The sequence below is a fragment of the Ricinus communis genome, chromosome 5 (genome assembly GCF_019578655.1).
Source record: "Ricinus communis isolate WT05 ecotype wild-type chromosome 5, ASM1957865v1, whole genome shotgun sequence".
Taxonomy (NCBI): Eukaryota; Viridiplantae; Streptophyta; class Magnoliopsida; order Malpighiales; family Euphorbiaceae; genus Ricinus; species Ricinus communis.
The window spans coordinates 30,009,380-30,254,403 of record NC_063260.1 but is presented as its reverse complement, the minus strand read 5'-3'; the positions used below and the strand labels follow the sequence as shown (position 1 = coordinate 30,254,403).

General features: G+C 34.9%; 36 protein-coding genes, 2 long non-coding RNA genes, 2 other non-coding genes and 1 pseudogene across 76 annotated transcripts; 25 read left to right on the top strand and 16 right to left on the bottom strand.

Moving 5' to 3' along the window:
• The first annotated feature begins 7,237 nt into the window (after positions 1–7,237).
• Positions 7,238–11,640, top strand: LOC8269315 (serine/threonine-protein kinase STY13). Its single transcript, XM_015718165.3, has 6 exons — positions 7,238–7,961; positions 9,170–9,291; positions 9,800–9,996; positions 10,145–10,319; positions 10,785–10,919; positions 11,066–11,640. The coding sequence occupies exons 1-6, from the start codon at positions 7,640–7,642 to the stop codon at positions 11,270–11,272; spliced, it is 1,158 nt and encodes a 385-aa protein (XP_015573651.1). The 5' UTR covers positions 7,238–7,639; the 3' UTR covers positions 11,273–11,640.
• Positions 11,641–12,029: 389 nt separating this feature from the next.
• On the bottom strand, positions 12,030–16,349 carry LOC8269316 (peptidyl-prolyl cis-trans isomerase CYP38, chloroplastic). Of its 2 annotated transcripts, none has more exons than XM_025157020.2 (7): positions 16,049–16,349; positions 15,173–15,490; positions 14,839–15,038; positions 13,605–13,840; positions 13,174–13,316; positions 12,604–12,675; positions 12,030–12,465 (listed from the first exon to the last, which is right to left on the bottom strand). In XM_025157020.2, exons 1-7 carry the CDS (start codon positions 16,223–16,225, stop codon positions 12,238–12,240), a joined length of 1,374 nt encoding a protein of 457 aa, XP_025012788.1. In that variant the 5' UTR covers positions 16,226–16,349; the 3' UTR covers positions 12,030–12,237. The 2 variants fall into 2 exon arrangements, with proteins under 2 accessions (XP_025012788.1, XP_015573650.1); XM_015718164.3 differs by having other exon boundaries at positions 15,173–15,466; positions 16,049–16,343.
• An 887-nt stretch (positions 16,350–17,236) lies between these two features.
• On the bottom strand, positions 17,237–19,261 carry LOC8269317 (bidirectional sugar transporter SWEET4). Its single transcript, XM_002517300.4, has 6 exons — positions 19,120–19,261; positions 18,526–18,562; positions 18,212–18,431; positions 17,938–18,099; positions 17,728–17,847; positions 17,237–17,615 (listed from the first exon to the last, which is right to left on the bottom strand). Exons 1-6 carry the CDS (start codon positions 19,151–19,153, stop codon positions 17,460–17,462), a joined length of 729 nt encoding a protein of 242 aa, XP_002517346.1. The 5' UTR covers positions 19,154–19,261; the 3' UTR covers positions 17,237–17,459.
• A 4,086-nt stretch (positions 19,262–23,347) lies between these two features.
• LOC8269318 (bidirectional sugar transporter SWEET5) lies at positions 23,348–25,637 on the bottom strand. Of its 2 annotated transcripts, XM_002517301.3 has the most exons (6): positions 25,405–25,635; positions 24,730–24,766; positions 24,319–24,535; positions 24,050–24,211; positions 23,840–23,962; positions 23,348–23,721 (listed from the first exon to the last, which is right to left on the bottom strand). In XM_002517301.3, exons 1-6 carry the CDS (start codon positions 25,448–25,450, stop codon positions 23,566–23,568), a joined length of 741 nt encoding a protein of 246 aa, XP_002517347.3. In that variant the 5' UTR covers positions 25,451–25,635; the 3' UTR covers positions 23,348–23,565. The 2 variants fall into 2 exon arrangements, with proteins under 2 accessions (XP_002517347.3, XP_015573634.2); XM_015718148.2 differs by lacking the exon at positions 23,840–23,962 and having other exon boundaries at positions 25,405–25,637.
• An 8,276-nt stretch (positions 25,638–33,913) lies between these two features.
• LOC8269319 (homeobox-leucine zipper protein HAT5) lies at positions 33,914–36,988 on the top strand. The gene is made up of 5 exons (XM_048374133.1): positions 33,914–34,061; positions 34,176–34,570; positions 34,754–34,887; positions 35,434–35,673; positions 36,407–36,988. The coding sequence occupies exons 2-5, from the start codon at positions 34,474–34,476 to the stop codon at positions 36,785–36,787; spliced, it is 852 nt and encodes a 283-aa protein (XP_048230090.1). The 5' UTR covers positions 33,914–34,061; positions 34,176–34,473; the 3' UTR covers positions 36,788–36,988.
• Positions 36,989–38,553: 1,565 nt separating this feature from the next.
• LOC8269320 (methyl-CpG-binding domain-containing protein 9) lies at positions 38,554–50,940 on the bottom strand. The gene is made up of 10 exons (XM_048374132.1): positions 50,271–50,940; positions 48,890–49,589; positions 47,634–48,737; positions 46,852–47,544; positions 46,241–46,546; positions 45,050–45,385; positions 44,082–44,180; positions 43,153–43,584; positions 40,282–42,570; positions 38,554–39,424 (listed from the first exon to the last, which is right to left on the bottom strand). Exons 1-10 carry the CDS (start codon positions 50,792–50,794, stop codon positions 39,125–39,127), a joined length of 6,783 nt encoding a protein of 2,260 aa, XP_048230089.1. The 5' UTR covers positions 50,795–50,940; the 3' UTR covers positions 38,554–39,124.
• Positions 50,941–53,027: 2,087 nt separating this feature from the next.
• On the top strand, positions 53,028–56,364 carry LOC8269321. 2 transcript variants are annotated; one of them, XM_002517304.3, is made up of 6 exons: positions 53,028–53,328; positions 54,000–54,290; positions 54,411–54,517; positions 54,596–54,728; positions 54,853–55,047; positions 55,811–56,364. In XM_002517304.3, exons 2-6 carry the CDS (start codon positions 54,018–54,020, stop codon positions 56,090–56,092), a joined length of 990 nt encoding a protein of 329 aa, XP_002517350.2. In that variant the 5' UTR covers positions 53,028–53,328; positions 54,000–54,017; the 3' UTR covers positions 56,093–56,364. The 2 variants fall into 2 exon arrangements, with proteins under 2 accessions (XP_002517350.2, XP_048230673.1); XM_048374716.1 differs by lacking the exon at positions 53,028–53,328 and adding an exon at positions 53,482–53,504.
• Positions 56,365–57,561: 1,197 nt separating this feature from the next.
• On the top strand, positions 57,562–58,936 carry LOC8269323 (RING-H2 finger protein ATL39). Its single transcript, XM_002517306.4, has one exon. It carries the CDS (start codon positions 57,998–58,000, stop codon positions 58,640–58,642), a length of 645 nt encoding a protein of 214 aa, XP_002517352.3. The 5' UTR covers positions 57,562–57,997; the 3' UTR covers positions 58,643–58,936.
• Positions 58,937–59,940: 1,004 nt separating this feature from the next.
• LOC8269324 (UDP-glycosyltransferase 90A1) lies at positions 59,941–62,680 on the top strand. Its single transcript, XM_002517307.2, has one exon. It carries the CDS (start codon positions 60,942–60,944, stop codon positions 62,346–62,348), a length of 1,407 nt encoding a protein of 468 aa, XP_002517353.1. The 5' UTR covers positions 59,941–60,941; the 3' UTR covers positions 62,349–62,680.
• A 650-nt stretch (positions 62,681–63,330) lies between these two features.
• Positions 63,331–65,138, top strand: LOC8269325 (UDP-glycosyltransferase 90A1). The gene has a single exon (XM_015718146.3). The coding sequence runs from the start codon at positions 63,428–63,430 to the stop codon at positions 64,844–64,846; it is 1,419 nt and encodes a 472-aa protein (XP_015573632.1). The 5' UTR covers positions 63,331–63,427; the 3' UTR covers positions 64,847–65,138.
• Positions 65,115–66,381, top strand: LOC125370044 (annotated as a pseudogene).
• A 668-nt stretch (positions 66,382–67,049) lies between these two features.
• Positions 67,050–69,407, bottom strand: LOC8280538 (protein DSS1 HOMOLOG ON CHROMOSOME V). Its single transcript, XM_002517310.4, has 3 exons — positions 69,251–69,407; positions 69,020–69,131; positions 67,050–67,373 (listed from the first exon to the last, which is right to left on the bottom strand). The coding sequence occupies exons 2-3, from the start codon at positions 69,108–69,110 to the stop codon at positions 67,243–67,245; spliced, it is 222 nt and encodes a 73-aa protein (XP_002517356.1). The 5' UTR covers positions 69,111–69,131; positions 69,251–69,407; the 3' UTR covers positions 67,050–67,242.
• A 62-nt stretch (positions 69,408–69,469) lies between these two features.
• Positions 69,470–73,169, top strand: LOC8280539 (probable receptor-like protein kinase At3g17420). Of its 2 annotated transcripts, XM_048374326.1 has the most exons (9): positions 69,470–70,199; positions 70,403–70,885; positions 70,981–71,025; positions 71,102–71,215; positions 71,309–71,422; positions 71,566–71,784; positions 71,867–71,982; positions 72,418–72,678; positions 72,768–73,169. In XM_048374326.1, the coding sequence occupies exons 1-9, from the start codon at positions 70,187–70,189 to the stop codon at positions 73,008–73,010; spliced, it is 1,608 nt and encodes a 535-aa protein (XP_048230283.1). In that variant the 5' UTR covers positions 69,470–70,186; the 3' UTR covers positions 73,011–73,169. The 2 variants fall into 2 exon arrangements, with proteins under 2 accessions (XP_048230283.1, XP_015573616.3); XM_015718130.3 differs by having other exon boundaries at positions 69,470–70,885.
• A 279-nt stretch (positions 73,170–73,448) lies between these two features.
• On the bottom strand, positions 73,449–78,004 carry LOC8280540 (cyclic nucleotide-gated ion channel 18). Of its 2 annotated transcripts, XM_048373720.1 has the most exons (6): positions 77,185–78,004; positions 76,880–77,092; positions 76,467–76,777; positions 76,044–76,155; positions 74,727–74,963; positions 73,449–74,377 (listed from the first exon to the last, which is right to left on the bottom strand). In XM_048373720.1, the coding sequence occupies exons 1-6, from the start codon at positions 77,674–77,676 to the stop codon at positions 73,610–73,612; spliced, it is 2,133 nt and encodes a 710-aa protein (XP_048229677.1). In that variant the 5' UTR covers positions 77,677–78,004; the 3' UTR covers positions 73,449–73,609. The 2 variants fall into 2 exon arrangements, with proteins under 2 accessions (XP_048229677.1, XP_048229676.1); XM_048373719.1 differs by having other exon boundaries at positions 76,467–77,092.
• Positions 78,005–78,863: 859 nt separating this feature from the next.
• TRNAG-UCC lies at positions 78,864–78,935 on the top strand. Its single transcript has one exon. It is a non-coding gene; the product is annotated as a tRNA-Gly (tRNA).
• Positions 78,936–79,835: 900 nt separating this feature from the next.
• LOC8280542 lies at positions 79,836–80,933 on the bottom strand. Of its 3 annotated transcripts, XM_048374932.1 has the most exons (3): positions 80,426–80,933; positions 80,171–80,287; positions 79,836–80,089 (listed from the first exon to the last, which is right to left on the bottom strand). In XM_048374932.1, the coding sequence occupies exons 1-3, from the start codon at positions 80,907–80,909 to the stop codon at positions 79,908–79,910; spliced, it is 783 nt and encodes a 260-aa protein (XP_048230889.1). In that variant the 5' UTR covers positions 80,910–80,933; the 3' UTR covers positions 79,836–79,907. The 3 variants fall into 3 exon arrangements, with proteins under 3 accessions (XP_048230889.1, XP_015573653.1, XP_002517360.2); XM_015718167.2 differs by having other exon boundaries at positions 80,171–80,930; XM_002517314.3 differs by having other exon boundaries at positions 79,836–80,287; positions 80,426–80,929.
• A 1,007-nt stretch (positions 80,934–81,940) lies between these two features.
• On the bottom strand, positions 81,941–83,352 carry LOC8280543. The gene has a single exon (XM_002517315.4). It carries the CDS (start codon positions 83,080–83,082, stop codon positions 82,105–82,107), a length of 978 nt encoding a protein of 325 aa, XP_002517361.1. The 5' UTR covers positions 83,083–83,352; the 3' UTR covers positions 81,941–82,104.
• Positions 83,353–89,491: 6,139 nt separating this feature from the next.
• Positions 89,492–95,080, top strand: LOC8280544 (potassium transporter 8). Its single transcript, XM_048373873.1, has 8 exons — positions 89,492–90,159; positions 90,248–90,737; positions 90,840–90,893; positions 92,494–92,754; positions 92,834–92,886; positions 93,286–93,409; positions 93,500–93,754; positions 93,905–95,080. Exons 1-8 carry the CDS (start codon positions 90,121–90,123, stop codon positions 94,954–94,956), a joined length of 2,328 nt encoding a protein of 775 aa, XP_048229830.1. The 5' UTR covers positions 89,492–90,120; the 3' UTR covers positions 94,957–95,080.
• A 1,712-nt stretch (positions 95,081–96,792) lies between these two features.
• Positions 96,793–100,740, top strand: LOC8280545. Its single transcript, XM_002517317.4, has 7 exons — positions 96,793–97,285; positions 97,445–97,525; positions 97,614–97,790; positions 98,642–98,812; positions 98,965–99,177; positions 99,268–99,356; positions 99,918–100,740. Exons 1-7 carry the CDS (start codon positions 97,201–97,203, stop codon positions 100,584–100,586), a joined length of 1,485 nt encoding a protein of 494 aa, XP_002517363.1. The 5' UTR covers positions 96,793–97,200; the 3' UTR covers positions 100,587–100,740.
• A 462-nt stretch (positions 100,741–101,202) lies between these two features.
• TRNAN-GUU lies at positions 101,203–101,276 on the top strand. Its single transcript has one exon. It is a non-coding gene; the product is annotated as a tRNA-Asn (tRNA).
• Positions 101,277–104,499: 3,223 nt separating this feature from the next.
• On the top strand, positions 104,500–105,576 carry LOC8280547. Its single transcript, XM_002517319.3, has one exon. It carries the CDS (start codon positions 104,684–104,686, stop codon positions 105,188–105,190), a length of 507 nt encoding a protein of 168 aa, XP_002517365.1. The 5' UTR covers positions 104,500–104,683; the 3' UTR covers positions 105,191–105,576.
• A 3,376-nt stretch (positions 105,577–108,952) lies between these two features.
• LOC8280548 (RING-H2 finger protein ATL46-like) lies at positions 108,953–111,721 on the bottom strand. Its single transcript, XM_002517320.4, is given in 2 exon segments — positions 108,953–109,275; positions 109,277–111,721. Coding segments are annotated over 2 exon segments (1,239 nt in total). The 5' UTR covers positions 110,411–111,721; the 3' UTR covers positions 108,953–109,170.
• A 2,024-nt stretch (positions 111,722–113,745) lies between these two features.
• Positions 113,746–116,648, bottom strand: LOC8280549 (probable inactive receptor kinase At2g26730). The gene is made up of 2 exons (XM_015718132.3): positions 114,754–116,648; positions 113,746–114,467 (listed from the first exon to the last, which is right to left on the bottom strand). The coding sequence occupies exons 1-2, from the start codon at positions 116,054–116,056 to the stop codon at positions 113,917–113,919; spliced, it is 1,854 nt and encodes a 617-aa protein (XP_015573618.2). The 5' UTR covers positions 116,057–116,648; the 3' UTR covers positions 113,746–113,916.
• Positions 116,649–116,841: 193 nt separating this feature from the next.
• On the bottom strand, positions 116,842–119,592 carry LOC8280550 (ubiquitin-conjugating enzyme E2-23 kDa). 3 transcript variants are annotated; one of them, XM_015718139.3, is made up of 7 exons: positions 119,452–119,592; positions 119,268–119,355; positions 119,002–119,081; positions 118,703–118,817; positions 118,387–118,439; positions 117,516–117,644; positions 116,842–117,239 (listed from the first exon to the last, which is right to left on the bottom strand). In XM_015718139.3, exons 2-7 carry the CDS (start codon positions 119,309–119,311, stop codon positions 117,100–117,102), a joined length of 561 nt encoding a protein of 186 aa, XP_015573625.1. In that variant the 5' UTR covers positions 119,312–119,355; positions 119,452–119,592; the 3' UTR covers positions 116,842–117,099. The 3 variants fall into 3 exon arrangements, with proteins under 3 accessions (XP_015573625.1, XP_002517368.1, XP_015573626.1); XM_002517322.4 differs by having other exon boundaries at positions 119,268–119,349; positions 119,452–119,586; XM_015718140.3 differs by lacking the exon at positions 119,452–119,592 and having other exon boundaries at positions 119,002–119,127; positions 119,268–119,349.
• Positions 119,593–120,085: 493 nt separating this feature from the next.
• LOC8280551 (NF-kappa-B-activating protein) lies at positions 120,086–123,521 on the bottom strand. Its single transcript, XM_002517323.4, has 2 exons — positions 121,605–123,521; positions 120,086–120,547 (listed from the first exon to the last, which is right to left on the bottom strand). Exon 1 carries the CDS (start codon positions 123,180–123,182, stop codon positions 121,608–121,610), a length of 1,575 nt encoding a protein of 524 aa, XP_002517369.2. The 5' UTR covers positions 123,183–123,521; the 3' UTR covers positions 120,086–120,547; positions 121,605–121,607.
• A 761-nt stretch (positions 123,522–124,282) lies between these two features.
• LOC8280552 (DNA repair protein UVH3) lies at positions 124,283–135,707 on the top strand. 10 transcript variants are annotated; one of them, XM_015718186.3, is made up of 19 exons: positions 124,283–124,785; positions 124,869–125,119; positions 125,612–125,775; positions 125,865–125,943; positions 126,355–126,423; positions 126,546–126,599; positions 127,368–127,510; positions 127,592–127,709; positions 128,247–128,324; positions 128,429–128,482; positions 128,729–128,913; positions 129,132–130,899; positions 131,522–131,716; positions 132,012–132,097; positions 132,348–132,621; positions 132,730–132,866; positions 133,145–133,229; positions 133,487–134,029; positions 134,901–135,707. In XM_015718186.3, the coding sequence occupies exons 1-19, from the start codon at positions 124,698–124,700 to the stop codon at positions 135,573–135,575; spliced, it is 5,046 nt and encodes a 1,681-aa protein (XP_015573672.2). In that variant the 5' UTR covers positions 124,283–124,697; the 3' UTR covers positions 135,576–135,707. The 10 variants fall into 10 exon arrangements, with proteins under 10 accessions (XP_015573672.2, XP_015573671.2, XP_048229682.1 ...); XM_015718185.3 differs by having other exon boundaries at positions 124,284–124,785; positions 125,865–125,976; XM_048373725.1 differs by lacking the exon at positions 126,355–126,423 and having other exon boundaries at positions 124,284–124,785.
• A 125-nt stretch (positions 135,708–135,832) lies between these two features.
• Positions 135,833–139,000, top strand: LOC8280553 (WAT1-related protein At5g40240). 2 transcript variants are annotated; one of them, XM_002517325.4, is made up of 7 exons: positions 135,833–136,878; positions 136,968–137,030; positions 137,106–137,219; positions 137,397–137,637; positions 137,767–137,925; positions 138,171–138,322; positions 138,626–139,000. In XM_002517325.4, exons 1-7 carry the CDS (start codon positions 136,691–136,693, stop codon positions 138,783–138,785), a joined length of 1,077 nt encoding a protein of 358 aa, XP_002517371.1. In that variant the 5' UTR covers positions 135,833–136,690; the 3' UTR covers positions 138,786–139,000. The 2 variants fall into 2 exon arrangements, with proteins under 2 accessions (XP_002517371.1, XP_015573631.1); XM_015718145.3 differs by lacking the exon at positions 136,968–137,030.
• A 159-nt stretch (positions 139,001–139,159) lies between these two features.
• LOC8280554 (WAT1-related protein At5g40240) lies at positions 139,160–142,445 on the top strand. The gene is made up of 7 exons (XM_002517326.4): positions 139,160–140,734; positions 140,842–140,907; positions 141,013–141,126; positions 141,261–141,495; positions 141,605–141,763; positions 141,830–141,981; positions 142,073–142,445. The coding sequence occupies exons 1-7, from the start codon at positions 140,544–140,546 to the stop codon at positions 142,248–142,250; spliced, it is 1,095 nt and encodes a 364-aa protein (XP_002517372.1). The 5' UTR covers positions 139,160–140,543; the 3' UTR covers positions 142,251–142,445.
• A 5,707-nt stretch (positions 142,446–148,152) lies between these two features.
• LOC8280555 (WAT1-related protein At5g40240) lies at positions 148,153–150,354 on the top strand. 2 transcript variants are annotated; one of them, XM_015718144.3, is made up of 7 exons: positions 148,153–148,537; positions 148,641–148,715; positions 148,814–148,927; positions 149,108–149,318; positions 149,421–149,579; positions 149,663–149,814; positions 149,904–150,354. In XM_015718144.3, exons 1-7 carry the CDS (start codon positions 148,347–148,349, stop codon positions 150,058–150,060), a joined length of 1,059 nt encoding a protein of 352 aa, XP_015573630.1. In that variant the 5' UTR covers positions 148,153–148,346; the 3' UTR covers positions 150,061–150,354. The 2 variants fall into 2 exon arrangements, with proteins under 2 accessions (XP_015573630.1, XP_002517373.1); XM_002517327.4 differs by having other exon boundaries at positions 148,157–148,537; positions 148,638–148,715.
• Positions 150,355–150,704: 350 nt separating this feature from the next.
• LOC8280556 (WAT1-related protein At5g40230-like) lies at positions 150,705–157,974 on the top strand. The gene is given in 6 exon segments (XM_048373885.1): positions 150,705–151,263; positions 151,392–151,457; positions 151,564–151,677; positions 151,771–152,005; positions 157,240–157,407; positions 157,529–157,974. Coding segments are annotated over 6 exon segments (942 nt in total). The 5' UTR covers positions 150,705–151,069; the 3' UTR covers positions 157,694–157,974.
• Positions 157,975–160,168: 2,194 nt separating this feature from the next.
• On the top strand, positions 160,169–163,135 carry LOC8280557 (WAT1-related protein At3g28050). The gene is made up of 7 exons (XM_002517329.4): positions 160,169–160,624; positions 160,728–160,793; positions 160,902–161,015; positions 161,479–161,713; positions 161,822–161,980; positions 162,088–162,239; positions 162,623–163,135. The coding sequence occupies exons 1-7, from the start codon at positions 160,248–160,250 to the stop codon at positions 162,777–162,779; spliced, it is 1,260 nt and encodes a 419-aa protein (XP_002517375.1). The 5' UTR covers positions 160,169–160,247; the 3' UTR covers positions 162,780–163,135.
• Positions 163,136–163,698: 563 nt separating this feature from the next.
• Positions 163,699–168,994, bottom strand: LOC8280558 (protease Do-like 9). Of its 2 annotated transcripts, XM_002517330.4 has the most exons (9): positions 168,173–168,993; positions 167,500–167,699; positions 167,218–167,398; positions 166,771–166,962; positions 165,686–165,918; positions 164,688–164,789; positions 164,476–164,526; positions 164,292–164,396; positions 163,699–164,214 (listed from the first exon to the last, which is right to left on the bottom strand). In XM_002517330.4, the coding sequence occupies exons 1-9, from the start codon at positions 168,756–168,758 to the stop codon at positions 164,116–164,118; spliced, it is 1,749 nt and encodes a 582-aa protein (XP_002517376.1). In that variant the 5' UTR covers positions 168,759–168,993; the 3' UTR covers positions 163,699–164,115. The 2 variants fall into 2 exon arrangements, 1 of the variants encoding a protein (XP_002517376.1); XR_007215793.1 differs by lacking the exons at positions 163,699–164,214; positions 164,292–164,396; positions 164,476–164,526 and adding an exon at positions 164,898–165,039 and having other exon boundaries at positions 168,173–168,994.
• A 1,288-nt stretch (positions 168,995–170,282) lies between these two features.
• On the top strand, positions 170,283–173,781 carry LOC8280559 (alpha-dioxygenase 1). The gene is made up of 10 exons (XM_015718152.3): positions 170,283–170,470; positions 170,583–170,846; positions 170,918–171,067; positions 171,429–171,562; positions 171,773–171,986; positions 172,107–172,252; positions 172,453–172,680; positions 172,775–172,977; positions 173,077–173,320; positions 173,403–173,781. The coding sequence occupies exons 1-10, from the start codon at positions 170,348–170,350 to the stop codon at positions 173,626–173,628; spliced, it is 1,932 nt and encodes a 643-aa protein (XP_015573638.1). The 5' UTR covers positions 170,283–170,347; the 3' UTR covers positions 173,629–173,781.
• Positions 173,782–174,740: 959 nt separating this feature from the next.
• On the top strand, positions 174,741–175,991 carry LOC8280560. Its single transcript, XM_015718141.3, has one exon. It carries the CDS (start codon positions 175,195–175,197, stop codon positions 175,744–175,746), a length of 552 nt encoding a protein of 183 aa, XP_015573627.1. The 5' UTR covers positions 174,741–175,194; the 3' UTR covers positions 175,747–175,991.
• Positions 175,992–184,395: 8,404 nt separating this feature from the next.
• LOC8280561 (xyloglucan O-acetyltransferase 4) lies at positions 184,396–188,152 on the bottom strand. Its single transcript, XM_002517333.4, has 3 exons — positions 187,240–188,152; positions 186,818–187,101; positions 184,396–185,328 (listed from the first exon to the last, which is right to left on the bottom strand). Exons 1-3 carry the CDS (start codon positions 187,451–187,453, stop codon positions 184,570–184,572), a joined length of 1,257 nt encoding a protein of 418 aa, XP_002517379.1. The 5' UTR covers positions 187,454–188,152; the 3' UTR covers positions 184,396–184,569.
• Positions 188,153–189,831: 1,679 nt separating this feature from the next.
• Positions 189,832–193,635, bottom strand: LOC8280562 (subtilisin-like protease SBT5.4). The gene is made up of 11 exons (XM_015718119.3): positions 193,483–193,635; positions 193,212–193,321; positions 193,044–193,141; positions 192,774–192,938; positions 192,576–192,678; positions 191,899–192,421; positions 191,715–191,812; positions 191,328–191,570; positions 191,108–191,219; positions 190,598–190,811; positions 189,832–190,482 (listed from the first exon to the last, which is right to left on the bottom strand). Exons 1-11 carry the CDS (start codon positions 193,561–193,563, stop codon positions 189,929–189,931), a joined length of 2,301 nt encoding a protein of 766 aa, XP_015573605.2. The 5' UTR covers positions 193,564–193,635; the 3' UTR covers positions 189,832–189,928.
• Positions 193,636–197,781: 4,146 nt separating this feature from the next.
• Positions 197,782–202,895, bottom strand: LOC8280564 (probable small nuclear ribonucleoprotein F). 4 transcript variants are annotated; one of them, XR_007216111.1, is made up of 10 exons: positions 202,743–202,890; positions 202,126–202,185; positions 201,474–201,497; positions 201,308–201,395; positions 201,163–201,200; positions 200,915–200,979; positions 199,559–199,765; positions 198,682–199,110; positions 198,454–198,582; positions 197,782–198,096 (listed from the first exon to the last, which is right to left on the bottom strand). XR_007216111.1 is itself a non-coding variant. In XM_048374928.1 (7 exons), the coding sequence occupies exons 2-7, from the start codon at positions 202,129–202,131 to the stop codon at positions 199,696–199,698; spliced, it is 291 nt and encodes a 96-aa protein (XP_048230885.1). In that variant the 5' UTR covers positions 202,132–202,185; positions 202,743–202,890; the 3' UTR covers positions 199,454–199,695. The 4 variants fall into 4 exon arrangements, 3 of the variants coding, with proteins under 3 accessions (XP_048230885.1, XP_015573609.1, XP_048230886.1); XM_048374928.1 differs by lacking the exons at positions 197,782–198,096; positions 198,454–198,582; positions 198,682–199,110 and having other exon boundaries at positions 199,454–199,765; XM_048374929.1 differs by lacking the exons at positions 197,782–198,096; positions 198,454–198,582; positions 198,682–199,110; positions 199,559–199,765 and adding an exon at positions 199,772–200,105 and having other exon boundaries at positions 202,743–202,895.
• A 6,206-nt stretch (positions 202,896–209,101) lies between these two features.
• Positions 209,102–212,636, top strand: LOC8280565 (xyloglucan glycosyltransferase 4). The gene is made up of 4 exons (XM_002517337.4): positions 209,102–210,694; positions 210,803–211,111; positions 211,212–211,616; positions 211,718–212,636. The coding sequence occupies exons 1-4, from the start codon at positions 210,056–210,058 to the stop codon at positions 212,351–212,353; spliced, it is 1,989 nt and encodes a 662-aa protein (XP_002517383.2). The 5' UTR covers positions 209,102–210,055; the 3' UTR covers positions 212,354–212,636.
• Positions 212,637–215,282: 2,646 nt separating this feature from the next.
• Positions 215,283–221,848, top strand: LOC8280567. 7 transcript variants are annotated; one of them, XR_007216119.1, is made up of 6 exons: positions 215,285–217,774; positions 217,959–219,511; positions 220,199–220,271; positions 220,633–220,863; positions 220,954–221,048; positions 221,232–221,848. It is a non-coding gene; the product is annotated as an uncharacterized LOC8280567 (long non-coding RNA). The 7 variants fall into 7 exon arrangements; XR_007216117.1 differs by having other exon boundaries at positions 217,959–220,100; XR_007216116.1 differs by having other exon boundaries at positions 215,284–217,774; positions 217,959–220,271.
• Positions 221,849–231,444: 9,596 nt separating this feature from the next.
• LOC8280568 (ankyrin repeat domain-containing protein EMB506, chloroplastic-like) lies at positions 231,445–236,331 on the top strand. 6 transcript variants are annotated; one of them, XR_007215940.1, is made up of 6 exons: positions 231,445–231,613; positions 232,539–234,481; positions 234,696–234,827; positions 234,913–235,011; positions 235,115–235,203; positions 235,460–236,331. XR_007215940.1 is itself a non-coding variant. In XM_048374313.1 (6 exons), exons 2-6 carry the CDS (start codon positions 234,598–234,600, stop codon positions 235,472–235,474), a joined length of 342 nt encoding a protein of 113 aa, XP_048230270.1. In that variant the 5' UTR covers positions 231,445–234,481; positions 234,561–234,597; the 3' UTR covers positions 235,475–236,326. The 6 variants fall into 6 exon arrangements, 3 of the variants coding, with proteins under 3 accessions (XP_048230270.1, XP_048230269.1, XP_048230268.1); XM_048374313.1 differs by adding an exon at positions 234,561–234,609 and having other exon boundaries at positions 231,445–234,481; positions 234,913–235,006; positions 235,460–236,326; XR_007215941.1 differs by having other exon boundaries at positions 231,445–234,481; positions 235,466–236,324.
• A 612-nt stretch (positions 236,332–236,943) lies between these two features.
• LOC125368594 lies at positions 236,944–243,080 on the top strand. 2 transcript variants are annotated; one of them, XR_007215943.1, is made up of 3 exons: positions 236,944–242,084; positions 242,196–242,288; positions 242,362–243,080. It is a non-coding gene; the product is annotated as an uncharacterized LOC125368594 (long non-coding RNA). The 2 variants fall into 2 exon arrangements; XR_007215942.1 differs by having other exon boundaries at positions 236,944–242,119.
• The last annotated feature ends 1,944 nt before the right edge of the window (positions 243,081–245,024 follow it).

The following is a 245,024-nucleotide window of genomic DNA, read 5'->3' as shown; positions in this document are numbered from 1 at the left end:
TTTAGTATTCCCAAGATCAGGATCAACTTCAAGTCTTCGCTTGGTAGGGATTGTTATCGATATGGCAGGTTGCCTCTTTTGAATGCTAGCTCCACCACGACGAGCTCAATGCTTCCATTTCCTAGACTGATCTAACCCATCCATATATTGCAATGAATTTCCATAGAAAATATCCTCAAAAGGTAGAATTTAGTTATGTTCACCTCATATTCAACCCTTAGATTTGAAAGACCATTGTTAGAAGTTTGGTATCCATCAGTGCATGACATAGACTCCATCAAATTAGTAACTTCAATTATGAGAATAGTGGTCGATTTGTTGTCAGATGCTGAGCCTTTAGAAGTATTGTAGGAGTTAAGAAGATCTATTGCTATTTCAACTTTCTGCTCAATGGACAATCCCTCCTCTCTCCCAATGGACGCAAATTTAGCCCGCACAGATGGACTTAAAACATTAAGGAGCAGAAGGGGAACTGTGAGAGGTAATAATTTATTTTTGAACTCTTTCCTGGTATTTTGCTCCGTATCAGTGGTCTATGTTGAAAGAACTTCAGCTGTGGTTAATGTACTTGAAAGAAATAACCTAAGAATTAGGTTTTCATTATTGTATTCTGATATCAAAAAGAGATACATCAGCGTTATATTTATACTTATATGTAAGACTTTGATAGAAACTAAATAACAAACTCTTAATAGCTAGACTCTAAATTTAAAAGATAAATACTTATCATATCCTAAATTTAAAAGATAAATACTTATCATATCCTAACAACCCTAACAACTCAAAATCTCAACACTCCTCCTCAAGTTGGTGCATAAATATCATACATGCTCAACTTGCCTAGACACTTAAAGAACATGTGACTCGAGACTGCTTTGGTAAGGATATCAGCCAACTGATCTTCAGAACATACTTTAGGCAATTCTATGATATTCTTATCCAACTTCTCTTTGATAAAAAATTTGTCAACCTCTACATGCTTTGTCCGATCATGCTGTACTAGATTATAAGCTATATCACGTGCTGCTTTATTGTCACAATACAATCTAACTGGCTGCCTCAGTGCGTAACCTAAATCTTCCAAAATTTGTTTTAACCATAAGGCTTCATACACACCAACAGCCATTCCTCGGAACTCAGCCTCTGCACTAGACCGGGCAACAACATTTTACTTCTTGCTTCTCCATGTCACAAGATTTCCACCCACAAACGAAAAATATCCTGCAGTTGATCGTCATCGATTGATCCAAATCTGTAAACCTCTATGTTTTGCCAATCCATATGTTGAGTGAACAAAATTCCTTTTCCAGTGCGGACTTCAAATACTGTAAGATTCTTATGACAAAGATTCATATGTCTTTCTCCAGGATTATGCATGAATTGGCTAACAATACTCAAAGCATACGCAAGATCAGGTCTTGTGTGAGCTAAATACATTAATCTTCCTACAAGTCTCTGATATTTTCCTTTATCAATGGGTACTTGGTCTACCTCAATGCACAACTTCAGGCCTTCCTCAATCGGTGTGTCAATGGTTGACATGTCGACATTCCGATTTCATGCAATAAATCCAATGCATACTTCCTTTGGGACAGAAAAATTCCTTTCTTTGATCTTGAAACTTCAATCCCAAGAAAATATTTCAAGCAACCCAGGTCTTTCATTTCAAACTCTTTGGATAAGTATTCTTGTAATGCCTTCCTCTCTTCTGGATCATTTCCTGTAACTACCATGTCATCCACATAGATAATGAGAGCTGTGATCTTCCCATTTGCCTTCTTTATGAATAAGGTATGGTCTCCATTACTCTGATGATATCCAAAAGCTTTCATAGACTTTGAAAATCTCCCAAACCATGCCCGTGGAGATTGTTTCAGTCCATACAATGATTTCTTCAACTTGCAAACTTTCCTATTCTGCATTGTTGACATACATCCAGGTGGAAGCTCCATATAGATTTCTTCGGATAATTCACCATGTAAAAAGCATTCTTAACATCAAACTGTAATGACCAACCCAAATTTGCGTACCAAGGATAATAACACTCTCATGATCGATTTTAGCTACAGGAGAGAAGGTTTCCGTGTAATCAATCCAATAGATTTGAGTGTATCCTTTTGCTACCAATCTTGCTTTGAATCGCTCGATTGTGCCATCTGCTTTATACTTTATGGTGTAGACCCAACGACACCCTACTGGTTTCTTTCCTGCTGGACAATCAACAAGCTCCCATGTTTCATTCTTTTGCAAGGCTTTCATTTCATCATTCATTGCAGCTTTTCCATTTTGGATCAGATAAAGCTTCCTGCTAGGAATAGATCGATAGATAATTGATTTGTGTTGACTTATTTGATTCTGACAGGTTATGATTCGACACATAATGACTCATTGGGTATTTAACTTTACTAGAAATTTCAGGCTCATAACTAAGTTTAGGAATACCTTTGGTGGATCGTTCTGGTAATCGTTTTCTCGGTGGATCGGGTTCAAGAATAGGAATATCTTCAGCAGGTGATTGGCGTGGTATTTCAGCTTGGGATTCAGGGTCTTCTTCACTTAAGGACTCTTCTTCAATCGATGGAGTTAGATCTTCTTGCTCAATACGTATCCCATGATTTTCTGAGTGATCACCAACACCATTATCAACCACTCCATACTCCTCCTAAAATTGATAATCTAATGTCTGAATTTCTTCATGTCTCTCCTCCGGAAATTCAGACTCAAAATACATCACATCTTTATGAAAGACTACATCTATGGATATGAACATACATCGAGTTGGAGGATGATAACACCTATACCCCTTTTTATTTGTTGCATATCCAAGAAACACACATCTTATTGCTCGAGGAGCAAGCTTATGGCGGTGATGTTTATGAATATGTACAAATACTACACAGCCGAAGACACGAGGAGGTAAGTTTGATGTTGATGGAGCAGTTGTAGTATCATTAAGAACCTGAAAAGGTGTCTGAAAATCAAGAGTCCGTGAAGGACTTCGGTTAATTAAATATGCAGCAGAAGTAAGAGCTTCTCCCCAATATGATAATGGCATTTTTGCATGAAGCAATGAGGCACGAACAACTTCTAGTAAATGCCTATTCTTCCTTTCAGCTACCCCATTTTGTTGGGGTGTATAAACACATGTACTTTGATTGACAATTCTATTTTTTTCCAAATAATGCTTCAATTCAGAGTTATGGTATTCACCACCATTATCGCTGCGAAGCACTTGAATATGTGCATTATATTGAGTCTTAACATGTGTATGAAATTTCTGAAATAATGCACTCACATCACTCTTAGATTTCATTAAGCACACCCAAGTCATGCTTGTGCAATCATCGATAAAAGTAACAAACCAACGAGATCCCCCCAAAGTTGAAATTTTAGATGGACCCCAAACATCAGATTGAACAATCATAAAAGGTAAATGACCTCTATTAAAACTTGATGAAAAAGAGCTTCGATGACTCTTGGCAAGTTCACAAACATCACAACGAAAAATAGAAATATCAATGTTGTTAAACAAACCAGGAAATAACTTTTTTAGGTAACTAAAAGAAGCATGCCCTAGTCGTCTATGTTGTAACCGGATTTCTGCTTCATTTTTTTCCTTCTTTGGACCATCCATTGCAAACGCATGATGCAACTTGGAAGAAGTATTCGATTGCATGTCCAAGTAGTACAAATTCCCTCGCCTAATACCACAGTCAATCGTCTGCTTCGTTTGGATATCCTTAAAACAACAGAAATTGGGCCAAAAAATAACAATACAAGACAAAGCTGATGTTATTTGGAAAACAGATAAAAGGTTGTAATTTAATGATGGAACAATTAAAACTGAGTCTAAATTTAAAGAATTGGTGGCAGTAATAGATCCCTCTCCAATAATTGGAACCTTATTACCATTTGCTATCAAAACAGATTTTTGTAAGGATGGTCTAAGTTTCTTAACCTGTCCAGAATCAAAAGTCATATGATTTGAAGCACCAGAATCAATTATCCATGTATTATCACAAACAGATGTAGAAATATTAAACACCTTACCTTCCTTGCTTGTGGTTGCTACTAATGTTGAAGTTGATTCAACATTGTCCTCACTTGTTTTGGTTTCAGGGGAATTCTTAGCTTTCCTTCTTTGTGATCCTCGATTCTGATCCCACCAATCTGGATAGCCTACAAGCTCAAAGCAATAATCTTTGATGTGGCCTGACTTATTACAATGAGTACATTTTTGTGTGGACTTTCTAATACCAATAGATGTCTTTAACTTGTTGCGAATCACCATAGCAGTCTCCATAGTCTCCTTTTAATGTTACAGGGATTCTCCTCTCGTCGAATCAGGCATAGATTTCTTCTAGGCCTCAAGTAGACTCGACGTGGATTTCTCCGCGAACTGCCTCAAAGTGATCATCCAAAAATATATGCACCCGTAGTCGTTCAATAGATTTTTTGTACGCAACCACATCATCAAGATCCTTCATGACCACTTTGTCTCTGTGATCCAATTCCTGAAAAATTGTAGTTAGTTCTCCATAATATTCAGAGAGAGATCTTCTATTCTGTTTGGTTGCAAATGCTTTCTGGTTTAAGGCGAAGAGCTGCAACTCATCACTGCCATCATAGAAAGCTTTTGATAAAGCAGTCCAGATTTCATGGGCAGTGGATAAGCGTAAATATCGTTTCATAATCTCTGGACTCATAGACATTAGCAGCCATCTTTTCACCTTTTGATTTTCAGCATACCACTTTTCATACCCATCCTCTGATTCAGCAGGTGGTTTTGTTTTTCTCCGAATATAGGAAAGCTTTTCTCTTTCAGCAATATGCATTTCCATTAGTTGAGACTATACATCATAATTTGATTCTGTAAGCGTAATTCCTGCATTGAATGCTCCTTCAGATTGAATGATAATAGGTTTCGATCCAGATGGTTCACCATCTCTACCACTCATGTTGTTTTAAGTGTTTCAAAGCCTTTTTTTTTTTGGTAGGCTCTGATACCAACTTGAAAGAAATAACCTAAGAATTAGGTTTTCATTATTGTATTCTGATATCAAAAAGAGATACATCAGCCTTATATTTATACTTATATGTAAGACTTTGATAGAAACTAAATAACAAACTCTTAATAGCTAGACTCTAAATTTAAAAGATAAATACTTATCATATCCTAAATTTAAAAAATAAATACTTATCATATCCTAACAACCCTAACAACTCAAAATCTCAACAAATGTTAACTCCTGCCCCACTTTTTCAAAATCACTATTTTAGGATTTTTGTTTGGACTCCTCAAACTCCATGTTGAACCCAATCTTAGATATTTTGAGCTTAGCATGGCCTTTTCCCATAATACATGGCCCACCCAAATTAGATTGATTGATAAATAGGGAAAGGATTACTTGTAGTGTAACCTGGCTTGCTTTCTCAGCTGAAAGTAGAGTGAAAAGGTGACATGATTGTTGCCTCAGTCATGATCACCATCTGTCCACTGTATGCACCACCTATCATCCATAAATCAGGTTGTGAATGGTACAGGTTTGGTATTGGGAATTCAGCTCCTTTAGCATGCAAACTGTTATTTTGAACCCCCATGAATTGCCATGCAAAGAAGCAGGTTGTTTACCTTTGTCTATACTCTGGACCTGCCCTACATGGATGGATGTAGACTGTTTGATGGTGGCTCAGTTACTTTCATAGCCTCATGTACAGTCGAAAAGGCAGCTTTCGAAGCCTTAAAACGTAGCTTTGCAATATGTCCCATTGTACCGCACGGATAGCAAATGTCTGGTAGCCTTTCGAATAAAAAAGGGCACCATCATTTAGTTCCATTTGCTCCTTTTAGTCTGAATCCTTTTGGAAGAGGGTGGTGAATACATACATTTACCCTTAGCCTCATATATTTTGTTGCTGATCCCCCATGCAGACCCCTAGTATCAACTTCCAGTAAACTTTCAAAAAGTCCCCCAATCTTCACTATATTTGTTTGAGTAATCTTATTAGGGGGTAGACTTTTAGCTTGGACCTAGAAAGGCGAGAAGTCAAAATCTACTTCTGATAACACTTTATCCTCTAGCCAAAGCTGTATGTTGATAAGTTGATGCTGAACCAACCATGGTCAACCCGCCATAATCCTGATATAGTCCTTAGTATCCTTAAGATGAAACATAAAAAGATCTCTACTCAACTTGGTAATTGAAGGAGGTTGTGTCAATCGCCATGCAAAAGCCATAGCTTCTCTGATCACATGGCTATTGAACTTTTTAGTGGAATAAACTTTACCCACAAGTTTAGCTGAAGCATCTTCTCCTGCAGAACCATCTGGAGCTAACTCTAAAACTGAATCTTCACAATGTAGTTGATGAGTTTTGTGAACAAGCTCTTGCATGATGATATCAGCAGCATTCATGGTAAGGGGTAGGATATTACTTAACTAACAAAGTTGAAGCAAATAACAACAGAATATGTACGAAGAAAGGAACTACAGATAAATGGTAAGACACTAAAAAAAATCTATCTTTATCCAAGTGTATGTTGGGGAAAATGGAAAGTCTTAGAATACAAAAATTCGAAAAATCACTTCACTACCAAAGGACTTAACTCCCAATAACTGTCAGAGTTTTTCTCACTCATCACTTCTGTCAAAGCCTCTCGCTCTATCTATCCACATCTAAGTTAATTATACCAATATTTATATTTCTTAGATCAGTTAAATATATTAATTTTGTAATACTATATAAATGCAGACTTTGTGATGATAAAAATTGTAATATTTTAATGATTTTGATTCTTTTAAGATATTTTTATTGGAATATATTTTGATATTGTTATTTCATAATTCGAAATTTTGATAAGTCAAAAATATAGATTTAAATAGGTTTTATTCTTTTATAAATAATAAAGCAGTTATATTTTTTGGAATAGTGTTAATCAACTTAAACATTAGGGGTCAAATTGTAAAAACAATAAATAACTGAACCAAATACTAAAATGAGATACCAATCTATTTCAAGAATATTTCATATTTAAATGTCAAATAAATAAATTAGTCGAAATGCTCATAAAGTTTTTTTTTGCCATTAAAGCCTTTATTTTTAAATAATAAAAAAAGATAAAATAAAAAGTAAAGTAGTTATGGTGTTGTTTTGGCAGATAGAATGAAGGTGTGAGTAAAAACTTCTGGCTGGTCTGGTTTAAAATAGGGGGTACCTCCTACAGTATACCATACACTTGTATTGTAGCTACATAGAAACCAAACCACCTCTCCTCTCCTCTATATGATTACACAATAAGCCTGTCAGTATATATAAGATGGTGATCATCATCATCATCACCATCATCATCATCACTATCACAAGTATAGTGTAGTATAGATACAGATAGACCCCAAGAAGAACAGCAGCAGCTACCATACCAAAGTCTTGAAATTAAAAACAATACAACCGCAACAGGTCCACACTTCACATGCAGTTACTCTTTTGTCTTTGTCCCTTTGCACTTCAACAACAAACCAACTTCAGCTCAAGTTAACCTCTGCTTGCTAGCTATCCACAGTTTACTTTTACACTTGTAACCAGAAACAGAGACTCTGTTCGTTTATCCACAGCAAAGGGAAAGAAAGAATAGCAAAAAAATGAAGGAGAAGAGTGAAAGTGGAGGTGGGTATGTGAGAGCAGATCAGATAGATCTGAAAAGATTAGATGAACAGCTTCAACGGCATCTAAGTCGAGCATGGACTATGGAAAAGAACAAGAACAAGAAAGATACTGGTGAAGAAGGAGAAGCAGCAACAGCAGCAGCAGCAGCAGCTGCTGCTCAAAGACCTTTAAAGAACAATACTATTACTAGGCAAGAATGGGAGATTGATCCTTCTAAACTCATTATCAAAGGCGTTATAGCTCGTGGAACCTTTGGCACTGTTCATCGTGGTATTTATGATGGCCAAGATGTTGCTGGTTAGTACAATACTCCCACCCATTTTCCTGATTCTCTTTTTTTTTTCTTTTGGTTTTGTAAGCAAACCCATTTCTCCAAATTTGTTGTTTTGAATAATTCTTATTCATTCTTGGCCCATTTATATGAATCACGTATCATCTTACTTATTTCAATTTTCTTTCATGATCTTTAAAACCCATTTGGGAGTCGTATGTTGAGTGAGAAATGTCGCTCAGTTAGCTTGCATTTCGGTAATAGAGCTTGGCCATTTTAGGATTTACTATGACCAATTTCACCTCTAATTGTGTAAAACACAGTCTGTCCTGTGTTTTCTGAGATCAACATCTGCATTTCCTTTGCTGTTCTTTAAGAGCAATAATGTTCTTGCAGTTATTCAAATGCTAACTAAGGAGGAATAGAAGTACAGATCATTTTAACTTTTCTTTTCTATGATGGTTAGCACTTCTTCATTCAGTTATAACATTGCTGTTTTCAAAATCTCTATATGCTTGCTGAGTGGTAAAGAAATGAAATTTTCAGTTAATTATCTTAGTGATCAATTTTCTCTTAAACAATTCCTAAAACATTTACTTTTTTCTTAGCTGAAAATTAAGTCTTTCATGCATATTAATTTCTCTGGGACTGAACAGAGGAAACTTTTAATCTTTTCAACTTTCCCTTTGACAAATGAATCCTGTTGTGTGTTTAATATTGATGAAGTAGTTACCCATTGACACTTGTTGATCTAGCCTTGCAAAATCTTGTGATTTCACGAGACTGAATGAGTTGGCAGGTCGCTGCAGCAACTGCAGAGATGCTTTTCCTTTTACCTCAACTTTCATGTGTCCAGACTTATCACTAGTTTCCACTCATCTTTGCATGTCACTTTTTGGTAATTAAAAAGTTTGAGAAGTAAAAGGCACCTCAGCTGATTTTGACTCATCCTCTTTACCTATCTATAAAGGTGCCAAGTGGATTCTCATCTCATTGTCTAACTAAAGCCTTCTCCAGTTATTTTGGAAATTTAGACCTTATTGCCACACTAATTTTTAATTGCTTATTTTTGGATATGATGTGTAACTTTTATCTATAAACAGCATGGATCTAATGCATACAATTTCCTTTTACAAATTGTAGTTGCCTTAGCTGTATGATGATTAGTATTTATTCTTATACATTCCCCTTGTTCGAATTTGGCATATACTGATTTCTTTTCCCTTAATCTCAGTTAAACTTCTTGATTGGGGGGAGGAGGGTCACAGGTCAGATGCAGAAATAGCTTCACTTAGAGCAGCTTTTACTCAAGAAGTTGCTGTGTGGCACAAGCTTGATCATCCAAACGTAACTAAGGTAAAATTTGATGTTGTGACTCTTTTTCTTGACCTGTACGAGATGGATATGAGCAGTCACCTTTAAGCTGCCGTACTGTTCAATAATTAAAGTGCAACTTCTCTATCATTTATGGTGTCTTGTAAGTAAAAATTTGTATATTTAGTCTTTTTAAGGGGAAATGAACGTCTAACTTTAAAATGAAACAAGTACCATGCTTCTAACTTTTCTCCGAAAAAGGTACTTATAGGATGACAAAGGTGTTTAGTTCAGCAGTTTATACAAAAACTTTTACTGTTTGACAAGCTCTGTACATGTCTTTATTTTTTAGGAATGAAGCATCACTGAAGTTCTAAAGTATTAGAGGACCAAATATAGAAAAGTGTCATTTAGTATTTCCTGCAAAAAGATGGCATCCTTTTGCTCTTTTCTATGTGTTTCCTAGAACTGCATGTTTCACCTTTTGTTTCGTTTCACTGTTTAACTGTCTATGTTCTAGGATGGTAATCATGCCATATTCTTCTGACAGTTTATTGGGGCGACAATGGGCTCATCGGACTTGCACATACAAACAGAGAATGGTCACATTGGCATGCCAAGTAACATTTGCTGTGTTGTTGTTGAATATTGTCCTGGGGGTGCTTTGAAATCATACCTCATAAAGAACAGGAGAAGGAAGCTGGCATTTAAAGTGGTTATTCAGTTAGCGCTAGATCTTGCTCGAGGGTCAAACTCTCTTGCCCCTTCTGTACTTTATGTGATCTTCAATTCTGTTAAAATTTAAAACTTATTCTTATGAATATTTCCTGTTTTATCAATTGATATAAACAAGGTAATATGAGAGTATTGAAGCTGCTGTTTGGGTTTCTAACAGGTTGAGCTATCTTCATTCTCAGAAGATTGTCCATAGAGATGTCAAAACAGAAAATATGCTATTGGACAAGACTCGTACAGTGAAAATAGCCGACTTTGGTGTTGCTCGCATGGAAGCATCGAATCCTAATGACATGACTGGAGAAACTGGAACACTTGGATACATGGCACCTGAGGTATGAAGCTTATGCAGCATAGGAGCCTCATTTGATACTTTATCAGTAGTACACTGAAAGAGTACATCACTTTCTGACTAGTTAGTAAAAGATGATAGGTGGATCATAAGTTCATAACTGCATTTACAAAAGCTTTTGAGTTTTGATTGAAGCTCCCTTTCCTAGGCGTGCATCTTAATTTTACTTAAATTCGCTTAATCTTGTTATGGAGTTTTCCTGAGGGAAAAAAAATACGCTGTCTTTCAGAATGCTACATAGAAAAATAAGCAGAGTCAAAGTCTACTCCTCGGCCATTGATTGTTCAATTGCTTATATAAAAAATTTTAAATACAGGTTTAATATCAGATCTCAGCTTTAAAGTGGATACACGGTTCAAGAGTCTTTTCTTTTTTTATTTTCTTATTGTCATACTGCTTCCTTTCAGCTTTCAACAGATCTTTAGCCAATAACTTTTAATTGGGACAGGTTCTCAATGGAAACCCATATAATAGAAAGTGCGATGTCTACAGTTTTGGTATCTGCTTGTGGGAGATATACTGCTGCGATATGCCATATCCAGACCTCAGCTTCTCAGAAGTCACATCTGCTGTTGTCCGACAGGTAGGTGAAGTATTTCAACTCCTTTTCCTTTGCTGCAGATTGAAATACAGCTAGTAACATCCATACGCAGCATTTATAATCATCATTACATCCATTTCTGAGATAATAAACTGAAAGAGAAAACATTCTTGTTTGTAAAACAACAGAATCTTAGGCCAGATATACCCCGTTGTTGCCCGAGCTCTCTAGCAAATGTAATGAAAAGATGCTGGGATGCCAATCCTGACAAGCGGCCAGAGATGGATGAGGTTGTGTCAATGTTAGAGGCAATTGACACCTCCAAGGGTGGAGGTATGATACCTGGCGATCAACCTCAAGGTTGCCTTTGTTTCCGCAGGTACCGAGGCCCATAAATGTTGTATGGATGATCAGAAACTGAGTTCTAAGATTCCAATTGATATCTTTTTTTCAATTGAAGATGCTGGGTTTAAAGAGCTGAGATTATAGTAAACTGCGGAGGCTATATGCTAAGAGGAGCCCTGCGGCGACTGTTTCTTAATCGGATCATGCATTATGTAAAGCTCTTTTTCTTTTTTCTTTTTTCTTTTTTCTTTTTTCTTTTTTTCATTTTACTTTGTTCTTGTTGAGAACTCTTCATCCAATTTGAGTGGCCAGTCATAGCATCGATGGGATGGATGCCCATTCTGTATAATGAGCCTTGATATCAAATTTGATGTGATCATCATGAGTTACATTCCATGGCATGAAACTGTTACTGTCATATCTGTTGAATGCTAACATCTTTTGTAGCTTTCAGAGCTGCCTGCAAACTTGACATATGACATTTTTAGGAGTCCAAGGAAATGGGAAGAAAGAGAGTTGAGGAAAGACAGAGGCCATACAAAAAATCTGTCATCATTAGCTTGATGTTTCATCAGGGGCTAAACAAATTGAATTGGGTTCAAGTATTGAGGTGTTCGGATTTGGTATATTATAATTATAAGTGAGCTCTAAGATCAATCGAGTTCAAATTTAATTGCCCTAAAATATTAAAGCTCGAAACCCTAGTTGAGTCTAAATTAAAATATGAGATTAAAGTTTGATTGTTGGTCTTCAATCAACATAAAATACAATGCTAACAACAGGAATTCATGAACAAAATGATGAAAATATGAGAATGTTTTTAACATGAATGAATTAATGTTGGGAGTAATGAATTACACTCTCAACTCACGTTTTGATTCATCCGAATCGAAAATCTCAGACTGACTGAGCAAATGACAAAGAAGAATTCTACTCAATATAAAGCAGTTCATCACCTAATTTGCTGAAAGAGATTGACAAACTCGCATTCATATCACTGAAAATGCATCAAGCCCTAGCCAGCAATCTTGTAACTTGGATTAACTAAATTATCCAGACCAGAGACCACTTGCATTGATTCTATGACATCACCAACCTTCAAATCAGCCAAAAAATCCTCATTTTCTGTAACATAGCCGAACACAGCGTACCGACCATCCAATATATTTGCATTGCTGGGAGTCAGTTCACTTTCTTTCAGCAGCCAAAATATCTGACTTGAAGCAGAGTTATTCTCAAACTCCTGTAGAAAACAAAACAAACGATGAATCTAACAAACTTAACTTCAAAGTGAAATGAACTTTTCACACGAACACTTAAAAACACAGAAGCATCAAGAGAGATGAGAGAGAGAGATGCAGCAAATATCAAATGCACTCACATCCCTGGCCATGGCCATTGTTCCAAATGCATTGAATGGAAGCCTTGTCTGAGCCTTATACAAACCAAGCTCCTGTCAAGTCACATGACATGTAAAATCAGCATAGCAGAAATTTTAGCAGCAAAATAGAAAGATATGAGAAGAGTTTGGAAAAGATTAGCCTCTAGAAGGGAAATAGTGAAATCTGCAAAACATATTTTGCATTTCTCAATGCTATATTAACCCTTTCTTTCGGAATGAAGATAATAAGATATACTATTTCCTATCTACTTTCTTGCCTTGTCCTCCCACTTCAAATTACCAAACAGGGTGTGAATCTTCCAAGAAAACAATAATCGGCACTTTAACAATACCATATCACAACAGAAGCTAAAACTAGAGCCGAAAACACATTACATTTCATCCAGTGCAATGAGTATCATAAATTTTCAGATCAGCAGCCGGGAGCTTTTATACCAATGCAACAGTCTTGTTTGGCCATTTACTTTCTGATTGTTTAATTCATTAGCTCTATCTATATAGAATGATAGACAGATAGATAGATAGATAGAGAGAGAGAGAGCAGCTTACTTCTAATGTTTCCCCATAGAAAGGTGCCTTCTCCCCATTCACCATAATTTCTAATGGTATTGTCCGAGTTTTCTCTGTACTAGGATCAATAAAGCCTTCTGCAGGGCCTTCAGGATCTCCAGTTTGGACAACAAAGCCATCCGCTGCAATACATCAAAGGAAGTCTATATGTTACATCTGCAGAACATGATTTTAACTAAAGGCAGCTTATCCGCAGTATGGATGGAGGTGATATTGGAAAGAGGCGTAAGAGAAAAAACAGAAATGACACAAGTTTGGGTGCTTTCTATGCACATATATCCAATTACCTGCAGCCTAAAGGTAGAAGAGGTGCACTAATTGCCAACAAACCTGGTTATGTGGTCTCAAATATTGCACAACTGCTTTAAGGGGAAACAAGAATGACATGAATTTGTTTCTAGTATATTTACCTCTCTGGATTTCCATGCCATCATAGAAGTGCCTTTCCACCAAGTCAACAAAATTCCCAGCAGTTACCGGAGCATTATATCCATCTAGAACAATGTGGAATACACACTCTTCCATGTTAGGATTGTCTTTAACCTTGACCTTCATATCCACAGCTGCTCTCCCCTTCAAGAGAGGCATATTTTGATATTCTTCAGGTACTTCGTAAGGGAAGCCATCCACCATATCCTCTTCAACACTGCAGAAACCCAATGCCCCAGGAACATCTCAGCTGCAGTCAATGACAAGGGTATAAATGAGAATAGTTTATCTTACAGGATTAATTTTTCTAAGTCCTGAATTTTTATGTGACAACCAGGAGACAGTTATAGAAGTATGACATCAACACATTGTCATTGCTGATCCATATCCCCATGGAAATAGGAAGAACCAAAATTTTCAAGAATATTGCAATCTTATCATTTTGAGCCACAGTGGGATATCAAAATTGCCAAGGTAAAGAACTTATTAGAATGGAAACTAAACAGATGATCATTCTCTATATATAAAAGGAAGAATCGCTAAGAGATTAATGTTCATTTATACATCACTCAGCAGGTGAGCAATTGAATTAGTGTGTGACTAGCTGGATTTAACTTGATCACTTTGGAGAAAAATAGAGGTTTTTAAAAAAGAAGCACAACAAAAGATGAAAATAAGAACAAATTAAGAGATGTTGTTTTCATAAATTTAGAGTCTGGAATCTCTCAGCATTACATGAAATGGAGGTAAATCATACCTACTAAGGCATATGGCTCAGCAGCATAATCTACTTGCAATGCAGTGGTAGAAATCTTTTCACGATTGAGAGCATCTATTAAGCATTTACTTATATTACCAGGTTAAAGAAACTTTTGCTCGTCAACTTGCAAACTACCATAACTTTGTTAGAACTGTTAATTGAGATCAGAATAAGCAGAAGAACATGATGACCTGAAACTGCTTCCTTTGTCATTCAGAAGAAGTACTGAAATGTATGTCACATACTATAACCATTTTGTTACTTTTACTTATTTCATCATCTCAAAAGACTTTTTGATAGCTATAAGGCTATCACACTTAAACAAGTACGTTAATTGCTCTTTCGAGATTTTAAATCAATACCTAATATTCCTCATTTCTTCTCCTTCTCTTTTTAACGTAATCATGAACTTCAATCTTCACCGTGCCATTAATATAAATGCTTATAAAACTTACCCCCCAACATAATTAAGCAGCTCCTTCTGTTTGGATGCCACAGCATCTCTATTCCTATCTTCAACAATCTGTTGAAGTTCATCCATTCCAGCTTCTAGCTTGTCAAGCAGTTCCACTCCATGGTCCTTCTTTGATTCAGCCAATCCTGAAATAATTAAGGTTTTCCCCTGCTTAAGGGACCGAGATGCCTGCCTCACATTCTACATTGCATCGAGAGATAATTATCATGATACTATTAATCACACATCTCCAAAATAAGTAACGAATAGATATCTATTTAGAGTACATTATCAATACCAAGTTACACAAATGATAAAAGGTTTAAGGGTCTTACTCTCTCGACTGAATCAAGTGCCTTTACTCCAGCAACCTTGAGACTTTCTGTGATATCTTCAAGTGGTTTCTGTACTTCCCTTATAGCTTTATTATCAATTGGAAGTGCATATCTTAACAATGCTCCAGGGTCCTTAATTGGCGGTCCAGATATTAGCACTGAAAGATTAGGCAATGCAGGACTAACAGCGTATGCAATATTACTGGACAGATACAATGAAGGTACTCCAGTAATCAACCCAACTGCCAATGCAAGAGAAATCGCACATTCCTTTATCGAAAATGACTTCCCTTTCTGCTCAACGATAGCCAAAAGAAACTGTTCACAATTAATTCTCGACAACTGAAACAAAACTACTATAACCAAAAAACTACACACATTCAACTCATTCTTGTTGCATGCAGCCGTGAATCTATAGCTACTATTTTAGTACACTAATTAACCGATCAAAAGAACCGTAAAAAGATCCCAGTTTCACAGCAAGTTTGAAATGTAAACCAATTTTGCAATAAATTCTCATACACAAAATCAAGTATCTCACAGGCCTTTTTTGGAATAAATCGCGTGCAATAATTCAATTCAATATATTCTTGAAAAATCAGTTATGGTTTGATTTCATTTATTTCAAAAGGCTATGAGCTTCCCAAACATGAATTGACCAAATAGAATCTAATTGAGACTTGCCAATCACATCCAGAGCGTCCTGCTGAACTAGAAATGACAAATATTATGAAATAAAGCTAATTACAAGCCATCCACATGAACAAAATGAGACCCATTAACGTTTTACTCCCAAATTAAGTGGTAAATTCAATTTCAGGTATAAGTTCATCATCAAAAGTAAAACGCAATTCCATAATTCAACTTTATTATTACCTGTTGAAATTGATGTGAATTTTTAATAGAGCACCTGGGTATCATCCGCCTACCCAACAAAGCAGCATTGTTATGGAAAGTGTTTGCAAAGCCAAATTCGTTTCTGGGTTTGATTAAGAATTTGGAATTACTAGCAACACAAGAACAATTTTGGCATTGGATAATTGCTGCTGCCATAACTGAAGCTTAAAGCTTTTTCTTTTTCTTTTTCTTTTTTTAGGTAGATAACAAAGATATAAATATATATAACATTACTAAGTTGCAACAAAAAATTGAAATATACACTTTGAGAAAGAGAGAGGGAGAGAGACGGATAAGGTTTTGTTTGGTTGAATCAGAAATATAATGCGAGATAAAAGGTCATCCTCACACTTTGGATAAGATTGGTTTTATTTTGGATTTTGGATTTTATTTTATTTATTTATTTGTTTTCTTTTTGAATTACTTTTATCAGTCTTGTAAATGGGCAGGCAATGGGGTGGGGCTTAAAATAACTTTCTGGGCTAAACCCAGTTTAATAATATTAGCTGATCTCTGACACTTACATTTTGGAATTAAGATAATTCATTGCAAAAGCTTAGTAAATATTCCAAACAAAATACATGACCGAACTGTTAATTCTTCAGTCACAAATTCTTGGCATAAGTGTTGGAAATTTTGCGAGCTATTTTTATTATTTTAATGCTATATTTAAGTAAAATTTATAAAAAAAATATTTTATTTAAAAAAAAAGATGCGAAAGAGAAAATAAAATAGAAATTATAAAATTGAAAGAGATATTTTTAAGTTATGGGAATGTATTAACTTACTAATGTAGAATCCTATTTGGAAATTTTATCCATTTTTGTTAGAATTTAGTTTAGTTAAAATCAACTTCACATAAATTTAATTATATACAATACTAAATTAACTTTCTATTAGGTAAATTATTGCTTTTGACGAAAAAAGAGTGTAAATAATATTACAGATAAGTTTTATAGTTTACTATGAACATAAAAAATAAATAAAGTTTATGATTATATCGTGATTATAATAAATCATACAATAATTTAAAAAAAAAAAGCATAGGGAAGTCTGGAAATATGTGGCTGTGTTTTATTTTAGGAAGGATATATATGGCTGTGTTGACAGATAATATTAAGATATATTTGAAAAAAATATTACTGGCAAGTGTCAAAGGAATAAGGCTCAGAGAAAAGACATCCAATCTACAATACTCTCAAAACTTATCCGGACATTGGAAATTGGAAACCCTAAACATAAAAATAAAGACTAAAATCCCAATAAGCACACCACCAAAATTGGTAAATATTCCTACTCGCTCAAAAACTAAAAGATAAGAAAAGGCAACAAATGATAAAAATAGAAATAAAAATCTAGAACAGGGTCACGGAAAAGATAAAGACTGTTTTCAGACTCTAGATGCTGCATTTGCACCAGAAAGCTGGATCTCAGAAGGCTTCACTATATCGTCATCATCTGTTTGCTTAGGAGCGCACCACCGGTAGTATCTGAAAAAGATTATGAGTTGAAAGGCACCGGCTAATGTTCCAAGACCATTGCTAATCTGCGCAATCCAATTATAGCGTAGTCAGAAAATATTTTATTATTATTATTATTATTATTATCATCAATATCAATAACCAAATTAAGAAAGAACAATTGAAGATGAAACTTACCAGAATAAAAAGATCCAATTTGATGATGGCAAAAGCTGTCCAGCAGGCGCCATTTAAGAACCCAGCTAAAGAGAGAGGAAATGGCATATATTCCACACTCTTTGTCATAATAACCTTTTTCTGTTTAAATTCAATAAAACAAATGAGTGGAAGCTGAAGTAGAAAATCATTAACAATAACCGAATGATCGGAATTTGAATGATATCTTACCATGATCAGAAGTGGTGAACTGTACATCATAACATTTAAGATATCACAGAACACTCCCACAAAAAGAGATCTGTATTTAAGCTTGTGGAAAGCCAGCATGGCGATGGCAATGATGACGGCCATGAAACCTACTTCGCCCAAAAGACACAGCCCGACTTTTTTCTGCAAAAAAAGAGTTAATTTCATCATCATGACACATTAAATAAATTAACAAATATGCTTGAAGAGACTTATTCTTTTGGTTGGTTTGTTATTGTGATGCTATCAGACGTACCCTTCCCTTGTTCTGATTATCATAGAAGCAGTAAATGCCTAAATAGACCAACTCAATAACAAGGCCAATGCTATTAATGGTGACAACAAGGAGACTGTCTTCCTTAACAATTGGGAGACCGTAGAACATCCACAACATGCAATTCAGCACTGTTGCTACATAAGGGTAAAACTGGAATTCCTCCACATCCTTCTTCTTTATTATGCGATAGAACGTCGGACTGCACCATACACATTATTGCATAAATAAGGGTTTCAAAGACAAATTGGAAAAACGAAGGGATTTATATGCTTGTAAGATAGAGAATTGCTTACAGCGGCGAGAGAAAAAGACAAAAGGAGATGATATTGCCTGCATAAGCATATATATGATTAGTAAATAATTGTAAATCTCTCTTCTATCAATAGTAATAATAATAATCTAGGAAACATCACTTTCTGATAAATATTCAGTTTTTATTCCACAAAAGATAAATCAAAAACAAAAACAAGTGAACTCGTATAGAAAGCTTATTATAAAAATAAAATAAAATTAATCGCTAATTTTTAAATATATTTTCTGAGTTTTGATATATACATATAATGAAAAAGTAAATCAAAATACACCAGAAATCACACTGGTCTTTCATTGTTTTTTTTTTTTCTTCAAAAAAAAATATTAAGAAAAATATTAACTCAAGTTCAGTCTCCCCGTCAAATTGAAGTCATAAGAAAACAATAATAATACATGCATGCATGATAATGATACTAATATTTAATCTCTTTTAAAAAAAAAACAAAAAAATAAAAAAAGAAAAGAGAGGTAATGGAATAGATTGATTCGTAATTTTCTTTAACAACATCAAAAACAGCAGAGAGTTTATTTATAAACAAAATCTAAAAACAACGGTGACGATGACGAGGACGTACCGACAATGCCGACGATAGTACGAGCATTAACCATCTTCTTCGTTTCGTATAAGAGAGAGAGAGAGAGAGAGAGAGAGAGAGAGAGGTGTGTGTTCTGTTGATGTTTTTTGCTTTTTGGGAGATTGAGGTAACAAGAGAAAACCCTACAATGATGAAGAGGGTAAGGATGGAGGGTTTATATAGAGGTTTTTCAAACTGCCTAAAAGATCCAATCTGATTTTATATAAAATTATAAACTAAATTGGATTAGGAGTGAGAATAATTATTAGCTGTTTCGCATTTTATCCCTATTTATTTGCTTCTATTCTATTTTCAAAAACCAAAATATAAAAAAAAAAAAAAAATCTTTTTTTACTTTTCTAATCCAATTCTGATTACAAATTTATCCTGCTTTCTATTCCTACTTGACCACTCAGATTCTCTCTCTCTCTCTCTCTCTCTCTCTCTCTCTCTGACGCCGTCGTGTCAGCCAAAAGCGCAGTGCGCGTGTTTTTGTGCGAGTTGTGTACTGGAGGCGGCGATCGAAACGTTCAGGTTGTTATTGTTTGTTACGTGTTCCGTAAATTGCACTCTTTTTTTTGTTGTTATTTACGACGGGTGCCACTGATGTTCTGTGTCATGCGATTGGTGTGTTTTGGTTGGTGCGTAATAGAATTACGTTGCGTTTAAGGCTATTTATTTTGTGGATTGAATCATTTGGGAGTTAGTTATGTCCATCACTAAAACATTTCCCATTTTGTCTGGATTATGATATGATTTTGATATCTATTATACGCAAATAATAAAACTCTCTCTCCCTCCTTTTCTTATTTAGTGTGCCTAATTTTTAAGTGACTGCTGAATCATATTTCTAATTTTAATTCTTTAATTAAGAGACTACTACAATTTATTTATTTATTTCTTATTATGTATAATAAAAGCAGCTATTAAACAAGAAAATGAATTGCTTGAGGAACATCCTCCACCCAAACTAACACTATGCCACTCTCATTAAACTATGGTTTCCTATTTTAAAAGTATTTTGTTGTCATTATTTTTTAATTTCTTTAATTTATTCTATGATTTTTTTTGTGCAAAGTTTTAAACAAAATAATGTTCATGGATGTAAGTTTTTCAAAAATATTCTTAAAAATATGAAAATACTTTTTTTAACCATTCATATTAATTCATTTTTATATATTTTCTCTTTTTTGACAAAGGTGTTTACTTTTTAGGTAGGAAGGTATATAGAGAATTTCATCTCTATGAATAAAAGAAGAAATCTAGTATATATTATGATATGAAATAGAGAATCTAATAATAAGAGAATTGGTCTCTTATGTAGATGATTAAAAAATGGATATAAATTTGATATTTAATTGTCTAAATTTTTAAAAATTATAATTTAATGTGTGAAATTGTGAATTATAAATTATTAATATCTGAATAAATTTGAGTGCATAAAATATATAGATGTAAAAGAGATCGATAATTATAAAAATGACATATAATTTTACTAAAGTTTGATAATTAAATACTAAAAATTATAAGAAATACAGTTTGGCTTATGGACTTAATTAATAAGTAGTTAGGATGGAGTATATATAGAAAATCATATAACGTAAAAATAAACGTTAATTTGAGACATTAGATAGAAAATCATATAATGTATAACTAAATGTTAATGTAAAATATTAGAATTTATTTATGAATAGAAACACTTAATCCTTGTATATATGTATTATTTATAAAATGGTTTTTTTATTCATTGAATGAGCTAACTAGCTACGGATTACATAATAAGAGGACAGTCATTCTTTAACACCCACCATAAAAAGCAGAAAAAACGACTCAGAACTCGAGACATCTCACTTCAAAAAATAAATATTTTTACCATTTGAACTAAATTTCAAATGTATAAAATGATTTATTTTAAACCAATAATTAAGTGGTGTTTAATTAATTTTAGGTGAACCCTGATAAATTCGTGCATTTGAATTACCTTCTTAGCCAGAATTTTCCTTATAAATAAAATGGAGGGGAAGCACACTTAATTACAATTGATTTCAAGGGGATTATAAGATAATTGTTTACTAGTTTATCTTGTTAATTCTAATCTTTATTCGATATGGAAACAACAAAAACTCTTACTTTAACTCTGGCATTAAGATCTTACTGCCACCTCATATCCTATGAAAATTCGATTAGAATAAAGATAACTAGCTAAGAATAGTCATCTAAATGCGTTAAATCATATTATTATTATTATTATTATTATTTCATTTTATCCAATATATATATATATATATCATTTCTTTGTGGGTATCTAATATCTTCCGCAACCATAAGAATTTATTGAGATTGCATGATGCTTTTTAAAGCAAATTTCAGCATTTGATGATTTGTGAGTTTCCCACCAATTGATTTACAACACTTGTTATTCTCTTTCTTGATTGTTAATAGAATCATAATATTTGTCATCTAGAATTTTATATATTTATTAATACCAATTCAATTCGGCCACTATTCATATTGCTAACTTTACTTTGATAACTAACAATGAAAATATAAAATTCGACTGATTATCATAAAAATATTTAATAACTATTAAAGAAAGAATATTTCAGCTTCCTAAGAAAATTACTCCTCTTGAGATCCGAGAAGGATCAGAATAATGATAAAAATCTTCTTTTACTGTATGATTTAGATGCTCTATATTGCGGATTGCTTGAATTGGGACACCTATGATATAAGACTGATGAGATTGATACTTTCTAATTTCAACTTTACTGTATGATTTTGATGTTTAACTCAAACCCATTATTCCTAGATTGCATTTGTTATCTTTTAGTGTTTAATTCTTTTTTTTTAAATATATTATATATCCTGCACTAGTAATTACATTATTTACTAAAAAATTAGAAAGACTGATTAGAATAGTTTAAAAGAAATTTACCAACACGGACTAGCTTTGTTAAAAAGGCCCAAAGGCAGGCCAAGCCCTTTCCCCTATTACTACTACTATTGATTTTTATTTTTATTATTTCTTTGTGGTTTGACCATTTCGTACAAAGTGGCACGTACGGAGTGTGCATCAGTGCAAAGGGATGTACACTGAGCGAGACGCGGCGCTCCTAACAGTCATGCCATGCTCATGCGACTTGTGCTTTTGCTATTACGTTTATTATTAAATTAGTTATAAACACACACGTGCAGGACTTGTAAGATTTGTTTTTCCTAGTAATAATAATAATAATAATAATAATAATAATAATAATAATGTGATTTTTGCTTTCCAACAACGGCCAAGCAGCGGAGAATACTATAAATTAGGGATATTTTTTATTAATATATTTTATTATTTAAAATTAATAAATATAATCGATTTAGTGTATAAAGAATGATTTTCACTAAAATTAAATTAAGTGATATTTTTTTATATTACTTATAAGAGTTACAGTAAAGTTTGGTGGAGGAAGGACTATTTTTTTTTATGAAAATACACTTTAAAGTCAAAAAATATAAATTATAGGACGTGACCAGATTCATAAATTATAGGGGCAGAATTGTCATGTGTTTCGGAAAGTGAATGACGTGGCTGATGGGTTGGCAAACTTGGCTATGAGCGAGCAAAGAGGACTGACGGTCCTGTCCTCTAGTCCAAGAAAGATTATTCAGTTGTTGTACCATGATTCTGCTGGAATGGCTTGACCTAGGCTGGTCATGAGTTATTTTTTATTTTTTTATTTTTGCTTCCCTTTTGTTTTATTTTGGATCTAAAGCCCTTCTGATGTATCCAAATAAATAAATAAATTATAGGGGCAAATTAATAACAGTGAAGCATGTTAATGCTTAAATTTATCCACTTTAAAGGGCAATTATCATTTTATAAAGAGATAATTTTACTATTTTACAAGACATTAATACTAAAATGGATTTAAAAACAAAGGAAGAATTGCTTCATTCTCCATAATGTGACTTCCCTACTTTTTTGGATCTCAATAAATAGTATAAAATTATAAAAATAATACATAGATTACTACAAATCAACTAGAGCGTTCTAAGATTTATGCCAGTTGTTGAGGTTACTAAGGAAAAGTCAAGTTAAAAGAATGGACTATGAAGTGAAATTAGGATAAAACTGTAATAAATGAAAGTGGGAGTGGCAAAAATGTAATTGCAATTCAAAAAAAACTGTTCATCCTTCTCGGTTGAGCTTTCATGTATTAGTATCTATCTATCCAAGCCATCACAAAATGATTATGTAAAATTATCAAACCAAATCAACTCTATAAGATTATTGTTACATTGACTGTGTAGCGATGGCATGTTTGCATCAGAGAACTAGAAACGGCGTCGTTTATCTACCTACCAGCGAATGGTGTCTTGAATTGACGACACTAATTAATTTACATCAATATGATCTAATTACGATTTTGGCAGTAATTAAACTACGATTAAAAATTTCTAAGCCTTTTCTTCGTCAACAACAGCAACGGAGATTTGCAGGTCAGCTGGCTTTTCATGATGGTCATCAACTTGAAGGGTGGGGACGGCCTTATAGTAACATGCATAAAGAATCAATTGCAGTACTCCGGATAACACCCCAACACTACTTGCAATCTACAACACACAGAAACCAATAACAACCTGTTATCTTTTATTTTATAATTTTCATGTTAACTAAATGAAAATCTTCTTTCCCATTAATTAAAATAATAATGAAAAATCTTATACATACCAAAACAAAAAGATCAAATATGTCAACAGTGGCATAAAGGACCCAAATTGCTCCATTAAGAAATGTAGCTAAAGAGAGACAAAATGGCATATACTTGACGCTCTTTGTGATAATTACCTTTTTCTGCGATTTAAAAAAAAGAAAATTTAAAATTGTTCATCCGACAAATAAATAAAGGAATACAAGTGATAAAATGAAAAAATGGCATACCATGATAGTAAGAGGTGAAGCATACATTAGAATGTTAATTACGACACAGAAGATGCCGACAAGTGTTGATCTTTGTTCATGATTATCATAAAATTTCAGTGTGAAAGACACTAAAGCGGTCATCACCACAAACTCCATGAATAAGAATCCAGTCACCTTCAACTGAAATTAATTACAAGAATTTATCAGCATACATAATCATTATTAATTTGTTTTAACTTCTGTTTAATATAGTTTAGTTTCTTCTTCTGTTAACAGAGTAGACTTACTCGGCCATTCCTTTGTGCATAAATGAAGAAGATGGTGATATAAATAAGCTCCAAGGCAAGTCCAACGCTGTTGATGGTAACGAGGAGAGTGCTGCCTGGATGAACCATTGGCAAGCCATAGAAATTCCATAGCATGCAGTTCATTATGCTTGCTAGATACGGATCCGACTTGAATTCCCCAACTGAGTTACTTTTCCAAATTCTTATAAATGTCGGTCTGCAAATTGCAATCTACAATTAATCTTCAAGTTTCCAAATTTCTACACTTCCATGCACATTTCTATCTAAAATCAAATTATTTTTAAACTTGAAAATTAAGAAAAAAGAAAAACACATTCTAATTTTGTTGGACTGGGACAATATATTGTAAATATGAAAAAAGAAAGGAGGAGGAAGGCATATATAAATTACATTGGTGAAGCAAATAGGCCGAAAGAGATCAAGTTTCCTGGAAGAGAGCACCAGAAGAAAGAAATGTTAGTTACACATTCAAAGTGGCGCATCAAATGGCAAGAGCTACTGAAAGAGGTTATTAAAATGGCAGGTGAATTCCTAAAATAATGAACCAATTAATTAAGTCATATAAACAGCCAATCTCTTAAAGGCTAAATTCACAAATTTCTTATTATAACTTCTATGATTAAATCGGACGGAAAGAAAAAAAAAAATTGTAAATATTATGATGTATCGAATTTTATGATGTTATTAAAGGACAGCCAACATATTACGTCTGCTCAAATTAGCATCATGATGGTGATTTAATATCCCCAAAGGGTGATGAACCCACAACTAAAACTTCCTATAAAGCAGCACAAACTTGGCAAGTGCTTGGTTTTGGTATGATTATTAATATTTTTCTTTTGGGTTCTTTAATTAACAAGGCAAAGGAATTGTATGAATTCACACTTCCAAGCATTCTTGAAAAGTTACCAAAAGGCTTATTACATCACACCTGTTTAGTACTCAACAGAGAAAAGAAAAATTAAAGAACTTAGTTCATAATATACCGGATCTCAATTCTCCAGTGACTGGTTAAATAAGAAGAAGCAGAAATTAATGACGTTTGAGATTAAATCAAAAGCATACCAACGACGCCTATAATATTCCGAGCTGCATGTTTGGTGAAAACCATTTCTGAGGCTTCTAAGAAGTGGGGGGTGGGGGAAATATGCAGAAGGGAAAGCTATACTATGTGTATGTATATTCAAATTGCGAAGAAGAAGAAGAAGAAGAGAAAGAATTTGATGAAGAGATTCAAATTTCTAAGGAAAAGAAAAGGCAGTGGGAAAGGAAATGAAGAGGAGGTAGTGGAAGAGAGCAGTATTTATAAATATTGCACCCGTATATTATTATGAATAGTTAATCACCTGCGCAATACGAGTTGAATAAAAATAAGGACTGCGTAGAGAACAAATGAACCAGTTACCAAATGAAGTCTTATCGTTTTTGTCATTTAATGACTGTGGTAACACGTAACCAACTCCTACTCCTAGCTCCATGTAAACCCTAAGTATTCAGATTTAAAATTGTTGTAAATTTAAAAGAAAAATTCATTCAAATAAATATACCACAAATATTTATTTAATAATAAAAGAAGTAAAAATATGGATATTTATGATATTCTTTCTAAATATAATGGGTTTAAATATTGAAGGACATTGAATTTGGGTTTTATATGTTGTACTTGTAGTAAAAATAAAAATTGCAAACCTATTTCCACATAAAGCCAAGGAGAAGAAAATGGCAAACTTTGACTAGTGCAAGTGTATGCAACTCTGTTTTTTTCTTCACACAACATCATCGCCACGTCAGATAACTTTTAATTAAATGGGTAAAATTACAATAATTACCTAACATTATCTCTTTATTTTTCTCCACAAAATTAGTACACTTATACTACTTGATTTGGATTTTAATCCCTCAGTTTTGAAGTCAAAACGTGTGTTTTTTCCCCGTACCTTTTATGTACAACAACTCTAAGAAAGTATTTAGAGTGATAAATTAATTAAATACTAATTATATTTGTACTTGTGTTCTCTAAAAAAATATTATATTTACACTATCTGTTAAGAGAGAAAGATATATGTGAAACTAAAAACTATGCACATTTTTTTAATAAAACATTATTATTATTATTATTATTATAGGATAGCTGAGTTGTGTATATTCATCGTCAGATTGAAGTAGGAAGTTCCTTTACAGTGGCGGAGGAAGGGGCCAACGGCCACCCCTAAGTTTGGACTTTATTAGAGTGGCCCTTCTTTTCTTGACTTTTGTTGGATTTTACTATAGTTGGACTTGTTTTTTTTAGAGTTTGATTATTTTAATTTGGTTAAAAGGGCTCTGTTTCAAACTTGCTTTATTCATTAAAAAGAGACAACTTTAAAGGAAATTTACTTCTTTTAATTTCTTTATTTTCTTTCTCTCCATTCTTCTATTTTTCCTTTTTTTTTTTTTTTTGTGTTTATTTTTATTTTGTTAATACTATCAATTTTAATTGAGAAAAATAGATTAGATTTTTAGTTTATGTAAAGCAACTAATTTTTTTTGGGTATTTTAATTCTTTCTTGAAACACTTTTAAACCATTTAAATTATATTTATGCACGTATTAAACATGACTTATAAATTATTTATTAAATATTTTAGCATAATAAAAATGCAAATAAACCGGGTTTGTCAATTCATAAGATATATGAAAATAAAATAAAGTAATTGTTTTTACGTTTGTGAGAATTTCAGCTGGATTCTAGAATTTGTTAAAAACATAAAATAAATACTTTTTTCTTTTCAAGAAATATACTAAGTAGATGTTTGTTAGCAGGGAAGGAACCACTCTGAATTCTACACCAACGTAACGGTTAACATTTCATTTAAAGACCTTTTATATTATGAACCAATAGGCCAAATGCCAAAATGATATATAATTAATTAGTAGTTGTATTGATGTACAGTTAGAAACTCGTTAACATATATATATATATATATATATATATATATATATATATATATATATGCAAATCTCATTCATATCTGCTCCGGTGCTTGCTTCCCTAACTCGCAAACAGTAATGCATCACACTTAATGATCATTATTATCTCCTTCTCTTTTATAATTTACTTATATATTTCAATTATGTATATATAATTAAGATATTTTAGTAATTTATTGATATGTTTTATATACATAATATATATATATATAAATATGTATTTTTTTTTATATCAATCTAGCATTCTTATCTAATTTCAAATGATAATAGCCAAAAACGGAAAATATGAATAGAAAAATGCATGAATGGGCTTTAATTGGACTGTGGCAATAAAAAACTTAAAATAAAGACTCTTGGATTACCACAATTACAGGCCTGACTGAATTTATCAAGACTCACGAATGAGAAGTTATAATGTAATTAAGAACAATTATCTCTTGAGTTGTTTATTTTATTTAGGACAGTTAAAAAGATAACCATAATAGTGTTATGGTGAGAGAAAGATCCTAAAAAAGGAATTTCTACAAGAAATAAAGGTCAATTAAACAAGATGAGGATCTAATTATTATTTTTCTCTGTAAATTCCCTTACAGTTCATCTTCTATAAAATTTAGTCAGTCTTTGTATTATTTTTTTAAGAATCAGAGAAGCTTAGGATTAATCTTTTTTATTCCTTGAAAAACTTTTAGATTTTGAGCGAGTTTTAATTTTTTGTTTTATATCTCATATGTCTTTCTATTTAATTACAATGACCATTGGATTAATTATGTCATGCTAAGTTCCATAAGTGTTTAGTTTCGTTTTTTACTTATATATGAACTTTATATATTATGAGTTTAATGAATGATTTCTTTACCTTTATACATGTATTAGTTTCATTTATTATTATTGGTTGACCATCATATTAATTTAATAGTAATATTTGTTATGAAATTTTTTAGATTAAAAGTATTAGAAACATCATCTTTACTTTAATCTATATTGGTAAAAGAAACCTAGATTGCATCATTAGCTTGAGCTATTTAGGAAAAAGGCACATCACCATTTCATTCATTAGATTTGGACTTAAGGAAAATAATGAGATTACTAAGTGTAAGCTAGATTAAATGCTATTTTATTATACAGTTTACATTAATCATTCTAGTTGCATATTTATTTTCTAGTTTATTTAATCTTTTTTATAAACTTTAAAACTATTTTTAAACATTGACTTATAGTGTTTAGATTTATTTTTAGTATTTTATGTAATAGTTGGTCTTTATAATATATGCTCTATAATTTATTGTTAGCTCTAAGGAATAATTAAATAAAACGATAAGGAATAGTTAGCAAGTGAATTTGTACTAAAATAAGTAATTTTTATATATAGATTCTAGTTCTTAATCGATCCTGATAAAAAGATAACTTTAACATTATGTGCACATCCATAAATTGTATGTTTGCTAAATTAAAAATGAAGAAATCAATTCTTTTAAACATTTTATTGTTAAAATTTGCTTAAACAAACTAACCTATAAAAGAAAATGTACATGTTTGATTAAAACGACACTCATGCAAGAGTAATCCTTCCACTTGCACCCAAAATTTGTTCTGAGTCAGCTCAAAATTTGGGTTTAAGAATTTTGATAAGTCCAGCCCATAATTCCTTGATATGCAGTTGAAGTATAGGTCTGAAGGCAGGAGTGAAGTATGAGTTCAAAACTGAGAATGGTTTTACAATAAATAAAACTAAGATAGAAGAAAGCCCAACCCACAACTTCAACCAAAACAAAGAAAAAAACATACCAGATTATAATTTAATTTTCAGTTCAATCACATTCCTCCAGCTTTCAAGTCCTTTTTTAAGTTCATTTTATCTGCAATTTAAATTATGTGCATCTTTTAGAATTTAATTTCATTTTGCATGATTTAATAATTTCTAGCACACCCACAATCAAATTCATAACATCAATTTCAATGAACCAACAACAGAATTTGGCAATGGATACATCTTTCTGAACCTCTAATAACCATTATCAAGCCACCGAGTTTTAATTATTTTTACCAAAGGTTAATCCATTATCTTCTTAATCTTTTAAAGTTCATTTACATTTTAGTTTTTTAAGTAATTATATTATAAATTAGTGGTTTTATCTTTAAAGGAATTGCTTGATTTTGAAATCGCAGGAATATGAAGGAGATTTTATGTGTACTCCAAGGTAGCTTTGTGCCTAAGCCGACTTGTTTATATACACACATCTTCAGATAAGAACATATCAACAAGGCATTGCTGTGCTTGACTGTGTATTCAAAATTACCTAGCTAGGACCAATCTATAAATTAAGAGCAAACCCATTAATTATTATGACTATATAATATGGTAACCCTCCATGCACTAATCATAAAAATGATAAACACTTCTAAATATTGGTGATGGTGATGAAAGAAAAACCGAATTTGAAATATTCTCAAATCTCACGAATAAGAAAACTAATTAAATTATTTTGATCCGCAAAAGCGATATATTCATGCACATGAACAAGTTTTAATTTCCATTTCCTACCCAATTAGTTTCCAAGTTTATCATTCCTTCTGATATCCCATCTTTTCCTAAAGTTAGACAGACTGCGACAAATTAAGAGGGAAAGAAAAAAGATAAGAAAAAAGCAGATCTCCAATCAGTTTATAGTCAAAAGAGATACATACCATGATAGCTACTTAGTCTCTTGTACCTTAGCACTGAAGGAAATAAATATAACAAAAGCACCCTATTCCTTACAAAATACTTTTTTTTTTTAATTAGCACAAAGTATTTATTCCTAGTCACTAGAAATTCTGATTAATGTGGTCTTAGTGAACTTGTCTAAACATTTTGCTTGGAAACCCTTTCCTTTCCTTGCATTGAATCATGGTCGTGTAGCAGCAGAGAGCATATATATATATATATATATATAGGTAGAGGATCTGCATAAATATTATTTAAATAATAATAAAAAGGACCCTTTTGAAATTTTTTATTGTCTGACTAGGTTTACACTAAAAGAGTAAAGATTATTCTATAACACAACATGCCCTATTCTCATTGAAGGAAGGTTATAAAATGGAGGGAAGAGAGAAAGAAAAGTAAAGATGGGTTTTGTTTCCTTGATTCCATTATTTGAATGGGAAATGATGCTTAGCAAAAAAGAATAATTAAAAGATTGACAAAAACTTGTAGATTTGCTCTCATCTTTGCCTTAGCAAAAAGATATTCTAGCTAGAAGCTTGTTATCTTTTGGGGAGAAGTGAAAACCCATTCCCTTGAATTCTTAGGATGGGAACCCTTTATTTATTTCTTAATTATTATTATTATTAGCAATTTGCTTTCTTTTTGAGTTTATTTTATTTATATATTTTTAAAAAATCTATTGTAGTATATAATGGATGCTGATAGATATTCCCACATTGCGATCGATTCCATTGGCAGCCAACTGGCCAACACATGGAAAGTGGATAATATTTAAATTTAATTTACTTATAAGACAAATTACAAGTGTTATCTAAGGAGACTTAGATCTATATTTGCCAACTTCCAACACTCCATATGCTAGTCTCTTACAGGCCAGAAACTATACCCTTTTTTAATTCATTTAGTTGGCAAAGCTTTTCATGACATAAACCATTTCTCCACAAATATGATTGTGGGAAAAATACTCTTCATTTTCAGTGCTCAAGAACAATAGAATTAAATGTTTCTGCTAAGAAATCAAGATGAAGAGTATAATGATTTCATGCAGCTTCAAACATTCCCTTTTCTTCTTTGCAATTATTCATGGTTCTACAATATATATACATTAGGGGAATCCATCTTGTTCATGTTTTTCTCTTAGTTGTTTGTTTTAGTGGAACTATAAATAATTACTTTTTCTCATAATTAAGCAGTTTATAGTAGAAAAATATAAAATCCAATGAGTAACATTTGAGAGTTTATTACTTTATAGTGATAGAAATATAAAGGAAATAGCTATTTTGCAAATTCTTTAATCATTATTTTTTAAAATTAATTAAATTATTTTGTAAATATTTTTCTCATCTCTTAAAAATATATATGTTCTTTTTCTTTGCCACTACAAAAAAAGAAAAGGCTTTGATTCTCTGGGTCCCAACTCTGCGTGGTTCTCCTCTAAGTGCCATAATCCTAAAGTAAGTGACAACGAGATATAATAATATCTTAATTCTGGATTAGTGTGATTAAACCAAATTTTAACTTAATGTTAAATTAGTGGTTATATTATTGTATATTATGAGTGCTTGAACATTTACCTAATTTCTATTTGGGTGCTCTAATTATGGCCTACGGAATTAATACAAGTTCTTATTGATTTGTGTTGCTCTATGAACTTTATCCAATTAAAAAAGAATTTGGATAAATTGCAGTATGTATAATCATATTTGTCAGTTTACTTCCTTAAAAGTAAATTTTCTTTTTTTAGCTTTGACTTTTGATGGTGAATTTCTTTTATATATATGTATATACTAAAAAAAAGGAAAAAAAAAATAGGAATAGCAATATCTGTCAACTCTTCCATCCACCATCACCCTACAAATTATTATATATTTAATAGATATTGATGACTTAAGACTTCCCATTTTCCTTTATTTTTCTACTAATTGATATCTCTACTGATAATGACTCATTAATAAAGTTTATACGATCACCAACAAAATAAAATAAACAATAACTGACCCATCAAGTGCAAAGGCACAGGCAATCAAGAGCAGATGCGGCCTCATTTATATTCAACCTTGTTTCAGGGTAGACTTTTTTCTAAATAAATTTATTAAGAAAAAAGAAAACTCAAATTAAGTTTACGTGCATCCACCATCAACCCATCAATTATAATTATAAAAAGAATGCTTTCAATTTAATAACTCAGTTGCACTATTAAGGATTTAAAAAAAATGCAGTACCTTGTAGTGTCAGCAAGAGATGATCTAGTTAAGGAACACAAAATAGGTACGAAAACGAAAACGAAAATGAACTGCTGCATTTTAAATTCATTAGGAGTAATATAAGTTTGTGGGTATAATATAGTTATTAAATAGCAAAATATAATATCCAAAGTTTTGATAGGATAATATATAGATGAATTGTGGGTTGCATCATATTAACAAAAGAACAGTAGCCTCACTCTTACCTAAAAACCATAATAATAATTTGGGCATGGAAACTCCTGAAAGAAAATCAAACCCCACCATGTGAATGTAATCCAAAGCCACTCGTTTCTGAAGATGCCATTTTTCTGTTACGTTATTTTCAGTGTTTTTATTCTTCTTCCTAAATATCAACTGTTGCCCAAAAGGCCATTTCCCCACTGTAATAAATCCATAGGGTATTCTTGACATATCAAAACTCGGTTGGCTTCTTTCTCTTCTTCATCAAAATCCATCCGCTTGTTGGAATATAAAGATGCATGTGATATGATATCTACGAATAATTTTAATGACATACTGAAGAACTTCCGAATACTCAAAACTTGACTCCCAAAAGAAAGAAACGTATAGAAGCCTAGAATACGATGCATATGCAATTTTTGAGTCGTTCAGTTTGATGCCTACAGTTACATTTCCTTTTCTAGGGTTACAATGCACCCATGATTTGTTTCATCTCAACTCATTATTATTCTAACCAAATTCACATCTAAACCATTTCTATTATATCAATATGCTTGGTTTCAAATTTGGGCGATAGCTCATCCAAGAAGATGAATTCAGTTGGCAAAAGCCATGTTTTTCTTTTCTTGTTAATTTGGTTTTGATTTTTGTCAGTAACATTCTGAAAATCTATTTTTGAAAGCACAACTTGTTATCTTAAGATCACTCAAAAAATAAAATAATTATTACTAAATTTTATATTATTTTTGCCAAATAGTTAAGAAAATTGAAAAAAATTTAATAAACTATAACGTGATTTAATATATTTTTACTTTACAATCTGTGATTTACTTTTTATCATTATGGTATTTTTAGAATATAAGCGTTAACATATAACGGTTTACATAACTCGTTAGAAAGTAATGACGTGACAGTTGACAGTTAGAATAACAGTGATTATTGTATACCATGTCAGAATCTTTTAACGGTATTATATAATTTGACTGCTATTAATTAATGATCGTATTTACAAGCTACTGAAGTGAAAAAAAAAAAAAAAACTCTAATAACAATATATTAATCTTTTCAAAAAATCTGGACAATAAATTAGAAAGCAAACACGTTAATCTTTGCAATGTGTAGTAATAGTATATTTCACATGCAATCCATTGGATCCGGCAATCAATAGTGGCACGATAATTAAAATTGGAGTAACAGTAATGAAAGGAAAGAAAAGGGAAATGAGAAAGAAAGCAATTGGACCCAAGTAGGATCCGACAATGCTCCGACCACAAAGCATGTAAACTATTTAACACTCTGTCATTTTGAATCCACCTCCCAAGTCACCAACAGATCCCTCTACACCCACACCCTCCCTGGCCGCACATTAGTCAACTCTACACTAATCTCCGCCAAGTTAACAAGATCACCAAATTGTCCATATCTCTTAATAAGAAATTCCACTCTCCAAGGACATTTATGTCATTTAATGATTACCGCCACCATTATAAAAGGCAGTCTGATCGACTCTCACACTTTTAGCTGCAAAAAACACCTACAAGCGGCACCTTAACAATCTCTTGCTCTAATACTCTCGCTCTCTCTCTCTCTCTCTCTCTCGCCGGAATACAAAACTTTCCGGTGATTACTTTCTTGGGTTTTTTTTAGTTTTCCTTTTCCTAGTCATATCACCATCTCTATGGAGACTCGGTGATCTTTCTTGGCTAGGTTTAAATTCTTGATTTTCTTGGTTAGGCACTAACAAGAAAAACGCAAAGGTGTCTACCCGGCTGGTCGCGGCGTGATGGGATCTTGTATCTGTCCACTTGAGACTCCGGCGAGGTTACTCTGGACTACCAGTTTTTTTCGCCACAAGCTCATGCTTTTCTAATTTATATGATAACCCTATATATATATTTTCATACACATATAAGTTCAACGATAAGACAAACATCTTGACCTTTCTGTTAGTTTTTGTGTCTCTGTGTTTGGAGATCTGACACAAAGATATACAGATTAAGCACACGTACTTGTAAGATAAAAGTGAAAAGACATGGATCAGTCTGGACGCCTTCTCTTCAATCCCTCGGCCTCTTCTTGCCACGGCGGGAACATGTTGTTCCTCGGGAACTGTGATTCCGTTTTTCGAGGTAATAATAATTATATTTTTACGTACACCATATGCCGACTTTTTTATTGAAAGAAAAATTTCTATGTTCTTTTTGGTGGAGCATGATTGAAAGCTGTAAACTGATCAATCTTTTACCCGCAAATACACAAGATATACACAATATTAAAGTGCTAATGGATAATTATTCGGTACGATGTTGAAGGTCCAAGATCAATGTTCAAAATGGAGGACACTTCCAAGAAGAGACCATTTTTCAGCTCACCGGAAGACTTTTTTGACGATGAATATTATGATGAGCAGTTGCCGGAGAAGAAGCGCCGTCTCACTTCGGAGCAGGTATCTATGCTAAAGGCTTATTATATTCAATTTACACCACTTGTCATGAGTTAAGTTATTTTATATGACACATCAAAAAAAATTTAAAGAAGAAAGAGAGTGTCAGGATAAGTATCTGACTATGGAACTACAGAGACTAAATGGCTATAGTAACATCTAATTTTTTGAAGAACAATATATTCCTATGAAGATTTGGCATATGGACTATTCATTTCCTAGCCCCATCAGTATCCGATTCTCTTTAATTTCTCTCTCTCTTTTTTTTCTTCCCTTTTTATTAATTACTGGAGACCTCACGGCGTGAACAGTAATAATTGAGAGAATTAGAATGAAATATACTATATGAACAAGATGCATGTCTTGAATAAAAGTAAAGAGAAAAAATAACAGTTATTCAACTTTGCCTTGATGAATGTAGAAAACACATGCAGGATTCGAAATATAAGAATTTGCCTATGAAATCTTTTATTTGCTTGTAGATATAAGGATTGTGGTAAAGATGTTTTAAACTCAGCGTGTATAATTTATGACTGTCTTGTGAATTAGGTGAATCTGTTGGAGAAGAGTTTTGAGGAAGAGAACAAGCTGGAGCCAGAGCGAAAGACCCAGTTGGCCAAGAAGCTGGGGATGCAGCCCAGACAGGTGGCTGTGTGGTTCCAAAACCGCCGCGCCCGTTGGAAGACTAAGCAGCTTGAGAGGGACTATGACGTTCTCAAAGCTTCTTATGATTCCCTTCTCTCTGATTTTGACAATACTGTCAAGGAAAATCAGAAGCTTAAATCTGAGGTAACTATAGGAACTTCAGTTTCTCTTCAAGATTATTATCTGTCTAAATAGTTACATTATTTTCTATTAAATCCTATTACACTACTTCTGTAAAGATATCAATTCACTATACGCATGAGCTTAGACAGACTTTTCAGTTGATGGATGTTTCACTAAAATTGGCAGTTTATTGAGAATCCTAAGAAAATATTCTTGGGTTATATGCGCAACTCTATTAAATTAGGCACCAAACCATTAGAACATCATCGACATGTATGTATTTATTTCACGGGCAAAGCACTCATCATGAATTGTTAGAAGAAGGTTAAAAAAAAAGAAGAAAAAGAAAAGTATTATTGCACAAGACAAATTAAAGAAGTTGATGTTGATCACTATCTTCCACTAATGAAAGAAAAATAAAAAAAGAATCAAAGGTGACAAAGGCAGATTCAGACTTATTTGTGATTGATAAACGTGGGATGTTTGTGTCTTTTAGTTCTCATAAGAAAGAACTCCCAGTTCTTTCTGGACACCTATTGTCATAGATGATTAAGACCTATTGCTGTAGTACGTAGTGGGTCCTTTCCACTAGATTCTACCTCAAAAAACAAACATGTCTTTTGTAATATGTGTATGTAGCATCTGTTCTTAACCCACCTTGTTTTATAAAGATAGAGAAGAAAGAAAGAATATATGCAAGACTTGTTCTTTTCAGAAAGGGAAAGGTAGCTAACTTTAATATTATAAATTGTAGGTTGTTTCTTTGACTGAAAAGCTGCAAACCAAAGAATTGACCGGAGCAACAATTCCAGGACAAGAACCGGAGTCTCTTCCGGCGGTTACAGCGAATGCATCTGCTTTTGAGCTCAATGTGAAGGTTGAGGACCGGCTCAGCTCTGGAAGCACTGGAAGTGCAGTGGTAGATGATCAGGACAGTCCACAGCTTTTGGACAGCGGGGATTCATTCTTTCAGAATGATAACTACGCTGGATGTGTAATCCCAGCAGATGGCATTCAGTCAGAGGAGGATGACGGAAGTGATGATGGCCGGAGCTACTTCTCCGATGTATTTGTTACGGCTGGGCAGCAGCAGCATGAGGTGGAAGAGCCTTTGGGATGGTGGATGTGGTCTTAAGGAGCTTTTCTTTAACTTGTTACAATAGTGTTCAGTTGTGAACCTCCTACTTGCAAATGGAAATTCAAAAGAATGAAAATAAAAGAAACAAAGAAAAGAAAAGAAATTCAAGATGGTAAATGGCCAGTTGGGTGGCTGGGATCCTTGAAAGGGATTTAAGGGCCAAGTTCATGAATAAAAATTTGAAGTATTGAGGTCAAATGTATGTTACCCTTTTATCTTTTTTGTTTTATTTTTTATATTTATATGCATAGAATTGTTAACCACAACCATCAGAATAAAGATTAAATCTCGAATCTGCCTATTAAAAAAACAAAAAAGATGTGAAGATGACATTTTTTTTTTTTATAGAGATACTCTTTTCTTTTTCAAAAAGGAATTATAGAAATAAATACAATTATTTTTCTCTAGTTTTATTTTATAAAATATCCAATAAATCATTATAAAATTGTCAATGCGATGAGTTATTATACAATCAATCTTTTTGTTAATTCTCAAATATTAAAAAGAAACATACATATCCTTGTGTCAATGTGGACAACCACACATGTAACTAAAACAATCATCATTATATAGATAAGAAGAAACAAAACAGTTTGAGCATATTAAGAAACATTCACAGAAGAAAATGTATTGAGAAAAAAGAGAAAGTCAACCGTCCGGAATAGTTCTCCTGAAGGGTCCAAAATATTCATCAGTGGTCCGCAAGAAAACAAACAGGAAGTGTATGGGATATTAAATAAGAGAAAAGAGTTCTGTTGCAATGGCCACAGACATTCAAAACCATACTGCAAGGAGGAACGGCTTCTTCGGCTTTCTGATATAGCATACAAATGTGGTTGATGCAAACTGATATCAGAGTTTCCACCACAAAAAAGTAAAAGCCTGCTAAAACTTGCATATAGTTGAAATTCAGGGCACAATTTGGAGACTTTCTATAAGATATTCATTTGGGAGGGAGGAACTAAAAGGTGGGGTCTGAATTGTCCACTCAACAACAATACTTCCATGTGAAGGGCTTCAACAAACCTCTACGTCACCAACCACTTCCAACTTGCTGTTAACTTTATCAGAATCTGTTCTTCCCACTCTCCCTTACTTTTTTTTTTTTTTCTTTAAATTTCTTGTCCTGTTTCTGGTCTCTCTGTCATAGTTTATGCTCCCGCTTTGACAATATTCTTGATTTTGTGAAGCTATTAATTCTTCAAATGATAATTATGTCCATAGATCAAATCTCAACGGCACTGAGACCTGTCAAAGCATCAAGTTTACAAGATCATTAAGTAAAGTATGATTAAGATGAATGACTGTGACTCACTAACTCCTACTTGAATTCTTTCCGGTGATGGTCAAATAATATATCAGAACCAATTGAGAGTAGTTCAATAGATTCTGGAGTCATCTATAAGATCATAATACTGCTTGCTTGAAATTGCAAAACTTGAATGAGATAGGATTATTTCAAAGTCGCCAAAGCGGAATTGACTGGTGGTCCTTCTCAAGGTAGGGTGTGGCGTGCAGAAGATAGGAAATGGGAACGATAACCTTTTTCAATCCCTTGGTACGGCAACGATCCGAAATGAACTTTACCATATTCTCACTGGACGGCAAAAGCTCCTAAGCCTCTCTATTCTTGCCCCCAAAAGACATCACGGAAAAGACAGCAGATGCCATTAGTATTAGGGACAGAACCACACTTTTCCATATCAAGGTAAGTACCTTGAATCACATGGGTCAAAGAAAGCATTTAAACAAAAAAACAAAAAGAAGAGAAACCACCGCAAGGTGCTTGAATTTTATTCCTCCCTGATATGTAACATATAAGAGAGACAAATTGAAATCTATAAAGAATGAATTATTGCCTAAATCTACTTTGTTATAAATCTTTTCCATTTCTTTCCTATTTAATTTACTCCCTTTTTACATCATGTTTGTCCATGTATGAATATGGAACTTCCTCTGACAAGAAAACATCTTTCCATTTCATTTTCCAAGCCGTAAAATGAAAATCGCAGCCCAAATCAGTTCAAAATTGGGAAATTGTTTGTTAATCTACTGATCCCCTCTGTGCTTTCGATTTTGAAGCAGATAATTCTACAAGCTCAGCTTCACAACCCACCATCTGTTAGCACGTCAGCCTTGTGTATATATACATGCACAAGAATCAGCAGTGGCAAAATTGGCAGCAGAGGTCCATCTGAGCAAATTCAATCAACATTGTCATTTTGATACCATGACTCCAACAACGCTATCCTGCTGCCCTCATCCATATTTCTGGATTCAATTACAAAGCCAATCAAAATTTCCCCATTAATTCCAATACTGCATATCCCAAGGTCAGCCTTCGGGTTCTTTCCTCTTCTTGTTAGATTTCCTGGTTACCCTGCATTTTTCTACCAAATCCATGTCATTGACAGGCTTCTGGTTGACTAAGCTGCTAAGCTTCAAATTCACGCTTGGATCTGAATTGGAGTTCTTCTCATACACAATGCAAGCATCAAGGGAATATATACGTAGAGCTAGGGATGCAACTGTAGAAGTTTTGGCAGCAGCAGAAAGTGACGACCAATACCACCACTCATTCCGCAAATACTCTGTCTTAATCATCTCCTCCAACATAATTGTTGCTCGGACCATCTGAGAAAAAGAAAGCAAGGAAATTTTATTTGCAATCTTACTAAATTGAGAAAGGAAAAATAGCGATTTTAATCCTTGAGCAAGATAGCGTCCACCTCACTGTTTATAAATAGAAAACAGAATCAATTAAATAAAAGTTCAGTGGAAGTGTTTTAAGATGGTTAGGCATGTCCAACATAGACATATAGACATGCCAAAAAAACCGTATACATTTAAGTACATCACAGAAAGAGATCAGACATAAATTAAAAATGAAATGATTTGAAATCACAAAAAATGTTGATCTCTTATTTTATCAGCAAGATTTCAGCACTAAATAGTCCCAAATGAGGAAAAGCAAAAATACAAAAATCGGTGGAAAAAGATAAAAAAGACAACTATTACCAACCAACAATTCCTAGTAATGATGATGTTTGAAAAGCCCATTCTAAGTTATAACTATCAAAACATCAATATCAATAGGAAAAATCTTATCTGTTTCTGACCACGATTACTATATAGTACTGTCACAATAACCATTTTCTGCACAGCCACCCACTCATGTCAAAACATTCCCGGTACCAACATAAAATTTATAGCCATGTGTAACTGCACACACAAAAGCATGTGCACACAAACCCATACTCGTTTAATTTTCCTTTTGTTTCAAATTTTTTACTTTTAGAACTAGTGAGATTATAGTGAAACATTATTTAAATAAACTGCCTCCACGTTACATTTTTTTTTAAAAAAGATACAACATGATTCCAAATGGTTGTAAAACATTCTTAAGTGTACCACTGGTCAGACATAATATGCATTCCAAACAGTTGAATTAGACAGATGTAGGCAATTAAAAAAGATGCAATAAGACCAACCTGATATATTGACTCTGCAGATTTAACATACGCACGCCAGGCCCACCTCCTTCCCAACTGTCCCTTTGCTGGTCTCAAGGCTTCTTCAGGAAGTGCAGCTTCCATGTCAAGCAAATTGATCTTTAGTTGCCTTAAGATACTTGAAACTTTACCAACTAATGGCATTAATGAAGACTCTGGAACTACACAGCAGCAACCAGGTCCCATCTCAGGGAAACATTTACCTAAAGAGGACTTTTTCCCCCTTCGTTGCAAGCATCCCAAAGGAGGCTTATTGGTTTTTAATACTTCGCCAATTTCATTTATAGAAGTTTTCCTGGTAGAATTGTCAGATGAGCTCTGAAGAACTGCACGGTTTTCATTCCAGTTGCCTTGTGGAAATACCTGCCTCTCATCAACATTACACTCATCACCTGGAATTCTAGTATTATTCTCAGGTGATATCAACACAGAGATGGAATCACTGAGGTATGGAGAAATGGATGTGACGAATGGGGGAATCCCATTTGACCCAATAAGACCAATATCCTGCACCAATTCTTTGTTGGAATCTTCAGTAACAAACTTGGAACATATGTCTAAAAGGTCATAGGGACAATTTATCCCTTCATTTTGAAACTTAATCAACCTTGCACGAAGCTCAGACAGACCACCCATGGAAGAATGAAGCTTGTCTATTTCACTTTTTTTCTCTTTCCAAGTGACCTCAGCTTTCACATTCCCCCTTCCTTTTAAAGAGTCATTAGTTTCTTCACTTTTCTCACGGGATTGTGGAACTGAACTGCACCTACCATCACTATGCCCCTCAAATTCCACATCATTGGAGGATGTTCTATGGCAAGAGTAACAATGGTTTCTGGAGGGCCAAATCAGCTCTAAACAATCACAGCGGTATGTCTTCTCTTCATTGGTACCTCTGGTCTTCTTTCCTCGTTTCTTCAACATGTCACTGGTGTCTAATTCAACAAAGGCACCATAATTCTTCTCCAGAAGCAAGGTAGCCTTGGTAAGACAATTAGAAAATGCAGTTTGATCATTGTTCCTGATTGTTGACAAACCAGCTCGGCATTCTTCCTGAACTGGGTCTCTAATCCTTTGACTCTCTTGGAATCTTAGCTTTAGCCATTGCATAATTGACTCTTTCAGCTCAATTTCCTTCTGGTTATTGTTCCCCAACCAGCCAATAAGCTCCTCAATCTCTGCATCAGTTTCATATGAAACCCATGCTGAACTCATAGACAAAGTACCATTTGGGTTAAACAGGAACGGAAAACAAGCTCTTGAACCCTCCAAATTCAAACAAGCGTCTATGCCAGATGAAGAAGAATGCTGCAGCACTGAACTATTGCCCAGCCTGTGATGTGATATTTTCCTGTGCTGAAATGTCAAACTCCTGTCCACCACAATTTGAGGATGCCCATTAGGTGTTGCTGAAGCCCAGTATAAATGACCTCTGGAATCACTACCCAGAAACTCCCTCCGCAAAGACTGTTTCGAAAGTTGCGACTCCATGCTGCTAATCAAATTCTGCAGACGAAGAATGTCATCCTTTATGGCGCTCACATCAGTATGGTAGGCTTGTGACTCATTCATAGTAACAGACGGCAAATTCAAAACAACAAGAGCGTTCATGTCTGATGAGAGAGAAAATCCTGGATGATCTGAAGGTGGCTGAAGAGTTGAAGAGTCCCTCTCCATATATGTTTGCAGACTACCCTCGCAGGGAGCTTCATCCATCTGATCTATTTCTGTTGAATGATTTGATAAAGGCAACTGACTTGGTCCCAAGGGTTTACTGTTTTCTTTAGAAGGGTCATTGCTGCCCTCCATGGCATCATGCATATCTTTCACTGGGCCATGGTTATTGGTAGAATCAATGTTCTGGCTGTCGTGACTAGGCTTCTTCTCATAATTTATTTCAGAAGGGTGTTTATCAAAGCCATTAATTCCATTTCCCTCTGGACTTCCATCTACTGCAGATACATCATCAGAGGGGGCACAACAGTCGCTAGGCTTATCACCCAAAACAGGTGGCTGTCCAACAGATTTCCCCTGATCTTTTAATGCAGAAACAAGCCCTTCCTTTACTTCACCAGATGCACCAGTACCCATCTTTGCAGATTTCAGAGCCATAAATTCTTCCTTGGACTTGAGGTTTTTCCATTCAGCATATAATGTACGCAATTTCTGCTGCACTTCAGCTGTACTTTCCATACACTGCTCAAGGTGCTGACGAACAAGAGCTGAGTTGAGCAATTCATCACAAAGAAACTTAAGAAGGAAGGTGCGCTGCATTCACAGTAGAAATGAAATTTGCTAAATTAAGATGACCAAGAGAGAGGAAACAGAGAACAAATCAGACAAAATCATACTCGGTGAATAACAGACGTTAGTGCCTACATAAGTCACATTCATTAATGCAAAATCTGGATGATAACCCTATTATCTACCTTGAGTGCTCCAACTTTCACCCTCCAATCAACAAACCATCAAATATTTATTTACTGGATGCATAGTTGTACCTCCACAAATTGTATGTTTCCTTCCAGTTAAAAAGCCACTTTAGAAACAATACAATATGAAGCTCCATGAAAGTTGTGAGAAAATTGAGGAAATTGTGCTCAGACTAGGATTTATAATTTAACCAGTGTGCCTCAAGGACATGTCTACAAAACAACTTTGATTTAAGACAAACTGCAACCCACATTTGAGTTTCACGTTTGGGTTACAGTATGGATAGTGAGTGCAGCTTGTTGCCATTGGTATTGGGTGGGTTAAAAACATAGCAAGTGAATTGGGACCAGAAAAAATTGCATACTAATTAAAACCTCAGAACATATAGCAAAAGTATGTGATCATAGATCCACAAACCTCATCTACGCCAAAATCCCAATAATCTTTTTCTTCCATTGCAGATGCTAAATGAACAAGAGTCTCCAAGTAAATACGGGTCATTTCCCCCTGATACTTTTTACAGCTAGTTTGGCCAATGACCTGAGTACTAACTGATGCCTCTTGAACCATACGTACAGAAACACAAGACGGACAATACCAGTTTCCTTCAGGAATCCTTGCAAGTGGAGGATTTAAGCAATAAGTATGATACTCAGCATCACATGTATCACATAATAGAACGCTGTCGTCATCCTTATCAAAACCGCATACTTTGCAGACACCTTCATCCCAAGGAGCTTTCGGGATCTCATTTGTTGATGCCAAAACTATATCTAAATCTTTTTTAGTTTCTGCACTCAGACGATCCAATTTCGCAAATTCTTCAAATTTCTGAACGAGAGTGACCACCTACATCGCAGAAGAGTGACACTTTCAGAGAGATGCAAGCAGAAGAGATAACAAGCAACAAATAAGGTAACTAACATCAATATGCACACAAAGAGAGAGCTGGATTAGAGGTCAAACAGCAAATATGCATGTAACAACCAACTGAAAGTTATCTTCCCTATCTCCTAGACTTATGCGTCCTTTTCCAATCCTTGTCGGCTTCATAAATGGATTCTCTTATCACTCTGAAATAATTATGTAAACAAGTGGCTGCAACTTTCATGATTATCAACCACAGTCTACAAAGGTGGCATGAACGCATAAGTTTGAATCCAGAGGTGACAGGGCTTTAAGCACATATGTATGTCTATTGATCTTATGCAGTAGTAACATTATAAATTACATGAGCATTTAGATGATAATTAATTGCAAAACGACTTTAGTAAGCAGTGGCAAATGAAGATGGGGCGAGGAACCAGGAAACGACTTTTAACTATGAGTTGAGTAGAAGTCAATACCTCCTTTTCATACAGTGATTCAAAATTTTGTGACAGTGTCTCAACCAATTCAATCACGTCAGGCTGATCCCTAAATGCAGTTCGTACATTGTTCCATAACTGTAAGATAAAAGAAAAACTCAGTAGTACATTTTACAGATCTTAAGAATTCAACAAATAGTACTAAAATATGAAACCATTAATTCCGGTTGACAAAGAATGAATAATATCCAAAAGCAAAACTTAGCATTGTAGATGATCAATTCAGAAAATGATCAGGAAAAAAAGAATATAAAACCTCAAAAGTGTTTCAGAATTTCATGGAGCGAGCAAACCTCTATAGGTATCTTTACACAGATAAGAAACATCCATACAAACTTAAGTAATTCTGATAGATGTAAAATAATTATAAAAGTCAATCATACGGAAAGCTTTGCCAAAATATAGCTTTAAGTCAGTTAGAATTTTAAAGCCCTACCACTTTTAACAAACAAGGAAACAAACTATTCGCATTAACCACCGACTTACTAACAGAACCTCAGAATCTACTAAATTTCTGCAATCAGATAAATTCCTTGACTAATAAGCCTATTTATACCTTGGTCAGATTCAAAGGAAATGCATGAGAGCAGATACCAAAATCTATAGCACAGAATCCATGCGCACACAAAAATTATTTAAAAAATAAGAATCTCTCAACTAGACATCACATATATTCCCCAGTTTATGGGAATTCAAGTCCAGAGAAACAGTACCAGAAGATAACCCAGCATTTTACTGTAACATGATCGACAATACAGACAACTAAGTTCACTCAGCAATTCATACATTAACGCATTCAGATAGCTGCTTGAATTAAACATCCTTATGAAAGAAATATAGTTAACATATCAATTTCAAGTGTCTCTATAGTATGCAACAAAGCAATTTTCCATGGTTATAACAAGCAAAAGATAACAAAACAATCCAACTTGTGATCAGTAACAAACCTCTCGAACATCCTCAAGAAAAGATTCATGTGATCCGCCATATGCTCCAACTGCCAATCTCAAATCAATGGTCCTAAAATCTAGAGGTCGGGAAACCATGGCTGGATATCCAAGAAGCCCCTCATCATCATGGTCGCAAGAATTTATTAGATTTCTTCCCAGTAAAGTGCAGAAAACTTTTGCATCATCCGCAGCAGCAGCATGACGCAGTATAATGCGACATTGTTTCATAATGATGTCAGATACAGGGACAGTAATCTTTCTTTTATTTCTATTATTGGATTTCTGAGACAATCCTTCACCCAATACATCTGCTAGCACTGAAAGAACAGCTTTCTGCATTCAACCAACAATCAGCACTTAATTTAGGATCATGCCTATCAATGACTGGAGCTAAAAAGTAACATTAACTAAGCCCCACAATTGATAATGAAAGAACAGCTATTTTTGTTTAAAGAAAAAGCCAAGGTAAAAGGGACAGCAACCAAAAATCAGGATTATTAAAAGTCAAAATCAGAAGTTCAAATCCTTAGCAATACCATAATCACAATCTATTATATGGATTACTTAAGGTACAAAGTTTGCTAAAATAATGACTAATGGCACACCTCTAGTTAGATATTCATTAAATTAGAGAAAACTAATGAATTAAATGGAAAATGACAATGTGGATGCACCAATTGAAACACTCCTGGGTCTGCGAATTTAACGCCGGCTGTAGAGTCTACATGAAAACTTTCATTATTTGTAAAAACCATTAAAAATTTGTAGGACTTGTTTTCGTAAAAGCAAGCTTCCACTGCCCAATCTTGGTTTTAAAAAGTAATCAGATTCTCATACAATATAAAGTACAATGTGCTCAGGGGAAGACACTCTTCCCTAGGTTATGAATATTATTTAGCTAGCAAACCTTTTCACCATGTGAGAGCTTCAACTCCATCATTAAGTTTTCAACACTTATTAAGCATATATTGCTGCATTTTATATCAATGCTTTTAGAATTGTTAGCATGGAGTGCTCCAGCAGGCTGCTGCTCAAATATGAACAGAGTCTTATCTTCCAGTACTTTTCATGTTACAACTTCTATTTTTCTAGCATGCATCTTAGTAGAAATAAATTCTATAGTAGAAGTAAAATATGAGATCCAAAATATAGAATATTAACAAGAAAATAAGTTTCGGTCAGGAGCACCTTAGTAGGACCTGATGCATTGCCCTTGTAGACTTCCTTACTAATTGAATTCTCTAATCTCTTTTTTGCCCATTCTGGAGGACATTTCTCCAATGCTAAATAAACACACTTTCTGATTCTAGTCCCAACATTGGTGGGTAGCTTTCTAACAGGTTCTAGCATCTGTGCCCACTCTGGAATATTACCATCCTTCACACTGTTCTTCTCACAAGAATCACTTGCATCAGTCACTTCGTCCTCTATGATAAGAACATCATTTTCCCTCATCAATGAACCATAAATTTGCCTTGTAGCCTCTGCAAGCAGCTAAACACCAAGATAAAACATCAATAAGAGCTTCCATAGTTCCTTGTATCTCACTAACTTTCCACTAGAATAAGAAGCCAAGGAAAATTAAACCCACATGTAAAGGCACACACGTGTACAAACACACAATGACGCAAGGCACGACATATGCATATACATCTATATATTCAGAAACCATAGGCCTATAGCCAAATGAATAACATTGCTGAATAATTATACATGACCAGAAAATGCAGTTGATAATTTTAAAGAAAGCGAATGTTTGAAGTAATTAAGCATAACAAAGGAATGGAATTCAATCTTACAAGTGCATCTGCCTCCATCCCTGCAACTCCCGAAAGTGAGCCACAAAGCACGCCACCATCACCTTGCAAGCAGCGAAACACTTTACCACTTTCACGAGCAGTAATCTCAGTAGAGTCAAGATTACCCTCCATGGACAAGACGGCCAAAATATATCTCCGAGCTAATTCTGGCCAAGTCAAAGCATTAATAGGAAGAGTATTACACTTACTTCTTCTAATCAGAGTTGAGCTGTCAACATCTTTCTTCCTTCCACGCTTTGATTTTAATTCTCCAGAGTCAAAATTCGGATCAACAAGAACAGCAACTTTGGCCTGCAGTTCTCTAATTAGCACAGACAGCAGTGAACCGTGAACCTCTGTTAATGTTACATCACAGCATTTGCTCTGAGTGCCAGATGCAAATCCATATTGTACTGATTCGTTGGTCCCTCCTTTTTCCACTTGTATGAACACATGTGTAGTATCCTCACTAACAGCCTTCAACGGTTCTTGGCAGGGAGAAGAGATCGGTCCACTCGTTCCATCAGCTTTATCTATATGTATTACTTGACTTCCACTGACCTTCCTTTGAAGATTCTTTGAAAGACTTGCACAATCAAACCAAGGATTGACAAGCTCTTCTTCAAGTTCCCTTAATGACCAAGGCTCTTCCAAACCCAATATTTCATGGAATCGCCATAATAACTCCCATACCTGCATAGGCAAACTCAAAAACCATGAGGCCTCTATACATAATGGATTCTCTCAATCTAATACAGCATCAGAAACTAGCATAGAAGTACCTGATATAAGTCACCAACAAGGATAGGTGGAATCTTAGAGCATAATAGCCTCCCTGGAGGTAGATAACGATCATCTGTCTCATGGTCTTTTCCTAGTCTGGGTTTTTTGCATCTTTGAAATGACTCATCTAACTCTGCTGCATCTTTCCTTTTAGCTGATAAGAGTCCATTTCCGACTGTCAAGGAGACAGAATAATTACTTCTATTAGCTAGAAATTCATACTTTGAACATGCATCAACACCAGGGAGCTGTTCTATAACTTCTTGCACAAAATCTGTGTCAAGCCCAAATCTGTCCTGATCCAACCATTTTGACAGGGCAGTAGCCAAATTATCAACCTCAACCTGGTATTCGAATGGGATGCCTACCAAGCTGGGGGAACTGCAAAATTTGGCCAATGAAGCAAAACTTATTATACTCCTCTTATCCTCAATATCCCAAGTCGATGACCCCATTTTATTATCAACATGCTTGCAGTATAACTTAAGAATACCTTTCTGCTTACATATTTCAGAGTAAACATCAATTAATTTCTGAGACGCCAATCTCCAAGCAGAAGATGATGAACGTTCTTCCACTGAGAAATCACCAATCTCATCTTCTGAACCTAAATTATAGGATGAAAGGTCTCCACACCTGTTATGAAGGGAACTACGCTGCAAGCAGTCTGACGTCCGAACATCGCAAACTTTTTTTGAAGTATAGCTAAGGCAAGTCATAATATCATCTTCTGTTGGTGGGGAACTATCTGCAAGAATCATCTCAATACTGCCATCATTGTCGCGGTCCATATCATAATTAATTACATCATTATACTCTTTGCTGTTTTGACCAGCAAACTGGTAAGGATTTCTTCTATATAAGATTGTTGAACCAACAGGAATAGGTATGGATGAGCAAGAAAACCTCCTGACCTTAAAGATAGGTCCAGAATCACCACCATCCAACACTTCACATATGAAAAGAGAACCAGTAACTCTGTCATGCCAACAGGATCTATAACCTACAGGCCAAATCAGCTGAGGACCATGATATGAAGGTCTCCCATCAATTTTTCCCAAAGATATAACAAAGAAATCTTCAAACTGGAGAGGAAGTCCTTCCTGAAATATAAATCATGGTGGTACGCACACAAATCAGGTAATCAAGGAACATGTAACACTATGAAACAAACAATCTAAATTTTCTGATTATAACAGCAAAATGAAAATGCAACTAAATCAACTCAGGAGCTTTTAACAGAAAGAATGCTTACATCTGATGGCAGAGACTTGGCAATATCCTCTTCTTCCATATTAGCTTCCGTAACTTTACCAAACTTAGAATCACCAATTTCTATGCTTTGACCATTGGACAACAGCCCCTTGTGATAGCCATTTATCAAAGCTTGTTTAGTTTCAGCATAACCATTGGCAAGTGAAAATCTCTTTGTCTTTCTCTTTTTGGGTAAATGCAACCTTTCTTGCAAAGAAGGAGACCCATCACTTCTAGTACTAGGTGTCAGCCCAAGATAACAAGCAACCTCAGCCATTGAACCAAATGTCTTCCCATCTGGAGAACAATAGGCTACAAATACTTCACAACCACTCACGGAATTTTTTAATTCTACATGCCAACCTTCGTCCAATATGCCATGCCTTTCAGAAATGAATTCTCTAAGACCCTGCAGAAGAATCTCATTTGGACTTCGTGATGGTAATTTATTGGCTGTACTGTTACTACTCCTAAACCTTCCTAGAGGGAAACCTAAATCTATCTCCTCTAAACTTCTATCCACAGTCTGTGCATGATGCAATATATCTTCAACACCCACCTTGAAAGCCTTCATCATAAGCCCAGAAGCTTTTCTAAAGTCAAAAGGACCAAATCCATTCCCCACATACAAACGGTTAGAGTATGCCACTGGGGCACCAAATGTATTTCCACTGAAAGAATTATCACCCAGAGCGTGCTTCCTAAAAGTTTATGCAACCAATATATATTTATTGCATGTCAGAGAAAGAAATAATCACTTACATTTTCATTTTAGTTAGTGAGCATCTAAATGTTCCCCAAGTTGCTTGCAACAATTTTTCTTTTAAAAAAAGGTCTGCTTGAAACAAATCATGAAACCCAATTGCAACTTCTTTTTTGTGCTGGTGCAGCATGCTTGTTAACAATCACAGCAATAAAGATATTCGGCAATCAAGTGGTGATAGACTGGGATTGCAAAGGAACAAATGGTGTCACAGGAACAACAAGACATTCTAAGAAGCAATTCAAAAAAAAAACTATTGATTTCTTCCACCTGATAATGTAACTTAGATAGTATGATTATAATAGAATTTCATCACAAATAATTGAATTAAGAATTATTTTAACAAAATTTATAAAAAAATTCAAAGAAGTTGGTTTCTTGATTCTTCCAAGAGCTCATGTAGTTCAGTTATTACAACATTTAGAGCTTGCAGTTTAATCTTTATCCCATTATTGGTATTTCAACTAGATTTTAATCCTATTTTACAATCATTAAGTCTACATAACATTTTTATATGGTTCGTTAGTACCAAAACATTCTTAAATGGTTCGGTAGTATCATTCTAAGGACCTTATTAGAAAACTGAAAAAGATAGCATTTTTTAAATAAGAACAAATACCTCAAATAAGCACGCTCCTCGTCACCATCACCATCACCGTCACAATCGCTGGGAGGAGAAGCGTTAATATCCAAAATCATTTTCTTACTCTTATTAACACCTAATGGCCATCGTTTACTCTTAATACCGTTATTAACACAGTCTCCACATATCCAATCCAAAAACTTCATCACTTCTTCTTTACCATGCATTCCTGCACATAGTAAATGAAACCCTCGCTCACAACCATCGCAAACCACCACCTCATCTTTTTCACGCGCCTCCGGCTTCCCACACGCGCCGCATACTAGTAGCTTCTCCTCCTCCGGCAATCCAGCGGCGATCCCTGTCGCCGGGTCCTGATTCTCGTGGAAGGAGCGGACTATGTCGAGAGAATCAAACTCGTCCGGTTTCGGTCTTTTGTTGGATTCGGGGTCGGGTCGGGCAATGGAAGGTGGAGATGAAGTAGAAGAGGAAGGAATTTCATTGAGATCAATGAATAGAGGTGAGCGAGTTGTAATATCGCTTGAATCGGTGAGTTCCATTATCCGAGTTGCAATAACATAAACATTGTTTGGCTTTCGGCTTTCGATCGATTTTTAGATCCTAAGGGTTTTTGGTGTTTGGTTTCTAGTTTTTATTTTACGTTACGGTTTTTCTTTTCTGGCTTTATGGAGTAGACACGTGAGCAATGTGAGGCAGCGGTAACTGAATTTATTACTGGGACTGGTTATTCTGGATTTGCTTTTCAGGTTGGTTGGATTGGATTTCATTTTTTATTTTATTTTATTCCCACGGAAAGGTCAAATTGATGGTTGGATCATCGATTTTGGAATATAGATTAATTTAGCCCTTAAATGTTTTTCAAGAGCTCAATTCAACCCTTCTTTTATCTTTGTAGCCAAATAACTGAGCACATTACTTTTCAATTTAAACCAATTTGTTCTATTGCCCTTTCTACTTAGAGTAAAAGTCAATTTTGCTCTTGAACTTTCACTGAGGGCCAATTTACTCCATTTTATTAAAAAAAATTCCTAAAGTATAATTTAAAATTTACTTTAAATTTTGTTAAAGAAAACTATACTTATGATTTAAGAAAAAATAAAACTAATATCTAAAATTTAAATTATCATCATTTTCATTCTTTAATATCATTCAAAATCAATACTGAATTTTTTTAACTTTGTTAATGGCTAAAATGATAGTCGAAATGTTTATAAATTTTATTATATGTATAGTTAAGTTTTTTCAATTTTTATTACGATTGCAAAATAAATTTTTCTTATTTTATTCTATAAATAAATAATTCAAAAATAAAATATTAAAAATTTCAAAGCTCAAATTAACTTTTAATTTAAGAAAGTAAAATACTTCGCATATATTTGACCACAAAAATTAAAATGGGATGAATTGACTCTTAATCAAATGAATTTTCCAGCTTCTTTTCCTTTTCAAGAGGAACATAGAACTGAAAAGAGAAATCTTCGTTTATTTGTTTCCGAAATGGAATATTTTGAGAAATAACACTTATATATCTACTCATATGATCTGTATACATATAAAAAAATTTTAATTCTTGTACTATTTTTAATATATAACTATTTATTTAATGTGTATATTCATCTTTAATGCATATATTATATTGATATGTAATTTTTATATTTATTAAGTAATAAATTCTTAATTGAATAATTACTCTAATTTTAGAATACAAGAGAATGAACACATTCTAAATAATTAATTAAAAATTATTGAATCAAATACTTAGTTAAATAAAAAAAGATAATCTACATTAAAATGGAAATTTAAGGAGAGAAAAGGAATTAATATGTTCACATGCTATTATTAATACAATAGGTAATACATATAATATTGACTATAGAACTTATAAATAAATTTTATTTTATGAAATCTAAATTTTTAATAAAATTAAAATCAGTTAATTCTAAATAGAAATTGAAAATTTTATTTTGAAGATTAAAAATATGATAAATGATATTTAAATTAAACAGAAAAGAATTTTCTATAGAAAAAAAATATAATCATTATTATTAGGTCTAATTATTATTAAGATATGAATTTTATATTTTTAATAATCTATAATATTGTCTGAAATTTTAAAATAAATACTAGTATTTTTATTTTATTTTTAAAGATATTTTTTGATGATAAATTTAAAAATTTATAATAAAAAAATAATGTTGCAAGTGAATTATGCATATTAGAATAAAAATTAACGAGTGAATCAACTATTTATTGTGTTTAAATGTGAGGCATGTGAAATGATTCCATATATAAAATTCTTAAATATTATATTACTAAATTTAGATTAAACTATATTTAGTGATTTATAATTATTTTAGTAAGTATAATTAATTTTTAATATCTATATAATCAATTTTTAATATCTTTTTTTATTTAAAAGATTTTCAAAAATTATTATCAGAAGTATTTTTAAAAATAGAATAAAATATAGAACAATTGGATAAAATTATTGGAAAGTATAATATTTAAAATTTAATTAGGGGTAAAATCTTATCAATATGATTAACTGTCTTAATTGCTTAAAATAATCAAATAATTAAGGCTCGTCTTTCAAACGACAAAGCATCAATTCAAAACCGCTCTCATTTTCGACGCGTTACGTTGGAGCGTCATTTCAAAAGAAGAAAACTGTGGCAATTTTGGATATTAACAACAAATCCAAGGGCAATTAAAAACCCAAAGAAAAAGGAAAATAAATACAAAGGAGAGACGGTCAAACAAATCACGTGTGTGGTAAGTATCCCGTGCTTGCCGGCCTAGGTCGGGCAATCATCCCCTTCTCTCTCTCGCGCCAGAAAACACGACGTCGTCTCATTTGACTGTGAAAGTCTTGTTCTCGTCACTCCCTACAGTTATTATTATACTTACTGGTCGTCGTCTACTACTACTACTACATCTGTCTCTCTCTACTTTCTCTCTATAAATATTATTAGGCCTCTGTTTTTCTCACTCTCACACAGAGAAGACTAGAAAGTACGAAGACCGATCGCTTGTTTTCTTCTGGTTTGCTTTTGCTGTGTCCATTCCTACTTTGGTACTTTCTCTCTCCGTTTTGTACAGATGTCAAAAATGTATTATGATTTCTTCACTGATGAAATGTGATCCATTAATACGTGTACGGCGAGATCTTGCTCTTTTATGGGATTTTGCTTTCTACCATTTTCTTGTTTTGGAATTTATTTTAGGAGATGCTTATAGATCCTTTGTTTGGTTAGTTCTTTTGGCTGATTCTGTATTCTTCGTTTTTTTTTTTTTTAGTGATTTGCTTTTGTTGTTTCAGCTAATTTTAGCAAAGCATTTGATTAGTACTTCACTTTTTATTGGTTAATATCAGCGTGTTATTATTTGAAAACAAATTTTACACCTAGTCATGGTTAGGGTTTGGAACTGTAACTTCTGATTTTTCTTAGGTTACTTCATGCTTTTGCAAGTTTTGATCTGAATCTATAATGGGCTTATTATAGTTTATTAGTTTAATCCTCAGGTGATTGATGTAAAGAGTGTCATCTGTAGATTAAAATAGGTGAAAGGAAGATTGGTACTTCCATTGTTAGTGGTTGTCATTGTTGTATCGAAGTGCAAGATTTGGCCAAATAGCTGTTGAATTAGGGAAATGATGATTTTATTATGTATAATAAGTGGGGTCAGAGTGATATAACTATGCATGATAAGACTTTTGTTGAAAAGATTTATTCTTTGTATCAGGATTTTCTCTCAACAGTGATGTCGGAGAATGCTCTTAGAGACCTAAACATGCTGCCCGGATCTGAGAGGAAGAGTGAAAGCTCTGGTAAAGCGAATTTTACCAAACCTTATAGTGGGAACATTGATGAAAATGCTGAAAAGTGCCAGAGAAATAACTCTGCCTCCTTGGTTTCATCTACTGCTAATGGGGTTGAAGCTGTGAATTCTGGAGTAGAGATAGGTAATGCAGAGGTAGAATATATTGAGTCTGAGGATTTAAGTGATGTAGAAGATGTTGATATCTGCGTAAAGGTTAATATTCTGGACCCGTTGTTTAAATGTTAAACTGCTAATGTCTTAGCTATCGAAATACCTGCAAGCCTGGTTCTTATGTAATATGCCTTTATCTGTTGTTTCATTTCCATGTTTCAGACATTCCTGGCGGGGCTGGACTCTAAAGATTGGGTTATGGTTTGTGAATCGCTGAACAATGTACGTCGATTGTCTATATTTCACAAGGAAGCATTGCAGGATATGCTGTGAGTGTCAATATTTAACCAATGATATGACAGTACAGAATAGCGAATCCATTTCTTATGATCATTTTCTTTAAACAGGGCTGATGTGCTACCACTCATAGTGAAGTCACTGAAGAATCCAAGAAGCGCTGTCATTAAAACTGCTATTATGACTTCTGCTGATATATTCAATGCATATAATGATCAGATAATTGAAACATTGGATCCTCTGGTACCTTATCTGCATTATTTTTTCTTTTGCCCTTCATTTTCTTATTTTAACTCTTTTGTTATTGTAATTAATCACATGTGAATTGATATCTAAATTCTCTAATGTGGTTGAATTTTGGATGCAGCTTGTACAGCTTCTTCTCAAGTCCTCACAAGACAAACGATTTGTATGTGAGGCAGCAGAGAGAGCTCTGATTGCAATGACCAATTGGGTTTCTCCTTCGCTGTTGTTACCAAAATTACAGCCGTACTTTAAGAACAGGAATCCACGAATTCGAGCCAAGGCATCCATGTGCTTCGCTCGAAGTGTACCAAGACTGGTAGGAAACTTTTACTCACAGAATTATCTGCTTTAATTTGATTATATGGTTTAATGATACACTCTCTTCCCAAAATAGTTCGAGTTATTTCATCATTTTTTCTCATACCTTCCATTATTCACTATCGGTTTTTATTTTGATAAAAATGATGAAACCCGTTGAATTCTTTAATAAACTGCTTTAATTGTTGCATTTTTTTTTATTTTAATATTTCTTTTCCTCTGATTTAGCCAGTAGAGACAGTAACCTTGTTTGTTGTAAATTTATAAATATCAAAGGACGTAAAGGTTTATTTGTTGCTAAGCAAAATTTTATCAAAAAACTGAAATGACATGGGGCTATTACTATCTCACTATTGTTTTTGTAGTGGCTGCCAGATGTGTTCTATCTCTGCCCCTGATGATTAATAGGATTAATAACTTTGGTACCTTACTGCATACACCTGGTCTGGTACTCTGTAAGCTTCTTAATCTTGTCTAGGCCTTTAGAGAAGAGGTCCCGCATAGGATTTGTTTTGGTCTTCTATGTCTGATACTTTGATTAACTCTATTTCTCATCTTTTCCCTGGCCAGTTGGGATAAATGCACGTGTATGTGAGAGCATAATGTTTCGATTTGTTATTATATATAACTTTTTCGTGATTGCACTGGACTGAAGAGATGAGATAAACCTATGCTGCGCTTCTTTTTTCTTCACCCCTTTATGTGCATTTGGTTTTGATTTCCCCACACAGTTGGTCAGTAATCATTGCTTGTATGAGCAGGGTGTTGAGGGTATTAAATCATACGGGATTGACAAATTGATCCAAGTGGCTGCATCTCAGCTCAGTGACCAACTTCCTGAATCCAGAGAGGCTGCTAGAAACCTCCTTTTGGAGCTGCAAATTGTCTATGAAAAGTCGCATGATCTCACACCAACAATATCTGAACATTCAGAACTGAGTTCTTGGGAGCACTTCTGTCAATCAAAACTCTCTCCCTTAAGTGCACAAGCCGTGCTTCGTGTGACCAATGTTGCTCGGGAGGGTCTTGTTTTGGGTTCCTGACAGGAGGTTATACCGAGCATGTGTGAGTATTACTTAGTGAGTACGCCTTTATTTTTCTCAGCATATACTATAATTTCTTTTTCTTGATTCTGTTTTGGCTTCAATGTCTTTTTCTTGTAAATACCGAGAAACATTGAGATGTCTGAGATGCGGTTAAACACGTAGTTGAGTGGAATATTCTTTGCAGATGGGCTACCGTTGGCCTTAAATTCATTAATGCAATTATGATTTTGTGCAGTTAAAGATATTAAAACTGCAACATGCTTGTTCTACTTTGCTGTGCATAATGCCTTGTAGCTTAGGAAAAATATATCTTTTTATTGTTGATATGCTGCTGCTGCTGCAATGTGGAGATAAGATGCTTATTAGGATAGGACAGTTAGGTGTATATATGAATCTAGCTTCTCGGACTCTCGATTCACAAAGTTTAATTGAGTTGAGCTTGAGACATCCGAGTTTTAATCATTGTTTTCCAACATTTGGACTAACAGCACGCATATGTGGATTAATGCCTAATTTTTTAAATTTTTTATTTGAAACGCATTATATATTTGCCAAAGGTAATAATGTGAAACGCTCACATTCCTCGTAAGCACATCATAGTTTCTATCATTTTTTTTCTCCTGATCTTTCTGAGTAGCAACTACCCTCATTATGATAAAATTAAAAAAAAAAAAAAAAAAAACTCCAAATAAAAGATATTCATCTATTAAATTACCCAATGAATAAATAAGAAAAATTCCATATCATCAATTTGTAATGATTTAAACAAAAAAAAAAATCATTAGATACTCAATAATCAAATAGAATGTTATCAATGCCCAATCAAACATAACCTCCAAAAGGACAAATATACAGAAATAAAATATGCCGCCGACCACGGTTGACGTTTTTGCTTCCGGCGCCGCTTGCTGCCGCCCCGTGTAACTGTTTGATTGGTGGATTATTCAATTCTGAGAAAGAAATAGGAAAAGAGGCCTCGATGACCGTTTCATCGCGATCAGCATGACGGCTGTTGTTTGTTTGATTTAAATTTTAGTACTGGTTGTTTGATCGTAATCAGTATCCTAGATTGTTTGTTATTTATTTATATATTTTGCTGCAAAGGAAATTTGGATTCTACAAAATTCAGATTTTGATTTCTTTTTGTGCGTTTGTGTTGGTGATGCTAAGTAGGATTTTCTTTTATTGTGTTTGTTTAGAAGGAAAGTGCGCGAAAATATGAAACAAAAATTATAACAAAGATTAAGAAAAAGAAAAGTAGAATGAATAGAAAATATAAGAAAAAAATAAGTATCGGTGAATAATTTAAAACGGAATGGCATTTCTTAAATTTAAATATATTCACGTTTGTATTTTTCTGTCGTTGTAAGAAAAGTATATAAGCATGCAATAGTAACTATTCACTTCAGTTTTTCTTATAAAAAAAAGACACCTATTCACTTCTATTTACTTTTTCTTTTCTGCCAAATAAAGGGCAGAAATAAAGAGCCGAGCTCTTGCAAATTGCAATGATATATCATTATCCCTGTTAGAGAATTTCTGTCTATTATTACCCACTCCATCATAATAAAGATTAATTTTCTATTTATTTTTTTTATTTTTATCACTTAAAAAGATTAATCAAACCACTCCATTAATCATTAAGAATCTCTCTGAACCAATCGCTTTCTTTCATCAAACAGAAGCATCTCACCTGCTCTCTATCACTTACTATCTCCAACTCGTTCTCCTTAAGCCCCACCTCATTCACAAACAAGGAAGAATATTTCTTCTTTTTTTTTTCCAACTTCAGTTTCTTGTGAGATAAAGGTTTCTTGGAAATTTTGGAGAGAGATGTATGTTCTTCGCTTCAGGGGAGGTTCGGGATGAGAATTAAAAGAAGTAGACAAGAAAAAGATTGTAATGAGCAATAACAATCTTGGGCTTGCAGCAGAAATAATAATCATGGCCATTGTCGTATCAGTGATATTATTGTTTGTAGGCATTGGGTTATTAGTCTTTATCCATGCTTGTATTATTGGAAGAAGTTTTAGAAACAATGACCCTGCAAATGATCCGACAGGCAGCACCGACAGTCCTGGAAGAACAACAAGCATATCTGCAGATGATTTGGAGAAGCTTCCTAGCTTTGATTTCATAGCAAAAAGCAAAGGAAGTAGTCCAGTTGATTGTGCTGTTTGCTTAGACAATTTCAGGGCTGGTGATAAATGTAGATTGTTGCCTATATGCAAGCATAGTTTTCATGCTCAATGCGTTGATGAGTGGCTTCTGAAGACGCCTATTTGTCCAATTTGTAGAGCAAGTGCTGGTTCAAGAAGGGGAGGCGTAGCCATAGGTGAAGAAAGTAGCCATTTAAGTGATACTAGTATTGATATGAGAGGGAATTTGACAACAGATTCCAGTAGGCATTTCAGCGATGATGCTGGTGTTGAATTGAGAGGGAGCAATACAACAGGAAGTGCCCAAGCAACAATTAATGCTGGAAATGAATTAACCCAGAACCAAACAGATGTTATTGAAACAACCCAGTTAAGCTCCAATCCTTGATCTTCTCTTTTTCCTTCTGGTATTAGTTTACAGAAAATGGCAAATTGAAATATGCAGCTATCGTTAAGCCAAGACTATTAAGTAATGGAGTGCGATTTTCTTTTTCCTAAATGTTTGTGTGATCATTTATAGCAGCTTTCTTTGTCTCTGGTAAGATGGGATAAACCACAAATGTGAAGTTGCTGCTTTGATGCATCTTTGTTTTTGATACTCATGTTGCAGCTAATGATTTTGTTTGAAAATAAATAGTTAACTTAGAAAGATTAAATTATAACTACAGAAATGCACTTTCAATCTCCATATGCACATATAGGCTTCTGTTTTTCTATAAAAGAGAATAGTATATTGCAAGAAATGAGAAAATATTTCTTCTTCAACTACTTGGTCACTATTAGTTAGAAATTATTGTTTTACTCATTCATAGTATTATAATTTCTTGATCACCATTTGCATTGAAACTTGTTTAATTTCTCTGTTTCAGTGAAATATTTCATACTGATATTTAGGAAAATTAAAGGAAAATTTTGGTGGAACGAAGAATAATCATTGCTACAGTCCATAGTCTAATACCCAGTAAAGTAGTGATTTTAAAACACATAAAAATTATAAAACTAAAGTAATTGTATTTTAAATTTTAGAAATTTTAATCTTAAAATAAAATTATAATATATTATTAATTTATAGTTCTAATGCAATACTTGAATTGAAATCACCCTTTTATAATATAATTTAGCAATCTTCAAAATGCACCTAGTGCTAATAGTAGTGTTCTTTCTGGTATTCATGGGCTGCACCCTGCATTGCTGAATTCCCATTGGTTCAATATATTAGGGTTTACCAATAATAGACTAAGAGGCCCATTTTCAATTAAAAACTGAACTCATAAGGTCAACCTTGTATCAAATTTTTATTAAATCCCTCGCATTTGACTTAATTCACTTTCATTTCTATTTTCTCCAAAAATAAACTAAACGGTCCTTGAATTTCTATTTTCATTGCACGTTACTCTTTTTATCAAATAATGTATGCTTTAATCACCGACTTTATAATTAAAACGGCACTTCTTTTTGATAGAAAACTAAAATGGCACTTTAATATCTTACATCTAAATCAAATAACTTTCAACTTCCAAAAAAAGGTTAACTAATGCGAAGGACTTAAAGGATAACACTTTTAAAATTAGTTATAATTTAAAGACAATTAAAAGACCAAGAAATATTAAGTTTACTTTGGAAAATATAATTAATATGATTTTTTTTTTGCCACATCAGAAATTTTTTAGTAATTTAATTAAAAATATTCATTGTAGATGCAGAATTTCAATAAAAGCTCAAAAGAGCTAAAGTAGGGTTAATAATGGGTATATTGTATGTCTAGAGATTAGACAACAGCTCATCCACCAAATTATGGGGTAAAAAAGAAAACATATAATTTTGAGGGATCAAGGGGAAGAGACATAAAACTTTTATCTTCATGTAGAGGAAGACAAACAAAAAAAAAAAAAAAAAAAACCTGAAAGGAGTTGGTGAAATTATATACGTTAAAGAGAAATTTCAAATATTATTTAATTCAGGTGTTAAAAGAAAAGGCTAATTATACTTCTGTTACATAAAACAAGTAAGTTGAAAATAAATCCTCAATAAATGTAAAAAAAATAAAAATAAACTTGCAATAAAATATAGTGAATAAATGTTATTTTACATAAAGATTACAGCACTCCTTTTGTATACTATAACGCTATGATCATTAAAGGCCCTTTATTTCCAAATTCAAAGAGATTAGTTTAAGTTTTAAAACTTATATTATTAGATAGGAAAATTACAATAACGATAGTTAATTGAAGTGAAAATAATTAAATTTTTGTTAAATAATATTTTATATAATTTTTTTATTATTTTTAATTACATACATCTTTTTATCTAAAAAGATTACATACAGAAAATCGTTATTACTTTTTTTTCTTATTTCTATGAAATTCCTTTTTTCTTTTTTTTTAAATGTAATACTCTAGTCACTAATAGGCACTCTAATTATAAATTATAGCTTTGCCCTTATACAAATCAGGGTTCCTCATAATAGATACAAAATGATTTTTGTTTTAAGAAACGCTAAAAATATTCTTTGTTAGGTAAGTAGCATTAAATATCAATAAATGTTTATATACAATACTTCTTAAGAACAGGAAATTTTTTGCTTTAAAATAGTTTATAAATAGATTTTATCTTTGTCTTTATAGTAATACAATAATTTCCATAGATTCTATCATTTGATAAAAATTGGGTCTGCAAAGAAAACCAAGATGGAATCTTTATGCAGTGAACAGACGTATCATGTAGTTTTGTTTCCTTTCATGGCGAAAGGCCATACAATCCCTATTTTAGACCTAGCACGCCTCTTTCTCCATCGCCAGATAGCTGTTACAATCTTCACTACTCCAGCCAACCTGCCCTTCATTGCTGAATCTTTGGCTGATACCAACGTCTCCATTGTCGAACTGTCTTTCCCAAGTAACGTCCCTGAAATACCTACAGGCATTGAAAGTACCGATATGCTCCCTTCCATGTTACTGTGGCCTTCGTTCGTGTTTTCAACCAAGCTCATGCAGCCCAACTTTGAACGTGCCCTCGAGAATCTTCCACCTGTAAATTTCATGGTATCTGATGGGTTCTTGTGGTGGACTCTTGAGTCTGCAAACAAATTTGGTTTTCCGAGATTTGTGTTTTTTGGGATGTCCAATTACGCCATGTGTGTGGAAAAAGCTGTGTATGAGAACAAGCTTTTGTTTGGGCCTGAATCAGAAGAAGAATTGATAACAGTTACTCCGTTTCCATGGATAAAGATTACTAGATCTGACTTTGATCCATCCTTCTCTAATCCTGAATCAAAGGGTTTGTTCTTTGAGCTTGCAAAGTTAGTGTTTACAGCTGCATCAAGTAGTTTTGGTTATATAATGAATAGTTTCTATGAGCTTGAACAAGTTTTTGTTGACTATTGGAATAATCACAGTGAACGACAACTGACATGGTGCATTGGACCTCTATGCCTAGCCGAGCGACCAAGGCTTCAACGTGTAGATAACAATAAACCCACTTGGATTCAGTGGCTAGATCAAAAGTTGGAGCAGGGACAGCCAGTACTGTATGTAGCATTTGGGACTCAAACAGAGATTTCACTGGAACAATTACAGGAAATATCAATTGGGTTAGAAGTGTCCAAGGTAAACTTTTTGTGGGTTACGAGAGACAAGGGAATCAACTTAGAAGGTTTCGAAGAGAGGGTTAAAGGAAGAGGGATGATAGTTCGAGAATGGGTTGAACAAAGGGAGATCCTGATGCACAAAAGTGTGCAAGGGTTTTTGAGTCATTGCGGGTGGAACTCAGTATTGGAGAGTATGTGTGAAGGAGTACCAATTCTTGCATGGCCAATGATTGCTGAGCAACCTCTGAATGCAAGAATGGTGGTGGAGGAGATACAAATTGGGCTGAGAGTAGAGACATGTGATGGATCAGTTAGAGGGTTTGTGAAATCGGAAGGTTTAAGAAAGACGGTGAAAGAGTTGATGGAAGGAGATGTAGGGAAGAAAACAAGGAAGAAGGTGAAAGAGGTGGCAAAGATGGCAAAAGAAGCTATGAAGGATAATACTGGATCCTCTTGGCGCTCGCGAGATTTGCTCATTCAAAACTGCAACTGCAAGGTATCCTTGTAATTAGTGCCAACAACACTTGCATTGTCTTGTCTGGTTCAAATCTAGATTTAAAAGGTGTCACTCTGTCAGTAGAGTAAATTACCTCTAACTTTAACCTAGTTTGAAATTGAGTCTAAATATTTTCTGAAACTTGATTTACTATATATTGGATAATTTCGAGTGCGTTAGTTATGTGCTTAGTGTGTTAATAAAAGTTTAACATTTTAACGATATTATAAATATTTCTTAAATAAATCAATTAACTCCATATATATATAATTATAATTATAATTATAAGCATATAGATCAAGTAATTCATCAAAATGAAAAATTTATAAAAAAATTCATATTTTCTATGAATTTTCAGAATTTCTCATTTTGAAAATTTTGGACAAGTAAGAAATTTAATGAAATCCACAAATTTTATCTCATTTATTTTAAACCAAACAAATAAATTCTGAGAAAATTCATAAATCTTGGGAAATATCTCCTAGAAAAATCGCTCTTCTTATTATTGTATCTATAATGTCGTACCAGGTGTTAAAAACCCTAAAAACAAACCGGATTAAAAAACCAAGAATCAGTACCAAAAAAAAAAAAAAATCTCATCATTGCTGACAATAATGAAATTCAGCCACTTGATAATCTATGCTCGGACAAAGATCGTAAGTCCCAATTTGCACCCTTAGCCGAAAGCTATCTAAATGCTTGACCCGCAATAATTTTTGGATTTGAGCGCACACTCCTGATAAAATGGCAGGATGATCGATGTATGAAAAGGCTATGGACTTTTATTCTGAAAGGATCCGAAATTATAAATGTAGGGAAATTTCATGTCCTGCCAAAAAAAGAGAGGGGAGCTCATGACCGAAAACATCACTGTCCTTAGCCAGTGAATAAATTTGTTCAGATACTCACAATTGCATCCACACAAAGGATCCAAAGAGAGAAGAAGCTAAAATGAACTCTCCAACCTTTTATTGGCATGTGACCAGCAATTGACTTTATATAAGGGGTGCCCACTCTATACATAAGGTATTTACCATTTCCAGGGATATAGAAACCAAACAGCAGACACCACACACATTGAGGCCGCGACTATGAGCTCCCAAAGACAAAATCTAGACTCTAAATCTTGCGAGTCGTCCCAATATCATATAGCTTTGTTTCCTTTCATGTCAAAAGGACACACTATCCCTCTCCTCCACCTAGCCCACCTCCTCTTCCGCCGTGGCATCGCCGTCACTGTCTTCACCACTCATGCAAATCACCCCTTCATCGCTGACTTTCTTTCCAATACTGCTGCCTCTATAATTGACCTTGCATTCCCCGATAACATACCCGAAATTCCCTCAGGAGTTGAGAGCACAGACAAACTTCCTTCCATGTCACTGTTTCCTCCTTTTGCACTTGCCACCAAACTCATGCAACCTGACTTTGATGAGGCGCTTAAATCTCTTCCACTTGTTAACTTCATGGTGTCAGATGGATTTCTGTGGTGGACTGCTGATTCTGCTATGAAGTTTGGCATTCCAAGATTGATTTTTTATGGTATGTCTAACTACTCTTCATGTGTGGCAAAATCTGCAGCAGAGTGCAACCATTTATTTGGGCCTGAGTCAGCTGATGATTTAATTACTCTGACTGAGTTTCCATGGATTAAGGTCACTAAAAATGATTTTGAACCAGTATTTTTAAACCCTGAACCAAAAGGTCCTCACTTTGAATTCATACTAAAAACAGTGATAGCGTCATCAATAAGTTATGGATACTTATCAAACAGTTTCTATGAGCTCGAGTCTGTTTTTGTTGATCACTGGAACAAACATAATAAACAAAAGACCTGGTGTGTTGGACCCTTGTGTTTAGCCGGCACATTAGCTGTTGAAAATGAACGGCAGAAGAAGCCAACTTGGATTCTTTGGCTAGATGAGAAGCTGAAGCAAGGAAGCGCAGTCCTATACGTGGCGTTTGGCTCTCAAGCAGAGATATCAACAGAACAACTCAAAGACATAGCTATAGGGTTAGAAGAATCCAAGGTAAACTTCTTGTGGGTGATAAGGAAAGAAGAATCAGAATTAGGAGATGGGTTTGAAGATAGAGTAAAAGAAAGAGGGATTATAATAAGGGAGTGGGTGGATCAAATGGAGATACTAATGCATCCAAGTGTTGAAGGGTATTTAAGCCATTGTGGGTGGAACTCAGTTTTGGAAAGCATATGTGCAGGAGTGCCAATTCTTGCATGGCCAATGATGGCTGAGCAACCACTGAATGCAAGAATGGTAGTGGAGGAGATCAAAGTAGGGTTGAGAGTAGAGACATGTAATGGATCGGTCAGAGGCTTTGTGAAGTGGGAAGCGTTAAGAAAGATGGTGAATGAGCTGATGAATGGAGAGATGGGGAAGGAAGTAAGAAACAATGTAAAGAAATATGCAGAAGTGGCCATGAAAGCTATGGAGGTGGGAGCTGGTTCATCTTGGGGAACGTTAGACATGCTGATTGAGGAGATTTGCAATTAATGGAAAAGAGGGTATTGATGTCTAGAGAGCTGTTGACATGCTCGTTCATCACACGCAAAGTTCCCGGCAAAATGGAGCTACTGAAATTGCCAGAGAGGATGAGAATTTGGTGCTGAATTTGCTACTTAATTTCTAATTTCCTGAGACACAGTTTGGCATAATTAATTGTGGCAAGTACCAAGATTACTAGCATTAGTAGCTTTCATATCAATTATAAGTTTATAACAACTTAAAAATACTTTGCATTTGGAAAATTCTCTTTTTATGATATATAACATTTTGCAAATTATTATGTGATTGTCTCTATTATGAGAGCACCGATAAACTCCCTTCCATGTCACCTTTTCCTATTTATACTTTTGCCACCATGCAACCAGAATTGGATCATGCCCTTAAAAGTTTTCAACAACTGAATTCCATTGTTTCAGATGGTTTCTTGTGGTAGACTTTAGAGTCCCCCATTGAAGATTGGGTTTCCAAGATTGGTGTCCTGTGATAGGTCTAATTACTCCATGAGCTTGTCAAGAGCTGTCGGCGAGGAAGTACCTCTTTTAAGAGTAGGGTCAGATGATGAACTGATCAGTCAGCTCGGTTTCCATGTACTGAGATCAATAGAAATGACTTTGGGCCACTTTTTAGGAAAGCTGGAAAAAAGACTTCCCTGATTGAGCTCATGATGCATGCAGTAGCTGCTCCAAAGAGTAGTTATGGTTATGTAGTCAACAGCTTCCATGAGCTTGAACCCGTTTCTGTAGATTATTATAATCGTCAGGGTAGGGCAGTGGCTTGGTGTGCACCCCTTTGTTTATATGAGACACCAAGGAAGGAATAAACCTTCACCTCAGGACAAACATACTTGGTTGAGGTGGTCAGATGACAAACTGGAGCAGGAGATCTGAGTTCTATATGTAGCATTTGGGTCTCGCACGGAGATTTCAGTAAACCAACTCAAGGAGAACGCAATAGGGTTGGAGAAGTCGAAGGTGAGCTTCTGGTGGGTAATGAGAAAAAGGAATCAGAATTAGGAGCAGAGAGGGTTAAAGATAAGAGGATTCTAGTAAGAGATTGGCTAGATCAAATTGGAGATGCTGGAATACCAGAGCGTGCAGGGGTTCTTGAGCCATTGTAGATAGAACTCAGTCTTGGAGAGCATATCCACAACTTTTGAACGCAAAGACATGGTGGTGGAAGAGATAAAAGTGAGGTTGAGAGCAAAGACATGTGAAAGGGGAGGTGTTGGGGAAGGAGCTGATGGAGGGGCAAATGGAAAAAGAGGTAAAAAATTGAGTTAAGGAATGTGTAGAGCTTGGCCAGGAAAGCAATGGAGGGAGGGACGGGATCATCCTGGGGGACGTTAGAGAGCTCATAAATTAGACATGCAAAAAAATAGCAAGTCCGGTAGTGAAATGCCCAAAAAAAAACGAAAGAAGTCTACTATGCCGTTATGAAAATAACGTAGTGGTGTTTATTAATAATGTAAAATCATCATCACTTTAGCTTATAGTTGCACATAAATGGAGAAAACGAATGCAATATTTTTAATGTGCACCAGATGATTATCCTCTTAATCAAGTAATTGAGCTACTAGTGCTAGAAGCAATGGAGGGTGACAGGAACAGTGCCTGTAAGTGCCGTCCACTTGATTCATTAATCATCATACATCATATGCTGCACGAAGATTATTCACAGAAAATAATTCCATAAAAAGCATACTTTGTCATACTCGCGTATAATGGGTGGGTGTTTGTCGGTTTAAAGGCAATGCTTTTAAAATTCCGAGAGCAACCGTGGGATTGCATCATCTGTAGCATGGCTCATTCAAAATCAAAATGATTCAAAAATAATAAGAATCATGAAAATTTCTGTACATAATCTATTTCAGTCACTAAAATAAGAGTTGACATCTCAAAGCAATGATGATGGAGGTGCTAAACTAATCATCATAACAGATGAACCTTGAAGAATCTAATGGGTCTATGCTATATCACACTTCACAAGTGAATGAATTATGAAATGTATACTTCTAAACTTCCATTGATCATGCGACGGGCCTGGTCAGAATTTCTAGACAGCTACAATTTTCTGTCCACTGTTTAACTTTTTATAATTCTTTCAAGGGAATTTAAAATTGGAACTAATATGATGGCTTAATAGAGTGCCAATCCACTCAATGCAACACATGCACACAACAATCGAACTCTAGTGATTGGAAGATTAACAAATTACTAAGACTTAAAAGGTGCATACATTCATATTAGAATACCTTTCAGTAACTTAACCAACAAGCAGAGGAAACATGATTAGGGTACTACTTTACTGTTATCAACCTGGGGTTCATCCACTGACCTAGTAAGATGACAGCTTGACGAGCAAACAAAATGCAGGACATTTTAAATTCAGCTCTTCTCTGAGTTGTTTTCAAGTTCTTTCCTAAGTTGCAGAGAGAAGTCATCATTCACATCATCGTCGTCCCAATCATCTTCCCATTGTTGAGCTATTTCTTTTCCTTCTTCCTTGTCATCCCACTCTGTCAATGGAAAGGGACCATCCAATCATCATCAAGTCAATACTAATAAAATAAAACCAAAATGAAAAATATAAAGTCAAAAGAATTAGAAACAGTACTACGCCTATTTTTGAACCAGTACCATGCTGACTGGTAATTTTGAATTTATAAAATAGCAAATTAATATGACTGCTGAGAGAGAAATTCAATTGATGATATGAGAAGCATATAATCTAAACGTGTCTTCTATATATTCCAGTTCATATCTAATGTACACTACGTCTCTATCAATATAGTCCCATAAAGGAGGTTGTAAGGCATGTAATGATAGCAGCATATTAAGGCACAAGATCAAGAAATGGCTTATCTGAACTCCTGTCAACTCCTCAGATATTTGATCTCCAAATCCTCCCCCACTTCATACTTAGAAATGCCCAAATTGGCACTTCCAACCAACCATATAAATTCCCTACTACATTCTAACAAAATAGCACACTCATAAGGCAAAAATATTTTCAAAAGCAGCCAAGATCAAGAAGAATGCTTCACAAAAGAATGGACCGTGGTTGGATAACATCCCCAGTTCGCACCTGCTCAGCAAGTACCCTATCTACATGCTAACAATGTGGCACAATGATAAGGAAACATATACTAAGCATCACGTAAGAAGCACTTGGTCCTCCAATTTCTATCAATATTTAGACTTTGCTCTACCAAATCTTAAACCAGAATAACAGTTAAAAAATAAACCAAACAAGATTTTTTTTTTCTTATTCAGGGAACCAAGCTGCTGCTTTGTTGTGATGACATATGTTCTTGTCTATAGTGACCATCTTCAAACAGCGCTGCATATTACTCTCGCATTTTTCTTTCTAGACCTCTATACAAAGCAGATACACCAACAAATAAATCTCATGCAATCCAGGCAAGGGAACCATGAAACCCTAAATTATTCTTGAATTGAGAGTAAGATTCACTAATCCTCCCATCACAAACGCACCTCTCATACGATCAGTTCATTTCAACTGCCAAAGGAATTAAATAGCAAATGACGTTTCTAGATTGCATATTCAATTTAACAAGATAAAAAATAATTGAAGCAATACTTTCTATCATAGCTGTCACCAATTATTAGACAACGACTGCAGATACTTAAAAGTCGCAGCCCCAAACAGATTGAAGACAATTACACTGATAATCTCCTTTTATTGGTCCACTTACAAGAAACTAAGCCATCTTTCTCATTTCATATTATTCTGTGTGTTTGCATTCTCATCTCAGCTATGCACATTTGACATTCAACCCAAAAGTAACAACTATTGCTTGACAATTGGCTTATCGAAAATAAAACATAATTCATTAGAGATCACAAATCCTCCACAAACAAGTAACAACCGATACTATGTTAATTATAGTAAACTGAGATCAAACTGTACTTCAACAACACAAATAGTTTGTTTCATAAAAGGTAAAAGAAAACAAAGAAAATCTAACAATAAAATTTTGCTTCTTAGAAAAAACAAGACTACTCCATCATTGACAATTTATCATGAAAGAAACAATCAGGGCTTAATAAACTTGTTTAAGAAATCAGTGGATAGCAAGCCAAAAAGCAATTACACAAATAGAGAGAATAATAATAAGTATAGAGGAATGACAATATTAACCTTGATCGATATCAAATTCTTCAAACTCATCGTCGTCTTCAAACAAGTCAACTTTCGGATCCTCAGTAGCTGCTTTAGGTTCCTTATCCATTTCTCAAGCTCTTCTCAAATCCTTTTGAAAAAAATAATTAACTAAATTAGCCAACTAACTGAAGCTATTTAATAGCTTGAGAAAGCGAAATAAAACAAGAACAACTGAAAATTAAATAATAAATCGCCAAATTGAAATACCTGCAAATGTAAAGAGAGTAAAGGCGTGCTCGCTCAAGGGGTTTTTCTTGTCCTCCAGGAAAGCGGCTCGATGGATGAATTGATTTATAGGATGTGCGCTTAGCCCAGGCGGCTTGAAGCTACTAGGCCCAATCTGCTATATTTATGTTTTGAGTTTGGGTTTCCATTATAGCCCAGCTCGGCCTAAAATAGTATTTCTTTTTTCCTTTTTTTTTTGAGAAAAATAGGCTGTGACTTAATGGCATTATTTTTTCCTTCACTTATTGATGCTATTTTTCCCTGAAAGGAATTATGCTATTTTATTTAGAAAAATAGAAAGGGCTTTCTTCTTTAATCTATATTAGTTTTCTATTTTAATTTATTACTGAATTGTTTTTATTCGTTTAGCAATGACTTTGATTACTGTTAAATAAATATAAAACTAGTTAAGCCATTTTTATAAATTCTTGTTACTCTGTGTTATAATGATTTTTCTTATTGGCATTTGACAAAAGATAAAAAAAAGAGATTCAGATTCAATCATCCATTAATGTCCATTCAAGCCAAGAGATGCACCTACACTAAGTGAGAATGAATTCAGTTTTTATATCGCACGCTTAACTTTCAATCGAAGTGAAAATATAATATTTGACCTTTAAAAAGAAAATTGGTCGTTGGACTGTAGATTCAATATCGCTGTGCCTCTAAAATTTGCAACCCGTATGCCTAGTAATGGAAATGGCAGGCGCCATCGTTTGTCATCTTGTTATTAGCATAAAACAAGTGAATATCAGAAGAGAGAAAAAAATGCTCGAGTGCAAAAGAAGACTAACCATTTGATATATTCCTCTTGCTCACTGGCCGGCAACAGCTAGAAAGACTACATTGGATGACGAATATGATATGCGTCTTATTTTCGCATATTCTTGTTCAGAGTGCAATCTTGATTAACCTCATATGAGTTTTCTTGGTATGATCTTTCCTTCTTTCCTATGCAAGAACTGATTTCAATGGTTAAACATATCAGGTGTCTTCTCAGTTGGTACACTACTAATATATGCATATTCATTCTCATGATCACACTCAGAGTTCCAGTTTCTCAGCCTCTTGAGGTTACTTGCACCCTTGATTTGTCATTTTCATTACCTGATTATTACGTCTCCAATTGTATAGAAGGAGGTTGGGGTGGGTTCCTATCAAAAAATTGCTGCGGATCAACATTTCATGCCTACCTCCATTCGCTGGGCCGGAGAGCGAATCGTACAGGTTTTATATACCTAGATTCTGATGAGCAAAGGAGTTGTTTAGATGAGATGGGGAAATATGAAGCTGAAGATTTCAGTTGTGGGATTGACAAGCTGACGAGTGGAGGTGGAGGCTGTTCTGACTTTTCTGTTGCCAACGTTACTCGTAGATTGGGAGGGAAACTGAAAAGATTGACAGAAAACTGTAAGTTCGAGGATTCTGATAAAGAATCTGATCAATCATGCCGTTCCTGTGTGAGCAGTTGGCAGGACATAAAAGGACACCATTCCAGCAGCAATGCTAATATTTGTAGGTTTGCTGTGCTGGTTGCACTAACAAGTACTAGGATTGACGACAACTCTTACATCAATAGAGTTTACAGATGCCTTGCGAATCAAAATAATGACACTGGTAAGTAGCTTGATGAAGCTCAATTATCCTACCTACGGGATCCTAATTTTCACATTTACCTAACCAGAACATATCTACACTGCATTCTTTTTCAGAATCAGCAGAAACAGCAGTCAAAAGCAAGCCCAAAATTAGCACAGGTGATTCTCTTCAGCCTTTAATGATATCGATAAGGCTACAAGGTATACTGACCATGAAAACTTTAATTGGAAACAGGTATCTGGATTTTAATTGGGTGCCTTTTCGCGGCTACAGCGATGATAATAACTATTGCCGCAAACATTGTGTCCAGAAGACGTCTTAAATCAAAAGTTCCATTGGAAAAGAATGGTATTTCCAGCAATACTTCATGTCCACATGAAAAATTTTGATTTTGCTCATTTGTCATGAATAATATGCTAATTCTGAAAATCCAATCTGCAGCATTTAAGAACCTGCAACTAGAGAATTCTCGCTGCCCGAAGTTTCCACTGAGAGAAGTTTATTTAGCTACCAATAATCTAAGTGACGAGAATCTCATTGGTGAAGGAACTGCAGGTGAGTTTCTAAGTATAGCATATAGAAAATGGGATGTTTGCCACCTTACTCAAATAAAACATATGCAGAAATGTGCACAAAATATTGTAAGAAACTAATTCCAAGAGAAGGCATCACCTAAATAAGCCTTGTTGATGTATCAGGAAAGGTATATAAAGGTGTGCTATCAAATAGTCAGCATGTTGCAATCAAGCACATCATCAATGATGGAAATAGAGAAACTGTCGTCAGGGAAGTTACAAGCTTATCACATGTGAGACACCCAAACCTTGTCGCTTTACTGGGATGCTGTATAAGAGAAGATGAGTGCTTTATTCTCTATGAGCTGTGCCCCAATGGCAATCTGTCTCAGTGGATTTTTGGTACTCCCTGCTGCATATTAATTTTACTTTTCTGGTTTTTATGTCTCCTGTGGTGATGAATAAGAAAATTTATTCACAATAGGGAAGGATAAGATTTTATCTTGGATCCAACGGCTTCAGATTGCGATTGATAGTGCTCGAGCTCTTTGCTTTCTGCATACATACTCAGAAGGCTGCATTGTTCACCGTGATATCAAGGTCTGCTCCAGATTCCATTCTCTTCCCTCTAAATCTTTTTCACTTCAGTGTCTACAGATTTTAACAACTTATGCCATTACCCCTAAATAAGCATTCGATAATAGCTTTCTAATATTGATCCAAAACTTTACGATTCCTTTCAAACTTGTGTGGAGCGCTAGAACTGCTTAATTGACAATAACTTCAGAAAATTTGATAGAAACTATGTCAATGATCCTCTACAGGGTAACCTATAGACTGCACCTCAAGCGGACTCACTCAAGTTTGAGGAAAGTATTTGCTTTCCTATAATGTTCTGCACTTTGATTATGGCACACTTCAATCATGTATTATAAGGCTCAATCAGTATTTAGCTAGGTTAGAATGGCAGAGAGTTCTACCAGGAGTTCATGAGCAGGATCAGCTATGACATTCTTTTTCTTGTTCCTTTCACAGCCAACAAACATTCTCCTAGGACAAAATTTTGAAGCAAAGCTCTCAGACTTTGGGTTGTCCAAGGTTATCAGCCAGGGAGAGACCTATGCAAGCTCAGAAGTAAGAGGAACATTTGGATATGTTGATCCTGAGTACCAAAGTAACCGCCAAGTCAATTCATCAGGGGATGTCTACAGCTTTGGAATAGTACTTCTACAGATCCTCTCAGGAAAAAAGGTTATCAATATGAATCTGAAGAAACCAATGCCAATAGATAAAATGGTCAGAACCATCATTCATTGTATCCTTTTCCAACATGGATTAATTGTTGATCGATGGTTAATTGTATCCTTTCATGTATCTGTTTCCAGGCAAAAGCCCTGACGAGAGGTGGCAGCATAATAGAATTTGCTGATCCTAAGCTGGATGGTGAGTACTCAGCAGAAGCTTTTGTTCTCATATTTAAGCTCGCATTGTCATGCACGGCACTCAAGCAGCTAAGGCCATCCATGGAGCAAGTTGTTATAAAATTAGAGGAAGCCCTCGTGGTATCAACGAGGGCAAGAGCCTCTACTCCTGAAACTACACCAAACCGATTTTCAATCCCACAATAAAAAAAATGCTTTTACACAAACATGTAATGAGTTGATCCATTGTAATAAACTCCAATTTTTCTTTTTGTGGTTAGTTTCATATCTTTAGTTTAATCAGATATGAAACTTTGAACTGGGAAGCTTGCATAATCAATCAAAACCCATATATATATATATATATACATGTATTGAAGTCTACTTGATGCTTGATGAGAACAAAGGAATGTCCATAACATTTCAACACTACGTAAGAGAACAGTTGAAGTTTTGCTTTCAGCTTTGCATCAAGGGCCAGGTTTCGTGTATCACATTGTCATTTTAACAATCAATGCCACACTGAAGTTTCAGGTGGAGCACAGAAAAGCAGAATAAGCATACAAAAGAAAAAACAATGAAGGAGGGTTAAGGTAGAGGTATTAGGGAAGAAGAATTCTAACTAATTTATATCTATCAGAAAACTTCTCTATAACATGTACTAATAATCTTATAATGTCAAAAAATTTAAGATATATCATATGCTAGTCTAGGGATACAAATTAACATACAAATTATACAAGTTCCTAATTAATTTCTCATTACCTCATACTTTCAGCTTCTGATTAGCGTTTAATTTGTATTAACTAAACATGGTCTGCGAAGAAATCAGGCTCAACAGGTTTAAACAACTTGGGCACCTTTACGCTGGATGAAGCAGAATCAACAAGTCTCTGATTAATCCCTCTTCTAGTATTTGCAGCAAATTTTGAAGCCAAGATTGTTGCTCCAAGATGCTGTGCATTGTTTGCGTTTTCCATTGATAAACTCTCACCATGTTCATCCTCGTAATCTCCTTCTGCTAGCTCATTGCTAGAATAATATCCATCCTCAGGTATTTGAATGTAAGAAAGTCTCTCTCTTGAAGCCAGCTCCCTTGCCATCTTTCTTTTCTGATATCTTCTCCAAACTGATTGTATCAAAATAGCACCCCATGTTCTCCATTGGTGAGAATAGTACCTAAAGGCATGTTGCAGCTTCTTGCTTTGAAGTCTCTTAAATTGCTGTGCGACAAATATGAGGTCTTCAGCTTGAAGGGCGAAAGCCTCAACTTCAGAGAGAGCTTTGACAGTTCTAGTTGAAGCAGGCAGGTGCGCACTAGAATTGGGCATTAATGCCCACGTCAGTAATTCCTCACCGCAGAAGTCACCAGGTCTAAGGGTGATGGAGTTGAAGAATCCAGACCTTCCTCCGTTAGTCGTTGAGCTCTCTAATGTTCCTCTAATTATAAACAACATCTCATTTACAGGATCACCCTCTGAAAATATATAGGTGCCCTCAGTGCTCAAAGAGGAAACGAGGCGCTCGCATATAGCATCCAGTAGCTGGTCATCCATTTGTGAGAAGAATGGGACCTGTTAAATAGAACAATGAAAATTTAGACTGAAATGATTTTAAAAGGGCTACAGATAAACAGACACTAGATATGTTCTTGATATACTTGCAACAATAATGGGGTATCACAAGCCATAGAAACCTATATGAATGAACAACATACATGTCTACACTTATAAACATACTACAGTTAAACAAACGAAAAAAAAAATTCATTATTTTTGCAGTGCATGTGACAGATCTCCTTCCTTGAGATGGAAACAGATAAGCTGAGAACGTATAGTTCCTGATGGTTCAGATAGCTACATCATGTCATCTGAAACTATAGCATAACAATTGAAATGCTAAATGACATGATAAGCAACCTACACGGCGAACAAGGGCCAGACATAAATGTCGCTGGATTTCTCGTCTAAGGTCCAATGGCAGTGAGCGCAATATAGATTCTTCGTGAACTCCTCTTGTAGCAAGCCACTTGTACTGAACAAATCGGCGAACGCGCTCCTGCAAGTCAGGAGGTAATTGGCGATGCCTCATCCACTCCTCTGTATCTCTTCGCTTGATCCTCCACTCTTCAACTCTTACCGTCATAGATTGCAAATTAGTCTTCAACAAAGAGGACAAGAAAAATGATTATCACTCTGCAACCATTTCAAACATGCCAAATAGTATATCGGTGGGAATAAGATTACACGCTCAAGAAAAGGTAGATATAAACAAGACATTATGATTGCTGTTCTTGTATTTAAGATTTATTAATAAAGACAAGCAAACTTAGAATCTAGATACCGAAGTTCCATTAAAATGGAATGAATGTAGGTAGAGGGTATCCGAAGCTCTGAATAGACACACGAAGGCATTTAAGGTTTCTCCTTGAAGAATTTCACAGTAAATCGCATAGCATAAGATTGAACTGAGAATAAAGCTGGAATTTTAGATCAACTGGTATCACTATAAAAGAACTCTAATATTGTGATTGTTTTTCCTCTTCTTTCTTCTTTCCTTTTTAGCTGTAACTATGAAGAAGTCTTTAATAAGAGAACTATCACCTGCTTTTGTAAGAGCCATTCTGCACCTGCTGCCTATATTGCAGAGCCATCTAGACATAAACATCCTGATGACTGGATACCTTAAAATCAAATTCTTCGTAATCTACCAGCTACAAAGTCATTGGGCCAGAGATTCAGTAATTAATTGGTAGGATCCATGTTCAACGCTTTTAGTCCCCAATATAGTATGACAGCAACTCTTTTATTGATCAGTTTTCCTTATTAAGAATTTTTAACCATGGAATAGACAATATGAGAGCAAGTACAAAATTAATCATTTAGGGTCATATCACGTTACTCCATAACTAAGAGCCTATGCAAATGTTTTCTGTTAGCTGGTAACTGGGAGCTACATTCTCATATTGCAAAGTCGTTTTAGCAAACTTCAGTATTGCATTCACATTTTACTCAAAAAAAATTTAAAGAAGACATTACATGTGAAACCACTGATTACAAAAGTGAATCAATGACAGCTTAAACCATCAATTAATAGGTATATTCAGAAACTCATTGGAGGGAGAGAAATAAGTGAAGAAGCTAAAAGTTTCAAAATAAGATGCTAATTGACTTTTCACTTTTACAGATTAATGTGTCAAACAAGTAAAGGCATATATCCAACATTCTAAAGCAAGAATACCTGCATGTTACCAATCAGCTGTGCGGAAAGAACCAAACCAATAATGCAAGTGACGATGCAGAAGATATTCTCACCCAGAAATGTGCTTGTCTCCAGAGTCTGTGCGTATGAGCTGTCATTATAGTAAACAAGAATATGTCAGCCTGAAAATCAACAACATAAGACCAAGTACTAATTCATCATATACAGAAATATTACATATTGTCTAGATCCATCCAGAATTATGCTAAATTAGTCCCATTCAAATGACTAAGTTAGCATCCTATATGGAACTTGCATGGAAAATCAATCTCATATAAATTCCGAACCCCGCAGAGGGAATAAGTATCAAGGCAGCATTGGCACATATGGCGCCACTGCATATAGTAAAACGTGCAGGTTCTTGTTACTTGAGTTGTTTATAAATCTCAATTAAAATCATACCTTAAATTTCTTAATCCCCACCAGAGACAATACAAGTACTTCTGTACAAAAGGTGCTGTAGCAACATCATTTGTAAAAGCACCAGCAAATATTCCAAACTCAAATGTGATATTGTTGTTATATGGATCACAATTAGTACGAACATGAGTAACATTCCGCCAATACTGACGTTCAAACTGTCCCAAACTGTTACAATCTAAAAAACTTTCAATGCAACCTATAACTCCAGCCTTGTTCTCCTTTAAACACTCGGATTTCCAGCAGTAAAATTGTCGCCCCAATGACAATAGGTACCATGAAGACCCTAATGTCTGTAACAAAAGTTTACATGTGTAACCATGTATTCCCCAATAGAAAAAAGAGAGTAAGCTTGAAGAAGAAAAAGGAAAGAAAAGGGGTGACCTGATTCTTACATGACTAGCAAGCATGTATAGAAGGAGATTATATGCAGCTCCTGCCCAAGCAGTTTTGGCAATAAAACCTGTACTTTTTACAATTCGTTGGTGCAATGGAAAGATAACAAAGAGTCTAGGAATATATTGAATAAGTACTATAAGAGAAAGTGTATTGTTTGCATGATCAGCTCTTCCATTTCTTGCCGCTGGAATTACCACCCAAATCACAACCTGTAACAAAGAAATATCACACAATCACTTTTAAATAATTAAAATGTCAAAAACTATAGGCCCAGATGCCATGTTAACATCAATATATATACCTGAGGAAGAGGAAGTGCAGCGGCAAGATCAATAACAAAATCAGACCTAAGATAACGTCTAGCGATTTCTTTAGCATCCATGACAAGTTCACCACGACCGAACACTCTAGAATTTGGAGCAACAAAAGCTGTACGGAACTTCATGATGATATGCAGCAAAAAGAACAAGTCAGCGAAGGACCTAAAATAAGTAATTAGAACAGCAAGGCTTGCATCATTTGTCAAGCAGACGCCGTCGGCATCTGCATAAGGGAGAAAGAAAAAGAGCGGGTCGACGAAAAGAGCGACGATAGATGTGATAAGGAAAACGTAGTTCCAGTAAGTGACAATATCGCTGTCCGGGTCGAGGATTTGGTAATGCCATAGAATATGGAGAGGGTTAGCGTCTGATAAGGAAGTGGCTGAAGACGCGAGAGAGGGAGACGTCAGGTGGTGGTGGAGACGCCTAAAATGGCGGAGCTTGGAGTTTGGATTAGGAATGAATCTATTCATCTTCCATGGCGGAGTCCGGTGGTGGAATTCGGATTCCGCGGGAGGAAAGAAGGAAACGTTTTCTCTTCTTTTCTTTTCTTTTAGGAAAGGAGTTGTTGCAGAGAGAGAGGTTGTGGTGGTGGTGATGGTGATGGTGATGGTGGTTATAATTGAGAAGAGATATCTGCGGGAAATGGGAGACAGGACGGGGAATTCGGATTGAAATAGAGAAACGCGGGAAAGGTCATTAATTTGTCATTTGGAGACTCCGAAAATGTTTTTTTCTTTTTTCTTTTTTCTTCTCTCTCTCGCTTTGGTGTTCTAAATTCTAATAGGATCAAATGTGAGGACTTTTTATTTTTTATTTTTCTTGGTACAACAAATGTGAGGACTCTTATTGTAATATGCTTTATTAACAAAAATAAATAAATAAAATTTAAAAATTTAAAAAATATTAATAAATAAGCAATTGCTTAATTATTTATCGAGACCCACATTTTTCTCTAAAAAAATATAAATATAATAATTATCTAATATCTAATTTTGTTGAAAATATGAAAAGAATGGATTATAAAAATTTGACCAGAATTATCAGAAGAAACCAAGCATCACCATATATACACCAATATTTTCTAATAATGTTAGTAATTAATATTATAGATGATAACCCTTAAAAGAAAAATGATGGATGATAACCATATAAGAATATCAAATAAAACAGTCCAGAATAGTATAGCAAGTTGAGACTTATTAAATTTATTTTGTGGTAAAAGTAATTAAATTTGTCAATAACTAAATTTTAAAATTTGATATTCAAATTGTGTTTTCTCAAAATAAGAGAAAATCTAAAATATAACTAAAAACATATATTTTCATTTTTATTTTTATTTTTTATTAGATATGATTCTCCATATTATATTACTTTTAGTTTAGCTTATTTACTTTATAAAATTATAAAATAATAAAATCATGTAAGAGTGAGTGTTATGATTCAAACTCACAAAGCTTAAATAAATGATGCCTAATAAAAATACCTTGGTAAATCTAATTATTATAGAATTTAGTGGATGTAAGATATTTTTCTTATATAATTTATTGTCTCTTATCTAAGAATGGAAAGAAATAAAAGTATAAGAGCTTGATAAAATAAAATAAATGATGCCATTCAGTATGCGGTTTATTCTGTTGGTTGAAGGAATTAACATCAAGCGTTTGTAGTCCAACGGTTAGGATAATTGCCTTCCAAGCAATAGACCCGGGTTCGACTCCCGGCAAACGCATTTAACTTTTCTTTTTCAAAAGTCATCCTTAGGAACTTTATTTTATTGATTAATGGTAATTTTAATTTCTAGGAGTTATAATATCAATGGTCATTAAGCTCTGTACTTGGCTTTAAATATAAATATTAATTTTTAATTTCTAGCACTAAATTATTTAACTTCAAATTTTATTAATAAAAGTGATTGAATTATTGATGAAATTAAAATAGAATAAATAGTCGTTACTATAATTATTCTCTAATCTTAATTGATTTGTTGATTTTAATTGGACCAAAAAATCTTAAATGGTAAATATACTCTTTTCTATTTAAAAATATATATCTCTTTCAACTAAGCAATTTTTATCTTATATATTATTTATACATTATAAAAATAAAATAAAAATATACTTGAGCTTTTTATATTTTAAAATTAATATATATATATATATATATATATATATATATATATTTAATTATTTAAAATTAATAAATATATAGTAATTAATTTTTTATTTGGAGCAAGGATTTTCCTTTTCAAAAACTATTTTAGTTGAAAAGCTAAGTCTCTGTTGAGAAGTTTGTGTGCCATGGGGGCCGTAGAATGTGGAGCAGCTTGACTGAGCTGCAGGACAGGAGACGGTGTTCTTGAAAAGTAGTTGTTTGTTTGTACAGCTGTGGCGAGAGTTTTGTATTCATTGCTTTCTTCCATCATCTGATATTACTTTAGTATCCAAATTTTTTCTTGGAAAATAGTTTTTCTAAACCAACTTTTCTGGGAAAATATGGTGTTGCTTATTTTGAATTTCTGAATTCAGAATCCTTTTCTCTTCTCAAGCTTTAGACAGCTGTAGCAGCTCAGAAATCTACTTTGCTGAAAAGGAAGGTCTACACTGGATGTACATAAAGAAGCAAAGCAAAATTGATAGGAAAGCATTTTATACTGGATATTGATTTGAAGCTGTTTCTTTGCATACACAATTACATCTATTTTCTAACATATGTTCTCCTCTGTAGCAATCTGTTTCTGTGAACTCTGTTTCTGTGAACTCTGTTTCTTACAATCATAAAAGTAGACAACAAAGATCACCCATTTTAGAACGTTTAGCAAGCAAACTAAGCCAATATGCACTGTTGTGCCCATAGCGTTAGTTCCTTCCCCTTTCCTCTCCCATCCTGCATAGAGGCATGATAATCTTAGGGCAAGCCTCATGCCAAAGAACATCAGCATTAGAAAAAATCCACATCGCCTGCTACCTCTGCTTAGATATGATGAGACAATGATTGCCACATCACCTTGTTTCTCTTCTAAAATCGAAATCACAACACCCATGTCCCAGATAGCGCTCCACTCTATATACTTTGTTAATAAAGCTAAAAAAATCACCAAAAATAGCACCATGAAGAAAACGGATGATTCCATGTATATATATATATAAGAAGCCAAAGAAAACAATCCAAATGAAATAAGACAAGAAAATAGAAGAACATAGATAGATGTGATTAGAGGACCCTTTAGCCTTGTATCATTGAAGAATCTGCTAAACATGCACCTAAGACTCATAGCCTTCTCTTCTTTGTAGATCACTGATGTCATGTCCACTATAGCAATTGTGTTGAGGAGGTCCACCAAATGTAGGATCCCTATATATATGAGACCCAGTAGGAGCAATTTCTGAGAAATCTTTCCGATCCATCTTTCCAAAGTAATTAGTTCTTCATAATCATTATTGAAGATGTCGTAAGCATTTAGTGAAGGACTCATGGTTTTTTGTACTGCTCTTCCTATTTCAATTAAGGTTTGCTGAAAGATAGTTTCATATATACTGAGAGAGCAGAACAAAGGGACAGAGGCGAGGCAGGTGAAGATGATGAAATTGGGATTCTTGAAAGGGATGCTTAGAGACTCTTTGAGTAAGCCAAAGAACCCTAGTTTCCCCTGCAACATAATGTGTGAGTTCCCCTCCATCTTCTCTTGTTGAATCTCAGAACTCATGGTTAATTTAAGAGTACTGAAGTCTTCTCTGTAGTCTAGAAGAAAGTTGACTTTGTAGTCTTGTTGATTCCAGGATGGTCCCCATAAGATGATAACGGTCCATGACGTGTCTTTGGCTGATAGGTCAGTCCTCGCTCTTGGCACGACCTTCACTTATAATTAACTGTTATATAACATTTAACTACTTTTTATTTCTGTTTATAATTTTTTTATTATTAATAATATATTGAATTTAAAATTTGATTATTTATGTTGAAATTAGATTTAAATTTTAAATATTTGTATTGAATTGTCGGTTTGGTCAAGCCAAGCCCGCGAGCCCGCCCAGATCCGACCTCTGTTTAATGCCTAGTCGGGCTGACCGGGCCGGGCCGGGCTTTCATAAAATTTCAGGCTCGGACTCGGGCTCTAAGATATTAAAAATTTCTCGGGCCTGGACGGGCTCGGGCTTCTCCAAAATTAAATCAGGTCCGGTCAAACCCGGCCCGAGCCCGCCCAGGCCCGACCCATGAACAGGTCTAAAAGGAACTAATTTTTTTCTCTCTTTTCTCAAGAAAACTTTATAGTGGAAATAAAACTAAGATAATGAATCTCAGCTATTTATAGATTTATGGCGCGTCACAAGGATTGAAGACAAAATCTTCATTGGCTGTTAAATTCTAATTTTGACTTTTCCCTTTGTTATCTGTATTTTCTGCTTGTATCTGGAGAAGCAGGCTATCCCCATATTGTAGGTTCTCAAAACAATGCATTCAATATTCAGTGAAAACAAACCAGGGTCTGCAAGTGTATCGTTAGAGTCCTGATTGCTAGATGCAAGATTGCTGAGAAAAATGTTTCTCAATGGAAGCCTTTGGGCGAACTTACATCTCTTTCCAATCAGTGCCATTGACGTTGTATTATGACAACATTAATGCACTGATAATAAAGAATGAATTTGGGACATCAGCAATGAGCTTGAATTAGTGGTACTAGAATTGTACTTTGGAAGTTGGATTCCAATTAACACAATATGAAAAAAATGTCCGATATTAGCAGATTAATTGAACTATTATTTATCATTATCGTTCAGAACAAGCATAAACATCCATGTGCTTGCTGTACTAATTAGCCAAAGATAAACCTTGCGAACTCTTAATATCTTGCTGCTGCACTAGCAAACAGCGATTTCAAAGCAAAATTGCGCAATTTACAGTTAAACTCTTTCAGCTGATCTTCCTTGCTCCACATCAACTTTCTTCTCAAGAAATCTCTTTTTACAGTCGTAGAAGTAGACTGTGAAAACAACCCACTTCATCACATTCCCCACACAAACCGAGAAAACTTCCCCAACTGAAACCATAACCAAACTTATACTCTCAGTCCACACTCCATATACACATATTAATCTAAAAGAAACCCACCAAACAAAGAACACAAGCATTGATAAAAATCCACGCTTCCTGCAGCCTCTGCTGATATAAGCTGAGACCCCAAGTGCCACATCTCCATGTTTCTCGTCCAAGATTGAAATCACCATACCCATGTTCCATATGGCACTCCACTCTATATACTTTGTTAATAAAGCTATAATGGCCAGCCCAAAAGCTGTCTTGAATATACTGGCTGCATGGATACTACTTGTCACAAAAAAGTGTGTTGATAATGATAGAATTCCAATTAAAGTAAGAGTACTCAATATAAGAGCATAGGTTGATGTAATCAAAGGTCCTTTAAGACCAACCGTTCTAAAGGGTCTGCATAACATTTCCTTAAGATTAGCTGTGCCTTCTCCTGCATAAACCATTGATGCCGAATAAACTGTAGTAATGGTGTTGAGAAGGTGCAGTAGATGGGCCATTCCCAAGTAAAGCAAACCTGGTAAGAGAGATGGTAGGAAGACATCTAGAATCAATTCCCTGATAACATCTATTGGTCGTGGTTGCCAGGAGAGATCAATTATTTTCCCAAAAGGATCATCATAAGTCGGAGTTGTGAGTTTGGATTTAATTGCATCAATTAAAGGCTGCTGGAAGTTGATTTCAAGAAAGAGCAAGAAGCAGAAGTAAGGGAAGGAAGTGAGGAAGGTGAGGATGATGAAGCTGGTGTTTCTTGGAATGAGTTTCAACGATTCTTTGATTATGCCAAAGAATTCTAGCTTATCTTTCATCATCAGAACTGGGTTGTTCTCCATTTTTTCAAGGTTTCTTGCTTTTACTTGGTCATTCGAAGCAAATATGAAATGGAGGTTGCTGTTCGCCAAGTCAATCCTCTTGGGTACTGAAATTTAAAATTCAAGGCAAAATTACTCTGAAGTTTCAGAGGAAACATCCCAGTCCGCAACAGGCGGTGTGGATAAGAGGAGACTTCAAGAAATAGAAGAAAGAACAAATTACATGTGAACTGAAGCTTCCATGAAATGATGTGTCAGTGAATCTTGGAATTGACTTTGACTTTCAATTATAGGATTCAGGTACCCGCAAAAACATAGTTAAGTGTGTATAAGAATTGCAAATCATACTTTTAATATTGCAATTCTAAACTTGTTAAGATTTATATTTCACATAAATTGTTTGTTATTGTTATATGATATGAGCCTGTATTTTGATTTATTTTTTTTCGCTATTATAAGATAAAATATTTAATAGAAAATCAAGAAGGTTAATTACAAACCTAGCCAGCCCCTATGTATTTTAATTTTTTGATTTGATAATTAATTGGAAATAAAATATTAATCATCATATTTTCTTGTTTCATGGGTTCCTTTAGTAAATCAAGATTTGGTCATTAATGATCAAAACAAGTAAAGAGGCCAGTTCTGGTGATTCTTAAAGGGAAGTCCACTCTTCCTGGCTGATGTTATGGGCCAAGACATCTCCATGCTTCTCTTTTATTAGTAACACTAAACCCATGTCACTGTATTACATTGCATTTGAAACTTTCTCAATTCTGTTCTGTGACAGTACCAACCAGTTCATTTCCTTATCATCTTTGGATGTATATATTATATTAATATTTTCTTATTTTTTAACTTGAAATTTTTGAACTAGTCTGAATTTGGATGGTCATATGAATTAATTGATGTGTGCAATTAAATGGTCCAGTTACTAGAATTATTAGATATTTTATTTTGAAAAGAAAAGTTATTTAAATAGTTAATCCCTCATTTGAAATAGATAATCAGATCGGTGATAAACACAAAACAAATAATTTAAAATCTAATTCAAATATAGCAACAATATTTAATTATAAGACGATTATCTGTTGTTATATAATTCACAATTCAGTGGGTCTCTTGTGAATAAAAAATAAAATAATTTTTAAATTTTTACCAAACGTTTTCTAATACCATATTAATTTTTCTTAAAAGATAAAAAAGCTTACAAAATAAATAGATAGTGTCCAATAATAACATTTAAGATTTTGACTGATTTATACTTGAATTCAACTACAATTAAAATAATCAGAACTGAGATATAAACACTATATCATATTAAATCTATTTTTAAAAAAAATTAATTGAAGTCCATAAATAAAATTATAAAGTTATTGAGAGAGAAGGAATTGCCTGGAAGTTAAGGCACTTAGGAAATGTGGAGATGATAAGTGATAACTGGGTGGGTAAGTCATCTCATTTTCATAGTCAAATAATTTTTGAGTGTTTGACTGAACTTTTATGGATTAATTGTTTGCACTCATACTGGATTAATATATTCTCATTTTAATTTTAGCCTTTTGATGTGTATGTAAAATAAATCAAAGAGTTATTCAGTTTGATTTACTTTCTGCTTCAAAAGAAATAGAAAAAGAAACACATATTGTGCATAATATAAATTAATATTATAGTCCACTCGAAATAAATTTTTTATAATTTTTATCTGTATATTATAAAGTTTTGTGTTTAGTTGAAGTGTAAAATTCTCTATCCTTTGACTAAAATAAATTTTAATAATATAAATAAAATTGCTAAATATATTATTTTATTAGCAAGTCAAAATATATTGCATAAAATGTAAATATTTTTTTAAATTTTATTTTTTATTTCATATATTATCTTGTTTAAATTTTTATTATTATAATTTATTTTTAATATAATATTTATATTACTTGAAATGAACACATATATAGTATATACAGAAATTTTTTTATAAACCAAATAAATTGTTTGATAAATTTTTTTAAAAATAAAAGTATAAAGGAAAATAAAAATTAAAGAGACTCAATCAATCCATTATTATATATAAAATTAATTCAACTAATTTATCTGTAAATAACATATTATAAAAAATAATTGTATTTAGTTTTTATTTTATTTTAATAGCATTTAAAATTATTATTTTACTTATATGATATAACTTTATAAAATGTTGTTGGTGGAAACTTCGGCTTTGTTTATAAATATTTAAAACCATTGACTTAGTTTTATTTACATGTTAATTATAAATTGAATCTAAATAAAATCCTGTCAACTGCAATTGAGATTATTATTTATTTATAAAATTGTTAATAATAACACAAATGAGCAGAATATAAATTGATTTACAAAATCCAGAATTGAAGAGATATGTAAAATGATGCCATCTGCTCTAAAGCATTAGATCTGATCCCATCTTCTCTCCCATTTATTAAGACTCTAAAAATACACACAAATAATTATTATATGAATTATCTAAAAAGTTCCTTCTTTTTTTTATTATTTTACTTTTAATGTAGAAACTGAAACAGAATAAAACCCGAATTCGATGGATTCGCTGCTTTTTATAATATCCATATTACTAATACCACTCACTTAATTAATTGCAATCAAAATTGATAATTCTATCAAAAAAGATCCCTTTTCTTTTTTTTTGCTGTCTCTCTTTTGTCCATATCGATTTAGTGACGACTGCGCACATTAGAGATTTGCCTAATTATATGCACTCACTGCTTATAAATTATTATCTAATCATAAGAAAATGTGTCCATTTTTCTTTGCCATTGCCATAGTTTTTGCATTAATAATTCATTTTAATTTCTTTTTTTTTGGTATGGTAGCTAATAAATTTGTTTTTCTTCATCTTAGTAGGTAATTACTCTAATCAATTAATTAGTTAAACGTACCATATTCCAAATTAAACTACCAAACCTTACTCTTCTCCAATTTTCTTTACCTACTTTTTCAGAAATCTAATTTATTTTTGAAAAAAATATTTCTTATAAAATATGATATCGCCATATTTACTGATTGTCGAAATTTTTTATTTTTAGTAATAAATTTGTATAAAACGCGAAAACTACTTGTCATTTTTATGTTAAAATAAGAGACCCAATAAGTTATTGTAGCGGAAATTTGTCTAATTGATGGTGGAGTTCTATCCGAGAAGGATAGTCATACTCCACAAAGTAGGTTTCTCTATCAAAAGCAGTCCAAGTTTTGGTGTTAGGATTTGCTTGAGAAGAAAATTTTCAATAGTTACAGGATATTCCTTTTCTCTAAACATGGATGATATGCGCCTTCGGTAGGATCTGCTGAAGATGAATCATTTGTAATAATCAGAAAAAAAAGATAATTAAAATTCTAATTAAGTGAGAGGCACATTTTGTTTGTGACCCAATAAGAAGAGAACAAATAGTTTTGCATTCTGTATATTGCCTGATGATTTATATTAATATTATCCACTAACCTCATATGACACATTTGTGCTATTTAATTACCAAAAGTGCATTCGTCACTTATCACCAACAACACCTTCAAAAGATTTTCTGTGCTGCAATTAGATGAAAAAGAAGCAATCTCTTTAATTATGTTATATATTTTTTTTTTGGGTACTATTTTATGATGGTGATGATAATTAAGAAGCTTATTAGTAGAGGATTAATGGTGGATCCAAATTGAACATTTAAAAAAAGAAAAAAGAAAAAACAAAAGAAAAATCTCCCACTTCAGATTCCAAAAACTGAACAAGAACAAAAGAGAAAAGAGAAAAAGAAGAAAAAAGGTAGGCCACAAAACTATCAAAAATGAACTAGTAATGGAAAAGTGGTCACCCACTACAAAAGCAACTCGACACTGTCTTCTCTATAAATCTCTTTACTGCCACCTTCTTTGCTTCATACCCACTTGTTCTTTTTTACTCCTCTCCCCCTTCCTCTTTCAATCATATTCATTGCTCTCTCTCTCCCTCTCTTATCTCTTCATTCTTATTCTTTCTCTTAAGAAAATTATTATTATTTTTGTTATCAATACTCATGTAAGCACATTTTCTTATCTCATCTTTGCTTCCACTTATATACTCTAGTTTTCTGTGAAACTGTTCTGATTAATTAAACATCAAGGCCAAATTGCTTAAATCTTTTCTTTTCCAACTTACCTTTTCACCTTTTTCCTTCGTGTCAAACAGTTATTCATTTTTAGATTTTCTTTTTTTAACTGTATAAATACACTTGACCAAAGAAGCATGCTCAAATTTCCGGCCGGCTTCATCCTCCTTGTAAAATAGGAGATTCCAATCCAGCATGGAATTTAATCAGGCCGGCTTATAAAATATTAAGCGATCAATATATCAAAATTGCCGTCGTTATGTTAATTCAAAATGTTTCATCCTTCGTTCGCCTACTAATGTAGTTACTAAAAGTTGAATCCGGGTTCATTTGTTACAATAATTTCGAGAAGCTAAGGGTCAAATGGGTTTGAATATTAGTAGTAATTCCACAGTTAATTAAGTATTAGATTTGCTGGAAACAATTTGGAATTGTAATCTAATCCAAATGTAATTAGCATTATACAGTTAATTAAGACTCTGTAGATAAGAGCTGAAATTGGATTCCAGGGGCCACAGATGCATTGATGAAGGAACTGAGCGAGAAATAACAGATATTTAGAAGAAGGGGGTTCGTGGGGTCCATCTAACATGCACTATTTCAGAAAATGTTTCCCCAATTTTAAAATATCACAGAACTTTTCATCTTCCTAATTCACCCATGATTTATTATTATTATTAGTCTTTATTTTTTTATTTTTTCTTAGAATAAGAAATATTCGTCAAAGAAAAAAAAAAACAAGAAGAATTTAGTATTCGCTGGTTAATTGCATATTAATTATGGCAGATTAAATAAAACGTGTGACTTGGGAATTAAATTGGTCATGTAAATCTAAGATCCTGCACTGGTTAATGTAGGCATCGGATGCTAATGGGATTTTAGTCTAGAAATCAAAAGGTGAGATTGCTTAAGAAATTAAAAAGGCAAAAAATTTGATTCTGATGCAAAATCTTTTTAATTGCTGTTTCAACTACCCAAGATTGATAGGCTAAAAGTGACTTTGCTTTTTTTTTCCTATTCTTTTATTCATTCTAATTACATTTTATATAAGAAATACATATATATACATGACAACCCTAATTTCGTCTACTAAAGACACTGAATATTAGGTGAATTTTAGAATGCCCTATATTTTTTAATATTTTTATATATTTATTTAAAAAAATTTTGTAAAATTTGATTGAAGTTAAAATATTTTAATATATAATACTAAGATATTTTCATAATTTTTATTTAGAGAATATATCAAAATTAAAATATTGAAAAGACAATGTAAGTAAAACAATCTAAAATTCACCTAAATATTAACAAACTTGATATGCATGCATGGAGATGGAACACACAAAAATGAATGATAGCCTAGAAAATATTAATTATTTTTTTAAATGATATTTTCGTTTTTATATTTAATTACAAATTAAAAAAATATAAAATTTTGATGGATTTTTCAAGTAATTTTCTAGTGATATATCTCAGAAACTAAACATTTTTTTTTCTTTTAAAAAGCTATGTGGTCGGAATTTGACATAAACAAACGGTACCCAAAAATAAGGTTACAGATTGAGTGTGTTCCAAAATTGAATTTCCTTCTGCTGTATGCAGTAAGTTATTGTCTGCACTCAGTAGAGCCAAGAATTAATTTCCTACCAAAGTCCATAGGCACGTGTCTGAACGTGCTTGCAAATTCATTTCTAAATCGTCAATGATTCAGTTTTAATAAAAGTAAGAAAATCTCTAATCATTTGAACTAGGCCATTAATTGGGTATGTTTAGATTAGGGATTTATAATTAGAAAATAAATTATTTTAAAAATAAAATTTAAGATTAAATGTTGTTCGAGCCACACATATTGATTCATCTTTTCAATTGTTCTTTTTTTTTTTTTGAGAAAAAAAAAGAAAAACTTGAAAAGAAATTATTTTTGCATTCATATTATTATTATTTTCTTAACTAATTGCTCAGAAGATTGATATTTTATTCAAGAAAACGTCACTTTTATCAATCAGAATACTTCTCTGTCTATATATATATTATCACTTGGGTTGATCTTATAGAAAAAGATGACATTTTTGAACTAGGACTATCATTTTCTCTCATCTTTGTTCTTTAGTTACCCACTTTGTGCAGTTTAATTAATTAAGTTAAAAGAAAGCCAAAGGTAAAAAAAGAACTTTAATAAATATAATATTCAATTGGCACTAGCTATATAGTACAGTTCTACAAATGTAAAAGGGTTTCGTTGTTATCAGCTGATGTGCCAGCCATTGTTTTATAGTGAAGTAGATATATGTTAGGTTTGCTATTATAAAGAGGAAGAAGAAGGAGGAGAAGTTAGAGTTAGTGCATTCCCAGTTAACACACCACTTCTTCTATCTCTCTCTCTCTCTCTCTCTCTCTCTCAGTATCTTTCTCTATCAAAGCAGGCTAGAAAATATTCCAGCATCAAGAACCTGATAACTAAATAAATAAATTAAACGATATTATAGTGTTATAAAGTTTTTATAGAAAACCCAAAAACCAAAACAACTTTCTCTCTATCATATCCTGAGTTTCTCTCTCTATAACATAGCCATAATATTATTATATAGGTTCTAATATATCTGCAATTTCAAGAACTATTCTCTATATTTATTCGTTTGTTGTGCTTTGTGTTTGTTCTTCGTTTGTCTACATTCATGAGTCTTGATCGAACTATTCTCTCTCTCTCTCTCTATACATAAATAAAATAATCTATGTATATAAGAACAAAAACTTTTAAGACTTCCAATGGACCCTTGATTACTTTTTCTGTTAAATCTTTTCTTTTGTATTTTGTGTAAACTGGGGTGGTTGGTAGTTATTCTTATTGTTAATTTATCCATCTGGGTCCTCTTTAATTTTGCTTCAAAAAATGGAACTTTGAGTAAGTTTCATTGAGCATACCTGGCTTGTAATGGATCTTGAAGGTGTGATTCATGACAATCCAATCAAGGTATGACATGTGGCTACTATCATTGATTGGTATAGTAATTTGCCTCAGCTTTTTGTTCAGTATTGAGTTTCTCTTGTTTCTATTGCAGAGAGATTCGTGGAAGACAGTGTTAACTTTGGCATATCAGAGTTTAGGTGTTGTTTATGGAGATTTAAGTACTTCTCCATTATATGTGTATAAAAGCGCTTTTGCAGAGGATATACAGCATTCGGAGACCAATGAGGAGATTTATGGAGTTTTATCCTTCGTATTTTGGACATTGACACTAATCCCATTAGTTAAATATGTTTTTATTGTGCTCAGAGCTGATGATAATGGTGAAGGTGGTACTTTTGCTTTGTATTCGTTACTTTGCCGCCATGCCCGGGTTAGTTCCATACCCAATTGCCAGCTTGCTGACGAGGAGCTATCAGAGTACAAAAAAGATGGGTCTGTTTTCAATGATAAAAGTGGTATTGGGTCTAGTTTGAAATCAACTTTGGAGAAGTGTAGAATATTGCAAAGGCTGTTGCTTGTTTTGGCTTTGATTGGGACCTGTATGGTCATTGGGGATGGAGTGCTTACACCGGCAATTTCTGGTATTTAGCTTTATCGTTTATATCTGGGCTTTTTAATTATACATAGTTTCAAATTTGGAAGTTCATGGCTGAGATTGTTTTGGGCTTTGGTTATTTCTGCAGTATTTTCTGCTGTGTCAGGGCTGGAACTATCCATGTCGAAAGAGCAGCATCAGTGTAAGTTTTTTTTCTTCTTCTTTTTTCTTTTCCTTGTACGTCTGAAGCCAATGGGTTACTTACAAAAATTTCAATTACATATCAACAACAGTTCTTAAGTAATTGGAGATGATGATTGATTCTTTAGGAAACGCTTAACTTTCTACTGCAGAACTAGATTTTGCAATTGTGAATTTTAGAGATTTATGTGTGCTACAATGAGATCAAAACGTCAGATATTTAGGATTGTGATTTATGAAGTGAATAAAAAGTATAGAACAGAAACATATTGGAGAGATAGAGAGAATCCTGATAACTGTAAGCATGAAGCTAAACCAGTTTTAGATGGCTGGTTTTCTCAGTTGCCTGAAGAATTTAAAACAAGTTTATACTTTGGCTCATTTCCTCATATGACGTGAAGACAAGCGAGCGGAGCAGATCATTGTTAGGTATGGTCTTTGGGTTTTAATGAAACATGCTTAAAGCATGAAAGTTAGGAAAATTCAAAGTATGATGTTGTTTGCCTCCGTTTGCTGCATAGAGACGTGAAATTAAAGAAAAAAAGAATATCAAATTTTAACAGCCACATGCATTATTGGGATGTCCCTACAAATATAAATCAAGACAAACCCTCTTGTTTTAATCAAAGTCAAATCACTATCAAGCTAATAATAAATACAATTAGTATATAACAGTGTGGAAGGTCAAGTTGATAACATCATCTTTTACAAAAATAAAGTGAATGTGCAACGTATAGCCAAGGGGAGAAGAAGTCCACAAATTAGAAGATTAAGGATATAAAGTTGTGCCTTTCCTAAAGTTAATCTGTCATTATAAGGTGGCGAAAAAAAGTGGTTAGTTTGGATAAGAGAAAGAATAGTGGGAACCATTTTGGAATAATCTAGTGCAGATAATCTAACAACAAAATTCATCTCATCAGATTGCCAAATAGCCACAGTCAGACTGGTCAAATTAAGTTGGTAACTGTTACTGCAAGTCACCCATGACACATACATCATCATACAAATAGTCTCATCAAGTCTTCACCCTCTTCTTGGTGTCTAAAATACTGGGGTGCATAGGCTACTGGAATGAGGTCATCATCAGTTTTAGTTGACTGCTGTCACTATTTTGGTCAAATCATCTTTTTTAGCAATATGGGTTTCTGAATATATATCTCACAATTCCATTTTCTGAAATTTAAACTAGTGCACATTGCATTTTGTTGGTCCTACTCCTACTACAACCTTTAGTTGTTTGCAGCTTGCGGGAAACAAAATTTCCACTATGGTTTTTGTTGCCTACTCAATTGGACTTTAAATGTCAATGGGTGATGTTGTACACTTTCTCTATGGATATGCTGTTCACTGATCTTCTTTACAGTAATATTCCTTTCCTCCTAAATTGGAAATATTTGCATTTATGCTCCATTTTGCTAGGTACATGCCACTGACAGAGAAATGCAATCTGCTAATTTGATCATTACCTTAAAGAACATTATTTAATCTTTCTTGATGAAACATCCACCAAATTTAGTTCATTAATTCTTACATTTTTTTTAAGAATAATTTGTTACTGAAACAATTTATTACATTTTCTCATAGTTCAATACATTTTCCAGATGTTGAGCTGCCAGTTGCTTGTGCAATACTTGTATTCTTATTTTCCCTCCAACATTATGGGACCCACCGGGTAGGATTCCTCTTTGCGCCGGTCGTGATTACATGGCTGTTATGCATAAGTGCTATTGGTGTGTACAATATTTTGCACTGGAATCCCCATGTTTACCAAGCACTCTCCCCATACTACATGTACAAATTTTTGAAGAAGACCCAGAGGGGAGGTTGGATGTCATTAGGTGGAATCCTGTTGTGTATAACAGGTACAAGAGTGTGTGATTTGTCCTCATTCTACCTGTTGCTATATTTGTGATTCTAATACAGAGCTTTTATATGATATAGGCTCAGAAGCTATGTTTGCAGATCTTGGTCACTTTTCACAGTTGTCAATTAAGGTAACTTAATTAGTTCACTTTCACATCTAAATTTCAAGCAATTACATAAGGAAACATCAAAATTCCTTTCTTCTTAGAACCAGCTGCATAAGCATAACATCGCTGGTATTGTTTAATCTGTGACAGATTAACATTCGTATTCATGACATAATTCTCTTCAGGATGGAAATTTAGTCCAGTTCCTAGAGCTGGCTAGTTTATTCATGGGCTATCCCCCTCATTGTAGTGATAGAGAGGATCCATTTAGCTTGTTCTAAATCCTCTTACAGGCATCCGAGTGTTTCACTCAACTGATTACCTAAATTGATGATAAACTTGCTGCTCTAAATAGTTTCTCTTGCAGACCTGATGACTGTTTTAAGCAACTCCTCTTAATTGCGGTTCACTTTAATTCTGTAGATTGCTTTCACCTTTGTGGTTTACCCCTCATTGATACTGGCATATATGGGGCAAGCTGCTTATCTTTCTAAGCATCATATTATTGAAAGCGACTACCGGATCGGTTTCTATGTATCTGTACCTGGTAGGTTACTGGCATCTTCGTTTCTGACTAGCCATTCCACTTGATCTTCCTTAGAGTATAATGTAGCCAATGCTATTCTTGTTGTTTCAGAGAAAATAAGATGGCCTGTTCTGGCAATAGCTATTCTTGCTGCAGTGGTAGGAAGTCAAGCCATCATTACTGGAACATTTTCAATTATCAAACAGTGCTCGTCACTTGGTTGCTTTCCAAAGGTCAAAATTGTGCACACCTCATCAAAAATGCATGGCCAGATTTACATTCCAGAGATCAACTGGACATTAATGCTGCTATGTCTGGCTGTCACTGTTGGTTTTAGAAACACAAAACACATGGGAAATGCATCAGGTATTGCTCACATATTCATGACTCGTTCCTTCTGTTCCCTTGTTTTCTTGGAGAAAATGACCGCATGCATTGTCGAGGTGGTCTTTTGTTTGCTGATATGAAAAGCTTCCATAATTCACATTGACAGTATCATTTTTTAATATCTGACAGGTTTGGCAGTTATAACTGTAATGCTGGTAACAACCTGCCTAATGTCTCTGGTCATGGTCTTATGCTGGCACAAAAATGTCCTTCTAGCAATTTGTTTTATATTCTTCTTTGGTTCCATTGAGGCTCTCTACTTCTCAGCATCTCTTATTAAATTCCTGGAGGGGGCCTGGGTACCTATTGCCCTCTCATTTATCTTCCTCGTTGTTATGTATGTTTGGCACTATGGAACACTCAAGAAATATGAAGCGGATGTTCAAAATAAGGTCTCTATCAACTGGCTTCTCAGTCTAGGTCCCAGTCTTGGAATAGTCCGGGTCCGAGGGATTGGTCTCATACATACTGAGCTTGTCTCTGGAATCCCAGCTATATTTTCCCACTTTGTCACAAACCTTCCTGCTTTCCACCAGGTCGTAGTCTTCCTCTGCATCAAATCTGTGCCAGTGCCGCACGTTAGACCTGAGGAAAGGTTCTTGGTGGGAAGAGTTGGTCCTAAGGAGTACCGTCTCTACAGATGCATAGCACGATATGGTTATCGTGATGTTCATAAGGATGATATGGAGTTCGAGAAAGATCTTGTTTGTAGCATTGCAGAATTTATCAGGTCAGAAAAACCTGAAAGTGATATAGGAATAGAAGACGTAGGGGAGTATGAGAAAATGACAGTTATTGGGACACTATCATCCTCTTTTGAAGGCGTAAAAATGCGCGAAGACGATACAGATTCCTCTGATATGGTAGGAACTTCAGAGGTGAAAGAGATACAGGCTCCTCAGAGGTCAAAAAAGAGGGTGAGGTTTGTTGTTCCTGAGAGCCCGCAGATGGATAGGGATGTCCGAGATGAGTTGCAGGAGCTAATGGAAGCAAGAGAAGCCGGAATGGCATTCATACTTGGACATTCATACGTGAGGGCTAAGAGAGGATCAAGCTGGATGAAGAAAGTGGTGATTAATTATGGGTATGATTTCTTAAGAAAAAACTCCAGAGGACCGCGTTATGCTTTGAGTATACCTCATGCATCAACCCTAGAAGTAGGGATGGTGTACTATGTTTAAAGTTTCAGATATGAAGAAGTATAGCTATAAAAAGAAAAACAGAAATTATTCTGCAATTTTTGGAGTGTTGCTGTATATGATAATGCAAAGTTAGTATCTAAATACTATCTGATGTATTGTTGTATTTTCTGCACTTGCAACCCTGCTCCCTATCCATTTCTTTTCTTTTCCCTTCTGTTCTGATACATTTAACAGTTTTACAGGACAGAGCTGACGAGATCTGAACTCTGAACTCTTAACTTTTGCAAATTTATTTTAGAACTAGACAAGATCAAGTCCAGGTAAGATTCCTGGGATTTGGGACACTTTTTGTCCAGGTAAGATTCCTAGGACACGAGTAAGAGCAACTGGAATTCCTGATTATGCGATTGAGTTAATGAGCTGGGCTTTATCACTTGCAATGCTTTTGGACCTCTCAAGTCCTCAACTCTCCAAGCTGGCCCCAAAAGGGTTTTTTTGTATAAATTTTTTGTAAATGCAGTACAAAACTAACCAGTTAGGCATATGCTCACAAGCTTGCCATGGCAGCATGAATGAGGAATTTATATCACTTAAAAAGCATGTCATGAGAAGGGCAATGTGAAATAATTCCCAAAGGCACATCTCCCAACAAAAGGAGTGAAATCAAGAAAAAGAAAAAGGACAGTGTTATTTTCTCATCGCCCACCAACAAAGTACAAACCCTTCTTTTTGTCATTTGCGTTTTGGCAAATAATGTGGGATGGCACAACCCTCAATGGCTTTTGTACATTTAGTTTGTTCACCAATGATTATACTAAAGCTTATTTTTATATATAATATTTTTTAAAAATTCTATTAATCAAAAATTTGTTTTACTATCCATGGAAAAAGATATATGACAATGTAGGGAAAAACAAAATTTGACCTTTTTGATGAAGGGAATATTTGGACATATGGTGGCAAGCGCTAAAGTGAATTCTAGAAGCTGAGTCTGATAATAATAATAAAAAGGGCAATTTCTAATTCTTATTAGTCATGATTGTCACTAGGCAGCGTAACCAACACATTTGGTGAATAAAACCATAGATGAAATAAATAGCAAAAAGAGTTAAATTCTTCTTTTAAGAGAAAAAGAAAATCCAAAGAATACTAGAAACATTCCCAAATGGCATATGATATATCAGAAACTAGTCAAAGAGCACATGACTAAGTAGAGGGAAAGGAAGAAGAACATCCCAAATAAAAGCACAAATGCTTCAGAATTGAGCTTGGAATAAATAAAGTTTGATGGCTCATCAAAGGGTGTTTAATGGCCTTGAAGTGTGTAAATATGTTGGAAGATTAGACTTCTTTTATTTTCTTTTGCCCTTAGGACCACTTTGTTATTTGGTATATATTCTTAAATGGACTTTAGATTGGATAATGGTTTGGTGTTGCATGTGATTAAACTATATTTTTCTGTTTTATTTAATACTTGAGCATGACTTCATACATTAATCATCCTTTTGTTTCAAGTTTTGGTTTGTGGCCAATATTTGGTATTCAGCAATTATTTGTAGCATTAGAACAAAATTATTAATTTTAACACCCAATTTTCAAAACATAAAAATTACTTGTCTTTTTTTAGCAATTAAGCATAGTTGATTTTTTTTTTTTTAACTAAAAATATGATCGGTATACGTTAATTGTTAATGTTAGAGAAAATAAACTTTTTTTTAAATGAGTCACTATAAATTTTATACTTTTTTTAACCTTTTTCACTCTACGGGAAATGAACTCTACGACAGGATGGAGACTTCTACTTATAAGGCAAGAGCCCTTACCAGTCCATATTCTGACTTGTACGAATTTTTAGATTGAAATAAGAATTCTAAGAAAAGCCTATAAAAATATGATATAATGACAACTTTGATTAAGAGACAGATCTTATGATGAAGACTGTAGGATATGACTTTCCTCATGCTACCTCTACTTTCTTTTCCTCTAACTGACCTCATCTCTTCACTATTAATCCTTGCATGTCCGCAATCACCATTTCACCATCCTCTCCGTGCTTGTGTGTGTGTGTGTGTCTCTCTCTCTCTCTCTCTAACACAAACACACAAGATTCAAAAAGTTCTTTACTAATTATCATGTAAAAGAAAGAAAAGTTTCATAACTATATGATTTGTGGGGTCTCCTTCTCAAGTTGGTGTATATAATAATGCAAAGCTTAAATCTTTACATTTGAGCATTTCTTGTTCTTGTTCTTTCTTTCAACTTGTAGCTTGACAAAAACTAACAATGTGTAAGAATTGGGTTGTTTTTGCCTTCACCTTTCTAGTTCTCCTCAGTGGGTTATCCTCAGTTTCAGCTACACCTCCTGTTAGTAAGTGTTTAAGCTCTCACTTAGCTCAATTAGCACTCTTTTTTTTTTTTTTCTCTTTTTCTTTTTTCCCTTTTTCTTTCTTCCTTATTCTTGATCACTTCCTTGTTTCGTTTATACCCATTTCTCGACTCAATTATGATTTTTATTTTAAAACTGCAGAAATTGTAAGTGGGGTTGTCTCCAATGTTGTTTCTGCACTTGTCAAGTGGCTCTGGTCACTCAAATCTAATACTAAAACAGGTAAAGTTCATTCTTTAAACTTCCATATTATGTTATACTCTTACTGTTTATATATTGAAATTTAAGTTAATGGGTATCAATATTTCAGCTGCCTCTAGCCGTTCAATGATGAAATTTGAAGGTGGGTATACAGTTGAGACAGTGTTCGATGGAAGTAAGCTTGGGATTGAACCACATACTGTTGATGTCTCTCCAAGTGGAGAGCTTTTGGTTTTGGATTCAGAGAATAGTAACATTTACAAGATCTCAACACCGTTGTCTAGATGTAAGTTGAATTTGATATTTCCATTCTTGGTGTTTGAACATTTTCCTTGATTGTGCTTTAGTGACAATGTCTACAGTTAAATCTCAAGTACTTAGCTTCATGTTTGGGTCATCTATCTTTCATTCCTTTGCTTTCTTTCTTTTTGTTTTTTTTTTTTTTTTCCGTTTCATCAGTTGGCAGATTCCATATTTATGATCTGAAGGAGACGCGATTAAAGAAAATTAGGAACGTGTTTGATATGCTTTCCTTAATGACAAGACTTCACTTTTTAAAATACTGAAAGCCTTTTAGTTTTGCTTCTGCTTAAGCAATTCCCTCTTTTTGAAGATTTGCACTCTTTTACTTTTTCACAAGCCAACTTCACTCTTGAGCATGTAGTCTTGCTAATATTTTTTCCAAAAAAGGAAAAGTAGTCTTGCTAATAGCTCATCTAATGTCTTTTCTATTCACAATCCTTAATCTTTGCTTTTGTGTACTTCAAGATTAGTAATTCAAGTTTCTTTAAGAAGCTTAAGCCTTAATTACCTTGAATAATGAGAACCCACTTTCACTTTTTGCTTTTCAAGATTATAGCTTCTTTTATTAAATTCCAAAAGACTAGGCAGGTAAAGAACAAACAGAATCCCATGTTTCATTGTTGTTTTGATATGTAACCAAGACAATTCAGCATGTATCGGTCAAAGTCTTGTATTATCTTCAGAGACAAATATAACTATTCAATGTCTCCATTTCTCACTTAGTTATTCTTTTTGGGTTATTATTGACTTTTCTGGGAGAAGCGCAATCACATTATATGATTTTTTATAGAGCCAATCATTCTTTGGTCTACTGATATAGATGAGGATATGCAGATAGCAGGCCCAAGCTAATAGCTGGATCACCTGAAGGGTACTCTGGACATGTAGATGGGAGACTAAGAGAAGCAAGAATGAACCACCCCAAAGGCCTTACAGTGGACAACAGAGGAAATATATACATTGCAGACACGATGAACATGGCTATCAGAAAGATCAGTGATGGAGGTAAGTACATGGAATGGAGTCCATATGCAACAGATATGTACTCCTCTAATACATCCTTTCTAGTCATTAAAGGAGCTTTCTGGTGACTTTGGTTTTGAAAATTTTATTGGCTATTCTAACACTGTCTTTCATTGAAATCTATCTTTGTGCAGGGGTGACAACTATAGCAGGAGGAAAGTGGACTCGTGCGGGTGGCCATGTTGATGGTCCAAGTGAAGATGCAAAGTTTTCAAATGATTTTGACATAGCTTATATTGGAAGCAGTTGCTCTCTTCTGGTTATAGATAGAGGGAACCAGGCAATTCGAGAGATTCAACTCAATGATGATGACTGTAACAATCAATATGATGGCACTTTCCATTTAGGTATCCCTAAAAGTTGTCAGACTTGCATCCTAATTTATGTGTTTCTCCTATGATCATTGTCATTTATATAATGTGTTTTGTCATTTAAAGGAATAGCAGTTCTTGTTGCTGCTGCATTTTTTGGCTACATGTTAGCATTGCTGCAGTGGAGGGTTCAAACATTGTTTTCTCCCCGCAATGTAAGTAATCCCAGGTTTTACATTTTCCTTCTTGTCCTTTGACTGGTACCCATTGTAGTGGCACCTCAACCAGATACCATGCTGACAGAAGTTCAGCGATTTTGAAATTAGTTTCAACTTATTTCTTCTTTGTCAGAAGGCAGGGCTCTTGTTTTCTTGTGGATGTGCTGTACATCAGGTTATATTGAACTATTGCTGCTATTCAGCTTAAAACAATGTTAATAACTTTTGGCATCTTTAGGATATTTTCCCCCATGTTTACTGATAAAATCGAGATCCTGCTCATTACCTATTCTTTCTGAGAAAATGTTCATGATGTCTTGGTTAATACTCCAACTTGTTTAGAAGTTTTGAAAATGTGACATTTACCTGTTTTCTTAACGTTGATTGCTTCACCTAAATGAATATACTTTGAATCTTGAAATTAAAATGCAGCAATAGGAAACCAACATTTGAATTATACTAGAGCGCAAAATATATAACTTTATATTCTATCCTCCACTGATTTTCTTTTCCACAATGTGACTTAAGAGAGTTTCAAGCACTAGCTTTCTTCTACAGGATCCAAGAACTTATATGAAGAACGGCACACCAATGGCACCATACCAGAGGCCTCCTAAACCTGTCAGGCCTCCTTTGGTTCCTAGTGATGATGAACCTGATAAACCAGATGAGGGCTTTTTTGGTTCACTAGGGAAGCTTGTTCTCGGGGGATTATTTTCAGGGTTTAGAAGGAAGCCTCTCCACTACCAGTTCCAGCAGCAGTATCAGCAACAACTCAAACATTCAAATCCATGGCCAATGCAAGAGAGTTTTGTGATTCCAGATGAAGATGAGCCCCCATCACTAGAAACCAGAACTCCTACATCAAAGAAAGCCTACCCATCTATGACCAATGGCGTAGAAAAGCACTACCAATTTAAGCAAAGCAGTGGTTACTATAATGGCTGGGATGGTGATTATCACCAACAGCAACAAATGCAGATGCAAGTGCAAATGCAGCAGCACCAGAAACAGCAGCAGCATCATCATAGGCATTATACATCCAACCCAAAAACATACTACGAAAAGAGCTGTGAGACAAATGAAATTGTGTTTGGGGCAGTTCAAGAACAGGATGGCCGGCGTGAAGCTGTAGTGATAAAGGCTGTTGACTATGCGGATCCTAGGTATAATCACCACAACATTCGACCTCGATTCAACTACGTCGGTTACTCTCACGGATATTAGTCATCTTTTAGTTATATTGCTGGTGATGGAGCAAAAGAATTTGTTGAGCTTTACATGTCATATGAGTATGGAAAATAGATGTAGGAAGAAACCCTGTAATGTTTCTCTGTATTCCATTTGTTTATTATTTGTTTATTTTTCTTTCTTGCCCTTATCTTGTATCAACCCATAGTAGGAATGTTAGTCAAAGAAAAAGTCTTAATGTTTTCTACTAAATGAAGAGAATTAAATGGTTGCTGATATATAACATCCTATAGCTCCTCAGGATGCTCTTTGTTAAATTGAAAACTAAAGCTGAGCCGTTGAAAAATGACTTAGAATAAAGAAAATCAAAGTATTTAAGGAAAAAAAAAACTGTAAATTTAAAGTTCTTGGCTAGTAAAGTCTGTAATTTTTCATTATATACTTATATGGACAAAGTAGAGCCAAAAGTTAATGTCAAGTTCAGTAATATATGCAATGGGGACTAGAATGGCAGCTTTCAAAACATTATGCAGATTCCAACTCTCTCTCCTGTGTAGATCATGAAGAGGCTGTCAAATTATATGGCTGCAATGTTAATATCACGGAGTAAACATCTTGTATCTATGGATTACCGTTTAAAAAAGATATAAGAGCTGGAATAGCTCAGTTGGTTAGAGCGTGTGGCTGTTAACCACAAGGTCGGAGGTTCAAGCCCTCCTTCTAGCGATTTGAGTTTTTTTTTTCTGTTTTATTTTTTTAAAATTTAAATTAAAGTATTTATAGAGCATTCAATACGCATTAAAGTATTAGATCATTGGCATTATTACTTTCAGAATAAAAACATGATATTATGAATAGAATGTAGTAAATTTATGATGATTTAGCCACTAACCTTGTAGCTAAAACAAAACAATTATTTTGTAAACCTGCCTAAGCAAATCCATGCATTATTTGTAAGAGCAAAGCTCGACAATTATTAATTAGCATATAAACCACAATTATAAGTGGCAAAACAGTACTCAATGCCCTGATCCACTTCCACTGGGCCCTTCTTTACTGATCCCCAAAAGTTGTAGATTTAGATGTTTTAGTGTTGCTTCGGCAAGTTGGGTCCCCGTTTCCTCTAGGCCAGGACTAGACCTGATCACTGTGCCATGGCGGGGATAATCTGGAGCCAAGGGCCGTGCCCTTACGGGGCACAACACCACGACGAGGCTCAGCAAGAAAACTAAGAGAAGGCGACGGTATTGCTTCAGTAGAACAGCCATTGGCAAAAAAAGAATAGGGCAAAACGAGGTGAAGTAGTGAAGGGCAAAAGCAAGGTTTCTCTTGAGCTTATGTAGTTTGTTTGTGGAGATGTTTAGTTGCATGGTTTGACATTTATAGTGAAGTACATGGTAACTTAGTTTCATCAGAAAAGAAAAAGAATAATTGTCAAGGTCCACACATGTATAGTAATTGCGACTCTTACGAAATAGGGAGGAAATTTATATAGAGAAAGTGGTTAGAAAAATTTGTGGAAGTTTTGGAAAATAGAATTATTATTTTTATTTTATCGAATTCAAGTTTTTATGGACTCCGTTTTATAATAATTAATTGTTTATCAGGTGTTGCATGGATTATTGCTCTCACAAATTAAAATGATAATTTCTCAAATATCTAATGATTTCTTATAAATTTGTATTTATTAATTGGTAAATTAAATTGCTATTGTTTATGCTGATTAACATGATAATATATGGGAATTGGTTATGGGACTATTTTTATCATTAAGCGACTAAAAATATGGACCCTTTTGAATCTCTTCAAAAAAAAAAAAAAATTAGATTTTGAATATAAAATTAAATTTCTTTTGTTACTACTGAGATTTTAAAAATTTGCATTGATATGTCGACCTGATTGAATTGTCGATCCTATCAATTTTTAATTATAATTATAAAAGAACATTAATTTACTTAACACTCTTTTGTTAAATTTTTAATTTTAAACATCAAATTTAATATAGAATCTCAATTAAACTAGCGGGTCTAATTCATTTTTGATCCCTGAAAGTACTGGTAACAATGAGAACTGAATCTAACATTTGGAGATTACAAGTCCTGAATTCAAACAATTGGATCATCTTCTCGGAAAATATACAGAAGTTGAATATAATTCCTTTCTTCTGTAACAGTAAAACTTCATTTGACTTCAAGCGAAGGTAAGGAAAATATGAGAATGCCTACAGAGGCACATTCATGGTGAGGAAATTGATGCATGCTTAGTCAGTTTGGAATTTCTTTGACCTGAGAATAAACCACATAATTACCTTTTCAGATTCTTGAAGCTACTAGTTTCCAAGTTGTGATGCTGAGCTTGCCAAAACCATTCGCAATAAAATATTTGAATTTGGACCAACACTATTTACTTTTATGTTAGTTATTAGAGAATATTTTATTACTATATCATATATTTATTTTACAATTTACAGTTTATTTTTTGTTGATTTCAGTATTTATAAATATAACCATTAACAAATAATAGCTAAATAGCAATACATCATAAATAAATTTTGACGTGGCATGCAATAATAATTATTTTTTAATTATTATATTAGTATTTATTAACTGTATTATGTAATTTAATCATTATTAGCTAATAATTATATTCATAATATATTAAAGTGATAAAAATAAATCATACATCTTAAAAATAAAATATGTTAAACTACACAGAAGCAGTTTAGTGAAATTATTTCTAGTTATTATTAAAGGGTTGAGAGATTAGTTTAAATTTTGCACGAGTGAATCATAAATAAGCGCAGGCCTCACTCGAATTGGACCGACCCCTTACCCAAGTTTTAATTAGTGTTTTTTAACGGGACTCCGGTTTTAAGTGTAAGCCCATACTTTAATCAAATACTCAAACTTGTCACGATAAAAAAGGTCAAACCCATGGAACCAACACAAAGATAACTGTATTTAGGGATGGCAGTTGGCGGGTGTTTTTAGATATCTAATTTGACAGAATTTAATATAATAAATTTAGATAATAATAAATAGGTTTATAATAAATTTAAAATTTAATTTTATTATTTATATCGAAATTAGGGTGGATTCGGATTTGAATCTATTGGTATCCGTTGCTCGAATTTAATTATATTATATTATATTTTTATTATTTAAAATATTAATTTAAATTTTATTATATTTATGTTAGAATTGTATTAATATAATGAATATTTAAATTTAATTAGTTTATATGTTATATTTATTATTTATATATTTTTTGTTAATATATTTTAAAATTTATTTATTATAAACGAATTTGGTAAATAAATAATTATTAATTATATAAATATTTATATAAAAAATGGATAGAGTACTCTTGACTCATTTAAATATTTATTAATATATTTACTAATTATTTATTTTTTAATCGGATTCGTGTTTTGATTTGGATTTGGGACGGATTCAGATAAAAAAAATAATTTTTTTAAATTAATTTAGAACGGATTTGAATATTCTTAAATGGACGAATACCATACGAATGGTCATTTCTAACTATATTTTTTTATTTCGAATTGTGTTTTTTTATTTATATGACAGTTTTAGTAGTTGAATAATTATAATAATAATAATAATAATATCATTATTATTATTATTAACGAGGTAGAGCCATTACAAATATTTAGTAGGTGATAATAGATGTGACAAGATTATAGAGGGAAGAATGATTTATTTCACATATTCTAACATGTGATTTTATTATTTTTAATCTCAAATATACAATTTAGTAATTTTCTTATTTTTTTATAGTAATGATGATTTTGTTAATAATAATAATATCCAAACATGATGAGCTGTTCCCATAAGACAACAAATGGGCTTTCTACGTTTCATGCAAAAATCCACCTGGCATCCCTCATTTTTTCCATTAGTAACTAACTGTTACAATAAATTCCAGCGATGTTTACGTTATAAACGCCTTTTCTCTTCCTCTCATTTCCTCTCCTCCTCCACCCACCACCACCAGCCCCCCAAACCCCAGCACGGAACCATCAAAGCCAACGCCCTCTTTCCACGATCACATTCCAAGGCCTACACAGGCCTTGGGACTACTGAGAGAGAAACACGCATTTCTCTCTCCGTATTATGTCTACTGCTCAGGCATCCGATGCCAATATAAACGATGATATTCATGAAACAGCTTTCGCGAAAAGGCGTTGCTGTTTCTGTATTCCTTTCTTAAACTCCCAGCCTTCTTCCTTTTCGGGGTCTGTTTTCTGGCAGCGTATTAACCCTCTCGAAACCAGCAATCCCGCTACCCCAAATGCCACCGCCACCACCTCTGCCCCCGCCGATGCGTGGTGGGTACGTGGGTGGAAGAGAATGAGAGAGTGGTCGGAGATTGTTGCCGGGCCTAAATGGAAAACTCTTATAAGGAAGATTAGTAAAAGGCGAAAGCAAAATGGGTATGGGAATGCGAAATTCCGTTACGACCCTTTGAGTTACGCGCTTAATTTCGATGAGGGTCCGGGGCAGAATGGTCATTTCGACGAGGATCTTGTTGGTCGCGGATTCTCGTCGCGCTATTCTCTACCTCCGTCGTGTAAAACTTCTCTCGATTTCGACAGGGAAGGGATTGTGGTGCTCACGTGAGTGTCGCGTGGAGTTGGAAAATTATTTAAAGCATTTTAAGAGGGTAAAAGAGAAGAAGGATATGTGTGGGGGTGACGTGCGCCGGGTGTGGAGGCTAAAAGGCCGATTTTGCGGGGCCCGCGGATGATGACAAAGAGGTTTGACTATAATGTTTTTTAGTTGGGCACTTGGGAGTTACATTTATGGTTTTTATTGTTATTGTCGTAATTTTGTTTTGTTTTTCTCTTGTACAAGGAATTCCTGGGCTATTTATTTTCTTGTTTTCTTTTAAACAAAAAAATGTAAAGGCGAAAAAGAAATATATATCTTGAAGAAAAAAAAAAAAAAAAGTCTCCTGAGAGCATGTGAACGTGATTAATGAATTACTCTTCTATTCCCTATACCAATTTTTTTTTTTGACTTTTAATTTTAAGTTGTATCTTTTGAATTTAATCTGCATTTTTATAATAAGGCTTGAACTGTAAAAACTAATTAAATATTTAATAGCATGGTCTGGGTTTATGCAATTGTATTGAGATATTGTCATCTGTTTCATTTTTTTTTTATTTCTTATTTTTTAAAAATCAGCATTTCCTTCTTCTCAATTCCATGCCATATTGTCCTTTCTCTTGACAAGTTAGCACCAACTAACCAGCAATATGGGCTATGCATGGTAGAAGGTTTCTTGCAATAAGACTTGGAGCTCCTATAAAATAAAATAAAAATAAAATGCACTTGAGTGCTTCCTCTGCCATTGCCATTCCTTAATTTCGTTTGTCTCCTTTGTTTCCATAATTTATAGTGAATCTTTGCTCGGTGTCCATCCTCTACATGTTTCTCAGTGCTTGCTTATATGCACTGCATGCAACCAATAATAAGAGTGCCAATACTAGTGGACGCATAGATGCAGACTGCCCAAATTATTTTTATAAATGGCATCTGTTCAGATTTTTCGTACTTCTTTCTAATTTTTTTTTATTTCTTTATTGTATTTTGATATATGTTTAAATTGTCCATATTTAGTACCTATTTTGAAACTAAAATATTAATAATATATAATCAAACAAAAAGTAACATTCATTTAATAATACTTAATATAATTTATATATATAATTAGTATTATATTCCTGACAATAATGGGTGGCCGGTGGATCGGTAGATCCCCACCGCTCTGCACAGTCCAGACTCGTGAGATTCTACAAATTGCGATTTGTCTTTTGTGCCAAAATGGCATTTCTGTGGTAGCACCCGCCAACTGCATCTGCCGAAATTCTATAGTTACAACAAAAAAAAAAAAAAAGAAAAAAGGGAAAGGATCGGCTGTGTATATCATCTGGCGATGGATACGCCAGTGAGTACAAATTTCTTAATATCTTTCTTATCTTCAAAACTTGATATACTGTTTAGTTCATGAGACGCTATTCTTTCTCTCTGTCTTTTAACATTATTGTCGTCGCGGTATTATCTAATCACCTTATTAGGAGTAGCTATTTTGTAATTATCACCGAAAAAAACTGTATTTGGATGTAATTAGATGGTACTTTTAATGATGATTATGATATATTTTTTGTACTGATCATGCCACAAACAAAACACAAACGTATATATATATAATCACGTCAAAGTTTCTGCTTAATCTAATTTCTTTTTCACACATAAAACTTTTGGAATTTGTAGTTACTTTGTGTAAATTTTGACCGACCACCACCATTTCTTTTGTTGCCAGTGTCACCACTCTCGACGGCTCAACCCACTATACCATTCAAGGCACTTGCGTTGCCTATCCTCCATCAGTCTGACTCATCGCCACCACCATTTTTTTTTTTTGGAAATAATAAGAGTTATTTATTTTTTATTATCCTAAAAAATAAAAATGCTAATATATTAAACATACAAATATCCTCCGAATACAAGTGCAAACACATACACGTGTTATTGCGACAAAAGTATATACCTCATCTGTCAGTCCTTCAAACATAGAAAAAATTATATAATCCCTACCTTACTAATTTATTTACTGAGTGATAAAATGAGATAAATTAATTCAGAAGTAAATGCTAGATACTGAAGAAAAACAAAATACATATAATCGGAGGCCCTGAGCCCAGCCCATTGTAATCAGTGTATGAAAGTGGGCTCAGGCCTGACATTGAAACCCACGCGCAGTAAAATAGAGTGGGGAAGATAGATGCATATAATAGAAATTTAAAAAAGAGAAGAAGGAGAGAGAAGTACGCGAAAGTAGTAAACAGAGGCAATGTGGAGCCCACAACCAAAGCTAAAGCCTTTATAAGTATACATGATACATATATACATATATATGTATTTATCTGTGATTGGTTGGTGACGACTGCAATTCCACCTTTCTATTGGGAATCTACAGTCTACGCATCACGCTATCATCTCCCTTGCCCGCCCCACTTGCGTACGTTGCAAATATTTGTATTAAAATAATAATAAAAAAATGAAAAATCGAAATTGTGAATGTTATTTCTTATACAACAAATTAATTTGTTAATTGATACTATAATGCGTTTTTTAACTTGTTTTTTTTTTTTATTCATAAACATTCTCTGGGTTATAATTCATTTGTTCTATCGGATGCATTTTATATTCTTTGAAAAAATCTGTATCTAAAGCTATTGAGATACTTTATATTTAAGAAATAAAAGAAATTATTAAAATTTTATTTTCTAAATAATTCATATATATATAAAGAATTCATAGTCATTCTAACCACCCTTTTCCTATATACAATTAAATTTGATCTTGATTATTGTTTTTTATTTTTTAATCAATTTTGATTAGGCCGGTGTAAACAGATTCTCAAACTTGGTGCTGCCATCGACAGATATCAACTGTCATAATTAACTTAAAGAGAAAATAGAAGTTTGAAGATTGATTAATTATAGGGGAGGGAGGGTATTATTTCAACATGGCCACATGGCAAGTTTGATTTCCTTTTTCTTTTCTTTTCTTTTAAAAAAAAAAAGGTACAGTTGAGACCCCACTGTATATATATTGCCAGAGCAGCCAAGATTTGAATTAAAGGTCTAATTCACAAAGAATGAAAAATCCTGTCCTAGTGCTTTCATGGATCCCACCATCACTGCCCCAAACCAGAGCAGCATCAGTCCCCCACTAAAAAGATTTTGCACATTCTCCCAAGTATGAATATGCGTCACTACAGGTATAAGAACATACGACCCTGAAATGATTTGGAGGGAATGCGCATTGCCAATACTTCTATCGGCTATTCTGAAGGATGTGCGCACATGTGTACGATGACATGGTGAATGGCAATATTTGTATGAACAAGAAAGAGGGACAGAGGGAATGATGTCTAATGTTTAGCAGAAAAGAAAAGAAATGTACTGGACATGAATTGTTATTTAGCACTAGAATTTCCAACGCATGCAAGATCTGAATTCTTGCTGCAAATGAGAATGTCCCTTGTATTTGTCTGCTTTAACATGAGCAGAGGTTGGCATTCAAAATTATTCAGCGCAAAAGTGAAACTAATGAGATGATCATCGACTGACAAATAAAAAAGACGCATAGCATTTCGAACTGTGTTTCATAGCATTATGTTACTTTCAATTTGCAATTCGTGATCTTAAGAATTTTCATGTTGCTAACGTCTAGTCTAGATAATAGAGTCATGTTCAAGCAGAAATATATATGATACCAAACTTCAGTGGAGCAGTTCCTTGGATTAAACTTCTCCCATCAAGACACAATTTTAACAGCTAAGTTCTAATATGCATAAAAGATCTCACAATCTAGTCAAGACTTTTCAAAAGCTCAATAAATAATCAAGGACATGTGTTCTTTTGCTGAGCATAGGACATCATGATATTTCATTCAATTATAAAAGAACCATCCTAGACGTACCCTATTTGGTCAATCTTTGTAACAAGAAAAAGGTGCCTGAAACTTGATTTTAATCAATGAAAGTTCGAGGCACAAGCATTACATCAACAATATACCACAGCTAATCATCACAATATCAGAATTAGCATCCCCAAAAAAATTTCAGAAAGAAAAATGAATGAAGCTTTGATCAATGGATTAAAGATAAAGATACCTTCATTTTTCTTGTGTTCTATCCATCCATGGCAAATCTAAGCTAAGTGAAGAAGGCATACCCATCTGAGCATCGGTGGAGCTCGAAAATTTTCCCTTTTTAGACCAAAGCCAAATCTTAGACACAGAGAAGCTCTCACGTTTGGTCACTCTGCTAATCTTCTTTCCCTCCAAGTCTCCATCAACTAAAACACTTCCATTCTGATCATTCCCCTTTTCTGGCTTAACAGAGCGGGCATGACGGTCGGTGCATAAGGCCACTCGGAGGTCTGAATCACCGAGCACATATTGATATGAACCCATTGAGAAACATCTTCTTGCATCTAAATTACTGCTACTAGTCTCTCCTCCTGCCTCCCCCGTTCCATCAGTTAGCCTCCTGAATTTACCAAGTCTAACAGGCAAAACCCCCTTTTCAATAACAGCAGGTTCTTCAATTTCCATAATTTTTTGACTAGCAGGAAACCCATTTTCTCCACTACCAGGATAACCATCATTTTCTCTTAAATCATCAAAATCGAACATTGGATTTTCAATGGAAAACCCAGGAGTAAAAAGGGTCCCCCTACAAAGAGGGCATGTAGAGTTTGACAACAGCCAAGTATCTATGCAATTAATATGAAAAGCATGACTACAGACAGGGAGCAATCTCAGCTTATCTTTCTCAGTAAACTCACATAAACAGACAGCACAATCAAAAGGCTCTTTTAGACCTACAATCTCTCTATATTGAAAAACAGGAAGAGCATCTATAAAAGCTTGATCCAAACCAGAATCATGGAGATGAAAAAGCTGCTGTAGTTGTCTTTGAAGAGCATCAGGGCCAGAGATTTCAGGATATCTATTATTAGATTGAGAGGAAGCTGAGGAAGATGGGTGTTTTATAAGGAATCTAACAAGCAAGTGAAGTAAACCGGATATGAAAAATAGTACAGCAAGAATCACTATAATAAAAAGAACAGCAGGGCTAATTCTTGTACCAGAAGATGATGGTGATGACGAAGATGATGGTGTCGATTCTTTGTGGAAAGTAGTAGTATATGGAGGAGATAATAGATTAGGAGAAGGAGAAAGAGGTGGTGGATATGCCAAGTAACCATCTTTTTGCTTGATTTGATATTGAATCCATGACATCTTCAAATGTTTATGCTCCATTAACCACCTATTCTCTTTGCTCTCTGATATATCACACAGATCATATGCCAACCAGAAGAAGTAGAATATTCTCTTTTTAGCTCAAAAATCAAACACAACCCAACTCATTTTTCAGATCAACGTTGCAACAAAAGCAACACTTTTGTGCTCCATACTAAGAACTCCTTTCTCATCTACTTGAATTCGAATATTAATAATAGCAGTAACTGGTTGCGTTTTACTACTTCTACAAGTACCATTTCCTTTTCAATCTTTTCTTTTTCTAATTCTTTGCAATATATATACATCAAACGGAACCCAAAGTCACTGAGCAATAATAGCTGACATGCATAAAAACAACAAAAGCTTGAAACTTTGAAAACTTACCTAACCTGATTCTTCTTCAAGAGGGTTCAACTTCACCATATATGAATATTTTAAACAAACACTTCCAGAATGCTGTTCTTCAATAAAACAAAAGAAACTAAAAAAAAAGCACAAAAATAAAGAAAACCCTATTGATATAAAAGCAAGGCCTTTCCTTTTCCTTTTCTTTTTCTTTTTCTCTTTTTTGGTTTAACAAGGCCTTTTCTTTTTGAGTAATCACTTAAATAGGACCAAAGGAAGAAGAAAGTATAGAAATGAATTGGGTTTTTAGTATTTAATATCACAATCTTTTTCTCTCTCTGAAAAGGCACTATCTTCCTCTCTCTCTCTCTAAAACTCAGTTTTCCTTTTTTTTTTTTTTTGCTGGAGAAGACAAGAAGGGTGGCAGTGACAGTAGTAGTTTCCAAAGAGAGAGAGAGGTAAGGATGCCAAAAAGAGGAACTGGGAGCGTTCCCGCACGCGCCATAAAAGCGAGTAAGAGTCAGGTTGGTCAACCGTTAGCGACAAAAAATGTTGTCCTTTGTGGGCTTTCATGGTGGAGCTGGGCTCTGTTCATTAAATAATTTTATTTTTTCTAAAAATAAAAAGAAGTTTCCACCTGTGGTTTTTGGTTTGGTTTTGAGGGATTTGTGTCATATATGGATTAGGGTTCAGATTAGTTCATGGGGATTAAAGTGTTTAACAGACAACATATCAATTTATGAAATTATGAAAATCATGAATTCAAACTTGTGATTAGTATCAAATGCTATTATAATGATGATCTTGTTTTCCTTTTGTTAACTAGCAATGTGGTCCATTGATTTTTCTTTTCCTTCCTTTCCATTTCCCTTTTAGTTTTTCTTTTTCAAGGTAAGGCAATTGTTTTCTTGGGAATTATAAGTTATAATTTTAATTTATTTATGATAAGCCACTGTAGATTTTATTATTATTATAAGCGGATAGTAACATATTCTCATATTTCTTTAAGGTATAAACTAGTACATCATTTATATAATTCTAAAAAAACTGTCTGATATAAAATAATGAAATATATAATATCATTTTAATACGGCTTTAAAAATAAAATTAAAGGAAAAAAATAAGACTTACTATAGTAATTTGGGTTTAATTCTCTAAGAAAAGCACTGCCCAAATGCACTTTTAAATGAATTAAGTGGATGAATATTTAGTTAAGATCATATAGGAATAAGTATATAATTAATTTCAATATGACTATAATAAGATATAAGATGTAAGAAAGAATATATTTGCTTAAGTTGGTATTGGATATGCATTTTTTAAACAATGAAATGTTAATTATAAATATTTTTCTGTTAACCCAATTTGTTGGGATGTTTAGACAATGATAAATTTGAAGGACAAAAACTGGTGGGCAAGAATCATTCTCCAATCTGCACTTCACAATTACAGGTGTGGCTTTCCTTAATCATAACCATCTTCTAACATAATTGCCTCTTTTTATCATGTTTTGGTTTTGCCAACTAATTACCAGTTTGTAATTAAACAATCATATCAGTTTTTTTCTTCTTTTAAAGTATGATTATATCACACTAGAAAATAAATAACCTTTAGCTGCACTTAAAAGTAGATTATATAATGGATTCTGGGCATTTGCCAAAGCTCTTCTTTTAAATATATATATATTTTTTATTTCCTTAAATCTGTAATAAATTGAATCAATTGCAACTGAAAATAAGTGGATAATTTGACTTTTATCCAAAACTTTAGAGACCAATTTGCCCCCATTTGGGCACAAAATTCATTATTAAGTGTTGGGTTTTTTTTTTATTTTTTTTCTTTTGGTGACAGAAATAGTCAGGATAAGGACAAGTTAATTGCTGTGTCTTGATTAAGAAATGCCCAAGTGCTCAAATATTTACCTGAGGTTAATTTCTCAAAGAAGCAAAAGCTTGAATGTGAAACAAGTCATGCTGACAGTAACCTCTGGATCTGAAAACTTTTGGGCGGCTAATTAAAGTGGATTATTATGTATGCTTGTTGTTGACATTTGGTTTATTTTTTCTAAATCTCTATCAGTTTTTTCAAACCTCAATTTATATCTGCCAAAAACCTGTCATTGACATTTTCTTCCAGCTTCCAACTTCAGTTGGCTACTTGGCACTAATAGTTTTTGCAGTTTTTCTTTTTCCCCTTCCTTTTCTTCTTCATTGTTCTTTTTTCAGAAATTTCCTCTTCTTTGTTCTCTTCTATTTCATAAATGTTGATTGTCAAATAAGTGGCAAAGAAAGGTAGAGTTTGTACATACGAGGCACTAAATGGTCATGTTTTCTTACACGGTACTTATGTTAATTAAGGTTGAGTAAGAAGCTCGTTAATGATAGACTAAGAAAATCATAAATATTATTATCTTAGTGCTCAAGCTACTTATTTACTGCTAAGCTAATAAAAACTAAAAATTAAAATAATTTCTTCTTATATGTATGATTCATGTGAACATTAAAAGAAAAAAAAAAAGAAGAAGAAAAAGAAATGACTTTTTAAGGGACATTTTCCCTATTAGGAATCTTCAGTTATCTAGAGAGGTCCCTGCATGTTTAACCTTTGCAGGGTAGGAATATTCATCATATTCTTACATTTCATAATTATGTGCTTGACAATTAAAAAGAAATTCCTTCCATTAAGTTCCTACAGACCACAAAAATAAGTGCTCCAGTTCATGATGCTGTTCTCTCCTATCTGAACAACACCATTTCAAGTGGAAATTGATGCATCTCCAAATTCATGTAACCTTGTTAAGCATTAATTCTGGTGGATCCATTACTGCACTTCAAACCATCATCAATAACAACCATAACATTCTGGAAATCTACTATAATGACCTAGAATCTCTTCAGAAGATTTTTCATCAGAAATAATTATCAATAATTTTTCTTATTAATTAGCTACAATTCAGATTCATGTATGAATAAATTCATGTTTTAAGGCACGGGATAAAAGAAGGGAAAATAACTCATTTATTAATTGGAAAAAGAAATGTTAATTTTGTTCTGCACTACATGTAAAAGAAGAAAAAAAATGGGAATGGAACAAACTTTCCTATACCATGTATTTTTGCAGTGTTTCGTATTCATCATTCAAGCTAGCAGCTGTAATTTATGTTGGAAAACATTCATAATTCATCCTTCAAAAGTTACAGATTTGTCTTCCTCCTCCTTAATGGTATTGATCATGACAGCAACTTGGTTCATTGCAGGCCTATTCTCTGGACTTCTGTGAACACATTTTATAGCAACCTGGAGCAGATTCACCATCCTCTCTTCCGATGCACCTTCTGATATAAGAATCTTGTCGAAGACCTCTACAGTCCATTCTTCTCGAACGACAGAATGAACCCATGTAGTCAAGTCAATTCCATTGGTTTGCACTAGTTTTCCAGTGAGTAATTCAAGCAGAATCACGCCAAAACCGTAAACGTCTTCCTTGAAAGCATTGGGACTGCTGAATGAAGAAGAAGAAGAAGAGTCTTGATTATTATCAACAACCATTAGTCCATACTCACTTATGCAAGGCTCCATGTTCTTATTAAACAAGACGTTAGAGGATTTTAGATTGCCATGTGCAATCCCATCACCACGAAGCTCTTGATGCATGAAGGCTAATGCTTCAGCAATTCTAGCTGCAACATTGAGTCTGCTGATCCATTCAAATGCTTGACCTGTTTGAGTTCCTAAAAAAAATACACATATTAGGGTATTAGAAAATCCCCTTCGTCACTTGTAACTTATCGAGAAGCTAATTAGTTATAACTTAAATGGGCTTTGGCTATGGTGCAAATTCGTAATCTCTTCTTACACCCGCTGGTCTTTATACGATTCTAGATATTATTAATAAGCCAAAAACTTATTAATAGGAAGCTATTTCTATTAATCATGCGTTTAACCTAAAAGAAATAATGATTTGAATTATCATTCAATACAAAATAAAAAGATAATCCTTTTCTTATAGTTACTTACCATGGAGAAACTTATGTAGACTTCCGTACTGCTGGTACTCATAAACCAACAGCTTCTCTTGTTTAGAACAGTAGAAAGCAAGAGGTGACAATACATTTGGATGGGTAACCTGGTATATTTTCTGCATTCTCTGCTTAAATTCATTGCTTGAAATTGCCCAACCCTTAATTCTTTTTACTGCTAAGATTAATCCATTCTCGCATATAACCCTGTAAAGGCTACCATGTTTTCCTCTTTCAATCAACTCAGCAGGAGCTCTCAGCAAGTCCTCAAAACTAAATCCATTCACTACAGGACTTGTTAGAACTATAAGCGAGGTAGAAACCGTTGCACTATTTTCAGCTGATCTGCTTGCCGCAATTTTATAATCAGCTGAAACTTCACCTGGCTTTTCCATACCGTCATCAACTGATGAAACTTGGTTAATTGAATCACCCTTCTCATTTTTCTTATTTCTTTTACCCACCTTGTAAATTATGAGACCCAGAAAAACAAAGCCTACTAATCCATACCCTGAATACATAAGGATATCATCTTTTGATACGCCATCTTTATGACTTGCTATATTGTCATCTGACGATAATGAACAAACTCTGTTCAACAGAGGCCCACATAATCCAGGATTGCCCATGAAGCTACTTTGATCGAAACGTCCCGTCTTGACAGGAATAGCACCAGTGAAATCATTGAAAGAAACATTGAACATCTCAAAATTGGTAAGATCAAAATTTGGTATCTCACCTGTCAGCTTATTATACTGAGCAAGAAACGTCGAAAGACCTGAAATCCGCGACATATTTGGCATGCTACCAGAGAAGCTATTATATGAAATATCAAGTCTTTTCAGGTTGTTAAGCATGGCTAGCGAGTCAGGAAGGTTGCCAGAAAACTGATTATGGCGTATAAGCAGGCGATTGAGATTTTTGCAGTTTACAATCTCAGCTGGAAGCTGTCCGCCAATATTGTTCTGATCGAGCTTAATGTGCACGAGAGATGAAGCAAGAGGTGGCACATTGCAAAGAGAGGCAGCATCAAAAACCCCTGAAAGGCTACTCTGATTGAGATATATCCTTCTTACAGAACTATTGGTTTGAGTATCACAGATCACCCCCTTCCAGCCACCCTGACACGGATCTGTGGCATTATTCCAACCAAAACTTGGATCGGGTTGGGCATTGGTCCCATTCAGTTTTGCAAGAAATTTGATGAGGGAGGCCTTGACTCCCTCCTCCACAGCAGAATTTGTTGAGTGGAAAAGTAGAGCGAGTGAAATGAAGATTACACAAATTGGGGTTTGCTTCATTTTGGATGATTAATCGCTCTAAGGTTTGAAGCAAACAGGTCTGCAATATAGCTTTGTGGGAAGTATACATGTAACAAGTGATACTTTCCAGATAGAAGTTAGAGGAAATCCCTATGCTCAAGTGGCTGTTGGAATTTGTTACAGAGCAGATCGGCTGAATTCACAATGGAATTTGTCTTCTTTTGGAACGATTGTTACTGCAGGACCAAGGAAATGAACCATTTGGCCCCAGCTAAAGATTGAAAACAAGGTGCCGGCTGCCTCAAAGCTATTGATTGTCATATCATTTTCATATGAGAATATAAGAAGAACCTCAGGTGCCTCATGGTCTATGAATGTCATGCTATCAGCCTTGGCCATTTGGCCTCATGAGGTTTGATATCAATTGCTACTTACTGATCTGCATAGTTAATAAAGCATAAAAATCTTATGAATTCTACTATCCAGCTACAAACATTGGAAACTTAAAAATGACCAGACAGCTACAATTCGTAAAATGCAATAGAGGTGAACCATAATACAACATTAGAAGCACGGTATTTTATAGTAAAACCTCACATTTCCAGGCCGCCCATCCTGATCAGATGGTCTTAAAAGATTCCATAAACTTTTACTTCAAATGCAAAAAGTATGCGACACAGATTCATCAACCTGCTAAAATTTAAGACATTCCTGCCTTATTGTTTGCTTCATACATCTAACTTATTTGCTACAAAACATCAAGCTGAGTCACAAGTGATTCCAAGTACAATTGCAGCCCACTTCATAAAGTATAGGAAACCAAATACAAAATATTCCACTGTATTTATTTGATCTCCTTGTTCTATTTTTTTTTTTTTCAAATTTTCACTATATCCAATTTCCCATGCTAAATACCATTTTGTTTACACATGCAAGGTATCATGTACTTGATCCTAACTAATTCTTCATCAATTTACAAACATTCAAATGGATGACCGACTAGCAACTAAAAAAGAAAGAATATTTAAATGGATGTTTAAAGTATGAAAAGACTGCCTACACTAAATTTGATGGAAAGAGCTTCAGGAATCTGCTTCACCAGCAACATTGTCGTCACTTGGTGTGCTTCCTCCATCACTAATATCTTCATGGCTGATGTCATTGCGCTCTTCTGAAATAGTCTTGGAAATATTTTCCTTTTTTGCATAACGTTCACAGTACTCTGTCATCAACGATCAAGCACCAGCAAAATTGTCAAAGAAATCACATATTGAGTACAGTTAATTACATTTATAGAACACCCAATATTCCAACCCAAACGGTACTATTTGTAAGGTTTGAGAAGACAATATATTTAAGTTTTCAGCATAATGAACTGAATATCAGTTGATCACTAAGGTGGTTAACTAAAGAGTCCAAGCTCTCCTGAGGATACTTAAAAAGTTTGAATATCTCATTAAACAATTAAAAGTATTAAGTATATGAAAAGGGATCCCACCTTTCACTTTTTCTTCATACAGCTTCTTATCTTTTATCATCAATGATCCTGCATCACTATTTAGCGGGTCTGAAGGATTTGGATAAAGCAGCAACTGTGGAAGGAAATCCTCAAATATGTTGAAAAGATCTGCAGTCAGAAAAAGCTGAGGTAAGATAACTTAAGACTCGACATCAAGTGTGCCAAGGCATAATCCAGAATAAAAAACATAAAGAACATTAAATTGAAAATTATCTCTATAACCATGGTAATTATTGGGCAAGGTTAGGGAGTTAAAGACCCTGGCCCCAGAACTAACTCAGTTAAATAAATTTAGGACAAGGAGAATGAGTCATAATTATTGAATATATCATATTGCTGTTCAATGGTTTGAAGCTTTTTTTTTTTTTTCTTTTCCTTGAATAGAAATAAAAAAGAACAAGCAAAATGTATGAACAATCTGGAAAAGATGTGTAGATGATAAATCCATTCTGTTATATTTAGTTCCTTTGCTGTCAACAATCCCAAGTTAGCTCCTTAAAAAGATCATTTCCATGCCACAAAACAGTCAAGTGATCTATCACATGCCCCAAGCATCATTACATTCTATGGGGTCCCCTCACAGCCACATTCCATTCTTTCAGAAGGAAAAGAAAAAAGATAAAGGAGTTTTACGTCAGAATGCCAGCTTGTGTAAAACCCAATGAACCCTGGGCCATTGGTAGCTTATGCTTGCACATATATTATTTTGACTAAAGCAGAAAGCATGAACATAATAGTATTCTGGGAGTTAAGTTATGGACTACAAGCTAAATGATAGATTTTGTGCCTTAGTGTATCTGAATCAATATAAAGTTGCACGTTGCAGATACATGAGGTCTGATTAAATTACCAAACATTGGATTCCATGATTGGTTGATGACATCCAAGCATACAGAACCAGACCTACAAATTTACAGAAGAAATTCTTAGCCATTATCAACATTCTTGCGCAATCCCTATGGAAATGACCTTAGCCATTATCGACATTCTGCTATTAGAAAAGATTCAATTTCAGTAAGGAAGCAGTAATACAAGAAAGCCATTCCAAGTATGGTAAACTTCAAAGAGCATCAAGAAGTGAGAACTAATTAACAAGACTTCCACTCTGCAGCACAACCTAGAAATCTAAGTGAGATGAATAGGTGCGAAATATACAAGAAAGTTACATCTCATCCACATTAGGGTGGTAAATTTTATTAAGAAAGCCAACGGAGGGAGATTTGTATGGGTAAGCATCTGGTAGTTCGACATGGATTTTCCAAACACCGCCTTCATAAAGACCTGCCACCGTTGAGATGACATAAGGAAACTATATATAAAGAATTAAAAGAAGAAAATCTTGAGACAACAAGAATAAAAAAGAAAAAGAACTCTCTGTAATACTCGTAGGCACAATTGGGGCAAAAGGGCAATGCCGATATGCAATAGGAAAGGCAGCAGTAAAGAAAGAAAGAAAAAGGATTACTTCTTTTAGGGCCATGGAATTTGACATTGAATTCATTAATCCCATCATTGATTGGCTCCACAGTATAGTCACTCATCATCCTACAAAACAAAGCATAATGACAGTCTCGCCATCTACAAAATGGCACTAATTTTTTTTTTTTAATTCAAAGAGAAAGACAAAAAGACATCAAATCAAATAGTGGTAAAGTAATACATCAATCATATAGTCGAGGAGAAGTTGAAGACAGTGATTAATATTATAAAAGAAAGAAAGGAGCTACTTACAATTTCATTACATCCATGTCTCTTCTCTTGCTCGGCGAAGACATCCTTTGGTTTATCAATTATATAATGCTTTGAACGTCTTCTGTTACTTTGGAAACAATCAATCAATTAAAACAAATTAGAATCTAGTCGATCAATCGCGTGACAAGAACTCATTATGAATTCAATAAAATCAAAAGCTAACCTAATTGTGCGGTCAATCAATCGTTGTTGAAGTTTCTTTGTAACTGAAAGAGAATTTTTTGTATTAGAATTATATAAAGCGTGAAATGGGAGCAGAATGAATTGGAGTCTCGCTTGCAGAGAGCCAAAAATGGAGTCACCCACGCGCGATACGATACGTGTCTCGCTCGTGCCACGAGTTACCCGCTTTTGAACGTCCATTAGATTTGTGGTGGGTTCCAGGCTTGCCTGTTCTGAATCAACTAGACTTGTGATTGGTAGGCATGACATTTTTTGTTCCAATATTATACGTCAGTCATCATATTACTACCTAAATTTGTATACAAGGTAATGAATATAAAATATCAAACTGGAAGATTTCAAAATAGGCTTCACTCAAAATGGAAGCTTTCATTCTTTTAATCATTTGCAATGTAGGCTACACTCAAATCTTGAGGGAAGCTTTCATTATTTTAAGAACAGAAACACTTGCTTCTCTTGGCAGTAATGATGCCAAGGAAGAACGGATTTGAGCATGATTTACTCGACGGTATGCAACATATGTTTAATTTACTGCCATTTGCTTTTCTACTTAGATTTCGTATAAACAATTCTAAGCATATGTTTATATCAAGCAGATATCATCACCATACAACTATACAAACAGTGTTCCATTCACCATAAAACATGCGCATGTTCTTCACATTCTTGTACAGGATCTACTGAAGCTAGCCAAAATAAAACTTGTGTTCAATTTAACTACCTCGTATTTATAAGTTAATAGTACAAAATTTTATTCCATTCCCACATAGCAGACACAGCAAAGAGAAGAGAACGGAAGAGAATTCAGGTTCAATGTTTTATGGAAAGAAGCTTCTTGAAGTCAACTATTCAGATAGATAGGGGAGCTTTCTTCCGACTAGATCAATCTAAGGTGCCAACGGAGGCTCCAAAAAACTCCATGAAAGTTTTGTGCAGCCCTTAAAGAGAGGAGAGAGTAAAGCCAACAGCACCTTCGTATCTCACTCCTGAGTTTTCACTCTCGCCTCCTGTTTAAATTATTGAATTTTCTTCAAAATGTATCTTCAACACCACTCAGCAAACATGTTCGCATATGCCTGGTAATGTAGAAATAAGAAAAATTCACAATGCTGTAGAGTTCTATCTGCTGGTTTTGTATTTGTAATGGATTATAAAAAATAAAATACAAAGAAACAACTTTCAGCTAGAAATTCCCTATCATAAACCAAATAGATCACTTTTGAAAGTGGGATCAAATCTATAGTAAAACAAGCATAGAAGTCCAAGTAAGAGATGGACATTTAAATTGTACACTGAAACAAGTCACCAACTTGATAGAGGAGAGAATCTTCTCTTTTAAACAACTTCAAGTGAATTAAAGCACCACATCCATTTCAATTAAGATGCCTTGATATCCTAGGCATCTCTAGAGACATTTGACGCCCATTTAAGAAATGGTACGAGGTATCTAATGCAAACAAACAAATTTCGCATAGCTGTCATGGCAATTCCCGAATTTCACAGATCACAATTTAAGCATCAAGTAAATTCCCAGAAAATTCAAATTTCAATATTTCCTTTTTATTTCTTCATATTGGAATATGTAATATCATAATAATGGTAGAAATTGAATCACTTTTTGTTTGGCTATTCTATACAATAACTCATAAGTCTAAGGCAAGTGGAATTTCTCAAAGAACTCTGATGCAAATTCATGAGTTGTAGGGAGGGACTTATGTCACCACAAACAGAGACTAAAGCAAGTGTTGAGTTCAAGACTGGTGTTAAAGATTATAAATTGACTTATTCTACTCCTGAATATGAAACCAAATATGCTGATATCTTGGCAGCATTCCGAGTAAATTTTCAATATGGTCATTCTGCAACATTGTAAGTCCACATAATCTCAATTCAAATAAGGCACAAGAAAATTAAGCAATCACTTTCACTTCTTAAACCTCAGTTCCTACAAATGTATCAGAAACTTTCGAGAGAACTTGAAATGTGCTACATCTATAGCTACAGAGGATTGAGCCCAAGCAAGTAAATAGCAAGCATGCACTTAATAAAGATTCACTAAATATCAGTTAAAATACAAAGCTCGAGAAGTGATGACACTACAAAGTTACAACAGTAATAATAAGCGCACGTCACCTATTAGGCATCAGAACCATCAGTTGCTTTCCCTGCAAAAGGATCATGTGTAGGACCGACATCCTGTCCAATATGGCGCTGCACCAGCCTCTGCAAATCAGCCATAACCTTGTGTTCACGTTTTGCCTTCTCTTCATAGTTGAACATGGCCAAAGCTCGCTTATCTTCAGCGCTGTAAACTTGATTTTCTTTCCTAATACGAATTGCATTCATTCTCTGGTGCCTGCTTCCACTCATCACATACCCAAGACTCTCAAACTTCTGAATCTCTTCAGCAGAAAGACCCACTTCACCTCTACGTGGAATACGTTTTCCTTGCTGCACATACTGTGCAATAGCATCACCTTCACCAGGTCTTAGTGCTCCACCATAACTGATATGACCCTCAGCTCTAGGCAATGGCATTGGCCCAACTACAGGTTCATTATCCAAAGCGGGCTTCTTCTGTGCCTCAATCATCTCTTTGTAAATGAGTGCCTCAGCATCAATTTCAGCAGTTTGTACCTCATCTGCGTTTGATATTCCCTTTGCATCAAGTTCAGAACCTGAATCCTCATCAGAATATGATTTTTCACTCTCTGTTTCAGACCTCTTTTTCTTGCTGCTTTTAGATTTTGAACCTGAATTGCGTCTCCGCTTCTTAGACTTGTGATCAGATTCTTCACTCTCACTATCATCCGAGTCACTGTACCTACTTTTCCTCCTCCTCCTCCCACTTCTCTTGCTACTCTTCTTTTGTCTACTGCTGCTCTTTTTCCGTGATTTCTTACTGCGTTTTCGATCCCCTTCAGAATCTGATTCACTTAAATCACCACTCTCATTCTCATCGTCGTTTGGCTCACTCTCACTTTCGCTAGACAATCTCCTAGTTCTACGCTTAGAACTTGAACTCCTTCTCTTCTTCCATGACCTAGAATCATCCGATTCAGACTCGTCTTCCGACTCAGAATCAGTCTCCGAATCGCTCATCTCAGAATTCTGAGAATCAGACTCCGGTTTACCCTTTCCTTCTTTTTTCACTTTCTCCTTCTCATTCGAATAGCTCTTCTTCTCATCGTCCTCGCCGTACTTCTCTGAAATTTCATCAGCTTTATCTTCAAAATCCTCATTTTCATCATTATCATTCCTGGGCGGACTAGGCGTGAGATTCCAAATACAATATCTTGCAATATTTTTCCTCATCCTCTGCCTCTTCAGCCTCCTCCGTTCCTCAAAACTCAATCCTTTCAATTCCTCATCAGATTCCGATTCTGAATCCTTTCCATTCCTATCAAGGTATGCGCGGCCCCTGCCACCGAACTTTTTGGGAAGAGAATCTAGGTCTTTTAGTGGCCTAGGGCTTAGGCTTCTTCTGCTTCTTCTAGAAGTAGGATAATTATCAGGTGATCTTGAATGGTAGCGTCTAGGATTGGTCTCTCGGTGTCGCTCATCATAACTGTGGTAGGAGGGACTGCGGCGATCTCCATGGCGGTTGTAGTTGGGAGAGATGTCGGATTCAGGTGTGTAACGGCCATTATTGCGGTCAGGACGGTACCGTCTGTCGGGGAATTCGATCGTCGATGCTGGTCTGCCGCCCATTATTAGGGATTTCAGGATTACCTTGTTTTTCCCTGTCAACTAAATCTAATAAATCTAATGAAACCTAAAACTCCTTTTCTATTCTCTAAAAATTATAATACAATAAAACTCGTATTACGAGATTACAAAAAAAAAAAGCACAAGAAAACAAGATCAAACCGTCTTTAAGATATTTTAAAGACAATAAGAGAACAGCAAAAAGATTGAAAACAATTGGAAAAGAGACAAGAAGGAAGAAGATTAAGCCTATTGAATTGTCGTCGCCGGATAGTTAGGAAGAGATGAGAGAAGAAATAGCCTAGGGCACAGAGTGCTGTTCTGTACTCTTGTAGTTTCTTCCTTGTATATATTTATATATATAGAGGAAAAAGGTTAATTATAACATCCTTAAATTTTATCTCATTACAGTAGTAGTTTCCTTTTACATTTCATACAGTCAAACTTTCCCACTAATCAACGGTCAACCTTATCTAAAATTATATCCTTGTACATAGAGAAATCCTTATGCCTCTAATTTATACTGCTTTTCAACAAGCATTTTTGACATCCTTCCTGAAAATGCAACAATAAGTAATCCAAAATTGTAGCTTATCAAGAACTTTTAAAATAAAAATTAATTAGTAGATAAATATTGATTTTATATTTAAATAGCTAAAAGTTGATTTATGAATTACTAAAAGAGTTTTGAAAAGATAAAATTTTTACTAAAATACTTGAACTAAATAAATACTTTACATAAATTATATGAAAACAATTACTAATAATATCTTTTATAATTAATTAAACTATCAAGTTAAGTTAAACTTAATAATACATTATATTCTTTAGATATATAAATAAGTTTTAAATTAATTTAATAAGAACTAATTAATATTTCAATTTTATATAATATTTTTAGTTGAAGTGTATATTAATTTAGTTGAAGTATAATTTATTACAATTCTAAATTTTTAGAATAATTTCTAATTAATGATAATTTTTTATTAGAATAAGTTGGTTTTCTAATTATATAAAGATTCATAATCTTAATTGTAATATCAATTATGTTTATACTATTAACTCTATATATAATTAAAAAAAATCTATCTATAAATATCTCTAAGATAACATCTTTATGTTATTAAATTAATAATTTTTTTATTAAATTCTAAAAATATTACGTATTATTATTATAATTAAAATAATAATAAACCGCGGATAAACCACTCGTTCCCTAAATAATTTCAGAATCAACTATTTAGGAAAAACTCAATCTAAACAGCTTTAGATAAGCGGCATGAGCCGGACTCAATTTCAACAGTTACCTCATATCAAACCACATGGAAAAAAAAGAAAAAGAAAAAAGAAACTCGCACGACATCGTTTAATTGGTACGACATCCTGCCAAAACAAGGCTTTCAGTATTTGGCGGCAATGATCAGTCCTTCATAACTGAAATTGTATCAGAAGTTTAAAGGAAAAGAAAAATAAGAAACTGTATCAGAAGTCCAAAAGGATCTAAAAGAAAAAAGAGACATGGGAGTCCAGGGTCTGTGGGACCTACTAGCTCCCGTCGGACGCCGCGTATCCGTCGAAACCCTCTCCGGCAAAAAACTTGCTATAGGTTTGTATTTTAATAATAAATTTAAAGATTCAGGCATAAACCTTTGTTTTAATTTATTTTAATTACGTTGTTTTGGTTGATAGATGCGAGTATATGGATTGTACAATTTATGAAAGCAATGAGAAACGAGAAAGGAGAAATGGTACGGAACGCACATTTGCTAGGGTTCTTTCGAAGAATTTGCAAGCTTTTGTATTTGAGAACTAAGCCTGTTTTCGTCTTCGATGGAGCCACTCCTGCTTTGAAGCGCCGCACCGTTATTGCGCGACGGAGGCAGCGTGAGAGCGCTCAGGCTAAGATTCGAAAAACCGCTGAGAAATTACTACTTAATCATGTCAGTTTGACTTTGTTGTTTATAGAGTTATTGCCTTCGAGATTTTTATTAGTTGATTATTATTTTGTCTTTATTTGGTTAAGTTATTGAATATACTCAATTTATTCTGCGCCTTGTTTTGAAAAAACTGTATGCATGAGTTCAATTGAATTGAATTATTGTAAATCATGTACTTTTTTTTGCATGATTTTGTTTCTTTAAATTGAAAGAATTGAACTCGATCAACTATGGGCTCTCCAAACATAAGAATTGAATAATTGGAATTAACTTGAACTGAATCACTTTCTAAATACCATAATTAGAATTTGCTTCTGTTAGGTGCTGTTATTTATTTATTTTACAAGGAGAGAAAAAACTTATATTTACTCAACAAAATGCATCAGTCCCGACTAATTCATTGTTTTATAATTTATTTATTTCTTAAATTTTGATATAATGAATGCATCAGTAGTTTGTGTTATTAGTTTCTGTTTGTTTGTTTTGAGCATATAGCTCAAGTCAATGAGGCTAAAAGAATTGGCAAAGGATCTTGAGAACCAGAGAAGAAAACAGAAGATTGATGATGCTAAGGGTAAGAAGATTTTGTTGGAAGAAAGCAAAATAGAGAATAATGATGAGGATGTGGAGAATTATGATCAGGAAATCTTGGATGAAATGTAAGATATATTACGTGATTCTAGTTATAAGCACAATTTTGACTCTGGTTACATAACCTTGTTAATTGTTTTAATATGAATTTTTTCAGGTTGGCAGCATCTATTGCAGCTGAGGACGAAAGGCGCTTTAGTAACACTGCATCAGCATCTGCTGTTCAGGATCCGGAGGTAGATGATGATGGGGATGATGAGATTATAGTGGTAAATGATACTGTTAATGTTTTAGGCATAAGGAGTTAAGCTTTTTATGGTTATAATGTTGTTAGATTGGTCTGCTTTATTGATTAACTTGATTTACAATATTAACTTTATCATGTTTGGGGATTGTTCTTGGGGTACTATGGAAAACAATGATGGGTAGTTTGGAAGCTTTTATTATCTACTTTCTTTTGCTTTTACAAATTCAAAATATATCTTAATATAGATGATGTAAACCATAACATGATGGCTGACTATTCTTTGAGTTGCTACAAAGATACCTTTAGGGTTGAAAGAGTTTAGGCCTGTATATCGGGAGTCTCAAAATGCCAATTGTTTTTCTAAAAACCACAATTGTTATTTCTTTTTTTTTTTTTTCAGCCAGAAATGGATGGAAGTGTTGATCCAGCTATCTTGGTTTCTTTGCCTCCATCCATGCAAGATGTTCTTGTATGTAAGAGATACTGTACTTAAGGTTATAGGTTCTTCTTATGATATTTGGTTTCCTTGCTTTTGATATTTGACACCTATTTTTTTGTCCCGGTGTAATTTGATGACGTTATTGCTTACAGATGCGAGAGAGGTTGACGGTGGATAAAAAAAAACATGATCAAGGAGCCAATAAGGTTGGTTCTTGAATACTTATGTCTGATCAATTGATCTTAGCATGAGATATATATGCATGGTTGCTGAATATCATGTTAAGCGATGCTTACAGAAGCTACTTACAGTTAATGTAGTCATGGTATTCAATTTTTTTTTTTTTTTAATCTAGTATCATAAATACGTCGATACCTTGCTTTTGTTTTGTTGCGTGCGCCTTTAACTCCTGGATTTTGGCCTGAATTTAGCTCAAATCCCAGCGGAAATTTGCATGAGGTTAGTGGTGGTTTACAAGCTTTGCGGCAGTATGAATCTTTTTGAGAGATTCCCTGTTCCTTTGGTGCCTAAATTAATTTATTAGTGGGTTTCTGCTCTCTATTTGTTCGTTAATGTAGGCTATATGCCAAATAAGAAGAATCTGTAAATTCCTTATTTCTCTACTTTGTAGCATTGTTATTTTAACCCAAATAAAATCAGTTTTTATGTGTTAATGATTTACTATAGGAGTTTGTTCTGATTGTTGTAAAATGCGTATATGTACTTCCTCTAGGTTTTTATTTGTTGCATGGTATTGGGATTTGCTTTTTATGAACTCTTCTCATCCTAGTTTCTGATGCTGATTGTTGTATATATAATATTATGTTAGATTCCTGAAAAGCCTTTCTTTTTTCCTTTAAATTCTCGCATTAAGCTGTCTGGGTAAAATAAATTCTACACGAACGAATGTGGGTCAGAGGCTTCTATTGGTGAAGTGTTCCTAATAATTCAATTTCTTTTCTTCACCGCTAAAGGATATTGGAAAACAGAATGAGGATCACACGAGTAATGGAAATGTTAAGGAGGTCTTGATAGATCTAATAGACATGGAAAGGACTGATTTAGAGAGGGATGATGTGGTAGCAGAGAGTTACAACCAGGAAAAGCTAGATGAAATGTAAGTGTTTGTGTGGTTGTAGTTATAACAGTTTTATATCCATTTAAACATGCAGTTCATTATTTTAATGAGTTATTTTAGGTTGGCAGCATCTATTGCGGCCGAGGAGGATGTGATTTCAATTAATACTGCCTCGACATCTGCTGCTGCAATTCCTTCTGAGGAGGAAGGCAATGATGAAGTTGAAGAAATGATACTGGTAATCTCGCCATCTGGTTACACGAAATTATCTTTCTAATGTGAGTCTTTGTAGTTGTAGCTTTTATGTTTCAAGAAGTTGTTAGTTTGGCTAGCTAATTGATTTATTAGTTCGCTGAGCTTTTTAATATATATTCTGCAAGTCTGAAAGTAAGTTGATATTGAAGAAAAAGTGATAAGATATTTCTCATGACATTCAACTTGTTCAGAAATTGTACATGAATTAGACAATCTTAGTCTGGTTGGTACACGAGAAAATTGTAGGTTGGGGTCGTAGCTTTGATGCCCGCACCTTGTATCCAAAAAGACCTTATATACATGTGCTTGCTTAGTTTGTTTTTGATAATTTCATCCATGAAAAGACTGTACCATTTGTGTGTGTGAAGGATTTCACACTCCACAGTCTTGCTTGAGAAGTAGACTTCTGTTTTGGGGTTGTGAAGTTCTTAGGCCTATGTTTTCTCCATTTTGTGCATATGTTGGATTTTATATCCATGTTTCACTGTTTCATGGTTGTTGCCCTCAATCTATTTCACAGCCAGAAATCTGTGGGAAAGTTGATCCCACTGTCTTAGCAGCTCTGCCACCATCAATGCAACTCGATCTTCTTGTTCAGGTAAAATGTCACATCCACATTCTATGTTGCCTTGAGAGTTTTCAGATCGCTCCCTATATTACTTGAAATGTTGTGATATTAGTTGTTGATCTTCCATTTCGTAGATGAGAGAGAGATTGATTGCTGAAAATAGACAAAAATATCAAAAAGTCAAGAAGGTTAGTTATTGAATTATTGTTTTTTTAAACATGTTTTATATGAATGTATTTTGAATATTTTGTATAATGTTGTGCAGTATCAAGCATGGGTGAGTTTGCTTTTAGCTGACGCTATTGAAGTTCAGTAGTTATATTTTCATTTTATAAAACACGGGCTGTCTCTGTTTATAGTGTTGTACATTGCATTAATTTAGTTCTCTTATATCCTGTGGGTATATCTTATTGGTGCTTTTCCTGTGCACATAGGCACCTGAAAAATTTTCTGAGCTACAAATAGAGGCTTACCTGAAAACTGTTGCTTTCCGCCGGGAAATAGATCATGTGCAAAAAGCTGCAGCTGGGAATGGTGTCGGTGGTGTTCAGTCTTCACGAATAGCGTCCGAAGCCAATAGAGAATTTATCTTCTCTTCATCTTTTACAGGGGACAAACAGTAAGTACTTGTGTAACTTCCAAAAATAAACACTTCTACACACACTAAAATAAGAAAAAAGAATCATAGAAAAGGAGAAACCTACTTACTATTATGTTATCATGCATCCTTGACGGCTGTTGCTTCTTTTTAACTTCATTTGTATATGGTGCTTCTTATTCCTGTATAATTTCACTATTAGTCTTTTAAATTGACTAAAACTTCGTTCTACATGTTAGATTGTTGACGTCTACTGGAGTGCAGAGAAATGGAAATAAGCAACAACAGGCACCTACAATGAATCCTACTTTCGATTCTATGAATTGTGTTACGTCTACTAGTAAGTCAAATGCTGTTTCAGGATCAGTCCAGGATGAACCTAGAAGGGTATTTGATGAAGATGTTGAGACATATCTGGATGAAAATGGTCGTATTCGAGTTAGTAGAGTGAGAGCTATGGGGATGCGCATGACGCGTGATTTGCAAAGGAACTTGGATTTAATGAAAGAAATTGAACAAGAGAGAACACATGCGATTGAGACTGCACCTTCTCAGTCTGAGCTGACCAGAGATAAGATTGGTTCTCCAAAAAGCTTTCCCAGTAAAAAACTGCATGTAGAAAGTTCACATGACAAACATAGTGACTCTGTTAAACTGAACGAGAGAAATCAGCAGTCTATGTTAAATGATGAGGGTTCTATACAGATATCTTTTGAAGCTGATGGCAGAAGTAAGTGTCTTGACAGTGATGATGATGTATTTACCTCTTTAGTTGCTGGGCAACCTGTTAACATCCCTTCTGTTGACAATATTACATCAAGAATTCAGACTTCAGATTCTGCTTCAGATGGTGATTGGGAAGAAGGAACTATTGAAACAAGAGGTAATAGCTCTTCTAATAATTTGGCGTTAGAAACTAATCCCCCACTTAAGGAAAAAAACATTAGTGATGATAGTGAAGTAGAATGGGAAGATGGAGGTGGTGATCATGAAAATTCTTCATTCCCATCTGAATCAAAAATGCCGGCTTCCAGAGGTTATATGGAGGAAGAGGCTGATTTGCAAGAAGCAATAAGGAGAAGTCTTGAGGATCTTGGGGGTGAGATATTCAATAACACACTATCTGAGCATGAAAAATTAAAAATCTCTGACAAAAATGTTTACAAGGATGTTGGGTTCCTTGATCAAGAAGACAATACTGGTGGGCTAATTCTGCCTGAGAAGGATGTGACCCAACAAGATCAACCTTTCTCTGAAATTTCGGCAACTGGAAAGATTGACAAGGTGGGTCAATATGATATCTCTCAGGTCTTTTCTTCACAGAGCCAGTTAGCGTTTTCTGAGGCACATGATCCTGATAACATGGACATCCTGACAAATAAATTATATGAAAGAGATATGGGCTCAAATGATGGACAACCAAGTCGAGCTTTAAATATGGAGGGGAGTGTCTGCAGAGGAATGTCATCTGCAGAATCAGCTGCTCCCTTGGAAACCCATGTGATTTTAAAGCAATTTTCAGAAACTAATGTTGAGGATATGGGGCTATCTACCTCAACTAAGATGCGATCAGGAATTTCCAATATTTCTAAAGCAGCATGGAGTAATGTGTCTTTTGCTAGCTCAATTGATGATGATAGAAATAAAGTAGAAGCAGAACCATCTGTATTGGTCAATGAGGAAAAAAGACCCGAAACATATTGTCAATCAGTTAAGATAACCAACCCTTCAACATCTATTATGGAGCCATCCATAAATTTGGCAATTGGCACTGATGTTGAGTCGAAGTTGGCTGGAGAAAAAAATTCTGGTAATCTATTTAATGAAAAGAAGCAGGACATGGAAAAAGTTGTGAGCAATGAGAATCTAAGGGAGGATTTCTCAGAGGTCACTTTGCAGGAGGAAATACTGATTCTTGGTCAAGAAAGAATGAATCTAGGATCTGAACAGAAGAAGCTTGAACGCAATGCAGAATCAGTTAGCAGTGAGATGTTTGCTGAATGTCAAGTATGTGCTCCATATTCAGTATACTTGTATGTTAAATCACATGATTTAAATAATGCATTTTTACGATTGATTGAATTTGTCTTAGCAGGGTGTTTGACAAATGAAGAAGTATATTTCCCACGTTTAAAAGTTTCTCTTTTATTTTCAGATGGTTAAGATTCCATAACCAGGATTGCTTGTGATAGTATTTACTAATCTATGACCATAACCAGTCTATCAAGTAGCGTAGCATGCGATAATATTCATGATTAAATCACCATTAGGATTCATTATATCGAAGTGAACTCTGTATCATTTTAAATGATAAAAGAATTGTGTCAGGCTGGTTAGTTTTCTTTCACGGTTTTTATTTGCGGAAGTTGAAGGAAATAGTATGGTGGATTACATATGACTTGCAGGAGAAATGATACCTTGCTAGTTACTAGTGTAGTTTGATATCTGAGACCATCTTATTTGGTTACAGTTTTCTATTTGTATGTAAATCATTAGATTAAGAATAATTGTTTCCTGATTTAGATGGATCATTTATCGTCAATCATATATCATTTCAAGTGATACTATCATCAGAAATTTTTCCTTCAAGTGAACTAAATTGATATCTTTTGTGTTCTGTTGTTTGCAGGAACTGTTGCAGATGTTTGGCTTACCATATATCATAGCACCAATGGAAGCAGAGGCTCAATGTGCTTACATGGAACTTGCAAATCTTGTTGATGGTGTTGTGACTGATGACTCTGATGTGTTCTTATTTGGGGCCCGAAATGTCTACAAGAACATTTTTGATGACCGCAAATATGTTGAGACATACTTCATGAAGGTGTGTATGGACAGATGATTGAAATTCCCCACCTGAACATGCCTGGAATTCCTTTGAGCATCATGTGCAATTTCACCTCCAGAAAGTTCCTTTCGTGCTTGTAGTTTTCCCCTATATAATAAAATTTATAGTGTTAGATTCTTATTTGTTTCTTTCTTTCTTTTTCTTACATCTACGTGGAATGAATTTGCAATTTTTATCATCTTTCTTTCTAGTCACTCAATAAGCCATTACACTTAATCACTCTGGAGGTGTTGCATGTTGTCCTTTAATGCTTTTTAATTTTGGTTCTCAGGATATTGAAAGAGAGCTAGGCTTAACCAGAGAAAAATTAATTCGAATGGCGTTACTTCTTGGGAGTGATTATACTGAGGGCATTAGGTAAGTAAGGAGAACTTTTTTGCTTTTCTAAGTTACTAGGAGAGTATGATATGCTTTGTTTTATTCTTAAACCTTTAGGTTTTTACTGTATGCATTTCTTCTATTATCAAACATTTTGGTGACCTGCTCAATTGCTGTTATCCTTGGCTGTTTTTGGTGGGAGATTAAGAATTATTTGGATGTGTACTGGATTTGATGTTTCTTTATTGTGTTTATGGCCTTCAATGAATTGTTTTTTTCACTTATGTAGTGGGATTGGTATTGTTAATGCTATTGAGGTCGTGAATGCATTCCCGGAAGAGGATGGCCTTGAGAAATTCCGGGAATGGATCTACTCACCAGATCCGACTATTTTGGGGAAGCTGGATGTGCGCGATGGTAGAAGTATGAGAAGAAAAGGCGAGTCAGATTCTGCAAATAACAATGTAGTTGATTCATTTGGGAAGAAAGTCTCAGAATCTCACAAGGAAGAAGATTCTGCAGATCACACTCAAGAAATAAGGCAGATTTTCATGGATAAACATGTGAGAACTCTGTTTCTGTTGTAGGCTTTTCTTTTATGTCACATACTTGTAAAGAAATCAATCTGGGCATCCTATCTTTCTCAATATCATGAGATTAATTTATTGCAGAGAAATGTAAGCAAGAACTGGCATGTTCCTTCTTCTTTTCCAAGTGAAGCAGTCATTTCTGCGTATATGTCTCCACAAGTGGACAAATCAACTGAGCCTTTCACATGGGGGAAACCAGATCTTCATGTTCTTCGCAGGCAAGTTATGATCTTCATGTCTTATATGTTAGGTCACAGGCTTGGGTTCCTGTCAAGATATTGTTTATCTTGAATTGGCTTTTTCAGATGTATTATGAAATTTGTTAGTAGCTGTCAGAGCAATGATTTCAACTCTTTTTCCCAGTGGCTCAACTCTCAGCTCAATATGTAAACATTCCCATGAGGCTCTGACATTCATGTTTCCTTCATGGGAGTTCTGGTTTGTAGAAGATTTATGGTAACACTATTGATGATACTGTCTACTTTTCTACATATAGAATATGCTGGGAAAAGTTTGCATGGGGCGTCCAAAAGTCAGATGAGTTGCTATTACCTGTTCTGAAAGAGTACAATAAACATGAGGTTGGACTCTTTCTGTCTCTCTCCATCTCTCTTGTTTATGTGCACATGTATGTAATACAGTAAGAGCCATATACTAGCACACATACACATGCTCTGAGTAGATGAATTCAAGTATGCACAGAAATTGATTCTCACTATAAAGGACAATCTGTGCTTATGTTTCGAGCAAGCATTTCTTACCTGTTTCTAAATTTCCTAGTTTTATTTAAACTTGGTAACTTCGATGCTGATAGAATTTTGTTTGTGGGTTGTTAAAGACTCAACTGCGGCTGGAAGCATTTTACACTTCCAACGAAAGATTTGCAAAAATTCGCAGTAGGAGAATCAAGAAAGCCCTTAAAGGGATCACAGGATATCAATCCTCAGAGATGATGGATGATGATGTGAAAGATTCTTCTAAAAGTAGAAAGAAAAGAACAATTGGGCCTGGTGAATCTGTCGACTCCGAACCAGATGCGGCTTTAAAGAGAGAAAGGGAAGGTCTTTTCAGTGATAAGACAGACTCCTTGGAAAAATCTACTACAAAGCGGTCTAGGAAAAGGACTGCTGGACAACCTGTTTTGACTGAAAGGGAGAATCCGGGACAGCACTTGCAGGCAGAGGGTAGGCGAAAGACCCATAAAGGACAATGTGGGGATGGAAGAGGTAAAGGAAGAGGGAGAGGCCGCGGAAGAGGGAGAGGAAGGGGAAAAGGCAGTGGAATTGAACTATCTGATTCCAGCTATGATTATGTCAGTGGTGATGATGATGAGCTGGAAGTTCGTATTGAGAAGTCAGAAGGGCCACAAGAATTACGAAGGGTAAGTTCAACTCTTTGCTCATGTTGCTTTAGCACAAAGGATGCATTTGAAATATGATAAAGTAACATAAGCACATAAGTGGAAAGCTCGACTTGCATTTAGTTCTCTTACTAAGATGCAACATGCTTTAGTTCAATTGAATGACTGTCAATTCTTTTAGTTTGCTACTAAGGATTTTGGGCTGTTTATAGTTAGTCTGTTCAAAGTTGACTGCTATCTAATTAACTCAGGTTTAGTTCTTATGTGAGAATTCCTGTTGCTCCTCTAGACGCTTTCTATTCCTCTAATAGTCTAGCTAAGCAGGAATGTCTGATCCTGAAATATATTGACTAGGTTTACCTGATGCTTTTGCATACTCAGTTGCCTGTCTTGGCTTTGGGTTACTTGATGAAAATTATAAGTGTAAATAGCTTTATCATCATATTTTAATCAGTGGCTTTTATAGAATCTGCTCTTTCTGTAAAGTGGATGTTATTGTATTGTCCCCTGGGAAACATTTGATTTACCTTGGAAATGGATACCTAAATTTAAGGAATTCTAGTCCAATTTTATTTTTGTAGAAACTTAGAAGTAGATGCCATTTATACTAAAAATTTCAAGTGATTCAAATATAAAAATATCATTAAGGACTCGTCCTTTTCTTCTTTAATGGTGTGTTCCAAATAAGAAAAGATAGAATTCCATTCCAAGAATTTCATCATTTACCAATCCTGAGTCGTGCTAAATGTGCCCGTGGTAGAGTCAAAGTGGTAGTTTTGCATTAAAATGGAATTGATATCTGAGATCATCTTATTTGATGCCAACTTAGTATTCATCTTAATTTTTGTACCAAGGTTTTCACCTTTTCACCCATTTTGTCTTATTATTCCAGTCAACGCGCTCGAGGAAACCTGCAAATTACACTCTGGATGGCTTCAAAGTTGATGTAGACAGCGCTGTAGATCGAGGTGATAAACAGTCTAATGAATCAGCGGCAGAACTAGACTTATTTGGAGTTATAGGGAAAAGTACAGATGCCAGTAGTTGCCTCAATGGCAAGGAACAGCATAAAGTGGAAGACGCACTACCTGAGGACTTCTCTAAAGATTATCTTGAAAATGGACAGCATTGTTTGACTGATGATAATGGAAGTGAGCCTAAATATCCAGGTGGAGCTAGTGTCTCTAAAGATTACCTTAAAATGGGAGGTGGGTTTTGCATGGATGAAAGTGAGACATGCACCGACCAAGATGCTGCCCATAGCCCATCTATGCCTGCTTTCGAGGAAATGGCTGATGCTTCCAACGTCTCTGGAAGTATGGAAGAAACTGATAGGGGTGAGGGTTTGCTGCCATTAGTTTGTAGCATCAAAAGAACTTTGAATGATATGCAAGATGGAGGAAAGACAAACGCACATGATGCTGAGCCGAGTACGGATTGTCTAAATGCAACAGACATCGGTGATCATTCCGAAGCCAGTCTGTGTCTGCCAGAAACCACTGGGAGTAAAACCATAGCTCCCACGCTCAGTGCGATGCCTTTTCTGAAAAGAAAACGGAGGAACTGAATATTATACCCTAACAATGAAAGGGAAGAAAAGAACTATTTTTCTTTCTAACTGTAAATTTCTGATTTTTGTTCTTCACCAACTTCTTCCTTACCGACGTTGAAATTTAAATGAATTTGATATTTATATGCACCATCTGCTTTTATAGCTTCTTATTTATTTGTTAGAATATTCAACATGAAATTGGAGGGCAAGAAAGGGAAGTGGTATTTTCTTGAGGCTGCCCTTGCGTGGTGTAAGGTTTTTGTTTTGTTTTATTCTTTTAAAGAAGGAATAAGCTTCAAATTTAACCTCTAAATGCTTTACCTTGTGGGTCAATTTAACCCAGAATTTTACTTTTTCAGTTTAAAGAATGATACTGCTACCTTTGACAGGATGAAGACCACATTGACTGCTCGTCTTCTTTCTGCACCAAACTTCAGCTCCTTGTCTTGTATACAAATTAGCTCACAGTACTGCCATTTCTTAACACATATTGCTTCGTTTCATTTTACAAATCGACAAATAATTAATGCGTCCTGCTTATTTGTCGTCTAATAGTTGGAATCTTGGGATGCCACGCACAGCACTAACAATGTTGATTAGAAAAGAAATTAATATGTAAAAGATTTTGTATCAATTAGTTAATAACAATTGATAAGAGGTCTTATCTTTCTATATAGATGGTAGCTAAGAAAAATAATATGTTTATTGTTTCTAATCTACGTACAGATTTTTATTACAATAATTTAAGAATTCGGTGGAGGGTGACTGAAGGTGTTACCTTTTGTTATTGTTCTTTTCTTTTTAATTTTTTTTAGTTTTTTTTTTTTGGTTGTTTTCTTCTGTAAAGGTGGCATAGAATAGATTTTCATTAGTTCGGACACTTTGAGTGAGTCATAACGTAGGCCTGCCTTGATAATTACTGCTAAGCTACAATTTTCGTTTTTTTTTTTTTAGTTTACTTTTGTTATGGTGGGATCGGGGAAGATACAAGGATTTTAAAATGAAACCCTAAAAGCTATTTTTTCCCATAATTCTCATCTCCCCTTTCCTCACTCCTACTAAGTTTTCTGGCACAGGGTAGAAAGAAACTAAGGCCAGAATCCTCCCTACAATTTCCAGAGTGAAAAAAGATGGAGTTGACTTCTTGGTTATGGAATTTAGTGCCCTTTGCAGCAATGATAGCTGTAGAATGCACAGATGTTGGTGTGTCAACGATAAGTAAAGCAGCTTTGGCAAAAGGAATGAGCAAATATGTTTCTGTTGTCTACTACAATGCTCTCGCTACCCTCATCCTTCTCCCTTATTTCATCTTCCACAGGTTTTTTTTTCTTACTCCTTTTTATCCTCACCTAATTATTCAGGTAGACGATGATGTCTAAATCTCCTAATTAAGCTCTCTTTTGGCAGGAGGAAGCAAGCTCCTGTCACACACTCACTTCTTTTTAGATTCTTTCTTCTTGGATTAATAGGGTAAATTAACGCATCTTCTCATTATAAAGGATCCATTTTCAACACTCTAAATGAAAAAAAGATCATATGTTGTAGGAGTACAGGGCAAATATTGTTTCTAGCTGCTGTGAAATTGAGCTCCCCTACTCTTTCATCTGCTTTGGCCAATCTTATCCCCATTTTCACTTTCCTGCTTGCTGTCATTACAAGGTAATTATATTTGCACACTGACAATTACGTTTAAGCAGAAACAGTACTTTCTTGAGACTCACAGAGTATCATATATGGCCAGTCTTGTTTCCTCATGAAAGTGACTTTCTCTCTCGCTCTCTTTTCTTCTTTTGGGTTTAGAATAATATTTGTTTCCTCCTGCTTTGAAATTATTAGGATGGAAACTCTGGATATTAGAAGATCAAGCAGCCAAGCTAAGTCTTTGGGCGCCATTGTATCAGTAGCAGGAGCATTCGTAGTGACCCTCTATAAAGGCCCTGCAGTCTTGATGACAACTCAAACTTCTAACTTTCACCACCATCATCAACTCCTCTTCTCACAAAAACCAGAATGGATCTTTGGAGGTTTTCTCCTTTTAATTGTATGCCTTTTGTCTGCAACATGGAACGTTGCCCAGGTACAAATTTCAAGAAAAGAAAAATAATCTTGTTTTCTGAGTTCTTACTTTAGATTCTTTTATCCTATATCGAGCTTTCTATACGAGTGAAAAAAAATTAACAGATTAATGTGAATTTGGCATTGGCAGGGAGCTACAGTTAAGGAGTATCAAGAACCCATGACCATAGTTTTCTTTTTCACCTTCTTTATCACAATCCAAAGTGCAGTCTTCTCACTCATTTTGGAAAGAAATCCAAATGCTTGGATATTAAAGTCTTCCATTGAAATTATTGCCATTGTGTTCACGGTAGGATTATGTTAATTAATCTTGCAATCTCTTTCCTCGTAATATTTATGTTCTGTACAAAAGAATAAAGAAAATCTCGAATTATATATGTCTACAAAGTTTTGGCCTATTTGATGGAACGTCGTACCAAACACTACGTCTGCCATCTTTTTCTTTTCTTTTATTGTAGGAAAGAAAATACAACATTTTGACATTTGTATATGTTTATTTATTGAGCTAATGATTGTGGTTTGGGGTGATTATAGGCTGTTTTTGGGAGTATATTTCGTATAGCTATTCACACATGGTGCTTACGAAAGAAGGGGCCTGTATATGTAGCCATGTTCAAGCCCTTGGGGATTGCCATTGCCGTTTTCATGACAGTCGTGTTCCTTGGGGACACTCTTTATCTTGGCAGGTATCTATTATCCCACTTAATTTGTCCAAAATAATTTTTTACAAAAAAAAAAAAAAAAAGCAATTTGGTCAATATAATAACATAAGAGCAATATTAGAGTCCGCAGGAAAACTCAATTTATTCCTGAAAGTAGAGTTGTCTTGATCTCATCATTAGACTAATATGATAACTTGAAAGAAAATAAAGAAAATGTGTAACAGAAAAAGGAAGAACCCAAGTAGTGGGTAGAACTAGAAAGCTAATGGGGTTGATGTTGTGTGGAGAAATACTAAATGTAAGGGTGATATTATGTGTTTACTGCAGTGTGATTGGATCAATCATAATAGCACTTGGATTTTATAGTGTGATGTGGGGACAAATGAAAGAAAAGAAAATGGGTCTCAACAAGAACAATGAAGCTTGTTGCTCTAATTCATCCAGCCTAAACGCCCCTCTTATTCGAAGGACTGCCAGTGAAGCTTGAGCTAACAGTTTACAGAAAGGAATGCTTTGCCATCACGGGGAAAGGATCTTGGTGGAGACATGGAGGCATGGCCACCCCCAAAAATATTGACTCCCTCTATTTATTTCCATTACATAAATTTCTTTTTTCTTAAAGAAAAAATATAACCACAGTTAATGACAAATGTTGTTAAATTAAGAGTTATATAATAAGAATTATTTAGATCAATTTGATAAGGATGAATTTAAGGGAGACAGAATAAATCGAAGTTTATTCAAAACTAAAATTTTAATTATTTCATTTTAAAATGCACGTTTATCTATATTTATCCTCGATAAATATCAACTTTATAGTAAAAATTACAATCAAGGATGAGTATGATTTTCAATAATTTATAAATTACTATTTTTTTGATTTAAATTGAATTTTAATTATTTTCAAAATAATAGTATCCTAATATAAAAGATTTCATTTCAAACTATTTCGATTTTTTGAAATAGTTGGATTTGAAAAGTCTGATCCAACAAAACAATTCAGTGCGGAATGTGACAATCAAAACTTTTAAAATTTATTTTGGTTTGATAAAAGATAATATTTATTTAACTTCAACCATTTACAATTAACTTAAAATTCTACTAAAAAATCTCAATTAAATATGAAAAACAAAAATTAGTAAGATTACAAATTATATAATTGTCTTCAATAACTATATAAAACGATACATTGCATTTTCATCTCTAATAGAGATTAATATTATAATTCTAATTTTAGATTTGTTACATTTGGGTCAATAAATTTGTAATTTTGTTGTATTAAAATTGAGATAATATTACGTAATTTTAACATATAAAATTATTAATTTTTTTAGAATTTTTTTTTCCGGATTTCTTGAACAAAACATTAATCTAGGTTTAAATTAAATTCAGAATCGTAGAATTAGTTGAACATCCCAAGACGTTTTGAATAAGATAAGAGTATTCTCTTTATATTTTTGTATTTGGAAATGCACTTTTAAACACAATTTATATGGAAGATAGGAAGAAAAGTTTTTAAGAAATAGAATAAAGAGGGAAAAAAGAAGAAGAGAAGTTTCTTAATTTATTTTCTTGCTTCTTGTTTGGGATTGGAAGAAAATAGGAGTAAACGATTTTAATCTTGGAAATGAAGTGAAAAAACTCAATCGTATAGATATTATTTTCCCAAATCTGTTGTCTTAAATTAAAAACAAATTGAAAAAAAAAAAAAAGAAAACAGAAAAAAAGAAAACAGTACTGTATCAAATTAAAATTCTTAGATTCTGAAGGGTTTAAATTGTTAATTTTAGTGATTGAAACTCCATAACAGTAAAGCAACGCACTGAATGAGTACAAGAAAAGCTGAGTTGGTACCTTAAAAAGCAAACAAAACCAGCTTGAATGGATTTTAATTCTTAAGTGTGTGTGTGATCTTGTGGCTTTCCAGCTTGTCTTTTTGTATATAATGATTCAGCTTTTGGATTTAAAACTATTGATAGTACATCGATGTTGGAAAGACAAAACAACATTGGCAAAGTTTATACAAGCCTTTCAAGATTCTTTATGGAGATGCATGTGCAAATAAAATATATGCATAACTCTGGGAACCATGTTTTAGATCGAGACACATACATAAGCCTTTGCCATATGTGGGTAATATCATTATATTGACTAGGGACCTGAAACTAACAATAACTGATGCAAGCAAGGTTCTTCGAGACAGGCATTGCATTTCTCTTCGATACATCAAATTTCATCTCTCAAGATGGAATCAAGACATTCTTACAAGGAAATCTTGCCAGTTGCAACCATGGTAGTAGCAGAGTTTTGTGGTGTCGGCTTAAACACTCTGTTCAAAGCTGCTTCTTTGAAAGGGATGAGTTATTTTGTGTTCCTTTTTTACTCCAACATGCTAAATACTCTTCTTCTCGTCCCCATTCCCTTTTATCTTTGCAGGTACACCTGTACAAGTATCTTTTTTAGCTTTTTGTTCTTTTATTAGATTTTTGTTTATCTGTTTTAATGAAGCATTGATCCACATACTTTGTTTCTGGATTTTGCAGTAGAAGAATGGTTTCCTTGTTCAAATTTCCTCTTCTATCCAGAATCTTTGCACTTGGGATTATTGGGTATTAAAGAAAATTCTCGTATAGAAGTTGATAGCTGAAATTTTCACATGGAAATTTTGAAGACTCTAATTGTGTTTAATCTGTATATCTTCGAGGTGGTGTCAGGCTTTTTGCTCAACTCATTGGATATAAAGGAATAAAATATACTTCTCCAACTATGGCTTCTGCAATGAGCAATCTCACTCCAGGTTGGACCTTCTTATTTGCAGTCATTTTCAGGTTCTCTCCTCTGCTGACTGATGTCCAGCTATCTCCTATCTAGCTTATTTGATTTGATTTTCATTTTAGTGGCATCGTTCTTTTATGACATTAACTATAACATATTTCTGTCTTTATATGGATGACACGAAAAGGATGGAGAAGTTGAGTTGGAGCAGTTCAAGCACTCAGATTAAAATCATTGGCACTGTAGTATCCATATTAGGTGCACTAATGGTGGTTCTCTACAAAGGCCCAAAAGTTCTATCATCTTCATCCTCAATATCATCCATTTTACTTAGTCAGGAATCATCACAATCAAATTGGGTAGTTGGTGGCTTTTTACTTGCTGTCCAGCATATTCTTTATTCATTCTTGTATATTCTTCAGGTAATTAAAGACTTTCATCATTTAACCAAGAACTCGCAACAAAAATTCCATTTACTTGAAATTTTTTTCTTATGATGACATTGAAGTAGGCTCTGATGTATCTTTACAGACTCAAATGGTGCAAATATGCCCTTCTCCTCTACTTGTATCATTCTCCTGCTACTTGTACACAACTATCATATCTGCTCCAGTTTGTTTTATAGCAGAACCAGACTTGAATGCTTGGAGGTTAAGACCAGATATAACATTGGTTGCACTTGTATACGCGGTAAGCATTTGAAGGAACTAACAATCCTGCTGTTAGACATGTCTAAATGGAATGTTTTTTGCTCAGGGAATTCTTGGAGGAGCCTCTCTTGGTATTGTTCATTTATGGTGCTTGCAAATGAAGGGTCCTGTTTTTGTAGCAACATTTAGGCCACTGTCAATTGCCATAGCAGCCGCCATGGCTGCTGTATTCCTTGGGGATGCTCTTCATCTTGGGAGGTATTTAACTATTTAGTAGTTTGGATTTGGAAATTGAAAATTTCAATTCTAAGGAACAGAAAAGATTGAGCTTTACCAGAAATTTTGGCAGTATGATTGGAGCAGTAATGATATCGATTGGAGTGTATGCTGTGATATGGGGAAAGGCAAAAGAAGAAGTGAAGGCTAAATTATTTTCCAGTGGTACTACCCCACTCTTGCAGGAGCATAAAGTTGAAGACTCCTTGAACAAGAGAACTGATGAGGGCAATCATCAATTTGTTTGCTAGGAAGGTTGAGAGTTAAGATTGTTCTTTTGGTATTTCTTCTCAAGTTCTTGTAATAATGCATGTTGTAAACTTTTTGCTGGTTAAGTAGCGTTGGGAGAAAACTAAGAAAAGTATATGGTCTTTGTAAACTGTTGAAACTGATTATATTGATCTATGATGATTATCTTACATAAGAATTCTAAGATTATTTGAGTATATGTGTTCTGTTATATACATGTATACTTGCAACGGTTCTTTTGCTATCTGTGATTCTATTCTAACGTTCCTTTTTATCTTGGGAAAGGTGGAAGTGACCTTTCTTCCTTAGGGAAGAAAGATTGCTCATTTTCCCTGTTTTTGGTGCCTGTGATGATCTGGTCTGAGGCCATGACCAACAGTCTTTATCTGTTGGTTCTTCCTGGAGGTCTTGGACTATTGGTCTTTGTTGGTTGTGATTTGAGCTTGTTCCTCAACACTCCCCCTCAAGGTGGGTTCAAATAAGTTAATGGAACCCATCTTGGTGAGAAGGCTATGATGACGTGATTTGTCTAGAGCCTTAGTAAAGATATCTGCCAATTGTTCATTGCTTCTGATGAATGGAGTTTCAATTTCCCTAGACTGAACCTTTTCTCTTATGAAGTGACAGTCAACTTCGATGTGTTTGGTTCGTTCGTGGAAGACAGGATTGGAGGCAATGTGCCTGGCTGCTTGATTATCGCAGTACATTTTCATTGGGCCTCTGCATCCTATCTTCATGTCGGTAAGCACTTGTTTGATCCAAATGAGCTCATTTACCGCTGATGCCATGGCTCGATATTCGCCGCACTTGATCTAGCGATCGCTTTGTTTTTTGCTTTCCAAGCTACTAAGTTCCCTCCCACGAATATGCAGAATCCAGTCGACTTTATCAACCATCATCGGAAAAACCGGTTATAGTGTTAGCATTGTTATTATTTTTCATCCATATACCTTGACCTCGGAGTGCCTTTAAGGTATCTCGAATTCTATCGATAGCATCCGGATGATCGGGCACGAGGAGCATGCATGGCTTACCATGCTCACGATAGGCAATATCAGTCTAGTGATGTAAGATATATCAATTTTCCTACTAGGCGCTGATAATTTCCTATGTTGTCAAGAGGTTCCCCTTCTTCTAAGTTTAGTTTGATTTTAGTCTCCATTGGGGTATTCATTGGTTTTACTCCTATTTTTCCTGTTTCCTTTAGTAGGTCGAGAACGTATTTTCTTTGGGATAAAAATAAGCCCTTATGTGATTTGGCTATTTCTATCCCTAGAAAGTATGATAGTTGACCTAAATCTTTGATATCAAATTCTCCTTTTAGTTTTGATTTTACTTCTTCAATTTCCTCATTATTATTACCAGTTATGATAATGTCATCGACATAAACTAGGATAATAATAGTGGATGTGTGAGTATGTTTTACAAACATAGATGAGTCTGAAACACATTTATGAAAATTAATTTTTAACAAAAAATGGCTTAGCTTGGCATACCATGCTTTTGGGGACTACTTTAATCCATAGATAGCCTTTTTCAACTTACATACTAAGGAATGGTTTAAGGAAGACTTTTGTCCTAGAGGGAGAGTCATGTAGACTTCTTCATCTAGAGATCCCTGAAGGAAGGCGTTCTTTACGTCCATTTGGAACAAACTCCAACCCGAATTAGTTGCAGTTGATAATAATATGCGAACAGTATTCATTTTGGCTACAGGGGCAAAAGTCTCATAGTAGTCAACTCCATAGGTTTGAGTGAATCCTTTTGCAACTAATCTAGCCTTATATCTTTCAATAGTACCATCACATTGGTACTTAATCTTATATATCCATTTACATCCTACGGGTTTTTTATTTGGGGGCAAAGTGATAATATCCCATGTATCATTCTTTTCTAAAGTACGAAGTTCTTCCTTCATAGCTTTACACCAATTTGGATCAGTGTTAGCTTTATAGAAGGAGGTAGGTTCAGTGTGTGATGTAAGATTCCCTAAATATGTTTTATATTGTTCAGATACTGAAGAGTAATTAATGAAGTATTAAATTGGATACGAAACCTTGTGAGACACGTAGTCTCTTAGCTTGGCAAGAGGTCTGATTAACCGAGATGATCTGCGTAGTGCAATTTCTTCTTCTTGTGATTCTTCTTCTTGTGACTCATTCTCTCCCCCTGAAGAAGGTGCCTCGATAGTGAGATTGTCTCCCCTTGAATGAGGTGCCTCAGATATGTGCTCCCTGTTAGATGTAGGTTCCTGGGTGAAGCTGTCAAAAAGGAGAGAGTTATTTGGAAATAATAAAGGAGGGGGTTCATGATCGGGAATGGTGATGGTGGTGAAGTATGAGGAACCCTCATCAAATGACACATCCTGAGAGATATAGACCTTATGATTAGGGGGGTCATAACATTTATACCCCTTTTTGGCAGAGGAGTATCCTAGGAATATAGTATTGACAGAACTGCTGTCGAATTTATGGCGACGCCTAATGTGGACAAAGGCTGTACAACCAAAAGTGCGAATATGTCCTAAGTCGATTTTTCGGCCTTTGAGAGTTTCTAGGGGACTGAGATTGTTGAGTTTGGGACTGGGTAGACGGTTGATGAGATAGGCAGCGGTGAGGATGGCATCGGACCAAAAAATATGGGGAACATTATTTTGAAAGAGAAGGGATCTAGTGACCTCAAGGAGATGTCGATTTTTCCTTTCATAGACCCCGTTTTGTTCGGGAGTGTAAATGCAAGTGGTTTGGTGTAGAATCCCTTGGGTGGAGAAAAAATCCAAAAAAAAATTATTTACGTATTCAGTACCATTATCTGAGCGAAAAGTTTTAATTTTGGCACTGTACTAATTTTGAATAAAATTAAAAAAGTTTTGGAAGCAGAAAAAAACTTCATTTTTTCATTTGAGCAGATAGACCCAAGTGGTACGAGAATAATCATCGATAAACGTAACAAAGTATCGGAAAATGTTATATGAAGTGACGGGGGCAGGTCCCCAAACGTCGGAATGAATTAGATCAAACATATTTTTAGATATAGTAGAAGATACAGGAAAAGAAAGTCTAGTGTGTTTAGCAAATTTGCAAATTTCACAGCTACTAGAGTTCATTTTTAAACAAAAAAGGCGGTTTAAAACTCTATCAGACGGATGACCAAACCGCCGATGAAGCAGCATTGCAGGGTTGGCAGAATTGGTCGAGACAAGACACCGGTTGGGGGAATTTGTGAGATAATACAAGCCATTTTCAAAGTGACCCTCACCAATCATCTTCCCTGATATTCGATCCTGAAATATCACTTTAGAGGGTGAGAATATAACATTACAATTTAAATTTCTGGTAATCTTACCGACAAATAATAAATTAGAGTTAAAGTCAGGTAAAAGGAGAATATCAGAAATATTTTTATGCAATAATTGAGAAGAGCCGAAGCCAGAGATTTTGGCTTGATTTCCGTTGGCAACAATTACATGTTGGGAATTAGTAGGAACAAAATTTTACAATTTTGTTGCATCCCATGTCATGTGATCCGTTGCCCCGGAATCAATGATCCAATTGTGAGAGGCATGTAATGCTTTTATTGAATTTTTTTGAAACCAAACCTGACCCCCGGGTTTGCTGGCGATGGATCATTGTCTGAAGCTGAGAAATTAAATCTTTAAGTTGAGTTGTTTCTGTAGGGTCGGATCCGAGTCGGGTCAGTTGAGCAAAGTGGGCCGAATCCGGGTCAGAAAAATCGGGTCGGGTCGGGTCACTTGTTCTGGGTCGGGTTGGATCGCTTGACTCGGGTCGGTGTAAATTAAAAGGACCCGACCCGTGACAAGTTACCCGCCCTAACTCTTCTTCATAACCCTTAGGGTTATGAAGACTTGTTGTGCCGCCGAACCTTTTTCTTCCATCTCTTTCTCGTCTCCCACTTCCGTTCCTCTCGCCCTTGCTGCTCCTTAGCCGAAGGCTAGGATGGAGGTGCCAGCAGCGTTCTTGGGAGTGCCCCTGCCTTCCGCAATGGTCGCATCTCTCAGCGCTTGTAAGCACTTCTCTCACTTGAGTTTCCTCGCGAGGGTGCGATGAGTGGGCGATGTAACCTTTGGTTTTTGCAGTGTCAAGGCTGCTGTTGATGCTCATGGTTGCCCATTTGGTTTCCTCCTGCTGGATGGTGGCTATGACGGCATCTATTAAGGGGAGATGGCTCGACAGCAGGATTTGGGATCGAAGAGCTTCATAGCTCGTGTCCAACCCGCCCAGGTAAGTATACACTAGGTCTTGCTGAGCTCTTTTCTTGCCTGCAGCCCTCCCATCTCGTCAAAATTTATGTTGCGTATGTGGTGCTTGTTCTGGTCCCTTTCTTAATCTGTGCTAATTCTTGCTTTAGATTAAAAATGTGAGCAAAATTTCGCTCGTGGCCGTAGAGGCCTTTCATTTTGTTCCATATTGCCTGTGACGATTCCAGGAGCATGCAAAGCCTGGCTATCTGAGGCTCCATAGTATTAGTGAGCAGTGACGTGACCAAATGGTCTATCGTCTGCCACTCCTCAGTTGCCTCCATTTCTTCCTTAGTCGGTTGATTTGGGTCGGTCGGCTGAGGTTTACTTCAGGTCCCTGTGATGAATCCCAATTTCTTCCTGCCACTAAGGCTGATGTAAACTAACCTTGACCATTCAAAATAATTTTGATTACCCTTTAGCACTATGTTGGATAACTTTGTGATATCACTGTGTGCCATTGGCGAAAGAGATTATTTGTGTTTGTTGGTTGGTTTGGATTGGTAGGGGATGACAGGATCAAACCTGCTCTGATACCATGTTGAAACTGATTATATTGATCTATGATGATTATCTTACATAAGAATTCTAAGATTATTTGAGTATATGTGTTCTGTTATATACATGTATACTTGCAATGGTTCTTTTGCTATCTGTGATCCTATTCTAACGTTCCTTTCTAGCTTGGGAAAGGTGGAAGTGACCTTTCTTCCTTAGGAAAGAAATGTTGCTCCTTTTCCCTGTTTTTGGTGCCTATGATGATCTAGTCTGGGACCATGACCAACAGTCTTTATCTGTTGGTTCTTCCTAGAGGTCTTGGACTGTTGGTCTTTATTGGTTGTGATTTGAGCTTATTCCTCAACATAAACTTATTTTCTTACATATATCGTTGGAAATGATGAAGGAAAAGGAGAAGAAAAAACAGAAGAAGCTTGAAATGCATTTGATTTAAGCACTTTTCAGGGAGAAATTGCTTCTCCGTGATTAAAAAAGAAAAAAAAATACTCCCTCCGTCCCAATTTTAATAGTTTATTTTCCTTTTTCAATTATTAGTTTAATAAATAATTATTAAATATACATTTCATTAATTACTGTTGAGTTTTATCCCTCCGAGTTATATTCTTCCCCTTGCTCCCATAGAGAAAGAGAACTGACTAATTATAAGACAAAAGATCGAAAAACTTAACGGAATTATTCTTGAACAACTCAGAATCGGGCCTTTCACATGTATCACCATCTATAATTAATAGATTGAGAGATATTTAAATTTTATTAGACTAAAATAAAAAAATGAATGAATTCGCAAGTTTATTATTTAAATTATTGTGTGTTGCATTAAAAACATTAACAAATGTATTAAATATCAAAATTTAAAAATAATAACTAAAAAAATAACTAATATTTTTAATCTGCATGTGAAGTGGAAATTAATTATCAAAATAAAACAGAAACTATTATAATATTTATATTTATATTTGTAGATATGGAGGATCTTTTAGGTAGATTAATTTATTAGAAAGAATGGGGTGTAGGAATAAATTTTAGGAGACGACATAAGTTTCTCATTAAAATTAATATTTTTCACTTTGTTTTTGGAGAATTGCACTTACATTTTCTAACGAAAATGGGTTAATTTGAACGAAAACAGTAAGCTTTGTCCAAAAGGTTAAAATAAAAAGGGCTAAATCGAGCCTCAGAGATGAGATTCCTGTAAAATATGGTTTGACATTTCAAGACTGGCAATAATTGATGAAACTCTATTGGGCAAGGTATAGAAAAATGGTTTGATGCAGAAAGATTGAGCTCTGCAGGGAAAAAAGAAAATAAAGAAGAAGGAAAGATGGCTTCAATATACTGTTACAAGAATATCCTTCCGTTTGCAGCAATGGTTGCAGCAGAATGTGCTGCTGTAGGGGTAAACACCATATTCAAAGCAGCCTCTCTGAAAGGAATGAACTACTATGTCTTTATCTTTTACACAACCTTGATCAACACTCTTGTTCTCCTCCCCATTCTCTTCTTCTTTTGCCGGTATGCTCATTCATCTTTAAATTTGCTGCATTTCCTACATATTCTTTTTGATAACAGGATCCGTTGGCATATATTAAAGCATGCGTATTTGAATATACAGCAGTACAACAATAAATCCTAGGCTCTCCTTATTCCGATTCCCTGTTTCCTCGAAAATCTGCATCGTTGGGATTATTGGGTACGGAAATATTGCTTGATACGCACAAATTTTATTACTGAAATTGTTCAGAATTTGCAAGTCGATAATAATTCTTTTTCCCAATTTTGTTTGGTCAGGGTGATAACTCAAATTGCTTCATATAAAGGTATAGAATACAGTTCACCAACTCTATCTTCTGCACTGAGCAACCTCACACTACCTTTTACCTTCATATTGGCGATCGTATTGAGGTTCTCTCTCTTTCTCTTTTTCTTTCCTGGTCTGCATTTTTTAATCTGCATTTCTTCTTAATTTCTTCGTTCAATAGGCTAATTTTACTTTTGCCCCATGAAATTCATCATGTTGCTCCACTGTACTTGAACTTTCTCTGTTTTTCTTCTACACATATGGGGTACCAAAAAAAAAAAAAGGATGGAAAAGTTAGATTTCAAGAGCTCAAGAACTCAGGCAAAGATCATTGGCACCGTAGTATCAATATCAGGTGCATTAATGGTTGTTTTGTACAAAGGCCCAGTAATTGGATTAACTTCACTTATCCGGTCAACAAAATCAGATTGGGTTATTGGTGGTCTTTTGCTTTCTATTCAGTATAGTCTATATTCAGTCTGGTACATCATTCAGGTAAGTTCTTTCAAAGATATCTCAGTATCCATAGTTTAAATTTGACGACACTAAAATAGTGGCAGTGACAGACAACACTTGGAATTTTGTATGGTTTTACAGACCCAGATCATACAGATATATCCAGCAGAAATACAAGTGACATTCCTTGTAAACTTGTACTCAACCATCATAGCTGCACCAGTTTGCTTCCTAGCAGAACCGAACTTGAGTGCTTGGAGGCTAAGACCTGATATAGAATTAGCTGCCCTTGCATACTCTGTAGGAATTATTTTTTCATCCTAAAGAAAAAGAATAGTGTGTCCTGAATAGCTCTAATTATAGATTCCGTGTACTTTGTTTAGGGACTATTTGGTGCTTCCTTTATCACTATTGTTCACCTATGGGGTCTGCGCCAGAAGGGACCCGTCTATGTAACATCATTCAAGCCATTGTCTATTGCCATAGCTGCTGCTATGGGTGCTCTATTTCTTGGAGATGCACTTCATCTTGGGAGGTATATACGATAGTCCATCACAATTACTTACTTTCGAACTTTCCATATTTTTTGTTACTGGTTTCATCTCTGTTTTCCATGTGTTGCAGTGTCATTGGAGCTATATTTATATCAGTAGGGTTTTATGCACTAATTTGGGGAAAGTTGCAAGAAGAAAAGATTGAGGAATGTGACTCTGATACCTCGAACTCACCTATCAATAGCAGGTCTCCTTTATTACAAAGCAAAAAAGTTGAAGATGCATAAACCAAAAACAATTTGCAGATCATTATCTGCTATTGACATGTAACTGAGAAATCATTTCCTGAGAATCTAAATCCTAGATATTAGAGCACCAATATGACCTCATATTAAGGCGAAGGATCCAAATTATCAACAGGATGATGCTCTGGAAATATACTAATAATTTCATTTTATGGTATTGACAGACTAATTGCTTTTGGATTTCTTACTGTGTATTTAGGAGACAAGCCAAAGTAAAAGCTTAATCTTGGTAGCCTGTAATTTCAAGAATGTAGGAGAATTTCCTTTTCTTGTTTACTTTTGAGATGGCATGTTCTTTTTTGTATTAGCTCAAATAGTTGCGAGCAATCCTGCAAGTGCACAGCTTTCTTTTTTTCTTTTTTTTCTTTTTTGGGTTGCATTTTCTTTTTCCAGGATGTGATATTATGAGCAGGCTTATTATCAGCCCACTGTATATGGATTTTAAACTATCATCAACGTTTTGAGTTAGATATTATCTTGGTTTGTTTATCCGTCCATTCTATCTTTGTAGCAGTTTAATCTTTGCATCAAAGGTTTAGTAACTACTGAATTGTCTAGGATACTAAACTAAGTTGTTTATATACGTCAGGATTTAAGTAAACATACCCTAAATTTCCAGTTGGTAAGTTTCAGACTCTCAAATAATGTTAAAGTTTTGGCAAGTAGTAATAGAAGTGCAAGCCCTCCAGTTCCCCAAATAGAACCAGGAATCAGGCTTTTGTCATATTCACTCTCTCCTGGAAACAATTAATTGCTAACGATTGATGTGCATATACCAATCAAAGAACGAATAATAAATTCGTCCTTTTTTTTTTCCATTCATTTCATCTTTTCTAATATACTTCTTTGTATTTTATCTTCCACCTTTAGATTGTCACACAGAAGCCAGAAATATAAACAAACTTGTCAAAATAAATACGTGAAAATCTAAATGATCAAAACAAATTAGAACTGGAGTAGAGTCTTAAGAGAGAGAGAGAGAGAGAGAGAGATGGCATGGAGAGATTACAGCAGGAGTAATGTGGTGCCATTCACAGCCATGGTTGCCGTAGAATGCAGCAATGTCTACACAAACACACTAATCAAAGCAGCAACTTTGAAAGGGATGAGCTACTATGTCTTAATTGTCTACACTTTCGCCATTTCCACTCTTGTACTTCTCCCTTTGTCAGTCATCTTTCGCAGGTCTGCAAGCGCATAAACTCTGACCACAGATTAACCCCAAAACGATCGACCTATATCTTGTACTTCCCATAGCTAAATCATTAGCTGTAACCTTTTCTCTAAATTTGTATATTGTGCTATATATGCAGCGCGGCAGTGCTTTCTCTAATCAAGTTTCCTCTCATGCTCACAATCTTCCTACTTGGACTAATCGGGTACAAAATTTCTACAGACATTATTTAGCTAATCCTACGAATTCTCATTATTGGAGGAGTAAAACTAGAGTCTGACAATTTTAACATTTTGACAAATTTAAAGCAGGTGTCTAGCGCAAGTATTTCGATGCAAAGGTATAGAGTACAGTTCTCCTTCTCTTGCATCAGCCATGAGCAACCTTACACCAGCATTTACTTTCATCCTTGCCATCAATTTTAGGTTCTTCTTTGTCTACTTCTGCTACTAATAGTTCACAACTCTTCTTTGTGTAATTTTATAATTTATTTATCTTGTTATTTATGCTTCAACAAGAATGGAAAAGATAGCTTTGAAAAGCTTCAGTACTCAGGCTATGATCATTGGAAGTGTAGTATCAATTTCAGGAGCATTGCTGGTGGTTCTTTATGAAGGCCCTACAATTTTATCAGCTGCATCTCCAACACCATGTACTTCACTCTATCAATTACATCCAATTTCATCACAATCAAACTGGGTCTTTGGTGGCCTCTTCCTTGCCACTGGGTTTTTTCTTCTGAAGAAAATAGAAATGATGAATTTATTGATATGTAATTTTGATCTTTTACAATTGATTGTGTTGATATTTATATGTACATGTACAACGGTAGCCTATTCTACTTGGTTGCCTTGGTATTTCTGTCCAACGTCCCTTTCTTTTTCTGGGAAAGGTTGGAGCGGCCTTTCCCTGCCACAGGGATGGTTGCTCCCTTTCTTCAGAGCCTGTGATGAACTGCCCTGCATAGGCTTTTCTGCCTGTGCAGTGTCTGAGGCCATACTTACTTTATTTCTTCTTTCAACACTCCCTCTCAAGTTGGGTTCGTAGAGGTTGATTGAACCCATCTTGCTTAAAATTGAGTGATGCGTCTGTTTGTCAAGTGCCTTTGTAAGGATGTCTGCCAGTTGGTCCTGGCTCTTGATATAAGGAGTTTCAATTTCTCCCTTTTGAACTTTCTCCCTGATGAAGTGGCAATCCACTTCTATGTGTTTAGTTCGTTCATGAAACACAGGGTTTGATGCAATGTGACGGGCAGCTTGGTTATCACAATGCATCGTCATAGGTCCGTTGATTTCAACTTTCATGTCTTTGAGGAATTGCTTGATCCAAATGAGTTCGCTAGCTGTAGATGCCATTGCACGGTATTCAGCTTCTGTGCTAGATCTAGCAACAACGCTTTGCTTTTTGCTTTTCCATGTTACAAAGTTTCCTCCTACAAAGATACAAAAACCAGTGGTTGACTTTCTGTCACAGCTTCCAACCCAATCTGCATCAGAGAAACCAACTATAGAATTAGAATTGTTATTCTTCATCCATATTCCCTATCCTGGGGTTCCCTTTAGGTATCTGAGAATCCTATCTATAGCTTCTAAGTGACAGGTGCGAGGGGCATGCATAAACTGGCTCACCATACTTACTGCGAATGATATGTCAGGTCTAGTGACAGTAAGATATATTAATTTTCCTACCAAACGTTGATAATGTCCTATGTTGGCTAGAGGTTTTCCATCTTCCAGATTAAGTTTGACTTTGGTTTCTATAGGAGTGTTGGCAGGTTTAGCCCCTAATTTTCTAGTTTCTTTTAATAGATCAAGAGTGTATTTCCTTTGACATAGGAATAAACCTTTAGTAGACTTTGTCATTTCTATGCCTAGAAAATAAGAGAGCTGTCCAAGGTCCTTAATATCAAACTCTTTCGTTAGACTTCGTTTGACATCTTTAATACCTTGATCATCATTTCCTGTTATTATGATATCATCAACATAGACTAGAATAATGATAGTGTGTGTGTGTGATTGTGTTTAACAAACATAGAGGAGTCAGAATCACATTTAGTAAGACCAATTTCTAATAGAAAAAGGCTTAGTTTGGCATACCATGCTCTCGGAGATTGTTTAAGCCCATAAATGGCCTTTTTTAGCCTACATACCAAGGAAGCATCTGTGGCTGATTTGTGGCCAAGGGAGAGAGTCATATAAACTTCTTCTTCTAGGTTTCCTTGTAAAAAGGCGTTCTTGACATCCATTTGGAATAAGCTCCACCCCTGATTAGTTGCAACTGAGAGAAGGATTCTGACAGTGTTCATCTTGGCAACCGAAGCAAACGTCTTTTGGTAATCAACTCCGTAAGTTTGAGTGAAGCCTCTGGCGACAAGTCTGGCCTTGTATCTCTCAATAGTCCCATAACTATTATACTTTATTTTGTATATCCACTTGCATCCAACGGGTTTCTTATTTGCAGGAAGAGGTACAATATCCCAAGTGTCATTCTTTTCTAACGCTTGAAGTTCTTCTTTCATAGCCCTACACCATTTGGGATTGGTATTGTCTTCGTAAAAGTTGGTTGGCTCAAGATGAGATGAGATCTAGCTTAAGTAGCTACGGTATTGACTTGATATGGTATCATGGGGAGGGGGGGGAGGGGGGGGGAGAGTTTGACGAGTGGACCTTCTCAAGGTGATTGCTTCCTCCTAAGGTTGAGGTTGGATTTCAGAGATTTGGGGTTGAATTTCAAAGGTTGTATCTCCAATTGTATTGTCTCCCCCTGAAGGAATTGACCTTGAGACTGGAGACGGCTCCCCCTGTAGAGAATCCTGAGTAGGGCTGCTAAGATAAAAATGAGAGTTAGACGGAAATACTAGCGGGCATGGCCCATGAGGATTACCATGAGTTTGAGTGGTGTAATAAGGAACTTTCTCGAGAAATGAGACATCGCGAAAGATGTAGGTTTTATGAGTATTGGGGTCATATAACATTTATATCCCTTTTTAGTGGAGGAATATCCTAAAAACAGGGTTTTGACAGAACTTTTATCGAGTTTGTGTTGACTGTTGATGTGAACATAACAAACACAGCCAAAGACCCTGAGGTGACTTAATTCAATTTTTCTACCTTTGAGAACCTCTAGGGGACTCAAATGCTTTAAAGTGGTAGTGGGAAATCTATTAATCAGGTAGGCAGCAGTTAAAAGGGCATCTGACCAAAAAATCGATGGGACATTATTTTAAAAAATGAGAGTACGAACGACATTAAGAAGGTATCTATTTTTACGTTCAGAAATACCATTTTGTTCAGGAGTATTGATACAAGTGGTTTGATGAACAGTCCCTTTTTGTTTAAAGAATGTAGAAAAATTTTGTTTTATGTACTCTGTGCCGTTGTCGAAGCGAAAATTTTTTAAAGTAGCATTATATTGGTTTTGTATGAAATTATAAAATTCTTGAAAACGAGAAAAAACTTCATTTTTTTTTCTTTTAGTAAATAGACCTAGGTAGTACGAGAATAATCGTCAATGAATGTGATAAAATATCTAAAATGATTATAGGAAGTAACAGGGGCAGGTCCCCAAACATCATAGTGAATTAAATCAAAAGCTTTTTCAGATACACTGGAGGATAAAGAAAAAGGTAATCGAGTGTGTTTAGAAAATTTACACGCATCGCAATTGCTGGAATTTAAGTTATAATGAAATAATTTATTCAAAACATTATCGGATGGATGCCCAAACCGCTGATGCATTAACATGCCTAGGTTAGGGTTTGTTGACAAAAAATATTTCTTGGATGGAGCATGAAGGTAGTAGAGGCCATTTTCTAGTTTTTCCTCACCAATCGTCTTTCTGGAAATTCGATCCTGAAATATGACTGAGGTAGGTGAGAAGATGACATTGCAGTTTAAATCACAAGTAATTTTATCCACAGATAATAGATTAGATTTAAATTCAGGCAAATATAAAATATTTTCAATGTGAGAGTCAAGTAAATTTGAAGTGCTATATCTCTGAATTTTGACTTTTTCTCCATTGGCAACAGTCACATGGTGGGAATTGGAAACAAAATTAAGGTTTTTGAAGTTTTTTGGATCCCAGGTCATGTGATATGTTGCCCCTGAGTCAATAATCCAGGTATTTTGACAGGGTTTTAAAGAACTTTATAAGGAATTTAAAGCAGTTTGAACCGAACCTGACCCGTCGGGTTGAGTTGACCCGAACCCGTTGGGTTGGAGAATCAAGGCCTGTAATTGGGCCAACATTTCGGCCACTTAGGCTTACTGCTTCTGCTGGGCCTGGAGAGCCTGGTGGGCCGAAATTGTCACTGAAATTAATTATGGATATTCTATGTTAAATATTAAGACTCGGAGGTGTTATAGTCGGGTCGGGTCCAGTCCATTTTTTCCGGGTCGGGTTGATGTAACCCTAGGGAGTCGGGTCGGGGCGTCATATAACTTTTCGCATATGACGCCCAGCCCCCAACTTCTCCTCTCTCCCTAGGGTTTTCCTCTACCCGTCTTCTCCCTCCTTTCTTCATCCCTTCCGCTGCCCCTTCCCCTCGGTGGCGAAATGGGGTGTAGGTGCGATCGGGCACGATGGTGACCTTGCTTTTTGCAGTGGTCACATCGATCACCCGTGCCAGGTCTTCCCCGCGTCCGGCCTCCTTCGTTGGTGTTGGGGCGATGCGAAGCAAAAGCTTGATTCTCTGCGAGTTCAAGAGAGACCAAGGGATTCATTAGATTCCTTCGCGTCTCCTCGTGTTGAACAGTTGCAATAACTGTGTCGATGTTTGGCAGTTCTGGGGATAAGAGGATTTGCAACCTCAAGCTCTCGTAGCTTGAGTCCAATCCTCCCAGGTAAGTGAATACGAGGTCATTCTCAGCTCATTTTTGTATTTCTGCTGCGTCTGTTGAAGGAGGTAAGTATTTCTAAAGCTCTTCCCATCTCGTTAATATTTTTGTGGCATATTGCGAGCTTGATTTTGTGCCTTGAGTGATTCTAGCCAATTCCTGTTTAAGATTGAAAATATGTGCAAAATTTTGTTGATGACCATACAGACTTTTTACCTTGTCCCATATTGCTTTTGATGATTCCAGCAACATACAGAGCCTGGAAATTTGGGGCTCCATAGTGCTGGTGAGCAACGACATGACCATGTGGTCTGTCGTCTACCATTCTTCGATTTTTTCAGCTTCTTTTTCTGTCGGGGCTTCTGGTCTAATGGGTTTGGGTTTGGGTTTAGTCCCTGTTATGAACCCTAATTTTCTTCTGCCACTAAGCTCTATGTAAATGGATTTTGACCACTTAAAGTAATTTTGATTACCTCTCAAGATTATATTGGTTAATCTGTTATCAATTTGGGACATGATGAATTTCCAAAAAGGAATTCTGAGAATTTGGTTTTTGTTTGCTTTGATTGATACTTCACATGTTTAAATCCTGCTTTGATACCATGAAGAAAATAGAAATGATGAATTTATTGATATGTAATTCTGATCTTTTATAATTGATTGTGTTGATATTTATATGTACATGTACAACGGTAGCCTATTCTACTTGGTTGCCTTGATATTTTTGTCCAACGTCCCTTTCTTTTTCTGGGAAAGGTTGGAGCGGCCTTTCTCTACCATAGGAATGGTTGCTCCCTTTCTTCAGGGCCTATGATGAACTGCCCTACACAGGCTTTTCTGTCTGTGCAGTGTCTGAGGCCATACTTACTTTATTTCTTATTTCAACATCTTCTCTCAATTTACTTTATCATTCAGGTAATCTTTCTCTATAAAAGAGTCATTTGACCAAAAAAAGATAATTCTTGATCTGCCATTGGGCTAGTATTTCAATGATCAAGTGCCTTCCTCATTGCAGGAGGTTAAGGGTTCAACTCGTGACAGCCCTTTTTTTATTAAAAACAAAAACAAAATTTTCTTTATCAAATTTATGATACTGTAAGGAGAGAAAAGAAAAAGTTAATTATGAGGCAAATGAGATTGAATTGCAACATGTTACAGACGCAAGTGATAAAGTTTTTCCCGGCAGACTTTATTGTACTCTTCTTTTGCAACTTGTGTGCTACCATTATATCTACACCGATATGCCTTATAGCAGAACCAAACTGGAATGCTTGGAAGCTATAACCTGAAGTGTCCATTGCTGCAATTATATATTCGGTATGTACCTGACACATGATCGAGCGCTGACTTAATCCTGACACGTTCCCTTAAAGAAGGCAGATGACAAATTACAAAACGTTTTGGTTCTACTGTCTAACATAAGATTATGTCTGTATAGGGATTTTTCGCTTCACCCTTCAGTGGTGTAATTCACACATGGGGTCTGCGATTTAAAGGGCCAGTCTATATAGCAACATTCTGTCCCCTGCCAATCGTCATTGCAGCTGTTGTGAGTTTCATTTTTCTTGGAGATGCTCTGTTTCTTGGAAGGTATACTAGTTAGGTTCCCTTTCAGCATCAATTCAAATACAAGTAGCTTTAGTTATAACAATTTACCTTTTTTTTTCCTTTGTTCCGATGATTTTGCAGTGTAATTGGAGCTGTTATCATCTCGGTTGGGTTTTATGCAAGGCAAGTAAATGAAGTGGAAATAAGAGTGGGATGGAGGGGAAAAAGGATGATAAATAAGCTTTCAAGAAAATAAATAAGACTTCCTTCTTTGATATAAATGAAAATTATAATGCAAAATTACATACTTTGAAATTAAGTTTTATGTTGCTGCCTTTTCATGTAGGAATATTTTCGGTAATACCAATTTGATCTGTTTTGAAATGGAGAACAAAATGCAATCATTCTAATATAATAATTCCTATTTCTTATTCAGTATACTTCCATCAAACTAAATCAGCAATAAATTAAAAAATTCAAAAGGACATAATAGCAAATTAATGGGCCGCCCAATAAATACAAAATAATCTTCTAGGCTAATAAACTCATCCAAAGAGCCAAGAAGAAGAAACTATAAACTTCGTTCGCGTAGACCTAATTAAGACAAGATATCTTAATTTCCCATTGAATAAGAGGGATCTTTACACACCGGCAGCCACCATTACTTCCAATCTTCCCTGAAAGTCCTATTCCACACTGCTTTGATGCTCTTTCCCTGAAAATGCAGAGACAGATTCGGCAGCAGGCAAACATCTCTAAAACGTTTGCTTTAATCATATATAGTTGTGCATGCGACCACTTTATATTATATTGTTGGATGCTTACATCCCAAGCAAGACCCTTCATAGTAGGAGAAAGTGTGTGCGTGTGAGGCACGTTCCTTCAATAAATTTTTCAATCAAATGCTCCTTTAATAATTGAGGTAAGATGGTGAGGTCTGTGGACACCACATTCTCCTTATCAAGAAGATTATTCCCTTGTTAAATTGGGACTTCTTCCTGTTATATGTATATATGTACGTAAGTAGTAAAGCTTACGTTAACTGGGAATTCTTCCACAGCTAGACGTTTATCCTTTTACCCTTTTCAAAAATTGGACCGTTTATTCTAACTTCTCTTTATTGAGAAATAACTATTTCCTTCAACTTCTTTGTTTTGCAGGCCCATCTTTTTCTTTGTTCTTTCTCACATAAAGCAAAGGAAAAGAAATATCCGGATTAAGGAAAAAAAGAGAAGAAATTAGTAGCAGGGTATAATTAAGCTAGCCCATGGATCGTGCGCTGTGCCTTTACAAAAGACAAGGCACCAACTAAAGCAGTGTCCAAACCCATGAAATGTCAAAGATTTTGTACACAAGTTTTTCCTTTTGCAAAGTGTGCTTGAGAATCTTAATACCTGCAACTTGTTCAGACTAATAATTCGCGGCCTCTGCCTAAATAATATATATTCAAAATTCAATGTTCAAGTACAAAATCATATACGAATATTTATATACTATGTCCATGATGATATGATATGGACCGCATCTTTTCCATATAAATAGTCGAATAGGCAGATCTATCATATGTCATGGTTGTGCCTAGACGTGTGGCTTGCACACGAATAGTTTTAATTCTTTTTTTCACTGATGATTAAAATTAAAAAAAAAAAAAAAGAAATTATGCCCTTTCTTTAATACATATTAATAATAACAATAATAGTCAATAGTCATACAATTCCATTGATTTTTTGTTTTAATCTAATATGATAAGTTGAGTCTTTCTTAAGGGTACCTCACTGGTTTAATACTTATGAGAAGAGTAAGATATTAAAATTTCATGGTTCACAAGTGTACATCATTTTTTAATAGAAGAAATCCCCTGTGGATGAACAATGAAAAATCAGTTTAGTGGTAGAAATACATGGCAATTTTGCATCCAAACTTGGTTATTACTACCATTGATATGATTGATGACCTTTGGTCAGTCTTATTGTGCTCTGCCAGGTCATGTGAAAATGATATTAAAAAAAAAAAATACATTAGACAGGATTTCATATTTTAATCTGATGATAAGATTAATCATTCTAGATATGACATTATAGTTTAAATTTTATGAATACTGTGCATTCTCATTTTTAATTATTAAGAAAATTAATAACAGAAATTATAAAATTTAATTGCAAATTATTTACATATGTCATATATAATTATAATTCATGACAACTTTTAAAAAGGAAAATAATATGAGGGTCACAATCATATTACTACAAGGCAAACATTTAACCATACAATGCTATCTAGCTCATCTTTAACTACAATGACATAGGGGTTTTGAAGGAAAATATACAATAATTGTGACAAGACTTAATTATTATTAATTGATTAGTAATTATCGTAAAAAAAAACAAAATAGATAAAATAAAATCAAAGTATATATAATTGTTATTGCTCAAAGATACCTTTCACACTAAAACCAATTTTGCAATTTTTTATTTACAAGATATATATGATTGTGACCCCAACATTAACAGAATAAAAAAAATAATTAACGTCATCACCACCCCAAAACTTGCACTCTCTCTTTTTCTTGCTAGAAAAGGGAACCAAAGTGACCAATAATCATACCACATATGACTAGAGAAGACATTATAGAGAGAAGAAACCAAAACAGTTGCTGTATTGCCAAGTCATCTCTCACAACTAGCCCTCTACGTTGGGATCTCAGAAGTTTTCTTGATGAGTGTTTGTGTTTGAGAGATAGAAGAAAAAGAAAGAAAGAGAGTACTAATAATAAGAAGAAGAAGAAGCAGAAGATGGCAGGAGGAAGATACTGGTACGAAGATGTGTTGCCATTTACAACTTTGGTAACAATGGAATGTGTAAATGTTGGGCTGAACACACTTTACAAAGCAGCTACTTTGGAAGGAATGAATTACCATGTTTTTATTGTTTATGCTTATGCTATTGCTGCTCTTGTTCTCCTTCCTGCTCCTTTCATCTCCTCCAGGTCTCTCTCTCTCTCTCTCTCATATAATATCAATTTAATTGCCAAATGGATACCGTAAGAAACTAATCAAGACCCAATATTTTGTTTGTCTTTTGGTATGCAGATCAAGAATGCTTCCTCCACTAAGCTTCTCTATACTGTGTAAAATTGGTCTTCTTGGGGTAATTGGGTACTGATCACTAGCCAAGCTTCCAATTTCTTTAAGAAAACCCATTTGGAGTTTGGACTTTAATTTCACTAACCATGAGTGTTTTTAAATTGGATTCTAATGGAGCAGGAGCTCATCTCAGATATTGGGATACACAGGGATTAATTATAGTTCTCCAACTCTTTCTTCAGCCATCAGTAACCTTACACCAGCTTTCACTTTCATCCTTGCTATCATTTTCAGGTCAGTGGTGGTGGTAGCCTACCCTTTCTTTTTTCTTGTCTTTTTATCTAGTTGACGAGCGTTTATTAATTTTGAGTAGAGGTGTCCCTCTCCTATGCTTTGTCTGTTTTTCCGTTTTTCCATTTTAGTTATTTCCCTCTTCTGCTTTAAGTATGGAGATTGTTCTGTATGGTTATTTGCTGGGCTCTGGGCCCAATTAGAGGAAGTGTGTATGTCTTCCTGTAACAAGCTTTTGCTTTACATGCTTTGCTGCTGCTACCTACAGTAATAATTTTAACCTGTTAGGCTAAAAATAGTTCCAAAAGGGGAATGATGATGACAATTCCTTCACCTTTGTTTTCAAGTGGCTTGAATAGGAGGACTAGAGTCTGCTTTGAGTCTGTTTCTCTTAATTCACATGGACCGCTACTAACTTTTATTATTCCATCTCTTTTTGTTTTTTGTCTATATTGTATTCAAAAAGGATGGAAAGGGTATCTCTGAGAAAAAGAAGTAGCCAGGCCAAAGTCTTGGGCACCATTGTGTCAATAGCTGGTGCATTTGTAGTCACTCTCTACAAAGGCCCTCTAATATTTATAGCTTCATCTCCATTTATTGCACTTGATCAACCTCCTCGCTCATCCAATCCAAATTGGATTCTTGGCGGCATTTTTCTCACAGCTGAATACATACTAGTTCCATTATGGTACATTGTTCAGGTACGTACAATCATTATGAATCTAAACTTCCAGTGTTTGCTCATTGTAAGTTAATGATTCAGTTGCTTGAAGTGCAATTTAATGTCTTATACTTGTAATACTTGACAGACACAAATAATGAAGGAGTACCCTGCAGAGATGACAGTAGTCTTCTTTTACAATTTAACTGTCAGCTTCATAGCAGCAGTCGTGGCTCTAATCTCTGAAGGACCTTCAAGTGCTTGGGTAGTGCGGCCGGGTATAGCGCTAGCCTCCATTGTTTGTTCGGTGAGAGACCAATGCACTAGACTTTTTAGAAACAGGAAAGTTTTGGTTCAGTTCATTGGTTCCCTTTGTAGATTCTGTTCTAATCCCTAGACTTCCATTTCATGTAGGGACTATTCGGATCATGCTTAAACAATACTGTTCATACGTGGGCCCTGCATTTGAAGGGACCTGTCTTTGTAGCAATGTTCAAGCCATTGTCAATAGCCATTGCTGTTGCAATGGGTGTCATGTTCCTTGGTGATGCTCTACATCTTGGAAGGTATGAGTCTGAATATTTATGTTTCTCCATTTTTGTTCCGCTATAGAACCTTCAGCTACTTTAGAATACAATTTAAGGATATCCCTAAGCAAGACCACATCAGAGGAAGAAATGTGGTGATGCTATTTTGCAACTAACAAATAGCTTAAACAGTCTTCCTGCACCTCACAACTTGCTACATATATATATTGAACCCATTTCCAGGATTCTCCAAGGAGTTTGATGCGGAGTGTGACTAATCCAGTAGTTTGGTGCAAGATTGAATTATGCCAAATTTGTACAGATGAAGCCTAAACATGCTTTCAAGCTTGTCCACATGTTCTCTTTTTTGTAGAAAAAAAAAATCTTTTGCATATTGCTGAATCTTATTCTGTATTTAACAGTCTCATTGGAGCAACGATAATATCTATCGGGTTTTATACTGTAATGTGGGGAAAAGCCAAGGAAGAGGTTATTGAAGATTATGGTGGTAGTAGTCTGCAATCTCCATCGGCCCAGAAAGTGCCTCTGTTGCAAAGCTACAAAGATGAACTAGTGTAGGGCGAAAACGTGCAGAGATAAGTGGATAGCAAATGCAAATTGCTTTATCTTGCAAAACGAGGATGCTTCTGCAGTTTAAACGCCAATTGTAGGAGTTGCAAGGGTCAGAATCTATTGGAAACGTCTCTTTGTTAATGTTGAATCTTCTACTAGTACACTAGCACAAATTGTACAAAATGCTAGACCCAGTAAGTTAATATTGGATACAGATAGCAACTGTATACAGCAAATCTCCCTCACAAGCATGTATTCTTCTTTCAGACTCCAGTACATGGTAGACTGGACTTCTGATGTTGTAGCAAGACATTGACCTGGTGTTTTAATCTTATCAGCTGTCGACGTACTATAGTTGAGAACTCCTTGCTTGCCAATTCTTCCTTTTTTTGTTCCCCATCTTCTTCGCTTAGTAGTTGGATATTCATCAGAGCTATAAATGCTTGTTTACATCACTCCATAATTAAGAATCTAAAGTGCAATATAACATACAAAACCAATTATGCCCATGTCTACTTTGTTGCAAACTTTTATGACTCACCTGGTGATGGAAACAACAAGAAGGGCAGAAGAAATTAGAGATGAGAAAGTGATAGAAGAGAGAACAGGGAAGACAATATCTTCTATCAGCGATACCTTGATTACAGCTGTCGTTATCTATTTATACTGATCTGCTCTACATAGCATATCTAACATTCCCTGCATCACAGCTTACAGAACTACCCTGCATCCTCATGTCCCATTACTCACAAACATTCACTTTCAAATATAATTGGGAAAATCTTCTTTTTAATGAACTTATAAATAGCAAACAATCAGAAGTAATTTGCCTTCACAAGGCAGTAGTAAATTCCTAACATTCTCCTTGCAGGACAACATATTAATGGGGAAAGCATCAAAGCAAAGGATATAATAAGACCATCCATTTGCAACTGAACTTGGCAAATCTGATGTTCAAAATTGAATATTTGAAACACAGAATTCATGATGGCATACTCAGCTAATTAATCCTATGCTAAACTGGAGCTACAAAATTATACATGGCCTTATATGATGACATAGTTTTACCAGCAGGGCCCCGGGAGATCAACTATCAAATCATCCCTGCATCCTTCTGCTTTGCTAATATGTAAGTAGAAGTATAAAGAAAATAAAAGCCTTAACTACAATTGTTCCAACGGAGACAAAGTAGTGCAACCCCACAGCAGGCATATGACAGAAGGAAGTAACTGGACTGCAAGCTTCCATGCACTGAGCCAAATGTAGCTGGCACATTACACTGAGTTCAGGAGGATACTTGAAAGAAGCTCGACTACTCAGTACATTTAACTGAAATGTTTCCTCAAGTTTTGAGGTCATCAGACATAGCAGATGGTATACAATGCGTTGCAAGGATATCTAGTGTTGCCGCCTTGGCATTCTTGGCATGTAGGACCACTATCTGCAAAAAAAAATTTATACACAATAAGTGCAATGTATGATGAGGGAAGGGATTTGGGTTGGAATGAGAGAGAGAACCTGTTGGTATTCTAGGTCAAACATTAAAAATTCATCACTACAGCTGTCCACCATGTAGGCCAAGTTCTTCAGATTCTTCACAGGCTTGCCATTGAATGCAAGAACCTGCATCACAAACAGATTTCTCAAAAATGTTCTTTAAGGCTCCTTTAAAAATGTCATATCACCAGTTTGAGTAGCATACTTGAGTGTTGACAATATCTTCATATCCAATATTTATATCAGCCACAAGAACCTAGCACACATTTCAAAGACATAAATAATGCAGTGAGTTTTTCGTTTTCATTTTCTGAAATCAAACATAAAAAAGCTAGCTCCGGTTATAAATAACAAGGAAAGGATGTAGAGAAATATGGTGGATGGAGTGATGGCTGTGGTGGGAAGAGAGAGAGAGACCTGCGAGACAACAACAACTTGTTCATCTACAGATTGTGCCATAGCATGTAGATGCTTGTCTAAAATTTTGACAGGAGCATCAAATTCATAGTCCTTTCCATACTGCAGCCAAGAGAAATTTTAAAAACTACAAGATTAGAAAAATTGCAAACCCTCACAAAGACAAACATAAATATCACCATATTATTGTCATGTTAATGCTAGTCTCACCGCATATTGCGCTAGGCTACCAATATACTGGGTTGTCACCCATAACATTTGAATGCATCCCAGCACTTGTCAGTTTTCCAATTTTAAATATGATGAAAAGCTAAAAATATCCTCTTCCGCTTGCAAGCAGCACACACATTAGCTAGTAACAGCCAGCAGATTAGTTCAGTAATGGTTTGCAGTGCATGTGCATCAACCAAGTATAGAAACATCAGATTCCTTATATATCAACAGTGCTTTACTTTGATTTGATATCACATGCAAAAACCGAAGCAAAAGGCCAAACTTTGGCCTTCAATAATTTTCCCTCTGCCATGAGTCTACTCTAGAAATGAAGTAGGACATCCATATTGCAGAGAAGAAAATAGCTATTGCCTACAAACTAAACAATGGATAGAGGTTACAAAAAAAAAAAGGGCATAGCCGACTGCAAATTATTGATAAATGACATGGTAGAAAGCAAAGAAACAAATGGGAGTATTATAATTAGAGCAGCAGACCGCAATAAATTCTGATAAAGCCCAGCAGACCGCTACAATGATAAGGCATATTAATTACCTCATATATTATTATACTTTAGAATTTAGAAAATATTTTATCATCGAGGACTTGACACTCTCACAAAGTGAGCTGCCATATAAAGTTTTAGCAGTCCATTAGATTGAAAGTAAACAAGATACGTACACATGCAAATTGGCTCAGACATGTTCTCAAAACAAGAGAAAAAAATAAGTGGTAAAGATACACAAATGAGAACAAAAGAAAAACAATTGAAGTTGAGCATGCACCTCAGAACGCAGATATGGAACAGATACCGCAGTAAAAACAAATCCAGCAATAATGTAATAAGAAGGTGGTTTGCCCCTGATATGTGCTGGGATTAACCGTTTATGGATAGCAAGTTTTATGTTGAATTCAAGTATCTCTGAATTGCGGAGAACTTTAACCATAGCTTTGTCCCCAGTGTACTTTTGAGAAACAAGGTAACTGAAACTGATTCTCTCCCCATGCCGGAATGGAACTGAATAACAATCCAGAAGAAGTGATTAGGTATAAAGTATGCATACACATATTTCACAACAAAATTAGTGAATCTAGTACAGGAAAATCCCCTGACAGACAGGTTATCACTACAGAAGATATCAATAAGTCATGAGAACTAGGCACCAAAATAAAAAATTTGATTGAGATTTGCAGGTGTCCAAGTCCTGCAATAGTTGGGCAGTTAATATGTCACAACCATTCAAGTCAACCAGAAACAATTGGTAAATAATAGACAGAAGTCAAACACATCACCCTCCCTTCAGGAATCCCATTGTGCAAATTAACAAAATCATCTCATGCCTTAACGTCGAAAGAGCAAACTAGAATAACCACCAAAAATTTATTAAACCTAAGTAAGCCAACTTGACAAGATTGATGACTGCAAATCCTAGAACTCACTCCTCAAGATAAATTCCAGAGCCTGATAGGAGAGAAGTATCACAAGACAACTATATAATGATTTTTATTTTTTCTTAATGAAGTGTGAAGTAAGAGCTCATCCCTCTTGCTAAGGCCAATATAAGCCATGTGAAGCTTAGATTCCATCTGGTGAGAAAGACCTGATCAATCTGTAAGGACTTGTAACTTCACCACTTGCGCAACCACAAAGCCTCAGTGACAATAACTTTACATAGAACTCGTACTTTTTTAAAAACAGAAAAGCTTGGATCCAATTTCACCAATACAAGAACTGGATTGATTGACAAAACAAAAGAGCATAATTATCATATGCCTTGTTGGACTAGTAATGAGTGGAGAAAAAATATTGATGTTAGAAAGGCAATAACATAGAACAGCAACTTATAGATTTGACTTTTTTTATGCTTACTTGTTCCATCATTAGCAATTTTAACCCCATCAAAACTTAGGATAACATCAGATGGCTTCAGAAGATTGGATTCTGGAGCTGTAGGTTCTATTCTTCTGATGCGAACACCCTTTATATCAGGTCCCATCCCCATTGACAAGCGCAAATCAGGATTTTCCATCTTTTGCCACTCAACACCAAGAATTGGGAAGCCTGATACAGTGCAAAAATATAAATATATGATAAGGTATGAAAAGAAGAATAATCCAACTAAAACATTAGTAAATTAAGAAACATATTGATAAAAGAATCAACATGTAAGGTATCTGCAGCTTTTACTTCTAAATCATTCAAGCAAGAAGAGAACAAAACTGTACTCTGAACCTACAACTGTATGCAGAGAAAGAGAGTGAAAGAGAAAGGGAGAAAGGGCTAACTCAAGAAAAAGAAGGAAAATGCTAAGACTACCTGTATAGGCCCCATTCTTCTCGTAATCACGAATAAAATGTGTTATAACTGGTGTGGGTATAACATAGCCGATATTCTCCACATCTTCATGTTTCAGGGATTGAAATGCAATACCAACACATTTTCCCTTGTCATTGAAGGCAGGCCCTCCAGAATTTCCCGAGTTTATGGCTGCATCTATCTGTATGAGAATTCATAAATAAGATATCCATTGGACATAACAATAGTCGATCACCAAGAAAACAATGTCAAGCAACAATAGGTAGATTTGTATTCTATCACCTGCAAGCCCAAAAGTTCAGTTGAACCATGAACATAAGATAGTATCTCTATGCGTGAGACAACACCACTTGTCACAGAGATCGTATCACCTCCAATTGGATAACCCACAACTGTAACAGCATCTTGAAGAGCAGGCAAATTTCCAAACTCCACAGGTGTAACCCCCTCCCAAAATTCATCATCATTAACAGTCAACAATGCTGCACGTGAAGAAGAAAAAGGAACTGTTACATTCACACAAATTGAAGAAAAAGTGTTGCATTTATACAAATTCAACTGTTTATGACACAAAATATTCATTAGATGATATTATCAAAGAGATGAAAGAAAAAGAGAGAGATATTTGATTCCTGTTTTCTTTGCTTAAGAAACTAATATTATAAAGCATTCTACGGCAAAAGTTATTATAAGCAATAACTAAAAGCATGATTTTAAATGATCTGCTGATTTGGGTAAAGCCAACAAAACCAAAAAATTAAGGAAGCCTATAGATTTACACAAGTTTGCTCCATTTTCTTCCCAAGGAATTCAATAACTCTGTCAAAATCTCGTACAAAGAAACTCAACAAAATCAAAAAGCATATTCTTTTTCTTTGCAATTGTCGGATTAAGCAACCAGATAAATCGTGTACAATGTATTAACAAATGAAAAGTGAAATGAACATTAGCATACCAATATCACACTCAGTGCCAATAGCCAAAACAGTAGCCAAATACTTGGTATCAGACCCTCTTTTTTTAAGCTTAACTTGAGTATGATGCTCAACAGAATGAGCATTAGTCAAAACTCTCCTTCCTCCAATAATAAACCCACTACTACTCGAACTATACTGCCTTTTCCTTTGCCAAGGCAGCGAAAAATTCGGCTCTGTATGCACACAAAACACCTTCACCACTGCATCCATTGATGCTACCACTTTCACTACACTCTCCCACTCTGCAACCCCAACAACCCCAACATTATTATTATTATTATTGTTATTATGTCTAATATCACCACTCGGTAAATGGATTTCTCCGTTTTGCTCTCTGTGTCGTGTCAGTCTCCTTTCTGATGATTTGGGTTCTGATATCTCTGTGTGTTTTCCTACTTTTCTTGGCCTTCCACGCCGAGGGGGAGGCGGGCTATTGCTTGTTTGTGGTGTTTCTGTTGTGGTAGCGGTGGTGGGGAGAGATACGGTCTCGTTTTGAAAATCCATGGTTTCTGTTGCTGGAGTTTCCTTGGGTTTTCTACCGCGTTTTCTTGGTTTATTATCCATTTCTGTTTTTATTTTTTTTTCTTTTGCTGCTGTTGCTGTTTTTATCGTTGCAGCTGTTATGTTGGTGAAATAAAATGCTCTCTTTGTGATTTCGGGTTTTAGGGTTTTAGTTTCTGTTGATACTTAAAGCTATTCTTGATTCTGGTATATTGTAATGGAAGAATTGGAGATGGAGGTTGAAGGAGGTCACGATTTTTTGGGCCTTGAGAGTTTGGATACTGGACTGGGACTCTAATGGGCTTAGTTTTGAAACAAGGCCACTATAATTTATTGGGTCATATTTGGATTTTATGACGTTTAAGGGTGAGACCCGACATAAATTCTGCATATCATCCCAAATGGCAGCAAAGCAATCAAAAGGGAAAATACATGTTTTGCTCCTCCACTTCTATTTTTATTAGCATTAGGTTCTTTTGTAACGGTAGAATTGCAAAAATAATAAAGTTGCAGGGGGCAAATATGCAATTTCCCCGATCAAAATCAAATGTCTCAAAGTTTGCATGTTACGAAACAAAATTGGAGCCGAAGTTAATTGTCTAGACGGTGACCAAACTTTTATTTTATTTTATTCTGAATACTAAACTTTAATTTGTGTCATTTTGACATCCAAATTTTGAATTGTAGCATCATTTATAAATAAAAAGTAAAAATTAATAAATAAATAAAAAGACCAGAAAAGAAGAAGCTGCTTGAAAGACGCAACAATTTAAACAGTAGCTCTCACAGCAATAAAAAAAAATTAGAAAATAAATTAAATAGACTTAAATTTAGTTAATATTTAATATTATATATTATTAATTAATTTTTAATTAATATAATATATCATCGTATAATTAATTTAATTTTTATGGATGACATCAAAACCAAAGCTCCAAATGCTTATTATCCTGCCCTCTCCTCTTCAAATCAGACATCCATTCACCATTAAAAATAAAAGCATTTTTTGTGTAACAAAAAACATTCCAGATGACTGGATTGGAAAGAATCAACCAAGATTTCTTTTGAAGCTTTGACGTTTTCAATTTTAGTTCCAACACGTAGCCTGCCTCTTTTGTTTCCACGCACGTTGGCATAAATACATTGACGGATTTTAAATGGATAAAGATTACGTTACAATGAAGTTTTTATTTAAGTCGAACCATATTTTAAATGAAAGACTAGTCAAAGTAATCCTTTTTGGTATTAAAATTAAGAAGTATATCCTGTGGAGACTAGTATACGTACGTACCAGTGGCGCTTTGTCCAGTAGTCCAGTCATTATTGATTGTTCTTCATAGGCTGCTCTGGTTTTTGTGAAAAGTTCTTGTTGTACTGTATATACCCAATTTGATTATTCTTCCATTGCCAGCTTTATCTAATTTAAACATCACCTCTTTTATCTACAATGTCAAAATGCTAACTGCAATTTGCTATTTGTTATAGGCTCCACTTGTCTTCAAAACATCATTCTTTTTTCTTGTGATTAATTAGTTTGATTTGATTGTTATTTATCATTAACTCTCGCTCTATAAATAGGCATAAGTTTTATGTTCTTTCCATAGAAAAAGAAAAACAAAACAGCAGAGTTTCTAAAAAAGAAAACAAAAATAATGCTTTCTTTACTGATGTCGCCTTTCAAGTCTTTCATAACTTCTCATTTGCGTGGTTTCATTCATGAAGATTTTCATGCAGTTGTTGCTAGGATGACTATCCTAGACACTTTTATTTTCCTTGTAATTAAAATCATAAACTTTACCTTTAAGTTTACCTTTACTACGTACCATGCAAAAATATATGTACATAGTATGTTTAATTTCTTTTCTCTTGTATTGTTCATGCATGCAGATCGTGCACTCCATTGATAAGCTGGGGATATGGCATAGGTTACCTGTGTTTTTAGGTATGGCGTACCTTGCTTTACGCCGGCATCTTAACCAGGAGTATAACCTATTCAACGTTGGTAAAACTCCAGTCGGCGTTCGCTTTAATCCGGTGGATTATCCTTACAGGACAGATGATGGAAAATATAATGATCCTTTTAATGAAGTTGCTGGCAGCCAAGGAAGTTTCTTCGGCAGGAATGTGCTCCCTGTTGATCAAAAAAATAAGGTTTACATTTGTCTTTTCAGTTTGCTATTAAATAAATATATTTGCTTTCTAAGGATGTGTATATAATGTAGTTGAAGAAGCCGGATCCGATGGTGGTTGCTACAAAACTACTAGCAAGGAGAAAACTCATAGACACAGGAAAGCAGTTCAACATGATAGCTGCTTCTTGGATTCAGTTTATGATCCATGATTGGATTGATCACTTGGAGGATACCAACCAGGTAATACCATACATGATATATATATATACACACACACACACATTTATTTTGCAGTTTATGCCCATTTCTAGCATGGAGATTTAAAAGTATGGACATGAAAAATATATATATATGAACAAATATCAAACGTGAAAAATATTGCAGGTGGTGGCGTCATGCTTGCTTATTTGGAAAAAAGATAAAATATTATGATAATTTCTAAACAAATATAGATTTTCATATACAAGGCCTTTACAAAGTATAACTGACTTTTATTCTAAGGAAAAGACCACCTCCAAATTGATATTTTATATATGTATATTTACTCGAATGTTAATTTTTATGTATTCTTTTCTTTTTATATATGCATGTATATATATAGATTGAGCTGACTGCTCCAAAGGAAGTAGCAAGTCAGTGCCCCCTTAATTCTTTCAAGTTCTACCAGACAAAGGAAGTTCCCACTGGCTTCTACGACATCAAGACTGGTGCTCTGAACATTCGCACTCCTTGGTGGTAAGAACTAAGAACGCCCGTCCTACATATATAATAAAATGTGCTTATATTTCTTATTAATGGTAATCATCAGTTCTATATACGAATGCCTCTCAAGGATTAAAACTTAATATATCTAATTGACTTCCAGTGAGTGACATAACATAGATTAGGCCTATACTATGCAATTAAGATTAGTAATTAATGTGCATCTGCATGTGAATTTTGAAGGGATGGAAGTGCTATATATGGCAGCAACTCCGAGTGGCTGCATAAAGTGAGAACATTTAGCGATGGAAAATTGAAAATATCAGAAGATGGACTTCTCCTCCATGACCAAAACGATATTGCTATTTCTGGAGATGTTCGCAATAGTTGGATTGGTGTCTCCACTCTGCAGGCCCTCTTTATTAAGGAGCATAATGCAGTGTGCGATGCTCTCAAGGTATATACTTTGGCTGGTTTTGATTTCGCATCCTTATAGATGACTCCATTATTACCTGGTTCTTTTATATTACTATTGTAAATTCTTTGGCTAATTTATTTTATTTTGTGATGTTTTCAGAAGGAATATCCAGATTTAGATGATGAAGAATTATATAGACATGCAAGATTAGTGACTGCTGCCGTAATTGCAAAAGTTCACACCATTGATTGGACTGTAGAACTTTTGAAAACTGATACATTGTTAGGAGGAATGCGTGCAAACTGGTAAATTCACTTTTATTTTTACATTATGTAACATACTTGGTAAAAAAAATTGAGTTAATCAATACATTAAAATTTCTTTAAGATGATGAGATTTCAGAAATTAAACTTCTTATACTCTATACTAAGAAATATGTGCTCAATCATTATATATATTACTGGCCTTATGTTAATTTTTGCATCATGTTTTTAAATTTTTTCAGGTATGGAATATTGGGAAAGAAATTTAAGGACGCATTTGGGCATGTCGGAGGAGCAGTCCTGGGAGGTCTTGTAGGTACAAAGAAACCTGAGAATCACGGTGTTCCATATTCATTGACCGAGGAATTTGTTAGCGTTTATAGAATGCATTCGCTTCTACCTGATAATCTTATTCTTAGAGACGTTTCAGTAAAACCCGGTATCAACAAATCTCCACCGCTACTTAAAGTGTATAGCTTTAATTCATCACTCTACTATTTTTTTTCTTTTGGGTATTAGAGATATAATTTGAACTTTTCTAATCTTTTAATTGTGCATATACAGGATTCCTATGCAAGACCTTATAGGCCTAAAAGGAGAAAAAGAACTGCCAAAAATTGGATTCACTGCACAAATGGTCTCAATGGGTCACCAAGCTTGTGGAGCTTTAGAGCTATGGAACTACCCAATGTGGCTCAGAGATGTTATACCTCAAAACATTGACGGAAGTGAGAGGATTGATCATGTGGATCTAGCAGCTCTTGAAGGTGATTTGTCAAACTCATTGTCATTGATATTGTTTAAGTGATTTATTACCATATATGAGATATGAAGTTTGATTATGTTTTTGTCAATGATTAATGCAGTTTATAGGGATAGGGAGAGGAAAGTTGCGAGGTACAATGATTTCCGCAGGTCTCTTTTGTTAATCCCTATATCCAAATGGGAAGATCTGACTGACGATAAAGAAGCAATTGAAGTTCTTAGAGAGGTATATGATAATGAAGTTGAGGAACTTGATCTTTTGGTGGGTCTCATGTCTGAGAAGAAGATCACTGGGTTTGCCATTAGTGAGACTGCTTTTGTCATATTCCTCCTTATGGCAACTAGGTAAATTGTGTTATTTAATTGTATTATATTTTTCTTTATATTTGTCATATTCCTCGTTATAATTTCTTATTTGATTGTACAGGAGGCTAGAAGCTGACAGATTCTTTACAAGCAATTTCAATGAAAATACATACACAAAGAAGGGATTTGAATGGGTGAATACTACAGAGAGCTTAAAAGATGTGATTGACCGTCACTACCCAGAAATGACAAAAAAATGGATGAATTCTACGAGTGCTTTCTCTGTTTGGGACTCACCTCCTAATGCTCATAATCCCATTCCTCTTTATCTTCGTCTTCCAAAGTGATTTCTAAAAACTCAATTAGATTACATGTTGGTGAGGCAAAATATAGCTAGACCAATAAACTTCACCATTTTCTTTGTTTAAATATGAAGTTCTTTAATGGTTGTATTGGCATTGGTTCCTTACTCTGTATATGAAATTTGGTGTGTGCATTCATTCCTTTGTTTGTTGACAATGAATTCTTTTGATATTGAAAAAAAGAGAGAAAATAATAAATCAATGAAGTTCTAAAACAGTTGAGAAGATTAAAGCTACTAGAAAACTAATTACTTCAAGGGCTTGTTAGGATTTTCATCAAACATAATCAATTTCATCCTGATGATTCTCAACCCAATAGCTTGACTATTGAAAATTCAAAAATCATTTTTTTCTCCTTAACTGTCACTGCAAACTAGTTATTCATCCTCGTAAATATTACTTATAATTTCTATTTTATTTTATTTTTTAAGTTTTTAAAATTATTTAAATTTTAATATTTTTTTCTAAAAGAACAATTTATAAAAAACTAATATATTAAATTAAAATTTAAAATTTATTTTTTTGGATGCCCAACAATTTCGGACACATACTTTATCAATATAAAATTATTTATAAATATAAAAAAATAATATTTCTTTATTGATATGACAGCATTCATTTACATGCTAAATGAGGATTTGTCACATACATATATGATAATTATAAATATTCATATCCATTTCTTTTATCATTTGTATATTTCTATTATTTTTATTTTATTTTATTTTAAATATAAAACTTTAAGTAATTATTGAGTTACCTATTATTATTTATTTTATGATAAATTGATAATAACAAAGATAATATGATTAAATTGGAATAATAAAAAATAAAATGCTTTGTGCATCTTCACGTGTCATGCATAATCACCAAACTAATATATTAGTAAAACAAATATAGTTATATATAAACCCAAACCTCCAACAGATAATATTATTTTATGATTAATTGTAAATCTTTAAATGAGTTAAAACTTTCAATTGATAGAATTAGATGTAATTTGATTTATACATCCAGAAATAAATGTGATTTATTTATTAAAAACTAAAATAACTTTAGAACGAAATAATTATATAAAAATATCCTCATTTATGATTATTTGAACAAATTGGTTTTTAGTCCTTATTTATTGGCTTCTTTCCCGTTAAAAAGCACTTTTCTTTTTTGTGGATATTTCTCTCTTTTGTTATTCTCGCTGTCTCTCTCTCTCTCTCTCTCTCTCTCGGAATGAACCCGTAAAATTCGACCCACGCACCATTTCACATGCTCTTTGCTCTCTCTCTTTTAATTTATATTTCACATTTTCTCAAACTTATTCGTAACTTTTATTACTATCAATCTCACCCATTTTATGCTGATTCCAATTCAGAATTTCTAGGGTTTTATTGCTTTTCTTTTTTTTTTTTTTCTTTCTGGGTAACTTGAACTTCAATCTCCCATCTTTATTCACATTCTTCAAGTTCTTTACCCTTTTTAGCCTCTGATCTCAACTGGGTATTGTTAAACTTGTATTTTCTCGTTAGGGTTAGTGTTAATTTCACATATTAATCAATGTCACAAGGCTTTGCAATTGAGCTCTATTTCGATCCAGCTCTTGAAAATCAAGTCTTGAAAGCATGGAATGTTTTAGCTCGACGACAAATTAGTACCCAACTCATTGAAATCGAGTCTAGACCTCACATAACTCTTTATTCAAGCTCTTTTGTTGAACCCACAAAGCTTGAATCAATTGTCAAGACTTTTGCTTCAAAGCAAGAACCTTTACCTTTATCTCTATCTGCAATTGGGGGCCTTCCAAATGACAATAATGTCCTCTTTTTAGCACCTACACCTTCACTTTCACTTCTTCAATTTCAATCTCAGTTATGTGATGCATTGAAGAAGGAAGGGATTGAGATTAGTGAAGAGTACAAACCTGATTCTTGGATTCCTTATTGTGCTGTTGCTCAAGATGTGCCAAGGGCAAGAATTGGAGAGGCATTTTGTGTCTTGAGAGATTTGAAGTTACCTGTTAGTGGGTATGCTATGGATATTGGGCTGGTGGAGTTTTCACCTGTTCGTGAATTATTCTCATTTGTGCTTGGTAACTGTGTAGAAGGATGAAATTTTCTTTATTTTGGTGGATTTGTTATAACGTGTTACTTTTATAATCTTAGATTCTATAATTTGAATGAATGTATTACATTTTTACATGTTCTGTTTTGTTGTAGGTTTGTACTTGAATGTTGCTAGTGTAGAGCATGGTAGCAAATTTGCATTTTCTGTTTACGGGCATAAGCTGCAAATGATGTATCTACCTTGTTTCCCATTATCAAATTTTATTTTGTCAAATGCTGACATTGTTTTTAGCTTGTCATATTTTCTTGTGTATATTTTGTCTGCCTAGTGCAGAAACCTATTTCTGAGGCTCTTTTCCAATTAGTTAAGAATTAATCTATTCTTTAATTAGTTAAGAATTAATCTATTCTTTCTTCCCATTGTTGAATTAGTTCATCTATACTTACAAGGTAACAACTTTAGTGCCCACTGCTTAATGGTCCAATATTTTAATGTTGCGTTAATGTACTTTTGGATTCAGAGCTCTATTAATGCATCATACGATGCCCATTCTTCCATGTCAGGATAATCCTGCAATTTGCATCACTTTGATTGATCATTCTTGACTTATGTAAATGCAGATGTGAAATTCTTGTTCAATTGGATGCAATCTCAATTTTGTGCATCTTTCTTATTTTTAGATAACATTTGGAACATAGCAGTGTGAGCTTTCGCTGTGCAGATTTAGTTTCATCTCTGCATATCAGCCTATCCTTAAACATGTATATTTGCCATAATTATGATCTTTGTCTGCTGCTGCTAGTCTATTGCTGCTAGCTATTCTCTGATATTTCTTTGAAGATCCTTCTCAGACTTTCTTTGTTAAGTGTAATCAGCAAGGAACAATAGTGGATTCTAGTCCTTCTCATTTGTCTGTTTTCCAATCATTTTTTGATGCTGCAAGCGTCTGCTTTTAAGGTAATTTTATGCTATCCATCTTCATTTGTGAAAGCAGCCTATGCTTCTACTTTATTTGGAGATGAATTTACTGTATTTAAAATTTAAATAAATGATATGTAATCTGATTCTGCCCCTTCCATAAGCTACTTTGGTGTGCCATGAATGCATAATTTTCTATGAGATGCTTACTTTCCTAGGATTTTACTATGTGGCTTAGCCAGATTGCTACACCTTTTTTTTTCTTTTTCGAACATTAGTGATACGAGAAAGGTTCAGTGCAGGGGTCAAATGGTGCAATCTGGATACAAATATGCTAGGAAATTATTTGCATGGCACGCATTATAGAGATACAGAATCTAAAGTAGCATGATAATTAGTAAGGTATTATCCCTGTACAAAATCTTGATGTTTATAACTAGCTATCTATGAGAGTAGAGAAGACGTTATCCCTCTCCTCAAATGGCCATATATTTCCTATACTGAGGGTCCAATCATTCTCTAAATTAGGGTTGCTATGCTAATCCAGATGCTGGTTTTCCCTACTGTTTACATCATCCCTCCTGGAATTTTGTAGATTGTTGGTGCTAATTCAATTATGGAGGCATGGTTTGGTCATGGGTCTGATTTTGAGATCTGGCTATCGTCAGCTCAAGTTCAGATCTTCCAAATACAACTTACTAGCCTCATTTGAATTATAGAAGCTTGGTTTGGTTTTGAGTCTGATACTGAAAACTGACGTGGTGATTTTAGATTCAGAAATGCCAACGACCAAATCTAACCGAATTGGCTTTTCAGCTAAGGGTATCTTTCTCTCTTTTCATGAAATTGGTGCAAGTTTGGAGTATCTAGAAGGAAAAAGTTTATGTTTTCCTGTATTTGGTGTAAAGAGGTAATGTGGGTAACTGGGCCTTCATCTCAAATTATATTTCCTGCTTCACACTTTCATCATCCTCTTTAGCGGCCCATTAATGATAAGTTCGGATATTGTGCTTCTTTCCTTTGAATTTGTTGTGTTCAAGCAAGCTTTTTAAGAATCGTTTGGTATGTGGTAAGTAAGAAGAGAAAGTAACCCTTTCTAGAAAGTAAAGACTTTAATTTACTTGGATTGCATAATAATAATAATATAAAAGAATTTTCGAAAGTACACAACTCAATTTCTTTTACTATAAAGGAGGTAACTTAAAGGTTTTAGGTAAGTAGAAATTTTTTTAGTTAAGTATAATTCAAAGGATCAATATATTCTCATTTAAATATATGACAAAATAATAAAATTTCTATGATTATATACTAAATACTTTTAATTTATAATTCTTGAGAAAGAATTTTTGAAGAGAAAATATACTTTGTAGAAAATAAAGTATTTATACCAAACAAGTTCTATTAAAATATAATATTTATCCAAGTTATTGATTCCATTTCGTTCCACTTGAAATGGTCGAGATATCTTATTTTATTAAGAAAAACAAAATAAAACATTTTTTGTTCATATCAATCAAAATTTTGGCATCTCAGATTGGAATGACTAAGATTGGACTGAAATTGTTATTCCGTCGAGATTAAAGAGATACATCAAAATGAAGCAACTTTATAAAAAAAATATATCATTGAATTGGGTTAAGCAGTTTAGTAACACTTAATCCTAATATAATAAAATATCTTTTCATTCTATCAATAAAAACGAATTAAAATCTAAAACTTCAAATAATCATCTCTTTATTTTTATCTATCACATCATCTTGCACTCTACAGTTTAACCATATTTTCTTTGCACTAATTCATAATTTTTTATGATCTAATCTAATATTATTTAATAATAACAACTTAAAATTTATGTAATTTAATTTTCATAGTTTTACTTTATAAGATAAAATATTAGAGTTTAGTAAATTGTGCAATAGAAAGAGATTTCATTATTATAATTCTATAATAATGAAAAGTTTGATATATGTATACTTGTTGCTTTCCAATGTGCTATATAATTAGATTATTAGTAATAATTTTATAGTGTTGTATTTTAATGATTTAAGATTAAATTGTATATATAATCTGTAACAGTCTGAAACGGGATGTCAAAATACTTCGATACATAAATATTTCGTTCCAATGACAAATCTGAACGACGGACGGAATGAAATTCATAATTTTAGTATTTATACCAAATAAATCCATAGTGCTAATAAATCTGATGAGTATCGCCTGGCCAGTCTGTATTAAAATAGGCTTTGGATGTTGCAATATTCAAGTGTTTCATCTTATATAGGATACGAGGCACATAAAATTGCTAGGCTAGACCAGTTTTTGAGTGTTGAATACAATCTGATCTGAACTTGCAGTTGCGGTGTCAAATTTGTTTATGGCGACATTGATGCCTGCAATACAATTGATTGGGAGGATCTAATTATTAACATGACAATATTTATCCCACATATTTTTTGTCTTTTTCTTTTTCTGATGGTTCAGATTTTTTTTTAAAAAAGTTTTGCTGACGATCTAGTACAATGAGGATTTACTGCAATCATCCCCAGGAATCCCACTTTCCTTCCTATTGGCTCAAATCTAAGACCGTTGCAGATGACGTCCCAACTTTAAACCACCAAGCTGTTCTTGGGAGATGGTAGGTGTTAAAGAAAACAGAAAGAAGGACATGGAAGGCATGGTCTCAGAGACTGCACAAGCTGGATTGCTTGTGCAGGCTTCTCATCACTGACCAAGGGTGAAAGGGAGCAACCTTTCCTGCAAAGCAGGAAAGGTCATTTCTACCTTTCCCCTCTCAGAAAAATAGCCGTTGGACATATACAAGCATCAATATAAATTCTTCATCAGTTGTAAATAAACTCAGAATTGTAATATACTCATCACTGTTTTATCAATACAAGTTTATACAAACTTCTTCATGGTATCAGAGCTGGTTTAGCCAGTCATCACCTACCAAGCCACAAAAAAAAAAAATCACAGTTCAACACTCAAAACAATGGCTCACAATGAAACCACTAAAATCACCAATATTGTGCTGCAGGGAGTCACAACTATTTCGAGTGGTCAAAATTCATTTTTATCGCCCTCAGTGCCAGAAAAAAATTGGATTCATCACAGGCAGCAAACAAAAGCCAAAACCAGCAATTCCAGAAGCACCAACAGAAGAAGAATTAGAAAAACTAGAAGAGTGGCAATCATCTGACCATTTGGTCATGTCCATGCTCACCAACGCAATGGACAGCAAAATAGCTTAGTTATGTATCCTTATGGAGACATCAAGAGCAATATGGGAAAAAATAAAGACTCTCTATGGCCACCAAAACAACTTTGCACATATATTCAAATTAAAGCAAGAACTGTCCCAGATTGCTCAAGGGACCAAAAGCTCAACCGAGTATTCAACAGAAATTCTAACCAGGTGGGAGGAGTTACAAAACTACCTCCCACCATCAAACGATTTGGAAGAACTACAGAGGAGAACGGAACAAGATCTCATTTACACATACCTGAGGGGTCTGGATTCAAGCTTCGAGGGCTTGCGATCGCAGATCCTGCTCGCTCCTCAACTGCCATCAATCGAAGCCATAATAGCCTCGATTCAGCGTAAGGAAACAAGAAGGAACTCGATGAACGAGATTCCAGAGACCACCGATAACAAAGCCTACTCCACGCATCGCGACTTGATCGGCGGAGGGAGGTCGGCCATCGAGCAGCTGCGACCGCTGCAAAAATAGGGTCACCAAGAGACCTCCACCCTCACCGCGACCAAAGACGGGGGTGGGAAGGCTCGGGAACATGGAAGAAAGGAGGCAGAAAATTTGGGGAGAAAGAAAACCCTAGGCGAAAGGGTGTGGGTGCGGGGGCGTCATATGCTGAAAGTTATATGACGCCCCGACCCGAACATGTTGGGCTCCACCGACCCGACTCAGAAGCCGGCCTTACCCCCTGCTGATCCAGGCCCGCTCTTCTCTTCTGGGCTCGGCCCAGGCCTGGCTTATATGTCCTCAACTGGGCCGGACCTCACCAGCCCATCGCCTCGTGCCCATTACCTCGTGCCCATCCGCCTCCTCTCGGCCCGCCAGGCCCAAATTCAGGACATTGTGGCCCAGCTCCAAGCCTTGGCCCAGCAACTCCACAGGTTTGGATTCTCTCAACTCGATGGGTCAGGTTCGGTTCAATTTAATTCTCAGTCACTTAAAAATAATACTGCATCTAATCAACATGACTGGATTATTGACTCAGGTGCTACTGATCACATGACTTGGAATCCTGCAAAATTAAAGAAAATTTACCAGAGCAGAGATTCTCAGCATGTGACAGTGGCCAATGGAAATCAAGTTAAAATTCAGGGTTATGGCACCTCAAACTTATTTAATTCATCTCTTTCGAATATTTTATTCTTACTAGAATTTAAATCTAACCTGTTATCTGTTGGTAAAATCACTCGCGATTTAAATTGTAATGTTATTTTCTCACCATCCTCAGTGTTTTTTCAGGATCGAATTTCCGGGAAGACAATTGGTAAGGGACACCTAGAAAATTGCCTATACTGTCTTTCTGATCCTCCCCAGCAATGTCTAGTGTCCAAAATCCCCCAAGACATGCTTATGCATCGAAGATTAGGACATCCCTCCGACCATGTTCTCAACAAATTATTTTGTTTTAACTTGGATTCTAGCCACTGTGATGTATGTAAATTTTCCAAACACACACGGCTCCCTTTTTCATTATCCTCAAGCATGTCTGAAAAACCTTTTAAATTAATACATTCCGATGTTTGGGGACCTGCCCCCGTTACCTCATACAATCATTTTTGATATTTTGTTACTTTTATTGATGATTATTCCCGAACTACATGGCTCAATTTGTTAAAAGGAAAAAATGAAGTATTCTCACGATTCCAAGAATTTCACTATTTTATCAAAAACCAGTATAATGCTCATATAAAAATTTTTCGCTCCGATAATGGTACGGAGTACATCAATCAAAAATTTTCCACCTTTTTTAAACAACATGCAATACTCACCAAACTACCTGTGTCAATACTCCAGAACAAAACGGAGTCTCTGAGCGAAAGAATCGCCATCTCCTCAATGTCACCCGTACTCTCCTATTTCAACATAATGTTCCCTCCACTTTTTAGTCGGATGCCCTCCTGACTGATACCTATCTTATTAATAGACTTCCCTCAATCACCTTAAAACATATGAGTCCCTTGGAAATTCTCAAAGGTCAAAAAATCGATTTAGGTCACCTTCGAGTCTTTGAGTGCGTGTGCTATGTGCATGTCACTCGCCATCACAAACTAGACAAGTGCTCGGTTAGGACTTTTTTTCTCGGATATTCCTCCACCCAAAAAGGGTACAAGTGCTATGATCCGTTGACTCACAAGACCTATGTCTCTCGGGATGTCACTTTTCTCGAGAATGAGTCCTATTATACCAACCCTACCGATGCCGAATTTTATTCTCTTTTTCCGCTTAACTCTGATATTTCTCTTAGCAGCTTTGATCACAGTCCACTCCCAGCACAGCCACCTGACATCTCAAGGCACATTCCTTCAGGGGGAGATAACCACTCACAAGAACAAGAAGCTTCATTTAATGAAGTCTCAGAGGAAGCAACTGCCTTGAGACGTTCCAGTCGACAAACCAGACCACCTGTGAAATTTAAAGACTATATGTCTCATACGGTGACGTCCCCATTCAGAATTTTATTTCATATAATGTTGTATCTAACCAATATCGCAATTATCTATCTCAGCTCTCCAATCATTTCGAACCTACAAACTTCTACGAAGCCAATGCCGATCCTAAATGGTGTAAGGCTATGGAAGAAGAACTTCTAGCCCTGGAAAAGAATGACACATGGAGTGTTGTCTCTATTCCACCAAATAAAAAACCAGTGGGGGTGCAAATGGGTATACAAGATCAAATACAATAGTGATGGAACTATTGACAGATACAAGGCCAGACTCGTAGCCCGAGGCTTCACTCAAACTTACGGAGTTGATTATCAAGAGACCTTCGCTCCAGTGGCCAAGATGAACACGGTTAAGATCCTACTCTCAGTAGCAATTAATCAAGGTTGGAATCTATTCCAAATGGATGTCAAGAACGCCTTCCTTCAAGGAAACTTAGCAGAAGAAGTTTACATGGCCATTCCTCCTGGGTATAAGGCAAACTCAGACTCATCCCTGGTATGTAAGCTCAAGAAAGCAATTTATGGTCTGAAACAATCTCCAAGGGCATGGTATGCTAAACTTAGCTGTTTTCTATTAAGTATCAATTTCAATAAGTGTGATTCTGATTCTTCCATGTTCGTTAGATACACTCGCACACACACCATCATTCTTTTGGTATATGTTGATGACATCATAATAACCGAGAATGATAATCAAGAGATAGAAAATGTCAAACAATGTCTAAAAAGGGAATTTGACATTAAAGATCTAGGTCAGTTATCATACTTTCTAGGCATAGAAATAGCAAAGTCCAGTAAAGGGTTATTTCTATCTCAAAGAAAATATACTCTTGATCTATTAAAGGAAACTGGCAAGATAGGAGCCAAACCTGCTCTCTCTCCAATGGAAACTAAAACTAAACTCAATTTAGAAGACGGAGATCCTTTGACCAACATAGGACACTATCAGTGTTTAGTAGGGAAATTAATTTATTTAACTGTCACTAGACCTGACATTTCTTTTGCAGTTAGTGTGATAAGTCAGTTTATGCATGCTCCTCGTACCAGCCACCTTGAAGCCATTGATCGGATCCTTAGATATCTAAAGGGAACACCCGGACAGGGAATCTGGATGAAGAAAAATAACTCCACTAATGCAGTTGGTTTCTCAGATGCGGATTGGGCTGGAAGTTGTGATAGAAAGTCAACCACTGGATTCTGTATATTCGTCGGGGGAAACTTGGTGACATGGAAAAGCAAAAAACAGAGCGTAGTTGCTAGATCAAGCGCCGAAGCAGAATATCGTGCGATGGCATCCACGGCTAGCGAACTCATTTGAGTAAAGCAAGTACTCAAGGACATGAAAGTAGAAACGATGGAGCCTATGAAAATGTTTTGTGACAATCAAGCCGCTCGGCACATAGCATCAAACCTAGTGTTTCATGAAAGGACCAAGCATATCGAAGTCGACTGTCATTTCATCCGAGAAAAGGTTCAAAAAGTAGAAATTGAAACTCCTTACGTCAAGAGTCAAGATCAATTAGCAGACATATTTACAAAAGCCCTGGACAAGCAGAGTCATAAGTCCATTCTCAGCAAGATGGGTTCAATAAATCTATATGAACCCAACTTGAGGTGGAGTGTTAAAGAAAATAGAAAGAAGGACATGGAAGGTATGGTCTCAGAGACTGCACAAGCTAGATTGCTTGTGCAAGCTTCTCATCACTGACCAAGGGTGAAAGGGAGCAAAGGTCACTTCTACCTTTCCCCTCTCAGAAAAATAGCCGTTGGACATATACAAGCATCAATATAAATTCTTCATCAGTTGTAAATAAACTCAGAATTGTAATATACTCATCACTGTTTTATCAATACAAGTTTATACAAACTTCTTTCACTAGGAATTCCTTCTCATTTCTACCTTTTTATATCCTAGAAGAGAAAGGCCTCGCATAGATATACTTTCATCAAGATATGCCAAACTATACGCAATTAAGCGTGGAACCTGGACAAGTTACTTCAATCATTTTCAACGGGGACTCCGATATTGTTCTTTGATGTTGCATACACACATATCATATTCCTAATATACCAAACTCAGAAAAACAATTATGTCAACATTGTTATTTACTTTTTATTTGCCTTGTAATGATTAAAATTTTCAGCTGAAATAACTATATGTCCAAAGACACAACAAAATTTTTTTGACATTATTAATCTGTAAATTGAGTATACTCTTCTAGCTAACCAGCCTCCCAGTTGAACAAGTAATCATCCATGTCTCCTAAGAACAGTAAGCAACAAATCATTCCACAAATCGATTGGACCTGGCAAGCACCAATGGACACAATCATTGTAACCCTTCATCCATTTGTTGCCCCAGTAAGCGCCAGGATGCCCATCAGGTCTCATAAGCATAGCCCTGGTGATATCTAAAGCCTTAAATCTCTTCCCTTGTCTCCTTTTTCTGTTTGCTCTTTCAATCTCCTCTACCTGCACGTTCCTAAGCTCCCACTCACGGGCTGCAAAGTCAATCTCCTGCTTGCTGAAGGGACTTGTCCTGTTGCAGCTCCCTCCAGTGTCCCAGAACCCATTCTCGAAATGGGATGGTGAGAATGTCCTTACCAGTGTCACAATATCCTTGCATTTCTTGCAGTGAATAATGTGACTCAATGCAGCTCGAAATGCCATACTTACTGCGAAATTAATTCCTCGATCGGTGATATTTGGTTCGTTGCAGTAGACACATGCTATCACATTTGAACCTTTATGCAAGTGTATCGGTCTGAAAAACCAATGGCCGTCAGAGATGATTATGTAATCCAGGGTATGAAGGTCTGTAGCCCAGTTATCATCAACTTTATCTAGATACAAGTCGAAAACTCCTGATGAAGAACCGTTGATCATTCTCTCCTCGCCTGCTACAAGAAATTTTGTCCATAGGATTTTAAGGGTGAAGTCATGGTTAGGAAAGTGCCATATTCTGTTTCTATCTTCAGTGTCTTTGTATGCATCTACTGGAACTTCCCCCTGCAACATTATTTATCAAGTTAATATGACTGGTAACAAAAACAAAGTTCACAGCTGGAATCTATGTTGTAGAGTTTTTTCCAAGCGGCCTTTTGAATCCATAAGCATAACAAGAACGAACCATAACAGGGTGCTGTATTAACGCAAAGACTGTTCAACAAGCTGGAGTAAAAAAGGTTTAAGATTTAAGATTCAGGACGCTTGTCCAAACAATCATTAATCACTTTTTAGCCTTCTGGTATGCAACAGGACACTGATCCCGTGCAGAGGGCCTACCAAGGAAACATCAGTCAGTTGATGACAAGGAAGCTGACAATTTCCAACCACAGGAATAAGCAATCAAATTGTCTCACTTACAACAAGCAGCTGCAAGTTCCAACACTATACTTTCTGTTAACCATTACACCTGAATTTGGCATCGTCCTGTGCTTTACTTTAACGTTCTATTCCAGAAAAAATCAATAATAAAAAAGTTAAAATATGTTCCATCATTTTGGTTAAAGAAATAATGTTTTTACTCTGAATCTATTTTATGATGGATTTTTCATTTGATTTGGTTAGAATAAATACAAAATTAGGAGCTTGATGATTTCTTTCTTTCTTTCAGAAAAGAGAGTCTAAAATTGACTGATATTGTCATCTAATATTAATATTTTTTTTTAACCTTTTGAATTTGCTTTATTTGCCATTTTTGAATTAAAACGAGCGGTATGAAATTAATCAATGAGAATTTCCATTTCCAGTTGATTTCAGTGATTTTTGTCATCATTTTGAGAATCATGACCAACTACCATATCAGATTTAGATGACTGCGTCCATTTTATACTCGGTCACGAATTACTTACTCCTAAAATAGCAAAGTGCATCTTTACCTTGCACTCTTAAATGTTGATAGCCCAATTGCCTTTCAGACCCCCAACAGCTAATCACATATGTATATTTTTTTTTTCTTAAAAAGGATCACATGCCAACGACAGCTGCCTTGCCGATTTACTGTTTCCATTCCAGCATTATTAGGGGGCAAGAAAATACCGAAGTGGACACTAAGCGGGAAGTTAGAAGCAAGGTAAAGATGCTATTGCCATAACCCTGATGGTAAAGTAATCTTCTGCTAGTAAATTCCCCACATATTCGCACGCAAAGTATATAAAAATTGAAGTGCAAACTTAGTCTGAGAAGTCGCTGTATTTGCTTCCTAAATGCGCAGGTCAAGTGCATGAGATGGCAAAAAAATTGAATAAAACTTACCACCAAAGAATTTTCTTTTGCTGAATGCCAATATTGCATTCAATTCTGTATTGTTCTTTACCTAGAATTGGCCCATATCCAGATATATTACCATGCATGACAAATATGTTGTCTAAAAAAGTGAATTTCCAAATCAATCTCAATTCTAAAGAGACGTAAATGACGAGTGTCGATATGTTTGGCTGAGTTCTTATTACCAAATAAAAAACAAAATGCAACAAAAGAAACTGCACTCACTGACCTGTGACAAGAGGCAAAGTAGAGATTCCATATGGTTCCTGGCAACCGAATCACCAATGAATGCCAGTGCTTTCCCTCTAACAATTTCCAAAAAGGCTTTAGAATCAAATCTTGGAAGATCACATTTATCTGGTTTCCATCTCCAGTAAAGGAAATCTGCATCTTTCCTTCCATGTCTAAAGCAATTCTTTGAGTTGGGAATTGTTGTACAACTTGAATTTGTATACTGAGACCCTTTAAGGTCTGGTATCCACTGACCTTTAAACAAGTCGCAGTTCTCTTCCTCTACACAAAACAAAAACATAAATTCACAATCATCAACATTACTTCATCATAGAAAGAAAAGTTAAAGGAACTTAAAGAAGAAAGGCAAAAGATATCAAAGAAAGAAAATGTTAACTTCTAGAAAGATTTTACTAGTACCCTTTTGTGAATTGATCAAGAGGAGCTTTTGATCACGGTCATGTTTAGGAATAATGGGCTTGAAAGGATTTGGAGAATAAAGAAGGAACAAGCTGAAGATGGTTGTCAAAAATAAAAAAGACAACAAGAAAGGAGCTACTCTCTCCATGTCGATGCATTTGTCCTTTTTGTTATATGGAGAAAGAGAAGATGATGACGAAGAAGAAGAACTCATTTTTCAAAAACTGTAGTCGTAGAAAAAAAAAAAAAAAAGAATAATGGTCTACTTTTGAATGAAAGATATAAATATATGTTTTGCTTACCAAAATAAAAAAATAAAAAGAAGGGTTTTAATGAGAGGGTGAAAAATTCTGCAGCACCCATCACTAAGAAAAGATCGCTAATGCTGAATGCATTTTACTTGTGAATGTGTGATAGGAGGGACGAAAAGAAGAAAAAGAACAAAACAAAAAAAGGTAGTCTTTGAGCAAAACGTAAAATCTACACCATTGGATGATTAAAATGTGGAAAAAAATGGCAAAATGAGGGTGATTAGGTGATTGCCTGTGAGTGGGCCTTCACGTAATTAACCTGATATCGCGGCGAAACTCGATCAAGAATGGACAAGTGCACCTTTGATGCAGTAATTGAGGCCACATAGTTCTCAACTTCGGCTCAGCCTTTTATAAACCCTTTCCCGCTTACCCATGACAAAGGATTTGGGGTTCTTATCATTATTATTAGGAAAAATAAACAAACACCTATGTTTTCTTTTTCTTTTTTTTTTTTATCAAAAATATGATTTATAGATTTTAATATAAAATTTATACAATAAAAATAATATTTTTTATAGATTTTAAAATATTTTTCCATTATTATTATGATGTCATAGTTGTTTCTTTATTGTATTAGTCCTAACTAACGAAGGGTTCAATTTTGATGTGAAAATGATGGGAACTATGGTTGTTCTAATACAATGATCCATCAATTGGGTTACAAAACAAAACATTTATACTGTGATTGATTGATTTTTCAGTTTCGAATCTAAGTCCCTTAATGTTTGTCTCATTCGCGACTTCTTAAAAGAAACATACTTATAAGACTTCTTTTATTCTTTTCACATTTAATAACTGCCCTTCATTTTTAACTCTTACCCTGCTTTTTGGCACGTATTGGACCCACCTGTCACAAATACCAGAATAAGTTAGTTGTTAAGATGCAATAAATTAGTTGATGGATGATTATCATCCAAGTACTTTATATTTAAACACTAAGAAAGTACATATTTTTAAATTTTTATATAAATGATGGAGCATAATTGGCTAAAGCACACCAAAATATTTTCCAAATCTTTAATTTCAAAATCCATACGAACAAAAACAAAAAATAAAAAACCCTGTGATTCACATATACTTGCAGCCTATAGCTATGAATCTGATTTGGGTTCACTTTTTTCACCTTCAAAATTATCTTCATTAGTATTTAAATATAAACATAATTAAAAATTAATATATACTTAATTTGGTGTATGTCAGAAATATACGAGACACATATTATTTTCTTCAATATAGATACTTAATATATGCCTTTTTTTTATCTTATAATAATTTGTCTTATTTTCTAGATATGATATTCTTAATGCATCTCCAAATTCTTAAATCATCAAAATATTTTTTAATTTTTTTTAATTTATTCATCATCAATATTACAAAATCAAACAAAATGCGATAATATTTTACAAAAGTTAATATGTTTTAGATTTTGTATCTGTAAAAAATATATCAACCATATACATTTTCTTTCAAAGTATATCCAACATATATCTTTTTTCATCTTGTTGGATTGTTTTTTTTAGATATGATTTTGAAAACACATCTCTGAATTAGAAAATAATATTTAAATTTATGTCTATTCATCTTTGGTATAATGCAACAATATTTTGCAAATACCAATTCCATATTGTTGAATTTAGAGCTTTTTGAAAATTCACAATTTACTAGAATGCAATAACATTTTTGACGTTCAACCAATTCTGAAATCAATTTTATTAGTCAATTTCTTATGTTAATTGGTATATGTAAATTATTTTTAATAATTAATATTAGAATCTTGAATTTCTTATTTAATTTTTAAAATTTTAATGTGTTATTTTTTGTTATGATTGAAAAAAAGTAAAATGAAATATTTTTGTAAATAAAATTCAGTGTTAGAATTTTTTTTATAAATATTTGATGTGTTTGTGGCATTTATGAAAAGATGCTTTCATACTAAGAAACATAAATATGATATATCTCCACTTATAAGAGATAGTGATGGACAGATGAACGCCTGTTAGGGTACTCAATTCTTGAGTTATTTATGTATTTTTGCATTAGATAGAGACCCATTCTCATATGAGAATATAATATAATAATAAAATAAAAGTCTTAATTGTGGTCCAAGTACTATATGAGCCGAGGACCAAATGGAGGCCCGGCTCCCTCTCCCTGGTTCAGATGGTAATTGTAATTGTGTTATTAAGTCTTGCATTCACTAGTGAACCACTAAATCTATCAAATAGCGTAACGCCACACATGCTGCATTTCGTACCTTAAAAAAGAAAAGAGAAAGAAATAAAATCAAATAAAACATTTTTATTCACTACCATGGGATCCAACTGAGTAGAGAAGTCAGTCAATCAAGCCTCTGATCATTTGTTCAGTACATAAAATTAGCCAACTGCCTTCTTCACTACAATTGGACTCTTTACAACATAAAGCTTTCCATCAGACCATGTGAGTCCTCCAAATACATATCCATGATCTGCACTACTGCCTCCTTTAGCTTCTAGGGTAACCTTAAACTTCTTTTCTTCATGTAACTTGTTGAATTTCAAAGTTTCAGGTTCAACCTTGACAGATATTCCCTTAGGTGGTTTCACACGAACCTTGTACAGGCTTGGAGTCCCTACATTCTTTAAGGTTCGAGACAGTGTCACTTTGCCTGAGAGACTTGGGACTGTAATAGATGGATAGTTGAGATCCGAAGGACCAGCCTCCCTTGATTGACATTCGTACGTAACATCCACAAACAATGAAAGTAAACCACTCGAGTTATACCCAATGGAACATAGAAACTTCAAGTAATCTGTAACTGTTAAGTCGTAGACTAAGCCAGGGTTAACTGCACGGTTAGGCCAAACGTGCCCTGCACCATAGTTAAAGGGATTTGCTGCAACAAGAGAAGCATTGGCAATGGGCTTTCTGACATTACTTCTTGTTCTTGCTGAAATTAATTTCATAAGCATAAGCGAGAGAAAGAAAAAAAAAAAAAGTCATGACAAGTCAGTTTATCATAATATATAATTTGTTGTAGACTTGATGAGAACAGAAGCACTGACCGGTAGTCATGATAGCAGACTTGATTGCAGCAGGACTCCAGTCAGGATGGACAGCTTTGAGAAGACCAGAAATGCCAGAAACATGGGGGCATGCCATTGAAGTTCCAGATATGATGTTGAATGGTACATGGAATTGGTCTGTAACCAAAGGCATAGAACCCGATGCTTGTGTATAAGCAGCTAGAATGTATACCCCAGGTGCAGTTATGTCAGGCTGAAAATGTTACAAGTATTTGTAACAAATATCCAAGGTTAGTGGTCTCATGAACATCCTGGACTTTTGACAGATTTTGAATTCCATGCATTTTTGGATTAAAATTTGTGAAAGGAAGAAAGATATAAATGAAACTATTTACAAATGAGGTTTCCATTTTTCAGTAGTCAGTCGCGGATCGCACATGTTTCATAGTATAAGAGGTGTTAAAGATTAGGATTTCAGACCTAACAACTATATAGAAATATTTTGGAAGTTACCAACATGAGGTAACGTTATTGCTTAACAGAAGGCACCTTAAGGATCTCTGAAGTGATTGAATTAGGCCCAGGACATGAGAAGTCCGCCATGATTGGTGCTGTCACTGTTCCCAATCTTGTAGCACCACTGATGTAAGCTTTCGGTGACCTGAAAGAGAACAAAAGCCCATAAAAGATTGCAAATACATAGCCTCACTTGACTTGATTGTTATTAACTCACATATTGGCGAGATAATTAATTTTAATTTGATCTTACTTTGTATGGCGTATGTAACTTAAAATAGAAAGGCCATCTTCTGCAGAGACCATTGAGGTGGGGACAAAATATGCCTCAGGCCTGACTTCACTTCCTGCTCCATGCTTAGCAAGTATCATCCCCACTCCACCAGCCTTTGCAAACCATTCACTTTTCTCTACATCTGAATATTCATCACGTACACAGTATACAATCTTCTGTCTCACCTTCATTGGGTCAAGAGCTCCTATATGGCAGAATCTTCTGCAATGTGCACAAGCAAAATTGCTTACCAATTAAAAGACAATAAAATCTTGTTTAAGAGATCAATATAGTTCATGTCAGGGGATCAATCCCCGGTCTCTTGCACACTGAGTTGAGCACTCGACAGGAAATAGTTTTGCTTACGCATGAGTACTGGAGATATTGGCAGCTTTCACATCCACCGAATAGACCAATGGATAATATTTTCCGACTGGTAAAGTATTAGTCTTAAAACTCTTACCCTGATTAGAGATAATACAAAAAATTAATAAAATAAGACTAATAATGGGTTTGTTTGATGGTACGAATGCTAATAACAAAGAGAAACCTTGAATTGTTCCTTGTTTCCGAGTACGATATTTGATGGAAAATCACGATCAATTGAACTTGCAGCAACAGTAAGAATCCAAGGAGCTAGATTCGATACGGTACCGGGGGTTGGTCCTTCATTTCCAGCTGCGCAAACTACAAGAATACCATTCTCAACAGCGTGAAATGATCCAAGTGCGATCGAGTCCATGTAGTAATGTGCAGGGGGACCGCCGATCGAAAGGGAAAGAATGTCAACCCCATCACTAATAGCAACTTCCATGGCTGCCAGTATATCAGCATCGTGGCAGCCAGGCCAACAAACTTTGTATGAAGCAACTCTTGCTTTTGGAGAGCCACCCTTTGCTGTGCCATAGCTTGAACCTAAGAAATTTGCACCTTTAACAAAGCCACCACCAGCTGTGGAGAGGGTGTGGGTTCCATGGCCATCATAATCTCTTGCTGTTTGGTATGAAGCGTCAAGTGGGCGGCCAATAGCGGCCTCATAGCCTTTGTTAAAGTACCTCGCTCCTATCAATTTCCTGTGATTTTTAAAGAATGAAACTACAGAATATATGTTTTCTTAAATAATATCAGATTGTCGAGTATTCACTTGTTTACAAAAACAGCAGAGTGGCAATGTCATCCTTGAAATAATCAGTTGAATTCAAGAAGTTGAAAAAAGGACAAGAGGACCTGTTGCATCTAACCCCATCATTAGTTTCACAGTATCCTTTCCATTTTGGTGGGATAGGTCCCATCCCATGGTCATTGAAGCTTTCTGATTCCGGCCAAACACCTACCATTATTAAAATAGGATTGTAAAAGCATTCAAGGGTTAAGGCTATAAATTAATACAAATCACAGTAACAAATCTTGTAAAAGAGAAACTACCAGAATCAAGAGTTCCAATAATTAGGTCTTGACCAAACTTTGCCTTTACCCAGAGAGAATAAGCTGGAACTTCTCCATTTTTCTCCAGTCCAAGATATTCCCATGACTTGGTTGTCTGTAACTTGTTTTCTCGGTTTGGCAAAACTGCTTTAACGTTTGGATGCTCTAGAACAATTAGTTCATAAGAAATAAGACAAAACAGTTCAGACTTGAAAACAAATAATGCAGTAAAAAATGAAATGCAAACTATCAATTTCTATATTCATGTACTTGAGAGTTCAGCTACTTCGTCATCTTCAAGTGTGGCAGCGAAACCATTGAAGTAACGAGTATAAGAGTAAAATATTGCTTCTTTTGCCTTCTCCTTGCTGTAATTGTAGCATTAGGTTTAGTTTAAAAATAAAATAACATTTTAACTCACAATGAATGGATCTTCACCTTGAAATACAAGAAGCTAAGATTTCATTGTGGGATTGAGCTATTGTACTAATGTCCGAAGCTGAAGGTTCTGATGCATGTGAGTGTCTCCCCAGATGGACCACGTAAGACTGTATGTATGGCACATAAACATGAACGTTGTCCAAATTAGACAATCTAATATTTACGGTGTAAAGTAATTAAGAGCATCCCTGTTCCTGAGTGACTAAAAATGTATAAAATGAAATCGCAAATGGAAGTAAAGATTAATCGGAGAACATCTGAAGCTTGCCTTCTTGACAGCCAATATCGGACTCTGCAAAGTGGAGAACAAAGAGAAAAATAGAAAAAGAAGAGAAGTTGTAATCGCCATGCTTCTCAAGAAACTAAGCAAGTTAACCAAGAACCCTCGTCATGTGTTTGGAAGAATAACTCCTACCTCTTGTATAAATACTAATTAAATATTTATAAAATAAAAACTGAAATAGTGATATATCATAAAAAGGTGTTATATTATATGACATTCAATAGCCAAAATTAAATAAAGATATTTATATAGCTCTAAAGCCAAGATTTTTACTCCAACTATTTAATAATAATAAGAGGTGTGGCTTTGTCCATACCCCTCAATTATCTTGATTTATTGAAACAATGATTGTACTTGCACTTCCTGCAAATTTGGACTTATTCTTGCACTTGCACATCATTCTCTGGACAGCAATTTAGACGCTTATTCATAAGCTCCATAGCAACTTTACATACACACCAGTGTGTGTATGTATGTTATGTATAGGTCAAAAGGATTTCCAGCGTTAAAAGGAGCCAAAGGCTTAGACAAATACAATAATTAAAAGGGTGTATAACTCAATAAATCCATAATTGTAACTTAAGTCTCAGTACAGTTTCGGGTAAATGAAAATTTCTTAAGAGTTAAATATTAGCCAAGCATGTTTTTTGGGACTGTTGTTAGGTGACTCAGAAATGTTCTTCCTTAGTATTATTTTGTTTGGGCTGTTTTAGCCCCTCTCTTTTAACCAAAAAAAGAAAGATTTCTTAGAGTTCCTCTTTCTTCTAGAATTATTGTTCTCTTCACTTCCGCCAACTAGAGTGGCTAGAGAAACCAAATCAAACCTACCAAATGGAATGTGGAAACAAACATAACCCGCCTGCTGGATCAAAAGCTCAAATTTGGTATATATTTATTGACACAATTAAGCAAAAACACCCACTATAGGTTCTCCACTTTAACTGTAAAAATAGAAGCCCGCTTTTCCACCACTACTAGTTGTCTTTCAAGAGTCCGTTGAAAGTAATATCATTTCACTCTTTAAAATATTTTATTTTAATATTCACTTAAATACTCACTTATTATTTATCTTCACTCGTATTATTTACGTAGAATAGGTTAAGTTAACAAATAGATCTCCGGGGGTGCGCAATTTATAAATCCGGTGTTCATATATCTCCTCTACCTTGCTAAATTGACCCCCCCCCTGTGTGCTCCCATTAACCAATTGTGCTAAGCTGTTGCCATGTAGATGTATAATGGCAATATTCATATAATATTAATTTTGACTTATTTAGATTCTCAATCACTTTTTAATATCGAAATGTGATGTTATATATTTTTTTTAGAGTCATATGCCATATCTAATAATCTAAAATATAATGTATTGGACGAGTCATTAATTTTAACAATTATACAAACTAATATATTATTATGATATTATTATAGAAATGGGATTAAATTTATTTATATAGTAAAATATCAATATCTAAATATTAATAATAACACATTTAGACTTTTATAAACATATTAAATTTATATTCACTTTTCAATAAGGTATTGATGTGTCTAAGTTAATACTCGCAAGTGCATGAACCGTTTTTATAGTAAGGGTAAGTTCACCACGAGATCGATCTCTCACGGAATTATAAAACCACTTATTATAAAAATTAATTATCAACACAAAACAATAAAAGTAAATTTAAATACTCTAAACCAGTATTTTTAGAGAATAATATTTATAAAGTAAAGTAGCCAACGAATAATTAAATATGGATTGCAAATACAAATACTTATGATTTAAAACTATATGCTAAGGACAATATTTAAGCCTAGCCATTTACTTAGTAATTCTCTTATTTTACTTTAAGCTTAGATCTAATGAATGGGATTGTAATATGTCTTTTCCTTTAGTGAATCAAACCAATAAAGCAACTAAAGTTTTTTATACTTACATAGATTGAAAGAAAGTTGGTGTCTCTAATATATTCAATCTAAATATGTTCATATCTATTATTATTACTAAATTAATATGATGGTTAACTAACAATAATAACTGAAACTAATAAAGATATAAAGGTAAAGAAATCATTCATCAAATACATAAATAACAAGGTTTATATAAAAGTAAAAAAGTTAAACTAAACACTTATGAAATCTAGCCTAACATATTTAACTCAATGATCATAGTATTAAATAGAAAGACATAAAATAATAAAATAAAAGCTCCCTCTAGATCCAGAATTTATTCAAGTAGGAAGATGATTGGTCCTCACTCTCCACTTCTTAAAAAACTCTTTAGATCTTAAAAACAGTAATGAAAATTAAATTAAAGTGTTTATGGAAGAACTATAGAGATTTATAAAAAGAATAATGGTGAACAGATGTAGAGAGCATATAGGAGAAAATTCTTATTCTCCACTAGAATTAGGTTTGCAGAAATATATATAGAGAAGATTCATCCTCTAAATAAGTTTTCATAAAAATAAATATATCCAGTATAAGTTTATTTAATAAATTAATATGAATTTTAATAATTATAGAAAATAATTAAAATATTCCTTTGATTGTAATTTTCATCTCTGGCCTTGCAGATAACAGTTTATGTGTTTTTATTTTGAGTCTTGACATAAATATATCTAATTAAGTTTCTTTTTGAATATTTAGCTCCATATATTTTTTTTTTAATATTAGCGAAATATAGATAATTAAAGTTAAGTGAAGTAAAATCACATATTTTTATGATATTATATATAAAAATAATTATATATAATTTGAACCCGTCAGATATTGGACGAATTAACTCCTTTTATGTTTTAAATTATGATGTATTATGGATGGATGGACCATTTATAATTATAATTCCATTCACATTCTATCTATATTCATCTAATTACTATTCTGAAAAAGAAAGTTCATCTAATGACATATCATGTCATGCAAGTGCCATGAACGGTCTCAAAAACTTGTCGGCTTTATGCGCTAGTGGCCCTACTTCACACATTAAAAATTGAATAGATCAAGAAAGTGTCTTTGTTGATTGATGAATACATCCATAAAATATAATCAGAATTTCCAAGAAAATATTAAAAATTCCACAAATAGAATTAAAAAAAAATTAGAAGAAAAAATAATGAAATCTTAATAATAATACAAAAAATAAATAGATCTAAAAAATTTATATTTATTAATTAAAAAACAATGATATAAATAAATAAATAAAAAAGAATGAGCAGTAGAGAATTTTAGAAATAAAACCCCACCAAATGGTTAGTAGTGGTGTTTCAGCATTTTAAAAACAATAAAAGACAGTCGGAAAGCAAACTAAAGTGATAGCAAAGACAAAAAGGAAGGAAGGAAGAAATGATTACAGCACTGAATTTGCAAGTTAGTGCTTCATGCACGACTAACACATTTTATTAAATAATATAATATTAACAAAATAACTAAAGAGAAAGGAAGAGGCTGCTGGCCGATATGCCTAACATCAACCCATGCCAAGTAATTAATCGGTTATAGTCATTGTTGCAAAAACGCTAATGTTAATGGGCATTTCTTTAGTTCTTACTGAAGAAGTTTCTTTGTATGTCCCAAATTTAATAACTTTTACATATAATAAGATCAAAATCCAACATCATAAATTAAATTTTGGTAGAATTGGGGAGGAAAGGAGGGAAGACCATAGTTGGATTGGAGGTGGAGCTCACCAAGGCATCACATGTAAAGCAAAGTCAAGTCAGGACTATGACATGGATAAGGTGATATAGACACCACACTCTTTATTAGAAGATGTAAAAATACAATATGAAACAGAAAGCATCACTCACAAACATTAATCCTAAGATACATGTACGTGGGGCTCCACTCTGTAAACGAACATTTTTCTTTCTTTACATAGGCTGATGTTGAGCTTTATTTAAGTCAAGATCATAGCTGTGCTTCCAATATCAAGTTCAGGATGCCATGCCATTGCGGAGGAATACAAAGAATTAGAGGGATGGGGTTGGGAGCTTCAGGAGGTGCGTCCCATGCAGAGTTCTTCCTTTTTTTTTGTGATTTTTGGATAACGACGATCTATCACATTGGTATTAACCCATCCAAATCTCTTTATTATTATTATTATATATGTTTCTTCATTGGAGTTGCTCGTGTAAAACCTAGCCTTCTGCATCACCAATTGAAAGTAAGACTATGTTATAGTTTTTCATTTGTTTCTTTCTGTTATTTATACTTTTAATTAATAATTTTTTTTAATTTAATCGATATAAAATATGTCGGATAAATTTTTTATTAAATAGTAAAATATATTTAAAATTTAATTAAGCTAAAAATGAGTATTGCGAGTTTGAAACTCGTTGTACCTTGCTACATTTCTTTCCATGTCTCTGTAAACTACGGAGACCATTTTGTCATTATATTAGCAGGAATTGTATACTTTCAAGAACTGCTAGGTCCACATGGTCAGGCCTTTCATGGCCATCTACATCTTGAGTTATTAGATTCCTAAGCCAATTAGGATAGTTCCAAAGCTCCACATGATTGATGACCCATTAAAACAAATAATTTAGTCAATCCAAATTGTGGTCTTCTTTCATGCGTGTCAGGTTTTGCATAGAAATCCTGCAAGGGAACATTTACAAATTGGATCAGTTCATCTTCAAAGCAGAATTGAGAATATGAAACTTTGTAGTCAGGATATTATTTACTATTCAGTCGATGGTGGAGATCTAGTATTGGAATCAGGTTCGACATCAGTGTCCCTGATGGCAAGGGTGTCATTCTATAGACACTGACAAACTCCTCAGTCAATGAACATGTGTTTCTTAAGACCCACATGACCACCCAACATGTCCTCCAATAAGCCCAAAACTGTCCTTGAATTTCTTTCCCAGTAATCCATACCCGAAACACATTTCGGAAACCAAATTACAGAGAGAATGTATGCATTAAGTATTTGTAATAAGTCAATTTAATTACCAGTTTGCCCTCATCGTTGCTAATAATGTATCAGTTTTCAGAAATGGTGTGAATCTTTGCAATGACTGCGGAGATCACCAATCTCGCATACCGAAATAATTCATCGCCTGTCGACTTTGGATATTCCTTCTGCAACATCACAAGATCAACAAGAAAAACAATTAATGTTCATGAGATATATATATATAAAAGTTAAGTGGGTTGTTACTTGATCTGTATATATAAAACCTTGAGAGCATCACAGACTGCATTGTAAAGAAGAAACCCCTGTCCAACTATTGCGGACGTCATCTGATATCGCAATCCCGTCTTTGTCATGGTCAAGAAGGGCATCATTTGATATTCTGAGCTTCTCATCTTTGAATGTTCTCATTCTGTTCAGATTTCTTGACTTGATCCAAATTGTAATAGAAAGGGTTGTGTTGCAGAGTTCAGAGATTCTGTCAGGATTGAGGGAGTAATTAACCCAGAGATGTTTGCTCAAGTTTTGGGATGTTGGTTATTAATTGGATAGCTGGCTGCATGCATCTCTGTGGGCTTTTCTATCGTGGTAACCCTGCCTCCACCATTCGGACATATACCAGATATTCGTAAATTCCAGGTATTTCTTCTCTCTCTCTCTCCCCCTCTCTTACATTACATACGAGCCAAAGCAAGCTGCATAGACCATTATTAATAACTATAAATGTATAATTAAATCATACGTATTAAAACATTCATCATAACACACAAAAACCAAAGTTTCTATTCATTTCAAAATATATACTGATAATATAAGACATTATATCTATACTAGAGTAAATATCATTAAAAATAATAAATACTACAGGTACTTATCACAAATCTTGTATTTTCTTGGCTAATTTCATTAAATCTTTAATTTGATAATAATAAATTCAGACGTAATTTTAAGCTCATTAAACTCCTAACTCAAATATAGATAGATATGATACCCGACTTAGTTCCTCTCAGTAATAAATGAGACAAACTCAAACTCAGCTGGACACCACAAAAGCAGCTCTAAAATTCTCAGTATAATCAATCACTTGGAGTAGAAACACTAGAGGATTTTAATCGCAAATAAAATTCATTTCATAGTGTTTACCCGTCAAGATTTCGCATGTAACGACATCAAGGTAAACACTACCCACTGGAAGACAAAAAAACAAAATTCCTACTGTCATTTGCTTGACGAATAAATTTACAAGTTCTCCATTGATTCAATGACTGAAGTCCCCATTTTCAGTCACGGTCTGCATCTTCTATGTCTTCATCTTCTGGGACGCCACGAAGATACAGAACATTATTGCATCTGCAGATGTAACACCAAAAGAACCAACAAATAAATAAGAAGACCTGTAAGTCTCCTAAAGAAAAATTTATGGAAGCATGCTAACTGAACATTGATATAGTAAGCAAAATCATCATAGGTATTCTGATATTACAATATAATTTTAACACTATCATTGTGAGAATGTAATGACATTTGATTACTCCGTAAGCTGAGGACGTAACTGCAGTTTCAAATCTTCTGCCCTGCCTTAAAGTTCTCAAAGAACTCGCAAAGAAAACAAAAAAAGAGAAAAAGAGAAGAACCTCAGCCCTAAAGTCCTAGACCCACATCCAAAGATCATTGGCACATAGCATCCATTCTATTTATCAACAAACAAGAGAGAACAAATAAGAAACTCAATTGGAAAGTGAAAAAAAAAAAAACTTACGAGATCTAAAAGTCCAAGTGATGAACTTAGAAATTGGCCCTTAACAGAATAAATACAAACACAAGTATACAATTCACAGGATGACTGTGCTTAATATCCATATTCTCTTGGTAAGTTCTTCAAAGCATTGTTTTTGAATTGTTTTTGTGGCTTTGAATTGATTCAAATATTCCATTTGTTTGTTTCTGGAACATGAAGCCAGAATTATATATATAGAAATAAGTAATTCATAAACCTGTCTAAGGTTATATACATTCAATAAATTAAATAATTAGTTCACTTTTTACTCATAATTTAAACCCTCAGCAGTTCATAAAGTTTTAAGACCTTGCTTAATCGGCTATAAAGCTGAACTTGATCTCATGGCTAAATTTCAAAGAATGCTGTCTTTAACAAAATTCAAATCCAACTCATATCTATTCGCTAAAATAGTTATCACTATTACTCCATTTTGTTTCAAAAATAACAGCAAGTAGAAAATCTGTAGATTGACATATCTCAAATTTAATTATTATCAGAGAAGCAAAAGCTTGCCCTTTAACATAAAATAAAAAATAAAAATAAAAACAGCTAAATAACTTTGTTGTCTCATTGTTGAGAAGACGGGGGAAAGCAAAAGAATATGATGGTCTTTTTGACCAGGTGAAGACAGGAACACCTCAATCTTCTATTCCCAGCCATCTTCTCAGCAGCTGCCTTACATATAGTTTTCCTACCAAAAGGCATCTAGTTTAAGTTACCTGATCAGAATCTCTCCAAGATTTCCAGTGAACTGACCATCAATATATTCTTCAGTGTTACCAAGCTGCATATCAGATTTCATTAACCATAAAACAATGTATACCGAATAGGGAAAGCTCAATAATGGAATTAGCAGAAGAAAGAATTCGAAAGATTGCAAGAAAGCTATTGTATTAATTAAGTTACAGGGAATCATGCTGAGGAACTAGGATAAAAAATTTATTTAAAGAAATAAAATAAAGAGCACCTGTAGATTCATGTATGAATCGACCGAAGCAAGAAAACCTGCAAGGGCAATCAAACAAAATATAAGGAAAACTAAGTAATAAGGAAAACAGAAGAAAAAGATTTTAAAAGAGAAAATAAGAAAAAATAAGGAAAAATAAGCATGCCTTTGTATTCCATTCCCCACTTGAGTTTTACAATTACAGTCTTCCCAGTCAAGTTGTTCAAGAAAGGCTTAGGATTAACTGGTATAGTCTGCAGTGTTCAATATATATTAAACTAGCAAATAGGAAGACGAATCAAAATCCAAACACATGACAATAAACTGCAGACCTTTTTTTCCAGTTGCAAGAAATTCTGAAGTGATTAAAAGGATAAACTGAGAGGAATTATGAAAGATAAAAGATATAGGGATAAGTACATAAAAGTACCTTGTGGTTTCATCATTTTACAATTTTCAGTATTATGGTTTCTTTTTCAAACAAAAAGAGGCATGTGGTTACAAATGGTAACAAAAAAAGGTAATTCACCGTTAAAAAGTCTCGATTTGCAAGGGTTTAGCCATCTTCACTCTGATCAGTTATCATTATCATATTTTTTATGTTTGATAATATGAGTTTAGAGCTTAACAACTCAAAACGTCATCTTTTGACCGTTAAATCGATATCATAGGATTAATGATTTCTTAAATCATGATTTAACGGTCAAATATTGAAATTATGAGTTGTTAAGCTCCAAACTCACATTATCAAACATGGAAAACATGATAATGATGGCCGATCGGCGTAAAGATGGCTGAATCCTTGCAAATCAAGACTTTTTCACAATGAGATACCTTTTCTTGTCACGATTTATAATCACATACCTCTTTTTGTCTGAAAAGAAACCATAATACTAAAAATTGTAAAATGATGAAACCATATATGATACATTTATGCAGTTATCCCAAAGATATAAAACAACAAGCATTCAAACAAATACTCACTGCCATGGAGAATGGAGAGAGCAGCAGAGACAAGTTGAACAAGGAAGTTGCTTTTATAACCTGGAATTTGCAGAAGTGCCATAACTCATATCAAATAATTGAATTTTGAAATCAAATTCTATTGCAAACTAGCCTTTAGAAAATATAGACATGTAGATAAAAAGACAAAGTAAACTGTCATGCACATCTAGACATAAAATTCAAATAAATCTACCCTAAAAGATCTTATCTCCAACGCCAAGGTCATTGATACAAGAACAACATAAGTCAGGAAAGAATAGAAGCCAATATTTTGTCTACTTAAGTCCCACATTTGAAATATGCGACAAAGACAATATAATAAAGCATGAGATCATCATTACAAATACAGACAGAGTCTCTTTAACTATTCTTCTAGGTGCCGAACCACATCAGACCTAATTAATCTTAATTTTTCTCCTCTCAATCATTGAAGAAAACATATTAGCATCTTCCATAACTAATTAACAACGGTATCAGAGATATCAAAAATTCAATAATATCTACACGATGGAAGCGGCAAAACTAATAGAGAAAATTAAATAATATTGAAAAAGAAAACAGCAAAAGTAACAGAGGTCGGTGCTAGTGGTTCTCACCTGAGAAGAAGCCTACTACTTTAGGAAACCCCGCTCAGCTTTTTCTAATTTTCTCTTTATGTTTCAGAACCAAACTAGTATAAGGTGGACTACTGTTTGCCTACCAGGTTAGTGCATAATTACTAGTAGGTCCTTGTTGTTTTTGAAGTGCAGTTAGTATTACAAACTATGGATGAGTATAAAAATTGCATCTGTAGTTGATATCTTTTATATGTATTTTTAATACAAAACAAAAATGTGATAATAATGGCTATATAATTAAATAAAATATATTAATGTAATATAATAATAAATATATTATATGATTAATTATTTTTAATTTAATATAATATTCAGTATTAATTATTACCAACAATACCTCATTAATATGAGTTATTATGCTCAAGTCTTTTCAATTTATTAGTTTTCTATATATTTAAAAATAATGTTAGGAAAAAATAAAATAAAAAATGAATAAAAATAGGTATTAAAATCTACATGTTATAAAGTTTTACAATAATTCCTGAATAAAAATATAGCTTTTTTAAAAAAAATTAGGAATATTATCTTCATTGTGTAGAATTGAGCTAAACAATGGAAAGGAGAAAGTAGTTAGTTATGTCCTTCTAGTAATTCTGGAGACTCTCCATGTAGTGTAGGAAGGCCAACGAGGCTCCCAACTAATTAGTGAAAGACTATCCCATCCCATTATTATGGGCTTCAAAACTTTAAAAGGAGGACCAATTAGTAATTATACCTATTTACAAGACCAAATAGAAATTCGCCTAAATTTTAAAGGGCTAGATTTCATACTTTTCCATATTGTGAAAAAAAAATGGAAGATTTATGAAAATACCTATATATTTTTTATTTTTTTATAAAACTACAGTGTAAACCTTTTTTTTTCATTTTTGGTTTTTATTTAAAATATAGTATAAACCATTTCCTTTTTATTTTTATTGTACAAAAATATAAAAAATACGACTTTTTAATTTTTTAAAAATTTAATTTTTCTAATAAAACAACTAAGAAAAACGAAAAATAGCTGTAAACAATCGCACCATATTTAAAAAAAAAATTATAAACTAATAGATTTGGAAAGAAATTTTACTTAATTTTAAAATATTTATAAAAAATTTTAAAAAGAATTATATAATTTGGGCTTTTGAAAGCCCATTGAGTAACCCAAGCATAAAAGTGAATAAAGCTTAAAAATGGGGGCACAGTTAACCGATAATGTGAAATCATTCATACATATTTTCTCAAGGTCATCTGTTAAAAAATAAAATAAAATTCGCGAGGTAGATTACTGATCCCGGCCCATCATCAAAGGAAGCCCAACTGGCTAAAAGCCCCCCTTTGATGGTACATCCTTGATAAATTGATTTTCTTTCTATAGTTGTTTCATTGTCTTGTTATTTTCTTTTCATATATTTTTGCTCAATCTAAGCAATCCATCGCCAAAAACCTATGGGCAATTGCGGTGCTTACGTGTCTAACAAATATTGAAATGGATCATTAGAGATAGGGGTGTAATTGAGCCAAGTTAACTCTTCAGCTATTTAAGATTCACTAGAAAGTATTTAAAATTAATTTAGTGTTAATCGATTCAAACTTAGTCTAATTAGTTTCTTATAGAGTCAAGCTTTAGCTTTTTGAAAATTACATGGACCCGAGGTTGAATTCCAAAGATAACATCAATTGAATTATAAAATTTAATGTTCCTTCGAGTTTGAAGGCTACCCAAAAGAAAGCAAAAGGAATATAGAAATTGGTTTTTTTTATATTGTTAAGCATAGATCAAAATGTATAATCAAAATACAAACAAGGACATCTAACCCAACACAGACAGGGGCAGAATGGTGATAAACATTTAAGGACAATAGCACATTCTCATTAATCTTTCTGATAGTTACCATTTCCCCTATTATTGTGCCAATCCAATGGTCAATTAACTTCAACTCTTTTTTCTTGACCTAGTGGAGATGATATTGTGGAGCTTATGTAAGAGAGGGCATGTCTTTTGGTCAGGGAACACTGGTTTTTATTAGGGTAAATGCTACTCTTATAAATGCTCATATGCTTATGTGCTTTCTGTGTCGGCAATGCACGACACAGATTCAAATATTCATGCCCCATTTGGCACCACTTCCCTTGCCCCCATGTTCATGTCAAGAGTCACTGCTGCCACATTTGGTTTGCTTTGAAAATGAAATTCCACCTAATTCCCCAAATACTAGACATCTTAATCTTAATTTGTTTATTTTCGATATTAAAGTAGATGCATATATAATTTATGCTCTTAAGTCTAAGGGTGTGCATTTTCTGTCATTTTTTTTTTTTTGTATTCTGAAATTATTTTGTAAATGATTGTTACAAGAATTAAAAAAATTAAAGCTCTAAAGTAAATTGGAGCATTAAAATTTATATAATGTTATTAAAACTTGACAATAATTGCTTGTGGAGGAATGAACTCTCTACTGATCAGTATAAAACTATAAGCAAAAAATAAGTAATATTCATATATTTATATACGCATAGATAAATAGAGCATTAAAATTCTGCAAGCTGAATATAAATGGTTAAAAGATGTATTAGGCAAAAGTTGAAATACTAATAATATTAGTAAAAACTATTTGAAAAAAAAAAAGTTATAGAGGCCATCGAATTTAAAAAAAAAATTAAAAGTTTAGGGGCGAAATTGAAATAGGAAAAGTATTAGTAGGAAAGAGTTTTAACGCAAAGGATAGGACATGTTCTTTCACAAAACTATGATAACTTTATGAAGACATGCTAATCTATATAAACCACTTGCACATACTTTTCATAACAGATACAAAATCTCAGAGGATTACCCCACTTTTTGGTATTAATATGAAAATAATAAATAAGGCAAAATTTAAATAGAAAAAAAAAAAGGATTCAGAATCATTTTTTAAATGAGAAATCCAAATAAATAGAGAAAAAAAAGTATACAAATGGAGTTTTCAAAGAGTTTTCGTAAAATTTTGATATCTAGAATGCGTTCAACACAAATATATTACTTTTTTGAAAATTTCTATTTATCGTAACTATAAATGAATTTAGAAATAGAAAGATAAAAAATAAAACAAGACCACATTTTCCAAATCTTATATCACATGACATTCTCTTCCCATCATCATTCGATATACATTTGATCACTGATGATGAAGTTCGGTCTATCCTTTAATTGGATCATTAATCAGCCATTGTGATGAGAACTTCTTCTGGTTAGTCAATTGACCCTATTTGGGAAGTAGTATGGCCCCTTAAGGTGTACCCTATATAGCATTAAATTGCCAGCATAAACCATATGGTTATCCTTGTCTATGAATCACCAAACTAATAAACTTCAAATGACTTCGGTTATTCACATATGTTTTTGTTTTTGTATCATGTATTCAATTTCTTCTATGCATTTTGTCTATATTATTAAACAGCAGTTTCACTGGCATATAGTGGCATTAGAAACTTCAGGGATTAATAAATTTGATTAAGATTAGATCAGATACTAATTGAGTCAGATTTAGACACTAATGAAGTATCCAGGAGATACCAAATAGATCCACAGAACATGTATGATTAAAAATAAAAAAAAACTACTAACAAGAAACACTACAGAAGCTCCTTTCTTTAAAAATATGGTTAGATATATTTATAAAAAAGAAGAAAAAACAGAAAATGACAATGAATTAGTCAAGTTGATATATATTATACAAATTAAATAGATAGGAACAGCCATGAACAGGTTAGCTAATCACATGGGGGAGTGAGTGATAGCATAGTTACAGCAATTTCACATGTGAAGCTGCAGCCTAATAAACAAGCAAGACAAATTGAAAATCAGCCTTGGAGATAGATGCAAAATATCTTTGATTTCCAGCTTCCATATATTATACAGTGCTAAAGTTTTCCAGTGGGGCTTTGCTGGATGAGGCTTTGAGACTGCATTGCCTGGTTGCCAGGATACACACCTATCTACTCAAATTTAAGCTTCCAGCGCCCCCCCCCCCCCATGTTTTTCTTTTTCACCGGATATTATTGAAACCTGACAAAAAAAACCTGATACGTATCTCTATTTTCCCTGTTTCAATTGTTCATGTTTCAGCCTGTACAGGGTTTACCAGTTTTTGATAGGTGCGCGGGTGTTTCTGTATGCGTGTTTAGTTCAAACCTGAAGTAACTATAGAAAGAAACTAAAATTGTTATACTAGTAAATTGGTACAGTTACAAGCGGAAGTTAACTGTATTAACTAACCAATTTCTTCTTTTTTTTTTTTTTTTTTTTAAATGAAGCTGAGAATAATGTACTAGTTAATTGAACTCCCCCCCACAAAGAGTTGTCTCAGTTAGGCTCACATGGGCTCTGAATACAAAGAAATTTTCTGAGTCCCCACTTCACTAGGTACTGTCTTGTTATTTTGAAAACGAAATGATTTTGGCTTTAATTGGGAACACATGCATAGAATGGAATCACAAAAAGAAATGGACTAGTCTAGATGATGTTGCTTCACCAATTATTATTTCTTTTAAAATATTAATTTTTATTACTTAGTCTAATAATAGATATGATAAAAAAAACATTGTGCATATTAAAATAAATCGATTCTGAAATCACATTCATATATGCAGTTTCAATAAATGAACATTATTGATCAAGTTATCAAAGATCATAACATGAACACAGAATCAATTTTTATGATGTGGGATTGGGCGACTTTATAAATAGATGATACAATTATTGACCCAAATCTGGAGGTTGAACAGAAACTTTAATTTCAATTAACGTAGATAGGTGAAGTCAGTAACTTTGTGTCACGAGATTCTTGATTCCTCTCTGCTACGGTCTCTGGGGCATAGAACAAAAGCATGGCTTATCGCATTCATGCTTACTGAGAAAAACAATTATGGTGTTTCGTTTATAAAAGGAGGGGTCAAAAGAAAAGGGTTTTGACGGTCCAGTATTGTATGCATTCCATCATGCTCTTCTGCTTATCTTTGCACCTAAAGCTGAAAGGTTTTTCCTTTTTCATGACATATTCTGCTTGTTAGAGTTTGATGCCAAAAGTGAACTTTTCATAGTTGTTTTCACTTCTATCCTGTTTGGAATTGCGGTGGATAAAAATTGATACTTTTTGGAAAACAGCACGTTTCAACAAATATAATTTCTAAAAAATATTAATAATTTATAAAAATTTCAAACTTATATTCTTAAAACCAAATAATAATTTTACCGGCCGATTGATACATTATTAATAGTTTTAAATAAACTAGATGTATGGTAATTATTCAATTTCAAAATATAAAATATATAAATGTGTCATTTTCTTATTTACTACGGTGAATATATACGGTGCAAGTAAGAATTATTCTAATATAATAAGAGAAAAAATATTTTAAAAATATTAATTTAATATTTATTAATTATTAAGTTTCAACAATCACCTATAGGAAATATTTCCATTATCAACATCTAAAAGAGGAAAAAAAAAAAAAAAAAGGAAAGCTGTGTACCAATGGCTTCATAGTCATAGTCATTGGAATAAATTCAAACCAATCCAATTTTTAAATACTGTAAACTTGGTAAGTGCCCTCAACAGTGCGATTGCATGAAATTTCTTGGCTTTTTCCTGATATAAACTCAAGATTTGTTTGATGGTCTTTGGGCATTTAATTCAGGGTGTTTTCTTTTGTTTTTGGTTCGAGTATTATGAATGAATATTTACTCTTAGTACATGCACTGATAGTGGGCAGTAGCTGCTTGTGTTTTTTGTTACATTTTTTTTTATATTCAATTCGACAGGTACTTTTATATGCTACGAGTCTATAAAGTGACAAGAACTCAATTATTCTTGTGATCAGAAATTAAATGACCCTATGCAATTCCACTATAAAGAGGCACAAACTGAGAGATTGAAATTAGCAAAAATAGATAAGAGCAGCGTCACTTCTCCTCACAGAAATCACTTAAATGACGCACAAAACTATACTGAACCCAACTTGTGTACTAAATAATTCAATGATGGAGTTCTTGTCTCTGTAAAAGCGCACACACGCATATATATAAGAAGAAAAAGATAAATTGCTTTCTTCTCATTATTAATCTTTAAAAAATCTTAAAAATTGCCATTTATATAGGAGTTAGAAGATCAGGGAATTCAAATTCCCAGGGTAAAAAAATAAAAATAAAAACTCTAATTATTACATTCTAAGATGTGAACAAATTAATCTTAGAAAATGTTTTCCTAAGCAGAAAACAAAAATTTGTACTGTTTTGTTTGTGGGAAAGGTAAAAGAATGTAAATACAGCAAATACTAATAAAGTATGTGAGCAGATCTGACATGAAACACATAATGACACAACGCGTGATACAATTAACAAAGTCAATGAACTAATCAAAATTCAAACCCAAAAAAGTAAAAAAGGAGAAACTTCTTGGCATTTGTCAAGAATTCACAGAGGAAAGTGCCATTTATTTGCACAAATTTCTTTTTTCTTTAAAAAAAAAAATGAACACAGCAACCAATCCATCCTTTCAGTTATCCACGAACCATGGCGTCCAGTTCATCAGACAAGGAGAATTTTTTGTGGGGTATTCTTCAATTGGCTGTACCCAGTTGTCACCCTGTTAATTTTGTTGTAACATCTTACATACTAGCTCAAACTTGGTAGACTAAGCTTGGTTCTTGTCAAAAGATTAGTGGTTTGATTTGATTACTGTTGTCTTTTGACTTTAATTAAAGCAATCAATCATGGTCATATTTGTAATCTTGATTCTTGATTGTAGTATATTTTAACCAGGTTTTCTTTTTTTCTTTTTTTTTTTAATATCATAATTATAATAATCAAAGTTCTGTAGTAATAATGATATTATATATAAATTTGTGAGCTGGATCTTTCAACTCTGACCATGAAATTATACTCTTCTTACTTCTTTATTAGTAGCTCACAGAAAGCATATGAAAACTGGTTATCTTTCTTTCTTTCTTTCTCTCTTTCTGTCTATCTGTATTTCTCTTACATTTTTTATAACCCTTTGATTTGAAATCTCATTTTATCAATCAAAATTCCTGGATTCTGTTTCCATTCTTGTCTCAAGGATCCAGTGTTTGTTCAGTTTAAATACTTTGTGTTTCTTGATATCTTCTTGCCATTTCTCTCTATCCAAAAATGGGGTGTAAATCTCAATACTGATTTCCCACATCAAAGTACTGATTCTATTGCTAAATCTTGATCTGGGTATTGAGTATTTCCCTGTTTGCTCTGTTTTTCCAGTGGAATTATATATATCGAGTTTAAGCCGAAAGAAAAAATGGCTCCAAACTCAGTTGTAGTAACCATGGAGAAGCCAAACAACTTTTCTATTGTAGAAATCAATGCCTCAGATCCACCTTTGTTTCCTGAGAAACAAAAAGCTACAAGTCCCAAGCAATTCACATGGGTTCTTCTCCTCAAAGCTTATAAAGTTTTCACTTGCATTTCTTGGTTAGCAGTAGCTTTTAAATCCACGCTCACTTCAATCAAGAAACGCATTACTTTATCTGATGCGAGTGAGGAAGAGCCAAGAAGTAGAGGAAAGTTGTATAGATTTATCAAAGCATTTCTTATTATATCAATACTAGCTTTGGTCATAGAAGTTATTGCGCATTTCAAGAAATGGAACTTGAATCTAATATCTCCATGGGAGATTCAAGGTCTAGTGCAATGGTCTTATATGGCTTGGTTATCATTTAGAGCTGATTATGTTGCTCCTTTGGTGATGACACTATCTAAATTCTGTACTGTGCTATTCCTTATTCAATCTCTCGACCGATTGGTTCTGTGTCTTGGATGCTTTTGGATTAAGTACAAGAAGTTGAAGCCTGAGATAACTGGTGAGGAGTATGACATTGAAGACCCTTCAAGTTTTCCAATGGTTCTTGTTCAGATTCCAATGTGCAATGAGAGAGAGGTAACAGAACTAAACCAACTTTTTCGTTATTCAAGTGTCCTTCAGTAGCTTATTGCTTGCTGTAACACTTTCTAGATCTGATGTTGAAATTCTTGCATTGTGTTTTAGGTGTATGCACAGTCCATTGCTGCAGCCTGTCAGCTTGATTGGCCAAGAGATAGATTGTTAATTCAAGTACTGGATGATTCAAGCGATGGAAATGTGCAGCTCTTAATTAAAGATGAAGTTTCTACATGGAGGCAGAAAGGGATCAACATAATCTACAGACACAGATTAATGAGAACAGGATATAAAGCCGGAAATCTTAAATCAGCTATGTCCTGTGACTATGTACAAGACTATGAGTTCGTCGCCATTTTTGACGCAGATTTCCAGCCTAATCCTGATTTCCTTAAGCAAACAATTCCTCACTTCAGGGCAAGTATATAGCACGCAATCAAAAAGAAAAAATGATTCAATTTTTACTCATTCTAAAGATAGTTAATCTTAATTAATTATAGTCGGATGTGTATTACAGGGAAATCCTGACTTAGGACTAGTTCAGGCACGATGGTCGTTTGTGAACAAGGATGAGAACTTACTGACGAGGCTACAAAATGTCAATCTCTGCTTCCATTTTGAGGTAGAACAGCAAGTGAATGGTTTTTACCTTAATTTCTTTGGGTTCAATGGAACAGCTGGTGTGTGGAGAATTAAGGCTTTAGAAGATTCAGGAGGTTGGCTTGAAAGAACAACAGTTGAGGATATGGACATTGCGGTTCGAGCCCATTTACATGGATGGAAATTCATCTTCCTTAATGATGTAAAAGTCCTCTGTGAATTGCCAGAATCTTATGAAGCTTATAAGAAGCAACAGCATCGTTGGCATTCCGGTCCGATGCAGCTCTTCCGGTTATGCCTTTCTGCTATTATTACCTCCAAGGTCTGCTTGATCTCCTTGAAAACAGTTCTTCAGTTCTTTTTGAAATCTGTAAAATGTTCTATACAGTAGATTTTTACTAATTAATTTATATTTATTTGCAGATATCCATATGGAAGAAGGCCAATTTAATATTTCTTTTCTTTCTTTTGAGGAAACTTATACTTCCCTTTTACTCATTCACACTGTTCTGTATCATACTTCCATTGACCATGTTTATACCCGAGGCAGAACTACCTCTTTGGGTTATTTGTTACGTGCCTATTTTCATGTCCCTATTGAACATTCTGCCTGCTCCAAAATCCTTCCCTTTCTTGGTCCCTTACCTACTCTTCGAAAACACTATGTCTGTCACAAAATTCAATGCCATGGTATCAGGACTATTTCAGCTTGGAAGCGCTTATGAATGGGTAGTGACAAAGAAGACAGGAAGATCATCAGAGTCGGATTTATTAGCTTTTGCTGAGAGGGAATCGAAATCTTCGAACGAAGAGAAGATTCTTAGGAGGCGTTCAGAGTCTGGCTTGGAAATGTTGGGTAAACTCAAAGAACAAGAAGTACCTCTTGTTAAAAAGAGAAACAGGCTCTACAGGAAAGAACTTGCACTTGCTTTTCTTCTACTCACTGCAGCAGCAAGGAGCTTGTTATCTGCTCATGGAGTTCACTTCTACTTCTTGCTGTTCCAAGGTTTGTCTTTTCTAGTTGTTGGTTTGGACTTGATCGGTGAGCAAGTAAGCTGAGAGACAGCATATTAGTTTCCGATTTTAAGCTATAAGTTCTTTTTTCTTTTTTTTGGTGTTTATAAAGAATCTGAAAGACTTAAAAATCCAGATTTCTGGCAAACAACTTTTGCTAGGCCAGAACTGGTTTACATCACAGAGATAGGAAAAGTTGATAAGGATGCTACTATGAATTACTAGGGAATCGGATAAAAATGTTGAATGAAGTTGAGTTTGTACAATATTTATGTATGAATAATTTTACCAGAGGAGCCAATATAAAAAAATGAGATTATGTTCTATACTTCTTTTTTCTTTTAACTTTGAAATGAAATACTGGATTCTTGATATTGACAGCATTCTCCTCAAGCTTTTTATATATGGGTGTTCATATGGATTGTTAATCAAGCAGCAGAACATGTATAGTGACAAGACAAGCAAATGATTGATCAGTAATGCAATAATCACATTGTTGAAAAATGTTATGGGAGATTGTCTATTCTGAATCATGCAGCAGTTGGGTGGATGGATGCATTATTAGCCCTCCCCATATTCAATAGCTAGAAGTGGCAAAATGAGGGAGGGATTCACCAGGCAGCCATTCCATCCTTTTCCTGCAGTGCAGGAATCCCCATCCCCCCAATATAATTTCATTTCTTTCCCCTTCTATTTTAGTTTATTGGAAGGCATAACAAGCCATGACCATATGTATATATGAGTGGCCACGGGCCGATTCAGGCCTGGAATCGAACTAGAATCGGTCAAATCTGGAACCATGCTCAAATTTGCCTGAAACTTGGGATGAATTCTAAATCAGTTTTCCTTTAAATGGAATCAAAACGCTGGTTCCAGTTCATGAACTAGCGATTTTAGTTCTAAACTGACAATAAAAAAATAGAAAAATAATAAATTACTAGAAAATTAATTAATATTTAATAATTATGTAATTAACATCAATATATAATAATAATTATTATAATTTTTAACCTTTTAAATTAATGTTTCATTTTTCGATTCCTTTTCTTTTATTTGAGAAATATAACGATTAATTCCGATTCTTTCTTTTTTATTTGAACACTGAATTAAAACCGAGACCAATTTGAAACTGCTCAAGAGACGGTTCCGGTATGATTCCCGTAGCTATGGAAACATATACCATAGATTTTGAACTGGAAACAATAAGTATAAAACGGACATGCACAGTGCCAAGAACAGTTAATTTGAAATTGGATTTTGAGGCTAAATTCGTTCTTCCGCCCTTTCCATAAAGCACGTTTTGTGCAGCTTACCCTACTTGCGTATAAAGCCAAACAAAAAATCTAATTCCAAATCTTTCTCTAAACAGCCATGAGGATTATGAAGCATTCTTTGACAGGATAATAACTAATCCATCGAATTGAGACAGAATCAGTATTATAATAATTAATCCATGGAATTGAGACAGAACATAAAAGGTTAGACAATATCCAATTTTTGTAATTCTTTTTAAGATACAGGAAAAATATTATAAGAGTCATAATTAATTCGATGGAGTTATAAGAGTTACTTATATAATCCAATAGGGAATCTCTCAAACTGAACAAGAAACTTGAATTTGAAAGAATAATTAGTGCTCCACTCAATTTGCCGAAAATATATTCTCCCTTCATCCGATTTTAATACGACATTTTTAATTTACATAAAAATTAGAAAATTTAATTTTTTTTTTCAATTAATACTGCTAATTTTAACCACTTTTTATAATAAATTTTTGATGCGGTATACAGTAATCTAAATATTGGTGCAATTTATTTATAATTTCTCAAATTTAAATAAAAAGAATATTTTATTAAAATTTAAATTTGTTGTATAATAATTTATAATTTTAAAATTAAATAAATAAAAATTAATTATAGGTATTACTATCTATATTAACTAATAGAAGGTATTTTAAACATTAAATCATTAAACTAATAACTAAAAAAAATATTTTTAAATGGACTAGAAAAAGCCTATTATTATCTTTGATCAAAGACCAATTAATAGAAAACAACTATTGAAAAATTAATTACTGAGTTATTAATAATAAAAAAATCTTAATATTAATATGAAAATAGAAAAGAAAATTCACTTTAATAAACATGTATTGTACAAAAATTTTAATAAATAATTGATTTTGAGGGTTTCTAAAAAAAAAAAAAAGATTTTGGGGTCAAATTTGGTAAAAGCAAAACGTGTTGTCTGATTAATAATGTTGACTTTGAATTAAAGACGCTTTGCAGTATCGGAAGCAAACGCATTGTCGGTTTCTGTCTGAACCAAACGCATTGTCGTATATTTCCTGAGTCTATCGAATGCAAAACCGTATTAATGTCGCGTACAATTTACGCACACCACATTGATAATTGCCTAAATTAAAAGCACCGACTATTGTCACGGCCTGCCTCGTAGCTAGGCTAAACAACACGGCCGTGTTGGATTTCAACACTGCCCGTGTTGCCAACACGCCCAAGGACATGCCCGTGTTGGTTGAATACAAATGCGAAAGGCCTAGAAGCTTCGGGAAACACGGCCACAGTAGGTAACATGGCCAATAACCCCAAACCGTGTTCTAAACACGGCTTTGAGCACGGCCATGTTCCCAACACGGCCATGTTGGTAGACAGGGGGAAAACTATAAATACTCCTTCCTTGTATCATTTGTGAGATGTTACGAGAAGAGCTTATGATTGTGTAGAGAGAGAGTGTGCTCATTGTAAGTGTAAAGAGCTTTACTGTGAATTAATCAATACAAGTATACACTTCCACAACTTTTACGTCTTTTTGTGCCACTTTTGTGAATTTACTTCCGCTTATCGTTTTGGCCAAATTATTTCGACTTTCGGAAAAATCAGCGAGCTTTGGAGATAAAACAAAACTCACGTGACAAGATGTACTGCTGCTTAAATCGAACGCAGCATTTAACTCTGCCCAGGGCCTCTATAAAAGCAAAGCCTTGTGCGAACTAAAAAGCACGAAGGTCTATTGGCCTCTGTTTTCATATCTCCGTCTCCGATTCCTCATCGTCATTCGTCAATGGTGAATTTGGAATTCACTGGTGAAAACCCTAAATCTAAACTTTTAATTCTGAATACACAGTAACGCTCTCTACACTTTTCATTCTGAATCTTATATTTTCTTGAGTTTGTCCCTGTTTCCTTGTTGCTTTTGGATTACAACAAGTTGAAGATCGACAAAAAGAATTTTAAAGAAGGGAAAATCAGAAAGAAAAGAAGGGTACATAAAGATTTTAAAAGTGAATTTCATGTGAAGCGTTACTGCGAGTTACATGCATTCTCCAAGACTTTCAGATAATACTGGCTGGCTTTGATCGGATTGGACGATTGAATTATAGAAAAGAGATTTTGGTATTTTTCTATGAGTGACCTGTTTTCATTCTTTTATATCCTTATGCACAAAGATTTTGGTATCTGTATAGTTTCATTTTGGCAATTTTCTTCTTATCGTTTATTTCTTTTGGATTGCATTTTTGCTGCAAACAGCCTCCTCTGGTAAATTTAGGCAAGGGAAATTTAGGTGCTGTGAACCATCCTCCTGGTTTATAAAAGACATGACTCGATCAATAGTTATATAAGCATTTTGTGGGTTATTCTCCTCTTATTGTTGGAGGAGATAAAGATATAAAACAAAGCCATTATGCTTTGTAGTCTTATTGGAAAACTGAATGGAGCTGATTAGTATCTTATGGAATAAAGTCCAATATCACTGTACGTATCCATCTCAGTTCATCAAAAAGGAAAATAAAGTTGTCATTTGAATGTCTCATGTTCTCCATTTGGCTGTGTCAAAGTTGTCTTCTGGGGAATGGTTAGTCATTTTCTTGCTTTTATTATCTTTTATCGTTGAAGTCATATTTGACATATCCTTCTCCTCATAGTCAACTTTTCTTGATGTTCATAAGCTCCTCCGTGGACATAAAGCGTGAAAGATGAATACTTCTTGTTGGTGCATTTAGAACATATTTCATGGAAATATATGTTAAGGTTTTTGATATACAGTCTTTTGACGTATGTAGATCTCAGAAAACGGCAATGTATTTGCTGGCGGATACTCTGAGCTTATAACCAGGTTCATATCCAGTTTCATAAGATATACAGTTGCACCTTAGTCCATTTAGCTGCTATTCCCTAGCTCTGTCATCTGTCCTCCCATTCTTTTATCAATTCTCTTTTTTTTTAAGACTCTGACTGAATCTTGGGATTACAAGTTAAAAGTAGAGTTTGCATTGAGCTAATTTATTTACATTCTTTTGGATTATCAAAATTTGATCCGTTGCAAATTTGAAATCATGGGTTGAAACTAGGATGGGGAATATAATCCAAAAAATGTAAAGGAATTTGAATTGTGAAAAGTTATGGTATTACCTATTGCCAGTGGTCTTGTTACTCACTGTTTTATCCAAGTTTGTTGGCTTGCAATCTCTAGAAGTTAAAGTTCTGCAGCTAATTACGTCTCACATGGACATATATTCTCAACGGTTATATATATAAATATTTTGGTGGCCTTTTCATGGAGGTCGCAGTGAGTTCTCTCTGTGATGCGATTTTTATTTTGGAATTTTGGCACTAAATGAGATACGAAGTAAAATTTGAATTTTAAGCACAACTCTGACAACATGCTATTAAACAGAAAAATGTGCTTTTTCTGGTATTTTAGTCAGTGGGAACCGAGGCTTCTCTTTTACAATTCTGACTTGTGAAATTGTAACTTCATGGGCAAATGTAACTTCATGGAGCAGTTCACCATAATTTGTAGTATGTTTAAGTGGCAGACATTATAATGTGCAGTGGCCATATGCACTTTCATGTGTTTGATGCATAGATCATAAAAGCAATAATTTTCTGAAGTTCTTTTAGCTTGGACTCTTGTTTAAGAATTATTTTTAAGCAAACTTACTCATGCTAGTTCTACTAAATTCTATTATGTATGTACTTTGAAAAGGTAGAAACATGTATACTTAATTTTTTTGGGTGGCATAAGACTGGAACAAGCCCAAAACAGAGCAAAACAAAGCCTAATCACAAATGAAACTTGTACCCATCGCATCACAAAGCAAGAGATGCAATATACCAGCTGGAGGCTCAAAAGAAAGCTTGAAGACCAACATCCATATCAATGGCCAGACCTGCCGACCAGTCAGCACAAGAGTTCGATTCTGCTTGATGCAGCAATCCATCTTGTGCAAGTTTTTAACTGCAGCAACAATATTGCAGCAAGCAAGACCAGAGCTGTCATTACTGGTTGCACTATTAACTACTGAGATGGTTTACTTATTTGGTTGACGTTTGCATTTTCTTTTTCTAGTTTCATGTCTGCTGAACACCGTAATGTTGTGGCTCCTATTGCTTCTATCAAGTGAAATGAGTACCTACTAGTCACTTATTTATCTGCACCTTATATTTGGTAATTATGTTTTATTCCATATAAATTCTTTGTGATATATCTCTCTTTGAATCGCAAGAAGATATACAAGCACAAAACTTTCCACCTTTTATATATTGATTATGCAATAACTATTTTCTACTAATAATTAATGTATTTCTTTTCATCACTAATATTGATGTTAGCTATTTATTTGGCAGTGCAGTTTGATGAGTTGAAATTTTATGTTAGTTGTTGTTTAAGAACATATTGGTGACCGGAGTTACTACCGTTTCTTCTTTCAGTCATCCACCTCCATGATTCTCTGCTGCTTTGAGATCAAGTATTGATACCAATCTTTTCAAAGCATCGACTAGCTTTACGGCTGGATGTGTTGGTTTTCTTCTTGCTAATAAATGGAGAAAACTGACTACTTGTCGGGTTGAGTCAAAATGGGCTGAGCCCTCAGAAAGATTGCCGGGAGTTTGGGAAGTTCCGGATGACTGTAGTGGAAGTGATTATGATGAAGAAATTGAAGAATTGGAAGAGTATGACATGGATTATGAGAGTGATTGGGAGGACGAAACATATGCTAAAGCTACCACTAGGATAGTTGGTAATTCCACATCAAAAAATTATGAGGAGGATGGGCGGAAGACACATATGTTGCATCTACTTCTTTGACAGTTCTTCAACTCCACATGGAAAAATTATGAGGATCTAGCTAAAGGAGCCCCTTTAATCCTTTGTTCCTTTTTCTCATCTTATTTTCTGCATTTTTCTTGAATCAATCATCATAAAAAGGATGGGCAGAAAAAGTACATGAATTGAAGATGATATTATGTTATTTTTGGTAAATATGTTGAGAAAGCAACTAATTTCTTTAACTTTCAAATTTCATTATAACATGTAAGAAATATAGTTAATCTTGAAATGCCAGGTAGTCTTTACAAACTAACGAGGCTTATGATTAGTGGTCAGAACATCTCAATTTTATTATTCATTCTCTGTTGAAGCTTATTTAGGTCTGCATAAATAATATGCTTCTGATTAGGGAAGAAGGTGGCTAGGAAGTCTGGCATTTCAGGATAAGAATTTCACAGGCAAAGCTTTAATACGTATTTAAGTGAAAAATATTTGAAGGTCTCCTTTTACTATTGTTTTTGTAGATCTGTATCTATTCCTGTTTCTTGGTCATTGATGCCTAAAATAAGCGTAAGCAATCAGTAATTTATTTTTCTGGAATGATACATTGAAGAATCATTACTTCAAATTGCCGATTGGATCAAACACAATTTTTTACTCAAAAAAGATTATCCTTTTAAATACATTTCATTTATTGACCTTGAATGATTCACAGTTCACCTGGGGTTCTTTTGATTTTTTTCTTTTTAATTGTTTTGTTCATAATCAGTGGTTTACTACAAGTTACTCAAGCATCATGCGATCATTAACTTCATGAATTTGTTACTGTGGATAAAAATGCTGGGTGCTTGGCCACATGGAAAATGTGATGGTGATGAGCATGAAATTTAGACGAAAGGGAAAAAAAGGGGAGGGGTGTTTGGCTGCACAATGTTCCTCAAATATGGCACACATTTGTCAATCTGATTTGATGGTTGCATATCTTTTCGATAGGAAGAATCCCATATAGTCTAAAATGCCCTTCTGTTGCACAATTGTTTATCTCCATCCTCCTTATGGGATAAATCATATTGAGCTGGTCTCTGAGCCCTTCTACAATGAAATTTTCTTCACAAAGTTTTATGAGACTCGGAAGTAAGTACATTCATGCCCTTTGTTTCTGAGGTTACATATTTGTCTGTGAAGACATGAGTTGGGAAAGAATTGAAACAACCACAGCTCTGTCTGAGATTGCAGTATCCAAAGAAAATTTCCGTTGAACCAGGCCAAAATAAATCAGAAAATACAGCTATTGGCTGGGGTTCTTTTACTGTTTTATTTTTTAACTGTTTTGTTGATAATCACTAGTTTGCTACAAGTTTCTCAAGCATCATGCAATCAATAACTTTGTGAATTTGCAACCGTGGAAAACAATGTTGGGTGCTTGGCTAGTCACATGGAAAATGGTACGAGCATGATGGTTAGACGAAAGGGAAGAAAGGGGAGGGTGGCTGGCTGCATAATGTTTCTCAAATATGGCTTACATTTGTTGATGTGACTGCATATCTTTTTGATAGGAAGATGCCCACAGAGTCTAAACTGGCTTCTTCTTCATAATTGTTAATCTCCATTCTTCTTGTAGGATAAATCAATATGGAGTTTAATTAGGCTGATTAAAAAAGAGAACTAACCAACCCAAGTGGCTACTGTTGGTTCGGTTTTTCCCATTTTGAAATGGATTTAGGTTACACTTGCTCCCAATTTTCACCTGCAACCCTTTCTACCTGTATAATTATTCTGGAAAATAACGCTGATGCTAAATTTTTTGCTGAAATTGAACAGCTGTTAGTACCAGAAGAAAGAGCAATTGTACAACTGAATGCAACTTATAACCTGGACGAACTATCACCAGTCGGTTAGGAAAACTTTGAACTTCTTCCTTTGTTATATAAATTCTTTCTTTTTCATTAGCAAATGGGTTAAAAAGTTGCCATTCAAATCTAAGGTATTTATTAGAAGGAGCTTGTTTGTGGGAATTTTGATTAGTTACTACTATCCATAGCTTATTAGCTGGATAAGGCACTACCATCTTGCCATGTTCTTATATCAGGTGAAATGGAAGCCACTCCAGACTCTTGCATTATCAGGACAAATATGATTTATGGATAAGTTGCTAGCAGATGGACTTGATATTGAGTGTTGAGGAGGTGAATTTTATCTGTAGCAGTACTTATTCTATATCTTATATTTTGCTATTTCTTATTGTCTGTCACCAGGAGCAATAATTTTAAGTGAACTGGTCCAATAGGATGGTCTCACAGCTCTACATAAGGCAATTGTTGGTAAAAAGGAGGCTGTCATTAGTCACAGCTCTGCATAAGTCCTTGCCCATTTTTCTTAGTAACAGGATGGTGCTAGCTCTCTCTATTATGCAGTTCAAATTGGTGGCCTGCAGACTGTGAAGCTATAAATTAAATACAATGTTGGATGTCAATGTTGCAGATAAGGTATGTATAAATTCTAAAATTTGATCATCTATCTATATACACTGGTGATATGTTGAGTCTCACTACATTTTCGGACATTCTTACATGAAGGTTGGACTCCATTGCACGTTGCAGTGCAAACCAGTAAATGAAATATAATTAAAGTTTTGTTGGTGAATGGTGCAGATAGGAACAGAAGAAATAAGGTAATTGCCGGTAACTTAGCATCTGACTACGAAATTATAATTGGGAAACTCATAGTATTGGCTCGACATATTCAGGGTGGAATGACAATGCTGGGTATTTGCTTATGTTATGGCAAAGACTTTAAATCATATGAGCTTGCCAAATTAGTGAAGGTTGTAAGTGCTAACAAAGATTTTTGACAGGAATGAGCATTATGCAACTTTGAGATCAGATATAAAACAAAAGATGGTATAAAGCTGTCCTGTGTGCAGTTTCTGAATGGACTTGCCTACATCTTCCAATTGAGCCCTTATGGTCTATAGCCTTTTGTGTGGGTCATTGAAACTTCTTGTGCTCTGGAAAGACTAAATGTGGGCAGGAGTTTGGGAGACATGTAATTTTGCTCATCATCAACTCAGTGGCATGACTCATGGAGGCATGCTATATTTGGTCAATGCAGCTGCTGCCACCACAAATTATGGGCATTTCTATCTATGGAACGGCAGACAGAATGCATGGCATCTCCCAGCGGCAACAAATGCACACAGTTGGGTGCAAAGTCATGTACTGTGCTGGTGTTGTAGGCAAGCCAGAAGAAAAACGTAGAAAGGCTAGAGGATTGATGATGTCAGATTAAGCACTTGCCTATGCATTTTGGGGTTTTCGTATTTCCTTTTTCTGTACTTTCATGGGAAAAAAATAGAAGCTACAAAATTCTCTGCACATGAATGATCTATTGCTGCTATAATTATTCTGTTCTTATGCTCTCAAAAGTGGCAATTTTTACTGATGTTAATGTATCTGGATTTGACAGAGCTAATAATCTTTTTTTGTTGTCCTCTAATTCTGGTGCTCAACTAGCAGAGGAGACGTGAAATCTAAAATGATGAAACGTTGAAGAGCTGTATTTACTTACAGGTCCTCAACAGTTTTCTTTCCAATCAGCCTTTGACAGGTTAACTACTAATACGTATTACAAGTAATTATATAAATCACATCATGCTTTACAATCTAGACAATCTCTGCATCTGTATTTGTACGATAATTTTATTTTTATTTCTGACAATAGTAAATAAATCCAAATTAAATACGAATTCGCAATCATAATTAAATTAATATTGGTTTTGCATTTAATAGCGAACTCAACAGAGAAGGGGATATTTGTTGGGTAAAAGTAAAACGGTTAATGATGTGTGAACCAAAACGCTTTGCAGTATTGATACAACGTACGCGGTAATTTTTGTGCGTCAGCCAAACGCAATACTGTATTAATATTGCGTACACTCTACGCCTGCCGCATTAATAATTGCCTAAATTGAAAGCACCGGCTAGCAGACAACTACTGCTTAAATCAAACGCAGCATTTAACTCTGCCCGGTGCCTATAAAAGCAAAACCTTGTATGATCTCAAAATGCAAAATTTGATTTGGCTTATGTTTTCAGATCTCCGTCTCCGATTCTTCTTCGTCAATGGTGAATTTAGAATCAATAGTTCCTCTCTCTCTTTGTGCTAATAAATTTGAATCTGAATACGAAGAATCCAGTAATATACCCCAACTCTAAATTATACTTTTCTTTCTGAATTTTATTTTTTCTTGAGTTCGTTCGTATTATCTTGTTGCTTTTGGATTACAACAAGTAGAAAACAGACAATAAGACTTTTAAACAAGCGAAAATCAGAAAGACAAGAAGGGTAATTCAAGATTTTAAAATGTTAATCTTATGTGAAGCGTTACTGCGAGTTATGCTGGTTGTCTTTGATCGGATAAGACAATTGAAGTCGTAGAAAAAAGATTTTAGTATTTTCGATGAATGATCTGTTTTCATTCTTTTATATCCTTATTCACGAAGAGTTGCTATTTAATCTATTCTTTCGTACAGTGTCATTTTAGCATTTCTTTTGGATTGCATTCTTGCTGCAAGCATCCAGGCACTTATTGATAGGAAAGGGAGATTTAGGTATGAACACTTCTCCTAATTCATAAAAGACATGTTCTTCGTCAATAGTTGTATAAGCATTTTGTGGGTTATCCTCCTCTTATGGTTGGAGGAGCTAAAGTAGCATCAACACAGAGTCGTCATGATTTCTAGTCTTATTGGAAAACTGAATGCTTCCTAGTCGAAGTTGTCTTCTGGGGAATGGTTGGTCATTCTTTTGCTTTCTTATCTTTTGTGATTTATGTCTTGGAACACTTGATGACCTTTAAGTCATATTTGACTTATCCTTCTCCTCATAGTGAGTTTTGCTTGTTGTTCATAAGTTCCTCCTTTGGACATGATGTGTGAAAGATGAAAACTTGTTGCCGGTACATTTCAGACTTGTTTCATGGAAATATATGTTAAGGTTTTTGATATACAGTTTTTAGGTGTATACAGATCTCAGAAAAATGGCAATGTATCTGCTGGCGGATACTCTGAGATCATAATCATGACAAAGTTCTTGTCCAGTTTTATAAAATATACAGTCCATTTAATTTAGCTGCTATGTCCCTAGCTTGGTCGTCTGTCCCTCTATTCTTTTATCAGTCTTCTTTTCTTTTGTTTAGCCTATGGCTGAATCTTGGGATTACAAGTTAAAGTGAACTTTGAATTGAGCTAATTTCTTTACATTTTTTTGGATTATAAAGACTTTGATGGGTTGGAAATTTGGAATCATGAGATTGAAACTATGATGGGGAATATAATCCGAAAAAATGTAAAGAAGTTAGCATAGCGAGAAATTGCGGCAGTAATTATTGCCAGTGGTTTTGTTACTCACTGGTTGTATCCGAGTTAACTGGCCTGCAATCTCAAAAAATTAAATTTGGCAGCTAATTATGTCTCACAGGGACATATATTCCAGACGAATTGATATGAAATATAGATGTATAAAGGTGGCTATTTCATGGTGGTTACAGTGAGTTGTTTCTATGATCAGCTTGTGATGCGGTTTTTAATTTTGGAATTTTGGCACTCAATAAAATGTGACGTAAAAATTTGAATCTTAAGTATAACTCTGCAATATGCTCATTTCATAAAACAGAAAAATGTTCCTTTTCTGGTATTTTAGTAACAGTGGGAACCGAGGCTTCTTTTTTTAACAATTGTGATTTGTGAAATTGCCTCTTCATTGGATCAGTTCACAATATTTTGTGGTATGTTTAAGTGGCAGACACTGTAAGGTGCAGTGGCCGGATGCACACTTTCATGTATTTGATGCATAGATCATAAAAGCAAGGGAAAACTCTTACTTTAAGAATTGTTTTTAAGCATATTTCCTCATGCTCGTTCTCCTAAACTTCTATTATCGATGTACTTTGAGGAACCCTCTGAAGGGATAGAAACATGTATCCTGAATTTTTATTTTTTTTGGGTGGAAAAAGACTGGGACAAACCCGAAACAGAGCAAAACAAAGCCTAATCACGAATGAAACTTGTGCCCATCCCATCACCAAGCAAGAGAATTCGACTCTGCTTGATGTTGATGCACCATTCCCTCTTAAGCTGTCATTACTGGTTGCATTATTAACTTCTGAGATGGTATTCTTATTATTATTATTTTTTTAATTTATTGAGTTTATGCATTTGGCGGAGTACTAAAATTGGTAGCAAAGATTGATTGCTTTATTATCTTGTTTGAGAACAAGAGATATACAGGGAAGGGATAATAACGTTTTTAAAGAATCGAAACTCGAAATCATGGCTTTTATTTATATCCCTTAACAGGAATTTAATCCAATTCAAGAAAAGTTCAATTTCTCTTTTTCTATTTCGGGATTCCACTGATTTATTCCTGGGTGGTGGTTGAACCCACACCCCTCTTTAACACAACTCCTTCTTTGATATGTATCTGATTCATCAGATTATTGAATTGATTCCATTATGTCCAAAAAGAAAATTGCCATTGAGATCGACTGCAACTCTAGAAATATTAGAAAAGGTAATGAAGTTATTAATGACAAGGGAATTTTCCTCCTGCTTCTCTGGTTCATATCTTCATTTTTCATTCTTCTTCAGCTGTTATGTTTCGGCCCGTCTTGCTTCCATCAAGTGCAATGAGCCACTTATTTAGTGGACTCGTGGTTTTGATCCACAAAAAACTGAAGCTTTTTCTGCACTTTGTATTTGGTAATTATGTTTTTCTACTTATAAATTCTTTGTTATATTTCTCTGTGAACCGATATGGAAAAAGCATAGAATATATACATTGGTTATCAAATAACTATTTTCTGCTAATAATTAATACATTCTCATTGCTGACTTCTTAATAAAAAAAATAACGTTAACATATTTTTGAATAATTTTTCTGTATTGAAGCCAAAGATATGAAATTAGAAAAGAAAAATCAATTTAATAAAAATGCATTGTACAAAGATATTAATAATAAAATAAGAAAGAATTAATAATAAAACCGACAATTAAAAAAAAAAGAATAATAACTCCAAATATTTGATATTATATAAAAATCAAAACGCTTTGCAGTATGGATACAAGAAAAGCAAACGCGATGCCGTATTTTGGGTGCGTGAGTCAAACGCAATATCGTATTAATATCGCGTACCGTATACGCACATCACATTAAAAATTGCCTAAATTAAAAGCACCGACTCGCAGACAACTACAGCTTACATCAAACGCAGCTTTTAACTCTGCCCAGTGCCTATAAAGCAAAGCCTTGTGTCACGTGAGTTTTGTTTTATCTCCAAAATTTTGCCCACGTGCGGCCTAGCTTGCTTGATTTTCCCGAAAGTCAAGATAGCTAGTCAGCCTACCCTTGATTGCCAAACCCGGCAGAATGATAGCAAATACGCTAGCGGAAGTAAATTCACGAAAGTGGCACAAAGAGACGCAAGAGTTGTGGAAGTGTATACTTGTATTGATTAATTCACACTAAAGCTACTTACAATGAGCACACTTTCTCTCTCTACAAGCTCTCTTCCTCTCCTTTTTTCACACACCTTACAAATGGTACAAGGAAGGGGTATTTATAGCATTTTTCCCCCTGTCCGCCAACATGGTCGTGCTCAAGGCCGTGTTGGGAACACTGGGTAATTGGCGTGTTACCCATCGCGGGCCGTGTTTCCCGGCTTCTAGGTCCTTCGCATTTGTATTCAACCAACACGGTGTGGTCAACCGGCGATTGGTCAACACGGCGGTGTTGAAATCTAACACTGTTGTGCGCCGCGAGGCGGGCATGACATTCTCCTCACTCAACTGCAACGCCTCTGCCTCGCCTCGTAAGCTTTAATTTTCTCCTCAAATTGCCACAAGTCGCGAATTGGCTCCCGGCCTTGCCTCACTCTCGGGGAGTCCTTCCACTTGACTAGAAACTCCGTCATAGGAGGTTGATTGGATCATGGCACCTACGGTGGGAGATGATGTAGTCCACTTCTTTGTCATAATCGAGCCCGCACATTCAAAGGAGCTCTCGTAGACTTGCCTCGGCTTGGGTCATCATGATCCTCCTTGTAGGGCTTCAACAGCTTACGTGGAAAACAGGGATGGATCTTGATGCCTTGGGAAGTTCAACCTTGTACGCCACCTTTCCCACTCGTTTAATAATGGGAAAGGCCCATCATACCTTCTTCGGAGCCCCCAATGAAGTCCGGCTTTCCCATGCGGTGTATAGCTTGACGAGCACTTTATCCCCTTCTTGAAACTCCATTGGTCTCCTCTTCCTGTCCGCCCCACTTCTTCATCCGCTTAGATGCCTTTTCCAAGTAGGCTCGTGCGACATCGGCTTGCCCTTCCATTCCTTCGCAAGCTTAAAGGCGGGTGGATCGCGCTTGACTCTAGGGCAAGAGTGCTCGGCGTGTAGGGTTGTTGGCCCGTGAACTATCTCAAACGGACTCTTCTGCCGGTAGACTCACTCCTTTGCAAGTTATAAGAGAATTGGGCAACATCAAGCAACTTCGCCCAATCTCGCTGATTGGCACTCACGTAGTGCCTCGGATAAAGTTCCAAGTGCATTGATCCTCTCCGTTTGCCCATCCGTCCGGGGGTGCATACTCGTAGAGAACCCCGAGGTCGGTGCCTAATAGCCCGTCCAAAACCGACCCGCGAGTGTCCCGATCGCTCACTATGGATTTTGGCACACCCTAATATTTTACCACATGTTTCATAAGCAGTACCGAATGAAGATGCCGTATTTAGAGAACCGATCCACCACCACAAAGATCCATGCACATCCTTCTGACAAAGGAAGCCCCACAATAAAATCCATGGAGACACTCTCCCATGGTCTCTCAGGAATAGGAAGTGGGTCTAATAAACCACCTAGGGCTTGCTGCTCCATCTTGTCTTGTTGGCACACAAGACAAGTCCGCACATAGGCCTCCACATCTTCCCTCATGCGAGGCCAATAGTAGGCATTCTCCACAAGTGCCATCGTCCGTTGAATGCCGGGATGACCTGCCCACTTGCTGTCGTGGCACTCTTTAAGTATCTCCTTTCTTAGATTATCATGGAGCGGCACATATAACCTCCTCCTTTTTGTGTAAAGCAAGTCTCCTTCCAGCCAAAACCTTCGAGTCTTACCTTCTCGAATAAGAGCAAAGAAGTTCTTGGCCATTGGATCATGCTTTAGCCCCTCCTTGATGCGCTCCACCAAGTTGCATGCAGGACGGCTTATATCGGCAAGCTCCCCTTTCCTGCTTAGGGCATCGGCAACAAGGTTTGCTCTTCCTGGCTTATACTCCATGACATAGTCAAATTCTGCAAGGAAGTCTTGCCACCTAGCTTGTTTTGGTGTGAGCTTCTTCTGTGTTTGGAAGTAGCTAGTGGCAACGTTATCGGTTTTTACAACAAACTTGCTCCCGAGCAAGTAGTGCCTCCAAGTCCGCAAGCAATGGACTATCGCGGTCATCTCTTTTTCTTGCACCGTATACCTCCTTTCGGTGTCATTCAATTTCCGGCTTTCAAAAGCTATCGGATGCCCCACCTGCATAAGTACTCCACCAATAGCAAAATCAGAAGCATCCGTGTGGATCTCGAACGCCTTTGTATAGTCGGGGAGTGCTAAGACCGGCTCCTCCATAATCGCCTTCTTTAGCCATTCGAAGGCTTCTTGGCACTTCGTAGACCAGTCCCAGGCACGACCCTTCTTTAGTAAATCCGTTAAGGGAGTGGCAATGGAAGAATAACCCTTAATGAACCTCGGGTAGTAGTTTACTAATCCAAGGAAAGACCTCAACTCCGTCACTTTGGCTGGCGGCTCCCAATCCTGGATGGCCTTCACCTTTGAACCGTCCATCCTCAACTTCCCATTGCCAACGACATGCCCAAGGAACGCCACTTCTCGTTGGGCAAACAAGCATTTCTCCCTTTTAACGTAGAGCTCGTTAACCCGCAAGGCTTTGAACACTAGCCTTAAATGCTCTACGTGCTCCTCCGCACACAATATCATCTAGATAAACAACAACAAATTGATCAAGGTAAGGAGCAAGTACCTTGTTCATCAACGTGATGTGCATTTGTGAGGCCAAAAGGCATGACAAGGAATTCATACGATCCATATCTCGTCACGCACGCCGTCTTTGGCTCATGTCCTTCGGAGATGCGTACCTGATAGTACCCGGACCGTAGATCCAACTTGGTAAACCACTTAGCACCACCAAGTTGATCAAAGATGTCCGCAATGTTAGGAATCGGGTACTTATTCTTGATTGTAATCTTGTTCAGCGCTCGGTAGTCAATGCATAACCGAAGAGACCCATCGTGCTTCTTTTGGAACAACACCGGCGACCATAAGTATATAGCCTTAAGTTGCCTCCTTAATTCCTCCACCGTGAGGCGCCATACGGTAGGGGGCAAAGGCGGGTGGTTTGGCTCCCGATTCCAGCTCAATCTCGTGGTCCACTTCTCGGCGTGGAGGAAGCTTCTTCGGCAGCTTTGGCGGCATAACATCTTTAAATTCATCTAGTACGCCTCGGATAGGGCTTGGAAGTGTAACCTCACCAGTATGGGTACCTTCTTCCACTTTAAGGGTTGCTAGGAAGGTTGGCTCCTTCCTTTTCACCCCTTTTGAGAGCTGTATGGCCGACACCATCTTATCTTGACTTAACTCCCTTTTTATCGGCACAACACAAGGTTGGTCATTCTCCATTATGCACATGGTGTTGGCGTAAGGAACCAAGAATGCCTTCACCATGTCGAGGAAGTCTAAACCAAGATAAAACCGTTGATCATCAATAGGAGCAATTGTGATATTGACCTTACCTTGTCATTGGCCTATTCGGATGTTAGTTCCTCTCGCAACGCCAATGATAGGTAATCTCTTTGCGTTCACCCCTTTAATGAAGCCCTTTTCCTTCTTGTAAGGCAGCTTAATAGAGTCAGCCACCTCTTTCGCCATGTATATCGTGTCAGCTCTAGTGTCCACCATGGCTTGAATACTCCTGCCTCCGATATTGGTGTCCACGTACATTCGTCCACGAGGCTTTTGCTCCACTTTGGCTTGGATAGCATTGAGAAGTCGAAGGGAAGCAAGTCTTCGCTCTTCTTCTTGCCTTTCCTCTTCGGTGATCACTAGCGCTCCAAGTTTTCCTCGCTTTGGACAATCATATGCCCGATGAGGTCCGTCGCATATGAAGCAGGCAAGCTTTCTCGGGGAAGAACTACGCCTGTCTTCCTTCTTCCACTTGCCCTTATCCTTGTATGAAGCCTTGCCATCCTTGGTGGAAGATTTTCCCTATCTCCACCACCTTTGTCACCTCCTTCGTATTTCTTTACTTTTGGTTTAAACGAGTCCTTCCTCTTCAACTCTATCAAGGACTCGGCAATCGCCATCGCGGTGGCAAGGTCCTGCACACCTCGCCTTTCTAGCTCCAACTGAGCCCATCAATGAAGGCATGAAAAGCTTCCTTTTCCCCCAAATCGGGAATCTCCAACATCAATTCGGAGAACTCCTTCATATATTCCCGAATATGACCATCTCTATGTTGGAGACGTCGAAGCTTTGACCTCTCCTCCTTCTCGGCATTGTCGGGATAGAATTGCTTCTTAAGCTCCCGAACAAAATCTTCCCAAGTATTAATGGTGCAGAGGCCCTTTTTCACATCCTCGCACCTCCGTCTCCACCAGATGGTAGCAATATCACACAAGTAGAGAGATACGGACTTTACCTTAGTGGTGTCGTCCACGATGCCCACTGCCTCAAAGTATCCCTCTAAGTTCCACAGGAAGTTGTCGATCTCCCTCGCATTCCTCGCCCCACCGTAGGCTTTTGGTTTAGGAGCATCGACCTTGTGGACCGTCGCTGCTTGCGCTCCCCCACTCTTTGCCAACGCGGTCTTGCACAAATTAAGCTCCACCTCGAGCTTATCGACCTTCTCTAGGCATTGGACAAGCAACTTCTTGAGAGCCTCATTGTCCCTTGATAAATTGTCGGCGAGAACATTCAAGGCACCTTGCATCTCCTCGCGAAGCTCTCCGTCGTCCCCCTTGGACTCTAGCTTCTCGATGCGTAGGTCCATGTCTTCGATTTTATCGCCCCAATCAGACATGGTAGTCTCCACCCTGACTAGCCTCTCCTCCATTGCGCCAATCACGTCGTGGGACTTATCCCTCCGGCCCTTTCCGCTATCCTTTCCTCCTTCCCTTGGAGTAGGAGGAGCGGTAGAAGTAGATTGCTCACCAACCTTGGGCATTATCTCGTGCAAGAATTCTCCCAAAGAACTTATCCGCGCTATACTTCCAACTGTGGCGTGATACCAACCTGCTCTGTCTCGAACTTGGCTTTGTCTCGAACCTGCTCTGATACCAACTGTCACGTGAGTTTTGTTTTATCTCGTACCGTATTAATATCGCGTACCGTATACGCACATCACATTAAAAATTGCCTAAATTAAAAGCACCGACTCACATATAAAGCAAAGCCTTGTGTCACGTGAGTTTTGTTTTATCTCCAAAACTTTGCCCACGTGCGGCCTAGCTTGCTTGATTTTCCCGAAAGTCAAGATAGCTAGTCAGCCTACCCTTGATTGCCAAACCCGGCAGAATGATAGCAAATACGCTAGCGGAAGTAAATTCACGAAAGTGGCACAAAGAGACGCAAGAGTTGTGGAAGTGTATACTTGTATTGATTAATTCACACTAAAGCTACTTACAATGAGCACACTTTCTCTCTCTACAAGCTCTCTTCCTCTCCTTTTTTCACACACCTTACAAATGGTACAAGGAAGGGGTATTTATAGCATTTTTCCCCCTGTCCGCCAACATGGCCGTGCTCAAGGCCGTGTTGGGAACACGGTTGTGGGTAATTGGCCGTGTTACCTACTGTGGCCGTGTTTCCCGAAGCTTCTAGGTCCTTCGCATTTGTATTCAACCAACACGGGCGTGTCCTTGGGCGTGTTGGTCAACACGGGAAGTGTTGAAATCCAACACGGCCGTGTTGTGCAGCTTCCCTTGCTAGCTGCGAGGCGGGGCGTGACACTTGTGTGATCTCATGAACGGCTAAACTGCCTTGGCTTATGTTTTCAGATCTCTGTTTCCAGTTCTTCGTCGCTAACAATAGATTTTGAATGTGTCATTGGTGAATTTACTTCCTTTCTTTGTCAATTAATTTAGACTCTCTTTTCGGAATTAGAATCTGAAAACGCGGAACACAGTAAGAAATCCTAACACGTACTTTAAACTTTTCTTTCTGAAATTTCCTTTCTTGAGTTTGTCCCTGTTTCTTTGTTGCTTTTGGATTACAACAAGTTGTAAATCGACAACAAGAATTTTAAAGGGGGAAAGCCAGAAAGAAAATAAGGGTTTATAAAGATTTTAAGATGTTAATTTTATGTGAAGCGTTAGTGCCAGTTACATGCATTCCAAGACTTTCAGATAATACTGGCTGGCTTTGATCAGATTAGACAACTGAAGTTATAGAGAAAAAGAAATTTGGTATTTTTCTATGAGTGACCTGTTTTCGTTCTTTTATATTCTTATGCACAAACAGTTATATCTATGAAATTAAATTTTTGATGGATTATCTTGCATTCGTGCTGCAAACATTCAGGCACTGTTGATAAGAAAGGGAAATTTAGGTGCGAACCATCATCCTAATTCATAAAAGACATGATATTGGTTAATAGTTGTATAAGCATTTTGTGGGTTATCCTCCTCCTGTAGCATCAACACAGAGTCATTATGCTTTCTAATGGAATTGATTAGTATCTTATGGAATAAAGTCCAATATCACTGCCTTATGTGTGATGTACCAGAGATATGTATCCGTTCCAGTCCTTCAAAAAGGAAATTAAAGTTGTCATTTTGAATATCTCTCGAATCCTTGATGTGCACGGGTCCTTACTAAAAATCATTAAGCTGTGTCAAAGTGTTTTTCTGGGGAATTGGTGGTAACTTTCTTGCTTCATTATCTTCTAGATTTATGTTATGAACACTGAATGACCTTGAACTGATATTTGATTCATCATTCTCCTGATAGTTAGTTTTGGTTGCTCCTCCTTTGGACATGATGCATTTCAGACTTATTTCATGGAAATATACGTTAAAGTTTTTGATATACAGTTTTTGGGTGTATACAGATCTCAGAAAACGGCAATGTATCTGTTGCCAGATACTCTGAGCTCATATTCAGGTTCTTGTCCAGTTTCATAAGATATACAGTTGCTCCTTAATCCATTTAGCTACTATGTCCCTAGTTCTGTTGTCTATCCCTCCGTTTTTAGCCTCTGACTGAATCTTGGAACTACAAGTTATAATTAAAGTTTGGCTTGAGTTAATTTCTTTACATTTTTTTGGATTATCAAAACTTTGATCGGTTGGATATTTGGAATCATGAGATTGAAACTATGATGGGGAATATAATCCAAAAAAATGTAAGGAAATTGATTATGAGAAATTATGGTATTAATTATTGCCAGTGGTTCTGTTACCCACTGGTTTTATCCGAGTTGGTTGGGTTGCAATCTCTAGAAGTTAAATTTGGCAGCTAATTATGTCTCACATGGACATATATTCTGGACGGGAAAAATATTGATATATAAAGGTGGCTTTTTTATGGAGGTTGCAATGAGTTCTCCCTGTGATGCGGTTTTTATTTTGGAATTTTGGCACTTATAAAATGTTTTGTAAAATTTGAATCTTAAGCACAACTCTGCAACATGCTCATTTCATAGAACAGAAAAAGTGTGCCTTTCTTTTTTGGTATTTTAATGAAAGTAGGAACTGAGGCTTCTTTTTTTACAATTGTGACTTGTGAAAATTGTATTTTCATGTGATCAGTTCAGAATAATTTGTAGTATGCTTAAGTGGATGATTGCAGCATTGAGGTCTTACAAATCAATGTCTTCTGGTGGTGGAAGTGGATGCAGCAAGCAAGAATCCGAGGCATGCATGGATATGATTGAACATTAGTTGTAAAGCCATCAACCTTCATAACTAGTTCATTTTATTGCTGGTGCATGCTGAATCTAGTGTGCCACAACTTTGTTCATTTTATTGCTTCTCTTGAGAAGATGAAACACCGACTCAATGTGACAGACAATATAAGGTGCAGTCGCCATGTGCACTTTCATGTATTTGATGGGTCATAAAAACAAGGGAAACTCTTACTTTAAGAATTATTTTTAAGCATATTTTCTCATGCTCGTTCTCCTAAACTATTAAAAATGGATGTACTTTGAGGAACCTCTGAAGGGACGAAAACATGTATCCTGAATTTTTATTTTTTGGGTGGAAAAAGATTGGGACAAACCCGAAACAGAGTAAAAGAAAGCCTAATCACAAATGAAACTTGTAGCCATTCCATCACCAAGCAAGGGAAAGTGGTTGCAACATAGGCTCAACAATTGTAAAGGGAAAGTTTCTTTATTTCTTTCTACTCTTTATTTTTATTTTTCGCTCTCTTCATATATATTTCTTTAGGATTTTTTTTCTTAATTTTTTTTTAGATTTTTATTCTCTTCTTCTCTATCAATAATAAAAAAAGGAGAAGCAAATCTAAAAGAAAAGAAAAAGGAAATAAACAATTCGCAGTAGTGTTGAATATAAAGCGTCGGAATTTAACAACTCTGAAAATGTTAATGCAACAGCTATTGATGTTAGTTGCTGTTTAAGAAGAGAAGTAGAATATGTTGGTGACAGGTAACAATCTTTTCAAAGCATCGACGAGCTTTACGACTGGAAGTTTTGGATTTTTTCTTACTGATGAATGCAGAAAACTGACTACTTGTTGGGTTGAGTAAAAACGAGCTGAGCCCTCAGAAAAATTGCCGGTAGTTTGGGAAGATCCTGATGACGATAGTGGCAGTGATTATGATGAAGAAGTTGAAGAATTGGATGACATGGATTATGAGAGTGATTGGGAGGAAGAAACATATACTAAATCTACTGCTAGGGATAATTGATAATTCCACATCCAACAATTATGAGGACGAGGATTCGGAGGAAGACACATACGTTGCATCTACTATTACTACGACAGTTCGTAACTCCACATCAAACAATTATGAGGATCTATCTAAAGGTGTCCCTTTTATCCTTTTGTTCCTTCTTCTTCCCTTTTCTTTTTCTGCATTTTTCTTGAATTAAATCGTCATAAACAGGATGGGAAGAAAAAGAACCTGAATTGAAGACGATATTATGATATTTATGGTAAATATGCTGAGAAAGTAACTAATTCTCGTAACGTTTTATTTCACTATAACATGTAAGAAACATAGTTAATTTTGATATGACAGGTAGTCTCTGAGGCTTATACCTCCATTATTCAGGCGAAATGGAAGCCACTCCAGACGCTTGCATTATCAGGACAGATACGATTTATGGATAAGTTGCTAGCAGATGGACTTAATATCGACAGTGGGGATAAGGTGAATTTTGTCTGTAGCAGTACTTATTGCTATTTCTTATTTTCTGTCACCTTGAGCCTTAATTTTAAGTGAAATGGTCCAATAGGATGGTCTCACAGCTCTGCAATTGGCAATTGTTGGTAAAGAGGAGGCTGCCATTAGTCATCTTTTAAGAAAAGGTGCAAACCCTCATGTCAAAGGTCGGGTAAGGATGAAAATTTAAACATCACAAGCATTTTTTCCTCTTTTTGTAATTCTATCTGGTATATCTAATTGATCAAGTCCTTGTCCATTTGTCCTAATAACAGGAGATGGTGCTAGCTCTCTCCATTATGCAGTTCAAATTGGTGCCCTGCAGACTGTGAAGCTATTAATCAAATACAATGTTGAAGATAATGTACGTACAGATTCTGATATCATGTTTTTATTAATTAGTTTGCTTTAATTAAGGAATAATTGACCTGTTCTTATGGTTTTAGTTAGAGTCAATTTCTGTTGCAGTCATTAGTTGAGTTGTAGGTTGTGTCCTTTATTTTTGGAGAGTTAGTTTTTCTTTGTAAGTCTATAAAAGGCACTTGGGATTGATTAATACTAATCATCAGATTCTTGTGCTATTTGCAAATTATTGAGCTTAATTTGACATTTGGTATCAGAGCCAGGTGATCTGAGAGAGAAAACATGAGCGACGATAGAACACTCACAAAAATTTCCCACTTTGATGGTCATTATGATCATTGGAGTGAATTGATGGAGAATCTTTTGCGAGCAAAAGGCTTATGGAGTTTGATTGCTGAGGGCTACATTGTGCCAGCAGAAGGAGTTGAGGTAACAGCTGACCAGTAGAAACAATTGGAGGATCTCAAGTTAAAGGATCATCAGGTGAAGCACTACCTTTTCCAGGCGATTGATCGGACAGTATTTGAACAGATCTTGGATCGTCAAACATCCAAGATTGTTTGGGATTCAATGAAGAGGAAGTTTGGAGGAAATGAGAGGGTGAAGCGATCTCTTCTCAATACTCTGAGGCGAGAATTCGAGGTCCTTGCCATGAAGACGAACGAGAAAATTGACGATTACTTTGCAAGAGTAATGATAGTTTCGAACAAAATGAGGAGCAATGGGGAAGACATGCCAGATTCAAAGATCGTTGAGAAGATGTTTCGAACACTGACAGAAAAATTCACATATGTGATGGTTTCTATTGAGGAATCCAGAGACACCGGAAGTATGTCTATCGATGAGTTGCAAAGCTCTTTGGCTATTCATGAGCAAAAATTTAGGAGAACTAGTTATGAAGAGGAAGATCAAGCTCTCAATGTTCGAGGAAGAGGTAGAGGTTCCTACAGAGGCAGAGGTAGGGGTAGAGGGCGATCTTTCAATAAGGCATCGGTCGAATGCTATAAATGTCACAGCCTGGGACATTTTAGTTTAATTGAAATATCTTATTTTTTACTTATTTACTAAAATATATTTTTTAAATTCGATTTGGTTATCGTGATTAACTCTTTTATTCGGTTCATATTCATATATAATTCAGTTAATTTGGTCTAGTTAATTTGATTTATTTTTAAATATAGCTCATTCTATTTATTTTTAAAACTGATTCGACTTATTCTTAGAAAGAATTGAATTAAACCTATTTAGCCATTTTGACCATGCTATCATCAACACTCTATATCTCTATTTTTATGGTAATTTTATTTTTATTTTTGCTATAATAAATAAATTTAAGTTAAATACTTATTCATATTTGTAATTAAATTAAAAATGAATTCAATTGAATAAAAAATGTATTTATATTAAAATTTGCACATTTAAATTGATTTCTACTCAAAAATTAAGCGTTGAACTAATATTAAATAAAAATAAATAATGGAAAAACTTTCTAAATTTTTAATGAAAAAGTAATCTTAACATTATTTTGAATCATATTTCTGCATAGAAGCCAGAAGTATGAGATTTAAAAAGAAAATTCAATTTAAATAAACAAATTGGTTTTGTATTTAATGTGTGAAAGTAAAATGCATTGCCCGGTTAATAATGTGTGTATTAAAACGCTTTGCAGTATTAATACAGCAGAAACAAACGTCATGTCGTATATTCTGTGCGTGATCCAAACGCAAACCGTATTAATATCGCGTATAATTACGCACACAACATTATTAATTGCCTAAATTAGAAGCACCGACTATAGACTGCTGCTTAAATCAAACGCAACATTTAGCTCTGCCCAGGGCCTCTATAAAAGCAAAGCCTTGTGTGAATTAAAACGCGCGAAATTGCTTTGCCTTACGTATTCAGAGCTCTGTCTCCGATTCTTCATCGTTATGAGTGGTGAATTTATAATTCATTGGTGAGAACCCTAACTCTAGACTTCTCATTCTGAATACACAGTAACGCTCTCTACACTTTTTATTCTGAATTTCATTGTTGATCTTGGATCACAAGAAGTTGAAAATCGACAGCAAGAATTTTAAAGAAGGGAAATATCGAAAAGAAAAGAAGGGCACATAAAGATTTTAAAATGTTAATTTCATGTGAAGCGTTGCTGCGAGTTGCATGCATTCTCCAAGGTTTTCAAATAATAGTGGATGGCTTTGATCGGATTGGACGATTGAATTATTGAAAAAAAATTTCGGTATTTTTCTATGAATGACCTGTTTTCATTATTTTATATCCCTATGCACAAACCTTTGGTATCTGCATAGTGTCATTTTGGCATTTTTTTTTCTTTCTTCTTCTCATTGTTTATTTCTTTTTATTGGCATTTTTGCTGCATGCATCCAGGCACTCACTGATGGGAAATGGAAATTTAGGTGTGAATTATCCTCCTAATTTATAAAAGAAATGATCTCGACCAATAGTTGTATAAGCATTTTGTGGGTTATCCTCCTCTTATGCATCGACACAACGTCATGATGCTTTATAGTCTTATTGGAAAACTGAAAGGAATTGATTAGTATATTATGGAATAACGTCCAATATCACTGTACCAGACACATGTATCCATTTCAGTTCTTTAAAAAGGAAAATAATGTTGTCTTCTTGAATGTCTCTTTGTTCTCCCTCTGGCCCTGTCAAAGTTGTCTTCTGGGGAATGGTTGGTCATTTTTTTCCTTTCTTATCTTTAATGATCTCTGCTTAAACACTGAATGACCTTGATGTCATATTTGATTTGGCCTTCTCCTCATAGTCAATTTTGCTTGCTGTTCATAAGGTCCTCTGTGGACATGATGCGTGAAAGATGAAAACTTCTTGCTGGTGCATTTCGGACTTATTTCATGGAAATATATGTAAAGGTTTCGATATAGAGTCATTGGGTGTATGTAAATCTCAGTAAGTGGCAATGCATTTTCTGGCAGATACTCTAAGCTTATAACCAGGTTCTTGTCCATTTTCATAAGATATACAGTTGCAGCTTAGTCCATTCAGCTGCTCTGTCGTTTGTCCCTCCATTCTTTTATCAGTTCTTTTTTTTTTTTCTTTTAGCTTCTGACTGAATCTTGGGATTACAAGTTCAAAGTAAAGTTTGCATTGAGCTCATTTCTTCACACTGTTTTGAATCATCAAAACTTTGATCCGTTGGAAATTTGAAATCATGAGATTGAAACTATGGCGGGGAATATAAGTCGAGAAAATGTAAGGAAATTGAAATTGTGAGAAATTCTGGTATTAACTTTTGTCAATGGTTTTGTTACTCACTGATTTAGTTGGCTAGAAGTTAAAATTCCCCAGCTAATTATGTCTCGCTTGGATATAAATTCTCAACGGATATATATATATATATATATATATATGATCAGTTTGTGATGCTGTTTCTATTTTGGAATTTTGGCCCCAAATAAAATATGAAGTAAAATTTAGACCTCAAGCACAACTCTGTAACAGAAAAATGTGCCTTTTACGGTATTTTAGTGACAGTGGGAACTGAGGCTTCTTTTTTACAATTGTGACTTGTGAAATCGTATCTTCAGTGGATCAGTTCACAATAATTTGTAGCATGTTTAAGTGGCAGACTTTATAACGTGCAGTGGCCGTATTTCATACATATGATGCATAGATCATAAAAGTTATAATTTTCTGAAGTTCTTTTAGCCGGGAAACTTTTGTTTAAGAAATGTTTTTAAGCATATTTACTAAAATTCTATTTTGGATGTACTTTGATAAACCTTTGAAAGGACAGAAACAGAAACATGTATCCTTAATTTTTATTTTGGTGGAAAACGGCTGGGATAAGCCCGAAACATAGCAAATCAAAGCCTAATCATGAATGAAACTTGTAACCATCCCCTCACAAGCAAGAGATGTGATGTACCAGCTGGAGGCTCAAACAAAAGCTTGAAGACCAATCCGTAAAAAAGCCAGACCTGCCAACCAGTCAGCACAAGAGTTGGACTCTCTGAATATATGCTTACTTTGATGCACGAATCCCTCTTGAGCAAGTTTTTAACTGCAGCAAGCAACACAAGAGATGTCATTACTGGTTGCACTATTAACTGCTGAGATGTTAGTTGCTGTTTGATAAGTTGAAATTTTGTGTTAGTTGCTGTTTAAAAAGAGAAGTAGAACATGTTGCCGATCGGCTGACCACCGCTCCACTTCTCCTTTCAATTGTCCACTTCGACGATTCGCTGCTAGTCCGAAATTAAGTGTTGCTGCCAATCTTTCCAAAGCATCGACTAGCTTTACGACTGGAAGTTTTGATTTTCTTCTTGCTAATAAGTGTAGAAAACTGACTACTTTTCGGGTCGAGTCAAAATGGGCAGAAAAATTGCCGGGAGTTCGGGAAGATCCTGATGTCGGTAGTGGCAGTGATTATGATAGAGGAGTTGAAGAACTGGAAGAAATGACATGGATTATGAGAGTGATTGGGAGGAAGAAACATATGCTAAATCTACTACTAGTTCCACATCAGACAATTATGAGGAGGAGGATACGGAGGAAGGCACATATGTTTCATCTACTACTACTACTACGACAGTTCGTAGCTCCACATCAAACAATTATGAGGATCTATCTAAAGGTGTCCCTTTTATCCTTTCTTCCTTCTTCTCGTCTTTTCTTTTTTCTGCATTTCTCTTGAATTAAATCGTCATAAAAAGGATGGGAAGAAAAAGAACCTGAATTGGCGATGATATTATGATATTTATGGTAAATATGCTGCGAAATGAACTGGGTTCTTCTAACATTTTATTTCATTATAACATGTAAGCAATATAGTTAATCTTGATATGACAGGTAGTCTCTGAGGCTTAAGATTAGTGGTAAGAACATTTCAATATACATGCTGAAGCATTTCTAGCTCCATCTCGCCTTCTAAAACATTAAAATAAGTACTCTGCTGCTTAATTAGGTCTGCATAAATAATATCATTCTTATTATAGATCTGTATGTATTCCTGCATCTTGGTCATTGATGCCTAAAATAAGCACAAGCAATCAAAAATTTTTTTTTCATGAATGATACATTGAAGAATCATTACTTCAAATTGATGAATGGATCAGAGAAAATTTTTTACTGAAAAAAGATTAATAGTGATAGTAGATCTATTTCTGTTTGTTGAATTAAAGTTAAAGGCATGCTACAGAAGATGTCAATTTGTTTAATGACCTTGGATGAATTACACTTCACCTGGTCTTTATTCATTTTAAATTTGGAAGTTTGATTAGACTCGGAAGTAAATACAATCATGTCCTTTTGTTTATAAGATTACAATTCTGTTTGTGAAGGCATGAGTTGGGAAAGAACTGAAAGAACCACAGCTCTGTTTGAGATTTCAGTATCCAACGAAAGTATTCATAGAACTAGGCCAAATTAAATCAGAAAATACATCTGTTGCCTGGGGTTCTTTTGTCTTTTCTCTTTCTAATTGTTTTTGTTCACAATCACTTATTTGATACAAGTTTCTCAAGCATCACGCGATCAATAACTTCATGAATCTGTAACTGTGGATAAAATTGTTGGGTGCTTGGCTGGTCACATGGAAAATGTGACGAGTATGAAGTTTGGACGAAAGGGGAAAAAGGGGCGGGGTGTCTGGCTGCACAATGTTCCTCATATACGTTGCATATCTTTTCAATAGAAAGATTTCCAGTGTAAAATGCTCTTCTGCTGCGTAACGGTTAATCTCCATTTCTTCTTGTGGGATAAATCAAATTGAGCTTGTCATCGGGCCATTCTAATATGGAATTTAATTAGGCTGATTACAAAAGTGAACCAACTAAACGAAGGCATGATTGTTTAATGAGACCCGGAAGTAAAAACATTCATGTCCCTTGTTTGTAAGGTTACAAACTTGTCTTGAAGGAATGACTAGGGAAAGAATTGAAACGGCCACAGCTCTGTTTGAGAACTCAGTATCCAGACAAAGTTTCCACTGAACCAGGCCAAAATAAATCAGAAAATAGAGTTATTGATCGTTTTTTTCTTTCTTTTACTGTTTGCTTTTTAATTGTTTGTTGATAATCACTAGTTTGCTATAAGTTTCTGAAGCAGCATGCAATCAGTGACTTCATGAATTTTTAACTGTGGATAACAATGTTGGGTGCTTGGCCGATCACATGGAAAATGTTACGAGCATGAAGACGAAAGGGAAGAAAGGGGAGGGGGTGGCTGGCTGCATAATGTTCCCCAAATATGGCACACATCTGTTGATCTGACTTGATGGATGCATAGCCTTTCGATGGGAAGAAGCTCTCAAAGTCTAAAATGCCCTTCTTTTGCACAATTGTTAATCTCCACTTCTTATAGGATAAATCAAATTGACCTTATATCTGAGCCCTTCTAATATGGAATTTAATTAGGCTAATTAGAAAAGAGAACCAACTAACCAAGTGGTCTACTGTTGGTTGGTTTTTTCCCATTCTGAAATTGATTTAGGTTACAGTTGTTCTTGAATTTCCACATGCAACCCTTTCTACCGATATAATTATTTTGGGAAAAAAGGCTGACGATAAATTTTTTGTAGAAATTAAACTTCTTGTGGGACCAGAAGAAAGAGCAATTTTACAACAGAATGTAACTTATAACATGAACAAACTATCAAAAGTAAGTTAGGAGAACTTTGAATAGCTTCTTCTTCTGTTATATGAATTCCTACTTTTTCATTCGCGGATGGGTTCAAAAGTTGGCATTCCATTGTGAGGTATTTATTAAAGGAGCTTGATTGTGGAAATTTTAGTCAGTTATTGTTTTTTAGAGCTTATTAGTTGTGGATGAGGCACTATACCTCCATTATTCAGGCGAAATGGAAGCCGCTCCGGACATTCTTACATGAAGGTTGGACTCCATTGATATGTTGAGTCTCACAACATGTGAGTGTGGTTTTCTATCTATATATTCTACTGAAATGTTGAGTCTCACAACATTTTCAAACATTCTTACATGAAGGTTGGACTCCATTGCACGTAGCAGTGCAAACTAGAAAAGGAGATATATAAAGTTCTCTTAGTGAACAGTGCAGATAAGAACAGAAGAAATAAGGTAAATGCCGACAACTTATCATGACTGTGAAATTATGGTTGGGAAACTGATAATGTTGGCTTGACATATTCAGGATGGAATGACACCCGTGGATCTTTGCTTATTTATGGCAAAGACTTCAAGTCATATGACCTTGCCAGGTTAGTGAATTACCTGCTAACAGAGAATTTTAACAGGAATGAGCATTGTGCAAATTCGAGATCAAATATAAAACAGAAAAGCAATGCCTTGTGTTTCTAACAATCTTTTGATCATGTATTTTCTGAGTGGCGTGTTGCAAATGAGCACTCCTGGTCTATAGCTTTTTGTGGGTCATCAGAACTTCTTGTGCTCTTGGAAGCCTAACTTTAGGCAGGAGTTTGGGAAATAAGTAGTTTTGCATATCAGAAACTCAGCGGCATGATCATTTAGGCATGTTATATTTGATCAGTGCAGCTGCTGCCACCACAAATCATGATGATTTATATTAGAGTGAATGACAGACAGAATGCACACAATGTGGTGGTGTTGTAGGCATGCTTGAAGAAAACGGAGGAAAGCTAGGGATTTATGATGTCAGATTAAGCACTTGCCTACACATTTTGGTTTTCCTTTTTTCTTTTTCTTTGCACTTTTCACTGATGCTGCTTCATGTTCTATCTGGATTTTAACAGTGCTTTTTTTCTTTCTCCTGTTGCTCAACTAGAAGAGCAGACAAGAAATATTTCACTGGTGCTGTGAAATCGAAAATGATGAAACGATTAGGAGCTCTATTTATTTACAAGTCCTCAACAGTATTCTTTCTGATCAACATTTGACAGGTTAATCCTCCTCAGTATTACAAATTAATTGTGATTAAATCAAATTATATCATGCTTTACAATTTGAATAACTTGAATAATATGCTCAAGTGTTTCCGTGCTATCATTAGCACTTCATCCTCTATTTTATAATAGTTTTATTTTCACTTCTGCAATAAAATTGAATTCCAATTACATACTTATTAACAATCTTAATTAAATTAAGAATGATTTCAGTTTAACTAAAAATTATATTCATAATTGATTTTCACTCAAAGAGTTAGCATTGAACTAGTATTTAATAGAAAATTATGGAAAAACTAATTACTAAATTCTTAATTAAACAATAATAATCTTAACATTATTTTGAATAATGTTTCAGCATAAAAGCTAAAAATATGAAACTAGAAAATAAAAATAGTTTAATAGCACAATTGGGGTAAAAGTAAAACGCATCGTCCGGTTAATAATGCGTCCGTGCGCTAAAACGCTTCGTAGTATTGATATAAACGGCATGCCGTGTTTTTCGTGCGTGAACCAAACGCAGTACCAAATTAATATCGCGTGCAGTGTACCCTTGCCAATAATTGCCTAATTAGAAGCACCGACTATTGTCACGTGAGTTTTGTTTTATCTCCAAAACTTTGCCCACGTGCGGCCTAGCTTGCTTGATTTCTCCGAAAGTCAAGATAGCTAGTCAGCCTACCCTTGATTGCCAAACCCGACAGAATGATAGCAAATACGCTAGCGGAAGTAAATTCACGAAAGTGGCACAAAGAGACGCAAGAGTTGTGGAAGTGTATACTTGTATTGATTAATTCACACTAAAGCTACTTACAATGAGCACACTTTCTCTCTCTACAAGCTCTCTTCCTTCCTATCTCTTCACACCTTACAAATGGTACAAGGAAGGGGTATTTATAGCATTTTTCCCCCTGTCCGCCAACATGACCGTGCTCAAGGCCGTGTTGGGAACACGGTCTGGGGTAATTGTGTTACCCATCGCGGCCGTGTTGTTTGTATTCAACCAACACGGGGCGTGTCCTTGGGCGTGTTGGTCAACACGGAAGTGTTGAAATCCAACACTGTGGGCGTGACATTCTCCCCACTCAATCCGCAACGCCTTGCCTCCTCGTAAGCTTTAATTTTCTCCTCAAATTGCCACAAGTCGCGAATTGGCTCCCGGCTTGCCTCACTCCTAGGGAGTCCCTTCCACTTGACTAGAAACTCCGTCATGGGAGGTTGATTGGTGGCACCTTACGGTGGGAGATGATGTAGTCCACTTCTTTGTCATACCGAGCCCGCACGGCCATGTTGTGCGGCCTTCCCATGCTAGAAGCAGGGCGTTACATTCTCCCCACTCAATCTGGCAACGCCTGCCCTCGCCTCCTCGTAAGCTTTAATTTTCTCCTCAAATTGCCACAAGTCGCGAATTGGCTCCCGGCCTTGCCTCACTCTCGGGGAGTCCCTTCCACTTGACTAGAAACTCCGTCATAGGAGGTTGATTGAATTTGTGGCACCTTACGGTGGGAGATGATGTAGTCCACTTCTTTGTCATCGAGCCCGCGCATTCAAAGGAGCTCTCGTAGACTTGCCTCGGCTTGGGTCATCATGATCCTCCTTGTAGGGCTTCAACAGGGCTTACGTGGAAAACAGGATGGATCTTGATGCCTTGGGAAGTTCAACCTTGTACGCCACCTTTCCCACTCGTTTAATAATGGGAAAGGTCCATCATACCTTCTTCGGAGCCCCCAAATGAAGTCCGGCTTTCCCATGCAGGGTATAGCTTGACGAGCACTTTATCCCCTTCTTGAAACTCCATTGGTCTCCTCTTCCTGTCCGCCCCACTTCTTCATCCGCTAGATGCCTTTTCCAAGTAGGCTCGTGCGACATCGGCCTGCTCCTTCCATTCCTTCGCGAAGCTTAAAGGCGGGTGGACTGCTCGGCGTGTGGGGTT

Bases quoted from the DNA above. Each gene is read 5' to 3' on its own strand.
- LOC8269315 (XM_015718165.3), top strand. From the start codon at position 7,640: ATGAAGGAGAAGAGTGAAAGTGGAGGTGGGTATGTGAGAGCAGATCAG. The intron at 7,962-9,169 runs GTTAGTACAATA...CCTTAATCTCAG, and splicing joins TGATGGCCAAGATGTTGCTG to TTAAACTTCTTGATTGGGGG. The intron at 10,920-11,065 runs GTAGGTGAAGTA...GTAAAACAACAG, and splicing joins CATCTGCTGTTGTCCGACAG to AATCTTAGGCCAGATATACC.
- LOC8269316 (XM_025157020.2), bottom strand. From the start codon at position 16,225: ATGGCAGCAGCAATTATCCAATGCCAAAATTGTTCTTGTGTTGCTAGT. The intron at 13,841-14,838 runs GTAAGTTTTATA...GGGTTTCTGCAG, and splicing joins CTGCTTAATTATGTTGGGGG to TGTTGAAGAGGATATGGTGG. The intron at 12,466-12,603 runs GTGAGTGCATTT...TGTTTTCTACAG, and splicing joins CAATGGCCATGGCCAGGGAT to GAGTTTGAGAATAACTCTGC.
- LOC8269317 (XM_002517300.4), bottom strand. From the start codon at position 19,153: ATGGTTAATGCTCGTACTATCGTCGGCATTGTCG. The intron at 18,432-18,525 runs GTAAGCAATTCT...TGTATGGTGCAG, and splicing joins TGTCTTTTTCTCTCGCCGCT to TCCGACGTTCTATCGCATAA. The intron at 17,616-17,727 runs GTAAGTTTCATC...TGGATTGCGCAG, and splicing joins AATTGGATCTTTTTATTCTG to ATTAGCAATGGTCTTGGAAC.
- LOC8269318 (XM_002517301.3), bottom strand. From the start codon at position 25,450: ATGGTTTTCACCAAACATGCAGCTCGGAATATTATAGGCGTCGTTG. The intron at 24,536-24,729 runs GTAATTTATATA...TGCAATTTGCAG, and splicing joins GGCCTATTTGCTTCACCAAT to ACCGACATTTATAAGAATTT. The intron at 23,722-23,839 runs GTATGTATAAGA...TGTGTGTTGTAG, and splicing joins TATTTGATCTTTTTGTTTTG to ATTGCAAGTAGTGTTGGGGT.
- LOC8269319 (XM_048374133.1), top strand. From the start codon at position 34,474: ATGGATCAGTCTGGACGCCTTCTCTTCAATCCCTCGGCCTCTTCTTGC. The intron at 34,888-35,433 runs GTATCTATGCTA...CTTGTGAATTAG, and splicing joins GCCGTCTCACTTCGGAGCAG to GTGAATCTGTTGGAGAAGAG. The intron at 35,674-36,406 runs GTAACTATAGGA...TATAAATTGTAG, and splicing joins ATCAGAAGCTTAAATCTGAG to GTTGTTTCTTTGACTGAAAA.
- LOC8269320 (XM_048374132.1), bottom strand. From the start codon at position 50,794: ATGGAACTCACCGATTCAAGCGATATTACAACTCGCTCACCTCTATTC. The intron at 49,590-50,270 runs GTATTTGTTCTT...ATAAACTTTTAG, and splicing joins GAGGAGCGTGCTTATTTGAG to GAAGCACGCTCTGGGTGATA. The intron at 42,571-43,152 runs GTTTGTGGATCT...CTGTGAATGCAG, and splicing joins GGGATTTTGGCGTAGATGAG to CGCACCTTCCTTCTTAAGTT.
- LOC8269321 (XM_002517304.3), top strand. From the start codon at position 54,018: ATGTCGGAGAATGCTCTTAGAGACCTAAACATGCTGCCCGGATCTGAG. The intron at 54,291-54,410 runs GTTAATATTCTG...TCCATGTTTCAG, and splicing joins ATGTTGATATCTGCGTAAAG to ACATTCCTGGCGGGGCTGGA. The intron at 54,729-54,852 runs GTACCTTATCTG...TTTTGGATGCAG, and splicing joins TTGAAACATTGGATCCTCTG to CTTGTACAGCTTCTTCTCAA.
- LOC8269323 (XM_002517306.4), top strand. From the start codon at position 57,998: ATGAGCAATAACAATCTTGGGCTTGCAGCAGAAATAATAATCATGGCC.
- LOC8269324 (XM_002517307.2), top strand. From the start codon at position 60,942: ATGGAATCTTTATGCAGTGAACAGACGTATCATGTAGTTTTGTTTCCT.
- LOC8269325 (XM_015718146.3), top strand. From the start codon at position 63,428: ATGAGCTCCCAAAGACAAAATCTAGACTCTAAATCTTGCGAGTCGTCC.
- LOC8280538 (XM_002517310.4), bottom strand. From the start codon at position 69,110: ATGGATAAGGAACCTAAAGCAGCTACTGAGGATCCGAAAGTTGACTTG. The intron at 67,374-69,019 runs GTTAATATTGTC...TTCCATTGACAG, and splicing joins AGAATTTGATATCGATCAAG to AGTGGGATGACAAGGAAGAA.
- LOC8280539 (XM_015718130.3), top strand. From the start codon at position 70,222: ATGCAAGAACTGATTTCAATGGTTAAACATATCAGGTGTCTTCTCAGT. The intron at 70,886-70,980 runs GTAAGTAGCTTG...ATTCTTTTTCAG, and splicing joins GAATCAAAATAATGACACTG to AATCAGCAGAAACAGCAGTC. The intron at 71,983-72,417 runs GTCTGCTCCAGA...TTCCTTTCACAG, and splicing joins TTGTTCACCGTGATATCAAG to CCAACAAACATTCTCCTAGG.
- LOC8280540 (XM_048373719.1), bottom strand. From the start codon at position 77,676: ATGAATAGATTCATTCCTAATCCAAACTCCAAGCTCCGCCATTTTAGG. The intron at 74,964-76,043 runs GTATTCTTGCTT...TCTTTGTTGAAG, and splicing joins AGCTGATTGGTAACATGCAG to ACTAATTTGCAATCTATGAC. The intron at 74,378-74,726 runs GTAGGTTGCTTA...TCTATTTAACAG, and splicing joins GTCTGGCCCTTGTTCGCCGT to GTCCCATTCTTCTCACAAAT.
- LOC8280542 (XM_015718167.2), bottom strand. From the start codon at position 80,909: ATGAGTTCTGAGATTCAACAAGAGAAGATGGAGGGGAACTCACACATT. The intron at 80,090-80,170 runs GTAGCAGGCGAT...GCCTCTATGCAG, and splicing joins CTCATCATATCTAAGCAGAG to GATGGGAGAGGAAAGGGGAA.
- LOC8280543 (XM_002517315.4), bottom strand. From the start codon at position 83,082: ATGGAGAACAACCCAGTTCTGATGATGAAAGATAAGCTAGAATTCTTT.
- LOC8280544 (XM_048373873.1), top strand. From the start codon at position 90,121: ATGGATCTTGAAGGTGTGATTCATGACAATCCAATCAAG. The intron at 90,894-92,493 runs GTAAGTTTTTTT...TACATTTTCCAG, and splicing joins GTCGAAAGAGCAGCATCAGT to ATGTTGAGCTGCCAGTTGCT. The intron at 92,755-92,833 runs GTACAAGAGTGT...TATATGATATAG, and splicing joins AATCCTGTTGTGTATAACAG to GCTCAGAAGCTATGTTTGCA.
- LOC8280545 (XM_002517317.4), top strand. From the start codon at position 97,201: ATGTGTAAGAATTGGGTTGTTTTTGCCTTCACCTTTCTAGTTCTCCTC. The intron at 98,813-98,964 runs GTAAGTACATGG...ATCTTTGTGCAG, and splicing joins CAGAAAGATCAGTGATGGAG to GGGTGACAACTATAGCAGGA. The intron at 99,357-99,917 runs GTAAGTAATCCC...TTTCTTCTACAG, and splicing joins CATTGTTTTCTCCCCGCAAT to GATCCAAGAACTTATATGAA.
- LOC8280547 (XM_002517319.3), top strand. From the start codon at position 104,684: ATGTCTACTGCTCAGGCATCCGATGCCAATATAAACGATGATATTCAT.
- LOC8280549 (XM_015718132.3), bottom strand. From the start codon at position 116,056: ATGAAGCAAACCCCAATTTGTGTAATCTTCATTTCACTCGCTCTACTT. The intron at 114,468-114,753 runs GTAAGTAACTAT...TATTTTTTTTAG, and splicing joins TCTACATAAGTTTCTCCATG to GAACTCAAACAGGTCAAGCA.
- LOC8280550 (XM_015718139.3), bottom strand. From the start codon at position 119,311: ATGTCTTCGCCGAGCAAGAGAAGAGACATGGATGTAATGAAATT. The intron at 118,818-119,001 runs GTAATCCTTTTT...CAACGGTGGCAG, and splicing joins ATTCCATGGCCCTAAAAGAA to GTCTTTATGAAGGCGGTGTT. The intron at 118,440-118,702 runs GTAACTTTCTTG...GTAAATTTGTAG, and splicing joins CACCCTAATGTGGATGAGAT to GTCTGGTTCTGTATGCTTGG.
- LOC8280551 (XM_002517323.4), bottom strand. From the start codon at position 123,182: ATGGGCGGCAGACCAGCATCGACGATCGAATTCCCCGACAGACGGTAC.
- LOC8280552 (XM_015718185.3), top strand. From the start codon at position 124,698: ATGGGAGTCCAGGGTCTGTGGGACCTACTAGCTCCCGTCGGACGCCGC. The intron at 125,776-125,864 runs GTAAGATATATT...GAATTTTTTCAG, and splicing joins CAGGAAATCTTGGATGAAAT to GTTGGCAGCATCTATTGCAG. The intron at 128,914-129,131 runs GTAAGTACTTGT...TCTACATGTTAG, and splicing joins TCTTTTACAGGGGACAAACA to ATTGTTGACGTCTACTGGAG.
- LOC8280553 (XM_002517325.4), top strand. From the start codon at position 136,691: ATGGAGTTGACTTCTTGGTTATGGAATTTAGTGCCCTTTGCAGCAATG. The intron at 136,879-136,967 runs GTTTTTTTTTCT...CTCTTTTGGCAG, and splicing joins CCTTATTTCATCTTCCACAG to GAGGAAGCAAGCTCCTGTCA. The intron at 137,031-137,105 runs GTAAATTAACGC...CATATGTTGTAG, and splicing joins TTTCTTCTTGGATTAATAGG to GAGTACAGGGCAAATATTGT.
- LOC8280554 (XM_002517326.4), top strand. From the start codon at position 140,544: ATGGAATCAAGACATTCTTACAAGGAAATCTTGCCAGTTGCAACCATG. The intron at 140,908-141,012 runs GTATTAAAGAAA...AGGTGGTGTCAG, and splicing joins TTTGCACTTGGGATTATTGG to GCTTTTTGCTCAACTCATTG. The intron at 141,496-141,604 runs GTAATTAAAGAC...GTATCTTTACAG, and splicing joins CATTCTTGTATATTCTTCAG to ACTCAAATGGTGCAAATATG.
- LOC8280555 (XM_002517327.4), top strand. From the start codon at position 148,347: ATGGCTTCAATATACTGTTACAAGAATATCCTTCCGTTTGCAGCAATG. The intron at 148,716-148,813 runs GTACGGAAATAT...TTGTTTGGTCAG, and splicing joins TGCATCGTTGGGATTATTGG to GGTGATAACTCAAATTGCTT. The intron at 149,815-149,903 runs GTATATACGATA...CATGTGTTGCAG, and splicing joins GATGCACTTCATCTTGGGAG to TGTCATTGGAGCTATATTTA.
- LOC8280557 (XM_002517329.4), top strand. From the start codon at position 160,248: ATGACTAGAGAAGACATTATAGAGAGAAGAAACCAAAACAGTTGCTGT. The intron at 161,981-162,087 runs GTGAGAGACCAA...CATTTCATGTAG, and splicing joins TAGCCTCCATTGTTTGTTCG to GGACTATTCGGATCATGCTT. The intron at 162,240-162,622 runs GTATGAGTCTGA...TGTATTTAACAG, and splicing joins GATGCTCTACATCTTGGAAG to TCTCATTGGAGCAACGATAA.
- LOC8280558 (XM_002517330.4), bottom strand. From the start codon at position 168,758: ATGGATAATAAACCAAGAAAACGCGGTAGAAAACCCAAGGAAACTCCA. The intron at 166,963-167,217 runs GTAGTCTTAGCA...GCACTGTATCAG, and splicing joins GAAGAATGGGGCCTATACAG to GCTTCCCAATTCTTGGTGTT. The intron at 164,215-164,291 runs GTTCTCTCTCTC...TTTTTTTTGCAG, and splicing joins TTGACCTAGAATACCAACAG to ATAGTGGTCCTACATGCCAA.
- LOC8280559 (XM_015718152.3), top strand. From the start codon at position 170,348: ATGCTTTCTTTACTGATGTCGCCTTTCAAGTCTTTCATAACTTCTCAT. The intron at 172,253-172,452 runs GTAAATTCACTT...AAATTTTTTCAG, and splicing joins GGAGGAATGCGTGCAAACTG to GTATGGAATATTGGGAAAGA. The intron at 173,321-173,402 runs GTAAATTGTGTT...TTGATTGTACAG, and splicing joins TTCCTCCTTATGGCAACTAG to GAGGCTAGAAGCTGACAGAT.
- LOC8280560 (XM_015718141.3), top strand. From the start codon at position 175,195: ATGTCACAAGGCTTTGCAATTGAGCTCTATTTCGATCCAGCTCTTGAA.
- LOC8280561 (XM_002517333.4), bottom strand. From the start codon at position 187,453: ATGAGTTCTTCTTCTTCGTCATCATCTTCTCTTTCTCCATATAACAAA. The intron at 187,102-187,239 runs GTACTAGTAAAA...TGTTTTGTGTAG, and splicing joins CTTGATCAATTCACAAAAGG to AGGAAGAGAACTGCGACTTG. The intron at 185,329-186,817 runs GTCAGTGAGTGC...ATAATGTTGCAG, and splicing joins TACTTTGCCTCTTGTCACAG to GGGGAAGTTCCAGTAGATGC.
- LOC8280562 (XM_015718119.3), bottom strand. From the start codon at position 193,563: ATGGCGATTACAACTTCTCTTCTTTTTCTATTTTTCTCTTTGTTCTCC. The intron at 193,142-193,211 runs GTGAAGATCCAT...CTACAATTACAG, and splicing joins TTAGCTTCTTGTATTTCAAG to CAAGGAGAAGGCAAAAGAAG. The intron at 191,220-191,327 runs GTAAGATCAAAT...GTTCTCTTTCAG, and splicing joins AGTTACATACGCCATACAAA to GTCACCGAAAGCTTACATCA.
- LOC8280564 (XM_048374928.1), bottom strand. The intron at 201,201-201,307 runs GCATGCTTATTT...TTGCCCTTGCAG, and splicing joins GTGGGGAATGGAATACAAAG to GTTTTCTTGCTTCGGTCGAT. The intron at 199,766-200,914 runs GTAACTTAAACT...TTACATCTGCAG, and splicing joins CTTGGAGAGATTCTGATCAG to ATGCAATAATGTTCTGTATC.
- LOC8280565 (XM_002517337.4), top strand. From the start codon at position 210,056: ATGGCTCCAAACTCAGTTGTAGTAACCATGGAGAAGCCAAACAACTTT. The intron at 210,695-210,802 runs GTAACAGAACTA...ATTGTGTTTTAG, and splicing joins CAATGTGCAATGAGAGAGAG to GTGTATGCACAGTCCATTGC. The intron at 211,617-211,717 runs GTCTGCTTGATC...ATTTATTTGCAG, and splicing joins CTGCTATTATTACCTCCAAG to ATATCCATATGGAAGAAGGC.
- LOC8280568 (XM_048374311.1), top strand. From the start codon at position 234,383: ATGAGGACGAGGATTCGGAGGAAGACACATACGTTGCATCTACTATTA. The intron at 234,482-234,695 runs GTGTCCCTTTTA...TTGATATGACAG, and splicing joins TTATGAGGATCTATCTAAAG to GTAGTCTCTGAGGCTTATAC. The intron at 235,007-235,114 runs GTCGGGTAAGGA...TCCTAATAACAG, and splicing joins TGCAAACCCTCATGTCAAAG to GAGATGGTGCTAGCTCTCTC.